We start from the raw sequence: 286,651 nt of genomic DNA, 5'->3' as shown, positions 1-286,651 counted from the left end.
GCCATCCACTTGTCTGATTACAAACAGTGCTGCTATGAACATAGTTGAACAGATGTCTTTGTTGCATTGATGTGAATCCTTTGGGTATATGCCGAAGAGGGGGATTGCCGGGTCCTGTGGTAAACTAATTCCCATTTTCCTGAGGAACCACCATACTGATCTCCAAAATGGCTGTATGAGTTTGCACTCCCACCAGCAGTGGAGGAATGTTCCACTTTCTCCACATCCTCTCCAACATAGGTCATCACTGGTGTTTCTAATTTTCGCCATTCTGGCAGGGGTAAGATGGTATCTCAAAGTTGTTTTGATTTGCATTTCCCTGATAGCTAAGGATGTGGAGCATTTTCTTAAGTGTCTTTCAGCCTTTTTGATTTCCTCCATTGAGAATTCTTTCTTCAGTTCTGTACCCCAGTTTTTAATAGGGTTATTTGGTGTTTTGTTGACTAGTTTCTTGAGTTGTTTGTATATTTTGGAGATCAGCCCTTTGTCGGATATAGGTTTAGTGAAAATCTTTTCCCAGTCAGTGGGCTGCTGTTTGGTCTTGTCAACTGTGTCCTTTGCCTTACAAAGCTTCTAAGTTTGTAGAGGTCCCATTTATTAATTGTTGATCTCAGTGTCTGTGCCCCTGGAGTTATGTTCAAGAAGCGGTCTCCTATACCAATTTGTTCAGGGTACCTCCTACTTTCTCTTCTAAGAGGTTCAATGTGGCTGGATTGATGTTGAGGTCTTTGATCCATTTGGACTTGAGTTTTGTGCATGGCGACAGACATGGGTCTATCTGCAGTCTTCTACACACCCTCATCCAATTGTGCCAACACCATTTGTTGAAGATGCTGTCCTCACCCCATTGTATAATTTTAGCTGTTTTGTCAAAAATCAGGTGTTCATAGGTGCATGGATTAATATCAGGATTTTCAATTCGATTCCATTGGTCTACCTGTCTATTTTTATGCCAATACCAGGCTGTTTTCAGAACTATAGCTCTGTAGTAGAGCTTAAAGTCAGGAATGGTGATGCCTCCTGAAGTTCTTTTATTGTATAGGGTTGTTTTGGCTATCCTGGGTCTTTTGTTTTTCCATATAAAGTTGATTATTATCCTTTCAAGGTCGGTGAAGAATTGTGGTGGGATTTTAATGGGGATTGCATTGAATCTGTAGATTGCTTTTGGTAAGATTGCCATTTTTTACTATGTTTATCCTACCTAACCAAGAGCATGGGAGGTCTTTCCATTTTCTGGTATCTTCTTTAATTTCTTTCTTTAGAGTCACAAAGTTCTTATTATATAGGTCTTTTACTTGTTTGGTAAGCATTACACCAAGATACTTTATGTTGCTTGTGGCTATTGTAAAGGGTGATGTTTCTCTGATTTCTTTCTCTGCCTCTTGGTCGTCTGAAAAAAAATAGGGCTACTGATTTTTTTGAGTTTATCTTGTATCCTGCTAGTTTGCTGAAGGTGTTTATCAGCTGTAGGAGTTCCCTGGTAGAGTTTATTGGGTCGCTTATGTAAACTAACCTATCATCTGCAAATAGAGACAGTTTGACTTCTTCCTTTCCAATTTGGATGCCCTTGATCTCCTTTTGTTGTCGTATAGCATTAGCTAGAACTTCTAGTACGATATTGAAGAGATATGGAGAGAGAGGACAGCCTTGTCTTGTTCCTGATTTTAGAGGAATTGTCTTAAGTTTCTCTCCATTCAGTTTGATGTTGGCAGTTGGTTTGCTATATATTGCTCTTATTATGTTTAGGTATGTTCCTGTTATCCCTGACCTCTCTAATACCTTTATCATGAAAGGGTGTTGAATTTTATCAAAGGCTTTTTTCGCATCTAGGGAGATAATCATATGGTTTTTCTTTTTCAGTTTGTTTAAATGGTGGATCACGTTGATAGATTTTCGTATGTTAAACCATCCCTGCAATCCAGGTATGAAGCCTACTTGATCATGGTGGATGATTTCTCTCATGTATTTTTGAATTCGGTTTGCCATTATTTTATTGAGTATTTTTGCATCGATGTTCATCAGGGATATTGGTCTGTAGTTTTCTTTCTTAGTTGTGTCTTTGTGAGGTTTGGGTACCAAAGTTATTGTGGCCTCATAAAAAGAGTTTGGCAATAAACCTTCTGTTTCTATCTTGTGGAACAGTTTGGGGAGTATTTGTATTAGTTCTTCCTTGAATGTCTGGTAGAATTCTGCACTGAATCCATCTGGCCCTGGACTTTTTTTCGTTGGAAGGCTTTCGATGACTGCTTCTATTTCATTGTGGGTTATAGGTCTATTTAAGTTGTTAGTCTGTTCTTGATTTAATTTTGGTAAGTGATAGTTATCCAGAAACTTGTCCATTTCCTTTGAATTTTCAATTTTTGTGGAATACAGATTTTCGAAGTATGACCTGAAAATTGTCTGGATTTCCTCTGTGTCCATTGTTATGTTCCCCATTTCGTTTCTGATTTTGTTAATTTGCATGTTCTGTCTCTGCTTTTTCGTTAATTTGGATAAAGGTTTATCTATCTTGTTGATTTTCTCAAAAAACCAACTCTTTGTTGCATTGATTTTTTGTATTGTCTTCCTGGTTTCTATTTTGTTGATTTCAGCCCTCAAGTTGATTATTTCCTGGCGTCTGCTCCTGCGGGGTGAATTCGCTTCTCTCTGTTCTAAGGTTTTCAGTTGGGCTGTTAATTCTTTTATGTGACTATCCTCTGTTTTCTTCATATGGGCACTTAGTGCAATGAACTTCCCTCGTAGCACTGCTTTCAAGGTGTCCCATGAGTTCAGGTGTGTTGTATCCTCATTCTCGTTGAATATTAGAAAGTCTTTAATTTCTTTCTTTATTTCTTCTTTGACCCAGGAGTGGTGCAATTGCACATTGTTAAGTTTCCATAAGTTTGCAGGTTTTCTGCTATTTGTGTTGTTGTTGAATTCCAATTTTAAAGCATGGTGGTCCGATAAGATACAGGGGACTATTCCTATTCTCTTGTATCTGTTGAGGTTTGTTATGTCTCCTAGTATGTGGTCAATTTTAGAGAAGGTTCCATGTGGAGCAGAGAAGAAGGTATATTCTTTTGTCTTTGGATGGAATGTTCTATAGATGTCTGTTAGCCCCAGTGGAGACATAACTTCTGTTAGTTCTTTTGTTTCTTTGTTGAGTTTCTGATTTGTGGTCCTGTCTAGTGTTGAGAGTGGTGTATTGAAGTCTCCCACTATAAGTGTGTGAGGTTTTATATGAGCTTTGAGTTTTAGTAGTGTTTCTTTTACGAATGTGGGTGACTTTGTATTAGGGGCATAGATGTTCAGAATTGAGACTTTGTGTTGATGGATTTCTCCTGAGATGAATATGAAATGACTGTCTTCATCTCTTTTGACTAGTTTTGGTTTGAAGTCTAACTTGGTAGATATTAGGATAACTACGCCTGCTTGCTTCTTATTTCCATTTGATTGGAAAATCTTTTCCCAACCCTTTACACTGAGGTAATGTCTATCTTTGGAGCTAAGATGTGTTTCTTGTATGCAGCAGAAGGATGGATTCTGTCTTCGTATCCATTCTGTTAGCCTGTGTCTTTTTATAGGTGAGTTAAGACCATTAATGTTGAGGGTGAGTAAGGTCCATTGATTGTTTATGCTTGTTTGGTTTAGGTTTGTTGTTGGCAGTGGTATTGAGAATATATTTGTTCTGCTTCACCCTAAGTTTCTGTTGTAGTTGGATTATCTGTTGCCTACATTTTTGTGGGCATAGTTACCTTCCTTGGGTTGGAATTTTCCTTCCAATACTTTCTATAGGGCTGGATTTGTAGATACATATTGGGAAAATCTGGTTTTGCCATTGAATATCTTGTTCTCTCCATCTATATTGATTGAGAGTTTTGCTGGATATAGTAGCCTAGGCTGGCATCCGTGTTCTCTGAATACTTGTAGAACATCTATCCAGGACCTTCTGGCCTTGAGGGTTTCCATGGAGAAGTCAGGTGTAATTTTGATACGTCTGCCTTTATATGTTACCTGTCCTTTTTCCTTCGCTGCTCTTAATATTCTTTCTTTATTCTGTATGCTAGGTGTTTTGATTATTATATGTTGAGGTGTCTTTTTTCTTTGGTCCAGCCTATTTGGGGTTTGGTATGCTTCTTATTCTTTCATGGGCATGTCCTTCTTCAGATTTGGAATGTTTTCCTCGATGATTTTGTTGAATATGTTTTCGGCACCTTTGACTTGGGCTTCCTCACCTTCCTCTATGCCTATTATTCTTAGGTTTGGCCTTTTCATGGTGTCCCACATTTCCTGGATGTTTTGTGTTAAGGATTTGTTGGATTTATGATTTTCTTTGGTTGATGAATCTACTTCTCCTAGTTTATCTTCTGCGCCTGAGATTCTCTCTTCCATCTTTTGAATTCTGTTGGTTATGCTTATGTCTGTAGTTCCTGATTTTTTTTTTGTCCAGTTTTTCTATTTCCAGCATTCCTTTGGTTTGTGTTACCTTTATTTTCTCTATTTCAGTTTTCAAGTCTTGAACTGTTTCCTTCACCTGCTTAATTGTTTTTTTCCTGGCTTTCTGTACTTTCCTTAAGGAATTTGTTCCTTTCTTCCACTTTTTTGTTTGTTTTTTTCCTCCATTTCTTTAAGGGATTTCCTCACATCTTCTTTGAGGGCCTCTATCATTTTTATGATGGTAATTTTTAAGTTGTACCTTTCTGCTTCCTCTGCTTTGTTGTTGTGTTCCATTCTAGTTGGTGTAGATTCCCTAGATTCTGGTGGTGTCATGCTTGACTTTCTGTTGTTAGGTGTTCTCTTGTATTGCCTTCTTCCTAGAGCTTCTTCCTGTAGGTGTTATTGGGGTCTCACCCTCTCTCTGTGGTACTTCCCCGATGGGCTTATGTGGGTCTGTGATTCAATATCTGTAGCTCTCTGTGGTCCAAGTTCTCTAGGAGTTTTCTCCGCAGACAGGGATCCAGGGATGGGGTCAAGGATGAGGATCCAGAAGAAGATGCTAGCAGGTACTCACAGTGGTCCTGTGGCCAATAGCTCTGGCCAATAGCACTTGCCAATAGCTGGCGGAACAGGGCAAGGGCTGAGCTGGAACTTGAGAAGGTTTTGCAGGATAGTCGGATCTCACTGGAAACTGGCGCTCTCCATCTGAGACCTCTTTTTTTGGCAGAGGCCAGGATTTGGGGGAGTCCAGGATCTTTCCCACAGGAACTCAGAGTGGACATGCAGAGATAGGCGGATCTCTGGGAGGGGCCTGGGGACTCCAGCAGAGGACTGAAGGGGGGGGTCAGAGACCAAGCCGGTGGAAATTACAGGTGGTCCATCGTGGATAGTCAGGTCTCCTTTGTTCCCCAAAAAGTGAATTTTAATGACTGAATTTTCAAAATAAATGCAATTTTATTTAAAACAAAAACTAATTTAAAAAAAAAAAAACCTTCGGTGTAGTGGTGGTACATACCTTTAATCCCAATGCTTGGAATGTGGAAACAGGAAGATTTTTGATTATGAGGCCAGCTTGGCCTACAGAGTGAGTTCCAGGACAGCCAGAGCTCCACAGAAAAACCGTGTCTCAAAAGACCAACCAACCAACCATCCAAACAAACAAACAAACAAACAAACAAACATAGCTATTAAAGGCCACAAACAAAAATGTGAAAAGAAGCAACAGCTGTAGAAATGTGAGCACAGAGTAGATACCAGAGAATAGTAAGTATGAAGACTCAACTTGGGAAAATTATGGTTAGGTATAAAGAATAAAATATTGTCCAAAATTTATCTTCAAACGACTCTCAGGGAAATGTGAACAGAATAGATGCCTACACTTGCAGATAAACAGCAGAGATAAAGATTAGCAAGTGATAAGTCTAGATATTACCTATGTGTTTAAATGTTTATTGTAAAAAGTTAGAAAAGTATGTGGGGTAGAGGATGCATATAACAACAAAGATGTATATAACAACAAAGCCAGGTGCCAAGACCAACTGGCAGAATATTTTGAAAATAAGACTGTATTAGTCAGAGTTCTCTAGGAAAAAAAAGTGTGTGTGTGTGTGTGTGTGTGTGTGTGTGTGTGATTTATTAGAATTACTTACAGGCTGTAGTCCACTTAGTCCATCTATCAATGGAAGGTTCAAGGATGAAATAGTTACTCAGTCCACAAGGCTGGATGTCTCGGCTGGTCCTCAGTATATGATGGAACCCAAAGAGGTAGGCTCCAATGTCAGTGAATGGGTGGACTTAGCAGTGAGAACATGCAGGCAAAGAGAGCAAGCTACCTTCTTCTGTGTCCTTTACATAGGTTTCCAGCAGGTGTGGCCCAGATTAAAGGTGGATCTTGGGATCTTGCCACCTCAAAGATCTGGATTAGAACTGTGTTTTCCCATGTCAAAAGATTTAATTAAGAAAAATAGCCCTCACAGGTGTGTACAGCCACTTCAGTCCTAGTTATTTCCAGATGTGGTAAAGTCGACAATCAAGAGTAGCCATTACAGATAGTATGTTTTTCTTTTTTTTTTTTTTTTTTTTTTTTTTTATTTTTTTTTTATTTAATTTTATATAACAAAGTCCAATTAAATGAAAACAAACATTTATACACAATATTTGGGAATTTGGGCGTCGTTCTTTCCAAACTACTTCCTGCTGGTAAGGGGCGCTGTCTTGGGGGATTCGAAGAAGATTCAGATATCCTAGCTGTAGTCTGTAGGGCTGTTTTGTCCAGCTGTTTGGAATGTAGGATCAGCTTGTACTCTGTTTCAGGTGGTCTGGCGTGAACAAACCACATTAGTCTGGAAGGAATCTACATCTTTTCATTTTCTGTGGAAACAAAAATAGAAATCTTTTTCCCCAGTAACTTGTTCTTCAACTTAAATTTTGGAGTCAAAGCATTTTTTTTTTAATTTATTATTTTACATGTCGATCCCAGTTCCCTCTCCCTCCCTCCCTCCCTCCCCCTCTAGCCCTCCCTCCCTCCTTCCCCTCCCTTTTGCCCTCTCTGCCCTCTCACATGCACTCTAAACACCCTCCACTCCCAACCCCCCACCACAATACCATATGTAGGGGAATGCCATCCAGTTGGGGTCATGTAGATCTGACAGATCCTGTGAAGTAGGGACTAGGGCTTCTCTCCTATCTCTAGAATAAGGCAGTTATCCCTCCATGGGGGATATGTTTGCAAAGTCCTTTTGTGCACCAGGGATACATCCTGGCTCCACTGTATGAGGTCTCTTAGACTGCTCAGACCTTCTGGCTGAGACCCATATTCAGGGGGGGTCCGAGTCAGACCCCTGTTGGCTTCCCAGCTATCAGTCTAGTGGCCCTTAGCTCCTCCTTGTTCAGGTAAGCTGTTTCTATGTACTTCTACCGCATGGTCTTGTCCTCTCCATCTGCTTCTGGGTTCTAGTTCGACTCAGTGTTTATGTATGGGTGTTTGCTCCTATTTCAACAGGCATTAGTTGAGGACTCCATGGAGAAGTTAGTTGTGGATCTCACTCTCCGGGAAGGGCATTTATGATAGCCTTTTCACTGGAGCTGAGATTGTTAGTTGGGAGCAGTCTTTTAGTTCCCTCGACCTTTCTTTGTGTTCAACTTTATCTTCAAACCAATATTGGCTCCCTCTTTTATGTTCTCTCTCTCTGTCTTTGTCTCTGTCTCTGTCTCTCTCTCTCACTCTCTCTCTTTCCTATTTTCCATTCCTAACCAGGCTCAATCCTCCTGGTCGCACATGCCTTCCTCTCCTCCCTCTCATTTTCTCCTACTTCTCTCTCTATTAGCTGTCCTCCCCCACTTTACCTGAGGTCTGGGGGACTTGTCCCTTCCCAGTTCTGTGAGGGACTTTATATGAATCTCTTAGAATACAACTTGTATCCTAGTTCCTCTGGTGATGTGAATTATAGGCTGGTGATCATTTGATCTAGTTCTAAAATCCATATATGAGTGAGTACATACTGTGTTTCTCTTTTTGTGACTGGGTTACCTCATTCAGGATGGTTTCTTCAAGTGCCATCCACTTGCCTGCGAATTTCAAGATACCATTATTTTTTTTCTGAAGAGTAGTATTCCATTGTATAGATGTGCCACATCTTCATTAACCATTCTTCAATTGAGGGGCATCTAGATTGCTTCCAGGTTCTTGCTATTACAAATAGTGCTGCTATGAACATAGTTGAACAGATGTCTTTGTTGCATTGATGTGAATCCTTTGGGTATATGCCTAAGAGGGGGATTGCCGGGCCCGGTGGTAAACTAATTCCTATTTTCCTGAGGAACCGCCATACTGATCTCCAAAATGGCTATATGAGTTTGCACTCCCACCAGCAGTGGAGGAATGTTCCACTTTCTCCACATCCTCTCCAACATAAGTCATCACTGGTGTTTCTAATTTTCACCATTCTGGCAGGGGTAAGATGGTATCTCAAAGTTGTTTTGATTTGCATTTCCCTGATAGCTAAGGATGTGGAGAACTTTCTTAAGTGTCTTTCAGCCTTTTTGATTTCCTCCATTGAGAATTCTTTCTTCAGTTCTGTACCCCATTTTTAATAGGGTTATTTGGTGTTTTGTTGACTAGTTTCTTGAGTTCTTTGTATATTTTGGAGATCAGCCCTTTGTCGGATATAGGATTGGTGAAAATCTTTTCCCAGTCTGTGGGCTGCCGTTTGGTCTTGCCCACTGTGTCCTTTGCCTTACAAAAGCTTCTAAGTCTGAGGAGGTCCCATTTATTAATTGTTGATCTCAGTGTTTGTGCTACTGGAGTTATGTTCAGGAAGCGGTCTCCTATACCAATTTGTTCAAGGGAACCTCCTACTTTCTCTTCTAAGAGGTTCAATGTGGCTGGATTGATGTTGAGGACCTTGATTCATTTGGACTTGAGTTTTGTGCATGGCAACAGACATGGGTCTATCTGCAGTCTTCTACACACCCTCATCCAATTGTGCCAACACCATTTGTTGAAGATGCTGTCCTCACCCCATTGTATAATTTTAGCTGTTTTGTCGAAAATCAGGTATTAATAGGTGTGTGGGTTAATATCAGGATTCTCAATTCGATTCCATTGGTATACCTGTCTATTTTTGTGCCAATACCAGGCTGTTTTCAGACCTATAGCTCTTAGTAGAGCTTAAAGTCAGGAATGGTGATGCCTCCTGAAGTTCTTTTATTGTTTTTGCTATCCTGGGTCTTTTGTTTTTCCATATAAAGTTGATTATTATCCTTTCAAGGTCGGTGAAGAATTGTGGTGGGATTTTAATGGGGATTGCATTGAATCTGTAGATTGCTTTTGGTAAGATTGCCATTTTTACTATGTTAATCCTACCTAACCAAGAGCATGGGAGATCTTTCCATTTTCTGGTATCTTCTTTAATTTCTTTCTTTAGAGCCACAAAGTTCTTATTATGTAGGTCTTTTACTTGTTTGGTAAGCATTACACCAAGATACTTTATGTTGCTTGTGGCTATTGAAAAGGGTGATGTTTCTCTGATTTCTTTCTCTGTCTCTTTGTCGTCTGAAAAAAGTAGGACTACTGATTTTTTTGAGTTTATCTTGTATCCTGCTTGTTTGCTGAAGGTGTTTTTCAGCTGTAGGAGTTCCCTGGTAGAGTTTATTGGGTCGCTTATGTAAACTATCATATCATCTGCAAATAGAGACAGTTTGACTTCTTCCTTTCCAATTTGGATGCCCTTGATCTCCTTTTGTTGTCGTATAGCATTAGCTAGAACTTCTAGTACGATATTGAAGAGATATGGAGAGAGAGGACAGCCTTGTCTTGTTCCTGATTTTAGAGGAATTGGCTTAAGTTTCTCTCCATTCAGTTTGATGTTGGCAGTTGGTTTGCTGTATATTGCTCTTATTATGTTTAGGTATGTTCCTGTTATCCCTGACCTCTCTAATACCTTTATCTTGAAAGGGTATTGAATTTTGTCGAAGGCTTTTTCCGCATCTATGGAGATAATCATATGGTTTTTCTTTTTCTGTTTGTCTATATGGTGGATCACATTGACAGATTTTCATATGTTAAACCATCCCTGCAATCCAGGTATGAAGCCTACTTGATCATGGTGGATGATTTCTCTGATGTATTTTTGAATTCGGTTTGCCATTATTTTATTGAGTATTTTTGCATCGATGTTCATCAGGGATATTGGTCTGTAGTTTTCTTTCTTAGTTGTGTCTTTGTGAGGTTTGGGTACCAAAGTTATTGTGGCCTCATAAAAAGAGTTTGGCAATAAACCTTCTGTTTCTATCTTGTGGAACAGTTTGGGGAGTATTTGTATTAGTTCTTCCTTGAATGTCTGGTAGAATTCTGCACTGAATCCATCTGGCCCTGGACTTTTTTGGTTGGAAGGCTTTCGATGACTGCTTCTATTTCTTTGCGGGGTATATGTCTATTTAAGTTGTTAGTCTGTTCTTGATTTAATTTTGGTAAGTGATAGTTATCCAGAAACTTGTCCATTTCCTTTGAATTTTCAATTTTTGTGGAATACAGATTTTCAAAGTATGACCTGAAAATTGTCTGGATTTCCTCTGTGTCCATTGTTATGTTCCCCATTTCATTTCTGATTTTGTTAATTTGCATGTTCTGTCTCTGCTTTTTTGTTAATTTGAATAAAGGTTTGTCTATCTTGTTGATTTTCTCAAAAAAAACAACTCTTTGTTGCATTGATTTTTTTGTATTGTTTTCCTGGTTTCTATTTTGTTGATTTCAGCCCTCAAGTTGATTATTTCCTGGCATGTCATCCTGCGGGGTGAATTTGCTTCTCTCTGTTCTAAGGTTTTCAGTTGGGCTGTTAATTCCTCTGTTTTCTTCATATGAGCACTTAGTGCAATGAACTTCCCTCATAGCACTGCTTTGAAGGTGTCCCATAAGTTTGGGTATGTTGTATCCTCATTCTTATTGAATATTAGAAAGTCTTTAATTTCTTTCTTTATTTCTTCTTTGACGCAGGAGTGGTGCAATTGCACAATGTTCAGTTTCCATGAGTTTGCAGGTTTTCTGCTATTTGTGTTGTTGTTGAATTCCAATTTTATAGCATGGTGGTCTATTGAGGTTTGTTATGTCACCTAGTATGTGGTCTCTGCTCTGTGGAGCAGAGAAGAAGGTATATTCTTTTGTCTTTGGATGGAATGTTCTATAGATGTCTGTTAACCCTAGTTGAGACATAACTTCTGTTAGTTCTTTTGTTTCTTTGTTGAGTTTCTGATTTGTGGTCCTGTCTAGTGTTGAGAGTGGTGTATTGAAGTCTCCCACTATACGTGTGTGAGGTTTTATATGAGCTTTGAGTTTTAGTAGTGTTTCTTTTACGAATGTGGGTGACTTTGTATTAGGGGCATAGATGGTCAGAACTGAGACTTTGTGTTGATGGATTTCTCCTGAGATGAATATGAAATGACTGTCTTCATCTCTTTTGACTAATTTTGTTTTGGAGTCTAACTTGTTAGATATTAGGATAGCTATGCCTGCTTGCTTATTTCCATTTGATTGGAAAATCTTTTCCCAACCCTTTACCCTGAGGTAATATCTATCTTTGAAGCTAAGATGTGTTTCTTGTATGTAGCAGAAGGATAGATTCTGTCTTCGTGTCCATTCTGTTAGCCTGTGTCTTTTTATAGGTGAGTTGAGATCATTAATGTTGAGAGTGAGAAAGGACCATTGATTGTTGATGCTTGTTCGATATAGGTGTGTTGTTGGCAGTGGTATTGTGAATATATTTGTTCTGCTTCACCCTTGATTTCTGGTGTAGTTGGATTATCTGTTGCCTACATTTTTGTGGGCGTAGTTACCTTCCTTGGGTTGGAATTTTCCTTCCAATACTTTCTGTAGGGCTGGATTTGTAGATACATATTGGGAAAATCTGGTTTTTTTATTAAATATCTTGTTCTCTCCATCTATATTGATTGAGAGTTTTGCTGGATATAGTAGCCTAGGCTGGCATCCGTGTTCTCTTAATACTTGTAGAACATCTATCCAGGACCTTCTGGCCTTGAGGGTTTCCATGGAGAAGTCAGGTGTAATTTTGATAGGTCTGCCTTTATATGTTACCTGTCCTTTTTCCTTCACTGCTCTTAATATTCTTTCTTTATTCTGTATGCTAGGTGTTTTGATTATTATATGTCGAGGGGTCTTTTTTCTTTGGTCCAGCCTATTTGGGGTTTGCTATGCTTCTTGTTCTTTCATGGGCATGTCCTTCTTCAGATTTGGCAAGTTTTCCTCGATGATTTTGTTGAATATGTTTTCGGCACCTTTGACCTGGGCTTCCTCACCTTCCTCTATGCCTATTATTCTTAGGTTTGGCCTTTTCATGGTGTCCCACATTTCCTGGATGTTTTGTGTTAAGGATTTGTTGGATTTATGATTTTCATTGATCGATGAATGTATTTCTTCTAGTTTATCTTCTGCGCCTGAAATTCTCTCTTTGATCTCTTGAATTCTGTTCGTTATGCTTGTGTCCGTAGTTGCTAATTTTTTGCCCAGCTTTTCAATTTCCAGCATTCCTTCCGTTTGCATTGCCTGTATTTTATCAATTTCAGTTTTCAAGTCTTGAACCATTTCCTTCACCTGGTTAATTGTTTTTTCTTGGCTTTCTGTACTTTCCTTCAGGAATTTGTTCATTTCTTTCACTTTCTTGTTTGTTTTTTTCCTCCATTTCTTTAAGGGATTTTCTCACATCTTCTTTGAGGGCCTCTATCATTTTTATGATGGTAATTTTTAAGTCGTACCCTTCTGCTTCCTCTGCTTTGTTGTTGTGTTCTGTTGTAGTTGGTGTAGGTTCCCTAGATTCTGGTGGTGTCATGTTTGTCTTTCTGTTGTTAGGTGTTCTCTTGTATTGCCTTCTTCCTATAGCTTCTTCCAGTTGGTGGTGTCTCCCCCCTCTTCTATGGTACTTCCATGATGGGCTTATGTTGGTCTGAGATTCAATATCTGTATCTCTGTGTGGTCCAAGCTCTCTAGGAGGTTTCTCCGCAGACAGGGATCCAGGGTTGGGGTCAAGGATAAGGATCCAGAAGAAGATGCCAGCAGGTACTCACAGTGGTTTTCTGGCCAATAGCTCTGGCCAATAGTTGGCGGAAGAGGACGAGGGCTGAGCTGGATCTTGAGAAGGTTTCGCAGGGTAGTGGGATCTCACTGGAAACTGGCGCTCTCCAGCTGAGACCTTGTTCTTTGGCAGAGGCCAGGATTTGGGGGTCAAGAATCTTGCCTCCAGGAACTCCGAGTGGACCTGGACCGGCAGAGATAGGTAGATCTCTGGGAGGGGCCCGGGACTCCAGCAGAGGACTGGAGGCGGGGTCAGAGACCATGCCGGTGGAAATTATGGGTGATCCCGCGTGGATAGTCAGGTCTCCTTTGTTCAGAGTTGCTCTGAGAAGTCTCTGAAGCAGGGTGGACTGTTGGCTCCACCCTCTGTTGCAGTGCTCAACCAGAGCTGCAGGTCCGTGGGTAGGGTAGGGCACAGGGTAGGGGGCATAGGCTGGCGGTGAGGATGGGTGGGGGTGTATCAGAGCTCCAAGGGTGCTCTCAATTGGGACTGGAGACAGGAGCAGGAGGATCAGGGGCCAACCCAGGGAGTTCAGGCGGGGAAGCGGGGAAAAGAGGTTGTAGGGGACAGGCAGCCCTGATTGGGCCCAGACTACCTCTGGCCAATAACTGGTAGAAGAGGACAAGGGCTGAACTGGAACTTGAGAAGGTTTTGCAGGGTAGTGGGATCTCACTGGAAACTGGCGCTCTCCAGCTGAGACCTCCTTCTTTGGCAGAGGCCAGGATTTGTGGGTCAAGGATCTTGCCCGCAGGAACTCCGAGTGGACCAGCAGAGATAGGCGGATCTCTCTCCTTCACTGTTCTTAACAGTCTTTCTTTATTCTGTATGCTAGGTGTTTGATTATTATATGTTAAGGGGTCTTTTTTCTTTGGTCCAGCCTATTTGGGGTTCGGTATGCTTCTTGTTCTTTAATGGGCATATCCTTCTTCAGATTTGGAAAGTTTTCCTCGATGATTTTGTTGAATATGTTTTCGGCACGTTTGAGCTGGGCTTCCTCACCTTCCTCTATGCCTATTATTCTTAGGTTTGGCCTTTTCATGGTGTCCTACATTTCCTGGATGTTTTGTGTTAAGGATTTGTTGGATTTATGATTTTCTTTGGTCGATGGATCTATTTCTTCTAGTTTATTTTCTGCGCCTGAGATTCTCTCTTCCATCTCTTGAATTATTTTGTTTATGCTTGTGTCTGTAGTTCCTGATTTTTTTGTTCAGTTTTTCTATTTCCAGCATTCCTTCAGTTTGTGTTACCTTTATTTTCTCTATTTCAGTTTTCAAGTCTTGAACCATTTCCTTCATCTGCTTAATTGTTTTTTTTTTTTTTTTTTTTTTTTTTTTTTTTTTGGCTTTCTGTACTTTCCTTAAGGAATTTGTTCATTTCTTCCACTTTTTTGTTTGTTTTTTCCTCCAATTCTTTAAGGGATTTTCTCACATTTTCTTTGAGGGCCTCTATCATTTTTATGATGGTAATTTTTAAGTCATTCCCTTCTGCTTCTTCTGCTTTGTTGTTGTGTTCCGTTCTAGTTGGTGTAGATTCCCTAGATTCTGGTGGTGTCATGTTTGTCTTTCTGTTGTTAGGTGTTTTCTTGTTTTGCCTTCTTCCCATAGCTTCTTCCAGTAGGTGTTGGTGGGGTCTCCCCTTCTCTCTATGGTACTTTCCCAGTGGGCTTAAGTGGGTCAGAGATTCAATATCTGTAGCTCTGTGTGGTTCAAGCTCTCTAGGAGGTTTCTCCGCAGACAGGGTCCCATGGATGGGGTCAAGGATGAGGATCCAGAAGAAGATGCCAGCAGGAACTCACAGTGGTTCTGCAGAGATAGGCGGATCTCTGGGAGGGGCCAGGGACTCCAGCAGAGGACTGGAGGTGGGGTCAGAGACCAAGCAGGTGTAAATTACGGGTGGTCCCGCGTGGATAGGCAGGTCTCCTTTGTTCAGAGTTGCTCTGAGAAGTGTCCGAAGTAGGGTGGACTGTTGGCTCTGCCCTCTGTCCCAGAGCTCAACCAGAGCGGCAGGCCTGTGGGTAGGGTAGGGCACAGGGTGGGGGGGGCACGCTCGTAGTGGGGATGGGTGGGGGTGTATCAGAGCTTCAAGGGTGCTCTTGATGCGGACAGGACACAGGAGCAGCAGGATCAGGGGCCAACCCAGGGAGTTCGGGGGTGGGGTGGGGTGGGGAGAGGTTGTAGGGGAGAGGCAGCCCTGATTGGGCCCAGACTCACCTCTGGCCAATAGCTGGAGGAAGAGGGCAAAAAAAAAAGAAAAGAAAAGAAAAGAAAAGAAAAAAAAAAAAGCCACATTCCATTTCTTAAGTAAATGATTAAAAACAGAGTCATCCTGACAAATCACATGCAATGTCACAGAGCCAAGAGCATTTTTTCTTAACCAACTCTTTCATTGGCAGGCTACAAATTGTGGTAGTAAAAAATCACTTTGTTGTCTATACTGAGAGGTAATGTTATAAAGAACTTTAAAGGAGTTATAGACCTAAACTATTGAGGATTCTAAGAAAATAAGGAACTTGTGTACTTTAACCTATACTTGAACTAATAATCTATGATAGAATTCATAAATACCTAGCTTTCTTAGTTTATTTCAGGTAACTCGGAATTAAGTTTCTGCACTCTGAGTGCACATAACAAATTATGGTACTTTAACATCTTGAGATCCTCTGCATATGACATTTAAAATGTTTAAGTTTTCTACAGTGAACCAAGGCCATGCCTAACAGTGATCTTAGACATTACCAAAAGAAGAATGGAACCCCACAACGATAATTCCACCAGGACTAGGACAACACCGCTAAGCTGAAAAATACCACCTAAAGATTGGCTTTAGAATATAAATTGCTCAGGAAAATTTCAAGGTGGCTAGCTGAGATGATGCAGTCTCACAGACTATTCTAGTAGAGATTTGAGATAAGCCCTGCATTTTTCCACTACTCAGGGATTAGAGAACAAATAAATGACACAGCTACCTCTCCCAGAACTTGAAAATTAACCCCAATTTTTTTCAGGGTCCCCTAAAGATGCCATTGCCCCCACACAACAGGAAGTAATTTCAAGAACACAACACCCACATTCCCAAGATGTGGGGCAGGCAGTCTTTGGTCATTCAATGGGTTATAGATATTTGTCATTGTTTAGGCGGTTTGATTACAAGTTGTTGTTGGTATTGGTCAGGACAAAAGCTGAACAAAGGATATTAGATTCGGGGATCTCATTCTAAAAAGAAAAAGGGGTATATAGAAATAGGTTAAAAGAGTAGATTGCTTAATCTACATTTAAACCAAAAAACTACAAGTTTTAAATGTTTTATATTGATATGGATTTTTGTATATTGTGTATTTTAAGGCTATTTTGTTAGAGCATACTACACACATTTCTAATCTTGTTCAAGGTAGTGTACTTATACAACTCATTTCACAATGTAATGCAAATTTTTAGTCCTTAAAAGTTATTATTACAAACTGTTTAGGATAATAAAGGAATGCAGGTAAATAGTCACCTATTACAATCAAACTTGTTGTGTTAGGTATGTTTTCAGCATCAGATATATTTTAGATGGTAGACAGGTGGTCTTCAAACATTTCAGATATCTACAGAATATGGCATTTAAATGTTTTAATAACATAGGTTCTTTTTTTTTTAATGACAATGAGACAAGTCTTCTCCTGGCAGCACCAATCTACCTCAGAGAAGATGATGGACATCACGGAAACTCCATATGTAGTTTACTTTCTCTGTAGCAAAACTTAGCCACTGGGCAAAAAAGTGTTCTTGCAACTACTATTGTAAATATGCTGTCCAAATTGGAAAAGCAGGACGCAAAATAAAGTGACTGCCAAACTTTGCCCAAACAAGGTAGGATAGCCCTGCAGAATATCCTGCTTTACAAAAAAAGTCTGTCAGATGTTCTAGGCTGAAGTTGCAGAGGAACCTTGGGTGACTGTCCAGGCAGTCATTTCTGTCATTTCTCACATTTTTTTAGAAGTCACTTGCTTGCTCTTCCTGTTTATTCCTTCTCAGGAATTGAATACTAGATATTTATAGTTATATTTTTCCTTGTTAACAAATTCAGAAAAGAAACTCACTAAAAAGGTGTAAAATGTATAAGGTTGAAAGACTTCAAAAGATAGTTTTGTGTTGGTAATGCAAATTAGGATACAAAGTTCATTAATAGAATACTTTGAACTCAGCAAGATAGGATATAGAGCATTTTCTCTGAATTTGTCAAATGCTAATTGACTAGACACTGTTAATGTAATTATTGCCTGTATATATTTGTATATACTTTCTGTACTTATTAAATATAGTTTTTCTGTTTTTTAAAAAACAGACAAAAAGGAGAAAATTTTGTGATATTTTATTTGTGTTCTGACAATAAAACTTGCCTGAAGATCAGAGGTTGGAGCTAGCCATTAGTTAACCATAGAGATCTGAAAGTCTGTGCAGACAGAGAAGAAATGATATGGCCGAGGGATTGGAGAGGTAAGAATCATGGCTAGACCATTTTTTTTTCTTTTAAAGTAATTTTTATTTAAATGTAAAAACAATCTTATTTTACATACCAATCCTGGTTCCCTCTCCCTACCATCCTCCCATTCGCCCCACCAATCCCTCATCCCACCATTACTCAGGGAGGGTGAGGCCTCCCATGGGAGATCATCAAAGTCTGTCACATCATGGAGAGACTATCCCTCCATAGTGAATGGGCCCCCAAAGCCCATTTATACTCGAGGGATAAATACTGTTTTCACTACTAGAGGCCCCATAGACTGCCCAAGCCCTGCCTGGTTTGGTCTCGTGCTCATTTCCTAGCTATCAGTCTGGGGTTTGTGAGCTCCCACTTGCTCAGGTCAGCTGTTTCTGTGGATATCCCAAGCATGGTCTTGATCCCTTTGCTCATCACTCCTCCCTCTCTACAACTGGATTCCAGGAGTTCAGCACAGTTATTAACTGTGAATCTCTACTTCTGCTTCCATCAGCTACTAGATGAAGGTTCTATGATGGCATTTAAGGTAGTCATCATTCTCAATATAGGGGAAGGGCATTTAAGGTAGCCTCTCCACTATTGCTTAGATTATTAGTTGGGATCATCCTTGTAGATACCTGGAGATTCCCTTAGTGGCAGATTTCTCGTTAAGCCCATAATGGCTCCCTCTCTTAAGGAATCCCTTTCCTTGCTCCCCTTCTCTGTTCTTCCCCCCAACTCAATCTTCCTGGTCCCTCAAGTTCTCCTATCCCTCCCCTTCTTCCCTCATTTTTCTCCTACCTTCCTCCCTTGCCCCTTCCTCCATGCTCCCAGTTTACTCAGAAGACTTTGTACCTTTCCCCTTCTCTTGGGGTCCATGTATGTCTCTCTTAGGTTGCTCCTTGTTTCCTACCTTCTCTTGGGTTGTGGATTGTAAGCTAATTATACTTTGCTCTATGTCTAAAACCACTTATGAGAGATTACATACCATGATTTTCTTTCTGTGTCTGGGTACCTCACTCAGGATGGTTTCTTCTCATTCCATCTATTTGCTGGCAAATTTCAAGATTTCATTGTTTTTGTTTTGTTTTTGCTTGTTTGTTTTGTTTTGTTTCCGCTGAGTAGTACTCCATCATGTAAATGTACCACATTTTCTTTATTCTTCAGTTGAGGGGCATCTAGATTGCTTCCAGGTTCTGGCTATTACAAATAATGCTGCTATAAACATGCTGAACGATGTCCTTGTGGTATAAATGTGTGTATGCCTAAGAATAGAATTGCTGGATCTTGAGGTAGGCTGATTCCCATTTCCAAAGAAACTGCCATACTGATTTCCAAGATGGCTGTACAAGTTTGCACTCCCACCAGCAATGGAGGAGTGTTCCTCTTTCCCCACATCCTCTTCAGCATAAACTGTCATTGGTGTTTTTTGATTTTAGCCATGGTATCTCAGAGTTGTTTTGATTTGCATTTCCCTGAAGGCTAAAAATGCTTAGCAATTTCTTAAGTGTATTTCCACCATTTGAGATTTGTCTGTTGAGAATTCTCTGTTTAGATCTGTACCCCATTTTTTTTATTGGATTATTTTGTAGTTTGATTTCTAGTTTCTTGAGTTCTTTATATATTTTGGAGATAATCCCTCTGTCAGATGTGGGGTTGGTGAAGATCTTTTCCCATTCTACGGGCTGCCGTTTTGTCTTGTTGACTGTATCTTTTGCCTTACAGAAGCTTCTCAGTTTCAGGAGGTCCCCTTTATAAATTGTTGATCTCAATGTCTGTGCTACTGGTGTTATGTTCAGGAAGTGGTCTCCTATGTGTGCTTAGTCCTTTACTTTTCTGATTTTTCAGGTAACTAGATATCTGAATTTTTGTTATTAAGACTAAGTAGGATTGAGCATCACTTACCCCAATACTGAAAAATGAGGAGAAATGGAAAACCAAAATAAACCAGAACAACTCTATAAGAATATCTATTAAAAGAAACACAGTCTGAAAATTTAAGAAATGTAAGGATGTTAGCATAATTAATAAGGAAGAAATCCAAGGATTCATAAAACATTGGGACACATAGGCACACATGTTTTGTTCCAATGGTTTGATCAAAGGAATCTCAAGGCATCCTGGCAGGCCTCTAAGCAGGCCATTAGAGACTGCCACATTTGTGCAGCACCTAAAACTAGATACAGACACAGTACCAGCTGTAATACAGTTTTCTAAAACAATTTAATTATAAACTACATATAGATTACATTGAACCCTTGAATACTCACAGAGGCCTATATATCTGCACTCTTGTAGATGTAAGCACAGAACCTGGAATAGCTGAAGAAAGTCATAGACCAGATCAGTTAGCAACACTATACACACTCTTGTGTTGGATCCCAGATATGGATGTCCAATAATTATTGAGACAGATCAAGAAACACACTTTGTAAGAGCTAAAGTCCAGAAGCAGTCCTAGACTATAGGCATACAATGAGACTTCCATCTAGCATATAACCCAAGCTGTACCTGGCAATGTAGAAATATGAAGTGGAATACTTAAAACCAAGTTATTGCAGCTCAAAGACACTCATTGATAAATGCTATTGAAATTGCATGCTGAGTTAAATACTAGACCAAGATTGAATACCGCCTCTCCCTTAGAAGAAGCTATTAAGTCAGACTTAGAGATAGAGCAACAACCAGATACTTCCTGACCAGGAAGAATAATTCCACATAAACCTGTTTACAGGGACAGAAATTCTTGAGACTTAAAGGAGACATAAGTCGTAGCACCCAGAACAGGCTATGGCAAGCTGGACCACAGATGAAAAGGGAAATATGAATCTTGGAAAATTAGATGATCTACAAGCACAATAATTGGATTTACACTTTCAGTAGGATAGTAATAGTTTTAGGATTAACTTACTCAGGACATTAACTTACTAACTGGACATTATACCATCTAACCAGATAAAGAGAGAAATAGCACATGGCAAGGCAGAGCCATAATGAACTATGCTCTATGTCTCATAGAAACTTTAACAAGAAAATAAAAGAGAAAAATTTAGAATTGCATTCATCTGCTGGGCCATGGCACCCAGGACATTGCTCCTATTATATTCTATAAGCTTAACAATACCCAACAAGTCAAGCTCAAGCTCTTTGATAATACCATCATCCATATGACTATGACCAACACCATCAAGTTTACTATAAGCAGAGACATCATTACCTTCATCAACAACCACAACAGGGACAATAAATAGAATTACAGTAGAGGTGACCACCATACCAACAACTACAATAACAAGTAAATTAAGAGTCAAATATGATATTAGTGATTTACCCTATTACACCTTGGTTGGATTCCTGTTGGAATGCCAGGAATACATTCTACACCAACATGCTCATTATGACATAATTGGGAATACAATTTGATATAGCTATTGTGATAAAGGGAGGAAGGCTAACATGTACTTTTCATAAATTTTGATAGCCATAGTCACCAGTGACCAAGAGGAACCAAAAAATAAAAACTCTAATTTTAAGGGAAGAAACCCACTGAGATGCCATTTAATACAGATATAGAGAAATATCACAGCAGCATCAGTCATCTACAACTTCCACTGCACAGAAATGTCTCTTAAACCATCCTTCCACCGTACAGTGAAGAAAAAAATAGAGACTAAGCCTTGAGATGCCTGAAAGGAAAGACACCTTGTTTGACAGAGAAATAGCAGCAAACATAAAATTTCTCTCAGCATTTTTTACCCATATCTATGGCAGATGAACCCAGTCTGTGGCTTCCACAACAACAAACCCATTGGGGTAGCAACAGAACCCATCTTGTAAGAAGAAAGGGAACCAGATTACTTGATATTAATATCAACCACAGTGAACCTATGTAAAGTCATGATTTGGGAGAACTGTGCCTTCAACTCTGACACTGATAGAACACCATGGAAGCATTTTCTCTCTTGGAACACAATACCACCATCATAAAGATTCAAACCTCCAAGTTCACTTTTAGATTATACCAATAATTGAATAAAACACGTGACTGTATTGTATGTGGTTGAATTTCCCAACCTACCATACTATGGTTACCAACCTACATACTATGTAAGATTGACATATAGAGTAATCACCTGATACAGAAAGTAAAAACTGATTCATTTCCATCTATTAATGACTAGCTGGAAATTGAAGCATTGGGGATACAACATTGCAAATTTCCATTGATCTTGACTGACCCACTACTGCAATTATTTAACTCTGTTGAATCGAAGCCATACCACTCTACAGACCTCAGAACAGCCAGCCATATTTTGGACAGACACAACCTGTGTACATACATAAGTCTTGATAAAAACCTCAACTCCCATAATAGAATCTCTGAAATAGGTACCAACTTATGCTAATTGACTAGTGCACTGACTAATGTCACCTTGTGCATGTGGGAAGACTTCTCAATTCACTCATTTCGTCTGGACATGTGAAGATAAGACCATCTAAATTGCCTCACAGTTTATCAGTGGCTCCAACTATAACTGGAACCCTTCTATACAAGGTCGAATACACCACCAACAAAATGTAAGTCTAACTGATAGAAGAGAAAATGGAGTAACCTAACTGACCTACCAGTCTTTTAAACACACCACTCTCAGAAAATTTACAACTTTTTAAAATTAAAGGAACAGTGGACCCCCGATTACCAATGATTCACTGCTTGCCAAATACACAGCTTGCCAAATGAAGAAGAATTTTTGGGAGCTGCAATACTATGCATATATTAAATGATAATGCAGCTAGAAGAAAAAGTGGGAAATACATTTAGATGCATAGGCACAGGAGACCACGAGACCACTTCCTGAACATAACACCAGAGCACAGACATTGAGAGCAACAATTATTAAATGGGACTTCTGAAACAGAGAAGCTTCTGTAAGGCAAAGGATACAGTCAACAAGACAAAACGGTAGCTCACAGAATGGGAAAAGATCTTCACCAACCCCACATCTGACAGAGTGCTAATTTCCAAAATATAAAAAGAACTCAAGAAACTAGAAATCAAACTACCAAATAATCCATTAAAAATGGGGTACAGATCTAAACAGAGAATTCTCAAAAAAAAAAAAAATCTCAAATAGTGGAAATGCTCAACATCCTTAGTCAACAGGGAAATGCAAATCAAAACCACTCCTCTGAGATTCCATCTTACAGTGATCAGAATGGCTAAAATTAAAAACACTAATGACAGATTATGTTGGAAAGGATGTAGAGAAAGGAAAACACTCCTTCACTGTTGGTGAGAGTGCAAACTTGTACAGCCACTGTGGAAATCAGTATGGCAATTTCTCAGAAAATTAGGGTTCAACTTACCTTAAGACCCTGCAATACCACTGTTTGGCATATACTCGAAGAAGGGACATTCACATCACAAGTACATTTGCTCAACTATGTTCATAGCAACATTATTCCTAATAGCCAGATCTTGTAAACAACCTAGATGCCCCTCAATTAAAGAATGGATAAAGAAAATGGGCAGAACTAGAAAAAACATTCTAAGTGAGGTAACCCCAAACATGAAAGACACTCATAAGTGGATACCAGAAATAAAGTAAAAGATACCCAGTCTACAATCCACAACCCCAGAGAGGATAGGACCCTCTTCCAGGAATAGATGGAAGCAGATGTAGAAATCCACAATTAACCAATGGATAAAGCTCCTTGAGTACAATCAAAGTGAGGGAGGGACAAAACTATGACCATAGGAGTCAAGACCATGATGGGGAAACTTTCAGAATCAGCTGACCCCAGGTAGTGAAAGATCACTGACTCAGGTCTGACAACTGGGGAATCTGCATAAGACCAAACTAAACTCTCTTAATATAGATGACAATGGTGTTACTGAGACAATATATGAGGCCACAGACAGTGGGTCCAAGATCTAACACTAATTCACAAACTGACTTAGTGGAGCCTATTCTATATGGAAAGATACCATGCCCCAGGGGTGTGGGGGTGGAGAGGTGCCTTGGTCCTGTCTCAATAAGATGATGAGACAGCCTTAATAGACTTTATATTGGAGGCCTTACCCTCTCCATAGAGCAGATGGGAGGAGGGAGAGTGGAGGGAGTGGGAGGAAAGAAAGGAGGGGGAACTGGGATTGGAATGTAAAAAATTAATTAATAAAAAAGGAGAAAATTATAATGAAGCAATAGGCTTCCTAATACCTGTGGATATACACATCAGAAATGCCACACACAATTTCCCCCAATTTTAGAACATTGTTTCCTAGTCTGTTGAATTTCCACTTGAATTTATACCAGATACTAAGCTGGTTACAACAACCCAAGAGTGGACATGATACAATTTGCTACCAGAGAATGCCCTAGAACCTATGACTCCTTTGTGTCAATGTACATAAAAAGGCAGACCACAGAAACTTACATTGGTGGAAAAGTGCAGATATGGACCTTTCCAAACAGGAACCCTGGGAACATATATACCAATGGCTTCCCTATTATTTCTACCTAATTATTCTACTACCTCGGCTCAATGAATGGAGCATTGGGGACTTTGTGGCCCATAAGACCAGACTCAATACAGCACATGCAGGTACTCTGCATAAAGCACCCCAGTTTGATGAGGTATGCCTTCCTCATAATGTGGAAATGCTGTGAAAACAAAGAAGGCAGCTTAACACCATGTATCACTGATAGAGGAGATGGGAAGAAAACAACAAATTCTTCACAGCCCACTACAAGGCAGCATTTGTCAACTCCCCTTCTTCCCCACCAACAGTTACAGAGTGCCCATGAAATGACCTTAGCCTGCCTGAAGATCCACTTATTTTTTAATCTCAAATCATAGCTTCTACCTGAAGAACTTAGCTCTGAGCATGGATTTAGGAGAATGCCAGTCTTCTACTCCTTAAGAAATAGGTTTGCTGCACAAAAACTTTTATATTTGATGGCTGCTGGAACTAAGTTGGTCGGCTCTTTATTAGGAGCTGGCATAGCATCTCCTGTTTTTTTGAACATCAATTCAGATATAGCAGACATTAGAAAGATTACTGCACAACAAACATCGGTTATTAATGTCTTGTCTGACAGACCAGGTACCACCTACAAACTGATTACATGCCTTCACCTGGAACTGAATGTATAAAATCAATCATCGATAGATACTAACCAATACACTGCTAAAAATGTGAAGAGACCAGCTGTAGACAACCAGATCTCTCAACATTATTTGCTACAACTTATTCAGAGGAACAAAGAAAAGAATGTATCCATAAAAACTCTCTTTTCAAAAAGTAGAGACAGACCTGTCTCTGCTCTTTTCTACAGGATTTGGGACAGAAATGGAGTTCTACATGACGCTACCAGAACCAAGGCAAATCTCTTGGTGTGAGCATGGATCCTGCAAAACATATTTACTCCTAGTGTTTATGGACAATGTGGTACCAGGTCACCACACACACCCATTGCCTAGGAAACTTGGGGATGGATTTTTACATCCACTGATTCTTTCCTATGGACTATTTGAACTAACACAGATAATGTCTACTACCTGAAGAAGCATCCCATCTGACTTGGGGCCAACACATTTGTGTCCACCTACGCTTTGCCCAATGAGCTCTAAATTATCAGAACTGACCCTCCCAGACTTTCAAAACCAGCTCACAGACCTGGCAGTTGAATCTTTTCTGTATGCTCCATGAAAGCCTTCAGCCTTACAGTTGCCATCTCTAATATCATCATGGACAACTTGAACTCAAACTTTTTATTTTGCAGGACGTAGTTTTATGACTGTATATAGGTAAACATGTCCAGGATATCTACCCTAACCTTTGCATAGAGACATGCTTTTGATTCAGGTATCCTATATAATAATGAACATGAAGATGAAAAGGCTAGGAAAGCTAGTAATGGCATTTCTACTGCTCTGTCCTTTAACACACCACAATTACAGTTAATGGATTATGAGATTTCTAGGGATATCAAGACCCTGGGAGGACAGATAGACAGTCCAACATTTATCATCTGTAATCAGAGCAGACACTATTGCCTAAACCCATAAAGTTGGCAACCTTAAGAAATGCTTTGAATTTGATGTGATTAATAGGATGTTTAGACTTGACTATACTTGCTTCCCCTCATGGAACTTATTACACTGCATAAAAGAAAGATTTTGACCTTCTGTATACAACATTTTGGTCCTTTTGGCATGCAAACTCCTTATGGTCATTTTGGGTGTGTTTAACAAACTTGATTTCAGGAAGAACTATGATAATGTGCTCCAGAGATTACTATTGCTCCAGAAAGAACACACTAGCTATGCATTATTCCTCAGACATCTGTGCAAACTGTAACTTGAAAACCTTCTTCAGAAGATGCTTCATCTCCTCAGTGGCATCCAAAGGCAGGGGTATTGTGTTCCCAATTCTTGGTTCTACTCCACCAAGAAACTGCCATATCTATCCAAAGAGATTGTATGCATTGGTCTTAGACTTATGGTGTGGACAGACACCTTCAGAGACTGGCAAGACTCCCTGATGCTCTATATCCACCACACTCTTTATCATATATAAAACTCAAAAACAACACTGGAAGCTAAATATGAAATTTACTGAATTCTTAGTTGTTCTTCATCAATAAAAGAAGAAATACTTGGTGGAGGGCCATGATCCACATGCTCCTATTTGGTCAAGTTTAGATGATGCTTTGCTATGATGGGCTCAGTTCAAACTCCAACAATTCCAACCCTGCTATACCCCCACTTACTCTACATTTTTATTTGAACTTGATTATATTGCCTGTTATTTCTGAAAGTGCTTTCCTGCTTTCAATATGCCAAACCTGGAGGAAGTATAAGCTTGGAAACATATGTATATGCCATGGGCTCATGGGAATCTCCTGTAATGCACCACACACTCATTCCACTCTGTTCTGATCATTTTGCTCAACAATCATTGCTTGTGATGTATTGTCTTGTATTTGTTTGTCTATTAGCAATTGAGACATTCATTGTATGTGTTCTCTTTTTTCTGTTGTGGCCCTAATTACAACTTGCTGAGAAAATATAATGTTGAGAGTTCTTATTTATGGTTCTAATCATCACTGTGTACAACACAAGGAATAAGGGATGGAAAGTGAAGAGCACAGTAAGATGTGCCCTTTAGACATGTGAAAATAGTTTAGCCAGGAACCCTGTTACAAACAAGGTGGCACCTGATATAACCAGAACCTGTGACATTACTTAGGCAAGATAACCAGACACAGCTCTAGAACTTCACAACACCCAATTGAACATCATATAAGCAGAGACCAAGAGCAATGCAGTGTTCTTCACATCTTCAGGACTGCTGGAGAGATGCCACTTTGACCTGCCCTGGATATTCTGACACGTGAACTGGAGACTACTGTGAGAGAGTGGACCCAACCTTTGGCTAAGATATATCACATAGGTGAGTCGCCTTAGGAAGATAGGCTTAGGAGTCTAGTTAGGAACTTAGAGTCTGAACTTTGTTTGATGACCCTCAGCATAATAAAATATAACTTTTGTTATAACAACTACGTATACTACCTTCTTGCTCTCAACAAGGTTTCTGCCTTCAAACTCCTGCCTTGGCTTCCTTTCATGATGGGCTGTGACTTCTGACCTGAATCAAGCCCCACCCCCTAAGCTGATTTTGGTCAGTTTTATCACAGCAACTGAGAGCAAGCTAGAACAAATGGCTACATGTTTATTTCTCTATTTTACAGTTGAATAAATTGAAATCTAAAAACATTGTCTTGTTCAAAAGCCTGGTGGAGCTGGACATAGTGGCACATGCCTTTAATCCAAGCACTCAGCAGGAAGAGGCAGGTGGATCTTTGTGAGTTAGTGGCCAGCCTGGTCTACAGAGTTCCAGGACAGCCAAGGCTGTTAGAGAAAAACCCTGCCTCAAAACCAAATAATGCAAATGGTCCTTTTGTAGTCCAATTAAAGATTAAAGCTGGCTTTGGAGTTGGAGTGTGGCTCTCTCCTTCTCTAAACCCAAGCATGCTTGTTATAGAAAAATCAAAAATCTCTGTCTCATGTCAGAACAGCCACCCGATATGGAACAGAAGAAAAACAAATATTTAAGGACTGTTGTATTGCCACTAATCTCTTAATCCTTTGATTTTATATTGACTCTAACAACTTTTCTTGAAGCATAAATATATTTATAAGATTATTATATATATGTATTTTAAATTTTTTTCATGATATTAATAGAGTACTAATTAATTCTAGAAAAGGTTTCATCTACCTTCCTGTACATGTTTTTGGGTTTGAGGACCACACCTAACAACGACTTCTGAAGTCTCCAAAAGGAGGGTGGGGCCCCACAACAATTTCACCAGGACTATGATAACATTATTAAGCTGAACAATAACTTGTTGGCTTTGAACTACAAACTGTTCAGGAAGGTTTTGAGGAGGCTAGGCTGAGATGATTCAGACTCACAGACTATTCTAGCCAGGACTTGAGACAAGGCCTGCAGTTTCCCATTATGGAGAGACTGGATAAAAATGATACAACTTGACAGGAACCCAAAAGTTTTCTTTTCAGGATCCCCAAAAGATGCCATCATCCCCAGACAGCAGGAAGTAACTTTAAGAACATGACACCCACATTCCCAAGAGGTGGGACAGGTAGTTTTTGGTCATTCAATGGCCTATGGATATTTGTCAATGTTTAGAGAGACTGGTTACAAAATTTTGTCAGTAATGGTCAGGAAAAATTTAAACAAAGGGGATTAGATTCAAGGTTTTGTTTTGTTTTGTTTTGTTTTTTTTTAAATAAAAAAGAGGGGTTGTGGTGGTGCTGAGACTTTGATCTCAGCACTTGGAAGACAGAGGCAGGTGGATCTCTGTGAGTTTGAGGCCAACCTGGTCTACAGAGTGAGTTCCAGGATAGCTAGGGTTGTTACACAGAGAAACCCTGTCTAGAAAAAAAACCCAGACAGAAAAAGAAAAAAGAAACAGGTCTGGTGAGAAGACTCAAACTGTTAGTATAGCTATAGTTTTCATAATTTACCAGACTCAGAAAAGAAACTCACTAAAGATGTGTAAAGGGTAAATGGTTTGAAAGACATTAATAGAATAGAAAGTAAATTAGGTACAAGACTTCGGACTCACTAATATAGAATAGATAATGTTGTATTTTCTCAGAATTTCTCAAATGCAAATGGGCTAGATATTTTCTCTGAAATTATGAAATTCAAATGGTCTAGACATTGCTGACAAACTTCTTGCCTGTATATATTACATATACATATTGTACTCATTGTATATAGTTTTTCTTTTTTATAGGGGAATTATGTTGATATATTATTTATGATTTATTAAAGCTTGCCTGAGGATTCAGAAAGCAAAGTTAGCCACAAGCCATAGAGATCAGGCAGTGGTGATACACACCTTTAATCCAAGCACTAGAGATATATAAAAGAGAGGAGCAGAGTCTTCAGTAGTCAGTATCAGGCATTCATTCTTCAGCCACATTGAGAATAAGAAGATATTGAAGTCTCAGGATTCTCCAGCCATGCTGAGGAGAGGCTTCAGTCAAAGATTGGGTGGAGCCAGGGTTGCATTTCATTCTGAGGTAAAATGAGAGCTGGTGCCAAGCTGCTTTGCTTTTCTGATCTTCAGATTGAAATTTGAATGCCAGTATCAGTCTGTGAGTCTTTTATTTTCCATGTTTCCCAAACTAAAACAAACAAAAGAACCCCAAAACAAAACCATAGTGGAAGTGCTTAAGCCCAGATTCCAAGCCGTGTTTTAATTTTACATACCCTGAATTTATACTTTCATTCCACTCTTTTCAGATTGTTCACTTTTTGTCAGTAGAAGCAAATATTTCACTTTTATGGAGATTATCATTTCTAATAGGAAAAATATCTAAAATAAGACTTTTTAGTGAAACAAAAATTTAGGAGTTAAAATATGTGGATAAATACTTCTTTATTCTTATTATACTAAACATAACCACCTCCCTTTCAGGTCTTTGTGTTACCATCAATTTGATGACAGTAGCCAGGAGGGGTGGTAGTCCCAGCACTTGCAGGCAGAAGTAGGTGAATCTTTGTGATTCCAAGGTCAACTTGTTTAACACAGTGAGTTCCAAGTCAGCTAGGGCTACACAGAGAAATTCTGTCTCAAAAAAACAAAAAACAAAAAACAAACAAACCCAAAAACAACAAACAAAAACCCAACAACAACAAACAAACAAAAATGAAAACAAAAACAAGGTGGATCATGTCTTTAATCCCAGCTTTAATCCCAGCATTGGGAGGTAGAGACAGGCTGCTACAGAGTGAGTTCTAGGACATGCTCAAAAGTTACAGGGAAATGCTGTCTTTTTGTGTGTGTGTGTGTGTGTGTGTGTGTGTGTGTGTGTGTGTGTGTGTGAATCTAACATCTGTCTCCGGTGTTATTTCTTAAGACTTGTCTATTTTGAGCAAGGTCTCTCCCTGGAATATGGAACTCTCTGATTGGGTTAGTCTGGCTGGCCACTGTGATCCAGGATCACCTCACTCCATCTTCCCATCTGCCACCACAGCATTAAAAACATTTTATTATTTAAATAGTTATGTAAATTCTATTTATTTTTGTGTCTGTGAGCCTTTTACCTGTTGAACAATCTACACAACCCAACTACGAAAGTGTTGGGAATAGAACTCAGGTCCAAGAGGGCAAGAACTTTGCCCATCGCACCATATCACTGGCCCCCACTTTCATTTCGTCATGGAAGTTTTAATTTAATAAGCTTGTGACAATTATGAATCTCACTAAAGACTTTGAGCTTAAGTTTTTCTTAAGCTCATACTATCGAGAGATCCGCCTATCTCTGCGGGTCCACTCGGAGTTCCTGCGGGCAAGATCCTTGACCCCCAAATCCGGGCCCCTGCCAAAGAATGAGGTCTCAGCTGGAGAGCGCCAGTTTCCAGTGAGATCCCACTACCCTGCAAAACCTTCTCAAGTTCCAGCCCAGCCCTCGTCCTCTTCTGCCGGCTATTGGCCAGAGAGAAACCTCCTAGAGAGCTTGGACCACACAGAGCTACAGATATTGAATCTTTGATCCACATAAGCCCATCGGGGAAGGACCATAAAGAGAGGGAAGAGACACCACCAACACCTACTGGAAGAAACTATGGGAAGAAGGCAATACAAGAGAACACCTAACAACAGAAAGACAAACATGACACCACCAGAATCTAGGGAATCTACACCAACTAGAATGGAACACAACAACAACAAAGCAGAGGAAGCAGAAGAGTACGACTTAAAAACCACCATCATAAAAATGATAGAGGCCCTCAAAGAAGATATGAGAAAATCCCTTAAAGAAATGGAGGAAAAAAGAAACAAAAAAGTGGCAGAAATGAAAAAATTCCTTAAGGAAAGTACAGAAAGCCAAGAAAAAACAACTAACCAGGTGAAGGAAACGGTTCAAGACTTGAAAACCGAAATTGAGAAAATAAAGGCAACACAAATGGAAGGAAAGCTGGAAATTGAAAAGCTGGGCAAAAAATCGGAAACCACGGACACAAGCATAACCAATAGAATTCAAGAGATGGAAGAGAGAATCTCAGGCGCAGAAGATAAACTAGAAGAAATAGATTCATCGACCAAAGAAAACCATAAATCCAACAAATCTTTAACACAAAACATCCAGGAAATGTGGGACACCATGAAAAGGCCAAACCTAAGAATAATAGGCATAGAGGAAGATGAGGAAGCCCAGCTCAAAGGTGCTGAAAACATATTCAACAAAATCATCGAGGAAAACTTGCCAAATCTGAAGAAGGACATGCCCATGAAAGTACAAGAAGCATACCGAACCCCAAATAGGCTGGACCAAAGAAAAAAGACCCCTCAACATATAATAATCAAAACACCTAGCATACAGAATAAAGAAAGAATATTAAGAGCAGTGAAGGAAAAAGGACAGGTAACATATAAAGGCAGACCTATCAAAATTACACCTGACTTCTCCATGGAAACCCTCAAGGCCAGAAGGTCCTGGATAGATGTTCTACAAGTATTAAGAGAACACGGATGCCAGCCTAGGCTACTATATCCAGCAAAACTCTCAGTCAATATAGATGGAGAGAACAAGATATTCAATGGCAAAACCAGATTTTCCCAATATGTATCTACAAATCCAGCCCTACAAAAGTATTGGAAGGAAAATTCCAACCCAAGGAAGGTAACTATGCCCACAAAAATGTAGGCAACAGATAATCCAACTACACTAGAAACCTAGGGTGAAGCAGAACAAATATATTCACAATACCACTGCCAACAACAAACCTAAACCAAACAAGCATCAACAATCAATGGACCTTACTCACCCTCAACATTAATGGTCTTAACTCACCTATAAAAAGACACAGGCTAACAGAATGGATACGAAGACAGAATCCATCCTTCTGCTGCATACAAGAAACACATCTAAGCTCCAAAGATAGACATTACATCAGGTTAAAGGGTTGGGAAAAGATTTTCCAATCAAATGGAAATAAGAAGCAAGCAGGCGTAGCTATCCTAATATCTAACAAGTTAGACTTCAAACCAAAACTAGTCAAAAGAGATGAAGACAGTCATTTCATATTCATCTCAGGAGAAATCCATCAACACAAAGTCTCAATTCTGAACATCTATGCCCCTAATACAAAGTCACCCACATTCGTAAAAGAAACACTACTAAAACTCAAAGCTCATATAAAACCTCACACACTTATAGTGGGAGACTTCAATACACCACTCTCAACACTAGACAGGACCACAAATCAGAAACTCAACAAAGAAACAAAAGAATTAACAGAAGTTATGTCTCCACTGGGGCTAACAGACATCTATAGAACATTCCATCCAAAGACAAAAGAATATACCTTCTTCTCTGCTCCACATGGAACCTTCTCTAAAATCGACCACATACTAGGAGACATAACAAACCTCAACAGATACAAGAGAATAGCAATAGTCCCCTGTATCTTACGGGACCACCATGCTTTAAAATTGGAATTCAACAACAACACAAATAGCAGAAAACCTGCAAACTCATGGAAACTTAACAATGTGCAATTGCACCACTCCTGGGTCAAAGAAGAAATAAAGAAAGAAATTAAAGACTTTCTAATATTCAAAGAGAATGAGGATACAACATACCCAAACTTATGGGACACCTTGAAAGCAGTGCTACGAGGGAAGTTCATTGCACTAAGTGCCCATATGAAGAAAACAGAGGATAGTCACATAAAAGAATTAACAGCCCAACTGAAAACCTTAGAACAGAGAGAAGCGAATTCACCCGCAGGAGCAGATGCCAGGAAATAATCAACTTGAGGGCTGAAATCAACAAAATAGAAACCAGGAAAACAATACAAAAAATCAATGCAACAAAGAGTTGGTTTTTTGAGAAAATCAACAAGATAGATAAACCTTTATCCAAATTAACGAAAAAGCAGAGACAGAACATGCAAATTAACAAAATCAGAAACTAAATGGGGAACATAACAACAGACACAGAGGAAATCCAGACAATTTTCAGGTCATACTTCGAAAATCTGTATTCCACAAAAATTGAAAATTCAAAGGAAATGGACAAGTTTCTGGATAACTATCACTTACCAAAATTAAATCAAGAACAGACTAACAACTTAAATAGACCAATAACCCACAATGAAATAGAAGCAGTCATCGAAAGCCTTCCAACCAAATAAAGTCCAGGGCCAGATGGATTCAGTGCAGAATTCTACCAGACATAAAAGGAAGAACTAATACCACTACTCCTCAAATTGTTCCAGAAGATAGAAACAGAAGGTTTATTGCCAAACTCTTTTTATGAGGCCACAATAACTTTGGTACCCAAACCTCACAAAGACACAACTAAGAAAGAAAACTACAGACCAATATCCCTGATGAACATCGATGCAAAAATACTCAATAAAATACTGGCAAACCGAATTCAAGAATACATCAGAGAAATCATCCACCATGATCAAGTAGGCTTCATACCTGGATTGCAGGGATGGTTTAACATATGAAAATCTGTCACCGTGATCCACCATATAAACAAACAGAAAATGAAAAACCATATGATTAACTCCCTAGATGCGAAAAAAGCCTTCGATAAAATTCAACACCCTTTCATGATAAAGGTATTAGAGAGGTCAGGGATAACAGGAACATACCTAAACATAATAAGAGCAATATACAGCAAACCAACTGCCAACATCAAACTGAATGGAGAGAAACTTAAGACAATTCCTCTAAAATCAGGAACAAGACAAGGCTGTCCTCTCTCTCCATATCTCTTCAATATCGTACTAGAAGTTCTAGCTAATGCTATAAGACAACTAGCAGGATACAAGATAAACTCAAAAAAATCAGTAGCCCTATTTTTTTCAGACGACCAAGAGGCAGAGAAAGAAATCAGAGAAACATCACCCTTTACAATAGCCACAAGCTATTACACCACAAGTTTGGTGTAATGCTTACCAAACAAGTAAAAGACCTATATAATAAGAACTTTGTGGCTCTAAAGAAAGAAATTAAAGAAGATACCAGAAAATGGAAAGATCTCCCATGCTCTTGGTTAGGTAGGATAAACATAGTAAAAATGGCAATCTTACCAAAAGCAATCTACAGATTCAATGCAATCCCCATTAAAATCCCACCACAATTCTTCACCGACCTTGAAAGGATAATAATCAACTTTATATGGAAAAACAAAAGACCCAGGATAGCCAAAACAACCCTATACAATAAAAGAACTTCAGGAGGCATCACCATTCCTGACTTTAAGCTCTACTACAGAGCTATAGTTCTGAAAACAGCCTGGTATTGGCATAAAAATAGACAGGTAGACCAATGGAATCGAATTGAAAATCCTGATATTAATCCATGCACCTATGAACACCTGATTTTCGACAAAACAGCTAAAATTATATATTGTGGTAAATAAGGATCAGGATAAACAAATAGGCCGAATAGATGTTCATTTAGGGAGAAATAACTTACAACCTAGACAGATGAACACCAGGAAATTTAACCCGATCCTCTCCTGTCCGAGTCACGCCAGAAAGAGAGAGCGCCTTCCTGGCCCCCTCCGACCTCCTTCCTCAGGTCACCTCCGCCCATCGCTCCACCCCCCAATGGGCGTGATCAGTGCTACAGAAGGACTATCTCACTACAATTATACAATGGGGCAAAGACAGCATCTTCAACAAATGGTGCTGGCACAATTGGATGAGGGTGTGTAGAAGACTGCAGATAGACCCATGTCTGTCGCCATGCACAAAACTCAAGTCCAAATGGATCAAAGACCTCAGCATCAATCCAGCCACATTGAACCTCTTAGAAGAGAAAGTAGGAGGTACCCTTGAACAAATTGGTATAGGAGACCACTTCTTGAACATAACTCCAGGGGCACAGACACTAAAAGAAACAATTAATGAATGGGACCTCTTCAAACTTAGAAGATTCTGTAAGGCAAAGGACACAGTGGACAAGACCAAATGGCAGCCCACTGACTGGGAAAAGATTTTCACTAATCCTATATCCGACAAAGGGCTGATCTCCAAAATATACAAAGAACTCAAGAAACTAGTCAACAAAACACCAAATAACCCTATTAAAAATGGGGTACAGAACTGAAGAAAGAATTCTCAATGGAGGAAATCAAAAAGGCTGAAAGACACTTAAGAAAATGCTCCACATCCTTAGCTATCAGGGAAATGCAAATCAAAACAACTTTGAGATACCATCTTACCCCTGCCAGAATGGCGAAAATTAGAAACACTTGTGATGACTTATGTTTGAGAGGAAGTGGAGAAAGGGGAACACTCCTCCACTGCTGGTGGGAGTGCAAACTCATACAGCCATTTTGGAGATCAGTATGGCGGTTCCTCAGGAAAATGGGAATTAGTTTACCACCGGACCCGGCAATCCCCTCTTAGGCATATACCCAAAGGATTCACATCAATGCAACAAAGACATCTGTTCAACTATGTTCATAGCAGCACTATTTGTAATAGCAAGAACCTGGAAGCAATCTAGATGCCCCTCAATTGAAGAATGGTTAATGAAGATGTGGCACATCTATACAATGGAATACTACTCTGCAGAAAAAAAATAATGGTATCTTGAAATTCGCAGGCAAGTGGATGGCACTTGCAGAAACCATCCTGAATGAGGTAACCCAGTCACAAAAAGAGAAACACAGTATGTACACACTCATATATGGATTTTAGACCTAGATCAAATGATCACCAGCCTATAATTCACATCACCAGAGGAACTAGGATACAAGTTGTATTCTAAGAGATTCATATAAAGTCCCTCACAGAACTGGTAAGGGACAAGTCCCCCAGAGCTCAGGTGAAGTGGAGAGGGGACAGCGAATGGAGAGAGAAGTAGGAGAAAATGAGGGGGAGGAAAGGAAAACATATGCAACCAGGAAGATTGAGCCTGGTTTGGAATAGAAGACAAGAGAGAGAGAGAGAGAGGGAGAGGGGAGGAGAGGGAAGGAGAGAGAGAGAGACAGGAAGAGAGAGAGAGCAAACATAAAAGAGGGAGCCCATATTGGTTTGAAGATAAAATTAAACACAAAGAAAGGTCTAGAGAACTACAAGACTGCTGACAACAATTTGAGCTTCCGTGGAAAGGCTACCATAAATGCCCTTCCCGGATAGTGAGATCGACAACTAACTTATCCTTGGAGCCCTCAACTAATGCCAGTTGGAACAAGAACAAACACCCATACATAAACACTGAGTCGAAGTAGAACTCAGATGCAGATGGAGAGGGTAAGACCATGTGGCAGAAACACATAGAGACAGCTTACCTGAACAAGGAGGAGCTAACAGGCCACCAGACTGATAGCTGGGAAGCCAGCATGGGACTGACTCAGGCCCCCCTGAATATGGGTCTCAGCCAGAAGGACTGAGCAGTCTAAGAGACCTCAGACAGTGGAGCCAGGATGTATCCCTGGTGCACAAAAGGACTTTGCGAACATATCCCCCATGGAGGGATAACTGCCTTAATCTAGAGACAGGAGAGAAGCCCTAGTCCCTACTTCACATGACCTGTCAGATCTACATGACCCCAACTGGATGGCATTCCCCTACATATGGAATTGGGGTAGGGGGGATGGGAAGGGAGGGTGTTTAGAGTGCATGTGAGAGGGCAGAGAAGGTAAAAGGGAGGGAAGGAGGGAAGGAGGAATGTAGGGAGGGAGAGGGAACTGGGATCGACATGTAAAATAATAAATTAAAAAAAAAAAAAACGCTTTGACTCCAAAATTTAAGTTGAAGAACAAGTTACTGGGGAAAAGGATTTCTATTTTTGTTTCCACAGAAAATGAAAAGATGTGGATTCCTTCCAAACTAATGTGGTTTGATCACGCCAGACCGCCTGAAACAGAGTACCAGGTGATCCTACATTCAATACAGCTGGACAAAGCAGCCTTACAGACTTACAGCCAGGATTTCTGAATCTTATTGGAATCCCCCATGACAGTGCTCCTTACCAGCAGGAAGTAGTTTGGAAAGAACAAAGCCCAAATTCCCAAATATTGTCTATAAATGTTTGTTTTCATTTAAATGGACTTGGTTATATAAAATAAAAAAGAAAAAAAAGGAAATGGAATGTGACCTCTTTGTATTGCCTGAATGATTTTGTTGGTATATGAGTGCGGAGAATAGAAGCGTGAAAAGCATGAGAGAATAAAGAGTGCTTGAGTGTCTTTTTCCCCTAACTCCCTCAGATAAAAAAGCCCTGGGTAGTCTAGGGTCTGGTTCCTCTATGCTGTGATAATAAGGTCACTTACAGGATGTGGCTGCCCCTCCCCAACAAAGGCTGAAACAGAAATTGACATTGGATTTCCCATATCTGCATTGATGGAGAGCCTCCCTTAAGCCTCCCTTAGTTCTCCCCAACCTATATACTTTAGCTGCCCCCCAAGACCACTTGCAATTAAGGCAGAGTTTCATATAGGTGGTAGGGAGCCATACAATCCTCCCTAAACTTTCATGAGGGGATGGAAGCACTCAAAAAATTCAGCTGGGGCAATCCTTTGCTTGGGGCATAGCTGAACTCTCCAAAATGTCAGTTGCTTGGCTCAGAAGATAGTTATGCACACACATATTTTAACCACTACAGTTCAAAATCATTAGAAAACGTTTTTGAGCATAATACCTTGAGATGTGTTAATAGTCATGTGCCACACTGACATTTTTATCAATGAGGGGCCACAAATGAAAAACTCATTTGCCATTATACTGTCACAGCAGAATCAATCACTCATGTGTTTGTGATGAGGCTAGAGCAAGCAAACGAATTTGCATTGGATCCACTGTAATGTGCAGTTGATAATGATGACAAATGACTGTTTTAATGGATTGTTGTTTACTTTATTGTTTTAGAATGTTCTTCTACTTCTAAAAATAATAATTTTATGTGAAACCATGTGCCATATTTTGCTGGCAGTAGCTCCCTGCATGATTGCATGAAGGGGCGATGTTCTGACATGACATATTATCCAAAGTTATTCAGTGATGTTTTTCAGAATGAATTACCATCATTAAGCCACCCAGTAGTATAGATAGCAATACACTATATAAGGGGATTTTTAATATGCTAATATATCAAATAACTTTGTAATTCAGACAAAACAGAGACCCTTTAAAGATATGATTTATAAACATCCTAATATCATATTTTTAAATTTTATTTTTTTGAGAATTTCATACATGCATACATGTTTTGACCATATTCATCCCCTCTAGTTTCTCCCACATGCCACTGCCCTTGGGAAGGACATTCCCAATCTAAACCACAGCACATTCCATACACCTACCAATTACTTTTCCCAGTATCCCTTAGCCCTTCAGCAGCACTTAAAGACCCTGCTTTCCTTAACTGCAAAAAGGAGGGAATTATAAAGCAGCAAAATTAAAAAGGTTTTTTTTTTTTTTTCCAGGAAGCATTGTTTTTCCTTGGGCCCATGAAAAGCAGAGGTCATTAGTTTTTAATACTAATGTTAATTCTAATGGCTGGTGGACTTGGATAAATCTAACTATCCTCCCTGAAATGGCAAATTGTTTAGGCCTGACCTGGGAATTTGGCTTAATCTAGGTGGTTTGCAAAGCCTTGCTTTCACAGTGCTGAGGGCCAAGGCCAGACCTCACTCACGCTAGACCAGTGTTTCACACTGAGCTACAACATTGCACAATTCTAGCAAGGATCAGTTCATGTAGCTGAAGAAAACCAGGCTTCATCTGGGTGGGATCTTCATACCAGCCTTTGCCCAGAGTCTGGGGGAAATCTCTAGATTTCCCAGCTATTCAACCTTCGGGAAGGGCAGATACAAATGTGATCTGATGGATGGTGCCAGCCATCAAAGAGAACACAAAGTATGGATAGGCATGCATCCGCATTTTACTTAAAAAGTCAGTATCTGCAGTTTGGAATGCTTGTCCTTCCTAGAACTGTGGCTTTTAGGCCCCTCTTAAAGATGGAGCTGCTACAGAGCACAGTAAGAAGCTTGCTTTGTTAACAGGCCTTGCAAGACAGAGCAGATGTTTGTCTCTTCCTGAAGATGGCGACACAGGACCATGTCTTTAAGACAAGAGCAGCTCAGGTACCAACAGCCAGTTGATGCTGAAAATAAGAGTCTTTCCTTTACTTAAATATACATCATTCTTTTAAAGTATAAATAAGCAATATTTCTGGGTCATTTAACTTAAAAGCTGAACTGTCTAGACCAGTGGTTCTCAATCTTCCTAATGCTCAACCTTTCGATACAGTTCCTTGTGTTGTGGTAACCCCCACCATATAATGTTGCTACTTCATAGCTGTAATTTTGTTACCATTATGAACCATAATGCAAATATCTGATAAGTGAAGCAGTCCAGAACCAAAGGTTGAGAACCATGGATCTAGACAGTTGTTTGCTTTGTAATAATAGCAGGGCTGGAATATACTTGTTCCTAGCTGTCCAGGATTCACTTGGTCAGTGGATTTCATGAGTCTGTTTTGCTTTTCACATATAGAATTTAATTTAGTATGGAAACCCCAGTTTCTTCTCTACCCCTTAGCTAGTGCATTATTATACAACATTGCTTTTCCAATGGAAATGTTGGTTCTCACAAAATCATCCACCAGTTTTAAAAGCCCTTTGGGAGAAATGGAGGCCAAGCTGGCCTCCAGATTTTGACACTTCTAATATTTAGATCAATCTTTTAAATTATTTCTCAAATCCATTAATGAAATGTAATTAATGAAAAATACAAAATTTTTATTTTTAATATATATTTATTATTTTTCTTATTTTACATATTGATCCCAGTTCCGTCCCCTCCCTTCCATGTCCCTGGCCCCCCCTTCCCATCCCCCCCCCACTCCATAGGGAGGATGATGCCTTCCAGGAGGTATCATCAAAATCTGTCATATCATTTGGAGTAGGATCTAGGCCCTCCCTCCTGACTCTAGGCTAAGAGAGTATCCCTCCATGAAGAATATGCTCCCAAAGTCCTTTCCTGCACCAAGGATACATCCTGGTTACATTGTCAGAGGTCCCTTAGACTGCCCAAGCCATCTAACTGAGACCCACGTTCAGGGGGGTCTGAGTAGGTCCAATGCTGATTTCCCAGCTATCAGTCTGGGGGGCCATGAGCTCCCGGTTGTTCAAGTCCTTCCTCTCTGCAACAGGATTCCAGGAGTTTGGCTCAATGTTTACCTGTGGGTGTCTGCTTCTCTTTCCATTGGCTACTAGATGAGGGTTCTATGATGACATAAGTTAGTTATCAATCTCATTATCAGGGAAGGGCATTTAAGGTAGCCTCTCTTCTGTTGCTCAGATTGTTAGTTGGGGTCATCCTTGTAGGTCTCTATACATTTCTCTAAAGTCAGTTTTCTTAAAAATATAATGGCTCCCTCTATTATGGTATCTCTTTTCTTGCTCTCGTCTATTTGTCCCCCAATTCAATCTTCCTGGTCCTATAAATACCCCTCTCCTCCCTTTCTCTTTTTCCTAACTCCCTATCCACTCACTGCCACCACACTCACAATATGTTCAGGAGATCTGGTTCCTTTCCCCTTCTGTGAGGGACCATGCATGAATCTCTTAGTTTCTCTGGTGGTGTGAATTATAGGCTGGTGGTCCTTTGCTCTATATCTAAAATCCATATATGAGTGATTACATACCAGGTTCCTCTTTTTGTCACTGGGTTACCTCATTCAGGATGGTTTCTTCAAGTTCCATCCACTTGCCTGCAAATTTCAAGATGCCATTGTTTTTTTTTTTTTTTCCACTGAGTAGTATTCCATTGTGTAAATGTACCACATCGTCTTTATCCATTCTTCAGTTGAGAGGCATCTAGGCTGCTTCCAGGTTCTTACTATTACAAATAATGCTACTTTGAACATATGTCTTTGTTGCATGGATGTGGATCACTTGGGTGTATGCCTAAGAGTGGAATTGCCAGGTGGTGTGGTAGACAACATAAAGTGAAAGACATATATAGCAAAAACTTTGTGTCTTTAAAGAAAAAAATTAAAGAAGAGACCAGAAAATGGAAAGATATCCCATGCTCTTGGTTAGGTAGGATAAACATTTTTAAAAATGACAATCTGGCCAAAAGCAATCTACAGATTCAATGAAATCCCCATCAAAATCCCAGCACAATTCTTCACTGACCTTGAAAGGATAATAATCAACTTTATATGGAAAAACAAAAGACCCAGGATAGCCAAAACAACCCTGAATAATAAAGGAACTTCAGGGGGTACCACCATCCCCTACTTGAAGCTCTACTATAGAGCTATAGTCCTGAAAACAGCTTGATATTGGCACAAAAATAGACAGGTAGACCAATGGAATAGAATTGAAAACCCTAATATAACCCACATACACCTATGGATAGCTGATTTTTGACAAAACAGCAAAAAGAATACAATGGGTGACAGTTTGATGCCCTCCTTTCCTATTTGTATCCCCTTGATCTCCTTTTGTTGTCTTGTTGCTCTAGTTAGAACTTCAAATACAATATTGAAGAGATATGGAGAGAGTGGGCTTTTTCAGCAGCTGGTGAGATGATCATATGATTTTTCTTTTTCAGTTTGTTTATATGGTGGATTACATTAATAGATTTTCTTATGCTGAACCATCCCTTAGTTTCTACTTTATTGATTTCAGCCCTCAAACTGATTATTTCCTGGTGTCTACTCCTCCAGGGTGAGTTTGTTCTGTTCTGTTAATTCTCTAATGTGACTATTGTCTGTTTTCTTCATATGGGCGATTTGTTCAATTAACTTTCCTCTTAGCACTGCTTTCAAAGTGTCCCATAAGTTCAGGTTTGTTGTGTTCTTCATTCTCATTGAATTCTAGGATATTTTTAATTTCTTTCTTTATTCGGTTTTCTTGAGTTTGTAGGGTTTCTGCAATTTGTGGTGTTGAATTCCAACTTTAAAGCATGGTAGTCTGATAAGATACAGGGGGCTATTCCATTTTTTTTTTGTATCTGTTGAGGTTTGTTATGTTGCCTAGTATGCTAGTATGTGGTTGATTTTAGAGAAGGGTCCATGTGGTGCTGAGAAGAAGTCATATTTTTTTTGTGTATGTGTTTGGATGGAATGTCTTTAGATTTATGTTAAACCCAATTGGGACATATCTTTGTTAGTTCTTTTGTTTCTTTGTTAACTTTCTATCTGGTGGTCCTGTCTAGTGGTGAGAGTGGGATGTTGAAGTCTCCTACTATGAGTGTGTGAGGTTTTATGTGAACTTTGAGTTTTAGTACCACATTCTTTTATAAATGTGGGTGTCTTTGTATTTGGGGCACAGATGTTAAGAATTGAGACCTTGTACTGATGGATTTCCCCTGTGATAAATATGAAATCACCTTTTTCATCTCTTTTGGTTGATTTTGGATAGCTTCACCTGCTTGTTTCTTGGTTCCATTTGATTGGAAGATCTTTTCCCAACCCTTTACCCTGAGGTAATGTCTGTCTTTGAAACTTAAATGTGTTTCTTGTATGTAGCAGAAGGATGCATTCTATCTTGGTATCCATTCTGTTAGCCTGTGTCTTTTTACAGGCCAGTTAAGACTATGAATGTTGAGAGAAAGTAAGGGCCATTGATTGTTAATTCTTGTTTGTTTTAGATTTCTTGTTGGCAACTGTATTGTGAGTATATTTGCCCCACTTTTTCTTTTGAGTTCTGGTAAATTTGGATTATCTATTACCTATGTTTTGGTGAGTGTAGTTCCTTGGGTTGGAATTTTTTGCCAGAACTTTTTGTAAGGCTGGATTTGTGAATATGTATTGTGAAACCCTGGCTTTGTTATTGGATATCTTGTTTTCTCTGTTTATAGTGATTGAGAGTTTTTTGGGGGTATAGTAGCTTGGGCTGGCATCTGTGGACTCTTAGTATTTGTAGAACAACTATCCATGACCTTCTGGCCTTGAGAGTTTCTATGGGGAAGTCAGGTATAATTTTGATAGGTCTGGTCTGCCTTATGTTACTTGATCTTTTTCCTTCGCTGCCTTTAATATTCTTTTTTATTCTGTATGTTAAGTGTTTTGATTATTACGTGGCAAGGGAACTTTTTTTTTTTGGTCCAGTCTGTTTGGTGTTTGGTATGCTTCTTGTACTTCATAAGCATGTCCTTCTTCAGATTGGGAAAGTTTTCTCCAATGATTCTGTTGAATATGTTTTCTGTACCTTTGAGCTGGGCTTCTTCATCTTCTTCTATGCCTATTATTCTTAGGTTTGACCTTTTCATGGTGTTCCACATTTCCTGGATGTTTTGTGTTAAGGATTTGTTGGATTTTAGATTTTCTTTGGTTGATGAGTGTATTTCCTCTAGTTCACTTTCAGCACCTGAGATTCTCTCTTCAATCTCATATTCTGTTGATTATGCTTGCATCTGTAGTTCCTGATCATTTACCAAGTTTTTCTATTCCCAGCATTTCTTCAGTTTTTTGTTTGTTTGTTTCTGTTTCAGTTTTCAAGTCTTGAACTGTTTGAATTGTTTCCTTCACCTGTTTGTTATTTCTTGGCTTTCCTTACTTTCTTTAAGAGATTTGTTCATTTCTTGCATTTTTGGGTGGGGGCTTGGTTTTTCCTGTATTTCTTCCAATTTTTGTTTGTTTTTCCTTCCATTTCTTTAAGGGCCATCATCTTTGAGGACCTCTATCATTTTTGTGAAGTTATTTTTTAAGTTGTTCTCTTCTGCTTTATCTGCTTTGGTGTGTTCAGATCTAGTTGATGTAGAGTCCCTAGATTTTGGTGGTGTCATACTGGTCTTCTTGTTGTTGGGTGTTTTCTTGTGTTGCTGCCTTCCCCTTGCTTCTTCCTGTGGGTGCAGGTGGAGTATCTCTTTCTCTCTCTCTCTCTCTGTACCCTGCTCTCCCTGTGGGTGTAGGAGTGTCAGGAGTAGGAGTTCAATGTCTATAACTCTGGGTGATCCAAACTCTCTTCGAGGTCTCTCCAGCAGATGGCAGGCCCAATGAATAGGTGAGTGTGGCCTCAAGGTGGTCCTGTGTGGATAGGTGGATCCAGTATGCTCAGAGCTGACCCAGGAAGTTCCAAGGAGGTGGAGGGGTTGATGGACTCTCACTCTTGCCCAATGCTCACCCGAGCAGTGGGCCCAGCAGGACCAACGGTGAGGGGAAGTCAGGCTCTGAGTGGTATATGTACCAGAGTACCAGGACTGTACCACTCAGGGCAAGGTTATGGTGAGGGAGATGCAGAACTAGTTCCCAGGGAAGGATGTGGGGGGAATTTGGCCTGAAATGGTCCCAGAATCACCTCTGGCAGAGGGCAGGTAATAGGGCTCAAAGATCTGGTGAGTGCGGCTTCAAGGTGGTCCTGTGTGGATAGGCGGGTCCAGTGTGCTCAGAGCTGACCCAAGAAATTCCAAGGAGGTGGAGGGGGTGTTGGACCTGCACTTTGGCCCAATGCTCACCCCAACAGTGGGCCAAGTAGGCTTAAATACCAACTATTAAAGATAATTTTGAAGTTCATCTACAAAAAAAGCATGATATGCTTTCCAAGTTGAGTCTGGCAGATGGCTCCCACAAAGAGGGGTGGAGAGAAAAACAAGGTCCTTTCTGGCATCAATGAGGTGGTGACCCAAGAATACACCATCCACATTCACAAGTGCATCCATGGCATGAGCTTCAAGTAGTGTGCTCCTTAGATACTCAGAGAAATCCAGAAATTTGCCATGAAGGAGATGGGGACTCCAGATGTGCACATTGATATCCAGCTCAATAAAGCCATCTAGGCCAGAGGAATAAGGAATGTTCCATACTGTATCTGTGTACTTGTGTCCAGAAAAAGTAATGAGGATGAGGATTCACCAAACTAGCTCTATACATTTGTAACTCAAGTGCCTGTTACTACAGTCAAAACTTCATATAGTCAATGTGGATGAGAACTAACTTTCTGAATATCAATAAAGTTGGAGAACTGCCAAAAACAGAAAAAAAGAAAAAGAAAAAAGAAAGAAAAGAGAGGAGGAAGAAAAGAATGGACTGGTTAATTAAATAAAGTGGAATGTGTCCTAGTTAGGTTTTTTTGGTTGTTGTTGTTAACTTGATTGAAGCTAGAGTAATCTGAGAAAAGGAAACCTCAATTGAGGTTTTTACAATGTCAGTGACCATTAGAACCCATCTGTGCTGAAGCTAGACTAAGGCAGGAGAATCAACCTAGTCTACATATTGAGACCCTTACACACACACACACACACACACACACACACACACACACACACACACACACACACACAGAGTCTTTTGTTTGGGAAATATTTTCCTCTGACACCTGTGTTTTGTTTCATTTCATTTTATGGTTTATTTTTGAGGCAGGGTGCTACTCTCTAGTCCAAGGTGGCCTAAACTCACTCTGTAGCCCATGGTGGTCCTTTTGCTTCAGTCTCTTAAGTGCTGAGATCACAGATGTGTGCTACCACACCCAGTTTTCTTATTGAATTTTAGAATACTAGTTAGTTATCTATGTACTCAGTTTATCTTAACATTATTTCCCTCCATCTGAAGTCTAAGAAAAATTCCACTATTTTAATTGATATATTTTTTTAAAACTTAATTTACTTTGAATTCATTTCTTTGGGCAATTTTAGTTGGGGGCTTAAAGTTTTAAGATCATCTAAAAATTGTGTATGTGTGTGTAGGGGGGTGGTCAGAGCTCAACCTTAGGAGTCCTCTGTTACAGGCAGTTTTCCCGCCAGCCTGGCCCACAGCCACTTCAGCCCCAAATAGCATACAGAGACACTGCATTAGATATAAAGCTGTTGACCTCTTACTAGTGTTTCTTATTGGCTAGCTCTGTCTTAAATATTAACCCATTTCTATTAATCTAAGTGTTTCCACGTGGTCTTATCTTACCAGAGAGGGTATCCAGTCCTTCTTCTCCCTCAAATCTCTACATGTTGAATCTCCTACTACATCTCCCAGAATCCTCTTTGTCTCCTAGTCCTGCCTATCTTGCCTATCTTGCCAACAGTGCTTTATTCAATAACCAATGAAAAAACATATTTACAGAATGACATCTCCCATCAGTCCTCCACCTTATTTTTAAGACTGCTTCTCATGGATTTGGAAATTACTGATTTGGGCAAGATGGCTAGGCAGTAAGCCCCAGAAAGCCTGCTGCTTCTGCCTCACCAGCATCAAGGTTACACAAATAAGCCTCTGTAAGCATGAGTTTCCTGGCCCAGCAGAGTCCTGCCACCCTGGAGCCCCAAATAAACACACAGGTGTTATATTAATTATGAAACTGTTGGCCTGTGGCTTGGGCTTCTTATTGGCTAGTTCTGTCATAATTATTAACCCATGCCTATTAATCTAAGTGGTCTTATCTTATTGGAGAATGCCAGACCTGCAACTCCTTTGTCTGCTACATGGCGACTCCTAAGCGTCTCCACAGAGAAGAGAACAATTTCCTGTTTGTCCCTGTTTATATACTGATTCTGCCCAGCTATGTCACTTCCTGTCTGGCCAATCAGCCAATCAGTGTTTTATTAATTAACCAATAAGAGAAACAGATATACAGAAGAACATTCTCTATCATGCCTCTGCACCCAAGTTTCTTTTCATGGATCCTGGGAGGATACTCATGTCCCACACTTGTGTAGCAAGCACTTTTTCAGCTGTGGCATCTCCTTACTTGACAAAATTATTTTTATATATGTAATGTTCCCTACGTGTATGTCTGTGTTCTGTGTGTGTACCTGGTGTACTCAGAGGCTAGAAGATAGCATAAACTCCCTTTAGGTTGGAGTTACAGATGGGTGTGAGCCACTGTGCAGGTGCTGGGGATTGAACCTGGGTCCTCTAGATAAATAAGCAGCCAGTGCTCTTAACCACTTTCCAGCCCTTCCCATCCAAATTTCTTTATAGCATTCATTGAAACTCTCCTTTTATAGATCCTGTGGCTTTCTTTTACTTTTGGTTAGATTAGCATTTATTTCTGTATTGGTTGTTATCTCCCATTGATTATAGCAACACAAGAGCCTAGTGTATTTCCCACCATGGTCATTTTCCTCAATGCTATTTCTTCTTTCAATGTGTTTATTCTCCATCTAGTTCAGCTAAAATTTATCTTTCAAAACTAGTCCCAGGATTTTAAAAATAGGAATTTGTCAGAACTGTCTATGGGTACATGTTGATTTTTAAAAAGTGTAACATTGTTCTTACCTATCAGCACCATTTTTGTTTGCTTGTTGGGTTGGTTTTATTCTCACAGGTCAGATATATATTACACTAAAGGTATCTCTAGTAGTCAGAGGTACTTGGTGAACAGCTCTCATCTAGCATGTCACCGGCACCGGTCTCCATCCTCAGTATTAAAAAAAATTTTTTTTATTGTATTTTATTTCAAATTTGAATGAAGTCTCATTATAATTTTATAAGTATTCTTTGGATAAAAGATTCCATATTTAATTCAAACATGGCTTTTTAGATTTTCTGGGACTATCAGGTGTCTTCAATATTTAAAATTCTCCTGTAATTCTATTAATTTTGGGAGAAAAAAGTAATGGTGTCAAATGGGTACTTGCTGGCTTGTGGGCAGTATGTAACAGCACCTGAGTTGTCCTTGGGCCATCACATACATGTGTGCCTATGCATCTGCATATAATCACATACTACAGCATACATGTGAACTTAGGTATGACTTGCAAAGGTGAGACAGGAGTTATAGTGATATCCTGTCAACAAAAGGATGATTCAGTCTGCTTGTACATCTGTTGAGTGAACACAACAGAGGTTCTTTGATCTGTATTATTCACTCCACTCCCCTTGCTACTGTCACAGCAAAACCTACAAAAAGGGGCAGGAGAATTTAATTTTGCCTCATGGTCTCAATAGTTTTTTTAGTCTCTCATGGTAGGAGTGTCAACTAAGGATATTCACATGGTTGGGACTGGGACTGAGAAGCAGGGAGAATGGATGGAAATAGAGGGGCCTAGAGATCTAATTTCCTACCCAGCCCCCACAACCTTCAAAGCAGTGTCATAAACAGCTTAAAACATGAACCCATGTCTGCCAGTTCCAGATTTAAACTATCCCATGGTCCTTTCCAAGAAGGTCCTTCATCAAGGATGGCACAGGGTTAGCTCCCTTTTGCTAACACTAGTTTCAAGACCATTGCTTCTCAGCTCACAGAAAAGCAGGAGGGAATCCAGCAGTATTAGCTCAGAATGAGAGTGAGTTCTGGACAGGTTATCAGAATTCTAGTCTCTGGAGTTTTATGTATAAGCACAAAATGCTGAGCTGCATGTCCCTTCCCTGTAAAATCAAAATGGTGCCTCAGTTACAGCAAGGGTTTGATAGCGTAACTCAGCTTGGCATGACATCATGGCCAATGTTACCTGTTACTATTATCAAGAGAAAGTCACTGCCTGAGAATGAAGACAAGAAACAAGTAGAGCCAATTGCTCATTCCATATCACACCACTGGCTGCATTGTTCTTGAATGCTCGGTTCTGCTCACACTCTGCTCCACATCTACAGAGCCTAGGCTTGCACAACAGAAGTAACCTTACACACAGCCTCATTCAAGCTCTAGATAACACAGCTGCGTGAAGATGAGGCAGGGGGACAAGTGGGACATAAGGTCAGGAAGGCCTTGCCCAAAGCTTCAGACAATACCCAGACAGTCCTCCAACAGCTGCTAGAGCAGGGAGCTTTGCAGATGGTTTCAATAGGAGCAGGGCCCACTTGAGGCCCTTCCTACTTGGCAACCAGTGTATGCTCTCCCAAGCCAGGTGTGGCCCGAAGTAGCATCTTGGTTGGAAAAGAGGCACTTTTAGGATTATGCAGTGCTACAGGACAGCCTTCAGTCTGTGAAGTACCACCAGATGGACAGAACTGAATTATGAACAGTGTGCTCACCTCTGAATCCCAGGCCCTCCCAAACATAGAGGCTGCAGTACAGTGTGGTTCTAAAGCTTTCTGGAGTGGCTGTCACACAGTGGGTGGCAGAGGTAATGGGGGTTACTTGTCCTGGGGCTGGCAGGAAAATCCCACAATTTAACCATCCTGGTCTCAAAGCCCATGTTTTTCCCTCAAAGAGCAGAAGGTAAGGTGTAAACTAGGATAAAGTGATCATGCTCACAGGAACAAGGCCCTACCTACAACCCACAAGAAAAAATGTGGCAGGCATGTTTAACAGTTGGTAGCAAGATAGCACCTGATCTGTACACCAAGTACTGGCTATGCCATCATCATTAAGCGGATAGACAGTCCCCTTATAATGTGGAGGCAGTTCTCAACTTTCCTAATGGTGTGACCTTTCAATGTAATTCTTCATTTTGTGGTGACTCCAACTATAATTATTTGTTGCTATTTTTTAACTGTAATTTTGCTATTGTTATGAGTTGTAATGTAAATATGACATGCAAGATATCTGATATGTGACCCCACCCAAAGGGGTTGTGAGCCACAGGTTGAGAACCACTGACTTAGATGAAGACCTTGGATGGGGGATTAAAACACTGAGTAACAGTTTCCCTCAGAAAATTAAGCTTGAAGAACAATGGAAATAATTTACTGAAACAGTCTACAAAGGCAACTCACTCTTAAGTAGATGCTCCTGGGGGGATTTGCTATGCATTAGGACTTGGTTTCATGCCTTATGGAACTTTCCCAGGTTCCACCCTACCTAGACACCCAACCCATAGAGAAAGTCCCTGTGTTTCTTTAACATAAAATGCCTTCTCTTTAAAGACGAAGTTGCAGGAAACTGCTATCTTTCCATTGCCTCCATTCCTACTTGAGACAATCGGTCTCCAAAGTGTGACAAATATTTGAAGGGCTGAGTGAAGGCCAACTGGAAACTTTCAAGTCCTGTTGCCTCTTGGGGCTCCATCCTGTTCTCCCTCCAAGAGATCTGGGGACACAATGAACCAGGGCTCAGCAAGGATCAGCCATTGATTGGTCTTGAGTGCAGAACAAGTGAGTCCTTTGCCTAGTGCTTTTTGCTGAGATTTGACTTCCATCAGAACAAAAGTAAACTTGGATTGTAGGATTTGAAAGAGACATCACAACCAAGACAGCTTCAGATACTCCAATTCAGGAACCCTAAGTGCTTTGGGAAGCCCTGTGCCAAGCTAGCAGTCAGAGTATTACTTTGGAGTAATTCTACCACATCACCTTCATGTTAGCCAGGTTGTCCAGTACTAGGGTTTGGTGGTGTCTCCTCCTTGAATGGATCTTTATTTAAACCGAAGGGAGCCAGGTATAGTGACACAAGCCTGTAATTCTAGCACTCTAGGGCCCAATGCAGGAGGGTCACCAGCTTCAGGCCTAGGCTGCAGAGCAAGACCATCTCAACCAATCCACCTACCCACCATCCATCCATCCATCCATCCATCCATCCATCCATCCATCCATCCATCCATCCATCCATCCATCCACCCACCCACCCACCCACCCATCCATCCACCCACCCACCCTCCCAAAAACCCAGGTCTAATTCTACTTTGTGAAATCCTTCTTTTAAAAAGGTTGTTGACCTCTCAGAAAATCAGCCAACAGTCATGGACAGGGCAAGTCCTTCCACAGCCAGACCAGTGGAAACTGTCCTTTCCAAGGTGAAAACTACTCCTGCTCCCTTTTTTTCTTGAGGTGGGTAGCTTGTTTTTAAATTTAAACCTTGAAAATCTTTTTAAAGCACACATTTACCTTTTCCTTTATGGGTTTAACCCAGAGAACTGGCCGAAGAAAGAAAGGCAGAGGCTCAAGGAGAAGCTATACTTCAAGGGAAAGTGTTTCAGAAACCAGAGTGGTTTAGAAAACAACTGTAGGATCGGTTAGATACACAACTACAGATTCAAAAAAACATACCCTAACAGCCACTAGTCAGAGAGATAGCAGTCACCTCAGAGTAGTCTGTTCCCTTTTAGGCTTGCAGAGACTTCTTCCATAGCAGCCTGTGGGAGGGTGTGAGGGAGACCAAGGCAAGAGTTGGGAGACAGAGGGTCATTTGTCCATGTATTTAAGGTACAGTAGAAATTACCCCAAAATGAGACTGAAAGGGAAAATCAAGACAATGATTTTAAGCTCTCCCAGAAAGCTTAGGTGTCTTTGCTCCAATGAAACCTCACACACAAATGCTTATGCTCATGGTTGTATTCCTAAGTGTTCCAATGAGAAATGTCCTTCAGTAAGTTAACAACTACAGCAAAGTTATTCAGTAACAACGAGGAATAAACTTCTGACTCGTGGGGTATTACTTTAATATATCTCTAAATAATTGTGCCTAGAAAAGCCAACCCTAACATGTTTTACCATTCCATACAACTCCATATGGAGAAGTCGAGTGGTTGCCAGAAGGGCAGGTGGAGGTGAAAACGGACGGAGGTGCAGCTGCTCTGTCTCCAACCCTCGATGACACCACTCTGGATGTCACATGAGCCTTATGACAGGTTACCACCAGGGCAAAGTAGAACAGACTATGCAATATACCGACCAACACCCTGCCACAGGCAAACAAGCCTGTAGGTTTCTCAGCAATGTACTGGTGAGTCTTTGTTGTTACCCTGATCTTACATATACAATATGGGGCAAAGCAAATTAGTAATGGCAGGATAGTCTCATTTTATGCCACTTGTATCTCTGAGAAAAGCAAAAAAGTAGATTCTGATGGAATATACAAAAGTACTGATGGAAAAAAAAAAAAAAAAAAAAAAAACCCGGTTTTGAATTGGAATATAAATGCAAGCTATCTTTTTTTTTTTTTTTTTTTTTTTTTTGATAAGGCCTAGAGCCATCAGTGATTGTTCTTCAAATTCAGATTCTGGCTTTATTATAAGTTTATTTCCCAGTCTAAGGGTTTCTTAGACAAGCAGTTGGCTACAGAGCCAGGGACAAGAGCTGTGTGCTGAACAGCTTACCTTTCCAGGTAGGGAGAAAGCTACCAACCAATTCCTAAGGCTGTATGGAAAATCATACTATATATATGAAATCCCAATGTTTCCCACCATACAGTTTTCCTGAACACAGCCATGCCCATTTGTTTTTGTATTGCCAGGAATGATCTTTGTTCTAAAGTGGGGGAATCAACAGGGGCAGTGTAGTGTTGCATTTAAAATATTTATTATCCCTTGCTCCTTTTCAGAAAACATTTATCTACCCCTATGTTGGGGCTCAAGGCTACAAAAAGCTGTGAAATATGAAATTTGTATGTGTCATCATTCAACACTCCTATTCATTCTTCATTTGCTATAGCTTTCAAAGCCAGGTGTGCCACATACACAGAATGTGAGAAAGAAATCCAGATTCATCATATAATGCTTTCTGTTTGTTATTCTTCCCTTGCAATTTCTCTAAGAGGCATGCATGCACATGGGAGGAAAAATACCCATTAGTCAGTCACAAGGCTAGATTTAAAAGCATTTAATGACATAGCATATATTTAACAGATAGGGCAAAAGTTGAGAGGTACAGGTCGTATGATGGAGCACCAGGCCTGAGCGACCACTCCCTGTCCAGGCTCAGACTCTGGAGTTCATTCTTATCAATGCCATTTTGATTGTGCAGGTAAGATGAAAATTTGTCATTACAATAGTTACAGTGACAGAGAAATGCACACTATGTATCAAAGAGCAAGGTAATGAAGCAAATTATAACAGTGTGGCCACGCACAAGCAAGTAACCATTAGAGTAACATTACTTTGTCCAGTAAATGCTTCAGTTCCACTTATACACTTACCAATGATTTAAAGGGTTTATTATACATCTAGTTTTATTATACTTTGTTCTAGAATTATCTCAAACATACAATATAATGTATTTCAGAAAAAAAAGATTGAAATTACAGATTTTTTAAAACCTTACCAGTTTTCTATTCCTTCTTGTATACCAACATTCTGAACCGTCACAGCAATTGATGCAGAAAAGCCGCATGTCATGTGTTAGTAAGTGATGCCAGATACAAATGGTTTGGCTTGTAGGTTTAAATGGAGCTGCACTATGGTTGCAGCGAGAGATCCTAATACACAATCTGTTTAATAAAGGTTATACCCATCGTGGGCACTTGTAATAGTCAAGACTCAGGGAAACCACTGAAGTGAATGGAGAATAGTGTCAGGAAATCTGTCCATCGTCTCTGAAGAGCACAGGAAATATTGTGTAAGCACCACTGCCTTGCAAACCAACAGCATCAGAGGCGGGTTATTTCCAACACAGCCTCACAAAATTGAGGAACAGTTTAAATATTGAGATCTAATCTATATAATTTATTTAAAAAAAAAATCTGGCCTTCCCTCTGCACCTCAAACTTTTGTAACTTGGAGATAAAGTATTTAAGTATGTTTCCCCCACCCTCAGAAATACTCTATAAATTAAAAAATTTATTTTTAAAAAAAGAAGAAAAAAATTAATGACATGGAGGAACATTAGGCACAGATTAATGTGTTGGTCTGAGCTTGCATGCTGGACTCTCACTGAAAAGGTAAGATGAAAAGGTAAGAGAAGGGCAGGTTGAGAGGGAAATTCACTTTTTTTTGCCAAAAAGGCTGAACCGCTTCTCTTTGTCTTTCTCTTTATCCTTCTCCCTCTTGCCGGGACTAGACTCGCTGGTGATGGTGACAACGCTGGTGGGTAAGGTCTGCGCCCGGCTGGATGCTGGCGTACTCTGGGTGCTGGCGGAGAGGTCATGTTTGTCAGAAGATATGGCGGAAGAGATGGCCTGGATCCATGTGTTCATTTCCTCCTAGACAGAGGGACACAGGTAAGACTTGTTTAAGAGTGTGGACATGAAGTGTTCAGGTCTTTCCTTGGGAGCAGTGCCTCTAACTAGGTTCCCTATTCCTATATGAATCTCTGCTTTCTCAACACTAAAGAGTGGATGTGGCTCAGCCTGTCAGATAAGCTCAGTGCTATGGAACCCACAGGCCACTCTGGGGTATAGTCCTAAACACTGACAGGAGCTAGAAGACTAGTCTCAGGCTGTAAGACATCTTTCTCACCCTAGAAAGTACTCCCCCTTCCTTAAAAACAAAAAAACAAAACATTTTCTTCACTTATGTTTGCGCATACATGTGTAGTGTGTGTGTGTGTGTGTGTGTGTGTGTGTGTGTGTGAGTGTGTGTGTGTGTGCGTATGTGCACATGTAAGTCAGAAGACAATTTTTCAGAGTTGGTTCTCTCTTTCTCTCTTATATAAAATGGGTCCTTGGGATTGAACTCAAGTCATCGAACCAGGTGGCAGGCCCCTCCCTTTCTTTTCTGGAGTATATATCTCTTGGTAGAAGGGCCTTTTCAAATTGAAATTGTTGCATATGCTGTCATCATTAAGATAACCCTCTCTTCTCAAAGGTGAAGCTGTTAACAATAGTGGAGTACAGTGCGGAAGGCACCATGACATGCACTCCATCCTGGGCCACCTCACTGTACCTTAACCCACAAGGACTAGCAGGCAAGGTCTTTGCTCCTAGGCTCCAGTGATCTAGTATATGAGGGACAGCAAGATGGCATTTGTTGCTTTTAGCCCAGTGTTAGTGACTGTGGAGACCAGACAGTTAGACATCCCTCAAAAATCTTCCATACTCTTCAGTATCTAAGGAAATGAACCTAAGTAGTAACTTACATCATCTTTGGCTTGGAAGAGGTACTCGTTGCCATCATTTAGTCTGTAATTTCAAGAAAATGACATTTTACAATTGTGTAGGTAACAATTTCATGCTAGAAAGTTAAAAAGAAAAAAAAAAAATCCCCATATCTAGTGTGAGTTACAGGCAGGCCATGGGACTGAGTTCAGAAAGGCAACTAGAGCACATGCACCATTGACTGACAGGCCTGGGGATAAATAGCCTGTCAGTCATTAGGAATTCATTCAACTCAAACATCACATAAAACCTCACACATTATAGTGGGAGACTTCAACATACCACTCTCAACACTAAACACACCACCCTCAACACCAGACAGGAATACCAATCAGAAAGAAACAAAAGAACTAACAGAAGTTATGTCTCAACTGGGGTTAATAGACATCCATAGAACATTCCATCCAAACAAAAAAGAACATACCTTCTTCTCTGCTCCACATGGAACCTTCTCTATAATCAAACACATACTAGGTGGCATAACAAACCTCAACAGATACAAGAGAATAGGAATAGTCCCCTGTTTCTTATCAGACCACCATCCTTTAAAAATAGAATTAAACAACAACACAAATCGCAGAAACCCTACAAACTCATGGACACTGAACAATGTACAATTGCACCACACCTGGGTCAAAGAAGAAATAAAGAAAGAAATTAAGGGCCGTCTAAAATTCAAAGAGAATGAGGATACAACATACCCGAACAAAGGGGACACCTTGAAAGGGAAGTTCATTGCACTAAGTACCCATATAAAGAAAACAGAGGATAGTCACATTAGAGAATTAACAGCACAACTGAAAGCCATAGAACAAAAAGAAGCAAACTCATTTCCTGGAGTAGACACCAGGAAATAATCAATTTGAGGGTTGAAATCAACAAAATAGAAACCAGGAAAACAATAAAATCAATGCAACAAAGAGTTGGCTTTTCAAGAAAATAAACAAGACAGACAAACTTCTATCCAAACTAATGAAAAAGCAGAGAGAGAACATGCAAATTAACAAAATCAGAAATGAAAAGGGGAACGTAACAACAGACATAGAGGAAATACAGACAATTTTTAGGTCATACTTTGAAAACCTGTATTCCACAAAATTTGAAAATTCAAAGGAAATGGACCAATTTCTGGATAACTATTACTTACCAATATTAAATCAAGAACAGACAAACAACTTAAATAGACCTATAAGCCACAATGAAATAGAAGCAGTCATTGAAAGCCTTCCAACCAAAAAAAAGCCCAGGGCCAGATGGCTTCAGTGCAGAATTCTAACAGAAATTCATGGAAGAACTAATACCAACACTCCCCAAATTGTTCCACACAATAGAAACAGAAGGATCATTACCAAACTCTTTCTCTACAATGCCACCATCACCTTGGTACCCAAGCCGCACAAAGACACAACTAAGAAAGAAAACTACAGACCAATATCCCTGAAGAACATCGATACAAAAACTCAATAAAATACTGGCAAACCGAATTCAAGAATACATCAAAGAAATCATCCACCATGAACAAGTAAGTAAGCTTCATCCCTGGGTTTCAGGGATGGTTTAACATATGAAATCTATCAATGTGATCCACCATATAAACAAACTAAAAAAGAAAAAACATATGATCATCTCCCTAGATGCTGAAGAAAGCCTTCAACAATCTTCAACACTCTTTCATGATAAAGGTCTTGGAGAGATCAGGGATAACAGGAACATACCTAAACATAATAAGAGCAATATACAGCAAACCGACAGCCAATATCAAAGGGAATGTAGAACAGCTTAAGGCAATTCAGGAACAAGACAAGGCTGCTCTCTCTCTCCATATCTCTTCAATATTGTACTTGAAGTTATAGCTAAAGCTATAAGGCAACAAAAGGAGATACAGAGGATCCAAATTGGAAAGGAAGAAGTCAAACTGTCTCTATTTGCAGATGATATGATAGTTTACATAAACTACCCAATAAACTCTACCAGGGAACTCCTACTGCTGATAAACACCTTCAGCAAACTAGCAGGATATAAGATAAACTCAAAAAAATCAGTAGCCCCGCTTTCTTCAGATGACAGAGGCTGAGAAAGAAATCAGAGAAACATTACCCTTTACAATAGCCACAAACAACATAAAGTATATTGTGGTAATGCTTACCAAACAAGTGAAAGACCTATATAATAAGAACTTTGTGGCTTTAAAGAACGAAATTAAAGAAGATACCAGAAAATGGAAAGATCTCCCATGTTCTTGGATAGGTAGGATAAACATAGTAAAAACGGCAATCTTGCCAAAAGCAATCTGCAGATTCAATGCAATCCCCATAAAATCCCACCACAATTCTTCACCGACCTTGAAAGGATAAAACTCAACTTTATATGGAAAAACAAAAGACCCAGGATAGCAAAAACAACCCTGTACAATAAAAGAACTTCAGGAGGCATCACCATTCCTGACTTTAAGCTCTACTACAGAGCTATAGTTCTGAAAACAGCCTGGTATTGGCACAAAAATAGACAGGTAGATCAATGGAATCGAATAAAAAATCCCGATATTAACCCACACACTTATGAATACCTGACTTTTAACAAAACAGCTAAAGGAATACAATGGGGGAAGGAAAGCATCTTCAACAAATGCTGCTGGTACAATTAGATGATGGTGTGTAGAAGACTGCAGATTGACCCATGTCTATCACCATGCACAAAACTCAAGTCCAACTGGATCAAAGACCTCAACATAAATCCAGACACAATGAACCTCTTGAACAAATTGGTATAGGAAACCACTTCCTGAACATAACTCCAGTAGCACAAACACTGAGATCAACAATTAATAAATGGGACCGCCTCAAACTTAGAAGCTTTTGTAAGGCAAAGGACACAGTGGACAAGACCAAATGGCAGCCCACAGACTGGGAAAAGATTTCACCAATCCTATATCCGACAAAGGGCTGATCTCCAAAATATACAAAGAACTCAAGAAACTAGTCAACAAAACACCAAATAACCCTATTAAAAATGGGGTACAGAACTGAAGAAAGAATTCTCAATGGAGGAAATCAAAAAGGCTGAAAGACACTTAAGAAAATGCTCCACATCCTTAGCTATCAGGGAAATGCAAATCAAAACAACTTTGAGATACCATCTTACTCCTGCCAGAATGGCTAAAATTAGAAACACCAATGATGACTCATGCTGGAGAGGATGTGGAGAAAGGGGAACACTTCTCCACTGCTGGTGGGAGTGCAAACTCATACAGCCATTTTGGAGATCAGTATGGTGGTTCCTCAGAAACATGGGAATTAGTTTACCACAGGACCTGGCAATCACCCTCTTAGACATATACCCAAAGGATCCACATCCATACAACAAAGACATGTGCTCAACTATGTTGACAGCAGCATTATTTGTAATAGCAAGAACCTGGAAGCAACCTAGATGCCCCGTTAGCTGAAGAATGGATGAAGATGTGGCACATCTATACAATGGAATACTACTCTGAAGAAAAAAAAATAATGGAATCTTGAAATTCACAGGCAAGTGGATGGCACTTGAAGAAATCATCCTGAATGAGGTAACCCAGTCACAAAAAGAGGAACATGGTATGTACTCGCTCATATATGGATTTTAGACCTAGAGCAAAGGATCACAAGCCTGTAATTCACACCACCAGAGGAACTAGGATACAAGGTGTATTCTAAGAGATTCATATAAAGTCCCTCACAGAAGGGGGAAGGGACAAGTCCCCCAGAGCACATGGGAAGTGGGGGGGGGGCCGCAGTGAATGGAGAGAGAAGTAGAAGAAACGAAGGGGAGGAGAGGAAAGCACGTGCAACTAGTAAGATTGAGTCAGGGTAGGAATAGAAGACAGGAGAGAGAGACAGAGAGAGAGAGAGAGAAAACATATGAAAGAACATAAAAGAGGGAGCCATTATTGGTTTGGTTGAAGAAAAGACAGAACATAAAGAAAGGTCTAGAGACCTACAAGACTGCCGCCAACTAACAATTGGAGCAACAGTGGAAAGGCTACCATAAATGCCCTTCCCTGTTAGTGAGATCAACAACCAACTTATCCACCATCATGGAGCCCTCATCTGTCGGAAACAGAAGCAAACACCCATAACTAAACACTGAGTCAAACTAGAATTCAGATGCAGACAGTGGGGTCAAGACCAGGTTGCAGAAACACATAGCTGACCTGAACAAGGAGGAGCTAACAGGCCCCCAGACTGATAGCTGGGAATCCAGCATGGGAATGACTCAGATCCTCTGAATATGGGTCTCAGCTAGAAGGACTGATCAGTCTAAGGGACCTCAGACAGTAGAACCAGGATGTATTCCTGGTATACAAAAGGGCCTTGCGGACACATCCCCCATGGAGAATACTCCCTTAACCTAGAGACAGGATAGAAGTCCTAGTCCCTACTTCAAATGACTTGACAGATTTACATGACCCCACCCTGGATGGCATTGCCCTACATGTGGAATTGGGGTGGGGAGATTGGAGGGAAGGGTGGTCAGGGTGCATGTGAGGGGGGAAAGAGGGTAAGAGGGAGGGAGAAAGAACTGGGATAGACATGTAAAATTAAAAAAAATAATAATAAAAGAAAAAAAAACCTATGAGTACCACTGGGTGGTAGTGGTTGGCGCATGCCTTTAATCCCAGCACTCGGCAGGCAGAGGCAGGCAAATTTCTACTGAGTTTGAGGCCAGCCTGGTCTACAAAGTGAGTGCCAGGATAGGCTCCAAAGCTACAGAGAAGCTCTTCTCGAAAAATAACAATAGCAACTACAATATCTATTGAGTGGGAGTGCACTCATGTAGGTCAACAGGCTACCCACAGGTCAGTCCCTCTGTGCCATCATGTGGATTCTGAGAGAATTGGTGGAGTCCGGCTTGACCAACCAAATAGTTTGCCTATTTCCAAACACAAGGAGAATGGGGTGTGGATGTGTTATGAGGTGTCTTCCACAAGGGGTCATTTAGAAGCAGAAGTGTGGAAGAGCTGGGGAGGACAGTCTGCCTTATCCAAGTACTTCCTGTTTGTCTCCTCAGGCTCTGGGATTACTTACAGTACCTTTCTCTAGAGCAAACAATGGCAATTCCTGAATCTGCACAAACCAGAAAGGTTCAAAATGGTTTTAAAACTTCCATTATAAAGTGGGATGTTTAAAAGTCCACCAGCTGTGCTAGAGAACAGAGTATACTAAGTCATGAAGTGAAGATTTCTTTTTCTGAGTCCAGCTGCACAGCTGAGCACAGGAAAGCATTGCCTTGGTCTCAACAGGCTGTATGCAGCCTGGGTGTTCACCTTCTTAGGGACTGAGGATAGCAGGAACAACCACACTTACACAGTGCTTTTGTGGGAAAACCAACCCCGAGTAAGATGAACACACCCAGGAAAATACTTGACAATGCTCACCTTAGCTTGAACACATGCTTCTTCTTCTTGTAATCAAGGGCCACTTCACAGACAGCTTCTTTCAAACTCACAGGGACCTCACTGTGGTAGGGGATGCCAGAAGCAGCACTCTTGGCATCTTTATAGAAGCCCATTTCTTGGTTATTTATGACACAATAGACATTGTGCCAGGACCTGAGTGAGCGTGGTAGAGAAAGAAAGATCATGGTCTTGTATCTCACACATGAAAATGATCTTTACATATATGCTTTTGTTAAATGCCTTTCTAAACTGAACTAATAGGGAATCACCCTCCACCTCACTTGACCCCACACAGCTTCTTTGGGACACAGCATATATTGCTCAGTGGCAGCTTGGAAGGGATGCAGCTCTCTGTATTAGGGAACATGAAAGGTGCCATCCATCACATACTGCAGCTTTTCACTGATGCCCAGGATCACAGACAAGGTTCCTTATTCTCAGGCACAAACTCCCCAAGACTTAGTGCCATTCTTTCTGTGGTTCAGATACTGGCAAGAGGGTAGATCCAGGGCCGTTAGTATAAATTATGCTGTGAAAATCTGTGAAAGCCCGTTTCCTCATCAGCTAAATAATGACATTAGAGACTGGTGGGAGATATGATAATGTGAAGACTCATGGAGAAATGATGAGTACTGGTGAGTGCTAAATCCCACAAGGAATCACTTCACTTCAGGAGGACTGTTTAATATCACTCCAGTAAGCTCCTACTCAGGAAGAGCCACAGGCCCCATTCCTGCTATTCCTGCCCACATACCATTACTTCTCTTCTTTTCCTCCCAAGAGAGCAATCAGAAGAACACAGAGCTCTGGAACTTCTGAATGCAAAACCTGGGTAATTCCTGTGCTGCCTTTACCTGCTTGAGGCTTTCTTATTGTGGGCCTCCCACTCATGCTTCCGATTGAGGAAGCCTTCCATCTGGGCTGCTGGTGTCTCTTGTGTCCTGGCTGGCAGGGTGGCAGCACTCTGGGCAGGAAGTGCAGACTTGGCCTTTCGGTCAGAGGTGGGAGAGGGAATGGGACTGGACTCTTTGGAGCTTGTCCTCTGCTCTGCAGCACCGTTGACCATTTCACTTGTGTCCATGGTTTCTGCCATCTAGGGACATCGGAGAGGCCATTCAGCTAACCCCGAGAGCAAGGGATGACCACATACGCTCTGACTTGCACACGTGGCTGTGTATAAATGCCTGGCACAGATGGAGGCAGTACAGTAAAACCATTGCACACCCCGCAAAGCCAGCTGGACGCCAAGGACATTAGAAGGTGGGAATGGATTAATGACCGCCCACTTGCGGGGAAATGAGAAAAGCAAAATGCCAGTATGAGTTTTACTGCACTCTACTCCTCTGATCACTTCATTTTTTCTAACATGGCTCAGATCATCTCCTCTTACAGTTACTTTAAAACACAAAGACAATGGTAACAATCACACATATTAAATATGAGAGTGGACGTTATACAGCAGCCACCTTACAACTAAGGGTATCCCCAGAAGGGCTGAAGTAGAAGCAAAGGGCATTCACAAACAGATGGAGAGACAATCTTATCAGAATTACACAGCATTCCGTCAGATGCAACAAGGAAACACCTTTGGTTTCTGAAAGAGGCTCCCAGGTTCTCCTCTCCCACCCCTCCAAATATCACCATAAACACATGCAGAAATTAGGACAACAGTCATGCATTTCATATATATCAACCCCGTTAGACTTTGGAACTTAAGAGCTGGAAGGAAATGAGGCAAGTCAACAAACACCAAAAGAACCACATCTGCCCAAGTTGAATCGTGAGTGGGTTGTAATTTTTGTTAAAGGAGCTGGAAAAGCCAATCACAGTCACTCAACACCACACAGCTATTTACCCCCAAACAAAGACAGAACCAGGGCCTTTCCCATCACGGGTGGTTGATCACGGTGCCTTGCTGCACTGAGACGAGGGCCCAGAGACAGCCAGGCTTCCAGCGGCTCTGACCCTTCAGTCTGGAGACGTCTTCAGGAGCGTTCCTTCCCAAGCTCACTTAAATTGTAACCCACACGGTTTTTCGGCTTTGGAAATGTAGTAGTGTCTTGATTCATTATCGTTTTCGGCCTGTACCATCAACTGTGTACCATTAACTGTAGCAGCCTCTGGCTGATATACCCAGGGCATGGATTAGCAAGTTACTAAAGCTGGGTGTGGCTGATGCTTTAGTAGATTACAGACAACCTGCACCCCTCATACAGACAAACATGGAGGTATCAGTGGCACAGTCATTAGCTATAATCCCCCACCACTGCTGCCCAGAGTCAGAGTGACACCCAGTTAGCAGCAACCTTGGCAGTATAAGAGGCAAACTGGCCACCACCACTTGAATACTCAGATCTGTCAACTCTCTTGCTTAGGTCTTATCTAGATTGATGGACACAGTGCTTCATTTTAAACAAACTAATTATCTGGGAAAATGATAACAAAAACTTGGCAAAAAAGGCAGGGAATTATAAACTTATCAAATTATCAAAATTAGCATCAAGGTTTAGGGTTATTACCAGAGACTACACAATCTTAAGGTTGTGTTTGATTAAAATTCTTTATTCTCATACCAGTATGGTAAATGTATTATTATTATTAGGGCAAAAAGACATGAGGTGGGGGGGCTGAGTGCTTAGTTAGCCTGGCTTTACAAGCAAAAGCTTGCAGCCATGGTATGAGCAATAGGTATTTCCCCCCTCCTTTCATTTCATTCTTAGGACTGTGTTTTGTTATATTGCCCAGGATGGGTTCAACTCCCAATACTCCAGCCTGAGCCTCACCAGTAGCTGGGACTGCAGGTACATTCCATTACATCTGACTATTTTCACTGTTAAGGGTAAGTTGCAGAAGGGGAAATAACCAAGACAAAACCCAAGTCAAAAGAATGTTGAGTGGATCTTGTGGTTGACACATCTCTTCTAGTGAGAGCTCAGGAAACTCATGTAAGGAGCAATTTTGAGTGGGTGTGAAGGCCTGAGCCAGGTGTGAGTGCAGAGAAACAGGGTTAGTTACAGACAGACACCAAGTTAAAAAAATTTAGTGCTGCAGCTTTGACTTGAAAACCACTAATGGCAGTGACTTGGGTGAGCAGGTTTATCCTAAAGGGTTGTCATTTATCAGAGTTGGTCACATCTCAAGGTAGGTGAAGACAAGTCTCTTCTAATGGCAATTCTGCAGCAAAAATTTTTTCTTTGAAGTTAGAAGGGAAGAGAAAAACCCCAAACCAATATGCAGAGATAATTAATGTTTATGCAAACGAATGATTCACTAACCAAGGAAACAATGAAAATAAAAGGAACAAAAATGAATTTTAATGGACATGTGCTTTAAGCATGCCAACAGACAACACACCACTAGAGACAAACATCAAAAGCAAATCATAGTGCTATAATCAAACAATGGTACATGTGACTCCCTCCCCTCTCCTCTCCCCCATCATTGTTGCTTCTCTTTAGCAATTAGTTCAGAGTGCTTTTGTGGCCAGGCATATCTGAGACACTGAAATCAGGGAGTGAACATGAATGCAACTAGTAGCACAGGAAACACCTGATTGGTTTAAAGTATAGGAAGCAACAGCATTTCCAAGTTCATTAACGTGAGTCTCTGCATCATCACCCAAAAGAATGAAATTGCGTTTCCTTATTCCAATACAATCTAATTGTTAGTTAAAAATATAGACAAAAACAGGCACAAGAGCAATGCTAAAAAAGTATCATAGCAATCTTGTCTGTGTGCTTATGTGGGTTTTGTCTTTTGAAAAGCATTAAAATTTGGTATCAGTCTGGATGATACAAAATTTAAACATGCACACATATATACAGAAACATCATATAATCATATATATATATGAATGATCAGTGACATAGTATGATTTGGGGCCACGAAGACGTAGTCAGGGGAATCTAGTGACCAAAGAAAAAGCTATAGTTTTTTTTTTTTTTTTTTTTTTCCCCTAAAATAAATTTGGGTGTGTTTTAAAGCAGAGACCCAATAATGATGCATACTAGCCCACAATATAAGAAGCTTAGTGTCTATTTAGATACCTATCTACGGTTCCAGGTAGATAGATATGTACATAGAGATTAGGAAAAACAAAAAGATGCTATATGACGTTATCCTGACAAAAGAAAAAAAAATGCATCATGAAATGAAACGACAAATTAAAGTTAGCTCATGGGAAACACATACCAAACAGGGTTCTGACTCCACTAACACATCTAAATATGGCAAATAATTAAGGGAGTGTCTTGCAAGGCTTTGTTGTAATGTGGGTTTGGTTTGGTTTTGATCAGAACTAGGAAATCACTTTCACCAGCTTTACTCCTAAGAGAAAGAATTTCTGTTAGGTGTTTTCACTCCCTGCTAGCAGCGTGAAACATGCCACCCTGACGACTCCTCACAAGAGAACTCCACAAAGAATCTTAAGAAAAGGGAAGAACCCCAAGATTGACTGGAGACATACAAAGGACTTTTTGTCTACAGAGACAATGCAGTCGCTCTCTAGGGCCAAGACACTTCTCCAAGTGCTACTAGGTATGGGCCATTGAGTGTACCGTTCAAGTAATCAGGATGAACCAAATGGCTTTTTCCCCCATTTGCTTAAAAAGTTAAAACATAGTTTTGACACCCTGAAGTCTCTGTCTGAATAGAGGCCTGATGACAACTAGGCAGGACTCTGAAACATGCTGAGAGCTGCTGGCACCTGCCACAGCCTGAGTGCTGGCAGCGGTGACACTGGCAACAGTCAGGCTGGCTGTAACATGTGTTGCATAGAGACCTATAGTTCTAGTTTCAGGACTTGGCAGAAAAGAGAGGATTATTGGGTTTATACAAAGTAAGAAATGACTTGAGGGACTCAGAACATTTGGGGTCCCACACCTAAAATTTAAACAGCTTCCCAACAAGATCACCCGGCTTCTTTCCTGTCCTTTCAATGAATGCATCCTCCATGGAATGTTACAGAATGACTGCAGGCATAAATAACCTAGTAGTGAACTTCTCCTTCCTTACACACCAGCCTTCCTACTTAACAAACGACTATAGGTTACTAATACTTTTAAATAACATAGCACCTGTAGCAGAGAACTGTGCCCTGTTAGTATAACATGGATGTGTTGTAACTGTCAGAATCTAGTTTCTTTACTCTGCTGTAATTTAATTTCAATTACTCATGTAAAATCTTAGTAAAATAAAAAGCTTATAATAAACAAAAATAAGTATGCTGTTTTGAGGCAATGAGCATCCAAATAAACATAAATTAAATGCAACCAAATGTGAAACCAAGGAAGGCAATGAATTAACTAAAAATTTTAACACTTTGGGTGACATGGAAGCCAAAAGGTCATAAGCAACAGGGTGTGGAAAGAGTGGTTCTTGACAAACGGTAGTGAACTTCACAGTCCAGACCATGAATGGTCACTGGCTGTCCATCTGCTATTAAAGTTTTGGTACGTTTGAGAGCGGTAACTAACCCGTGGAGATCCCTGTTCAGCTGGCAAACCATTCTGGGAAACTTGGTCTCCTTTTGAAGTATCCCTGTTAGGGTGAGATTTGGAAAAAAGAGGGAAAGGAGAGAAGGGGAACACAAACAAGGGAAGAGGGGAAGAAAAACAAAATAAGTAAAATAAGCAGACTTCTTTCACACAATGTCATGTTGTTAAACTTGGCACTTTTAGACAGATGCTAAAATAGGTAAGCCTTCAGAAACACCCTATCAGCACCCCCACCATATAACTACACTAAAGATGTTTTTATAGAGCTTAGAAGCCATCAATAGCATCTTTCAAATGGAAAATCAGTTCTCCCCTACCACAAAATCCTGGCTTGGCGAAATCTCAGTGGTATCTCTATCTAGTGAGTCACACGGGAAAGTATGCATGAGTGTACTGGTGCCATCCTTGACATTTCACTCTGCTGTTTGACTGTTCTTGAGTTAAAGTGTTTGTTACTTAGGATGGCTACATAGATTCTAAATGGTATAAATGAAGTAGTGAACAGGAAGGGTATGAGGCCTGGCTCCACAAGGGAAGACTTAGAACAGATGCTCTGTAATCTCACTTGTCACTGAAATCAATTTTCTAGCCCCTCACACTTCCAGTGCCTCACCACTGCTGGGACGAAGAAGCCTCCTCTGAAACCTTTGTGCTTGGCTCTGGAGAAGGGGGTCGTCTCTTTCTTTCTTCTTCCTCTTGCTGTCTGCGCACTTCCAGTAGCTCCAACTAAGGAAGAACAGGGTGTTGTTTATTATAGCTAAGGTCCTTGTGGCTTTTGAACAGTCTAGAAACTTGGGAAACTTTTTCTACATTGGTTCATATTTAACTCCAAATATAGTGGCAGTGTGTTCATGCATACGGTAGCTACAATCTTAAACTGCAAGGCACAGAGTAAGGTTGTCTACCCTAGCTGGAAAATTCCTTGGGGATTCTATTCCAAAATTTAACTCTGCAACTTTTAACTATGTTGAGGAGGAAAGCTGATGGGAGGTTTTAAGCTGACTTTCCATGAAGTCTCAATAAAAACCCAGCATAAACCCACAAAACCTTTCAAGGAAGCCATTATTTGTATTATACTAGAGAAACACAGAGAAAAAAAATTAAAGCCACAAAACAGCCTACCTGAAATGCATCCATTCCACAAGCAATAACTATACTCTAAAAGAATTCTGTTTTGACATATTGACTTCCCATAAGAATGAAAGTCAAGAGTCCATTCTTTATGAATATGAAAGTTTTGGAAGAAGAAAGATCAGTACTTAAGTTCTACAGTTAGAAAAGCTTTGGCTGGCAGAAAAGATCATCTATGATGGAGTGATCTAGGATCAAGATCAAGATAGGGTCTGATGTCCATTTAAAACCTGGAATCCACACAAATAGGTAAAACACTGTGCCCAACATCCTGAGGCAATGACTTACTGTTGTCAGCCTTTCCAGTGCAGAGAATCTCTCATCCCAGGTTGCTGCAGACTTTTCAAATGCCTCGTGGCGCTTGATGAGTTTCTCCACTTCATCCACACTCTGGCCAATTTCACGGCTGGATAGATACGGCTCCTGTCCAAGCAGCCAAGCCTCAGCCACACTGGCATCTCTTGAGAACTGATGGACTTCCAAAACTGCACAGGGAACCAAGAGTGAGTGTGGACCACAGGGCCATGACAACATTGTCTTGAGACAGCCAGCTTATCATCTATGGAGCCGAAATGCTATCAAGTATATACACAGTGAGCCACACAGGCAACATGAATGCTGCCAAGAGACATATTTCTAAAAATAGTGGTAATCCACTTCAATTGGTTTTGATTTAACATATACATACATACATACATACATACATACATACATACATATTATTTTAACATGTAATCACCACTGTTGCCTTTTAACCTTTCTCTCAGTTTGCCATACAGGAATACAGGTTAAATTTTACATGCAAGCAATGCTGCAACATCAATTTAAGAATAGTCCTATTTTTCAAGAGCCATGTGTGGACAGTGGCTCTCAAGTGGACTGTAGAGACTTAGAATGCTTTCTGGTCACATGGTCCTAATTCTAAGAGATAAGACTGCAGAACCTTATAGGACACACAGCCTACATGACAGACTATGCAGCTTGTATTAGGCTGAAGCACGATTTTCTCTTGGGGGATTGAGAGGGTGGATTACTAAAGAAGGGAGGAGGCAGGGTTCTTTCCAAGCTGCATTCTGTTCCTGTACATGAGGAAAAAGCTTTCCTCCCACTGCAGTTAATGCAGAAGGAAGTGGATTAGAGCTGGCGCAACAGAATTGCTAACTCAGTCTTCATGCACCTATCTTACTCAGCAATGACTGGAGCCAGTCAGCTAAGAACTGAGTGTGGGCAATATCAGTGTACCAGCAGCAGGTTGGCCTCACTTTGACATCACAATGGACCCCCTAACATATTAATTGAGAAGGAACTACGAAAACTGTCAATTCTTCAAGGTGGGTTCCATGCAAGTCATCACTGTAACAGACTACAGCTTAGTATCCAGTTCACAGCAGTTTATGAAACAGGTTTTGCTACAAAAAAATGCAACTGCCCCAGACTTCTCAAAACCTGCAAATAAAACCCTCAATAAGAGAATGGTCCAAAACAGGACATCTAAGCTCTGGGTCCAACTGGGTCTTCTACACATCCTTAGTTTCTATTAAGAGTCTACAATATATAGGAATGAGTCTGGAATACAGAGCATAAAGCATCAACACAGAATGTTAGAATATAGTAAATAAAGCTTGAATTGAGCTACTTTTAATGTTCAAACCAACCATGAGGTATTATTCTCAATACTGTACATTTTAAATCCAGTGAGAGCTCATAGCTCCAGGCAAATGGGGATTGCACATAGGCACACAGCTGCTTGGGGGGGGGGGGAAGAAAGGGGGAATTATTTTAATATTTACTTAAATTTTTGAAACAGAGTCTGTTTTTGGAACTTGTTAGGTAGACTACACTAGCCTTGAACTCACAGAGAACTTCCCAAAATGCTGGTATTAAAGACACATACTACACCTTGCATATTTTTACTCTTTGTATGTGTGTTTTTTTGAGTACAAGTGCCCACAGAAGCTAGAGATGCTAGATATCCTGCAGCTGGAGTTGTTATATAGGGTGAAAGCCTGACATGGGTGTTGGGAACTGAATCAGGTCCTGTAAAGAGTAACAAGTGCTCTTAACCACTGAACCATCTCTGTACCCATCCCCAAGAACTTCTGAAAAACAGTAGCCAGTGAGCAATAATATATGGAGAAAGAAACATTTAAAACTTTGAAATCATTAAGTAATAATACTCAAGAACAGCAGAAAGATAAGTGAAGTATGTATGCTCTTACTCAGTCTTAACCATTCCCATCGGTCTTCCCACTTGTCAATCATTTCTTTTCTTTTTTCTGTCAACTGCAGTAACTTTTCCTTGATCTGTGCAAAAAAAAAAAAAAAAAAAAAAAAAAAACCAAGGGTATTAAAAACAAAAACAATGCAATCTTTTGTCTTTCCTCTTGATGACCACTTTTTACAAGAAAATCTATTCTTCCCTAAAGTAAGAAATATCAGCTTAAGTGCATTTTTTTATGTTTTGGGAGCAGAGAGAAAACACAGGTAGTTTTTCAGAAGGGTAGGAGTTCTATTTAAAGTTGCTTGTAGCACACTATGTTTTGCCACACTAGACTTTGGGGATCTTGGAAACTAACAATTATGAAGAGAAGGACAATAATACTAGCAAAGCCTTGGCTTCCTGTGAAGAATGATACAGAAGGGATATCAGTACCACCATCCTAACCAGAACCTTTGGCCATCTACCAAGGAGGCCATACAAGTGCTGACTGAGGAGTCCACTAATTTCTCAAAAATTATCTCTGGCTAAACGATTTGGGGCCTACAGTCTCACACACTCTAGAAAGATAGAATAAGTTTCAAAATTATGCAAAATAGTGCACATGTGTAGTAGACCCTGTTGAAGTAGGTCATGTAAACAACACAACTACACAGAATCAACAGAGTACATCAAAAAAACTCCAACTATAATTGACACATAAACTATTGTCATTTTTTAATACAGTGCAATCATTTACCCTGTGTTAGGCATTGCATGGGATCCGGAGATGTTTTCAAGGTATGAGTAAAACTTATGCCATTTTACCTAAGGTATGTAACCTTCTATCGATTCTAGTATTCCCAGAGGTCCTGGAACCAATCCCTGTAGATTCTCAGAGACAATTACAAAGAAAGACACAATGCAAAGTAAAATCATTTTATAATCCTAAAACTGACTGAGTTCATGTCACGTCCCAAAGCAAAACAATATCTTACCTCCTCAGAAGCATAGTGTTTCCTTGCCAACAGGGATTTCCCAAGTTCAATGCAAGTTGTGAAACTGTCATTACGAGCATCAATTTCAGCTTTGATACCTTGATGATTATTCATTAACAATTCAACAGATGACACATCCCTATAAGAAAGTAACATCTTCTTTAAGAGACTAAGCTTTTTAAATAAATATGTAGGTTTTAAAACACACAATCAAAAGGAAACCGACAGCCTGTCTTTTTTAGGGCTGATTCACAGCCCTCACTCAGGATGAGTTCAATGATGCTTAACTCTGAACCTGCTAGCTCCGTAACACTCAAAGGCAGGCACCTTTAGATACATACAAGAAAACTATTGGGTTTCCCTTCATATCTTTACTTTAAACTCAGTGCTGGCAGACACTCCTTCAAGAAGGCACAAAATAGTTGTAACAAAACACAGCTGATAGTTGATGTCTTTGAGAATAAAGAAATACGAAGCCAGATATGGAAGAAAGGACACACCTGCAATCCCAGCACTTAAGAGGCTAAAGCAAGAGATTTTTAGGTTTGAGGCCACCTTGGCCATAGAGTGAGATCCTGTCTCAACAAAGCAAAGCAAAACAGAAGAGAAGGAAAACACCCAGGCATGGTGATTTGCACCTATAATTCCAGAGGTAGATATAAGAGAGTTCAAGGCCAGCCTGAGTGAATGCAATTAGCTAGTAAGTACATGAGGTACAGTCTCAAAAACAATAAAAGAAACTTAAGCCTAGAGCACCAGCTACTTGGGAGACTGGAGCAGCAGGGATGCAGTTTAAGGCCTTAACAATTCAGTAAGAGCTTGTTACAAAAAGCAGGGGAGGGGTAGGTAGGGGAAGTTAACAGTTGATGCAATTCCCCAGGGAGTGCTTTCCCAGCAGTGTGCATGTGTAGATAGCTGAGGGTAAGGGCCTTACAAATCAAAGACTAATTTTGCCATAAGACCTTATCATGGATCAAAATCAACAGAGCCCGGACAAGAATATAGCTGCTGCTTAAGACACAGATAAGCTCTTCACTCATCATGGCACTTTGTTACAGCAGGAGTTGGCCAGGGTGAACTGCTGGTTATGTAAGCCCTTCCTCTATTCTTGTATTAAACTTCATTTCTTTGAATAAAAGCAAAATAAAGGGAAGAAGACACAAATCATTTCAGGGCACTTTTGAAGCAAATGTCAAGGGTGAACAACACCTTTGTAATACACATGGAAATAGTGACTTTTAATATGAGAAAGACAGCAAAGTAATTCAAAACAGCCCAGGTGAAAAGGCCTGGTGAGTATGCAGCACAAAGGTATGAGGGTGAGAACCTAGAAGAGGCCACCCACAGCTCCATGTTCCCTAGCAACAGTATGTGGTGGACAGCTGAAGCAGTGGAGGTTCTTTTCCAACCATCTACACCTCAGAGGCTAGGAGGCTTACCGTGGTTTCTCCTGGGCCTCAATCTGCCGGATGACATCTTCCATCCAGAGCATGAGGTCACGAACCATGCTGAAGAAGCGAAACTTGTCTCCTGTGTCCACCAGCCGCACCCTGCGACCCTCACAAGCATCCAGCAGGGACTTCCAGGCTTCCAGGACCTCATTCTCACGCTTCTGGATGTCATCAGCCTTGTCTCCTGCATAGGCTGCCTGGAGGCGGGCTGCATCCTCTTGCAGCTGCCTCACCTGTGAAGCCACAGTGAAGAAAAACCAGGTTTCACTACTGTGGCTTTGCCCATCAACCCATTCATTCCCTTCCTCGTCTACTATTCTAGATAAACAACAATGTGAGAGAGCATTAGTTTGTTGGGCCTGTGCCTCTTGCAAGCTCTTGTTTCACTGAGTAGAGCCAAGTCATGAAACCTCAAACTTACAGAGCTATGCTATTAAGTACTGTTCAAATAATAAAAAAAATGAAATGTACAGGAACAGACAGGATAGCTGAGGAAAAGCTTCCCCACAGGTATGTCTCCTCCCCACCTTTATACCCTGGGACATAAAGACATTGCTTTGTGGGGGAACATCTAGGTATATTCCTTGACTGGCTGGGTGTGATTAGCATACACCTATATTACCCAAACTTGAGGTAGATGCAGGAGCATCATGAGCTCAAGGTCAACCTCAGCTATATAGTGCACTCTAGGCCAGCCTGGGCTACATAAGATCCTAACCTAAAAAAAGGGGGCAAGGTGCTGACAGATGGCTCAGCAGGTAAAGGCATGTGCCATATATGCATGATGACTTGAGTTTTAACGCCCAAATACACATACAATGGTAGAAGGCGGGGACAGTGCGGGGACAAACTCTAGAGTTGTAATTTGACCTACACATATACAGCTGAGGTTTGCATGCCTCCACAACACACAAAATATTGTTTTAAAAGTTCTGACAGTATGCACAGCACTCTTTCTGTGACAAATGGCTGAAAAACAGGCTGTCACTTTAGATAATGGTGGGGGTTTGCCATTTTAATAGAAACAAGTGATTATATTCTTTCTTCCTTCCTCTGCTTTTTGAGACAAAGTCTCTTTATGTAGCCCTGGCTATACTGAAACTCACCATGTAACCAAGCTGGCCTGAAACTCAGTGAGATTTACCTCACCTCTGCCTCCCTAATACTGAGACTAAATATGTGTGCCAACATACCTGCTGACTATCTTATACTTAAGTGTCCATTTTCACTATGTTGTATATGAAACACATAACATAATAGCAGTGCCATACATCAAGACACAAGTCTGACACTTTCTGGAGATAAAATTATGTGACCAAAGTCTATAGATAATAGTCTGGGGTAAGCCTTTGGATATTTGTAAGAAGTAGCTGGAAAAATGCCAGGTAAGGACTTTCCAAAGACAATGAAATGGGAACACCCGATGCTGTGACTTGGGAGAAGGTAGACTACTGACCCTTAATTGTACAAAAGGACTTTAAGTCCTTTTGGAAAAAGATGTATAGAAGAATCAGTGGGATTTGGTTTCCACATCTGAAGGCAAGGGTGTAAAGATTTCACTAGACCCAAGATAAATGATGACTGGGGTTTCCTGGGGAACACTTACACAGAAAGATACAAAGAACCGCAGGAGAGGCTAACCTACCAGATTGGCTAACCAAAGAGAAAAGACTTGTGCAAGGGAGACCACGCCTTACACTTACTCCGCTTCAGTCCACCTGAAACCATATCCAAAGGGGTGTGGTCACTGTTATAGGTTCACAGGCAAGACTACACACATCTATGGTACTTTGGGAAATAGTGTCTAATACTGAACTACTTTTAAGGTATGCATCTCAGACTATCATGAGCAAGTTTGTAGGAAATTACTTGAAAATCAATTTTCCTATTTTCTAAATCATCATTTCTTGTGCATCTGGTTATTTTATTTTTTAGTTTCTCAAAATAAAAGGTAGGAGAAGCTAGAACAGTGAAAAGTCACACTTGATACATTACTGTTACTACATTGACTGTTCCCATCTCACTGCTGTGCCCCATGTGGAATGGAAAGATTGGCGGCTCAAGAGAACACAGCCAAATAAGGCCAGGAGCCTGTGCCAAGGGGGAGTGCTTACAGGAGGGCCACACATCTTTTTATGGCTCTAAACTGCTTCCTTGGTGATAGGGCAAAGTAGGTCCAATCTAGCAGGTTTGAGGGAGTTGGTTTTTGTCTCGTGGTTATCAAGCCTTACCATTCTCATGAGACAAAGGGATTTAAATAAAAACAGGAAACCACTTTCACTATCTCCTAAGCCTTCTATAGTTCTAAAGTAAATAGTTTTACAAATGCAGACGAAAGACCTGTTTCCTGATTATCTCTAGGTATTGTAAAAGTGCTCCTTAGTGTTTGTTATATGACTGGGACTGTGTCAGATCTTAATGTAGGACTTATGTTTTACAAGAATTGTTTCAATCCTCAAAACATCAGCAAACAAAAGCTACAGAAAGTGGCAGAACCAAGAATCTAAATGGAGGTAAGAAAATAATGGCAGACAGGAGGATGGCTCCACAGAATAATCCCTAAATACTGGAATACAGTGAAGCTGATGATACTCAACTGAATCTACCAGGGCCAAGTGTGGGCCTTTAATGGTGGGGATGTGGGTTAAGTATTTAATGGAACATAGCCTCTGCCCATTCATTTACCCAATGGGTTGCTTATCCTAGAATAGCAGCACAGCATCCATATCCAATAGCGATAGCATAGCCACAAAGTCAAAATTATATAGCATCTGGTCTCCTGCTGATCTTGCACTGATCTGTTTTTTCTTAATAAGCAAGAACAGAAGTCCTGACCTGCTCAGGGTTAAAAAGTTAGACAAAACCAGCTCCTTCTCTAGAGCATCAGTGGGGAAGATTTCCAACTGCAAGATCTCAGACTAATCAGGAAGCTGCCAAGATTAGAATGCAATGAGAGAGTGTGGAGTCTCACTGTTACACTGTTCACTTTGTCAACACCTTTGAAGCACAGTTTTAGTGCTAAGCCACTTAATATATTGCTGGAGCCAAAAGATCAGGTGTGCTAAAACACTAGGATCCAGTCTTTACTAGGAAGGAGATCCAAAAAGAGAAGCTATCTTGGGGATAGAGATGAGGACAAAGTATAGGAATACATCACACAAGAAAGCAGAAGTGAAACCCATCTGAGGAAAGGAAGGGAAGTAGGAGTGGGCAGTGGGGAAAGGGAAATAATGGAAACAATATAAAAACATCCATTTATCAATATGCCTTGAGATTTATCACTTTGCTAACTTAATTAATGAAAGTCATCTATGCAGAATAAATAAATTTGCATTATTCAAATAAAAAAGTATAAATTTCTTTCTTCAGATGGTTGGAGAAAAAAAAAATGAGGTATTATTTTCCAAGTGACCCTGATGGTCAGTCATGTTAACATAACAGAAACTTGTATTCAGGCCTATTAACTTGCAAATGCTTATATGTGCCTCTATTAATTTAAACACCAGCATTTTCATCTAACAACATTTGCAAGAATGACAAATTCAAAACTGTACAGACTGCAAAGCTTTCCTGTGTGTGGAGTGAGTGTGTACACATGTATTTAATTTGGGTAGTCATTTCAGGCATGTTCTGAATAGCCATGGGATACAGGGAGGCTCATGATGCACAAAGATAATCTTGTAAGGAGCCTTCTTTGCACTGGGCAGCTCCACCCACCTGAGTGCCTAGAGCCTGGATGTCATGCTCAAAGGTGGTATGCATTCTCTGTAGGGTCTCCACAGTGTTCTGATCTCTTCCAAGCTCCTCAGGGAGTTTCTTGTGTTTGTCCTGGATGCGGCCAAAGATCTCCTTGGCATCATGATAAAACTTATGCAGTTCATAGGAGGCAGCAAGAATCTGTGTTCTTGTGTCAATGAGCTCCAGGAGGTCTGCCCAGGCTTCATTGAGACCATCTTTCCACTCAGCAATGGTGGCAGCATCTGAATGTCCAGAGTTGATGAGGTCATCTGCCATATGATTGACTGTATCCACACGCTCCTGCCCAATGTTTCCTGTATCTCGAGCAAATTCTCGGAATCGTTCTTGTAACATCTGAAACGGGATGCACATAGAGAAATCACTGAGACCACTGTTTTTATATCCCATCACATGAATGCTGCTGCAAAGAGACTGCCAAGTGGGAGGCACAAGTTGATATGCAAGTCCTAAGAACCACAGATTTCTACTGCAGAACCTATCTTGTCTCTTGGGGAGAGGTAATCCAATCCATGATAAAGTCATGACAAAAGCACCAAGTTGAAAACATACCTATGGCTTCTTGTGTGAGTCTAGGCGTCGTATTTGCTCATAGCCTAGGCCTGCCTTGCCACCACCCATTGCACACCATTTGCTCTGCCCAAAGTACTTGCCGTGACATGCTCATAGTCCTGTCCCAACTCATGGGATCCTGCGACCACTTCCCTCTCAGCAATCCACTGTTCCAGGTCATCAACCTCCCTGTTGAGCTGGAATAGCCTGTGCCTCTCGTCAAGTTTTCCTCTTCTTTCTTCAGCAAGGTCCTTCAGGCCGGCATACAGCTTATCCACTTTTGACTGCCGCATGCTAATACGCTCACTGAAAAAGAGGAAAGGACCTCAAATGTCTTTTTTTCAGAGAAGAAGAAATGAGCAAAGATAATGTGTTACAACAAATTTCTTCAAAGAAGCTTGTGTTTAACCTGAAAAATAAAATTCTGAATGACCTCAACTTCAAATGATGAATAATGACTAGGAAAACCAAATACAGCAATTAAGGGCAAAGGTCACCCTGAGTACAACTGCATTGCCCTTTCTGCAGTCACAATTTTTTTTTTCCACTACAAAATGTTAATGCAAAATGTCAGAACCATCTTCTACTGCTAGAAGGCACACACTGTCCACTGGGTTCTTCTCTGAGCTATGTGCTCTCCCTGCTGGCAGAGCTGCTCCTGTTTCCTCAGTCACAAGCACAGTTAGGAGACTGGATCCCACGTCCTTGAATTCCTTACTAGAATTCCATTTCATGATAGGAGATCAGGAACCAGGACTCACTGCTGTTCTTTCTTGGGAAGAGGATATGAACACCAGAAGGACCTCATCTTTCCCAGCCTGCCTTGCATTGAATAAACAAACACACAAAGCCAATTCCTTTCCTTTCTTAGTCCTGCAAGGCAGTTCCTGAGAAGGACTGACAAAGCTGCTCTTCTCTTCTAGGTAACATGAAAGGATGGAAAATACAGCCTAACTCTCCAATGACCCCAGGAAGTTAGAAGTTTAGAAATACTATCTAAAAAGCCCTAAATACCTCAAATTCCAGACCCTGTCCTCTGCCAGTAAATAGGCAAAAGTTCTCTTTTCTTGCTGCTTATGACAGGCCCTTGAGAACATAATCCTGGCCTCGTAAGAAAACAGCAAATGAGCTGACTAACCACCTATCTGGCTTATCTAACTGATTGGTCTATAAAGATCAGCCTTGGATGATTTAAAATAATTGGTCTAAAAACTATAAAATAGTTTAAATTGATTGGCCCGCACTGCATGGGCCCTTGATGGTATGAGATGATTGGTTTATAATGCGTGGGCTTTGTTGTAAACCCTATAAAAGCTGTCTCAATTCTGCACTCGGGGTCCTCAGTCTTCTACCCCTGCATGGTATTTGACCGGATCCCAGTGCACTTGGAATAAAAAAGTCCTCATGCTGTTTGCATCAAGACCACTTCTCAAGAGTGATTTGGGGTGTCGCCGTTCCTGAGTCGGAACATGAAGGTCCACCCTCTGAGGGTCTTTCAAACACAGCAGTCTAGTGAACAAAGGAAGGTAAACCCTCACTTGTTTCACTATGGTTTCCAGGGTAGTCACTGTGCGAAAGTTAGGAAGTGCTACCAATTTGTTTTTCTGAGAGCCATTTATGTCACAGGTCCAGGTATACTTATCTCTCAGTCCTCTTAAATCACTGTTCCCAAACTGTTTTTTTTTTTTTTTTTTTTTAATTTTAGACAGGGTCTCATTATATATAATCCTGGCTAGCTTATAACTGTCTATATAAACCAGGCTGGTGTTGAATTCAGAGATCTAACTGCCTCTGTCTCCCAAATTCTGGTATTAAAGGCATGCACCCTAACACCTGACCTACACTGATGACTTTTTCAATCCAAGTATAAACTTCATCACTTCTATCTGTGAGACAACTAACTATACTTATGACCCCTAACAGTCTTTTCAATGGGCCTTGGCCAGAATGAGCTATTTACCCCACAAAAGCAACTTCTCAGTTTAGCAATTTACCTTTCTTATCTACCATAAGCTCCTGGGTCAGTGACCCATTTTACCCACTACTGTATGATGAATGCTGTCATTTTCTTTCAAGGCAGGTTACTAAGACACTTTCATTGAAGTGCATGGCTTCATTCTCACAGTGTCACTCACCTTTCGGGATGGCTGTCAGCCACCAAGGCCCGGCTAGTCTTGGAGAGCTGGTGCACAGTCTCTGCATAGTCTTCAACAGCCTGTTCCAAAATCTGATGCTTTTTCAACATAGAGACAGCACTCTGCTCATCCTGCAAAGAAATAGACTGTCAGATCCATAGCCAGACACTATGCCTGGGGCGACAAATTAACTGCAGGATGGGGCAGGGCTCCCAAAGTTCATTTGTACACTAGGGATAAATACACTAACCCCTCCCCCCCATAGAATGTCCATTATTCCTAACTGACATCCACATTCAGGGGTTCTGGGTCGGTCCAATACTGGTTTCCCAGCTATCAGTCTGGGGTCCATGAGCTACCCCTTGTAGTGAAGCCCTGTCTTAAACAAGAAGATTAAAAAGGAAAAAAATGTAGCCAGACGTAGTAGAATCTACTTGTAATCAGCCTATAGCATGAGTTTGAAGCTAGTCTGGACTACATATTATGTCCTAAACTTGCATGTGTTACATACTTAGCCTTTGTACCATACTTCAAGGGAAACACCAGCCAGATTTTTGATGCCTTTCTTTATTTCTTAGCACCTAGTAGCAGCAGGTGAAATGTGTCATAAAGTCATTCTGCAGCTAGCAGGTTCGAGTGGGTCACTTTTCTGAGGCACACCCCACTTCCTCTCACAGGAGTGGGGAAGCTTCTCTCACCTTGGCCTTTTCCTCAGACATCATGTACAGTTCCTGCTCACTCATCCAAGCCTCTGCCTCAGCTGCATCAAAGTAGTATTGTTGGGCCTTGTGTGCCTCTTCAAGCCGTCTATGGCGTTTCTCTGTCTCCTCAATAAGGAGGCCCCACAACTGCTTCAGGTCAGCAAGCCTCTGCCTGATAGCCTCAGCGTTGAGGCTGCTGCTGTCTGTGATGATGTTTTGACTCCTCTCAAAGATGTCATCAATACGAGGCTGGTGTCCCTGGATTTCTTTCTGGAGGGTCTATGAGAAGAGGCAAGAACAGTTTTGCTAAATGGCCATGGCCTGGTACTTGGAACTTCAAACTCACAAACCATCATTTCCTCTGCCGTATAAGTCAGTCATTATTTATCAGACACAGCTAACCCAGGTAGAAACACTTACCTGATTTTTCTTTATTAATAGCTGCACAGTTTGAAGGTTATGGCCATGATCTGTGGAAGTTGCCAAAGGCATCCTCTCACCAACCCACAGCTACAAAGAATTGAAAATAAGCAGTGGTCACGACCATGTGGAAACACAAACAAATGGCCCCAGTCAGAGGACAAGGATGGCAAGGAAGCTCGAGGAAGGGCCCAGTCTTCCTTCAAAGGGCTGCCAGGGCATACAACGGTTTCCTCTTGGATATGAGGCAGGGGTTAGTCTTTTGAACTTACTTCACCCTTGGTGTTGGACATACTGTGAGCCCTGTGGTTTGTTTAAGTCCTATTCTATTGGCATTAAAATCCTGGAGTATTATTAGAACACCAGCAAGAAGAGAGCTGCATTTGCAGGTGGTAGGATAGATCACATGTGGGTTCAATTCATTGACATGGGCTGAGGTAATATAAAAGAAAAGCAACCATTAGTTTCAGAATAGGTGAGGGCTACTTACAATTTCGTCCTCTACATCCCTGTTGAACTGATGGATCTCTTTGGATGCTAGCAGATTATGCTTCCTCTCATTCAAGGGCTCCAGAAGCTCCATGAACTTGGTCTGCACAGTAAGGCGCTTGCTGTCCACCTCATCTGTGCTCTTCCCCTCCTGACTCAGGGCCTGGGCTTGGCTCTGGAGCTCCTCGATCTCCTTCTTCCGCACTTCCATCTGATTTTCCAGCATCTAAGGGAATAAGACTGCATCAGAGCCAGAGGAAATAGACTCCGTCTGCGACTCTGTTCTGGGGACTGGCTAAAGCAGGAGACTAAAATGTAGAACACAAACTTACACAGCAGAGCGTGTAAGGAAGAGAGCATCAGAGAGTGCCCAGTTCACCAGCTAATGCTTAGAACATCCTCCTCTGGGACTTTAAAGCTTGAAGTAAAATTAGAGTTTAATCAGGAACCCAGGGAAAAGACAGGCAGGGATGATGGGAGATGTCATTCTGTATATATGTTTCTCATACTGGTTAATGAATAAAGCACTGTTAGCCAATAGGAAAGGAAGATAGAAGGGACTAGAAGACAAGGAGGAAATAGGGGTAGTAAGGAGAGTTAGCATGGAGAGACGGGGAGACCAGACGCCTGCCGCACTCCCCGAAGGAGGAGTCAAGATGGAGAGTCTGGGGAAAAGAGACGCTGGCCCTTAAGACCATGTGGAAATATATAGAAATGGGTTAATACTTAAGACAGAACTAGCCGATAAGAAACTAGTAACGGGCCAACAGAATTATATCAAATACAGAGTCTCTGTGTGTTAATTGGGGCTGGCATAGCGGCGGGACCAGACCAGCAGCGGGAAGAAAAACCGTACACCTTACAGATGGCACCCACGTGGCTAGTAAGAACTTCCACTTAAAATTTAAAAAAAGCTTAAAAAAGGGGATTTAGAAAGAAAAGAACAGAGATAAGCTAGGCTTCTTACTAACAGCAATTTTCTTGGTTGGACTCTGCTTTGTGAGAGACAAGCAGATATTTGAGCGGCTCCTTTAAGGGGATTTTCCTGACTCAGCATAAGTGGCAAAAAAACCTGTACGGCTTTTAAATAACTCTGCTAACAATTTATTGGTGTGCATGAGAGTTGGCGATGGCAGTGACCACATCTCCAAGCCGGCAGCATGCCTGCTGGATGGCAGCGTTGACCAGGGCAGTGACCACAGCTTTCATTGCTGGTGGTAAAGGTACCAGCCACCATCTTTGATAACCGTGGCAGAAACAACAAAGACTTTCATTTTAACAATGTTGTTGTTTAACAGATAAAGACTCATGGCCAGAAAAAGATAAAGATTTACAGTAAAGACAGATTCATATGAAGAAAAACCTCTAAAGGTTTACAGTGTGTTTTAAAAAATACGTAGGCTTGGGGAAAAAAAAACAAAACAAAACATGGTTTTAAAAAGACAGCAAGGAGCTGGGTGTGGTGGCACATGCCTTTAATCCCAGCACTCGGGAGACAGAGGCAAGCAGATCTCTTGTGATTTCAAAGTAAACCTGGTATGCAGAGTGAATTCCAGGACAGATAAGAGTTGCACAGAGAAACCCTGTCTCAAAAATAAAAACTAAAAAGTATAAGAAACAGAGTAATAATAAAGCCATGTAAAGATGAAAAGCTCAGAATCTGGTTACTGTATGGTGTTATATTGTCTTTGTATCTTTTGACTGCTAAGGAAATAACAACTGTTAAAACAAATGCTGCTAGATTAATTCAATTTATATATTTTAAAAATGCTTTGACTCCAAACTTTAAGTCTAAGTTACTGGGGAAAAGGATTTCTATTTTTGTTTCCACAGAAAATAAAAAGCTGTGGATTCCTTCCAGACTAATGTGGTTTGATCAAACCAGACCCCCTGAACCAGAGTCGCTAATGATCCAACATTCAAAACAGCTTGAAAGCAGCTTTGCAGACTGCAGCCAGGATTTTTGCATCTTCTTAGGATTCCCCCATGACAGCGCCCCCTATCAGCAGGAAGTAGTTTGGAAAGAACAACGCCCAAATACCCAAATATTGTTTATAAATGTTTGTTTTCACTTAAATGGACTTGGTTATAAATGGTTAATGATCACAACCAATATCCTTTTAAAGGTAAAAAGGGAATTATGGTATAGATATGAATACTTTGTTTTGGAATGGATTTTCATTTATTGATACAATTTAAGGTCAATGTTGTGATATGTATATTTCTCTTCCTGTTTATGTATTATGTTTATATAGCTCATTTAAAAATGTAATGTATAATTTAGTACAGATTTTACATAGTTACCTATAATAGTCAAAACTTATAGCTAGGAGATTTAGGTTTTCTAGATATGCAGAGATGTATATGAGATAGATAGGCATCATTCTTCAAACCTTTCAAAGACCTACAGAATATGGCATTTAAAATGGTTTTTCTTGACAGTGAGACATAATTGTTCCTGGCAACACCACCAGTGTCAGAAAGGAAGATGGACATTGAAGAAACTCGTTACAGAGTTTGCTTCCAATATGGCAAGACTAGCCAATTGGCCGATACTGCTCTTGTCTGGACTGTTTGACTTTATGCTGTATAAACTGGACATGCAGGACCCACAGAAAAGTGACTGCTGATTCAAGACGGACATTGCTACAGAGTTCCTGCTTCATGGAAGAGTCTGCCAGACAGTCTGCAGGAAACAGAGAAAAATGACTGACAAGCTGCCAATAAAAGAAGACAGTTGAAAGTTTCCTGCTTTGCCGAAGAGTCTGTCAGACACACTATGGCCTATGGGCTGAAGATGGAAGATTACAGAAGAACTTCAGGTGACTGAAAAGGCAAGATGTCTCTGTCATTTCTAAGAGTTTATATACTATCCTTCTGTGGTCTCTGAAGGAGTTGAAGACAGATAGTTATGGTTATAGTTTTCCTTAGTTAGGATTCAATGATAAGGTACATATAGGACTTTAGACTCACAAGATAAAATAGATGATGGACTATTTTCTTCAAATCTAACTAAATGTTAATGGACTAAATATTGTTAACTGTGATTCTTGATAACTGTTCTGTTATATATTTTGCTATGTTAAGCTTAAAACCCTTCTTTTTATTTAGACAGAAAAGAGGAGATGATGGGAGATGTCATTCTGTATATGTTTCTCATACTGGTTAATGAATAAAGCAATGTTGGCCAATAGGAAAGGAAGATAGGAGGGACTAGGAGACAAGGAGGAAATAGGAAGGAGGAGTCAAGATGGAGAGTCTGGGGAAACAAGAGGCTGGCCCCTTTCCCCGGTAAGAAAACCACATGGAAATACATAGAAATGGGTTAATACTTAAGACAGAGGTAGCCGACAAGAAACTAGTACCGGGCCAACAAAATTATATCTAATACAGAGTCTCAGTGTGTTAATTGGGGCTGGCGCGGCAGCGGGCGGAAAAACTCTACTCATTACACAGGGAGAACTTGTGACTTCTGCCTGGGTAGAAGTCAGTTTCTCTATCACAAAGGAGAACATATTTGAGGATCTAGTTCTTTCTGGCTAGAAAATAATGTTATCTTCATTTCTTCAACCCAGAGCTCGGACTAGAATCATGCTAGGGAATGGGAGAATATAACAGCCATTTACTAAAAGAAATGAGCAAAAGTGGAAGCAAGAGAACTCTCCAAGGAGCCACCACACCCAACAGACCGACCACACAGCAGGTCATATGCCAGGGAAGTGGCACTGGAAGCTAACTATAACCATCCCAGGCAGAGGTGGCAACTACAATTAAACACCACCTGTCTAAATTCATGAATGCACAGTAACCCCAAGAGAAAGTAGCCAACCATGTGACAAAAGGCTGAATATCCCTTTGCACGAAGAAACTAGGCTCAGCATTCAGCTAAGACTGTTTTGTCAGTGACTGGTTCTAAGTAAAATTGCCGGGCTTAGGACACTTCTGCAAACTTAGCAGAGGAACAGCTAGAAAACTGACCACCATTACTTTGAAAAGAAAATAGTATAGCTACGTGTGGTGGTGCACACCTTAATCCCAGCACTCGGGTGGCAAAGGAAGGTAGATCTCTGAGTTTGAGGCACACCTGGCCTACATAGTGAGTTTAAGGACAGCCAGGGCTAGAGATACTGGCTCAAACACAAACCAACAACCATAACACAACAAACCAAACAACTAATCCCAAAACCAAAAGGGTATGTATGCATGTTTGTGGCCATGTGGCTATTTGTGCACATTACACATGTAGACTAGTAGACAAGTATAGGTGATATTATCAGGAATGTCATCCAACTTCTTTGGAACAAGATCTTGCTGGCCTGGAGCTGAGCAATTAGGGCAGACTAGCTAGTCTGTTCCTGCCTCCCCAGCGCCGATATTATAAGCCATCCTTAGGCTTATAAGGCAAACAACTTTACTGACTGAGCTATCCCTTCAGACATACCACTGATACAGACAGCAAACACTTCCTTCCATTCAACCATCAATCTATTTAAGACACTATGCAGAATGACAAATAGGATTATTTTCATAAAGATAAACAACCACTGAATGATAACGTTCAACAATAAGATCTAAAAAAGAAGCATTCCCATTCACAGACACCCAAAACTTTTACTAATTACAGTCTTTGCAGTAGGAAAGGCCACCTCTGTTAGGGCAAGCACTTCTCTGGGAGGTTAAAGCCCTTCTCATGGAAGAGGGATGGATGGCAGAGACTATTGATAAATAAGGATGAAGATGAAAGCCATGAAGTAGGCATAGCCTGGGTAGACAGGTGTCTCATCTACTTGCCTGTTGCTTTTTTAGCAGGATATTGACGCTGGTAAGATCTTTGCCATAGTCGTCAGACTGAATCTGGCTCTCCAGACCATGGAGCCATTTGTCTAGATCTGCACAGCTCTGTGTGAAAAGCTCAGCCTTATTTGCATCAAAGAGCCTCTGAGCTTTGGTCTGGGTGGTGGACTCAAGGACTTCCCACATTTTATGCAAAGCAGTGAGTTTCTCCTTCACCACAGCTTCTGTTTCTGGCTTTTCTGAAATGAGCTGCATTCCTTCCTGGAGAACACAAGCCAATGAGGTTAAAAATAAAAGTTTGCAAGAGAATAAATGTTACCACGAAATATCAAAAAACCAATCCCTGAGACATTTGCTTCCCCCACTCCCTTTATTCATCCATGAAGTTACTGCTGGGTAAAACCAACAATGGTCTTGTGTACATACTCTATGCTTCTGGAATGTCAACAATCAGCGTTGCATGCTCTAATGGTTTCAATTGGGGCAGCAGGAGTGTTAGTAACCTACAACTTCATGGCTCAAAGACCACACATAACACATTATTAACTCTTAGGAGTCTAACAGTATATGGAAAGGAGGGTGAGGAACAAGCACTTCTATTATACTGCACAGGATCTCCCTGTGTAAATATAAATATTATCACAGTTGGGTGCCTAGTGTAACAGGGCGTGCTCCACACACACAGCGCATTTTAAAATTTATACAATAGTATCTGCCAATAAAAGCAAAACAGATGTATGGCAGTGAGGAAGGAATGAACTCAGGTTTTGCCTTCAGCGACCAATCACCTAGTAGTCACTAGAAGATAAACCAAGTCCCCATGTTGGGTCTCTGCTTCTTTTCCTGCTGGACGACTGAATTTAGACACTCTAAGTGTAAGCAGGGGATTGCTACTGGCTCTGTAACTTTTGTAAAAGATGACATATGACTCTAAAAGTACCCTAAATAAAAGGAATTCATTTCTTCTTCTCCCTCTCCCCTAAGTTTTTATGTTTTCCTCCTTACTAAGGCTATAATGCAGAAATGACAGTGAGGCAAGAGGTCTCAACCAAATGATTTAAACCACCTTCTCAATTTTGTCAAGCCATTCTTTGTTGGATGCAAGCTCTGCCATAAACGCTTGATGCTTTAGCCATTTACTGTGCAGGTTTCTGGCTTCATCGTAAGACATGTCCTGGGCCGTAAGCATCTTTTCACTGATCCAGAGGGATAGCTATGGTGGAAAAGCAAAAGGATTTTAGAAACTGTCATTATAGACTTAACCTTTTTATTCTACCCAGAAAGGATTACATTTAGGACATACTATGTGTTTTCATGTCAACAACCAAATATTTTTGTGTTTCTGACCCATCTTATACCCAAGTTTGATTCAAATGGTGGAGTTAACATTAACCCAGAAATACAAAAGCACTGAAGCAGCTTTTAAACCTAATAGGCACTGTTGTTCCTGTTGTTCAGCTTTCCCCACAAGGCTGTGCTTGCAGTTCTACTCTAATTAGTTCAAAACACCAGTGTTTTCCTCTCCCAGATACCTATGACAGTTATAACACGTTAATCCTGTCTGTCATTTAATTCATTTGGCAATCACACATTTTTAAAGCAACCCACACAGCCAGGCAGTGGTGGCACATACTTTAAATCCCAGTACATGGGAGGCAGAGGCAGGTGAGTTTCTATGAGTTTGAGGCTAGCCTGGGCTACAGAGCAAATTCTAGGACAGTCAGGGCTACACAAAGGAACCACATCTCAAAAATCCAAAAACCAAACCAAACCAAACCAAACCAACCAACCAACCAACCAACCAACCAACCAACCAACCAACCAACCAACCAACCAATCAACCAAAGACCCAAAACCTGCTCAGTTATTTACTAGACCCACCTGCCATGGGTACATGTGTGGGAATGTCAAAGAACATAAGCAATTTGCTCACTGTGGAGTCAATGCAAGCCCAACACCCTTTCTTCACCTCTGACAATCCTAAAAAACCTTCACCTCTTTTTGAACAGCCTCTAGCTCTCTAAGGAACTTCCCACTCAGATTAAGAACACTTCATGGAACATGATTCTGAGATCAACCATGTACACTTGAAAGTAAACTCTTGAGAGCCTTACAAAGCTTGCCAACTGCTGATAGAAGTGAATTCTAAGAGGCTTGGAATGGGAGTGGGCCAAAAACCAGGCCCTGGCTCATATTTACTTCAGGCTTTTATACCAAGCCAGCCCCCCTGCTTGGTTCTGCTTGCCTACAAAGTGGTCAGGCCAGAGATACACAAAGGAATCCATACTCAGTTGGATCACAGTGTCTTTAGGAACCATCTCGTTTACTTGGGTAACAGTGAACAACTTACTTTTAAAGTAGTCACTGCTCACATGAATCTGCATCTGAACATCTTCATGGTTCTGTCTCTCAAGGTCTACAAATGGCACATGAGACCAAAGAATCCCTTACATTATCAGTGTTCCCAAAGCCTTTCTTTCATTTCACACATACCCTGGCTGCTGCTGGGAAAGCCTTCTCCAAATATTTGCTTCCACAGGAGTAGGTATGTTCTTTATAAAATGTCAAGGATGACAAAGCAGGTCACAAGAAAACTGCTGGCTATGAGAATGGATAAAAACTCTAAGTGCTGGCTCCACCTTTCTCATGCTATTCCTCATGAAGGAAAACCAGAGGGGGGCAAGGTTCAAAGTAAATCTTTTATAATTGTAGAACATTGATCAACTAACCAGTCACAAAACAACAAAAACAGTACATTTTTTTCTACTTTAAAAGATTTAACTATTTTCCAGCTATCTAAAAGTAGCTGAAATTTGAAATACTATGGCCATTCATCAAATCTAAGAAGATACAAAAGAAAACCGAATGATAAACATTCCCTTGTATACCACAGAGAGGTCTTCCACAAAAGGTTATCTATTGATTCAAAGTACTGAGGACATTCACACATTTTCATTATTTGTAACATCCAACTTTTTTGTTTTCTGAGAAAACATTACATAAAAATTAGGCTTATATACTAATGTGCTCATACATGTACTACGGATAGAGGATTCTGCAGAATAGTACAATGCTGTTTGGTCTAAGGAGCTGGCTAGTTCACCAGCACTGTTAGCATTCTGGAACTAGAGCTCCATGATTATCTGCGGGCATTCACAAAAGTCATGTCTGAATACCCATTCTCTACAGAAAAGATCACTGTGTGACAGAAAAAGATGAAAATGCTCTAACCACCAAACAAGGCATTGAGCCTATGCCCTGCCTTCCTGGGAAAATAAAACAAACAAACAAACATCAACCCATACTTCAGGAAATAGGAAGTGCACTATAAGTGAGTAAGCCAGTCAGCCCCACCTTTCAGAGCATCCATTTTTTTAAGGAAACTTCACCAAAACCACACAATGAAGACAAGACTTATACGAGGCAAGCAATTGGTTCCTGTTCTTACTGTATTCTAATGAAATGGCTGCCCCAAAGTTTACAGGGCTGGCAACAAAGGCAGTTCTCATAATCTTGCCTCTTTTAGCCAAGTAATCCAGGAGAAAAACAAGGAATCCAGAAGAAAGGGAGTGTGTTTGTGTGTATGGGGGAAGGGGCGCACAAGGTAAGAGTGTTGGGTATGGAAGAGTCAACAAACCTCTGGATTCTCTGGACCTTGAACACAAATAGCCAGTAATGGAATTGAATTTAACCTCTGGGAGCTACGTAAACAAATATCATCATAAAAGACAGTCAAATGTAAAGCTGATCTATACAAACTCCATTCCCAAGAGATTCTGGCTTAAAATTGGGTATACTTTAAATGAGGCCGAATGATGGACTGTAAACAGTACAAGAATGTGTGGTATGTGTTTTTTATTTTCAGTCAATATACTTGTATTTGTACAGTGTCTTGGAACGACCAAAGTTGGCCTAAATCGTCACATGTTGACTATATGCTGTGTGGGACAGCAGTCACTGTGGTAACTTTAAAGAAGCTTACAGAGCAACCGGGAAGAAAGACCTGGCACAGTAGTCACGCAGAAATATATAAACATTTCCTAGATATAAGCAACAATAGGAATTATAGCCCAATATTCCCTGTATACTCTGAGGAAAGTAATCTGTAGGACCCCTGGGTCAGGCTAAAGGTCACTGGAATTCAGCCAAAGATGCTGATTTATAGCAAGTGTGTGTGTGTGTGTGTGTGTGTGTGTGTGTGTGTGAGAGAGAGAGAGAGAGAGAGAGAGAGAGAGAGAGAGAGAGAGAGAGATTGAGATTGCGGGGGAGGGAGAAGGTGTAAGCCATGACTCAGCATTTCTTGTGATTCCACTGGGAAGGAGTGTCACTTTACTAGCTTCCTCCATAGTTTTCTATTTATGAAACCGGTGCCTAGATGGCTAAAAAAACAAAGTGCTGGAAACATTAGCTATAAATGAGCTTCCCCCAGCTGTTTCCCCAGGACACACATCTATTTATTACTTGGCATTCTTTTCTCAGATTTAGCCTTAGTTTTACCATGGTTCAGCCAATCAATTATATTTTATTAACTTGCCCTTTAAAAGCAGGAGAAAGACTCGGGCAGTGGCTTATACTGGTAACTACAGAACTTGGGAGGCTGGAGCAGTGGTTCCAGGCCAGTTTAAACTACAGCATGAGACCATCTCAAAGGAATGAATAAATAAACACAAAACCAAAAAAGCATGCCCCTCCACTCTTTGGCCAGAGGAACATAGTCTCAGGTGATGTTTGTTTAAAGGTACATATATTCCCAACTTCCTCCTGTTCAGAGAACCGAGTGTCCACGGCTCCCTTCGGAGCATACTTCTAGTGAGTACCCTTTTCTAGATGGTTATTTACATCCACCTGCCACTCAAAAGAAGCATCCTAAACACAGGTGCTTAAAGCTTAAAGACTTCTATTCTTAAGGTCTGTCTGCCAGTCCCTTCCCTTCACTGCACATGAGTAACTTTCATGACAAAAGATATAACATGTCTGCTGTATTTCTTTGAACATACAGCCACATGTTCATATACAAGGTGCTTGTGGTAAGTGAACTATGCATCTTAGACCACAAACTAGTATTACTCCTGCCCTGGCCCCTTGGCCTCTCCATTCTCTTGTGGATGTTCCTTATACCATTTTGGGCTCCAAGGGAATTTATTCTAATAAACCAGAGAAGACTGAATTCCACTGATGTTTTCTGGCAGATAGAGAAATATGAGGGGTTTGTGAATTCACACATGTAGAGTTCTCTACATACTTTTTCCCAGCTAGCTTGCAGAGAGACGGTATTTTCCTGGCCAACTTTAGTTTTCAAAGTTTGTTTATACATTTATACATTTATCAAGATTAATAACATGTTAGAACTTGGTCTTTGACACTGGAGTACCACTTAGTATAACATTGTTTTAAAGGTCTTAAATGAATAAGAAATCTGGTTTGTAGTTTTAAATCTTTTGAAAAAAAAAAAAAAAAAGATTTACTCATTTTTATTCTATGTTTATGAGTGTTTTGCCATAGGAGGGATGTCAGATACCCTGGAGCTGTTATTTCAGGCTGTTCTGAGTCTAACTGAACCTGGATCCTTTGGAAGAGCAAGTCAGTGCTCTTAACCACCAAGCATCTCTCTAGCCCTGAAATTTCTGGTTTTTAATATAGAGACAGTTTCAGTACTTATTAAGTTCTTTTCTTCCATGGTCTTTAATTGTACCTTACTTCAAAGAGTTAAAACACAACTAAATGCTTTTCAGAGTATTTCTAGACATTACTGCTCAGTAGAGTTTTCTGAAATGATGGAGAGTATCAATGTCTGTGTTGTTCAATGTGGTAGCCAACAGTACACCAGCAATTGAGCACTTAAATTAGAACTAGTTTGCTAGAACTATGCTCTGAATTTTAACTTATATGAAACAGCCACATATAGTTAATTTAAGTATAGCCCTACCCTGTAAAATCCTAAAATGTAGGTGAACTGACAATCAAAAATACTGATATAGTTCCTCTAAGTGAAATGATGGGAATGCTGTACTCTTAACCCAGAACCATGGATAACCAATGGACTTCTTAGCTTCATTAATTGTCACAATTCAATTTCTATTTTCCAAATGCTGGTTGGCTATTGTTAGAAACCACAGAGGGTGACTGGAGGAGCATACCTCTTGACAATCTTGCAGAAATTTCTGTAGATCTCGGTTGTCCTTCAATCTCATCAGAAGTTCACTGGCTGCCTCTCTATTCTTCTTGTGTCTGTCAAAAGAATTAAATAATTTAAAAATAATTAAATGTAGAGTTTACAATCTGATTTCTTCCTTAGACTTCTGTATGTACTGAGAAGTGCTTGCTTACTATTTGACAGTGGCAAAATGGAGAATTTTGATATCTTTCAACTGTGTACAAAAGATATCTACATACCTGTCAAAACCACACAAGAGGCCAATAGCAGTCACTGCACACACTTAAATCTAATTCTAGAAGAGAAAAATCTGAGTGTGCACTGTGCACAAGACCCTGTTTCTGACAATGTGGAAGAATTTGAAATTTATTCTCCACAAACTCATAAGTGGGCACTGTTAAGTTGGAACCTCCAGCTCACCCTTGCATGATCCAGAAAGCCCCATTCCTCCCTCCCTCCCTCTCCAAATCCCACCCTCTCAGAGACGCCAACAACAGGAAAGCAGAAAAAGGCCAGGTCATGCATTTTTTTTTTTTTTTTAAATCAGGGTACAGAAAACTTATTAGGTACAAGGCTAAAAATACATATGATCATGTAATTGTTGGGCCAGAGAGGTAGCCTATTGGTTAAGAACACTGACTGCACTGAGTGGTGGTGGTGAAATGCCTTTAATAACAGCACTTGGGAGGCAGAGGCAGGTGGATCTGTGAGTTCAAGGTCAGCCTGGTCTACAGAGCTCATTCCAGGACAGGTAATGCTGTTACACAGCATTTCTTAGGCAATCAAGTCCCATGCATGCAGATGTTGATGACTCTTTCACTGATAGTGAGAGAGACCATGAAGAAGGTTCAATCCAAGTGACGCTGCTTGGCTTGGGGCAAGCACGGGAGTGCACATGGTATGCTCTGAGGAGCTAAACTGCCTCAGATAACACTGCTCAGGAAGCCTTGTATGGTGTTACGTGTCTGTAACCCCAACTCTTAGAAAGGGGAGTGAGGCAAGTGGATACTGTGAGGCTGAGGTCAGACTGGGCTAAATAAGACTGTCTTACAATACCAAACCAAACCAAAAACCAAACAAGTTGGCAAGGCCAAAAGGTGACAAAATATGATGCTTATGAAAACAAAACTTAGAAATGCTCTCAAATTTGAGTCATTGATTAAGTGATAAGGAATGGCCCAGGAAGAACTTTTCAAATATGACTGTTTCTGTAATCATAAATGGATTCTATGCAGTGATTTCCTCTGCTTCATTTCCATCTCTCAACATTTGTCCCTATAACAAGACTCAAAAGTGGAGCACATACTAAGGCTGGGTATAATTCGGTTTCCTCTTAGAGTATGAATGAAATAGTAGATAATGCTAACCCATGTGACAGGGTGAACTGGCTCGTTTTTATGTCAACCTGACAAAGGCTAGAGTGATTAGGGAAGAGAACAGTGAGGACGGTGAACACCTGGCTAGTAAGATTTCAGAGGGAAGCAAAAAAAAAAAAAAAATTTTTTTTTTTTGGTCCATTTATATGGTATTTTACATTAAGAATTTGTAGAAGCCAGGCAGTGGTGGCCCCAGCACTTGGAGGCACAGGCAGGTGGCTCTCTGTGAGTTCAAGATTAGCCTGGTCTATAGAGCTAGTTCCAGGACAGCCAAGGCTACACAGAGAAGAAACCCTGTCTCCAAAGAACGAAACGAAACAAACAAGGAATCTGTACAAACTGAAGAGATGCTCAGTAATTGAAGCACTTGTTGCCCGGTGTTCGGTCCCTGGGGCACACATGGTGGAAGAAGAGAACTGACTGTTGCAAGTTCTGCCTGACATCCACACAGTGCACCCTCATGTACAATAAATAAGATAGCTCATTAAAAAAAGAATCTGTGGAAATAAAACCTTCACTTTGCTGGGTGAATCCATAGCTGGGAAGTATTTTCTTAAGGTCAGCACACAGAAGCTGTAGTTATAAGCTGCCTAAGGCTGCTGCTCCAGCTGATAGTGGGGCTTGGAACTTTAAGAGTCCTCCCAGGTAGAATTGGCTTTGAAGGCATGAAGGGGTCATGAAGAGAAGGTGAGTTCTGACATTACATGGCAGGGTCAGAGTAATCAAGGAGAACCCAGGAGAGGCCACTGGTGAAGGTGCAGCCCAAGTTCAGGGGAGACCCAAGAAGTTCGTGGGGCCAATGGGACCACCAGCAAGGGTAACAACAGCAGCAGAAGATGTGGAGTAGCACTGAGTTGATTAAATGAAACAAGGAATGGCTTGGAGACTCTGTATAAGCCAGCAAATCCCGACTGGGTCTCTGAAGTCTGACAATGACTGAGCCTTTACAACTGCTGGACTTTTGATTTCACTGTGAATATACCTTGGTTCTTTCTTTCTGAATTAGAATTTATTTTTGATTTTAAAAAAGCCACAGTTGAAAGACTGTAATTTTACAGAGACTTTAGAATTTTTTTTTAATTGAATTTTAAAGATACTACAGATAGATATTTTGAAAGACTTTAGATATTTTAGAGAGGCTTGGACTTTGAAAGAGACTGAAGATGTTTTAAAGAAATTGAACCTTTAGGTGATTCGATTTTTGACGTCATTTTGTTTTATATTGTCATATTAGTATTTGCATGGGATTTTGAGGACATTCAAGAAAAAAGGTTATGGCTTAATTAATTGATGTTTGTGTGTCAAGTTGATAAGGGATCAAGTGTGCTGGCTAGTTTTTATGTCAACTTGACACAGACTAAGTCATTTGGAAAGAGAACAATAATTGAGAAAATGTCCTATCAGATTGACTTGTGGGCAGTGCCACACCCAGGCTGGTGGTCCTATGTGCTGTAAGAAAGCAGACTGAGAAGCCATAAGAAACAAGCAGCACTCATCCATGGCTTTGGCTCCAGTTCCTGCCCTGACTTCCCTGGATAATGGAATAAAAGCTATGAGCCGGGAATAAGCCCTTCTCTTTTCAAGTTGCTTTTTGATCATGGTGACTGAGACCCTGACTGCAACAGAGGAATTTCTGTATCAAGTTAGATACAGTCCATGCTGTGTTGCTGTGTTTGGACACTGCTGCAGTCTTCCTTTTGGGCAAGAGGCCCCCTCTCATGACCTTTAGGGAAGACTTTGCCTGCATTTTCTCAGCATGCACATATTGTAGTGTTATATTCTACAGGAAGGCTGGCTTTGTGGCAGTGCCTTTCTGTACAAGGAAAGGGATATGGAGATTTAGGTATTTACTTAGGTTCTGTCTCTACAGACCCTGGAACTCCCAGATCTGTCCCCAAATCCTCTAGATCTGGTTTCAAACCTACAGGCCTTCAGGGATAATGAAGTGATACTAGGTTCAGTTCATTATCAATTGTAAAAAAAAAAAAAAAAACTGATGCTGAATCAACATGGCAACAGAACTCTTCCATGTTCTATTTCATTTTTAAATTTTTTGCAAGGCAGGGTTTCTCTGAGTAGAACTGGCTATCCTGGAACTCACAGAAATCTGCCTGCCTCTGCCTCCTAAGTACTGGGAATCAAGGTGTGCACTACCACCCAGCTCTATTTTCTTTATAAACCTGAGAAATCCTAGCAGGGTGTTGTGGTGCATACCTTTAATCCTGACACTGGAGGCAGAGGAAAGAGGATTTCTGAGTTCAAGGCCTGCTTTATTTAGAACCAGGGCTACACAGAAAAATCCTTTCCTGGAAAAAAACAAAAACCAAAACAAACAAAACAAAACAAAACAAAACAAAAACAAACAAGTGAGAAGTCTTAAGAGAGCCTTGAAGTTCAGCAGCCACCTGCTTCTAAGAGCTGCAGCTACAACACTTTGAACATAAAGAGCCAGGAGACCGCAGTCAGCTGCATGACTGTCTGAATGCACATGCCTAAGGGCCACTCTTGCCTTGTGGAAGCAGGATATGCATTTCACATGGCAGAACAAGACAAAAGTCCATTCACAAAATGAGATTGAATGTTAGGAAAGAAGGAAGTCTTTTTTATTTTCTGCCCCCTGAAAGACTAGGAACTACAAGATCTTTGGTTCTCACATTTACTTAAGATTTTGTTAGAATTTTGCTTGTTTTTATGAGCAATACATATAAAATTGTAGTAAAAGTTATAATGTATCTTACAGACACACCCTTAGAACATACAGCAAGAAGCACACAGCAGTTACAAGAAAACTGGAGCTGTTAAACCTGGGAACAAAAGCAACCTCCCTCTGTACCTTATGTCTTATTTTAAGGTGACCAGGCCCAGCTTCCCAGGAGAGAATTTTAGATGTGAAGCAAGAAACTGGGTCCAGCAATCAGTTCTTTAAAACTGTACAAGATGAGGAGCCCGGAGATCAGTCTCAAAAGACCTTTCACACAGTATACACTGCAAGCAAAGGGTGCATAGAACACAGGCTAATGACTAATCTACGTTGGCCAGCCCAGAAGTGATCACACTAGTGCATGCCAACTTTGGTTTGCTCAGGCCTCCCACTTTACCTCAGATTCCGAGTAGACTGATCTAAGAGGAGGAGAAGATGATGTCAGACCATCTAATCTTGGAGAATTTCCCATATAAAGAAGAAATCTCTCTCTCTCACACACACACACACACACACACACTTACTATGACAGTACTATCCATGCCAATTTTGTAAAAGGGCAGATACTGTTCACCTGCTTCCTGACACACACATGAGAAGTGTCTCATGGATGAATAAGGATGTAGCTTAGGCTAGGAGAATTCTGGCTCTGCAGAACCCGTCAGGTGAGCTCACTGACTACTCTGCAAAAGTACACCTACATTAGCAGTACTTTAGCTTCAGACTTTCTTTTGAGGACATCTATACATGCTTTATAAGAATCATACTTCCTTAAGTAGCCACATACCACTCACTCATTTTCTGGGTAGGTAGATGCAATTTTGATTAAGTACCTATATTCTGCTCACTGGGATTCTCAAACCCACAGTCCCAAGGACTTTTGGTCAATGACTCAGAAGTATAAAAACTGTACCTATCATCAATAGAGTCCACCTTCTCCTGGATACGATCTGAGTTGATGTTCCCGTCGCTCACCAGCCTTCGGCCCGTCTCCACAACAGCATTGATCTTCTCCTCATTGGCATCCATGGTGGTCATGAAGTCCTCCTGTTTTTTAATAGCTGCTTCAGCTCCTTCCAGGGTAGTGGGCATTTCAGTATGAGCCAAAACATACTCCTTTTTATAAAAGAGTGAAAACAAAATCCTGAATGACATGACCTATTAACAAAGAACTTTTTCCTGTGCATTTTTATGGAAATTAACTTTTCAATCATTGTTTCACTGTACTTCCACTCCACAAAATAATTTATTATTGAATCAAGTAAAACTAAAGTTTGAAACATAAACAAACAAACAAAACCAAAACAACAACAACAACAACAAAATCCCAAGTTTTTGTAAGTGGCTCCATTTCCCTAAGTGGTAAATTTTGTAAATTGGTTCCCCATAACAAGTAAAGCTTGGTCTGTCAGTTGTGTATGTTAACCCTGAGTCCTCTCATGTTCACAAAGGCAGCCAGCATCAGCATTCCCTCTGTAATCTCTCTGATGCAGACAGCCATCTCCAGCTGCCTTTATTACTTTTCTTTTTCTTTTTAACCCTCTTCTTCACTTTGTATGCTTGGGTAAAGTAACTTCCTAAAACTTGCTCACTGTACTCTTTAAATTGGGCTAGTACCTCACATAACACAGGAGTTATGAGGACCTACTACAAATGTAAGTGGGCCTCAATAGTAACTGCAACAGAACTATACTTTGCAAGGCAAAACAGCTTCCTCAGAAAATTTCAATTTGAGGTTCTTATGCCATGAGGGATTTCAATGTCACTAATAGTCCTGAGGATGGGGGAAGGGGGGATTCAAAATAATACATCTAATTTCACACAGGCATGGTCTAAACCTGTTGCTAAATTAAAAGTCTCAAACATCAGTCAGGGCGTGTTTCAAAAGAATGGAAACCAAGGCCAAATTGAACATTACCTGGTTATTAAGAAAAGCTTCAGCTTGTTTCGTGTCCCTAAGGAACTGCTGGTAGGCATGGGACTGGGAGAGAAGATTTTGTCTGTTCTCCCACATTTTGTGGAGCTCATTCCAGCCAGTGTCTAAGGCCTGCAACCGCTGTCGCAGAAACATGTACTGGGCATCAGTCTGTCCCTGGGTGACCATCTCACCCATGTCCCTCATCTTCTGGTAGTCTTCCTCATAATTGTCAATCTCATTTTTGATGTTCTCATGTTGTGTGAGAAGCTTCTCTGCCTCAGTCAGGGTGTTGGGCATGTCCTCTGAGGCGATAGCAGTCTGGGTCCTGGAGAGCCAAGACTGGAAGTCATCCAAGTCCCGCAGGAACTGCTGCAGCTTGCTAGCCTCTCCCAGGGAGGCCTCTCGGTTCTTCAGGGTTGTCTTCATTTCCTCCCATACATCACTGATCTCGGCCAGCCGAGACAGGATGGCTTGAGCCTGGTCAGGGTGCTCAGACTCCAGCTTCTCGGCTTCCTTCTGCAGGTCGCTCAGCTTCGCCTCAATGGCCACCAAGTCTCGTTCCATGCCAGTCAGCTTGCGCTGCAGGGCCATGACACCTGCCAGGTCATTGCCAAGGTCTTGGGTAGACTCAATGACCTTGGTCTTTTCACGGATCCAGGACTTGGTTTCATTGCACTCGAGGTGGTAGTTCTGGATGCTCAGAGCAGATAGCAGAGCATCCTTTTTCCTGTCCACCAGTTCTCTGAACTGGCTCCACCTGTGAATACAGACAGCATCATGGAAAGGGAGACCAAATCTATGCTACATACTGGAGTAAAAGTGAGAGTTCAAGATGCCTCACTGTTTTCCTTCTTTCTTTGACTAAATGCTTTCATTTGTTGTTAAATCATGTCACCCAGTAAACATCCATCAAATGGCTCAAAGTAGTGTAGCAAACAGTTCCATCACATCTGTCCCACAGGGTCTCATAATTCCTATCTGCTGTACTTATTATACACATCTCAAAACTGCTTCCAAGGAACATTTTCCAAACTGACTGTAACCTACTCAAAAATGTGTGTTCAACAATAGGTGAGAACAAGACAAAGCTCTTTCCTGATAACAAGCTTTTTCCAGCTTCAACAGAACCTGTTCTAGGCTTCATTTAAAACACAGGTTCCATCTTGCTGTCTCCCACCATATTGGGTACAGGTCACCAGGCCAGCCATTAACTTCAATTTGGGGAGAAGTAGGTTCTGGGTGACTACCTGACTCATGTTCTAAATGATGTCACCTCACCCTAAAAGCCCATTCTTACAAAACATGGCTGAAAATACAAGGAAAAGCAGATGTCAATGTCATGAAATCTGGGCTGCAAGGCCAGAGACTTGAGCAGGAAGTTCCCAATAGCAGAGCTAGGCAAGGGTCCCACCAAACCCATACCCATGCAGAGGCAGTGGGCATTGCTGAAGCCATGCGCACCTCGTGTTAAGTTTGTCCTGTTGAGCTCTGATTTCCTTTTCACTGGGGTGGCCACTGTGCATCAGCTGCCGTGCAATCTGGTTTACCACAGCAACCCGGGAAGCCTGGTTGTTCATTTCAGGTTCTAGGCTCTCAAATCTAAAATATGCAATTCAACAGGATGGTGAATTCCATGGTCACTAGTCACATGTGTCAGTCCATAATCTTTGCACCCAAGTAGTAACTATAACTCACCTATGCTGGATGACTTCCAGGTCTTCCAGCTTCTCTGGGATCTGCATGTTGTTGAGCCACTGCTCCTTCTCATCAATCCAGAGCTCACAGGCATCAGCCTCACTGAACATCTTGTACAGGGCCAGGGTATCCTGCAGAGCCTGCTTCCTTAGGCGTGTTAGCTCTGCCACCTCCTTGTAGCGTTCCTCAATTCCTGCCAGACGGCCCCTCACATCTGGAGACTCTGCATGTGCTTGGGGAAGGGCACTGGCTTGCTCATGCAGTGTGTCAATAGTGGGCCTATAGTTGGTGATCTCTTCTGCTACATCTTTATGCTTCTTGACCAGAGACTGTGTGGAGTACTCGTCATGGCCCACATCATTGCTGGAGACGATCTTGAGGATATCTAGCATCCAAGCATCAATGTCATCAGCATCAGCCTGGAACTGGTGCAGTAATGAAGCCTCTTCTAGGCGCTTCTTCCGAATGGCTGAGAGCTGCTCCAGGTTGGCCCACTGCTCCCGGATATAAATGATTCTTTCTCTTATCTTTTCTGATCCAAAGTGTTCCTCTGCAATCATGTCTTCACCTTCTTTAATGGCCTGCTCAAAGTGGCCACTGCGGCCACTCATCTCATCCTCAAATGCCCGATGTTTGCTCAGCAGGCGCATGACACTGGTTAAGTCTTTCCCATAATCATCAGAGGACAGGATCTTCTCCTTTTCCCGTATCCAGCCTTCTTCTTCTGCCATTTCCCAGAAAAACTTCCAGAGGCGACGAGACTCTTCCAAGCGAGCCCTACGCTCAGCTGCCAGCTGACACAGCTCTTGATAGCAGAACTCCATGTGGGCAACACGGTCTCGGATTACCTGGGGGTCGCAGGGCTTATAGCCTATTTTAACATCAAGAAAAGAATGCTCAGCATCTGATTGAGTTTCTAATAGCTTCCTGTTCATCTGCAGACCATGGTCTAGCTTGGTTACAGGTTCAGGTCTAAGCAGTGCCATATAAAAATACTTCCTGAGATCCTAACTTGTGCAATATTTGTTTAACCATGTAAAGATGTGTTGCATTGTTTGTGTTGCAGAACATTTGTTTAATTTTGAAAAGATGTGTTGCTGTTTTACCTTGCCTGCTGAATGGCCAATAGCAAGAGGAAGAAATAAGAGATGACAGGGAGAGGCCAGGGGCCAGACAGACAGGGAAGAAGCAGGAAAGCAGGACATATAGAATGAAAAAAAAGGTAAAGAGCTCAGAGGCAAAATGTAGTTGAACAGAAAGATTAAATTAAGTTAAAAAAGTTAGTATGACAAGCCTAAGCTAAGGCCAAGCATTCATAATTAATAAACCTCAGTGTCTTCATTTGGGAGCTGGATGGCAGTACAAAGAAAATGCCAAGTACATTAACTAGAACAGAAAGAAGGGGATATGTCATGCACTGCTCTTCTGGCCCAACTGTAGAATAGATCACTTATAAATCAACCACATGAATCATATGAAAGAAGGCAGCTGTGTTTACTTGGTTCTTAAGCAAGGCCAAAGAATCCTAAATATCCTTCAAACATCATGTGACCAGGTGTCAAAAGATGTGAGCTGCTGGAGTAGCCACAGTAGGATATTAAGGATATTAGTACACATCTTTATTGAGCACAGAATGGCAGCACTTTCACTGCTGGATGCCAAAGCTCTCAAAACCAAGCAGCATTTCAGTATTTAAGGAAAACATGTCTATTTCAGAAAAGGAGACAGTGCTGAAAACCACTGTGCTACACACATTATAACCTGTAAGCAAACAATCCTCCCAGAAACCTACAACAGTTTAACAGTAACTTACAAGTCCTGTTGCCACACACAAGGTTTGTACTCCACAGAGATGTACTTGCATTGTCAAGGAGATAATGCCTAGAATAGCCCATTCTTACCTTCCCCATCTGTTGCAAACTTCTGGGCAGAGGCATTCACACCTCTTACACGCTCTGCTTGGATTGCAATGTCTGCTTCAACCAGGGCATGCTTCTGTAACAGGTCTTCTACACCAAGCAAGTGTTTGCCATAGTCTTGAGATAGCAATAGCACCTGTGCACAAATGGCAATAGAGTGACATCTGTGAATACAGCTTTGATTTCAGTGCATTATCATCTTTGAACAAGCAGAGACTCAGCATCCTTGATGTATCTTTCCTCTGGTTTGCCAACGACCACCTTTAGACAAGACAATGCCAAGTAAGTCAGAATAAAACAAATAGGAGACCTATATCAAGAGAAACACAATAACTAAGGACCATCCAACCACCTTGGCAAAAACAAATGAAATTCACATCAAAAAGCACAGAACAGAAAGGGACACCCCCCCCCCCCAAGAGCTGATTGGCATGCCTTAATGCTAGCTATGTAACCAATAGGAGAACTACTTAAAAGCTTGAATGCCATATCTATAATTCAATAAGGAGACCAGGGTCAGATGCCACATCTATAACCCAACAAGGAGACCAAGTCATGTGTCACCTCTTTAACTAGTAAGGAGACTATGGTTAGGAACCACATCATCATTTTGAAACTCACTGAAATTTTATTGTCTGTCATTCAACTTGCCATTTTTTCTCCTGTCTACCATCTCACATTGCTCGCAATAAAATATTTCACTCTTAACATTTCTCCAGAAAACTATGTTAATTGAATTATAGTATGCATAACATGATTTATAAAATGAAAATCACTTCTTTGCCAAACTTTAAGAAGATTTCTTTTTTAAGAGGTCAAAAACCAAATCTTAGAACACTGTAAATGTGCGACAAAAGCAGAGGGAAATTGATAAGTTATCAGCTGACCTTGTACCTCTGTCACCACAGTTCAAGAAGTAAGAGACAGACTGATACTCAGAGTTCTCCTATGTGAAGAACACAGTATTCTGAGAGAAAAGAGGGTAATCTAAATACAATTCTCTCCTGTTCTCAAGGGTAAAAGCCTTTCAGCTCAAGAATTGCCAATAAAGATAACAACAGGCTCAGGGCTGCCAACAGTGGAGGAGGAAAGTACAAAGCACCATGGCAGCCATTATCATTCAGCCTCCTACCAACCTGTACCATTTTACCACACTCTCCACAAAAAGATGAAGTAGGGTGGTTCAAAGGAGATAAAGCAAAACCACACAAAAGATCTAACATTTCTAGGTTGTGGCCTGTGATTACCACCATTCTTCCATCTGCATGCATGATCCCAAAAAGTACTACTAATACACAGACAGACCAAGTTAACAGTGGGGGGGGGGGAATATATATGTGTGTGTGTGTGTGTGTGTGTGTGTGTGTGTGTGTGTGTGTGTATTCCATTGGAATATATTTAAGGTAGATCTAAGGTAGATCTTGGCTATGAAGTGGTCTTTGTTACAACTTTTCCACAGGGCTCATCTCATTTAGCTTGTGAGCTTGTAAGCAATGTGTTTGTAAGCACTCTGGCTTTGCAGACCTGAGCATTTGAAAGAGCCCTAGTACATGATTTCCATAAAGAAAAGGTCTGGCCATATCATCTCTGACCTCCTCTACTTTCTTTGAGTCAAATGTTACCTTCATTTCATCCATCCAGTCCATAATGTAAAGCATTTCCTGGAATATCTTTTGCAGGCCCAGGTTCATCTCAAGACGCTGTCTCCTGGCCCTGAGCAATTCCAGCAAGTATTCCCAGAGCCGAATGACATTGTCCTTCCTCGCTGTAATGCGCTTAATGTCATGGTAGTTCTCTGCTTCAAGTTCCCTGGCCACAGCCACCACAGCCTGAACACGTTCTTCGTATGCAGCAATGTCTGTCTCAATGGCCTCGTGTTTTTTGGTGGCAGCTTCAACAGCAGGAAGGTCAAATCCAAAGTTGTCCTACAGAGAAATAGAATGAAAAGAAGTTAAGTCACCTAATCAGAAGTTGTGGGTTATTAATTATTTGGAGGAGATGGAGACAGACATAGTATGCAAACCAACTCTGCCTTTGGAATTTCCTACTTCATTTATTTCTCACTTCCCTAGGATTCTTAAAAGCTCCTGGTTGAGTTCAAGTATCTTCCCAACCAACAAACATATCAGCAACCTCTCATTTTACAGAGGAGCCTGGTTTATACCCAGTACCTGAATTAAAATACTGATGAAGGTAGGAATTTGTCAAACCTAGGGAAAAAAGGCTGCTTTTGCATTTCACTGCCTTGTGTGGCTGGCTGATTAAATACTGAGGGAAAAGAGCAAGAGGAACTTTAAAAGCTTACATGAATATGAATGATTCATACACTCAATGGCCCTGAACAAACTGCTCCAGCTCCTTCCAAGTCTATGAAGAAAGAATATCAGAAATTTTAAACATCCTCTTTGGGGAAATAAATTACTGGCCAGCAACTTCACAATACTGGATGTTGGCGAATGCTGCCCTGTGCTTCTAGGCCTCTTGGTGAGTGTCAGTGTTCCTTGGCTACTTCAGAAAACCTGTGTTAGTGATATGGACAGAACCTGAGACACCAGACGCTGGTTTTCGCTCAGCCATGTCTCCCTCATAGCTGCCTTTCGGTCGAATCTGCGGGCAAGCTGTTCCAGTTTTTCCTGCCTTATGAGCTCATTCCGAAGAGCCAGTTCTCGCTCATGTTCGGCTTTTTCCAGTCTTTCCCAGGCCTGTAGAAGTGGGGGAAAAAAGCATGGGTTCTTACAGCGTTCAAAAAACCATCCTTGGCTATAGCAACAGCCAAGTATTTGTTGAAAGGATCAAAGAGCTTGAAAGGGAAATCCTGTTTCTATCCTTGAGAAAGTATATTTTTCTCTTTCAACATAACTGTAGGGAACACTCCCTTAACAAAGCCAAAGGATCCTGTGTCATCAGCTTGGAACACAGACCAGTTTTAGGATAAGGAGAAATACAACTATAACTTCTAACTAACTCTGACCTGGAAAAAATAAATCGACTTTCCTAGGACAAATATACTAACTCCCTCTTATTCATGCCACATTAAAAAAAAAAAAAAAAAAAAAAAAAAAAACCCTCACATGCCTGAATTTTTCTTTCAAATTCTGATTGTTCACATTCAATTCATTCCGACAATATCTTACTTCCCATTTTTAAAAAAATCCCAAACATTGAATGCTCATAGGTCTCAGTGGTCAAATGAGGAGAGTTGTAGCTTTTTCTAATTTTCATTTGTAAATAACACCCACAGTACAAGTCTATACTTGTAGGCACAACAGTGGAAACAGCTGGGCTGACAGCCTTTCTCATGGAGGCAAACAGTATTTAAGCCCATGTTCTGCAGAGGTGCCAAGCACATGGGACCAATTTACAGTTCCCATCTATGTCATGTGAAGATGTTTAAGTTGACTACTTCACAAATGAGGAATTAAACTGAGTATCTGGGTAACAAGGTAAACCCTGTGCCAGGACTGCTGACAGAGCTCCAGTGAACTGACCTACTGCAACTCTTTGCTAGACCTTCTGCTATCCCTGGCAACAACAGTGAAGGATGCTGGGAGTGCATTCTCCTACACTCTTAAATAATCAAGCAGAGAAAACCTGAAGCCCGCTGGATGGGAGACCCAAAATATGGGTTAGCTTACCTTGTTGATGTCAGAGATGAGCTTCCCTTCCCGGGGCATGTAGACCTTCTGGTTATTAGCTCTCATCTTGCTCTGAATTGTGAAAAGTAGCACCTCCAAGTTCCCCTTCTCAGTAAACCTGAATAGAACCAGTCATAACCATTACTATACCTTGTTCCTTCAAGAACAATCATGAAATTTTAAATCTATCTATTGCTGGTTTGAGTTATGTAAAGTTTGTATTAGTGAGATACCAATGGAATAGTTAATTGGTCCTTATGAACTTTGGAACTGTAGCATCATTTTGTGGCTGGCTTTTTGTTTTTATATTTGAGGATATCAAGGGCACAAAGTACTGCTATCATTAATTCCAAGTGCTGGGATTATCAGTGCTTCTCAACCTGTGAACTGCAACCCCTTGGGGGTTAAACGACCCTTTCTCAGTGGTCGCCATATCAGACATCCTGCACATCAGGTATTTACATTATGATTAATAACTGGCAAAAATAGAGTTATGAAGTAATAATGAGAATAATTTTATGGTTGGGGGATCACCACAACATGAACTGTATTAAAGGGTTAGAGCATTAGGAAGGATGAGAAACACTGCTCTTAGACAATGGATTTACTTCATTCAGAAAGGTGGATGAATAGATCAGCAATAGCTATTTCAAACATGTAATCTTAATGTTCGGTGGGTTTCAGAGACCTCCCTCACCAAAGAATTTACAACCTGAATTTTCAGAAGAAATAAAAGGACTTTGGTAATAAACAAGAAATAAATTCCATAATCTTTACTCAATAACTATTAAAATATTAAACTTAAAAATCACACGAAAGTGTTTGGAGAGTGGGCTCAGCAGGTGAAAGTACTCGCTGTGCATAAGGGGTAGAGTTCAGATCTCCAGCACTTGCATTAAAGTTGACATAGCTATGCTGATAAACTAGCAGGCGGGTAACAATGACACATGGCACAAAGATTACTGCTAGCCTAGTTTCTGGTTCATTGAGATATCCTGTCTTAAGTGAGTAAATCAAAGTGATGGAGCAGACACCAAACACCCTCCTCTGGCCTCTGAGCATGCACAGATATGCATTTCCAAACATACATGGGTGTGTACATCACATACACACCTGAAAAAGGAGAAAAAAAACCAAAAACTTTTTTAGGTAACAAAACTCGATCTCAACTGATATAACTGATATGTAATGATTGTCTTTATCTACCACAATATTAATGCTACCACATACTTTTTTTATAGCATATTTTCTCAAACCCACCCCGGGTTTTATAACACATACTATACCAATATATACATTAACTTTTTTTTCTGATGCAAGATCTTGCCAAGTAACCCTGCACTCAGAGTCCCCCTCACTTAGTGCTTCAAGTGCTGGGATCTCAGGCATGTGCTAGCACACCTGGCTTCTCTGTGCTCCTCTTCTACACTCTAAAAGTAGAACCGTGAAAAACATTCAGTGTGAGGGTTTTGGAGAAGGGACTGAAGATTGTGCCATCCCTTAGGTTCTCACATATCCTGTGTACCAATGACACAATCTACTACAACGAGCTCAGGTGAGACATAATGTCTCAGCAACTAGAACTCAGGCAAGGAGAACAGGGCAGTAGTTAACAGAAACCATTACACAAGTCAAAAACAAAAACAACAACAACAGCAGCAAAAAGCCAGGTGTCCTTGGGCTGCTGTCATCTCTCCTCCAATATTAATGACAATGCATCACAATCTGCTTCTTACTTAGGTGGTTTTTCCACTGTGCGGTAAGTATTGAATGCCTGAAGCTGCTGCTGGACCCCAACCAGAGAATTAGCAAATTTTCGATTGTTCAGAATAATGATGGTTTGTTCAATCCACTCCAGAAGGTCAGAGGCAAGCGACTCATACTTCTCAATCATCTTCTCTGTCTCAATAGCATTATCAAGCACCTGTAATCAGAGGTTAGAAAACTGATACCCACGTCACCAGTCAAGGAAAACATGCTGTGAAACAGGTACCCAAACCATGCCTATTACCTGTGAGTGGTGACAATCTAAGTCAACTGAACTGGTTCTGAAGTCACCCAACCCCAAGGGAAATACTATGATGACTTGAGAAAAGCAAAGACGTCTCTGGGTTTGGGGTACAGGGAGGGGAACAAAACAAAATGAACAAACCAAAAGGAGGGGGTGAACTTTGCCCATATGAGATGAAAAGAACCTGAGACTGAGGTTTGTTAAATCATGGTGACTAGGATTTCATGACCACAGTAGAGCCAATTTAGTTAAAGTTTTAACAGTCAATTTCCATAAAGGACGAGGAAAGAGGTTCCTGTTTGAAATCTACCCCCCCCTACCCAATTTCCATTATAGAGACTACTACAAATCCTCTACTTCTTATTACCCTTTGGAAAGACAAAGATTCTACCTCATTCCTGCCAAAGAGGCCACAATGAAGTGCTGCTTACTCCAGGCAAAGTAGAGTCCACACAGGAAGAAGGACTCAGAGGAAGAGAAGGGAGGTCACTAGTTATGTGTACAGACTACTACATTCATGGAAGCTCACCTTCCCAATCCGCTTTCCTTCAACAGCCAAGGCCTTCATCTTAGAGAAGTAATGGTAGTAGGTCACCACATATGTGATGATAGACTTCTCATCAGGGTGGTCCACGCTGATGTCTGTAACCAGAAGACTTTGCTTAGAGTCTCACTCACCGTAAAACCACCAGGGCAGCAGAAGCAAGCTGGAACAACTGTCTAACAGTACTTAACAGCCAAGAGACTTCTTATTCTTTGAAAATCCTGCTATTAAGTCATTAATTACAAATGAGGAAGAAAGCACATGAATATCCACAAAACGCCTTCTGCAGTAGGCATGCTTGTTCCTTCACCTTACCCTCAACCCCTAACACCAAACTGGGCTGTGATTAGACATCCCATCTCAACCTATGGCACACTCACCTCTGGACATCTTTGTCTCCTTTTACCCATGTCCAGTTAGTGACAGAATTCTTAATGTCATAGTTCAGGCCCTCCTGTTCACATAAACAGACCTGAAGCAGACTTCTTTACTGGCTTCCCTGTTGCCACCGCTCACTTAAGGCTCACCATCCACAAGCACAAACACAAACTGTCCTTCAGTGAGTGAAGCATGGTCCCTTTAACTCTTTTTATCTTGTTGTAGCTTTTCTTTGCTTTTCCCATCCTTCCTTCAAATATTTAACAGCATTTTTTTTCTAAGTGCCAAGCATTATTCCAGATGTTTCTAATTCCACAGCAGAATATGTGTCTTCACCATTTTTCATGTGTCTACCCATACTCACTACCTGGCTCAAAAGGAGCAGCTCAGGGTTACATGGATATTTCTCATTCCTGTGTCTAAATTACTGTCTTCTTCCTGCCTCAGGACTCTGCTGTGTAAACACACAATCTACCTTCTGCAAGGTATTATTTATTCATGATTTTTGCCTATAAACCTTAATCATAAAGGCATCTTTATACCATTCCACATTTCCAATTCCTACTGAATGGTCAAAGTGTATTTACTGAGTAAGGAAACATATGAATGACAACCTAGGACAGATTAAAAATAAGACACAAAGAAATAAGTTTCCTAACAGCTCTGCCAGGTTCTTTTTCAATAAACATTTTACATATATCCTTATTTCTATTCTATAAACAGCCTAGGGTTTTAAACATGAGAACTCCAGGGCACAGGGCAAGATACTCCCAGACTCACTGTCATCAGGACCAACAGCAGCTGGTGTTCCTATTGGATAACTCTTGGGTGCATACCCAATCTGGTGAACACAAAATGCTTATATATCTGGAAGGAGTAACAGGTAAAAATATTTCCTACTTGTCTATGAATCATTTTAATCTATATCCTTTGGAACACTGGACAACTAGTGATCAAGGTCAAAATTACAGGAGATATCATACACTGTTTTTAGCTCCAGTCCTGTGATCTGAAAACTATCAGTCTCTCTTTTATATTGGTTGGTGATGAGAAAGATTAATGAATGAGTTAATAAAAAGTCTGTGTGATAGGAGAAGGGAAAAAAGGAGGCTCCTTGTAAAAATACAAAAGGCTAGACCTAAGGAAAACATTCTCACAGCAAGGAAGAGGTTAATAAAACTGCTCATAACTCAAGGAATTTTAGCTTCCTGTTTACATCAAGAAATCAGTTAATGGGTTAGTGCAAAGATAATTTTATCTTGGCTTCCTGTAGTAAATCTTAAGCACTGGAGAGTAGCAAGAAACAAGCTCGGCAGCCTTATGACCTTAAGATGCCCTTGAGAGTTCAACTTCCTATTCTATGTTTATAACAACTTTAAACTTTCACATACACATTTTTTGTCTTTCCCTAATATTTGCTTACAGCTGAATCTATAAGCTTCTAGCATTACAAACTAAATAATCCTATTATATTTTAAGTATTTCTCAAAATTAGAAAAAGTTCTGAAATTCCACACTGTACTGAAACCTAGAAACAATTTTTTGTTTTGGTTTGTTTTTTGTTTTTCAAGACAGGGTTTCTCTGTATGGCTTTGGAGCCTGTCTGGAACTCACTCTGTAGACCAGGCTGGCCTCAAACTCACAGAGATCCACCTGCCTCTGCCTCCCAAGTGCTGGGATTAAAGGCATGAGCCACCAATGCCCGGAGAAACGGGGGTTTTATAGGCTTCCCCAGAAAGGTCATCTAAAGACAGGCTTTGGCTACTACAGGGATCCAGATACTAGCCATCAATTCCACATAGATATGATATAGTCAGTCATAAGAGATACTGCTACCGTCTCACCCACTCACATAATCCCTTCCTTATTTAAGCTCCAGCATCCTAAGAGTGCCCTTGCTCTAAATCTCCATATTCTCATGAACATCAGTCAACAAACATTCACTGAGTACCTATGCCAGGCTGTTTCTGTGAGCACAGGTGCCAAGAACCTCTGCCGACACCCCACTGCCTGCTAGACTTTAGCCTGCAAAATGCAAGCCATCCTTCCTAGGGGTGTTCTCTACACCATTCCCATAGACTCCCTCAACCAAAGTTGGCTTCTTTTCTGGTTCTTTACCTTTGCCCATGGCCTCTCTCTAGACCCATCTTTCAAAGCCTTGTCAAATGTAACCCATCCTACAAATCCTCAAGTAACTGCCATACTGGAATTTGAAAGCTCCTGTTACTTTTCAAGGCGTGCTGCACACAGAAAGCACACCCAACACAACAAGACTTTACATGAAACTTTCACATCTAGGGTCCTTACCTTCAGGGTCCAACAGTTTAGTGAGGCCGAGGTGCTGCTCTGCCAGGTTAAATGCATTCTGCAGATTGTAGTGTGCATTGGATTTCTTCAGTTTATCAAAGTCTATCAGGTCTGGCCTATATAGAATGACAGTGGAACACCACAATATATTATGCCTTGAAAATAATTCAAGTGTCTAAGGAGACATGATAATTGCTCCAGAAATGCTAATATAAACACTTAATGGGGTAAAATTACAGTGTCATAGAATCATCAAGCAGTGATACCTCATTTTTAAATAATTTTAAAGTTTATCAGGCAAAAGAAAGATAATGGAGTAAACTCACACATTTTCTCCATATGAATGTAGACATTGCCATTATTGCACAGTATCTAAGCCACAGATAGGAAATACTACAACTCATCCAGATCTGCCATAGAAAAAACGGCCACACACTTTCTTCAGACTTACCGGTGTTTGTGTATGAGAGCATTAAAGGCCATGCCATCCCTCCAGCTAGTGGTGAAATTGTGGATGTTGACATTGGGGTACCTGCCAAAGACAGAGCATAGAGCAAAGCTTTAATAAAAAAAGTCTATGTTCACTGTAAACTCAAGGTCATCTATGAGTAAGGACAATCAGGTCTGAGCCTATGTCCCCTTAAAATCAGCTTGCTATGAAATAAAAATAAATTAGACAGCTGTTTGCCTTTAATTTTTTTTTTTTTTTTGCTTGTTAATTCAATTCCATAAAAGATATGAACTATGTTCTATATCGAAACATTATTCTCACTCAGGAAAAAGTGGCCATCATTCACTAGGATCTGAATTTATATACCAATGGGACAAAGCTGGCCAGGACTGCTTGGTCATATGATACCCAGCTCTGTTTTTCATGTATAGTGCTTAATTGATGTTTTGTGGATAAGAACTTCCCTGGAAAACTTTTGTTTGAAACCTGCCTCTAAATTAGAGTCAGCTATTTTTCACCATATTAATCAACTGTATTAATCAATAGTAACTTTGTATCTGTGCTTTCATCTGCTTATTAGGTTGTAACAGTGGTTCTCAATCTGTTGGGAGTTACATATCAGATATCCTGCATACCAGATATTTATATTAATTACAATTCACAACAGTAGCAAAATTAGTTATGAAGTGGGAAAAAATCATTTTATGGTTGGAGGTGCTACAGCACAAAAACTGTATTAAAGGGTTGCAGCATTAGGAAGGCTGAGAACCGCTGGGCTATGAGCTCTTTATGTTTTTCTATGCTTCACATTCATTGTTTACATCTATGGGTATCTAGAGTTTTTTCTTTTTGAAATTTTTTACATTTACCTATCTGTCTGATTGGGTTGTTTCTTTTTGGGAGAGGGGCAGAGGATACTTGTGGGGACAAGTTCTCTCATTCCACCATGTGTGTCCCCTAGGATCTGACTCAGGCCATCATTGATAGCAAGTGCCTTTATGGAAAGTGCCCTTAACCTGCTAAGCTATCTTACCAACACCTGCGGGTAAGGCAGTTTTGAGAATAACACACTAATTAAGGTGATAAAGACCTAGTTCTCATTAAGAACGAAGAACTCTAAAATAATTTCATCAGCACTTTATAGGACTTAGAAGCCATTTATTCACTTTTATTTACATGTATGTATGTGCTTGTGAGTTTATATGTACCATGTGCGTTAAGGTGCTCACAGGAGCTGTGGAGTTCTAGCAGTCTTGAGTCACCTGCTACGGGTGCCAGGAACAGAACCTGAGTCCTCTGGAAAAGCACTGAGTACTACTAAGTGCTGAGCCACTTTTCTAGGGATACTAGGGATATCAGCTAAATTCACAAAATGTCAATAGGCAACAAAAAGTCACAGTGCTATAAAGGATCTCCACATTGGGTTCCAGTGAAAGCCTACGAGGAAAAACAGGGCAGCTTCACATAATAACTACTTTTAAGTTTGCTGTGCAAAGCTTTCCAAATGGCAGAAATTAAAGGAAAAATTTCCAAATGCATTTTAAAAAGTATGTTTCTAAGTAATTCCTCGAAATGTTTTCAGAATTTTATAATTAAGATATAACAGTATGTGATGCTCCCTGATTAAAAAGAAAAAAAGCACCAGATTAAGAAAATGACAAGCCCCAAGTATAAATCAGAACTCCAATTCTGACAGCCAACAGAAATGTCAACATACCAACTGTCAGCACCTATGAGTCATGACCACAGGGACATACACTGGGAGATGCCTGGTGCCCTTCTGCGTTCACTCACCCAGCTGTCTTCATCTGGCACCACAGCAGCAATGCATCCTTGGCAGACTTTTTCTCTTTGTTATCTTCAGTCTCCACACTGATGTCCTGGATCTAAAGTTTAAAAAGAAGTAGGAGACAAACACTCAAGTTACTGTCCTGACAAGCTCCGAGGATTAGGTCTATATTTACACAACATAGACCCTAGTCTCACTGTCAGGGTCACCTCAGAATCCTCCAGAACTAGGTTTCCTATTCTATACATGAAGCCAAAGGGATGAGTGGTTGGTCACCTGAATGTTTCTCTAGCACCTATTAAGATCATGCATGCCCTGGGGGTCCATCTTTCCTACAGCAAGCTAGCTTGCTGGTTTCTAAAAGAAACCAGAAAAATATTTTGTGGAGGCACTATGTGCATACTTCTGAAAACTGACTTGATTAAATGCTATGCTTCCATGCTAAGATGACAAACAATCTCAACATCAGACATAAAGCCTGGTCTAACTGTCACAGTTCTACCACATTCATTCAAAATTTTAGTTGTTGGGTTAAGAGGCACCTATATTATTATTTTAGATAAATGCTCCCAATTGTGTTTTGTATTTTTTTTTCTTCCTATAACTGAATTTGGGACAAGAGGTGGGAATACAAGTAATGACTCAATAAAGCTAGTGAAAGAAACTGCACAATGCCAGCTACCAAAACTGTAGACCATGCACTTGTGCTAATGGCCTTGCTTCTCAATTCAAGAAGGGAAATATGTATTAGCAGGCTCAAGTACAAGAACAGCACACTGACAGTCAATGTCACTCAACTCAGTTCACTCTGACAATTTTGCAAATGGCTTTGTGTGCCAGCTCCCTGACATGGGCACTCACCCGCAGTCAAGGGGCCACATGGGAATGTTCTCATCACCACAGGCCAAAATAATAGATGACATCTTCAATGATAATTCAATTAGCCTATTTAATTAGAATAGCTAGAACTGGGCCCTGGGAATCTGAATTATTGAGATGTTTTCTCAACAGCAGCCATGAAGGCAGAGGACAGTCTCCTTCTGTAACACTCCCTCCCCACACAGAGACATCCAGAACATTGTTACATTGAAATCTCAGAAAACTAAGTCAGTTAAAATTTGATTTTTGATTTTTTTGGGTGAGATTTGTCCTTACTCAGAAAAATCAACAGCTCTTTATCAGAGGGTGCAAAGAAGAGGGAAAGCACAGGCACACAGTTGTACAGGAGACAGGACTGCTGGGGGTTGTTTGTAGAGTAACCTGACACTATGGTACAAAGTTTTTCCAACACTTCAAACTGTGATTGAAGAGCACGAGCACAAAACATGTCCTTGGAGACAGAGCCAGGCCTAAACAGTGGTATTCTTCCTAACACTATGTGTCTGAGCTCACCCAAGGCAGCCTGAACTGAACCCCACACAAACAAGGCTTAAGGGAGTGGCACAAAAACGACCTTGAGAGTGCCTTCTCACACAAGGCTTCTATACACAGAGGCACTCCATCACATTAATCATCAACCATTCAAACATACATAGGCTTTTAGCTCTTTCCTCCTGAAAACTGCTCCTTCACACCCAAAGGAAGACAAGAAGGTAAAAACAGAGCCCCTACCCTACGTGGCCACAATTTGGCGAAGTATAGACAGCCTAGAAGGGCCCAGGACCAATCACACTGTTTGACTTTTGTAACTGAGATCCAAATGGCAGAAGTACCAGGCAGGATGCAGTGGGCTGTGGTGCATCCTAGGAGCCCCATGTCATCAAGTCCTATCTGACAGGAAAGCCAAGCCTGTCATGTGCAGTGAAATGCAGAACATGGTAGGTCTGACATTCCTCCAGAGTGGCAGCAGCTGGGTCTCTCTAAGAGACCCTGTAGTTAGGAAGCTCATGTGTGGACAGCTGGCTAAGTTCTTTAAGCTGGTAGCCTCTTACCTGGAAACGTAGGATGATGGTCCAGATGAGGCCGAGGGTCAGCCGGTGGTTCCCATCCACAATGTCATGGGAACCCATGTTCTCAAGATGGACTCTCTGCTCCTTCAGGAACTGAAGGGCCTTGTCTACATTCTCCAGACAATGGATGCGCATCCGTCCCTTCGTGGGTTTAGGCTAGAAACAGAGAACAGAGGTAGAGACAGTTCATCTAGCATGCAGAGACAACTCCTGAGGACTACCCTGAATCACACATCTCAGCCTGAGTGCTCTCCCGCCAAAACCAAACTGAAATCTGTGTGCACTGATTTGGTTCAATTTCATGGAGTCTCGGCACTACTGCTGCCATCCGCAAACATATTATTGAGGATCAATTGACCGTTTTAAATGTAACAACAGATTGCTGCTAGGTTGGGCCATTTCCTAAGATCAACTTAAGATGAAAATGGGACATACTCTCAAATCAGGAGAATTTCCGAGTGGTAGTTTTATGAAGCTAGAGAAGGGAACAAGTAAGAAGAAAGAACAAAAAGAAAGAAAGAAGGAGGAGAGAGGGGAAGGGAGGGCAGAGGGACAGGAACGAGATATCTAAATACCTTAAATACTTAACTATCTGTTCATTTTACAATTCTATCAAATGGAAAAGAAGCCTTTGGAAGGGGAACATTTTTAACATTCCTGTCATATTTACTATAAACATCTACTCAATATCTCTCTCTCTCTCTCTCTCTCTCTCACACACACACACACAAATAAATGTTACTAGGGGAGTTCAAGAGATAACTTAGCAGTTAAAGAACACTGGCTGCTCTTCTAGAGGATCCAGGTTGGATTCCCAGCATCCACTTCCAGTCACAACGGTCTATGACTCCAGTGCCAGGGGATCAGATGTCCATTACTGGACTCTGTGGGCACTGTACAAATGTGGTACACAAACATGTATGCATGAGAAACATCCATACACATAAAAATATATAAGCAGCATCTAAAATTTAAAAAAAAGTAAGTTACTGGAACATTTACTTTATCACCTCATTGCAATAACATTCATGCTTTTAAAACATTTCATAACTGATGCTCATCCATCTTCAGTGAAAGATTTAACCTCCCCCCCCCTTTTTTTTACAACAGAATAACAAAAAAGACATGGCAAAGTGTGGTGGTATTTTGTCTGTGCTATAACAAATAAAGCTTGCCTGAAGATCAGAGTGTAGAGTTAGCCACACTAGTTAGCCATAGAAGCCAGTAGCACACAACTTTAATTAATCCCAGCACTTGGGAGACAGAGGAAGATGGATCTCTGTGCATTCAAGGTCATCCTGAGCAACACGAGACTGAATCAGTCTAAAGGAAAAGCAGAGCTCACACCTTTGAAACCAGCACTTAGGATAACATGCCTTTAATCCCAGCACTAGGGAGGTGGAGACAGGACTGATAAGGCTGGGTGGAGAAAAGAATAAAAGGCAAGAGATAGGAGCTCATTGCTTTCTGTCTGAGGTTTTGCAGAGATGGGAATCTGAGGATTCCCAGGGACAGGATCACCCCTTTGGTCTGAAGATTCAGTAGATATAAAAACTAGTGACTGGCTGTTCTGCTTTTCTGATCTTTTAGCATTAAACCCTATCAGACCCAGGGTTTTTATTATTAAGACCAATTAGAACTCTTACAAGTTAAATAACAGTGGTAGTACAATGCAAGAGAGAGAGAGAGAGAGAGAAAAAACCAACACTAAAGCTTGTAAGGCCTGGTGGTACATGACCAAATTTGCAGCTCCTCTGAAATTAAGGCTAAAAGATCCTAGGTTCAAGGCTAACACAAACAACTTACTGAGACCCTGTCTCAAAGTAACCATAATAAAACAGGTGGAGAATGTAACTCAGTGGTGCAGCACTTGCTTAATATGCAAGGCCTCAGGTCCAATATCCGCCACCCTAATAAATACCACTCACCCTCCTACCCTCCTAAATTCCAGCATGCCAATTCTCTTATCTTGTGTTCTATTTACTTCAGAGAGGGACTGTCAAGTGTTTAAGGTGTGATAAGATACCCAGACAAATTCAGGAACTATGGACCATTCCTTTACACTGGGTGAATATATGTCACTGTGATTGGTTTAATAAAGAAGCTGACTGGCCAATAGCTGGACAGGATAAGGTTAGGTGGAAGAACCAGACTAAGGACTCTGGAAAGAAGAAGGGCAGAGTCACAGGAGTCACCAGCCAGACATGGAGAGGAAGCAGGGTGCAAGATGAAAGAGAGGTAATGTCACATGGCAGAAGGTAGATTAATCTAAATGGGTTAATTTAGTTCTAAGAGGTAGCTAGTAATAAGCCTGAGCTATCGATCAAACATTTATAATTAATATTAAGTCTCTGTATGGTTATTTGGAAGTGGCTGCCAGAACAAAGAGAAACTCTGCCTACAATAATACTCAAATTCAGCAAACAATAAATTATTCTCAAGAGGTGACAATGATTTCACCTAATTACATGGATTCCAACATGAGAAACTTCTTGGCTACATCTACTACTCTCTGTGGTGGTTTATGGCTGGCTAATCAGTCAATCCTCATTAAGGGCCACATTAGAGAGAAACTATTATTCATATCCTTTTATTGTTGAGGGGATTATTTAACTAGCTAACTAGGATGTAGTAATGTATGTAGTATGTAGATAATGAGCTAAAAGCTCATTATCTTTATGTTACTCAAGAACACAGAATACAAACAAAAGTGGTTGGTATGCATTCCCATATGAATGGTAAGGAAAGACTCAGTTCTCATCTGGCAAATAATTTTAAGAGTTATTTATATATTATTATGATTCACAGTCTCAAAGGGAGTTAAGAAACTAATGACAAAAAACCGAACACAAAGGGATATGGTAGGGGTGTATTTCTCAAGCTGCCCCTCCAGAGTGGCATACCATCTTGCCTTGATTACTATCAGATTTCAAGGGTGGCATTTCTGTCCTGTATAATTATTGATGGGACAGGGAGGCAGGCAGGTTGATCCTCTAAGGAAATTAAATTAAATCAATTTCATAACTTCCCTTCACAACTCACATTCTGTTTATTCATTCATTTATAATTGATACCTGTGTTTTTCCTGTTTCTCATTCCAGGATACCCCTTCTTGTCCCAAATAATACCAACTATTATTACGCTACTCCAGATCCATCTTCCATCAGATTCCAAAAGAGAATCATGGAGTGAGCCAACATTAGGACCTGGTTCTAATTGCCCAGAGTCATTAGGTTAAGCCCTAACTCTGAGAATCAGTGTAGTCATGGGCTAACTCTCCTTTCCTGCATGGACTCAAGTCCTTTTTGAGAGCAAAGAATGGGGTGTGTGATTCCTCCCAAGCCTCTAACTCTGGCAACTGCCCATGAAGATTATTTACTTTTTCCAGGCAGAGACTGAACCCAGAGCCTTAAACATGGTAGACAAGTGCTCTTTACAGTACATCGTGAATTACAGTCTACAGAATATATACAATGGCAGGACTTGCTGTCAAGAGTCTAGATGTAGAAAGAACACATACTTCCTGGAACTAGTGTGATTTCCTCTTTAAACAGAAGAGGATACAGAAAGGATTCCTGGCAGGCTATTCAGGAAGGGAAGGAGGCTTAAGCCAACTATCTCACCTTAGTAATTCCCCCCTGTCCTTTCTCCAGGGAGATAGAGAGCAGAATGGAGATGGAGGACAGAGTCCAAGACCTAAGAAATACCTTAGTCTTCATCACCACACACACACACCTGCTTGGCCTGCATAGTGTCTCAATTCCTGAGTTATATTGTCTTCAAAGAAAAGACATTTAATACAGTGGTCACTGAAGTCACTTCCAGCTACAGAAGACTTGTCATCATGCAAGGTAAATTTCAAGTGAAGAGGAAGCCAGAAAAGATACTAAATGGCTCAGGAAAACTGTGCAACCAGCACTTGCATTACTCATAGATGTGTGCCCCACCCACCCACAAAGCAAAGCATATCACACACCTGTGGCTATGCCTTTGGCTGTGGCTGGAGGATGGAGTATTTGAGGCCAACTTGAGCTGTAGCTGTAGTGAGACCCTGTCTCCAAAGAGAAATGACTATACACATAAAACCAAACTGTCTGCAAATTCTCCCCTATCAAACACTGAAAGGAAATAAACTCCCCAAAGCTACACACTCTCCAGGGCTAAAAAGCCAGCTTAGGGATTAATCAAGAGTACTGCCTGCCCTCCTAGAGGAACCAGCACTCACGTAGCAGCTCAAAACCATCTGTAACTCCAGTTCTAATGCCTTTTTCTGGCTTCCACAGGCACCACACAGACAGGGCACACAGATAGATATGCAAGCAAATAATAATACACATAAATAAAAGTAAATGTGTATATTTAAGGAACTCCAACTAAACAGGACACTTGTCCAACTGCAGAATCCTCTGATAGAGCCCCTAGACACTTTGTTTTAAGTGTGAACATTGGAGAATGCTTTTTTCTAAGCTAAATCTGATATTATGGCCTCCAGATACTTAGTCTGAGCCACTCTCCTCCTGGGTCCAACAAGCCTCAATTCCCTACTAAGATTCTGGGACACTTCATCTAAAGGGCTCCTTTTCTTTTCTCTTCCTAATTCCAGGGCTTTGCTACCATTCTACTGGCACTTTAGTATATGGTTCCTCTCACTATTATTTATACAAGTAGATCGAAAATTAGTGGGAGTATGAGTTCTTGCAATGGCTGATTGTCCAAAACAAAGTGCTTAGAAAAAGAGCCTGGTTCTGTGACTGGTCCACAAAATTATGTCTCAACAAACAATACATGCTGGTATCATCACTTAACAGAGATCTTGGAAGAAAAGTAAGGAAAAACATAAGTTCATTCTAAACAGTTCAATGCAGGATTTAAGGCTTAACAAATCTATGGTAAATTAGGCTTTGGTGGCACACACCTTTAATCCCAGCACTCGGGAGGCAGTTAAATCTCTGTGAGTTCAAGGCAAGCCTGGTCTACAGAGCTAATTCCAGGACAGACTCCAAAACAATACATAGAAACCCTGTCTCGAAAAACCAAAAACTATGGTAAATTTTACCTCCTCCACTTAGCTCAAGCTGTTCAGGAATCATTGGTTGTAAAACCAACAGAACAAATAAAACAAAACACAAACATCTTTTTTTAATGCCTAAACTTTCTGGGGGGTTGATTTTTCTTCTAAAAGATTGATTAAACATAAAGGCAAAATCAGTAAAGAGCAGGTGATCAAAACTTAATGATATCTGTGATTGAAAACAATATGCACTGGAGAAGACCCAGATCCCTGGAAAGACTTGCTCTAAGTCAGAGGGGAGCTATGCTTGGAAATTCTTCTTTGTCAAAGGGGCCTGGAAGGGTTGAAATCATAGGCGGGCTCTGAACCTTTGGGACAACTTCACCATTTAAGTGCAAGCCTAATGACACTGTGCTGATTATATGGTGGGCAAACCTCCACACTTTTAGTCTCAATCTCATCTGGCTTTGAGATCAAGTCCAATTAATAAAGTGGTGGACAGAGGCTCTGTGTTTATACTTTTTTCTGGCCAAGATAATGCCAGAGTAAACAACAGTCTATATTTTTAATACAATTTTGAAATAAGACCTTCATGAAGAGTTATAGTCTTCTGTGATTTCAGAACAAAACACCAGAAAGATATGGTTTTAATTCTCACTGATTCCCAGTTAGCAAGTCTTATTGCTCCATGGCTAGATATACATGAATCGAGCAAGGAGTGAACACTTTTGGATATCTAGCCAGTTGGGCCAAGCCTACAGGTAGAAATTCCTCTTCACAAGAAGGTCAGAATCAAGCAAGGCAGAGGGCTACCTAAAAGCTCTAAAAGATCTAATTCTTCTAAATCCAGATATGTTCTGGATCATGAACTAACACTCAGTAAAAGCACATGCATTCAGAAAGGTCCCCTCTGCAAAAGGGTCCAAAGTTTTATTAATAAAGTAAGTTTGCATATTCTAGTCACTGAAACATGTACCTACTATCTCCTCCTAGTTGGTGGTAAAAACTAAGACTAACTCACTCAGTAACTGAGACAGGGCTACAGACTGACTGCAGATGTCTTTTACCCCTGGAGACTGACCAGGCAGCAAATTGTCTGTGTCATTTCTAGAGTTTATATATTATCCTTCTGTGGTCTTTGATGGAGTTGAAGACAGACAGTTAAGGTTATAGTTTTCCTTAGTTAGGACTAAAGATAAGATACATATAAGACTTTAGATTCACAAAGATAGGATAGATGATAAAAATATTTTCTTTAAATCTTGCTAAATGTTAATGGCCTAAATTTTGTTAACTGTGGTTCTTACTTGATAGCTGTTTTGTTATATATTTTGCTATGTTAAGGTTAAAACCCTTCTTTTTATTTAGACAGAAAAGAGGAAGACGATGGGAGATGCATTCTGTAAATATGTTTCTCTTATTGGTTAATGAATAAAGCACTGTTGGTAAATAGACAGGACTAGGAGACAAGGAGGATTCTGGGAGATGTACTAAAGAGATTCAAGATGTAGAGACTTGAGGGAAGAGGTCCGGATCCCTTCCCCGGTAAGATAAGACCATGTGGAAATACTTAGATTAATAGAAATGGCTTAATATTTAAGACAGAGCTACCAATAAAAAATACTAGTAACAGGCCAATAGCTTTATATCTAATACAGTGTATCTGTGTGTTATTTGGGGGCTGTCGTGGCTGTGGGGCCAGGCTGACAGGAAAACTGCTCTAACAAAACAGGGGAGCACTGTCCCACAAAAGCACCACCTTCTTGCAGCCATCTGCACAGGGGCTTATTATCTAAATCTAGTCTGACCTATAAACTGTTAATAAAACATGAGGCAGTAACACCTACACACCTGGACAGATGGCAATAAAGATGAGAAGAAGCCTGACCACCTTCTGAAGAATCTGTTCTTGACCAGAGAGGGACATAGAAAGAAAATACCACTTTCATTTCTGCTGAGGTTTTGAGATGTAATCCTGTTCACAGACTCCTAAAGGGGAATGTAAAACCCTAGTCTCTCACCCGCAGTCAGAGGTGTGGATTGATCTGCAAAAGACCCATTGTGGCTGTCAAGTTATAGGATGGAGATCAAGTTAAATACAGGATTTTTTTTTTTTTTTGCAGCCCCGCCAATTATTGGCATCACATTTTCCTGGTGATGTCAGTACAGATGTGGGGCTCTATCCCTGGGCACCAGCTTGGCTCAGATATACCACCACCTACAGAACTACATGAGTTGTAGCGGAAAATAGAGCACATGCTTTTAAGCTAAGGGGAGAAAAAAACCTGCTGGGCCAGTCACAGTGAGTGGTTTTAGCTTCTCTGGCTTAAGGTATATACACAAATGTCACATTACTGAAGATACCGTTTTACTGCAGACTAACAATTTTCTGCCCAGAAGAGACAAGGGTGAATTTATCAGATGCTCCATTCCCAAGAAGATGACACAGTATCAGCATGTACTATCAGCTCCAAAACATAAGGAAAGCAGGAAAAAACAAAAAACAAAAACCTGCCAGAGGCTACCAGCTGCCACCTTGAGATTTTCTGAAGAATCATCAGTAAGACATAAATTTAAAACTCCTCCCATGATCTCATGTAAATGGCAGGTTCATCTCAGAGCCAACGTCTAAATGTGGCCTTTCTATTGCTAGCACTCTGCCTTATTAGCACAATCAGCTAGAATCCTCCCTACAAAGGAGGCAGGCATCTTAAAAAACAAAGCTACATTATTACAGTTCAATACCATCACCCAGAATCAATGTGTTTATCTCACTTATCAAGATTCTTCTCCAGAAAACATTCTTAATTGCAGAATTTACCAGGAGACAAGCTTGTATTTGTTTCTTAAAAAATGTTTTCCAATTTAATAGTTGCTTACCAGCCTCTCTCCGGAAAGGACCTCCAGCAGCTTGATGAGCATCCGTCCATCTCGAAGGTCAGTGTACAGGTCTGTGATTCGGCAGGACACCCGGGCAAGGTGGGAGTTGACCCATTTGGTAAAGGTCTTCTTCTGTACGGCTTCACGCTCATCTGTAAGTAGAGGAGAATTCACTTTACCACCAACCCAGCAGGGGCAACAGCATGTGTAAGCCAGCAAAGCTCAAGAGCCCATACAGCAAGAAGACATCAGCAAAACTGAACTCAAACGAAACCTCCACTTAGCTCTTCCTTCTGGGAATGTTGAAATTTGGACAACTCCCAGGCTTGTAGGCAGCAGAATCCAACAGATGATAGTATGCAGTTAATCAATTTGACTACAGAGCTTCTGGTGACATACTCATCTTCTATTCTCCCAAAGGTGAGTATCGTGCAAGTACTACACAGTACATGAAAGAGCATGGGGCACAGAAACTTGGGAGACAGTAGGAACTGCTTCCCTCAGTACAAAAGCCGAGATAATACCTGACAAGTTAAATTTACTCATGACTGTGAATCAAGGCCATGGATCTTCAGAAATTCAGTCACATGTACTGTGACAATAGAGAAAACAGGTAACAGGGTAAAGTGTCCAGGCAAGAGAAAGGCACATTCAGGGCCCAATGTTTTGACAACACACTGAGACCACCTTCAATGTCTTCTACAAATTAAGCACACAATGATCATCTCCAACCAAGATTTTAACTACACACTGAAAAGGAACCTACTGGTATACAATTCAGGGTACAGTCACTGAAAATTCAAGCCATCTGGAAAACAGTATTAAGATTTTTTTTTTTTAAGTCTAACTTACATCTGAAACTCTAAACATAAACTTGTAGAATTGGCTCCCAAATTTTGTTTCTGCAGGATGCTCTAATGAGGTTGCTGAAGACTTTCAAGAAGCATCCACAATATACCATTTCCTGATTGTAGGATACAGAACTAAACAACCACCATTTATATACCCTACCTCTGGTTCCACCAGAGCTGAAGCCCCATATCCTCTCCATAAAGGTGTTTACAACATTGCTGTATTGAAAAAACCACCAGGTAGTATGTAAAGCTGACTCCTACTGATGGAATAAAGTATTGGGTTCCTGAATTGGCCAGGGGGACAGCAAACAGCCCCATGTCTGGAAAGCTGTGCTGAAGCCTCCATCCCACCTACCACAGTAAGACAGTGAGGCAGAGACAAGGCTGGACAAGCTTCTACCACCATATTCCAAGCCAAGTGCCTGCCAAGACACCTGGGCCTCCTGTTGCAGTTAGCAGGTTCTTGAACTCCAGTCTTTGCCTATGCAACAGCCCATCCACTCAGAAAGAGGGCCCTTATTCAGGCAAGGACTAACCAGAAACAAAGTACCAGGAAGAGTAGGACTGGGGGAAGGAAGAAAAGGCAGCTAAGGGCATACTGCAGCCTGTAAAAGGAGTTATGCTAGTAACACCATCACAGGTCGAGACCACATGCATTAATCTCACAATCATCATCAACATAGTTTTTGTTGTTGTTTGCTTAAAGTTTAGCTGTTTTGAAAGAGTAGTCCAGAGCAGAGTACAGAGACACATCAAATTAGGGATATTTCTAGAATGTACCCCCCCAATTCCTGATTTAGACATATTTAGGTCTAATTAATTTCTTTAAAAAAATTGTATTTCTTGTCTGACAGTGGAGGTGCATAACTTTAATCCCAGCATTCAGAAGGCAGAAGTAGGTGGACTCTGTGAGCTCCCGGGCTATTAATGAAGGGTTTGAGGGGTTCAAAGTCACTACCACACCCAATCTATCAAGAGAATAAGATCAAAATGAAAAGCTGCTTAGATTCAAGTATTTCTCAAGTATTTCTCAATACAGCCCACCATTATAATGTGGGTGACTCCCACATTAAACATTGCTAGCTTCTTTCACGTTCAGATGTAGTAGGAGCCCTGCCCCAGAGTTATAGCTCAACCCCACTCCCCACTCCCACAAAGAAACAGAGAGGTCAATGGTGGGAGCAGAAAAAAAATGAACTCAAACACTCCAAAACCTAGGCAAGGAGGCTCCCCAGAGCTGCAGTGAATGCCTCAGAAGCTCTAGAAAAGGGGAAGGAAAGAGAAGGAAGAGAAATTGAAAAAATAAAGTGAATGAGAGGTTTTGTTCTCCTTCCTATATGTGCCTTTCCCCCAGTTTCAGGTTGAGGAAGAGTACTAGAAAAATCAAAGACTCTGAGCTCCACAGGCTATCACTACCACCACTGAAAAAACGATTCTGTAAGGACTGGACAATGAACAACACCCTATGATGGAGGAAGGGCAGACACACAAAGGCAGGCCAGCTGATGCGTCATCCTCTAATGGAGTGTGTACGGAACAAGCGCTTCTGAAGCAGCAAGGAGGGAGGGTCTACCCAGTGGCCCAGATGAGGATGAGGGAACTGTCCCTGGAGACCCAGTTCTTTGTTCCACCTTTCTTGGGAAGGCAAATGACATCATGCCTGTACTCCCCCTACCCCACCCCAGAGAGGCAAGGGGAAATAGGCCAGAGGCCTGCAGAGGAACAAAAGGCCCTTGACAAAGACAATGGAAGACAGTCCAGAGGCTTCCCAAGTCAAGATGCTGTGGCTGGCCAAGCTATGGGAGGAGGTACTGGGAACAGAATGGAGAACAGTGCCTGCCTGCCAACTCTCAATGGGCATGAGGCAACTGCAGTGAGATGGGAAAGGGTCCCTTTAAGTGCCACACTGACCTGGTTATTTAGACAAGTGGTTAAATATGGTCCCCAGGGGATACTGACTAATGCTTACAGACATTTTTTATAGTGGTGACTGAAGGATAGGTGCTACTAGCATTTAAAGTGCACAGGACAGCCTCTACAAAGGAAAAAAAAAAAAAAAGTCATCCAGCCCAATGTGCTGAGAAATCCCTGTTTAAAGGTTCTTTTATCAATTATAGAGGAAACTAGAGTGTATCAGACTAATCAGCCTACATAAGCTAGAGAGTGTTCACTCATCTTTCTCTTTCCTACATCAAATCTTTTTAGAGTTTAACATTTTCAACAGATTCCATAGGGGCAGAAAGTGCTTGCCTTCAGGCAAACTCATTCCACAAGGAGCAGGCTGCAAAACAAAGTATGTGCAATGCTCATATGGGTCAATGACAGTAGGCATTTGATTTCCCCTGACATTTCCACTCTCCTCTTACCCTCAAAGGGCTGTTACCAAATCCAGTCATAAAATACATCCTTGGGACTCACCTAAAGGATGGTTAAGTACTCAGAGGCGCCCAGACTACTGTAACTCTTCACTAGGTTACTTCCCACTGCACTCAGAGGCGCCCAGACTACTGTAACTCTTCACTAGGTTACTTCCCACTGGACTCAGAGATGCCCAGACTATTCTAAATGTTCACTAGTTTACTTCCTGCTGCATTCTACAACAAAGAAGCACTCTCATGTCCAACCATTAAGACATTAGCAGGGATGGTGGGGGGTGTCATTTGCTGGAAAGCCAATCAATCCTGTAGATGCTGTCTAAATCAATTGTCTTTCTTGAGTGAAATAATCTCTTCCTAATAAGCACTTGGGCTGAACCTTCTGGTATAAGCAGGAGATCTACCCTGACTCAAATACAATATAAAAAGAGGGTTAGGGCAGGTCAGTGGTACAGAGCTTGCCTTGAATGTGCAACATCCATGGTCTAATCATGGATATCCTCTAAACTAAAAAGATAAAAGAGTAAAAATCCCAACACTGTTTATAAAACCACATGTACATGTGTGGCAGGAGGTTTCATGACAGAGTAGAGAGGACAATGTCTCATTTCTAAATTTTCATAGAGCACTTACTTAGCATTTAATGTAGCCCAGCCCAAACCTAAGTATCTAAAGTTGTCAGAACTGTATCATGAGGAAGGAACTGACTCTCTAAGCAGACTGGCTCCAGAGCCAGGCCTCTCAATGACTGGGCAACAGTATTTTACGCATGACATCTGGGGAGGTAGAAAAATAACACATTCCCACTATAGGAGAGTCAGAATCACTGTTGCTTTCCCATCCTAACACAAGTCTTCTGAATATACTTCATCCTTGAGCAAGTCTCTGACATTAGGATAATGTTTCCATGGACACCAGATCTGCCTCTGCTGCCTACCACAGCTTGTTCCACCTACAAAGTTAGAGAGCAGGTTTTTCTCGCCAGATTGAAACACTTCTTGGTATCACCTTTCACGGTGATTGTCTTTTTGACAGGTGGGGGAAATTAAAACTAGAAACTAAAAGTAGTGTGAGTGTGAAGCCCCAGGCAGGTAGCTTTGAGTGTGAATATCCAGGTAGCTCTACAGACTGGTCAGTAGTACCAAGCAAACAAGGAAATCCACCCTCAAGGGATGTTGACCTGTGTCAGCTCTGATTTATTAGGCAGTGGTTGAAATCCTGTGACTGCATTCATCCCAGAAGCAGACTTTCCTGCAACAACACTCCATAATGCACAGTAAGTTCCCTGGAACCTTAGAGCAACTGCCAAGGAGGTAGAATCCTGAAGACATTTCCAACAAAACCCAAAGGCTCAGTATCACCAGCCAGTAATTGTGGGGCTGGTGCTAGGAGGGGAGGGTGAGTCACATGTCTAACATGTCTTTCCCATTCTTCAGTCACATAAAAGGGAACAGTGAACTTAGCTCCACCCTCTCTTCTAAGTGCTTCTCCTTGATTCTCTGTTTTACTTTGTCCAATAACTTGAAATTTCATAGCATATCTTTAAAAAGATGATTAGATATTTAGAATAGAGCAACAATTTTGGATGATGGTTAAACCAAAGAGCTGTGACTAATAGTCCCTCTATCACCATCCTCTATTAGAAGTACCTAGTTAACTTTTTACAAATATTTATTAAATTATTATGTATAAGTGTTCTGACTGCATGTATACCTCCATACCAGAAAGAGGGCACCAAATCTCATTATAGATGGTTTGTGAGCCATCATGTAGGTTCTGAGAATTGGAACTCAGGACCTCTGAAGAGCGGCCAGTATTCTTAACCTCTGAGCCACCTCTCCAGCCCACACAGCTTACTTTTCTTTAAGGAATGGACATAACAGTTCTGGAAAACTGTAATGTGTCAGTACCTATTCAGTCTGAAGTGTTATAACAACAGCACATTTCATTAGCATTGGCCAAGTGTTACAGGACACAACAGCAGCTTTGATGAACACAAGGGCCTTGTTATAGAAATGACCAGGCAGCAAGGCAGCATCTCTTTGCAATACAACTCTGCATGGGATACTGCAATCATAGTCACCAGACAGTTTTGGCTACAGAAAAGAATGGGAGTTAGGAAAGAAGGCAAAGTCATCAAACATTGTTGGGGGGTGGGGGAGTAAGGAGAGAAAAAGTATGGTTTATATCTGGATTAAGAAACCTTCTTTTTACTTTAAAAACTCAACTATATGTTTTTCTTCCTATGGCATTTTATTTTATTTTTTAAAAGGGGGCTGTGGAGGGAATCACACTCTATAGCCTGAGCTGCCACTAAATTGTTGGCAATCCTGTGGACTCTAGATCACTGTGATTACAGGCAGGCACTACTACTATTCACAGCTAAGAATGTATCCTATCAGATTCTTATTTAATTGTGCTAACATAACAGCTTGCCATAAGAGATGGCAATGGCACAATTTTCAAGCAAGTTAAATGTAGACTTGAATTCAAAGTACTGAAAGGAGTTACAAGAATGGACACTAATAGAAGGGAGTGACAAGGTCTAGAGAACATATTCCATGCCTGGCTATTTAAAGCCACCTAATTTGAAATTCAGAGTAAACCCCAACTCTGTGTTTAAATTCTCATACACTTAGTAAACCAGAGTTTAGTTAGGAAAACAAAGTAAAAAGTTAAAAAAGTGATCCAAAAGAATAAAGAAGCAAAGACCGGACTATAAGAGAATTACTTTAGTATTGTACTTTATACAGAAAAAAATAGAATAATTTCAAGTCCAACCCATCAAGTCCCTGCTCTGTGCCTTTCTCTTCATTTCAAGCATCACTGCTATGATCAATGGCCCACAGTGCTTTTTCAAAGTTCACCTACTACACTGACAGTCCAAATCACAGATTCCAGCTTCCTGGGGCCCACATGGCCTTTCTGAAGGTACCAGCTTCATTGAGGGACTTTTCTGCTACATCATCCCTGAGTTCACACCCAGCAGGCCATGTTCATCCTGCCCCCAGCTCTCTTCCAAGCACCTTCTTCGACCCAGCTTGGTTGGAATTGCTGCTCTTACTACAAAGACATTTTCCTAATTCTCATTTGTTCTTAAGATCCAAACCAAAATGACCTACCAAAAGAAGTCCTACTGGGTCTCATAATTTCATTATCTGTCACTTTTCCAGTATGTATCCACCTATTCTTTACCAGCTCGCAAATGCCTCAAGGGCAACAGCTCCATTCTTCAACTGCTTAGAGTCTTGTCCATCCACTTGGCATAGTAACTGCACAATAGACAACACACACACTTTCAGTACTTAAAAAGGAGGCTCTTAATGTTATCTTTTGCAACTAGTTGGTGGTCCCCCTGAAATCAAGGAGGGAAAAAAATTCCTAAGCACAGAGACATATTCTAAGCAATTAAACATAATTGTGCAAAAAGAAAAAAAAAAGGAAAGAAAAAACCTCTCACAGGTGAAGTATTTTTGTAATTGCTTTTTGATGTCTAAAATGTAAATACATTTGTATTAATTTCAGATAACATCTAAAAAACCAACCTAAAGGGTTTGACAACTTTTTTGTTTTGAACTGCTAACATATGCCTGCAAAGCCACAAAATACACAAAAGTATATAACATTATTTTAACACAGAAGGACATTAACCTAGGAGCTGAAGAGATGGCTCCATGCAGACCTGGGTTCAGGTCCTAGCACCAACACGGAGGCTCAGAACATTCTCTTAACTCCTGTTTCAGAACACTAGGCATGCATATAATGCACATACATACATACATGCAAACAAAATAGTCATACACATAAAATATAAAACAAAACCAAAAAAGTAAGATTCAAATGAGGCCAATTGTAAGACTAAAAAAGTTAAATGATTTATCTATTAAAGCAAAACCTTTGAATTTTCTCCCCCTTTTTAAGGAAGGAGAGAGATTCTAATGAAATACTAGGATGGGAGGGAGATCCCATAATGTCTTAGCTTGAAAAAACAAACAAAACATTTCCCAGGAATACCATGCACAATGACATACAGGAAACCAGAAACAAGCAGCTGGTCTTAGTGATAACAGCACCAACTGTTCTGAGGCAACAAGAGGAAGGAAACCCATCTCCTGGACTAGTCTGGGCCTTAGTTCATGTTTGCTGGCTGGCATATAAATAGAACTTGAGTTAGGAAAATGTTCCTAACAGCCTCCTTTGATGAACAAAACACACATAAATATCTATTATGAATGCATATGCAGGACTAGGGATACATCTCAGCAGCAGTTCACTTGCTTAGCACTCATAAGGCCCTAGAATAAACCCCAGTATCACCACAAATCAAAAAAGGCACATATAGCACAAATCTGCAGACCATAAAGCCAGCTTTGAATTCTATTTAACCTGCTCCTGCTCTCTGTATTGGATGAACAGCCCATGTCCAAAGGACAGAGCATGTCTCCAGAGCAGCACAGCTTGGATTCTAGCATGGCAGAGCCTCTGCAATGACACACCCCTGAAGTAGTGAACTCAGAAAGCAGGCTAAACTCCTACTTCAAAGTGAATCCTTTGAATACATAATCTACAAGAAACCATGACTGTGGTATGAGTTGGGGTTATGGCCACAGCTTCCTTTGAAAATAAACAGGCAAAGAAATGGAATTACTTCTTTGAAAATGCAATCTAGGAGCCAATGTAAATTAACAATAGTGTTCAGTCTGCAGTTATAGACACTGGACTTCATGTAAAATGTTCAAAAAGTATTCACTGAAAATGGCATCCTTCAATACCACTTCATGAGCAGGAAACCACATGGTGATCCTAGTAATCCAATCTCCACAAAACATAGCAGGGGAAAGCAGCCTGGAACTGCTGTCAGAGAGAAATAGGGAAGGAGGAAAAACTGAGCCTGCCCGTTCCTGTACACCAGCAGAGGCTGTTAAGATCTTTGCCAGCTTTGGCTCAGGGTAGCATAATCTGTTAACTACATGAGGAAACTGAGACACAATGTTTTTGGTGACTCAGAGGAGAAGACTGCCAGTGAAGATCCATCTGAGCTAAAATTCACATCCACTAGAACCCTTAAGAGCCTCAAAGCCCTGCTCATATCCAGCATGGCTGAAGGAAAACAGATATGGATCTGCTTGCTAAAACAAGAGGAAAACAGAACAAGCTATCCACCTCTAGTCAGTTTCTTTATGATCTTAAAGATAAAATCAGTGGAAGGAAGGGACAAGAAAAAATTAAGTATAGGACTGAGAAGATGGCTTCGTCAGTCCAGAGTACAAGCTCCAGAATCACTTAAAATCTGAGTATGGTGGCATGTTCTTATAATCCTAGCACTAGGGAAGAGAAACAAAACAGCCCAACCCTGGGTCTTGCTGGCCAGTCCAGTCCCAGGGACAAATAAAAGATCTGATCTCAAAACACAAGGTGGACAGCACCCAAGAACTGACACCTGAGGCTGTCCTCTGGTGTCCACACTCAGTATACACATGTGTTGTACTTACATACATATATAAAAGAACAAATTATAAATAAAAATCTCAAGATAGCAAGTTAACATAGGTGTCAGTAAACTTCAGTCTATGGCCTATTTATGAATCACCTGGAAGGAGCTAGAACCATCACTTCCATTGCCACCATGGAAGACATTGGATGCAGGGCTTTGTTATACACTAGGCAAATAGTCTACCACTCAGCTCTCTCCTTCGCTTTTTGAGAAAAATCAGGATGGGCTTACAGTCATTATGTAGCCTAGGCAAGCCTTGAATTTATCATAGGTCTGCACCACTGGACATTTTGAAAGGAATATTCAAACAAGAGGGCAATACACTACAAAAATCCTTTGTCACCCACAAAAGTTTAGCTTAGTAATCATGTAGTCTTTTATAGGACACTTTTATATTATTATTAGTACCACAATCTGTCAGAGCTTACTTCCAGTAAACCTCAACTTAGCAAATAAAATTCATATGTGTGCTGGTTACAAACCAGGTGTATGTAACGAGGTACCACTTTTTCATACCTCTCTGTTAAGCCAGCTAAAGCTCCAGAGTGACACACATTTTTAAGTGTTACTGCTGCAACAGTGCCCACAGACAGAGGATAAACTCAGGGCCTCTTCCCCTGGCAAAGCCCAGGGTAGCATCTATACATTAAGACAGTTATTAAGGCTGGATGCTCAAATCTGGATTTCCTAATTGGTTGCATTCTTTGTCTGAAGGACATTCATATTCCATGACCAACTCTTTCTCCTGGAAGGAAGGTGACTTGGACTTGGGGTGAACACAAGGTAACATGTAACAGCCATAAATATTAGAACAAAGTTTCAACACAGAGCCTTAGTTACATGCCAGAATGTTACTACTAATATAGACTTACACCAACCATCAAAACAGGCACAGCAAAGATAAAACATAAAAGTAGCTTAATATCAGCACATGAAGCTAGATTGAGTGGGTGGGTTCTTTGTAGTAATTTTTCTAAGTAATAATGCTTTCCAAAGCAATGAAGGGTCTGTGAGATGGCTCAGCAGGTAAGGGCACTTGCCACGAAGTTTGATGATCTGAGTTTGATCCCTGGAATCTATATTAAGAACCAATTCTTCAGCCTTGCAGTGGTGGCATCTGCCTTTAATCTTAACTAGCGGAGGCAGAGGCAGGCGGATCTCTGAGTTCAAGGCCAGCCAGCCTGATCTACATAGTGAGTTCCAAGACAGTCTCCACAGAGAAAAACAAAACAAAAAAACAAAAAACAAAAAACAAAAACAAAAAAACAAAACAAAACAAAACAAAAAAATCTGTCTCGAAAAAGCAAACAGCAAACAAACAAAACAAAAACAAGAACAAAAAGAACCAATTCCTCCAAGTTTTGTTTTGACCTCTGGTATGTACACATAAACACACATAAAATGTAAAAAAAAAAAAAAAATCAAAACTTACCATGTGACACACAAATATACAGGTAGAATTATGAATCTCTACAGCTAGGGTTGGTAATGTAGCTCATAAAGTGCTTGCCAACCAACCAACATTCATAGCTCTGTATTTAGCTACCCAACTACTCCACTGTTTAGAGTTTATGATGATCAACAATTAGCCACAAATGGCCCCTCATTCCATTTTTTACATCTAGGGTTAATCAGCCAATGAGTGTATTGGTAGCTTTTCTGTTCCCTGACCAAAAGAGACTTATAAATAAAGAGTTCATTTTTGCTCATGGCTCTGAGGGAGAGTCTATAATGGTGTTAAGCGAATAGCAGCAGAGAGCCTGGCAGGAAGCTGAGAGATCACATCTCAACTACACCCAGGAAGCAGAGAGAATTTCAGGAAAAGCCATGCTAAAAGCTCAGCCTATCTTCGGTGACTACTTCCTTTAGCAAGCCTCTACCTTCTGAAGGTTCTATAACACCTCCCACTTCCCCACATTCCACCCCACTCCCACCCTGCCAACCAGTGCCACCAACCAGGGACCAAGTGCTCGACTACATGAGCCCACGGGGGACATTTCTCATTCAAACTACCATAAGGCGAAACTACTTATTGAGGAAATAGTATGAGACATTAGAAGGGCATTTAAGAGTAGTCAAGAGTTCTTTTCCAGGCTGGTGGGATAGCTATGCAAGTAGAATCAATCATTCACTTGATGCCAAGGATCTGAGTTTGATACCCAGAACCCACACTGTGGGAGTAAAAGCTATACTCTGACCTCCACGTTTGCCATGGCATGCCCATGCCTACACACATGAATAAATACAATTTTAAAAATATCTTGAGAAATCTTTCCCTAAAAACTAAGTTTTGATGTCCAATCCCTTAAGAATCAGAGCACTAGGCAGTCTACACCATCAACTACTATTTAGTTACTTTCAGAGACTGGAGTCAGAAGTTATCAGTACACAGCATCAAACATGGAAACCCTTCTTCTTCATTTCCTTTGTGACTTTCCTCAACTTTACTCCTATTGTAAATGGGAGCTAAAAGTCTTTCCAAGCCAAATATTATATAGAGTTCTGGCAGGCAGACCTATAAGTATACAATGTGCACAGCCTTGTTTTAAAGGGGAGGATAAACTGGGAGATGGAACTGACCTGATTCAACCACCTGTTATATCTATGGGATGGCATGACAGTGAACAGTTTCTGTAAGTGGGTTTTGTATTTTAAATCAAATTTTCATCCATAAGAACATAACCAAAGAACCTATTTCCATGGAAACTGGTAAGATACATGTAGGCCCATGCTCAATCTTCCTTTAAACTGTAGATCTATCCAAATTTAATATTTTAATAATGAAAAATAAAGCTTTGAAACGAAATACATAAAGACTGAAATTTGTTTTTCTGTTCTCTTTGCTCTGGATCTGGATACTTATGCCTGTCACTAAACATCAATGCAAATATGTTCACACCAGCATTCCCACTCCATTCATTTCACCTCATGCAAGGCATAGGGACCTGGCTGTTGGTAGTTCTGCCAGTATGGAGGTAGGGTGGGACAAGGTAAACCAGCCTCCTAATAGAGAAAGTTCTATCACTAGTTTCCTCTTGCTCTACTAATTTGTTCTTCAGTGGCATTTCATTGCTTAATACCTAAGCCATTTCTCCTCAACAGCTATCATAAAGACAATAATCTATGATTAGTGTGAGAAGGGTTGAAGGCTCAAACATGTCTATAGGCACTACTGACAGCAGAGACAACACTTTCAGGACTAGGTGGAAGTCAAGAGAATTTAACTATAACCCAACTCCTGAATTCTGTCACTTTGTCAAACACATGGAGCAACTGGTACCTATAGAAATTTATGTAAGAACAAAGACACATAGAATGATATCTACAGATTTTTAAATTAATTATACCTAAGAGCGGTAAAACCAAAAGAAAGGACTAAAAATAATGAAGATTAAGTAAAATTAAAATATAGCAGATTCACAAAAACATGTACACACTAAAAATAAGAAAACCCAGGGAAGTGACTGTGCATTACTAAGTGTATGGAATCCATACAGAATATATAATAGCATATATAGTGTAATGTATAGTGAATATTTAAACATAAGTTATGCATGTACAGGTACAGACGTATGTCTTCTAAACTATTAGTCATAATTATCTCAAGGGGTCAGAAGCAAAGATGGAATCATTTCCTGCCATCTGCAGATCTCTGTACTGTTGGCCAACTTCTTGTTCTAAAATGAGTACAAACCAATTTTGAAAATTTAGAAGCCATTTCCATTTGAGTGGAAATAAAACCGTACCATTGTTACCTGACACCAACTCTGATGTGCCAAAGGGCCAAGTTCCATGATAGCAAGACTTTGTTTCAAAAAAGAAAGAATAAGAAATATGTATTTGCTGGCACAAATCTTTGATCCCAGCACTTTGGAGTCAGAGGTAGGTAGATCTCTGAGTTAGAGGCCAGCCTCATCTACAGAGAAAATTCCAGGACAATCAGGGCTACACAGAGAAACCCTGTCTTGGAAAACAAAAACAAAACTGAAATAAATATGTATTTACACAAACATGTTGGAACCCTGCAACCAATGACTTTAGAAAGCTAGTTTTACAACTTCCTACCATTATGTACTTTAAAGAAACATGGAATAATTTACCACTATATCTGCTTAAAGGCATTGTCAATATAGGATGAAAGCAAGTCAAGATTTCAGAGAACAGACTCTGAAGCAGGCTTCCCCTTTACCACGGCTTTCAGAGCCACCCTGTTCTTGGCCTTATCATTTCAGGGGCCCCACCCCAACCCCAACAAAAAAATCAGAAAGCAGCATATCTGCATTCAAAGAAGACACAGGGAATGTTCTTCAATAGGATTTGAGGGCAAGCAGTGATTAATAAAGCATATAGCTTGAGGTAATTAGCAGTAGCAAAAAATATGGTTAGTTATCTTAAGGTTGTTCCTATGGACAAATGCTCAGGATTAATGAAGTTGAATGAGACCAGCAGCAACTGGTAATTAGTTTGTAAAGAGGAAGTAGTAATAAAAGGGGAAAAGGACTTTACTCAGGCCTAGGACAGTTGTTCTTTAACTGTGGGCTGTCCGTGAGCCACAAAGTGGTCACAGGGCAAATTAAAGGTTAAAAACCAGACAAACACATACAAAGATCACTTGATCTTTGTGGTAAACAACCACAACTCTCCAAAATAAGAACACCAAAGCATGTAAGCTGGCTGCATGGTTGGCTTGTTAGTCTAGAAGAAACTAGAAACTAATTAGCACTAAGGGCACCCAGGTTCAGTCAAGACTCCCTGGAAAGCAGAAACAAAAAAATGTCCATGTCTGTACAAGCAGGACACCTAACAGTGTCAGGGTCAATTTGAACCTCCACTAAGCCAGTCTCTCCCCAGACCACTAACAATGCTGAAGGTCTAGGAAGGAAGATAAGCAATTATAATTAGCAAATTTCCTATTCTGATAAAAAAACAAAAACAAAACAATAACAACAAAAACCAACAGTGAATAAACCAGGAATGGTGGTGCATGTTTATAAACCCAGCTGCTAGGGAGGTTGAGGTAAAGGAATACCAAGTTCAAGACCTACCTGGGCTTCAATAAAGTTAGCATGTTTTAGTGACAGAATCCTTGCTTGGCATATTCAATCATCACACACACACACACACACACACACACACACACACACACACACACACACACACACAGAGAGAGAGAGAGAGAGAGAGAGAGAGAGAGAGAGAGAGAGAGAGAGAGGGAGGGAGGGAGGGAGGGAGAGAGAGAGAGAGAGGGAGAGGGAGGGAAAGAGAGAGAGAGGGAGGGAGGGAGAGAGAGAGAGGGAGAGGGAGAGAGGGAGGGAGAGAGAGAGAGAAGGAGGGAGGGAGGGAGAGAGAGAGAAGGAGAGGGAGGGAAGGAGAGGGAGGGACGGGAAGGGAAACATGGGGGGAGGAAAAATGAGAACACTAGGATTATAATGCCATTACACACAATTGCATGCACCTTCCACACACACAAATAAGCAGATGAACTTAAAATTGTTTTCCCAGTCACCAGGGGCAATGTACTCCTCATGTACTATCAGGAACTAGGTGGCTGCCAACTCAGCAAGAGCCTATGAATGTTACTGGTTTGTGCCAAGCTTCAAATACTGTTTAGGTCTACATGTAGTTAGTTCTACCTTTAATCTCTACTACTTAACATGCCAGCAAGGAAACTTACAAAACAAAAAAGGCACCCTGAGTAACCTTCCCTAAGGTTTCCTCTAACCACAGGGGCTGTTTGAATTTTTTTGGTGTTGGCTTTCTTCCCCAGAGGACTCAAGGTTGACAGACCCAGCTCAGAAACCCTTCACCTATGGCGTTAAGGTAAATGAGTAGATGAGGGAGGTTAATTATTTACACAATAAGGCATGCCAACTGGTCCCAACAATAAAAGAGCAGTCTTAGATGCTGCTTCTGCTCTGAAGAGGAGAAAGTAATAGTGTTTAGAATAGATTTGGTTTTAGAACCCATTCCAAGGTCAAGATAACTAACTACTATTTACTTCATAATCACTTTGTGGAAAAGCCTGAAAAACAATAGTCATTTCAATCTAGATGCACGGCCCTACCCCACCTACAGTCCTGTTGCTCTGGCTGGGACAGAGGGTGGAGCCAACAGTCCACCCTACTTCAGAGACCTCTCAGAGCAACTCCAAACAAAGGAGAACTGACTATCCACTCAGGACCACCTGTAATTTCCACCGGCTTGGTCTCTGACCCCGCCTCCAGTCCTCTGCTGGAGTCCCGGGCCCCTCCCAGAGATCCACCTATCTCTGCAGGTCCACTCGGAGTTCCTGCGGGCAAGATCCTTGACCCCCAAATCCAGGCCCCTGCCAAAGAACGAGGTCTCAGCTGAAGAGCGCCAGTTTCCAGTGAGATCCCACTACCCTGCAAAACCTTCTCAAGTTCCAGCCCAACCCTCGTCCTCTTCTGCCGGCTATTGGCCAGAGGTGAGTCTGGGCCCAATTGGGGCTGCCTGTCCCCTACAACCTCTTTTCCCCCCTCCCCTGCCTGAACTCCCTGGATTGGCCCCTGATCCTGCAGCTCCTGTCTCCGGTCCCCATTGAGAGCACCATTGGAGCTCTGATACACCCCCAACCATCCCAACCTCCAGCATACCACCCCCTACCCTGTGCCTACCCCACCTACTGTCCTGCTGCTCTGGTTGAGCACTGGGACACAGGGTGGAGCCAACAGTCCACCCTACTTCGGAGACCTCTCAGAGAAAATCCAAACAAAGGAGACCTGACTATCCACTCAGGACCACCTGTAATTTCCACCGGCTTGGTCTCTGACCCCACCTCCAGTCCTCTGCTGGAGTCCCGGGCCCCTCCCAGAGATCCTCCTATCTCTACAGGTCCACTCGGAGTTCCTGCGGGCAAGATCCTTGACCCCCAAATCCAGGCCCCTGCCAAAGAACGAGGTCTCAGGTGGAGAGCGCCAGTTTCCAGTGAGATCCCACTACCCTGCAAAACCTTCTCAAGTTCAAGCTCAGCCCTCGTCCTCTTCTGCCAGTCATTGGCCAGAGCTATTGGCCAGAGCTATTGGCCAGAGGACCACTGTGAGTACCTGCTGGCATCTTCTTCTGGATCCTCATCCTTGACCCCATCCCTGGATCCCTGTCTGCAGAGAAACCTCCTAGAGAGCTTGGACCACACAGAACTATAGACATTGAATCTTTGATCCACATAAGCCCATCAAGGAAAGACCATAGAGAGAGGGAAGAGACACCACCAACACCTACTGGAAGAAACTATGGGAAGAAGGCAATACAAGAGAACACCTAACAACAGAAAGACAAACATGACACCACCAGAATCTAGGGAATCTACACCAACTAGAATGGAACACAACAACAACAAAGCAGAGGAAGGAGAAGGGTACGACTTAAAAACCACCATCATAAAAATGATAGAGGCCCTCAAAGAAGATATGAGAAAATCCCTTAAAGAAATGGAGGAAAAAACAAACAAAAAAGTGGAAGAAATGAACAAATTCCTTAAGGAAAGTACAGAAAGCCAAGAAAAAACAATTAACCAGGTGAAGGAAACGGTTCAAGACTTGAAAACCGAAATTGAGAAAATAAAGGCAACACAAATGGAAGGAAAGCTGGAAATTGAAAAGCTGGGCAAAAAATCGGAAACCACGGACACAAGCATAACCAAAAGAATTCAAGAGATAGAAGAGAGAATCTCGGGCGCAGAAGATAAACTAGAAGAAATAGATTCATCGACCAAAGAAAACCATAAATCCAACAAATCCTTAACACACAACATCCAGGAAATGTGGGACACCATGAAAGGGCCAAACCTAAGAATAATAGGCATAGAGGAAGGTGAGGAAGCCCAGCTCAAAGGTGCTGAAAACATATTGAACAAAGTCATCGAGGAAAACTTTACAAATCTGAAGAAGGACATGCCCATGAAAGTACAAGAAGCATACCGAACCCCAAATAGGCTGGACCAAAGAAAAAAGACCCCTCGACATATAATAATCAAAACACCTAGCATACAGAATAAAGAAAGAATATTAAGAGCAGCGAAGGAAAAAGGACAGGTAACATATAAAGGCAGACCTATCAAAATTACACCTGACTTCTCCATGGAAACCCTCAAGGCCAGAAGGTCCTGGATAGATGTTCTAAAAGTATTAAGAGAACACGGATGCCAGCCTAGGCTACTATATCCAGCAAAACTCTCAGTCAATATAGATGGAGAGAACAAGATATTCAATGACAAAACCAGGTTTTCCCAATATGTATCTACAAATCCAGCCCTACAGAAAGTATTGGAAGGAAAATTCCAACCCAAGGAAGGTAACTACGCCCACAAAAATGTAGGCAACAGACAATCCAACTACACCAGAAACCTAGGGTGAAGCAGAACAAATATATTCACAATACCACTGCCAACAACAAACCTAAACCAAACAAGCATCAACAATCAATGGACCTTACTCACCCTCAACATTAATGGTCTTAACTCACCTATAAAAAGGCACAGGCTAACAGAATGGATACGAAGACAGAATCCATCCTTCTGCTGCATACAAGAAACACATCTAAGCTCCAAAGATAGACATTACATCAGGGTAAAGGGTTGGGAAAAGATTTTCCAATCAAATGGAAATAAGAAGCAAGCAGGCGTAGCTATCCTAATATCTAACAAGTTAGACTTCAAACCAAAACTAGTCAAAAGAGATGAAGACGGTCATTTCATATTCATCTCAGGAGAAATCCATCAACACAAAGTCTCAATTCTGAACATCTATGCCCCTAATACAAAGTCACCCACATTCGTAAAAGAAACACTACTAAAACTCAAAGCTCATATAAAACCTCACACACTTATAGTGGGAGACTTCAATACACCACTCTCAACACTAGACAGGACCACAAATCAGAAACTCAACAAAGAAACAAAAGAATTAACAGAAGTTATGTCTCCACTGGGGCTAACAGACATCTATAGAACATTCCATCCAAAGACAAAAGAATATACCTTCTTCTCTGCTCCACATGGAACCTTCTCTAAAATTGACCACATACTAGGAGACATAACAAACCTCAACAGATACAAGAGAATAGCAATAGTCCCCTGTATCTTACGGGACCACCATGCTTTAAAATTGGAATTCAACAACAACACAAATAGCAGAAAACCTGCAAACTCATGGAAACTTAACAATGTGCAATTGCACCATTCCTGGGTCAAAGAAGAAATAAAGAAAGAAATTAAAGACTTTCTAATATTCAACGAGAATGAGGATACAACATACCCGAACTTATGGGACACCTTGAAAGCAGTGCTACGAGGGAAGTTCATTGCACTAAGTGCCCACATGAAGAAAACAGAGGATAGTCACATAAGAGAATTAACAGCCCAACTGAAAACCTTAGAACAGAGAGAAGCGAATTCACCCCGCAGGAGTAGACACCAGGAAATAATCAACTTGAGGGCTGAAATCAACAAAATAGAAACCAGGAAAACAATACAAAAAATCAATGCAACAAAGAGTTGGTTTTTTGAGAAAATCAACAAGATAGATAAACTTTTATCCAAATTAACGAAAAAGCAGAGACAGAACATGCAAATTAACAAAATCAGAAACTAAATGGGGAACATAACAACAGACACAGAGGAAATCCAGACAATTTTCAGGTCATACTTTGAAAATCTGTATTCCACAAAAATTGAAAATTCAAAGGAAATGGACAAGTTTCTGGATAACTATCACTTACCAAAATTAAATCAAGAACAGACAAACAACTTAAATAGACCTATAACCCGAAATGAAATTGAAGCAGTCATCGAAAGCCTGCCAACCAAAAAAAGTCCAGGGCCAGATGGATTCAGTGCAGAATTCTACCAGACATTCAAGGAAGAACTAATACCACTACTCCTCAAACTGTTCCACAAGATAGAAACAGAAGGTTTATTGCCAAACTCTTTTTATGAGGCCACAATAACTTTGGTACCCAAACCTCACAAAGACACAACTAAGAAAGAAAACTACAGACCAATATCCCTGATGAACATCGATGCAAAAATACTCAATAAAATAATGGCAAACCGAATTCAAAAATACATCAGAGAAATCATCCACCATGATCAAGTAGGCTTCATACCTGGATTGCAGGGATGGTTTAACATACGAAAATCTATCAACGTGATCCACCATATAAACAAATTGAAAGAGAAAAACCATATGATTATCTCCCTAGATGCGGAAAAAGCCTTCGATAAAATTCAACACCCTTTCATGATAAAGGTATTAGAGAGGTCAGGGATAACAGGAACATACCTAAACATAATAAGAGCAATATACAGCAAACCAACTGCCAACATCAAACTGAATGGAGAGAAACTTAAGCCAATTCCTCTAAAATCAGGAACAAGACAAGGCTGTCCTCTCTCTCCATATCTCTTCAATATCGTACTAGAAGTTCTAGCTAATGCTATAAGACAACAAAAGGAGATCAAGGGCATCCAAACTGGAAAGGAAGAAGTCAAACTGTCTCTATTTGCAGATGATATGATAGTTTACATAAGCGACCCAATAAACTCTACCAGGGAACTCCTACAGCTGATAAACACCTTCAGCAAACTAGCAGGATGCAAGATAAATTCAAAAAAAATCAGTAGCCCTATTTTCTTCAGACGACAAAGAGGCAGAGAAAGAACTCAGAGAAACATCACCCTTTACAATAGCCACAAGCAACATAAAGTACCTTGGTGTAATGCTTACCAAACAAGTAAAAGACTTACATAATAAGAACTTTGTGACTCTAAAGAAAGAAATTAAAGAAGATACCAGAAAATGGAAAGATCTCCCATGCTCTTGGTTAGGTAGGATTAACATAGTAAAAATGGCAATCTTACCAAAAGCAATCTACAGATTCAATGCAATCCCCATTAAAATCCCACCACAATTCTTCACCGACCTTGAAAGGATAATAATCAACTTTATATGGAAAAACAAAAGACCTAGGATAGCCAAAACAACCCTATACAATAAAAGAACTTCAGGAGGCATCACCATTCTTGACTTTAAGCTCTGCTACAGAGATATAGTTCTGAAAACAGCCTGGTATTGGCATAAAAATAGACAGGTAGACCAATGGAATCGAATTGAAAATCCTGATATTAATCCACGCACCTATGAACACCTGATTCTCGACAAAACAGCTAAAATTATACAATGGGGCAAAGACAGCATCTTCAACAAATGGTGCTGGCACAATTGGATGAGGGTGTGTAGAAGACTGCAGATAGACCCATGTCTGTCGCCATGCACAAAACTCAAGTCCAAATGGATCAAAGACCTCAACATCAATCCAGCCACATTGAACCTCTTACAAGAGAAAGTAGGAGGTACCCTTGAACAAATTGGTATAGGAGACCGCTTCTTGAACATAACTCCAGGGGCACAGACACTGAAAAAAACAATTAATAAATGGGACCTCTTCAAACTTAGAAGCTTCTGTAAGGCAAAGGACACAGTTGACAAGACCAAACTGCAGCCCACTGACTGGGAAAAGATTTTCACTAATCCTATATCCGACAAAGGGCTGATCTCCAAAATATACAAAGAACTCAAGAAACTAGTCAACAAAACACCAAATAACCCTATTAAAAAATGGGGTACAGAACTGAAGAAAAAATTCTCAATAGAGGAAATCAAAAAGGCTGAAAGACACTTAAGAAAATGCTCCACATCCTTAGCTATCAGGGAAATGCAAATCAAAACAACTTTGAGATACCATCTTACCCCTGCCAGAATGGCTAAAATTAGAAACACCAGGGATGACTTATGTTGGAGAGGATGTGGAGAAAGTGGAACACTCCTCCACTGCTGGTGGGAGTGCAAACTCATACAGCCATTTTGGAGATCAGTATGGTGGTTCCTCAGGAAAATGGGAATTAGTTTACCAGAGGACCTGGCAATCCCCCTCTTAGGCATATACCCAAAGGATTCACATCAATGCAACAAAGACATCTGTTCAACTATGTTCATAGCAGCACTATTTGTAATAGCAAGAACCTGGAAGCAACCTAGATGCCCCTCAATTGAAGAATGGTTAATGAAGATGTGGCACATCTATACAATGGAATACTACTCTGCAGAAAAAAATAATGGTATCTTGAAATTCGCAGGCAAGTGGATGGCACTTGAAGAAACCATCCTGAATGAGGTAACCCAGTCACAAAAAGAGAAACACAGTATGTACTCACTCATATATGGATTTTAGAACTAGAGCAAATGATCACCAGCCTATAATTCACATCACCAGAGGAACTAGGATACAAGTTGTATTCTAAGAGATTCATATAAAGTCCCTCACAGAACTGAGAAGGGACAAGTCCCCCAGACCTCAGGTAAAGTGGGGGAGGACAGCTAATGGAGAGAGAAGTAGGAGAAAATGAGAGGGAGGAGACGAAGGCATGTGCGACCAGGAGGATTGAGCCTGGTTAGGAATGGAAAATAGGAAAGAGAGAGAGAGAGAGAGAGAGAGAGAGAGAGAGAGAGAGAGAGAGAGACAGAGAACATAAAAGAGGGAGCCAATATTGGTTTGAAGATAAAGTTGAACACAAAGAAAGGTCGAGGGAACTACAAGACTGCTCCCAACTAACAATCTCAGCTCCCGTGGAAAGGCTATCATAAATGCCCTTCCCGGAGAGTGAGATCAACAACTAACTTCTCCATGGAGTCCTCAACTAATGCCTGTTGAAAACAGGAGCAAACACCCATACATAAACAGTGAGTCGAACTAGAACCCAGAAGCAGATGGAGAGGACAAGACCATGCGGTAGAAGTACATAGAGACAGCTTACCTGAACAAGGAGGAGCTAAGGGCCACTAGACTGATAGCTGGGAAGCCAACAGGGGACTGACTCGGACCCCCCTGAATATGGGTCTCAGCCAGAAGGTCTGAGCAGTCTAAGAGACCTCAGACACTGGAGCCAGGATGTATCCCTGGTGCACAAAAGGACTTTGCAAACATATCCCCCCATGGAGGGATAACTGCCTTATTCTAGAGATAGGAGAGAAGCCCTAGTCCCTACTTCATAGGACCTGTCAGATCTACATGACCCCAACTGGATGGCATTCCCCTACATATGGTATTGTGGTGGGGGGTTGGGAGGGGAGGGTGTTTAGAGTGCATGGGAGAGGGCAGAGAGGGCAAAAGGGAGGGAAGGAGGGAGGGAGGGTTGGAGGGGAGGGAGGGAGGGAGGGAGAGGGAACTGGGATCGACATGTAAAATAATAAATTAAAAAAAAAAACAAAAAAAAAAAAAAAAAACGCTTTGACTCCAAAATTTAAGTTGAAGGACAAGTTACTGGGGAAAAGGATTTCTATTTTTGTTTCCACAGAAAATGAAAAGATGTGGATTCCTTCCAGACTAATGTGGTTTGATCACGCCAGACCGCCTGAAACAGAGTACAAGCTGATCCTACATTCCAAACAGCTAGACAAAACAGCCCTACAGACTACAGCTAGGATATCTGAATCTTCTTCGAATCCCCCAAGACAGCGCCCCTTACCAGCAGGAAGTAGTTTGGAAAGAACGACGCCCAAATTCCCAAATATTGTGTATAAATGTTTGTTTTCATTTAATTGGACTTTGTTATATAAAATTTAATATAAATAAATAAAATAAATAAATAAATAAAAAATCAATCTAGATGCACTAGTTAAAACCAGGCCCTGAATTCTCACCAATTCTCCCAGACCTACCTTATGTAAACCCAAGATCAGGAGTTTCTGAGACTCACGAAGCAGCTTCATCCTGCTTTGAGCTGGAGAAGGAATGTTGCTCTCCTGTGATGTGCCCAGTGCAGCCATGAACATGTTAGCTGTTAAACATGTCAAAGCTACTATAAAGGAAAGCCCTGCTCCTTGTGTACTGGAGTCTCTGTAGGAAAGTTTTGGGTTTACTCAGCTATTAATATGAAGAAATAGCAGGATATAACCCAACACACCATTTTCTCCCTTGGAATGACACACCTACAAACGTAAATTGTTCCGATTCCATTGACCAGGTACCTGTTGTAGCTCCTACACTTTAAATACATTGTAGCTTAAAGTAATAGGGAGATCCCATGACCTATATAAATCCATACCAGCTTTATGTTTAGGGAGAACAAAGGAGGATACAGAGTACACAGGCTCCCACAAAAAGGTTTCTCTGAGGACAGTGCTTGGGGGGAAATGCATTGATAGTGGCATGGTATCTTCCAGAACTTCCCAAGAATCACATTTCCTTTAGATAGAGAAGCCAAGGAACAGGACCCATCAATTGTATGATGAGTTTGGTCATTCTGGACTGAGCATAATTATCGAATACACACAGAAAAGTTCACCACCAGGAGAAACTGGCTCAGATCAAATTAAATCCTAAACATGAATAAAAACCTTGCTTCTCTAGTGCCAGATTTACAGCATAATGACTAGTAAGCAAAACTAAGTTTGTGGCTTTAGGATATTAACAAGCATGGATAAACCCTTCTAAAAACTGGTTTTACATGATTGAGGAAATTCATGGAAAATGCAAATAGCAATTGGAAACAAACCCAAAATAGAGATTACCTACTTTATTCACATGTGGACATCAAACAGCAAAGTGTCCAATTCGGCCTAAACTCAACAAGGAATGGCAGTGCAGGTGAGTGAAAATGTTTAAAGGAAATTCAACAGCTGAGGAGGTGATGGTGCACATCTTTAATCCCAGCACTTGGGAAGCAGAGGCAGGTGGATCTCTGTGAGTTAGAGGTCAGCCTGGTCTGCAGAGTAAGTTCTAGGACAGCCAGGGTTACACAGAGAAGTCCTGTCTAGAAAGACAAAAACAAACAAACAAACCAACAAAAAATCAGAGTCTGGAAGCAGACTACACTTTACTAGCAAAGCATTTCTAGCCAACATGCCCTTTGTGCCTCACTCAGTTCATCTTCATGATGGAGACAAGACCTCCCTGTAGAATCTCTTAACTGTATCTGCTCAAGGTGAAGAAGAATCTCTACAAGTCTGGTTTGGCTGCTGCAGGAATACTAACTAGCTAGGCACCAGGCTGCACTACAGCTCTCTCTCATTGTCCTGGTGTACCTTCCCGTTTGCCTTTCCAGCCTTTGCAGCTGGTCACTGCCCTACAGGACTGACTCTGATCTCAGCGAACAGGAAACTGAAACTGGTTTTGATTGTTGTATTGTTCTGGGGTGTCAGTGGTGCTTTTCCTCTTTTTTTTTTTTTTTTAAGCTGTTTTATGCTTAAAGCAGTGGACATCTATTAGAAACTTGGGGGATCATTTGAACCAATCCTTTAAATTTGAATCAGAAAACCCATAGTCCTTGCTAACTTGAAAGAAAACTGAACCACCAGCCACTTATGTACTGCCACTTTACCAGTGTTGGCTGCTAAGCAGCAGATTCTCTGGGCTGAAAGCCAGCTAGCAAAATAGAGGCAAAAATCCCAAATAGTGAGCATGAATAATTGAAATGGAGGGAAAAACATCTATTATATCCTAGGTAAATTTCCCCACCATGTTCCAGTCTTGTGACTCACTCTGTTCATAAGCTGTACTCTCATGTACCCATCATCACATAAGCCTGTCATGTTTTTGACAATTCTTCCAAAATTACTCTTTTACATCCCATAACCCAGTATGCAATATAATAGCTTGCATGTCTTGAGACATTTTCTGTTTTTACCTAGATTTCTCTTTTAGAATGTAATTTCATATAACAACTATTCTTTATACACCCATTTTTCCTGTACATGTGTATATACCTGTATCATGCTTGCTCACCATATCTACTCTCTTCTTGTATGTCATGCAATTCCAATAGCCTATCTGCAATGGGAAACAACTAGGGCACTTTATAAGCAACTGGCTTTGAAGCTTTATCAGTAAGGTTTCAAGACATGTTTCTGAAATACAACTAAGTCATCAAAACAGAGTAGAAACACAAAAAAGCACTAAGTAGGGTCAATAGCCTAGTTACACTCCAACATCAATATTCTAGCTTTACTTGAGCCAAGGCCAGGCAGTATCAGAAAGAGGAGGACCTGGGAGACACAGTGAGAAAGCAGAGACCTTCTCCTAACTCTGCTGTTATAAATAAACTATACTAAATGTGGGCAGTATCCCCCAGTACTCACCCACACACACACACACACATCTGTCTTACACTACAGACTAATGTCTATCTTAGGAGAAAGCATGAGACAAGGCTTTCTGTGGGAACACAGCCTCCTTAATATATGTAAACAAATTTTCCCTCTCCAGTTCAGAGGACTGTAGACTGATGCAAATGAGTCTCTGAACATGACACACCCTAAAATGGGAGAGTCTGACTACCATTGAGTCATTGCAGACATTTCACCCAACAGCTCAAATCCAAAACCCTTACATCGATCCCAGTGAGTCTGTAAATTTGTCTCTATGTTCAGAAGGATCCTGACTCTCCCAATCTTAGTGTAAACCTAAAATGAGGCTAGCTTATACTCCATCCTCCAAATACATTACTTGCCTCCCTCCATGGAGACTATTCGCCCACATGTAAGAATGCCAGTGATACCCTTCAAGGTGTGTAGAGCATTACTTCTTGCTCTTACAGTGTCAATGATAAGCAAATTAGCTGACTGCACTGTTTTATGGAAGAATTTAGTCATTAGCAATAGCTTTAAGAAAACAGGCTATTAGGATCTGGGAAGAGAGCTCACTGAATAAACCACTTGCTTTGAAAGCTCAGACTTGTCCAATCCCTACATTCTATGTTAAAAACAACAAAACAAGTAAATGAACAACTCAGGTAGTATGTACTTGTGATCCCGGTACTTCAGAGTTGAGACAGTGGTCTTTGGTGGCTGCTGACCAGCCAACCCAGACTAAGGAATAAGCACCTGGCCAGTGAGACTCTGCTCAAACACAAACAAACTAGGCTGGGCATAGTGGTGCATGGTTTTAATCCCAGCACTGAGGAGGCAGAGGCAAGTGGGTCTCTGTGAGCTCCAGGCCAGCCTGGTCTACAGAGTGAGTTTCAGGACAACTTGGTCTACAGAGAGAGAGAGAGCCTGTCTCAAAACAAAGAACACAAAACTGAACTGGTCAGGATGCCTCAAGCATGATACCCTGGCACTTGAGACACCAACACAGGAGAATGGCTGGGCTGTATAATAAGACCCCATGTCAAAGGCGGACGGGAGGGCGGGGAGGAGAACACAACACGACACAACAAAGTTTTAAAAACATACAATGACAGACTCCAGAGGAATAACTTCTGTCCTCCACATGTGCATGTGCGCACAAACACACACACACCCTCACACACACACACACGTTTGCATATAATGAAAATTTACAGATGTACACAAAGAAAAAAATAGGGTTTTAGTTCAGACATGTTAAAAACAGCTTTGTTTTGTTATAGTTTCACTGACTGCTAGTTACCTATTTGTTTTATTACTTGCCAGGTATTTCTTTGCTCTAGAGACATTTCACTTTACAAGTCTTAGGTTTCTCAATCCATATGACAGATATGATGCCACCTACCTCATAGGGTGTCTGAAAGGGTAAATAGTGTGTGTGGGGGGCACCTGGTTTACACCTAGCTCATGCTGAAAAAAAAAAAAAATTCCTTTTTCTTAAACACACATTCAATGCAGAAGCAGCAGCTTGTGGTTTAACTTTGACACCATAGATATCAGTAATTCGGGTAGAAAGTGGTGGCAAGGGTGTGGCTTCCAATTCCAAAGTGGATGGCTTCTCATAGTAGCACTGGTTTACCACAATCAACTTGACAGCAACTGGTTAGCTTTCTGACCCTGGGCCAGAAAAGCTGACCTCCGTATGAAGTAAGGAGACCATGTCTCATACTATCACTCAGTAAGTTCTATGCCAGCCTGGTTGAGAGAGAGACACACAGAGACACGAACAGAGAGAAAACTGCAGGAACTGCTGCTGGACAACTTCTAGCCACACCTAGGTCCTTTCAAGAAGATAAGAGTGTGAAGTAATGGTTTAAAGATACTATGACTTTGTAAAGTCAGGTGTGGATGCCAGCTCTACCACTAGCAGGTGCATGACAGTGGGCAGGTTACTTCATTCCTTTAAGCTGAGCTTCTCATATGAAACTGATATTTTCTGTTCTGACATCTACAATTCTTCAGTGCTGAAGTGAAAGCAGAATGCATAAACCACAAGGAAGCCAGGTGTGATGGCACAGGGAGGCTGAGGCAGGAGTTCTAGACTACTGTAGGCCACAAAACAATACATGTCTCAAGAAAGCAACACAAATAAATCCACACCTGAATGTGTCTGGTGCATACAGCACTCATGGAGCGTTAGCTACTGCCAACAGAACACCGCCTTTTCCATCAGCAAAAACCTGAGCAATTGAACAGATATAGAAACAGACTTGGCATTTGTCTTCTCCACATAAAAATTTCTTGTATTTAATTATGAATGTTTCTTTTTCACAGAGGATTCACACAAAATGAATATAGCTGATTCTCACAGCAACCTAGGTGAGATGTCCTCTGCTCTGCAAGTGTGTAAAGCCCATCTTCCCTATTGCACAAGTACCTATTCAAATCCTCAACAGACCTCTTCTCTTGTTCTTGACTTGCTGAGCTTCTTGAAGGTGGAAACTGAATCCCTGTGAGTCCAGCTGTTCGGTGAAGCTGTACATAACAGCCCTTCTATAATCAGAGGTTGAATCATGCCAAAAATCATTATTCTAATGACCAGGACTCTTAGTCTAAAAGTAGCTTTGTTTTCTTTTTAATGTAAGGAATCTAGGCAAATTATACTGCTAGAAGAAAAGAAACATAAGATCACACATCAACTTCTGAAACATCAAGAGACCTGTGTCTTACTTCCTCAAACCCTGGGCAGGCATCAGGGCTATTGCTTATCATAAAGAAAGGAGCTAGAAAAGCCGGGCGGCGGTGGCACACACCTTTAATCCCAGCAGACAGGTGGACCTCTGTGAGTTCAAGGCCATCTGGTCTACAAAGCTACACAGAGAAACCCTGACTCAAAAAAAAAAAAAAAAAAAAAAAGCTGGATCAATGACTTAATTCAGGAGCTCACAAGATAACAAGATAAGAAAGGCCTGTTGACAGCAAAAGGGGAAAGGAGTCTCCATGTATGTCTAAGGGCTAAATGAGGCTCACATTAGTTCCTTCAGCCTCTATTCCACCTAGGACTTATGCATAGAAGACCACTGCTCTGGACTCCCATCCTCAATTTTACCCCAAATAGACTGGTCCACTGATAAATGACTTTAAAAAATGGTTTCCTGTATTTCAAATGAAAAACAATATACTTTTGAAATAATATATTTGCAGAAGAAAAAAATATGACAATTAAAAAAAATGGAGTAGGGACTAGGAAACACCAAGGACTAAAGAATACTTCGAGGACAAAATTATTTGAAACAAGGTGAGTGTGCACATTAATGTGTTACTTACATTTCTGAGGCCCTGCCTCTGTTTGATCAGTGTGAGTCACCTGCCTGGCTTCCACACAAGTATTACTCATGCTGCAAAGGCACATGTGCAATGTAAAAAGCTGGGATTGCTTTACAGTAACACATGTGAATGCCTACCACACCCAGGAAAGTGGATCCAGTTTCACAGGATACATTGTTGAATACTTGTTGCCATGAAGCTACATTATAAACTTTTTTTTTTTTTTAAACAACTTTATGTGCATTGAGTTGAGGGTGTCAGGTCCCCTGAAACTGGAGTTACAGACAGTTGTGAACTGCCATGTGGGTGCAAGGAATTGAACCTGAGACCTTTGGAAGAGCAGCCAGTGCTTTTAACTGCTGAGCCATCTCTCCAGCCCCTAGATTATAAACTTTATAACCATTACACTCAACAAAGGAAGGAAAGAGTCCAAGAGAGACACCTAATGCCTAACTCTAGCCAACTATTTCAACCTATGCAAATTTTTATATTCATATTTGAGGACTTTCCATACAGCAACATTAAGAAATTCTTAATAGATTTACAGGCAGTCTCTAAACATAGTTTTAAGGGCAAGGATTCAATGGGAACATATTAGCTTTTGTTTAATTAAAAGAGCAAATCAGCTTAGTCCAGCCTTCCTATAAAATTATACTTTGACTACATCACAGACAAAAATCATTATCCTGAATGACTCATTCTTTCAAACAGTTTTGAAGTAGCTGTTGGTGCCACCAATCTTCTCGGGGAGGCAAGGCAACCAGCAGGAAAACTGGTTTACTTTAAAAAGAACTTTCTATATATTACTCCACATCCCATTGACTGGCTAGTTTTATGTTGACTTAACACAAGCTAGAGTCATTTGGGAAGAGAGAACCTCAATTGAAAATATGTCCCCACCAGGCTGGCCTTGTAAGAATTGCCACTACTTATCTGGTGGTCCAGGGTGCCGCAAGAACACAGAATGAGCAAGCCATAGGGAGGCAAGACAGTTAAGTAGTGCTCCTCCATGGCTTGTTTCAATCCCTGCCTCTGGATTCCTGCCCTGACTTCCTTGATAATGGACTGTAATGTAGAACTTTAAACTGAAGTTAAACTCTGTTCCTCCACCAAAATGCTTTTGGTCATGGTGTTGTATCACAGAAACAGAAATCCCAAGACAGTCCTTTTATTCAAGAAACACAAACCAAGGACAAGAAAACACACATAGACACACTCTCCTAATTAGGATCCTTCTTGCTTTTATTTAAAGTAGCCCACACTGACCTATTAAGCTTCCAAGTGGCAAGTTCTGTACACTCATTAAGTAGTTTAGCACTGTCAAATTTTTAATTCTCACTTTTGATTTTTATTTTTTTTCACAGCTGAACCTCAGGATCAATTATGAAGCTGATATGGAGGAAAAGTAGCAGAATCTGAGAACTGCTGGCTTTTTAAATCTGTCTGGGTGGATAAAGTGTAATTCCAGCATGACAGACTTAAGGCTGCTAAGGTAAAAAGCTAAAACCTAAACAACCCCTCAAGTCAGAACAACACTGGAATTCTCTTTAAAATAGTTTATTTTACTTTTATTTTATGTGGACTGCCATCAGATCCCCTGGAACTGGAGTTACAGAGAGTTGTGAGCTGCCATGTGGGTGCTGGGGATTGAACCTGGGTCCATCTGGAAGAGCAGCCAGTGCTCTTAACTACTGAGCCATCTCTCCAGCCCCAACACTGGAATTCTTACAGTCCATCTGCACATTTAAATTTTCTTTCTATTTTTTGTTTTTTCTGGACGGGATTTCTCTGTGCAGATTAAATTTTCTTTAAAGGGAAATATAATAGTGGACACAATGGTCAAATTTTGTACTTTTAATAGTACCTGCATGTTTTTAGGGGAACTTGAGTTTGGCACTTGCTTTCTACACCACCCTAGTAAAGTAAACCCTGGAAGCTACTTTGAGAGGGAGTGAAGCCCAGATCTTCAGATATCAGGCCAGGTTCCACGTACCACCTTTCCTAATTGCCAGGATTTTTATTCTTGACGTTAAATCTAGCAGGCTGTTTATTAGGAACATGGAGTTAAAGCAGAACCTAACTGAGCCATCCTCAGAGCCTAGACATCCTATTGTCTTGAGCTTACTCAGTGGGAGACAGAATGATGCAGACAGTTAAGTGGCTCCCTTAAATACAGCAGGGTAGAGCCCACTCCTGGCTAGCTAAAAATCTTTTTTCCTTATTATACAATTTTATTCTAAATATATTGCCCCCAAGCTTTCATTTCTGAGTAAGAAATCCAGTTTTTATGCCTGTCCCGACATGGAAGCAACTGGAGGAACGTGAACAGTACCTGGCAAGCTAGTTAAAAATACTAATTGTTGGGTTGCAGCACAAAGTACCAGATTCACATAACTAAAGACTTGAGGATTTATATTTCTAGCAAGTTACCAAGACATCTTGTTACTATTGATTCAAGTCCTCTTCTTGAGTGTTTTAATCTAAAAACCTCTTCAAACAAGGTAGTCATGCTCTTAGCTTCTCTGTGTAATGGCGGGTTTATGATGGGACCCAGCCTGGTTTTTGGCTCCTAGATGTAGGGAACCAAAGAAAAATGCACTAAAGCAGCAGCAGTAATTTGTAAAAATCACAGCACAGTGATCAATGCTATGAGTTTACATTTTAGGGGAGGAAAGCAAACAGGGGTTTTGACTTTCACACTCTCTGGGAAAGCCTAGAGTAAGACTTACCTAACCCAAACTTCTAAACAATGACTGGGCTCAAGGGAAGAAACCAGGTGGAAGCTCTGCATGGTGGAAAAAAAGGCAGGCTTAAGATCTCTGCCTAGTACACTACCAGGCACTAGAAGGGGACAATACTCTGATGTACATTCTAATGAAATCAAATCCTAAGGTTTTGCAGGGTCAGCTCTTACCTCCAAAGGCCTTTTCATGAAGGGGCAGGGCACTTTATAGAAAGCCATGAAGAGACAAAGCACCTGAATGGAGAGCAGACCTTCCTAGGCATGAGATGTGACAGGAGGTGGCAGTGTGGGACAGTCTTCCAGCCATGTTTCCCAGCTTCCCCTAAAGCAGAAGTCCACAGTCTCCTTGCTGCACTCTGCCCGCCCCTTGCCCCCCCCCAAGACACCCACCACCGTCCTTCTCTACATAACCAGACTCTATGAAGTGGTGCTCCCTGCCTACCCAAACTGAAATCTGTGCAGCACACACTAATTGCCCACACTTAGCCCATACATTCATTGGTGGCACTATAGGAAGGTTGCCAAATCTGGAGTCAGAAAATCTGAATTCTGGAGAGCTAGTCTCATAATGACTGATCTAAAGACAATTACCATGTCTTTATAAAGAGCAAATGAATATCTGCCCTACAGGATTACTTTTACTAAGGAAATATACATTTATTTGGAATTACTAAGTAGAAGCTCTCATGCTGAATACTTTAAAAAAAGACCATTAAGCATGATGATATACATTAAAAGTAAGTACTATAATGACAGTAATTACAATAAGCACATTACTCAAAAACAGGGTGGAATCACAAACCTATTAGGATTTAATTCCGAGATGAAACTGGTGAAAGGTTTAGTTTGATTATGTTCTCATATAAATCCGACCCCTAAATTCCCCTACCAAAAAAAATCATTTGTTGGTGGAGATGGCTTTAGTGGAGGATCAGGGTATGGGTCCTAGCACCCACATGGCTCTTAATAACTGTTTGTAACTCTTGTTCCAATGGATCTAACACACTTGGGCCACGTGCATATGCACACATAGGGAAACACATTCATACACACAAGATAAAAGTAAACATTTTGGGTTTGGAGAGCTGGCTCAGAGCACTGGCTGCTCTTGTAAGGAACCAGGTTCCATCTCTGACATGGAAGCTCACAGCTATCTCTAAGTCCAGTTCCAGGAGATCTGACATCCACCCTCTTCTGACATTTGAGGACCCAAGGCACAGTGCTGTGTACATACATGCAGGTAAAACATTCACACAGAAAATAAATCTTAAAAAAAAAGTCATCAATTTTGCTCACATTATAATGGGAACTAGTGAATATTTCTCTTCAAAGCCTAAGGTATAGACTATCTTCCCAGAAAGCAGATACAGACTTAGAAATTTTCTTTTTCTAAGGCTAATGAAATGAAGTAAATCAAGTCTTTTAAGTCACACAACAAACCATATGGTTTACTAAAAACTTAAGGAAAATATATTCTTTGACCTGTGGTGGTGGCACATAACTTAATTCCAGCACTCAGAAGACAGGCAGATGGATCTGTGAGTTCCAGGCCAGTCTGGTCTAGAGAGAGTTCCAGGCCAGCCAGGCTTACACAGAGAAACCTTGTCTTAAGAAAATAAACAAATAAGTAAATATTCTTTATGATTCATGACTAGAAAATCTTTACTATTCTTTCTTCAAGAGCTAAGAAATTAAAATAGCCAGGAATAGTGGTGGACACCGGTAATCCGAAAACTTGAAAAGTCAAAACAGGAGGATAAGAAATTTAAGGCCAGACTCAATTACATAGTGAGTTAGAGACCAACTTGGATTATATAAGTCCCTATATCAAAAATGGTGGTTCAGTAGTAAAGGGGAGACGGGGAATTAAGGGGCTGGTAAAATGTCTCTGTAGGTAAAGGAGGTAGTTGAGCAAGACTGGTGAACTGAGTTCAATGCTCAGGACACACATACAGCTTGAAGGAGGGAGATATACTGCTCCTGAGAGCTGTCCTCTATCTAACCTTCTTACAAACCAATCTCTCTCTCTCTCTCTCTCTCTCTCTCTCTCTCTCTCTCTCTCTCTCTCTCTCTCTCTCTCTCTCTCACACACACACACACACACACACACACACACACACACACACAAACACACAATTAAAAGGAACCCTCAGCATGTAATGAACATGGATACGAATTCCTGTGGGCTGAAATTCATTATTCTCCTTCACACTAAGATACCTTCTAGGGCAAACTCATCAAGCCAGAAGCTGTAGAAAGCACTTCTCCAGAAAGGTGCTGACTATAGAGCAAGGTGCAAACAGCTTTTGTTTTGATGCTTTTCATCTAGCTTCTGCCTTTGCTACAACCTCATTGCCACAGCCAATGGATTGATGAAAGAAAGCAGGAAGAAACCAGGCTAGATAGGAGGGAGAGGCTGCCTGTATAGATATTTGGCTGCAGTGAAGCAGTCAGAAAAGGAAGGCCATTTACAGGAGTCCTTGAATGCCAAGCTTAAGAGTCTGTAATTTTTCTTATACATTAAGCAAGAGAAAACACAGGGGGAGTGACATGGCAGACTAAGCTGGCAGATGTGAAACTGGAGGAAAGCTATCCTGAACTTCTGTTAACTAGTTTTCTAAGCATAAGGCTGAATCTACTTTTTTCAACTTTCTTCCCTTATCTAGAAAGGAAAACAAAGACAAACTGAATCTGATTTTATAAGACACAGACTGACCTGAAGAAAGTGATCATTTAATTCGGCAGGTGGAAAAATGAAAAAAAGCTGTGTATTGGTGGTTAAGGTTAGAGTTCAGAGGTTGAAGATCCTGACCTCTCTTATGCCATGAATGCAGGTGTGATTAAAGAAAGAATGAAAGATAGGAAAAAAGGAAGAGGAAAGAAACAAGCAAAAGAAAACTATCTCTCAGTATCATTCCTTAAACCAATCAGATGTTTTTCCCTCACATGTATTCACTGGCCAAAAATCTCTACATACTATGTTATCTGAACAGACCAGATCCCTCTTAATATCAGACTGCTGCTAAATAGAGCAAACCCCAATCAACCACATCCAACAAAAAACATAGTAACATACTTCCACGAAATGAAAAGCCTCCCCGGCCACTGATGCTAACTATATAAATTCATATAGAGAGCACAAAAAGAAAAAAACAAAACAAACAAACAAAAAAAAAACAACAACAAAACACACCGTACACTGGGTGACAAGAACTCAGAAAGATTATACCCACCAGTAAAAAGGCAGACTCCTCAGTATGCACAGAATTAAATCTGCACATGAAATCTATGTTATCAAAAATAATGTACAAGAACTACAAATATCAGGACACCATACTAGGGGCTAAGAGCAAAGAAAGATTTTTATCAAAATCCTCATAAGGTTTAAAGCACAAAGGTTAGTGATCCTAATGTTATCCACCCTATTTGAAAGCTAATTCACCCTCTCTTAGTTCCTCAACACAGGTGGTTTTCTGTTACAGAAACACCAACACTAAACTTATGCAACTCAAAACCGCAGTATTTAAAAATAAAGTTATCTGGAGCTAAAACATGTATTTACCACCCAACATAATACACACCATTTTTTTTTTTTTTTAATGAGATTTCCTTGAGGGAAAAGCACATGAACTAAAATATCCAGGCCATTTGTGTGATTTTTTTTTAAAGTTTCCTTGTCCAGAGAGGACAGTTAAGACATTTCCTGTAAGCCCCACCCTGCTCAGTGAGCAGTTTACAACCACATTTAACCCTTTTGTTATGGGTGGGTCTGGGAGTGCATTCCACATACTTTTTCTTTTTCATATTTTCTACTGTTTGATATTTCCCCCACCCCCGAAACTACATAGTGTGGACAGGCTAGAGACTAATGATGGTTTTCTGACTGAAAACCATAGCTGCTTCTCCTCAGTCCAGGCCAAAGGGAAAAGGAAGCATTCTGAGCTCCTCAGATTCTAGAATAGGGCTCCTAAAAGACCTAGAAAATGAATAACATTTTCCATTTCTTGCTATCTCCCTCACCTAAGTTTTCAAAAAATCCACTTTCAAAGGGTCAAGGAGATGAAACCAAAGACCTACCTACCTCTTAGCTGACTGCTGAATGAATGCAACAGCACCTAGCAAATATTTAAAATCATATCTTGTTCTGCCTCATCAAAATAAAAGTCAATGCTGTCAACTACTTCATAAGACAAGTAAACCAATGAATAAAATGTATCACCCCTTCCCCAATGAAAACATACCAGGACCAAGCTGCTTCCTTCTTAGTTCCAGGAAGAAAACACATTTAGGCCACAGAGTTCAAATAAGAAACATATACAGCCCTCAAATATTCTGTACAGTACTAGAGCTATTCCTGCCTATTACTAGGCTTTAAAGATTTCCAACTCTAAAGACTTCCGATTACAAGCTCTGTTTTCAGCTGTAAACCTTTTTCTCCCCCTCACATATAGGCTGAGAGACTGACCAAGGCCTCCTGGTTGGTTAGAGAGAGCCCAAGGCTACAGGCAGAAACACAGCACACAACTGCATTACCAGGAACCAATTCTCCGTAAAAACGTGTGCAGTGAAATACTGGATGTATTCAATCTTTTGAGCCTAGCATAGACTCCAGAAAGTACCTGTAATTAATCCAAGTAATCCAACCCATTGCCCTGGAATGACAATAAGTGGCTTTTACTATAAATTACGTAGCCCACCAGATTGATGGGACAGCTCTCCCTCAACACAATGCATCAAGGGTTAAAATTAGGCTTCAGAACTAAAACTGTAATTTACCAAAGACTCAGAAACAAAAAGACCACTCCCCCCCCCCTTTACTATTCTTCTACTGGACTGGGTCAGGAGCAATGCACTTTATACCTTTAACTGCTCCCAAAGGTAAGAAGCTGGGGGTTGGGAGTTAAAGAGGCTGTGTGGAGCCAAATACATACTAATAGTTCTATTAACATTAATCTCCTAAATCCGAAGGGTATGTGTTTCTGTATGTGTGTACAACTGGAAGTGGGATACTTGAAAACTGGAGCCTAGAACCAAAAGACTCCAAATGGTGGCTACCCCAGACTGCCTCCTTTACTGCCTCGATGAGGTTCTCACAGCCAACCTGGGGCCGTGTGGCTGCTATCTTCACTGGGGTCACAACATATGGAAGAAATAAAGCTTCAGAAAGCACCAGGATTCTTTCGGAACACCCCAGGCAGGCCTGGCCTTTGGCAGGGAACTTACCTTGGAGTTGTTTGAATCTCCCTTCCAGTTGGTTGTAGTTGTAAGGCACCTGCCCGGTGTAGGCCGGCGACAGCGGCCCGGAGATGCTGGATGTCCTCTGCAATTCCATTATGCCCGACCTAACGTCCAGGCCGGCTGCACGATAGGAATTCGCTCCGGCCCCCTCCTACCCCCATCCAACTCCAAGCAGCTTCCGCAGCTCTGCTCCCGCCCAGGAGAAAGGGCTGGACCTCAAGCAAGCCGCATTCCGGCCGGTCGGAAATGGGTGCAGCGTGATCTAATAGAAAGTTAGCGGAAGAGTCCACCTTACCCCGGTCGAGTTACCAGCCCAGCATCTAATCCCTGTAGATTCCCTTCCTTGTGTGGCTCTTGCCTGGAAGCTAGAAATAAATTACCTGGGAGGGAGGAGGAAGAAGAGTAAGGAGGGAAAAGAGGCACGAGCCTATTGGAAAATATTTTAAATATGGCCAACCCTCTAAGCACGCTGTGTTCCTGCTTGCAGAGCAGCACACACCTCCCGCTTGCCCGCCCGCCCGCTGCCGGTTTGTAATTTAATCGAGAGCTGCGGTGAGCAGCGCGGTGATGTCACCTGATTAGCATAACAGCATTGTGGGGGAAACGCAGGCGGAATCACGCGGAGGGCGCAAGCAGGCCGACCCAGCATACCCCGACCCGCGCGGCTGGGCCCCACAAAGCTGCTGGAATTACGACGTTTTGCTGAGCCGCCCCGCCTAACGTAAAAGTCTCACTTGAAAAGGGGCGCAGGGCCCCAGACGCGGTCAGAGCCGCACAGGCCCAGCCGCCATGCACCTGGGCGCAGGCAGCCGCTGTGCGGGCGCCAACCACGAGCGCTGCCCAGCCAGGCGCCACCGTAAGTCAAACAAAGTCAGTCTGGGCACCCTCAAGGTACAGCCTGCAGAAATGAGAACTAGACCCGTTGGAGAAATCTCGGCAGACAAGCTGCCATTGCTGCATCCTATCTCGGAGGTGATGAGCCCTGGTAGTAACTCCATGATAGGAAGATATATCAGAGCACCATGGTGCAAAGCATTGTGGGAAGAAGGTACACAGGTAAACACCACCCAGAACTCCTGGTGCAGAGAACTTTACATTTCCGAGGAAGAGAACAGCAATCGCCTTTAAATATTACTTTAATGTATTTACCAACTTTTGGTTGGTAACTTTTGGTTCTTTCTAGTTGCTTCTTTGCTATCTACAAAAAAAGAAAAGAGGAAAGAAAGAAATTAAGAAAGAAAGAAGTCCTATATAGAAAATAATGCAATCAAAATGTATTCATGGGAAATAATTGGCTCTGGTCCTATCCTCACTACATCTTGCAGATAAATGATAAACTTTTAACATTTCCAGCTTGAAACCCGGTAGCACTCACTACACTACACAGGGTAATTTCAGCACAGTAATGCTCAGGTTTGTGGACGCAGTAAGGTGGATCACAAGTTAAGCTAACCTGGTCCAAACATAAATTCCAGACCAGCCAGCATTACAATGCAAAGTCCTAATTCAAAATTTCCTTCCTAAGGGACAACAGTGTGCACCAAAAAGGCAGTCCCAGCTTCACTTTAGTTCCCGAGATGCTGCACCCTGAAAGCTAGCTAACCATCCACTTCCTAAACAATCCCAACTCCTTTTAGCACAAAGTATGGTTGTGGTATTTATTAATAAGAAACCCCAGACTCTCAACCCTAGCTGTTAATACTGAGAAATAATACATATCTATACAGAGCTGGGTGTGAAAGTACCCACACTCTTCAAAATTCAGCTATTTTTCAAAGCTCACCTCTCCTCACATTCTTTTTCCCATCACATCAAGACTACAAAGTATAATGGGCATTATTTCAAGGGACATCTTTGAACACATCCTACCTCATTGTTAAATATGCCAATGATCTGATGAGTCACTCTGTCCATTGATAGCAAGCACAGAATACAAGATTATAAAGTGATCTGCCAGCTGATGGCATTTTTCATTTTTCTTTCTTTTTTTAAATTTTAAGCCACTTAGGGAAGAACTTGTGAGTGATTGTTCAGTTATCAGTGCTCTGGTATGAGGAAGTACATTACATGAACTTTCTAATTAACCAGGTTACATGCAGTGTAATGGAAAGGCAAAGAGTCATATAGCCACACTCAGTCTTAAAGAGCTGAGCTAAACTACACAGAATAAATATACCCAAATGCCAGAAAGAAAGGTTTTCAGGCTGTAGAAGGGTTTAGTAACCCTACAGGAACATCCATTTGGAGCCAAGTGAAAACAGGACACACCTCTGCAGGCCCACCTTACCACTCTAATGCAGTATCTGGGAGAATACAGGACAGCCAGGGATATTATTCCTCCACTCACAGTTGGTCTGCGTTTGTAACAATCAGTACATGCAAGGCACACACCATTTTTTTTTCCCAGATGATTCAAAGATAACTGGAAGAGTTGCTAGACAAATAGTATGAGACAGATTACAGGCAAATAGTCAAATATTAAAGAATACATGAAGAGTTCAGAGAAGGTAGTCACACCTCGGTAGGAAGAGTCAGTGGGAGGAGCCCCAGGAAAGATTAGCATCTGGACTTGTCCCTGGAACACAGTCAGTATCCTGGAGAAAAGAAAGCTTCCTTATGCAACTGCCAGAGGAATAGGACAGGTGATATGGCAGGCTGGAGCACACAGAAGCTGTCAGCTAAGGAGAGAAGCATGAAAACAAGCTAAAATGGGCTTGGAGAATTTTGAGCCACAGGAGAACAGGGTCTTGCCCTGGGCTCCAGCAATGACTAACTTGGCAGACAAGAAAGACTAAAGGCAGCAAGATTATTGCAACTGTCCAGGTCAAAAGACACATTAGGGAGTGGCAATAGGATTAAAAAGGAATGGACTTATGTAAGAGTTCACCTGCATAACTTTGGTAACTAATCAAATGTGGGAAGTTCAAAGGATAGTAAAAAAACATTGGCATTTGAGCTAGCTTGGGGGTTATAAAGAAGGAATGACAACTATTCCCTTCTTGCAGGCCAATTCTGAGTCACCTGCAACACCACCAGGTGACATGTCCACAGAGGTTGAGGATGAAGAAGTAAGAGGTCAAAGCTGAAGATACACTCTGGAGCACACAGGGACAGCTGATTTCGTGGAGCTACATCTAGGAAGGGAGGAATAAAGTAGCTAAGCAGGGATCTTCAGCCAAAACTGAAAAGAACAGCACTAGTGAATACACAGAATGAAAATACAATAAATGGAGACACCCAAGGGAGGAAAGGAGACGAACAGCATCACATACTGCCAAAGGGACTGGGAAATAAGCCAGGGGTAGCTTATACCAAGGAGTCAAAATTGCAGAAGCCTGGTGACCAGAAGACATCAAAAGAAGAGGTGACACAGACTTGTAAATGATGTCAGACAACCAGGCGAGCCTGATGTCTGCAAAAGCTTCAGCTAGCCCTGAGGTGGCACAGGTAAGAAGAGGCAGTTAAGAAAATGGTTTAAGGGTGGAGTCCTTAGTCTTATCCAAGAGAGAGCACACCTTTGGTCAGGGTAAGGATGATGTTCTGAAGAGGAAAAGAAACTGTCTAACCGGAATAAAGCAGAAGGCCCGCGTCTAGCCCACAGTTTTATCTATAGTGATCTCAGAAGTATAAGCTCCAAGACCCTAACTAATGCAGGAAAATGTGGCAAGTCAATGGGAACATTAAAGAAGAGTTTTCAGAATCCTTGCCCATCTTTCTGTAGTACTAGATTGTGCAATTTTAGTTGATCTAATTTTTTCTCTCTCTCTCTCTCAAGGAGGCAATTCTGACAAAGGGTTGTGTCTGTCTTCTGCAGCCAGATTCCAAAGTGAAATACAGATGCTATGACTGGCAAAGCAGCTACAGGAACAAAACAATTCAAGCCCCACATAGGCTACACCTGTGATAAAAGGTATAATTATGTTTGTGTAGTAATGTGTAGACAGATGTGATTAGAAGCAACAGGGCATAGTAGAATGACATTAGGTGCCGCCAAGAAACATCATAATTTTGTGCATTGGCTTCTAACTTTCTATAGTCATAAAATTTTCTGTATATCCTAAAAGTATCCATCTGTGGAATGAGTGCCCAAGTATGGGCTTCAGTTATAACTTGAGTCTCTAAATTAGCAGTCTTCACATACAATGAATGATCCCTGTGGCAGTTTAGCAGTCTTCACATACAATGAATGATGCCTGTGGCAGTTTAAATAAGGACAGCCTCCATAGGCTCAATGATTTAAACATCTGGTCTCCAGCTGGTAGAAATGTTTGGGAAGGATTGTGGGGTGTGGCCTTGTTGGAGGGTATGTGACACTGGAGGTTGGCTTTGAGGTTTCAAAAGCCCAAGCCATTTCAGTTAGGCCTCTCTCTCTCTCTCTCTCTCTCTCTCTCTCTCTCTCTCTCTCTCTCTCTCTCTCTCTCTGCCCCTCCCCCCTCTCCATTTTGGTTTTTCATGACAGGGTTTCTGATGGGAGATGCCATTATCTATATATGTTTCTCATACTGGTTAATGAATAAAGCACTGTTGGCCAATAGGAAAGGAAAATAGGAGGGACTAGGAGACAAGGAGGAAAGAGGAAGTAGGAAGGAGGGATCAAGATGGAGAGGCTGGAGAAAGCAGAATGCCGGCCGCCCCCCCCCCCAGTAAGAGAAGACCACGTGTAAATACTAGATACATAGAAATGGGTTAATAATTAAGACAGAGCTAGCCAATAAGAAAAAAGTGACTGACCAACAGCATAATATCAAATATAGAGTCTCTGTGCGTTATTTGGGGCTGGCGCGGCGGCGGGACCAGACCAGGCAGGGAGCGGAAAAACCGTACTCCTTACAGGTTTCTCTATGTAGCTTTAGAGCCTGTCTTAGAACTAGCTCTGTAGAGCAGGCTGACCTCAAACTCACAGAGATTCACCTGCCTTAGCCTTGCAAGTTCTGGGATTAGGGTGGCCATAGTGCCTTTTAATATCAATAAAATATAGCTAAGACGTCATAAAGCCACCATCAAACTCTGCAGCTTACAAGATGTTTTCATGGGCTGAGTTATGATGCTCATCTTTAATCTAGCACTTAGGAAACAGAGGAGGTGGATTTCTATGAGTCTGAAACCATACTGGTCTACACAGACTTCCAAGCCAGACAAGTGATACAGTGAAATCCTATCTCAAAAATTGAAAATCAGCTGTCACATACATTTTCTCAAGTAACTAACCCTATGGTGTTATCTCCAGTTTACATACAACAAATGTGCTTTCCTTACCCAGGGCTGCATAGTTGGTGTGTAGCAGGCTCATCAAGTCCAGTACACTCTCCAGATATTCATTTCTTCAGTATTCGTCTACTAAGTAATGGTTTCTAAGCTTTTTAAAAAGCTTCAAAGCCATGTCCTTCCATATACAAACCTCCATATCTATGTTAGGTCTGAACTAGACACATTCTTTACTAGTTCACACAGACTTGCTACTTTGAGACCTCTGTTATGTATGGATTTGTTTAGTTTTATTTGGTTCTGTTCCTCTATTCACACTTGATAGACCTGCACACCAAGATTCTATAGGGTTTAGCATGTGGGCTGTGGATGAGAACACAAGAGTTGAGATTAAGGCTCTACTCTGATAGCCTTTGTGCTGTTCTGGGGTGTGGAGATGAATGCTTTTCCTGCATCACACAAACTTGAAAGGGTAAACTGTGGATGATCATTTCCTGAAAGTCCAAACAATAGACTGAAAATGTCTGAGGAGAGGATGCCTGACAGGCATTTGTGCACATCCAATCCCAGGATACAAAAAAAACAACCCCACAGCTGAAAATGGGAACAAGACAATGTGGTTTCACACAGTTTTGCTGACTTCTTTGATGCCTGCTTTACACTATCGTTTCCAGATTTGCCTTTCAACTTTTTTCGTTTTTTAAGGTAGGGTTGCACTCTGTAGTCCAGGCTGACCTGGAATTCAGTCATCCTCCTGCTTCAGCTTCCTGAGTACTAGGATTACCAGAGTGAATCACTATCCCAGCTGTTTTTCATTCTTCATTACTACCAAATCCCTGTGGCAGATAACCACAGTTTCCCTGGAGCATATCCCTTCAGTAAACAGGAATACTATGACTAAAATTCTTTCTTCCATTAGAGTGTGGCCAGGGAACAGGCTCAAGCCACACCACTGCACCTACATCCTGGGATACTATCTTTCAGCCTCATGCCAGTTCTTATTGCCTTAAGTTTCCAGCCTAACTACTCCATTGAGTAGTCACACTTCCCATTCCCTTTTGCTTAACTCCCCTATTAGGAACATCATATTAAAAATCTTCCTTTAGGGGCAGGCAAGATAACTCATAAGGTAAGAGTGAGGGCCTGCCTGATGACTTGCATTCAATATCAGGGACCCAGTTTGGAAAGAGACAACCAACCACCCCTCTCCCTCAAGTTGTCCCCTCAACATATGTGTTCAATCATGTGCACCTATACACATATATACACATACACATACACACACACACACACACACACACACACAACTTGCTTTACTATTACAAAACAGTAGCTTATAAAGCATGAACATCATCCAGACCATAAAGCAAGTCACAAAAGGCCCATGTTTCTACAAAGGCCAGTGTTTCTTTGGGGCCAGGATGTCTATCATATTCATACTTCAGGAGTTAGGATAACTACAAGAAAAACTGGAAGAAAAGTTAAAGGTATTTTTCTACTAGTACCAATTCAATTACTAGCTCAATTCCTTGAAGATATGGACTGTTCTCATTCTCCCATATTCCTCCCACCCCCTTCATACATACACAGAATCAAAATCATCCAGTTATACAGCATAATCTGAAATACTAGCACAAAGTAAACCTAATTCCATCAATTTTCTCCCTCTGTCTGTCTGTCTTTTTCTACTGGTCAAATTAGAATTGACCTCACTACCGAAAAGCAAAACAGTAAGCTACACTAATAACACACACCTGAAGTCCTGGGAAAGGAATGCAGACTATTGAGCCTTCTACCCCAACGAAACCTATCTATGTCATCTGTTATTACACTGGCAAACATTCCTTATATGGCCAAAAGAACACCCCAGTGCAGAGGTCCCACCTTTGGCAAACAGGTGTTGTTAAGCTATATTATCAGTTGGTGTGACCTGGGCCCCTTCCCTACAGGTACTCTGTAAAGGGACAGAGTATCTGAGGAATGTGAGAGGGGCCAGGTCTGCTCTTGCCCAGGATTTTTGGTTTTCTTTTGAACTACAACACAGAAGGGGAAAGGCTTGATGCACAATGGTGTTCAGAGCTTGGGGGTCAAGTTTTAGGAGGGGCTTATGGGACAGGAGGACACATTGTTCCTGGATAGCACAACTTGAAAGCAAATGAGAAATGGGGTATATAAATCTATTCTTTGTGAGATAAGTGTTCTGACCCTGTCCTCAGGTGTTCACAGCCACTTTTACTTTTCCAGGGACTGTAAAGAGAAAAGGAACCAAACTGAACAGGTGCCAAGAAGAAAGAACAAAAAAGAGTGTGACAGGGCCACAGGCCTTCCATTAAAACAGGCCTCATACCACCCTGTCTATGGAGAGCCTTCCCCAGGCCATTATACCTGTGCATTTCTCTCTGTAGGTTTGGGACCAATGACAGGTCAGCAACAGAAGACAGTGACAACATCAATTCAAATGGATCTACACTTGGGTTTGTCCTCTTTGCTGGGAAATCTAAGTGATTTTCCCACATACATGCTCTATGTTCCTATGTGATTTTAATGTGCCTAACTAAATCTCTGCCAATATGTGTCATGCTAATATGAGAATGTGGGTTCCTACTTATTAACTAGAGTTATGAGGTGTTACCTCTTGTTGCAAGGGCAGGGAATGTGTAGCCCTGGCATGATAGCATGTGTGGTATCTTTAGGATGCAGTCATTTCTTCCCCTACCTGAGTGTCTGATGATTTCTCAATGTGATAACAGCCTCTTGCCCACAGGACTTTGCTTGGCAGACAGTCACTGAGTCTTTAAATAATTCATGGATGGCCCTGTCACTCAGGAACAGCAAGGCACACCAGCTGCCTATTTGGTGGGAGCCAGGCTCCAAGTTTTAATACTATTAGGTACCTCGGATACCTCATAGCAAATATTACAATCCTTTACTCTTTATTTTCTCCTATTTTGAGCAAGGAAACTTCCTGTTGGTAATTTTCAGTACGCATGATTTTTTACCTGAAAGAGGATATGTGCCTAAGTAAATGAATAGGAAAAAAGTGTTGTCCTCAAACAAATTTCCTAGTCAGGATTCTTGGGATGGCAGGGGCAAAGCACCAAATACAGCCTGCCCTCTTCCAGCCAACTCAGTACCCACTACCTGCCTCAAGCTTTCCAAGTCTGCTCCTGGTGCTCCTTCTCCTCTCAGTCTATAATCTAATGATCCTTCAAGAAAAGCTCAACACTATCATCTGTAGATGTATAATCTACAGATCCTCCTCCAGGAAGGCTTCCCAGATTACACCAGCTGTGATACTGGCTTCTTCCTTCTCAAGAGCCTACACCAGAAGTATCAGCCTCCCTTCTGCCACCTACCACAGTCTTAGACCATTAGTTATCTCTTCTTGTGTGCTAGTCTTGTCTACATAGTTAAAATAAAGAGAGTGTACCAGTTCTAAGATTCATGAAGAGTAACACATGGGTTATACTCTCAGCTTCTGACATGGGCTGTGTCACCATAAGCTGGACCCTTAGCTTGATCAATACTGGTCCTAAAATCAAGATATCTGAAAGAAAAGAATCTCAGATCTCCTGGATATTATGTTATCAGAAATATATCTTTAGCTGCTTTGGTACACCTAAGTAATTATTCAGAACCATGTAGCTCTTTCAGAAGTCTCAATAAGGACAAGGGCAGAAGTGCCATAGGACACACTGCTCAACCTGTGTACCGTGCAGGTCTCAGCGAGTCCCACAGGACATACTGCCGAGCCTGTTCTACCTTGAGTAGCATACAGTTCTGAGACAGTCCCACAGGGCACACTGCAGAGCCTGCTCAACCTGTGTACCACACAGTTCTGAGATAGCTCCATGGGACACACTGCAGAGCTTCTTCTACCCTGAGTAACATGTCAGCTGTCCGCACCTCAGTCCTTCACACTGAGAAGATGACAAGACTCCACAGATGTCAGAAATCTCTTTCAAAACCCACCCATTTAAGCCATCTTATATATACATTATAGAAACAAACAAGGCCCCAAGCTGAATGCCAACATACAGAATAAGCTACTGGCATGCTAAAGGTTGGAAAACAGGTCTCCTGATTCCTGTTGCCTCTTCAAAGAGCCCAGGGTAAACAGGTAAGTACAGAAAGTTCACAGAGGAAGGGGCATGAACTTCTCACAGGAATCCATCAGCAAAGTAGGCCCAGAACCTAAAATTGCAAAAAGCTCATCATAGTGCTCTCTCCCATCACCTTCCAGAATCCAACAACACCAGAGAGCCAGCCAACTCAAAACAAGTAGCAGAGGACTGACAATCTTTGTGTTCCTTTATGCTGAACTTAAACCAGGTCAAGAGGCTAGAGCCTAGACTACGGCACTGGCAGTTTCCAGCTCATCCTCCAGGGCATCCTCTTGGCCTAGCCTGAGGAACCTGGGTCCCTAACACACTCAACTGTTGAAAGATCCCTTTGGTGGGTTTTCTGTATTGACCTGACCTCGCCTATATTGTTCATAGGAAGTCCTGAGTGAATGTATCATCTTTTAAGCCACCATCTACCCAGAAAAATATGGTTTGAAACTGTAACAATGCCTTTTGTATTCTATTCATCCATTTCTTTACTGACAGGGTCTCAAGTAGCCCAGGCTAGCCTCAAGCTCACTATGTAGTTGAGGATGATGTAAACATTCTGATCCCCCTCTTCCCACCTCTAAGAGCTGAAATTATAGGAGTGAACAATCATTTCCAGTCTGTGTGATACTGGGGTTCCAATTTACAGCTTTGGGCATAGTAGGAAAGCACTAAATTGTACCCCAGCCTTTCATTATACCTAATGTCTAACTAATACCTAATCAAATCACTTTTTTTTTTCCTTTGAGAGAGTTTCTCTGTGTAGCCCTGGCTGTTCTGAAACTCACTCTCCAGGCCAGGCTAGCCTCAAAGTCAGAGATTCATCTGTCTCTGTGTCCTGAGTGCTGGGATTAAAGGCCTGCACTACCATACCAGGCCTTAAATCACTTTACAAAAGCTCCAGTAAAGGATGTGCAGGAATCTGGAACTTGTTTACACTAGTGGAGGCAGGTAAATGATCCCAGCACATGAAAACAGTATGAGATTCTTCAAAACTTAAAACTAGGACCATCACATGGTATAGAAATCCCAAGACTGGGAAAGAAAGCAATGTCTCCAAAGTATTGTGTTCACCTCCCTGTCATTGCAACATCTGACAAAGCAGTCAAGAAGTAAGAGCAAACCCTATATGGAGTCAACAGAAGAATAGATGAATGTGGGTTGGAGAGATCATGTGAGCATGGGGACCTCATTTTACATTAAAAAGCAAAGCTGTGGTGGTGTGTACTTGTAATTCTAGCACTGGGGAAATGGAGGCAAGCAGATCCCTACCAGCCTAGTTGCCAAGTTCCCGACCAGTGAGAGGCCTTGTCTCAAAAAAGAAGGTGGGCAGCACCTGAAGAGTAACACCCAGGATTGATCTCTGTCCTGCATACACACATGTGTACCCACAAACATTAGAATTCACACACCACAAAAAGAAAAGAGAATAAGTTACACACATACATACACTAGAATATTTTTCTGATTTAAGCTACATCATGGATGAACCTTGAGGTATTATGTTATGCAAAAGCCATCCAAAACTAGGAAAATAGGCTTGTGTTCATACTCGCAGCTATGTTGTGTAAGGGTACACTGCAGTCTGTGCAGGTCTTCAGATACAAGGAGACAACCACAGCTGTGGTTGCACTACAAGCAGTGAACAGACTTCCCCTGGGGGTGATGGAGCTTCACACACCCCATACACCACAGTTCAAGCTAACTGAAGTTAGCTGGAGCCAGCTCTGCTTCTGGGCAAGGAGTGATTTGCTGGTGTGGGTATCTGGGTCCATGTGAAGTATGGTGGTTGCATGAACCAAATTTATGCTATCTGACAGTTTGTCTCCAAAGCCCTGGTGGTCTATTACCAAAAATATGTGGATGAGTCCTCTAAGGAGACTGAAGATATCTTTATTCAGTATGATTGGCCCCTGCTTGTAGGTGACCCCCATTGCTGTGAATCCAGAAAGTTCAGAGGTCCTGGTACCTGTGCTTCAAACCATAAGTCCTACCAATCAGCCTATTTCAAGAAGCTTTTTTAATATTTAAAAAATAAAAATTAGAAAAGTACAATTCCGCTTATATAAAGCAGAAGTTCAACTCACGGCATCAGACAGAAAGATGGAGGGTGCCTGGAGCTGGGCAGAGGGGAAATGAAGAGTGATTGACCCTTATTTTTAAAAAATTAAAATGGGCCAGACCTCTGTTACATAACACTTTGCATGCAATTAGTACTAATGAAGGGGTACACTTTTGGTTATTAGTTCTAAACACAATTAAAAACAAAGTTTCAATAGAGAGAAGGAAGCACTGTCAGCAGCAGACTTAGAATCACATGCTCTTCACCTGCTCTCAAAGCTGTCAGCCGATCCCTCCAGGAGAACCCTGTTTTCAACCTTACGAAATAAAAACTTCACTGGGAACCCTGCCAAATCTCGTTTTTTATAACAAAAGGCCTCATAAATTAGTTATTGACTCCAAAGTGCCTCCAAGCCTTGTACTTTCATGGAGTGCTGTGGAGTAACTGCCACTCATTAGTCATAACTAGTGTCAGGGCTTGTGATCTGGTCTACAATGTCAACCTTCATTAAACTGTTCAGAATCTTTATTTTCTACTCAATGTCTCTGAGACTGATATCCAAAACACAACTGATATTTCAGACACAGTAGCAACCCATCATACTAAAGCAAACATATATTCATTTAACAGTGTAGGTAGGTGTGTGTGCATGAAAAGGAAAGCTTGTGTGTGCACAGGATTGCCTTGGCAGGTGTTACATTAGTTTTCCTTACTCCGATGTTTTTGTAAAACCCTGTCATCAATTTCTCTGAGAGACTAAGACTTGTCCACCCAGATAAAGAATGCCAATATCCCATCCAAATGGGTTCCTACAGATTTTGCTATTAGGGATAATTTTAGGTATTAAAGGCTCATGAAGCAATGGCCAAAGATTCTTACTGATCCAAAAAAAAATAAATAAAAATTAAAAAATAAAAAAAATCACACCTGTAGTTGGCCTATTGAAGATTATGGAATGGCAACTGGCAAAAATCATTACACAAGAAAGAGATTGGTAATTTCAAGTGATTATAATTAATTACACCAGTTCTTGTTTATGACATTTTACAACAGCCTGAATTTCTGACTCATCAAACAGAAAACATTAACAAGAAAAATTTCCACAGATCATTTTTTTTATTTATTTCATATCTCCCCACCCCACCCCCATCCCCCAGCAGGACAAAGGTTGCTACCATTGTCTACCAACAGGCAACCCACTCCTTGCCAGTTACATAGAAACCGCTGGAAAAGAGGCCAAAATTCACCTTGGTAACAAAACAATGTCCTCTTGCTAACTCCTTAGGCTATCTCATGCCACTTGATCATTTTCAGTGCTGGTATTTAATACTCAGGATCTTGATCATGCTAGGTAAACCCTTTACACCTACACAGGGCCCTCCATAGCTTCCGGTTCAAAACTGCTTGGTATAGTAAATACCTGCTGTATTTTAGAACCCCCTCCCCCTATAAACTGGCCTTGCTTCTGTGTTTGACAGTCAGCTACAAAAGAAAACACACTGTAAAGCACCCAATTCTCCACTCACAGCCTTCCTCTAAAGTTCCCAAGAAAGGGTTTATGCGATTGACCACCACAGAGGTCATGGATGAGTGTTTCTCAGGGTGTTCTCATCAGTTTCTGAAATGAAGTTATTGTGGGGAGAGGTGCAAGGAATTAAAGGCTACTGGGAAAGCTATGGAATATTAACACCAAGAAAAAGCTGGAAAAGGCAAGTCAAAGGTTTCCCAGACTTTCAATCCACTGGGTTATATGACCAGTAACACACACTGGGACAAGTAAGTACCTGAGGCAGAAAAATCGTAATTGGAATATGTAAATTAAGGATGATGCCTCCTATCAAAGACTATTAATACTATAGCATTGTTCTACAATGTTCTCCAAGATGAACTCAAGCCACAAATTTTAAGTATTATAAATAATCCTCCTGGAAACCTGTTCATATTCCTTTTTATCATCCTTTGATGCTAAGCTACAGCTATCTCAACAATGAGAAATATACTCTAAAGCTTAATTACCCCACCAAGGGCCAGCATGTTTCAGCAAGAGCTAGCCTGTTTGACTGGGATTTTTCTACATTCTGTATGTCTCTCTGTCCCTCTCCCTCCAACATCAGTTATTTGGTTGGGGGAAAGGGAAAAAAAATCAATGTAGCAAAAGATTAAAACATTCTGCTGTATTTCTTTCTTGAATAATTTTCTCTGCAATTTAGAAGTATGCAGGGCCACTGTAACTACAACATGCAAATCTAAAATAGAGAGAAGGCCAAACAAATATGGAGGCCACAGTGTTTTTTGTTTTTTCATTAAAAAACAAATCCATGGGGCTGATATGTATCTCTCAGTGGTAAAGGGACTGCCTTGCATGTGTAAGTCTCTGAGTTCAACCCAAGAACTGCCAGAAAACAAAAACAAAAATGAAAAAACTCATCTTGAGTGCTTTTCCCCACCTCCTGAAATAAGGACTGAGTCACAAATGCCCTCTGGGCACCACAGCAAACAAGGCCAAAGGTCATCAGTATCTTTAGGCCATCAGAACATGTGTCCTTTAAATGCTCCTGCCTTCTCACAGTAACTTCTAATCCTGCCACCTTGCATTAAGGTAATATTCTCAGTGTATGCCTTCCTGAGAGGGGAAACCAAGCTCTATCTTCAAAAGATTTATTTTCAGCTGGGCATGGTGGTGCATGACCTTAATACCAATACTTGGGAGGCAGAAGCAGAGGCAAGTATATCTCTGAGTTTGAGGCCTGCCTGGTCTACAAAGTGAGGTCAGGACAGCCATGGCTACAGAGATAGCCTCTCTTAAAAAAAAAAAAATTATTTTCAAGATGACTATACATAGGTGCTGTGTGCAGATAAGACAGGAAGCCATGGTATTAAGTTCTCAAAATGATCCTCAAAAGTGACAGTACTCTTCTCCTGAAAAGCTCATTTATTCCCCCACAGCCAGTGATTGGCAGAACAGAGATCTATAACATAGAAGCAAGACGCTGGGACCACTCTCCTTTAGCATCAGCCTTAAGATGGAAACTTTGGCCAGAAGAGGATATTCCTAAGGTACCTGCACAGTCACACTGAGAATCTCGAGTCTATACTGTTTCTGAAGACTGCAGAAAATATAGACAAACATGAAAATGGAATAAATCCTAAAACTGGGGTAATAGGGAAATAAGTATATCCAAACAGTGGCTTCTGCCAATTTATTTACCCTAATAACTCACAAAACCCTCCTGTGCCTGTAACCCTGGCATGCCTATGAACACAACCAGTTTCTCAGTCCCTCCCTCCCTCCAGTCCCTTCCACAGCCCTTGCAGAGCAAGTCTGAGGGTCTGAACACAACAGTTAAGACCTATTGTTGACTGAAGAGTAGAGTGTCTCTAAATACTATTTTAGATTTGGAGGTGGGGTTTACAAGGCTTGTTTCACACAGGGGTTGGGCAGGAGGACTGATCTCCAGACACTGTTGCATGCCAGGAGTTGGATCAAGCACAGCGCCTGGTAAAATCTAAAAGGAACCATCTCCTTCTGAAGAAACAACAGTTTCCTAAATGCCTTCCCTCCCTCAGGCCTCTCCTCTGTCATTCTGAGATAGAGGTCAACCCCTTCATCCCCAGGACCTCATGAACAGTTCTCAGGTTAACTCATCAGGGCCTTCAGGCTCTTTGGAGATGGGAAAGTTCCAAGCCTTCCACTGCTGAGGTGGACCAGCATTCTAGGATAAGGACCAAGCCCCATGGCTCCCATCCACTCCCTCAGCTTGGATGTCTCTTTCATGTGCTGACACTACCTCTCCTCTGTGAAAACAGAGCTGCTTCTCAAGATGGCCTGTCTTTCTAATGCTAACCACACTGCCTGGCACAAAGCAGACCCTGAGTATTATGCTCACTCATCCCATTCACTAAGAAATGAACAAACCAATAAGGTTCTGATCCACACAGCTAATAAATAAAAACCAATAAATAAAAAGAGGCCATTTAGCTGTACTTTGAAATGTTAGAACATGATCTTCTAATGACATTAATAAAATCAAATACCAATAAGCATTATTTCATAAATTTGAAGTAGGTTCACACACACAAAAGCATCCATAAAAATACATTCACACACACAAAAGCATCCATAAAAATATATTTATCTAGCAATGAAATTACCAATATAACCATACTTCTTTCTGGTAATATGATAAAAAATTGTTTCTTTCAAAATGATGAAGCAGTTACTAACCAAATCAATTATGATTACTCTGAAGTCCTTCATTTAGCCTATAAAACAAAAACATCATTCTCCATTATAAAACTTTAGTTTGAGTGTGCCAATTAAGATGGCTTCCTGAATGGGGGAAGTTAAGAAAAAAACGCCTACATATGGGAATATCTGCAGATTAAAGCTAACTAAATGTGCAGCGAGAACTGCACACCTGTTAACACTATTGTTGGGTTTTAGGTTTCACATTAGTATCAGGTCATCCTTAAGCCCCACCTCCCCTCCATCCTGTATCTCTTAAGGCAGTCTTGAATACCTCTGCATTATTTACAAGCATCCATACCAACACTGCCCTTTCTTTAGATGTCTGGAGCCAGAGTATAGTTCCATGAAAGGTGTGCTTAGAGGCTTGGCAAAACACCAACTGCAGAACAACCAGTTCTGGGTATAAACTTGTGTGTGTTGACAGTAGACATATAAAGAGCTAAGTGACTTGGTGTTGAAACTTATTTCTCCAAAATCAATGCCACAAACAGTTTTAGGATCCATGGAACTATCACATATATTTTTCTCAACCAGAGAAATCTAACCACAGAGCAAAGCTAGCTGTTATAACTGTGGGCTTAGAAAGTTATTAGGTTGTTATTCTTGCTGTCAGCCACAAGGGGAAAAGAAACTTAAATTACACAGTAACTAAAACAGTAACAACACACTCTGTACTGCTGTTGTTTAGAGCAGCTTGTAGCTAACCGCCTTTGGCTATTATAGCAAAAGGAGATATTCTAGGGATCCAATCCATCCCTGTCATGCTTGGCCACTATAGTCACCAAATATCTTATATCCTTGTCACAGTGGAGAATTCCAAGAGGAAAACAGTACTCACACTTGTAAGATTGAATGATTAAAATCTTAAACTCAAAGCAGATAATGGAGATTAAGTGCACACATTTAATCCTGGCACTTGGGGAGGTAGAGGCAGGCCAACCTCTATGAGTTCCAAGGCTACAGTGAGACCTCATCTCAAGGAAAATGAATCAATTAATTCTCAAACTCCAACTGCTCACTTCTAAACCTAATAAGGACACTTTGAAAAGATGGGAAAGTGTTCCCTTAGTGAGACCTCCAGAAAGCATTTTCTTTCAGGAAATATGGGAAAGGTGCAGAAAAGTAGAAAACTTAAGGAAGAATGGTCAAAGGACTCTTTAGCTTTAACACTTGTGACTCTCAAGAGCAAAAGCTAGATACTTTTAACAGAAAAAGAGGCAGAGGTCAACGTGACAGCATAGCTGATCTACAGTATAATGGGCCATACCTGCTTATAGACAAATGCTTCTAAGAGCATCTGTTGACCTCACAGTAGATACATCAGATACTGAGGGAATTAAACTCTAAGACAATTACTCTTTGATGAGAGAAAGGTTAAACTCCAGGACTCTGACATCAATGTGGCCTTGCTTCTGTTCTTTACCAAAGTTGGCATATCTATCTCGCTCCAGGTTGCTGAAGCAGTGAATGGCTTAGACAATGCACACTTGTTGCTTACTGTTCTAAGTGCTAGAAGTAAGAGTCCAAGTACAGCCAAGTTCTTGGTAGTTTACAAATATTCTCTTGTAATTTCGAAGAACAGACAAAAAGGCTATGTGTCATAGACACAAATCCCAACCTTGAGGCTTTCCCTCACAACTACATCACCTCCCAGTCCTACCTTGGGGACAAGGGATTCAGTTAACAACATGAGGTGGAATACAGATATTCAAAATATATCCTTTTTAATCATGTACATGGAAAATTCTCAGAAGATTTGCATCAAGTTTGGCTTTTTTGGGGGGGAGGGGTGGATCTTTTTAAGACAGGGTCTCATTATGTGGACCCAACTAGCCTGGAACTCACTATGAAGACCAGACTGGCCTCAAACTTGCTGAATCCTCCTGACTCAGCCTCCACAGGGCTGGAGAATTACAGGTGTATACAACTATGATTGTTTACACAAAACTTTTAAAAGAATTCTCTTTCCTCTTCACTGAGTGGAGTTGGAAATGGTCTGAGGAAGAAAACATTTGTCTACTTCTGAATGCTCAGGTTTTTTTCTTCCTTCAGTACATGCATTCATAATGTGCAATGTATACTGCAATTTTATAATCCATTTTAATGTCAAATTCTCACCTACACAGAATTAACTCTTCGATTAAGTGCAGTGATTTGAAAGAAAATGCCTCCCAAAGGAAGTGTGGTCTTGCTGGAAGAAGGGTGTCACTGTGGAAGGCTGGTTTACAGGTCTGTTTGTTCAAGATTCCTCCTGTGTGACTGTCAGTTGACTTCCTGTGGCCTGCCTATCCAGCACCATGTCAACCTGCATGTTACCATGCTCCACACCATGATGATAATGGACTGAACCTCTGAAACTGTAAGGGAGTTCCCACAATTAAATGTTTCCTTTATAAGCATTGCAGTGGTCATAGTGTCTCTTCACAGCAATATAAAAACTGCAATTAAGACAACAGGTTTTACAAAAGTTATGGGGCAATTTTCACAAATGATGCAACAGTTACAACTCTGTGTGAGTTATCCAGCTTGCCAACTGCTCTATAACTGTGTTCAGATTTATATGAGGTGTTAAAGGAATGCTAAAAAAGAAAAAAAGAAAAAAAAAATACTATCCATTGCCATTGTCTCCAAGAACTGACTTATCAGCTACAGAAAATATAGATAGAACTATTTTAAGCACATACCTGAAACTGGTAATGCATACAGTACATGATACAGATCAACAAAAACCAAGGAGATTTATCAGAGAAAAGTTCAGTGTGATCCACACAGGAAAATGGATTTGATTCACAGTACTGGGGCCCAGGATGGAGCTAAGGGAGAGAAATGGGATTTCCTAAAGACTTACAGGGTGGTCAAATGTAATAAGGGAGGGGCTGAGCCTTGACTAAAGTTCCAACGTTGCCTAGACTCCAGTCCATCTTTTCTCTTGAGATGGCTGTGGAATAATCTTATAGCCAACAGAGCCTACAGTCTGTCAGAAGTTAAACCTGAATGGCAAAATTCTGACCAGATTCACCCAATAGCAGTATCAGCATCTGATTATGCAAGTATTCTAGACTTCTGAGAATTCACAGGCTTTCAGGAAAGAAGTCAAGACTAAGAGTTTAGCAAATTTCCTTGAACATTAACTAATGAAAAAAAGTGGATGCCTTTTGCAACTGGAGGATGAGCAGACTTGAACTGGGGTTCTCAGATGGTACAATGACACTTTTATATAATATTCATATTCACTTATTTATAGATTGGTTTTCTTTGCAGCCTTGTTGACCTGGCATTCAATAGGAAGCCCATACTGGACTTTTATGTGTAATAACGCTCAGGCTTTATTCCACAAGAGTTGGGATTACAAGCATGCATTGCCATACCTGGTGCCAACTATTCAATTTTATTTACTTATTTACTTTTAGTATTTAGAGACAGGTTATCCTGGAGCTCACTATTTAGGCCAGTCTGGCCTCAATCTCACAGAGATCTGTGTGCCTCTCCCTCCCAAGTACTGGGATTAAAGGTGTGTACCACTATGCCTGGCCCACTGCTCATTTAATATGTGATCTACTTCCACCAAATAGGTTTGGTTGTTGTTGCTTTGTTAAAGAACACAGAAATTTATATCATATCCCTATAAAAATAAACATACAAAATCAAACCTGGCACAATGTTCCAGCCCTAGGTGGATGCTATCCCACTCTAAAAAACAATGCTTAGCTCCCGAGATCCCAAAGAAGCAAGCAAGGAGAAGACCATATTTACTAATCACCCTGCAAAACTCACTAATTAGTAAGTTAGGTGGGAACTAGACATTTCAATACAAGTGTATTTTAAAGGGTTGAAAGTCTGATGTTTGTTTCTCTTCATAATTTCAAGCACTTTAAAAAGAGGTGTTCGTTTCTGTTTCCTTTCTTTTAAAGGGAAACAGTTAATGGTGACCATATTCTTACCATTTTATAAAATGTTGTTATCTCTAAGTCAAGAACATCTACCTGAAAATGTGTTCTAAATGCCTATTGTTGCCTCCCCCTAGAGGCAAGAGGCACCTTTTTTTTTTTTTTTTTGAGAACACCCTCAAATGGCTCTGTGTTCTTCTGTCTCTCTAGATTCCACATCACACTTCAGTGGTCAGTTAGCAGTCACCTGACCAAAGCCTCCCTCCCCAACACCACCAGTGCTTCCAAATACAATCTGAAAAAAGAGCATAATGAAAGAAAAGAACAATGAAGCTCCATAGAAGGTAGCCAAGCCAGGTAGATGTTGGGTTTTCTTTTTCAGTTATATTCAGTTTATGATATAATTCTATTGATTATTAAACTACAGATTTGTCAGCAACTTTGACATGGTTCACGTGAACTAGTAACCTATAAGAAAGATTCAGGAAACAAGAGAGCTAAACATTGTGTCTGTGTCTACTAATTAGATTTTTTTAAAATAATTATGAATATATAATGATTTTTAGTCAGTCATTTTTGGTTGCAAAGAATAGAGATGTTTTCTGAATTGAAAAAGTATAGGCTCCGTTTACCGGGGAAAATGCACAGTTACCTAACTAGGCTCTGGGTTTCACCCCTGGCATTAATAATAATAATAATAATAATAATAATAAACAAGAATATAATAAGTAGTAGTAGTAGTATATGATAGAATTAAGGTAGGATAAAGACATTTATTAATAAGTTTCTGGCAAGGGCCTGGTTTGGTGGCTATGCTTTTAATCCCAGAACTCAGGAAGCAGAGGCAGGCAGATCTCTGTGAGTTTGAGGCCAGCTTGGGTTACAGAGCAAATTTCATGCCAGCCAAGATCTTTATAGTAAGACAACCCCAAAGGACCAAAGGCTTATTTTGGGGGAAAAAAATGTACCAAATTTTGAACGAAGATAATTTCATGATTTTTTTCTAATTACAAAATAATTTGGACTTTATTTCAGGAAAAATTCCAAGTATAAAAAATTCAGAAATAATGACTACTTTAGTATATATAATTTCAAATTCTTTCTACAGTTTATAAGACTTGATAAGGATATTAATTCCAATTACTTTTATTAGTATTCTCCAATTAAGTATGTTATACATTTAAAAATACTCCTCTCTTCCTTCCTCTAATCTGTGTAGATTCTACAAAAGCCACAATCACACATATTTTAAGACTGATTTTTTTTTTTTGGTTGCTTTTTTTTTTTTTTTTAGTATTGGGGACTGAACACAGGGCTTTGTATATGCTAGGCAAGAATTCTCCCACTGAATCACACCAGCAGCCCTCTGACTTTTCTTAAAATATTTAAGTTTTATTTCAAATAAAATGCTGGTCACAGGCATTCAGATTATTTTGAGTTATCACATGTTCCACTACACTGAGGCAAGCTGATCAGAGGTGAGGAATGTGGGCATGGCAGTATGGGATGCGGGAAATACTTACACAAACTCACTTCACAGTGTACTGCCTGAAGGATGGACCAGCATGCCATAAGCCCTTTGCAAACCAGCAAGACTGAAGAATAGCCTCACCCTCCTTTGAACTCTCAAGAGCAGCACCATATGAAAGGGGAAAGTACTATCATCCACGATGTTTTCATTGTGTTTAAATTTAACTGATTCTTACCAGTCTCTCATATGTAAAATGAAGGCACATATTTCAAAGACTTAGTAAAATGGGGAGAAAGCATTAATAATTTTTCATACTGAAACATGTTGAGAGGAGGTTTTACTTTTGAGTATAGGTAGCAGTTGATAATAAGTCTAATTACTTATTTACTCAAGCTATATAAGTATTGCTGGACATGGTAACTTACATCAGTAACTCTAGAACCTGGATAGGCTGAAGAGTAGAGAGGCTGCTTTTTCTCCCAGCTTCTATGAAGAAGAAGCTAAAGAGTTACTGTTTTCCACCCTGCCAGGGGTTCCTGATCTTGTAGATGGCAAAGTATACTTGTCTGTGCTTCTTGGTCAGCAGGGTGGCATGCTCATAGTGTGCTGGGAGAGAACATTGCTCCTTCTGTCCTTCCAGTGCTGTTTCCACAGTTTATAGGTGACAACAGCTTCCCTCAGGCAACTGCCATGGAGTAGCTTCTTTCCTTTTTTACTGTTGTTGAGATAAGGTCTCACCATGTTGAGCAGGCTAGCCTCAACATCCCAAAGGCTAGTACAAGTATGTGTTACCCTGCCTGGCTTCAATTAACTATTAATATGCGCAACGCATTTAAAACATTCCTGGAACATAGTAAGCAAAATGTTAAGTATGTGCTATTATTACTGCAACCCAATTACTCTGGGACCAGACTCAGCATCCTTAGGTTATGACAAAGACCAACCCTGAGGACAGCTGGGCTCTTGAGTCTGGATGTATAAAAAGATACCACACAGAGAAAAACAAATAAGAGCTCAGGAGGTGGATAAAGAGCTTGCTGTGCAGCTGTTTGAGGACTGCATCCTGGATCCCCATGATAAGCCAAACAAATGGAGATCTCTGAAGGCAGAGATGGGATCCTGGGAGCAAGCTGGCTACCTAAACTAGCTAGAATTAGTGAAGCCATCAATAAATAAAGCAGAGAATAACTGGAAAATAACAGACATAACTTTGGATTTCCAAATGCTTGTGCAAATGTCCATGCAAATGTACCAATATACATCCAAAATACACACCCACACCCACGCACGCACACACGCACACACACATCACATACACATGTGGAAAAAAAATAAAAACCCTAAGAAACTGTTCTACATTTTGTAAGTAAAATGTCCTTAAAATGAGACAACATAGGTTAGCTTGGAACCCAAGCATGAAGCTTATGATCAGAGATAACAAATTAGCTAATGCCAGCAGAATCATCTTAAGTTTGAAGGATTCATGAAAAAGAAGTAAGTACCAATTGATCCAGCAGCATAGAACAATCATGATTTCCATAAGGTAGTGGTTCTCAATCTTCCTAAGGCTGCAACCATTTCATACAATCCCTCATGTTTGGTGACGCCAATTTCACTACTGTTATGAATCACAATGTAAATATCTGTGTTTCTAAAGGTCTTAGGCCACCCCTGTCAAAGTGTCATTGGACTCCCCAAAGAGTTCACAATTCACAGGTTGACAACTACTGGTTGTGACACTTCATATTAGTGAATGAGTTAGAAAATCAGGTATCGAATTGACGGTGAATGACTGAATGATTAAAAAGATCTTTAGGGACTGGGAAGGTGTCTCACTGAGTAAAACACTTGTATGAATGTGTGAAGACTTAATGCATATCCCCAGCACCCACCCAGTCGGCAGCTGTGGCACAACACACTTGCAATTCCAGCACCTGGAGGTAGAGGCAGAATGACCATCAGGGTTACTGAGAGACCCTGTTTTAAAGAATAAGATGAAGAAGACACAATACCAACCTTCAGCCTCCATATGTATACCTAAACCCACACACATGTACATATTATACTACTCTTCTCCCCCACACCTCTCCTTGTCTCTCCCCTTCCCTCCCTCCCTCTCCCCATCTCTCTCTCTCTCTCTCTCTCTCTCACACACACACACACACACACACACCCCTCATCACTACTCAAAAACACAAATTATCTTAAGACAATTGAAAACATTCTTGAGGCATCTGATTTGGTGATCTCCACTGTTTATTTCCCTCTTTAAATCTCTAGCCTTGCTGCTCAGGTGGGATGGGATTGATGAAGACTCTCTCTCTAGGGAGAAACTTGTTTAGGGAAATAAATTGAGCATCCTATTTTCCAATGCCAGTCACAATCACTCTGGCCAATAACTGTTCCTAGCACCATGGTGAGGCAGATGTGATCTTTTCTACTAGCCTGCTGGGACATGGGACCTGTGACTACTGAAGACAGAGTCACCTGTGAAGACAGTCTGCATAATAAACAGCTAGAAAGTAAAGAAGGAAAAAAAAAAACAAACAAACCAGGTCTGGTCAGGTCATTCTTATTTAAAGGCAGAATCTACTGACTCTGAGACTAATAATTAATCTGTCACTTTGGACATGTGAGTTAGACTTCCTTTTTCTTGTTTTATAATCAGATTCTACTATAAAAACAACAGAAAATCAAACTAATTTTTACAATGAATAGTAAATGTACCTGCTCATGACTTTAATCTATTGTAATTAATGGCACCAAGGGGAGAATCATTAACTTGCTTTCTCACCTATTAACAGTTTCCTCTAAATCTCAAAGTACACATGGATAGTGCCTTAAATACACGCTAGTTTGACTCCTGTATGTATCTGATACTGCTCAGTTTTCAAAGTGATGGAACCTTTTCCTGACTAGGGCCACAGAACTGTTGTAATCCGCAGCAGTCACAAAGGAAAGACACGTTGCACTAATGTGAATGACTCGGTGGCATACCTCCAATAGTACTCGATGTGTCCTTCCTAGAGGACACCGCTGCTTGCAGACCTAAAGCCCTTGCACAAGGTACTCACCAACCTTGCATATAGCTCTGATCAGCCAATCTGCCACTGGTACTAAGTATACACCTGACTTGGATTTTTTTTAAATAAAATATAGTGTTTTTCAATATTTTGAAATAAAAGATGTGTCAGAAATAAAAAAAAAAAAATCCTTACAAGTTCTTAGCGACTCTTTCTAAATTGCTGTAAACATTACTACGTTCTAAATTATTTTGGCCATTAAGGTTGGCAGCTCTCCAAATGTAGGTACCTTATAAAGGGTCATCTAGGTCTCACAGGACACCTTAAACTAAGGTGAGATCAATTTCAAATAATAAGCAGAGATAAGCAGAGATAGTCGGTTTTCAAGGAACTACACTGTATCTGGAGATAGGCAGGGGACTCACCTGCCAGGGCCTTGATACGGGACCGCTCAAAGAGCCGTGCAGAGCTGTTTTCATTGTCCCAGTCATCCACATCCCAGCGGTTGTTGACATCACTGTACTGCTGCTGGATTTCAATGTTGTCATAGTCTGTGGCTACTGTGGTTGTCATCCTGAACTGTCTCAGGTCTTCTTCCACATCAGTTCCTTCTTAGAGCTCTGTGAAAAAGAGAAAAGGAAGAACTCATATATATACAAAGCACACAGTTTCTACAGACCATTACTTCTTGTCCAGATATGTCTTCTAGAGATAAATCTGCTTTTAAACTTCTGCTCTCCTTCATATCTGTGACTTTGGCCAACCTACTTTGTGGCTTCTCCCAAACATGGAAGTGGGAGGAGATGCCACAGGCTGCAAGAAGACTGAATGAAACGCTGGATGCCAAGCTAATGGTTCTTCCTTTTCTAAAAAGTTTAAAGTGCAGGTTTTATATTATATCAGGGATACATTAACAGATACTCAGGTACTTGAATGAATTCATTTAGTTTTACTGTCTATCACTAGAAACTTTCTAGTTTTTCATTCAAAATATGTTATGGAAGAAAACCAATAAATCATCCATTCTGTACATCTCATTTCATATTAAAACTGATGCCTAAGATTACAATGTAAGCATACACAGCTTCTCAATTCCATAAGCAATTACTCACTTGATAAGCCCAAATATACTGAGGACTTGCTACATGCTCAGCATTGCTTTAGATTCTGGGGAGAACAATAAATTATATAAGTGAAGCTGAAGTCCTCACAGAAGGAGGTAGACAAAAATACATAAGAAAAGCCAGACAGTTTAAGGAAATAAAATGCAAGCAGAAGAACTTGAGAATGGATGTTTTAGACTGGGAGTAACAAAAAAACCTTTTAGTCCTGAAATGGTCTCAGTGTCTAAAAGGTACAGACCATGATCACAGATCATGAAGAGTGGCACTCTAGACAAAGGCAATACCAAAAAGGCATGCATTCCCGGTCTAGCCAAACTCTGGTATGCAGAGGGAATGGCAACAAGGCTGGGAAGCTAGGCAGGACCAAGCCAGAGATAGCCAAAAGTCTGGCATGGTGAACTTTGAGCAAGCATCTGCCATGGCTAGAGGTGTACTTCTAAAGGATTATTTATGGTGCCATATGGAAAACAGATCTAGGAGGTAAAAACAGAAACCAAGCTGGTTGGAGGCTACTCCAAGATGGAAGTGGTTTAGCAGTATAGAGGTAGCAGACCTGACTGTGGTGGTGGTGTGGTTTGACAGGACCTAGTGAAAGATCTGGCTGGACCTAAGTAATCAGTAAGGTGGTATGCTTGATTCCTATTGGTATGGTTAAATTCCTGTATGTGTTCAATTTCACTACAGGGACTCAGGCTCAGTCAGACACACAAAGTAAGTTAATTGCAAAACCAAGGAGGTAGGATGGAGATAACTCTTGTCTTGGTGGTAGAAAGATAACACAAGGGAAATGATGCTCTTTATTTCCTCGCCTTCTTTCTCTTCACACTTGGCCCACATTTTCCTCAGTGTGCATCAAGACTGTGCACAAGGATCAGTCAGAGAACTTACCACTAGAGTCTGTGTGATAATAAAACAACATCCACCAGCAACACAGGACTGGCCCTTTATATATGAACCATACAAAGGAAATAAAGCATGTATATGCTGAAAAGAAATAATTCTCTTCCTGTTTCCAAAGTAGCTTTCTCCAGTTCCAACATATAATCACATACCTCATATACAATTGGATCTCCATGCTTTCATAAACTAACTGTGGCTGGAATGGTACCATTGGTGGCACAAGCAAACCACTGCTTCCTCTTTTACTATTTTCTCAAAAGCCATTGGTGAACATCAGCATATCCTATACACTTTTCAGGAGAAAGCACCAAGTCCACCTGACAACCCAAAACATTTGTTCTCACTGAAACCCATCATGGTATAAACAGGAAATTTCTTAATGGGAGTAAAATTGACATCAGACAGATGCAATCAGGCCCAATAAGACAAATGTGCTGACATACTAATTTTAAAAGGTACATCAACAATATATTTGCAGAATTTCACCAAAACACAAAAGAACAAGCTAAGTTTGATTGATTGAGTGGCCTTATAGTTAAACAACTCTAATATAGGGAGATAGGCAAGGTAGAAGGGAGCAGCCAATATAGTCATACTACTTGACCTTGGAAATGGTTAATTTTCATAACTACACCAACATCAAAGCTTTTTATAAATTCTGTCTTAGAATATTCTATCTCTAGCAAAGAAAAACTTGAAAGTACTATTAACTCCTCAGAGTATAATCACTCAAACTCTAGAAAACTTGATTTAATCCAACTCAAGGAGAAACCCAGACAGTGCAAACCCTCACCAGGTAAGTTTTGGTATTTGGTGCCATCTACTGACCAATAGACCATGTACAAACCTCTTAAGCAAGAGCACAACTCACACCACACAAGGACCGATCATTTGGACTCTACGACAGGTTGGGTTTTTCCAAGGTGCTATCAATCATGCATTCCTAGGGCAGATAAAATTTGTATTTCTTAAATGGCTGAGACAAGACAAGACAAGCAGGAGAGAAATGTTGGATATCTTGGCCTTTGAGAAGAGTTCCAGAGGGTAGGGTAAGGCCAGGTATAGACCTGGAAATCTGTCTGACTATACTGACATTGTATGATCCCCTGCAATAACCCTGTAGTGAGTAAAGTCAACACTGTTCTGACTGACATGAGTAATGTCCAAGTTCTTTGTGGCTAGGTTTTAATCAGACGGTTTAAAGCACCTATCTACCTTTTCTTCTTCACTATGTGTCTGTGTGAACATAAAAAAAGAAAACAATAATATAGTTTTTAAAAGGCCAAGAGCTCTCCCTCTCAGCTTATTCTCTAATCCTGTCATATCAACAGGAATTTCCCCCCAAATCCAAAGAAATTTCAAATATGTTATAATATTTTGCTTCAATAAACAGAAACTAATTTTAAGTTTTCAAACTAGTGGGTCAAAACAGAACATTGGTGAGAAAACTATGATTCTAGCGCCATGAAGCAAAAGGCTCAGCGTTTTGACATAGACTGCCACAGGAGTACTATTGTCCCTGCTTTAGAAGCATTGTTAGTTCTCTGCTGAAATTTTAAAAGTCAATACCTGGCACATCCCAAAGCAAAAATACTTTATCTGTCCTGCTATTTTCTAACATGCCATATTTGTTTTCTGTCACACAGGCAACTATAAACCTACAATGTTTTGCACTATGAAGAAACAAGACCACTCTACTTTCCAGACCTCTTCTGTTACATACTCTCCCATGACCATGCTTTCAGGGCTCTCTGACTCCTCCTTACCCTAAAGCTAACCACTGCTCATGGACAGCTAACTGGAGTTACTCATTGGTCACCTCACAATCCACAAATTCAGCTTAAAAGCACAATACCAATTAGTGTGAATGTATACAATAAAGCACTTTGCCATATCCACGCTATCTATCTATCTATCTATCTATCTATCTATCTATCTATCTATCTATCTATCTAATCTATCCATCCATCCATCCATCCACCCATCCATCCATCCATCTATCTTATTTAGATAGGGTTTCTCTGTGTAGCTTTGGAGCCTGTCCTGGAACTCACTCTATAGACCAGGCTGGCCTTGAACTCACATCTACCTGTCTCTGCCTCCCGAGTGCTGCGATTAAAGGCATGCACCACCACTGCCAGGCAGTTTGACACTATTTTTCCCTTTGTTTTTCAAGACAGGGTTTCTCTTTGTAGCCCTGGCTGCCCTGGAATTCTTTAGACCAGGCTGTCCTTGGACTCAGAGATCTGCCTGCCTCTGCCTTCTCAGTGCTAGGAGTAAAGGTGTGCACTGCCACCATCTGGCAGACAGTATTTAAAAAAAAAAAATCTGCCTAGACAGAAAGTAATAGAGGATACAAAGAATTTTCATGGGCAATACACATAAGTACACACTTATTTGTAACTCAGTCTTAATTAAAAGCTCAAATAAATTCAAATAAAATGAACAGGATGACCCACACCTGCCAAACCACGTTCAGGAAGAAAATCAGACATTAACAATTGCTCTTACAGAATTTATAAATGCTACACAAACTTCAAATGTTCCCATTTCACTCACAGAAGACATGCAAAAGTATTCAATGAATCATTAACACACAAAATTTTATAACATCAAAAATAGAAATAAGTGTTCTCAGGATTTTGAAGACACCAAACTGTATATATCAGATTGTTTAGTACTAGACCTATGAAAGTTTGATATTAACCTTCTCAACTATTCAGTCACCAAAACTCAGGACAGTTAAACACTGTCCACTGCTACTTGTCTGCTGAGACATTCTTAAGTGTAAAACAGTCAACACAGAGGAATGTTTAAGCAACCATTGACCTGTGAATCAGGTCACCAACTGCTATTTAGGTTCATTGAGTGAGTGTCTTCAGAGAACCCAAGACTCCACCATACAAACTCACTGTTTGAGAATACTGATGAAGAAAAATGCCTGTGGTATTCAACCTGATGGGGGACAACCTCCCCTTTCTGCACTGGGCAGTCTCTGCACACAAACATGGAGACATACAGTAAAAATGTTTTTCAAACTCACAAGCATACACGGTATTTAAGAAAACCATCATATGCTTAAGAAACAGTTAAAACAGCAAAACCTCAACAAGGGCTAGAAAGATGGCTCAAAAGGAGAAGGCACCTACTGTTTATCTTAATGGCTCGAGTTGAGTTTAATCTCCAGGCTCCCACATGGCCGGAGGACAGAGTCAATCCCTAAGCTCTACAATGAGTAGCCATCAATGTCATCCTAGGTATGACGAGTGTCCAGCTTCTTTGTGACTTATGGAGACACCTGAAGCACCTGTCATCTTCCTGTTGGCATGCACACAGGTACAAGTGCCATTCCTGCTTACATTCTACTACAAACAAATAATACATTTTAAAGCATACAACTGCTATAGAGGTGATATCCAAAACTCATAAAATCTGACCACTTTGAGGAGAAATAGTAGTTATTTTTTTTTAACTTTTGCCTTGTTAATAAAGGGGAACTTAACTATAATCAACTAAAATCCACTTACCAATGATTTATTAAATCCCGTACCATGAGCCTCAGTGCTAGAGTTAAAGGCATGTGTCACCATGTCCAGCCCCATCATAATCATTTTATCTTTTTAGTAGACTGTTAACATTATGAAGCAGTTTTGCTAACACATGAATTCTGTTTTGAGTGATAGCATTTACCTTGTATTCTTTTTCCATCCCATTATTTTAAACCTTCCACAGTTACACAACTGGACCAGCATTTACCTTGTATTCTTTTTCCATCCCATTATTTTAAACCTTCCACAGTTACACAACTGGACCAAGTCACATGACCATGATACTTTTTGTCACAATACCTTTATCCCCGCTGTGTCCAGGACCAAAAGAGTACAATCTAATCTCTAACACAAAGTTGATGAGTCTAAACCCCAACACAACTAAAAGCAACATTTCAAGGCTTACTTTATATGCATCCTGTTTCCTTACTTTTTCAACAACCTTTTGAAGTCTATACTATTATTGTCAGTCCTTGTTTGGCTTACAAAGAAAGGTAAATTTGCCACACCACAGTGGTGGTACGTACCTTTAATCCCAGCACTCAGGAGGCAGAGGCAGGCAGATTTCTGAGTTCAAGGCCTTGCTGGTCTATAGGGTGAGTTTCAGGACAGCCAGGGCTACAAAGAGAAACCCTGTCTCAAAATACAAAACAAAAGGTGAGATTGATAAATAAGACTGTGCCGATAATGACACTGGACAAACAGTAGGAAGCCAAAAGGACTTGAATCAAATATGAATAAGTGAATTCAAAGCCCAAACTTGAAATGAACAACCTTAGCTTTCCTTCTGAAGCACAAACCTCACTAGCCATCCACATCAGAGGTATACCTAAAACTCAAGTCTCTTAAATACTGAGGATGTAGGTTAGCCCTTATTAAAGTTTAATTACAGCCTAGCATAGCGTCTTGCTGGGACATATCTCCCAGCACATATATTTGAAATGGGAAATTCACTTCTCTTCTAAAGAACTGAGAATTCATCTTGGAAGCATGTTCAAATATTCCTCTATCTAATGTAAGCATAGATGCACAGTCCATGTATGATATTAAAATGTGACAGGTATGCAATAATGGGAAAAAAAGTCTACAAGACTATAAGATGGGTGCTAGGAATGACAAAAAGCTGAGGAAAAACATCCATGTACTCTTGAAAGAAAGCCAGAGAAGTCAAGAATGTGAGGAACAGACTGCTTCCTGTTGGAAAAAATTAGAATTTCATAGACTGCTTGTGATGCAGAAATCTACAATGGGTTATTCCTCCCTACAGTGGTTTACTAAGGAGGAATACTGAAGGGCTGACCATCTTCTGCCCACAACTTCCAAACTAAAGCAAACTCCAAAAACCTCCATTCCCAATGTTCAAAGATAAATAAAATTCCTACCAGATGAGAAGGGCCACCGGGAATCTGTTTATAGCCATATGATTGAAGACAAATGAGCACCCTTTAAAAGATGCCAGTTGTAGCATGGCAGTGGTGACACACACCTTTAATACCAGCACTTAGGACATAGAGGCAGGTAGAACTCTGTGAGTTCAAGGCCAGCGAAGTCTACAGAGTGAGTTCCAAGGACAGCCAAGGCTCCACAGTGAAAACCTGGCTTAAAAAAAAAAAAAAAAAAAAAAAAAAGCCAGCGGTGAGAAACACAGTAGTTTAGTTAGTGTTACATAGGAAATAGGAAAGCATCTTCAACAAATGATGCTGGCACAATTGGATGATGGTGTGTTGAAGACTGCAGATAGACCCGTGTCTATCGCCATGCACAAAATTCAAGTCCAAATGGATCAAAGACCTCAACATAAATCCAGACACAATGAACCTCTTAGAAGAGAAAGTAGGAGGTACCCCTGAACAAATTGGTATAGGAGACCACTTCCTGAACAGAACTCTAAGAGCACAGACACTGAGATCAACAATTAGTAAGTGGAACCTCCTCAAACTTAGAAGCTTCTATAAGGCAAAAGACATAGTGGACAAGACCAAGCGGCAGCCCACAGACTGGGAAAAGATTTTACCAATCCTACATCTGACAAAGGGCTGATCTCTAAAATATACAAAGAACTCAAGAAACTAGTCAACAAGACACCAAATAACCCTATTTAAAAATGGGGTACAGAACTGAGAATTCTCAATAGAGGAAATCAAAAAGGCTGAAAGACACTTAAGAAAGTGCTCCACATCCTTAGCTATCAGGGAAATGCAAATCAAAACAACTTTGACATACCATCTTACTCCTGCCAGAATGGCTAAAATTAGAAACACCAATGATGACTTATGTTGGAGAGGATGTGGAGAAAGGGGAACACTCCTCCACTGCTGGTGGGAGTGCAAACTCATACAGCCATTTTGGAGATCAGTATGGCGGGTTCCTCAGAAAAATGGGAATTAGTTTACCAGAGGACCTGGCAATCCCCCTCTTAGGCATATACCCAAATGATCCACATCCATGCAACAAAGACATGTGCTCAACTATGTTCATAGCAGCATTATTTGTAATAGCAAGAACCTGGAAGCAACCTAGATGCCCCTCAACTGAAGAATGGATAAAGAAGATGTGGCACATCTATACAATGGAATACTACTCTGAAGAAAAAAAAAGATAATGGAATCTTGAAATTCTCTGGCAAGTGGATGGCACTTGAAGAAACCATCCTGAATGAGGTAACCCAGTCACAAAAAAGAGGAAATGGTATGTACTCGCTCATATATGGATTTTAGACCTAGAGCAAAGGATCACCAGCCTGCAATTCACACCACCAGAGGATCTAGGATACAAGGTGTATTCTAAGAGATTCATATAATGTCCCTCACAGAAGGGGGAAGGGACAAGTCCCCCCAGAGCACATGGGAAATGGGGGTGCAGTGAATGGAGAGAGAAGTAGGAGAAAGGGGAGGAGAGGAAACCACGTGCGACTAGGAAGATTGAGTCAGGGTAGGAGTAGAAGACAGGAGAGAGAGAGAGAGAGAGAGAGAGAGAGAGAGAGAGAGAGAGAGAGAGAGAGAGAACATAAAAGAGGGAGCCATTATTGGTTTGAGGAGAAAACTGAACCTAATGAAAGGTCTAGAAACCTACAAGACTGCCACCAACTATCAATTTGGGCAACCGTGGAAAGGCTACCATAAATGCCCTTCCTGGATAGTGAGATCAACAACTAACTTATCCACCATCATGGAGCCCTCATCTAGTACCTATTGGAAACAGAAGCAAACACCCATAACTAAACACTGAGTCAAACTAGAATCCAGATGCAGAGGGAGAGGACAAGACCATGCAGTAGAAACATATAGATACAGCGGACCTGAACAAGGAGGAGCTGACGGGGCCCCCAGACTGATAGCTGGGAATCCAGCATGGGACTGACCCAGACTCCCTGAATATGGGTCTCAGCTAGAAGGACTGAGCAGTCTAAGGGACCTCAGACAGTGGAACTAGGATGTATTCCTGGTGCACAAAAGGACCTTGCGGACATATTCCCCATGGAGGGATACTCCTAGAGACAGGAGAGAACCTAGTCCCTACTTCAAATGACTTGACAGATTTACATGACCCCATGGTCATGGTATTGTCCTACATGTGGAATTGGGGTGGTGGGATGGGAGGGGAGGGTGGTCAGGGTGTATGTGAAGGGGGAGAGAGAGTAAGAGGGAGGGAGAAGGAACTGGGATAGACATGTAAAATAAAAAGAATAAATAATAACAAAAAATTCTACCAGCCAGATCTTGTCATCATATTTTAAAGAATTATTAGGACTCGAAAAAACCATTCAGCAATTACTGCTCTTAAAGAGAACCTGTGCTCAGTTCCTAGAACTTACACTAACAACTCACAACTATCTGAAACTCCAGTTCTAGGGGATCTAACTCCCTTTTCTGGTTTCCATGAACACTACATATAGAAGCATGCACACATACACGTAAGTAAAAATAAAATTTAAGAAGAATTAAAATACAGCATAACCATAAACACAGTTCTACAAAAGACAATGGGAAGAGAGAATGGAACTCCTTGTTTCTGTCCTTCTTCCTTTCACAGAGTAAAAATCGAACAAGGAGTAGTGAGATAAGTGTTGGGAATAATCACTTAAGGCAAATACCAACAAAATTACCTGCACTATACCTGGGGGAGGGAAGGAACAAAGATAGAGACCTACTATTCTAAGATGCTCATTCCGGAATAAATAGCACCCAGTATCAGAGGCATCATCTTAACTAATCATGTATTTGTTTCTATAAGAAAAAAGAAAAAAAATGGTGGCGAGGAGAGCAACCATGGCAGTCTCTATCTCTGGCAGAAGGCAATTTCTCAGCAGGGTGAGGACAGGGCTGAGTCTGCCTCCTTACTAGGGTACCATAGTCCTGCTCTCTGCAGCTGCTCAACATGGTTCTTTGCAGTGCAGTCTACTGAGGTTATTGAAGGTCTCTTGTGGAAAAGGTCACCCATTTCCAAGTCAGCCCCAGCAGGGGATGTGGGCCAAGCCATAATGGTCACTGCATCCTGACAGCACATCCCAGTGAGTACTGTGGGTTAGCTGGGATGGCTCAGGTGCCAAAGGCTGGAAACTACTCAGCAGCTGGGTTCCTTCTGCTAAGCAACACTTTGCAAGCTCCAGGTGCCAATGAAAACTAACTGCACACATTATCTCACCCCCTCATTGATCAGAACAAGTCCATCTCCAGCAGCCCAAACCAAAACTCCAGGAGCACAGGGAATGAATAGCCTATTTTGGAACAGCCAGCTTTAGAATTCTGGCACTCTATGTCTTAGATCTCTTTCTTCTGCTATTTGAAACCCGAGTCTTACAATAAGATATCTTATGCATAGTTGTGTGGCTATTAAAAATAAGCCTTCAGCTAACAAATGTTAACTACTCAGTCATTAAAATGAAAAGATAAAAATGCCTAAAATATTTTTTGTTTGTTTCTGAAAGGGTTTCAACTTTGGCTGTCTTGGAATTCCCTTTGTAGACCAGGCTGGCCTTGATCTCTGCCTCTGCCTCCCAAGTGCTGGAATTAAAGGTGTACACCACTGCCTTGCTGAAAACATTTTAATTCCCTCACTTTTAGTACATTATACACCAGAGTAAAACATAAAACAAACCCCCCAAAAATGAACAGTTAACATAAATAGAGAGGATTATAATAGCAAGATGCCAAAAATACTGATTACATTTCAATTAGCGTCTGTGCCTTCAATTGAAATCGTATCTTCCATTGCCCAGGACCCAGTCCAACAACTACATTGCCTTTTCTACTTCACAAACACTGGAAAAGTTAGCCAAAACTGCACTGGCTGCCAGCCAGGGTTTTATTATCACACACTATTAGCTCCTGATGAGAAAGGTGGGCTCAAGGAAGGGGGAAAGCCAAGCAGCAAGAGGGGGTTCATAATCACGTAATTATGTACAGATGTAAAGGTTTCTCTATTTGCCAGGAAAATATCTTCTGTATTGATTCTATTACCTGCTGCCTTTATTAAGTCAATTAAATAACTGCAGATGCTGTGTGTTTAGAATATCATTTAGGGACTTAACTGTGGGATTTTTCTTGTATCAGATGCTGGACCAGGACAATGTTGTAATGTAATCAGATAACGTAGAAGCAGACTGCCCTTCTCTCCCCTTCTTGCACTTAGCAAGTGCAGAAGTAAATGGAGAAGCAAATACACAGTTACCCATCTTCCACGTCTACCTCCTATCAAGCCAATTATGGCTCAAAGCTTCTGGTTTTCAGACACTTTCATAATTATTGGAGTCTTGCCTTTCTCTTTAAGGTTTATAAATCAAATAGAGCTGTATGGTCCCAACTTTTATTTAAAGAATACAAAATAAACATTAGGAAATTAGTATTTCCACTATTTTATTAAAAAGAAGTAAAAACAGGGGCTGGAGAGGTGAGTCAGTAGTTGAGCAAAGGCTACTCTTCCAGAAGTCCTGAGTTCAATTCCCAGCAACCACATGGTGGCTCACAATCATCAATAATGAGACCTGATGCCCCCTTCTTACAACCATTTATTAAAGGATTTGGTGCCCTCTTTTGGCACACAGGTATACATGCAGAACATCAAACATAAAATAAAAATAAATAAATAATTAGAAAAGGAGCCAAAACAGGCCAATGGTAAAAGTAATCACCTAGAACTGAAAGAGCAAATGGCAAATCAAATTCAAGAGGACAAATGGCAACTCCACCCAAGCCTGTTCAAGTGGTTTCAGAAAACCCTTGACCCAAGCACGAAGGGAAAACTGCAAGCCAGCCAGCAGTCAGGAAGAACTGGCCCAAGAGGACAACAGCAAAGGCCATGGACTTGGGATTTAAGCCTAACTGGTCTAGCTTCTGTGTCTATCTTATGCTATACAAAATGGTTATGGCATGTCCTGTGCAGCTAGTTAAATTGAGTAAAATTAAAATAAAGTTTAGAATTCAGCTTTTCAACTGCACCAATCTTAGCACTCAGAAGCCACTTGTGATCCCTGGGTACTGTCCTGACAGGGTGGCTTGGGAGGGTTCCTGTGGGACATCCATGAAACCCCACTCCCTGCTCTCTGCCCACTCTCTTGCTGTCTCTTCATCTGGACTTGATTCCAGTGCTGTAGCTCCATCTTCATGGTGTACCCGCAGCCTAAGCAAGCACAGCACAATAGATATTTCAGACGGGACTTTTGATTTGTTCCTGTTATTTTCTACCCTTCACTTGCCTGGGTGTTGGAAGGAATGGTCTCTGGCTGTGAGATCACTGTTGCACAATTGTACCTTTCCAGACCGCTTATCTACGGATTCTGGTAACCCTTCCCAAATGCAGTTAAAAGTCTGTGGCAATATTTCAAAATGCAGGAAATGTTCTTACTATAACACAGATATCAGACCTTCATTCCACACTCAGAAACATAGGCCAAACTATCACTGTATGGCCAAACATAGGCCAAACATCCTAAGGTTGTTTTATACTTTAATTTAACCAACCCCTGCTACAGAACACACAGTTGTTTACTATTTATAACAGCATTTTTGCAAATATGGTACTACAATACTCTCCAGTTATTTTCTTAAGATTTATAGAAGGAATTTTACTGCCTACAGAAACAGAATGTCCCACTAGTACTCTAAATGTGCATGCATGTCTAACAATACTTGGAAAACAAAAGTATTAAAAATATTTGCTATTACTTTGATCTATACTTTTCAACATATCTGAAATGCACAGGAACTTTTCCTTAGACAATAATCCAATGCACAGTGATAATTTATTTTTATGCCTCCCACAGATGAAATAACGATCATTCGAATCACTATTGTATACTAACTTTTTTCAAAGGCAGCATTTCCCTCTCCTTTAGTTAAAATGTCTATCAGATCAAGGCCATTATTTTATGTAATATAAATTGAGACATAATATCCTACAATACAGTTTTTAATTAGCTACACATTATTTTACTTGATTATCAGTAAAAGTAATTTATTTTTCTGGACTTTTTTTAGCATAATACAAATCCCCAAAAGGATTTTAATTAAATGAGTCACAAGATATGCAATATGTACACTATAAGCAATGTTCTATGTCCACATAAAATGAGACAAAAGACTCAGATAAAATAGGAAGTAACAAAGTATGATCCTTATATTTCTACTTTTATTTTAAAATATATACTTATGTGAAGTATATGCAAAGACATTAAAAGTAGTTAATACTGGAGGGTGGGATTATAGACAATTTCAAATTCCTTATTTTTTAAAATTATATTTTCTTTTAGTTTCTTCTACAAAGAACACTATTTCTTTTTTTTTCTTTTATTTATTTATTTATTTATTTAATATAACCAAGTCCATTTAAATGAAAACAAACATTTATAGACAATATTTGGGAATTTGGGCGTCGAAAGAACACTATTTCTGATATGAAAAATTTTAAGTATTTGTGCAGGTGGATATGCAGTGGTATGTGGTATGCTGTTTCTTGGACACACCAGCAGTCTGGCAAGACAGACCTGTCTTAGATAACAAGGTTCTCCATAAGAATATTCTTGACAGATGGAGGATAAGCATCCCCTAAGGGGTCCTTGAGCTTGAACCCCAAATTCCTGACTGGTCATTCTCCTAGAGTCAAGAGCCTTTGGTTGCTTATCACCTATCCATGATGACCAAAGGTTTCCAAAACAAAATTCCCAAGTATAGGCTGATTACAGAAGTCTCATGCCCCATGGCAGATCCCTAGTGTCTCCAGGCTCAGCATTCCACAAAAATGTCCTCTCCAGGGACTTCTAACTGCACACTTCAGTCCCCTCACAAAACGGCAGCTACTGACCCACTCCTGCCCGTTATTGACAGTGAACAGATTGAGTGGGATATGGCAGTCAGGAGGGATGGACACATGGGAAAAAAAAGAACAGTTTTATTATGGTATAACAGACTATACTATGTATCATACAGTTTGGTAAGCTTCGACATATGTACATAACTCAGAAACAATTACCACAAAAAAAGGCATATCAGCCATTCCAAAAACTTTCCCTATGCCCCCTGTCCCCACACAAGCAGTCTGCTTCCTGTTGCTGTAATCAGCATTTTCTACACAAACAGACATATCACTTGATGACATGGCTACTTCAGTTGGCACAGTCCTGGAATTCAGCAATGACAATTCATATATACACCAACAGTTTCGTTTATCAATTCACTTGCTGAGGGGATATTTCTGCAATTTCCATTTTGAGGCTACTATAAATGAAGCTGCTATAAACATCCCTTATCATGTTTTATTTCCTTCTTAGGTATTCTAGGCAAGTATCTAGGAACAGAGCGCCTGGATCATTATTCATAGGCCATATCTCAAGCTTGTTAGAATTGTATTGTATAGCAATACTAACAAGTAAATAAACAGATTGAGAGAGTGAGAGAGAGTGAGAGAGGGCAGACAAGTACTTAAATGAACCAGGGAAACAGCCCCATAAAAAAAGGAAGGTCACCCACAGAGATCTACCTGCCTGGTTGGGATTAAAGGTGTGTCCCACTATGCCCTGTAGCATTTCCAAGCTGAATTGTCACAGCCACCTGAAGTTTCTCAACTTAGAATTCTGAGACTGAAAAACTAACTCTCTTCCACAATGTAATTCAATTGGGGTTTTAGGGTTTATAATGTTTGTTTGTTTGTTTATTATTGTCTATATGCATATGGGTTTTTGCCTGTGTGCATGTCTGTGCATTGCTGAATGCCTGGTGCTCATAGAGGTGAGAAGAGGGCATCAGCTCTCCTGGTACTAGAGTTACAGATCATGAGCTGCTCTATCTGGTTCAAACCCAGGCCCTCTGGAAGAGAGACCAGTGCTCTTAATATCTGAGCCATCTTTCCAGCCCTTGAGTGGGTTTTGAAAGATGTACAAAACAAGCCTATAATCTTTCAAGTTCCTCCTCCATCTTTTGAGGAGGGGCATCTTTGCCTTGTGTGAAGTCCCTTATCTCCCTCTGTTCAACCCATAACAGAAAGGTTCACAAAGAACAGTTTCCCAATCTTTCCAGTTAATAGTCACTTCCTTCAACCTAAATAAGACATGCTCACTCTGCAACCACACCACCATGCCAAGGACTATTTCATGCTTTGCCCCAGAATCAACAGATTCCAGGAAGCATTTAACATTCTGACTAAAGTCCCTCACTCATCTTTTACACAGCTGAAGTGGTAAATGTACGGCAATTACATAATTCACTACTGAGGTAACACTAAGACATGGTAGGTTAACTGCCTAGTCATTCTAAACTTATTCCTTATCAGAAATTTCTAGAGAAACATAACTTCTGAAAGAACTCTGTCACCATCTCAGTGGACTCAAGACTGAATTTCCTATTTTCTGCTTGTAGACCCCACTTGAATTAACAGAGAAGATCCTTTCAATACTACCTGAGTTGGAAGATCTATTCCTAGGAGGGTGGATCACACATTCAAAGCAAATAAAACAATGACATGTTGAAATTCGCAGGCAAATGGATGGAACTAGAAGAAACCATCCTGAGTGAGGTAACCTAGACACAGAAAGACAAACATGGTATGTACTCACTAATAAGTGGATATTAGACATAGAGCAAAGAATAACCAGCCTACAATCCACAACCCCAGAGAAGCTAGGAAAACAAGGAGGACCCTAAGAGAGACATGGACTCCCAGAGAAGGGGAAAGGGAGCATGGAAGGGTGAGTGGAGGGGATAAGGGAAGGGGGTAGAAGAACATGAGGGAACAGTTGGGGGAAGAACAGAAAAGGAGAACAAGGAAAAAGGTGCCTTAATAAAGGGAGCCTGTATGAGCTTAATGAGAAATCTGGCACTAGGGAAATCTCCAGGAATCTACAAGGATGACCCCAACTAAGAATCTAAGCAATAGTGGAGAGGCTGCCTTAAACGTTCTTCCCCTATAATGAGACTGATGACTACCTTAAATGCCATCTTAGAGCCTTTTATCCAGTAGCTGATGGAAGCAGAAGAGCTGAATTCCTGGAATCCAGTTGTAGAGAAGGAAAAGTGATGAGCAAAGGGGTCAAGACCATGCTGGGGAAACCCACAGAAACAGCTGACCTAAGTAAGTGGGAACACGCAGTCTTCAGACAGCTGGAGAGCCAGTATAAGAAAAAACCAGTCCCCCTGAATGTGATGTCAGCTGGGGGTCTGGGAAGTCCATGGGGCCTCTGGCAGTGGAACCAATATTTATCCCTAGTATGCGAATGGGTTTTGAGAGCCCATTCCCTATGGAGGGATATTCTTTCAGCCTAGATACGAGGGGAGGGCCTAGGTCCTGCCCCAAATGATGTGACAGACTTTGATGATCCCCTATGGGAGGCCTCACCCTCCCTGAAGAGTGGTTGGGGAGGGGGGTGGGGGGATTTGGTAGGAGGAATGGGAAGACAGAAGGGAGAGGGAAGTGGGTTTAGGGGCTGAAGGGATAGCTCAGTAGTTAAGAGCACTGGTTGTTCTTCCAGAGGTCCTGAGTTCAATTCCCAAGAACCACATGGTAACAGTCTGTAACTCCAGTCCCAGAAGAACCCTCTTCCTACCACAAACACCCATACATAAATTTAAACTATGAAAAAATTTTAAGACTGGAAAGTAGAAAAAGAGCTGATGTGGAGGCACACACCTTTTATCCCAGCACTCTGGAGGCAGAGGCACATGGATCTGTAAGTTTGAGGCCAGCCTAGTTCCCAGAGTGAGTTCCAGGAAAAAAAATAATCAACAAAAAAGAAAGGGATTCTGGAAGGAGACTGCAATATCAGTCAGACACCATAGCAGTGAAGCTGAAACTGGAGATTGGCTGCCGCTCAGAGGTAAAAGGGACTTCAGAAAGATCTCTGCTCTAGTCTTACTCCTGGTCGCCTCTAACCATAAAGAAATGAACTCATCTCCCTAGTTTTTAGTTTCTTCACGAGAAAGCAGAGTGTGGTGATAAGGCGTCTGTTCACAACTCAGCTGTGGAATCACCTAGGAATAAAAATACAGACTCTATGATGTGCCCAGGGGTTACATGATAGTTCTAAAAGCTCCTCAGGTGATCTAAGGTGACACCTGAAGTTCCATTGCTCCTCATGCAATTGAGAAATCCCATCACCTGCCATTAAAGCATTAGTATTTACCATCTTACCATTTTCTAAGTATCTTCTTTCTGTCCTTCCAACCACCTTTTATTTTCCTGTTCTTACCTAGCTCTCAGAGCTAGGTGGAAGAATATTAAGCCTGGCAAAAGGGGGTGGGGTGGAAGGATGGGTATAGTTAAAAATAGTAGATGAATGAAGTAAAAGTTACTGTTAGCAGAAATCCCTGGCAATGGGAAGGGAAGGAAAGTATGCCTCTGTTAGCAATGGAAAGCAGCAGAGTTGAAGCTGAGGATGCAGTTGCAAGAGTTCTTGTTTAGCTCATATGATGCCCTAGGTTTGATCCACAGAGCCATATAAAACCAAGTATAATAGCACTTAGAGAGATGGAATCAAGAGGATTAGGAGACAAAAGTTATTCTGAGTCTATATAGTGAATTGAAGGCCAGCCAGGGAATCCATCTACCTCAAGACCCAGCTACACCACTCCTGGGCATACCCAAAGGATACTCCATCCTATCACAAGGACACCTGCGAGCAGCATTATTCATAACAGCCAGAACCTGGAAACAACCTAGTTGTCCCTCAACTGAATAATGGATAAAGAAAATGTGGTACATTTACATGACATAATATTATTCAACTGTTAAAAACAATGACATCATGAAATTTGCAGGCAAATGGATGGAACTAGAAAAAAAAATCACCCTGAGTGAGGTAACCCAGACACAGAAGGACAAATACAGTATGTACTCACTCATATCATAAGTGGACATTAGCTGTAAGTAAATGATAAGCATGCTACAATCCATAGACCCAGGGAGACTAAGTAACAAGGAGGGCTCAAAGGGGATGCATGATTCCCTGGGAAGGGGAAATAGTTTTTGTGGTGGACTGGGTGCAGGCACGATGGGAACAGGAGGTATCAGGTTGGGCAGCAGGGGGTAAAGGGAGAGAGTATAGGGAAAGACAACTAGAATTGGGGCACATTTGGGAGATGTAGAAACTTAGTGCAATGGAAACTCCATGGAATCTACAAGAGGGACTCTAGAGAAGACTCCTAGTAATGGAGGATAAAAACCCTGGACCGGCCGTCTTTTATAACCAGCAATGGGACTGGGACATCAACCCAGCCACAAATGACCTACAATCTGTCCTGCCTACAAGATGTGCTGGAGTAACGGTGGTGCAGAACTGGTTGGAGCGGCCAACCAATGACTGGTCCCACTTGAGGCCTATGCCTGATACTACCAGGAATCAGAGGCTGGACAGCCCAGAGACACAGTACAGAACCAAACATGACTAGCAAAACAAAACAAATGACAATGAAATGATTCCTAATGATATTCTGTTATACTCACAGATCTATGCCTACCCTGATTGTCATTAGAGAAGTGTCATTGAGCAACTGATGGGGAGAGATGCAGTCACCTACAGCCAAACACTAGGGGGAGCCAATGGAACCCCACAGAAGAGAAGGGAAGACTGTAGGAGCCAGAGGGGTCAAGGACCACAGAATCAACTAAACAGGGCTTATAGGGGATCACAAAGACTAAAGGGATAATCACAGACCCTACATGAATCTGAGCTAGGTGTTCTACATATATGTTATGGTTGTGTGGCTTGGTGTTCTTGTGGGAACCCTGATAGTAGGAGTAGGGTGTCCCTGACTCTTGCTTGAGCTTGGGATCCTCTCTTCCTACTGTATTGTCTCATCTAGCCTTGATAGGAGGGTTTGTACCTAGTCTTATGTAACTTGTTTTTGCCAAGTTTGGCTGATAAACTTGGGGGGCCTGCTGTGGGTTTTTTTGGGGGGATGAAAGAGTATATCTGGGAAAGACAGGAAGTTGGGGGGGACTGGGAGGAGTGGAGGGAGGGGAAACTTTGGTGTGGATATAATGTACTATAGAAGAATATACAAAGGGAAAGAATATCAGATTATAGATAAGATGAAGGTACAGAGGTGAATACTGTTGGGGAAAAGCTTGAGCAGAAGGAGCCTGGGGTATGGGAAAGGAAGAGAAGGCCACTAACCCAATGGACAGGTCTGAAAGCCATATGGAAGTCTACCATCTCAAAACCTGACTTTAAAAAGTAAATTGGAGACAGAACACATGTGAAATGAGAAAAGGGGGTAATACTGGGTGTGAAAACATTAAGCAATGATGAGTGCAGCAATGCAGTGGGTAATGGGTAGATTAACCAACACTAAGGAGACATGAAAAAGTCTCACATGGCTAGTAAGCTAATTTCAAAAAAAACAACTTTAAGTAAGGACAACAAGAAGATTTTGAATGGAATTCCCCTGCTTGGGTTGGTTTGTAAATGAACATCACAGCATCTGGTGGTTTGAATGAGTGTGGCCTCATAGGCCAGTCCGAAGATGGTGAAATTGTTTGGAAAGGATTAGGAGGTGTGTCTTAGGGTTTCAAAAACTCACACCATTCCCAGTTACCTTGTACTTGTGGATCAAGCTCTCAGGTACTGCTGTAGCACTGTCTGCCTTTCTGCTGTCATGTTTCCCATACTGATAGTCATGGACTCTAACCTTGAGCACCAAATTAAACATTTTCTTTAAAAAACAAAAATAAGAGTTAAGGGTGAACAAAAAACAAAATAACAACAGCAAAAACAAAACAAAACAATCCCTAAGCATATAAAAGTACTAGGGTCCCAATTAGTTATTCCCTCAGGGAAGGTGAGGTGGTGAGCAGTGTGGTTGTCATTTACAAAATCCAAGAATTTGGGTACAAATAAGTCTATCAAGACTGACTGAAAGAAAATGAGATATACAGCAGGCACTAATACTTCACCCTAGGTTACCAGCTGTGGTAGTTTGAACAACAATGGCCCCTAAAGTCTCATACATTTTAATACTTGGTCCCTAGCTGGCAAATTGTTTGGGAAAGATTAGGAGGTGTGGCCTTGTTGGAGGAGTTGTCACTGGAGGCAGACACTGAGGTTTCAAAAGGCCCTTCCATTCCCAGTGTCTGTTCTCTCTCTGTCTCCTACTTACAGATCAAGATGTTAACTCTCAGCTGTCCCTGCTTCCAAGTCTTTGCTCTGCAGTCATGATCTCTAACCCGTTGAAAACTTAAGCCCAAATTAATCACTTTCTTTTAAAATTGTCTTAGTCATTGTGTCTTAGAAAAGTTAAGACACTAGCAGACAATAGCACAATAGAAAAATCTCAAATTACACTCAAAACCTAATACACCTAATACACCACAGGGCATGCACTCTTGGACTACACACATGCATCCTAGGGCTCTGTCTACTCACTCCCTGTGCCCTTCAACATTTGCAGCTCTCTTTTTGGTAGACTCAGGCAGGAAAAGACACAGAAACTGCTTCTGAGGAGATGCTAATGTCCCCCCAAAAAAGTGTGAAGGGGGGCCAGCAAAGAGCCTTGAGGCCAATTGACAGCTTCAAGACAGCCTCTCTGAGGGAAGGTTTCTTACCGCCTAGATAATCCACATGCTTTTGGGCACTCCCTTTCCTCTACTCTTTCTCTTTTCCACAGTTTTAGTTTGCTTAAATCTTACTATGTGTCTAAAAATAATTAAGTGTGATTCTTACTTTCTCTTAGCTTTTCACCTCCCTGACCCTGAACCCCCAAGAAGATGGGAGTCTACAAGTTAATTTTCTGGAAACATGTATTAGCCCTGTCCTTGACTCCTACAAACAAATGAGAAGCAGGGTGATGGTTTGAGGGGGTGGGCATGATCTCTAATATCTATTGCTATGGCCTGCCTGACTTTACTTTTGCCTGACCTTGGATCTGGCTACACTTCTCAGGCCAACCTGCTTTAAATGGGAACTTTCTGAAAGACTGACACACAAAACACCTTACCAACTGCTCCAAGTGCTTCTATTGCCAAAAAGCTCATTGAGAAAAAGACTGCTTTAAAAATATGTGGTAACTGGGCTGGAGAGATGGTTCAACTGTTAAAAGCCAGGCTCACAACCAAAAACTATGGCAAACCCTACTGGATTAACTCTATTCTAAGTTTGTCCTTCCTGTGTCAGACTTCTCAAACGTTCACAGCTCCTCCCATGTTCTGTTGACATCCTACAGCCATCCTTGATCTAATCTATCCAACACAAACTTTTGCCATGATGTAAAATTCTGTCTATACTGTCTAATACAGAGCCATGACCCAGATGGGCTACTGAGCTTTTGAAGGCCAGCCAGGGTTTCTGAGAACAGAGTATTGAATTTTACTTGGTCAGAATTAATTTAAATGTAATTAGACACCTGAGGCTCATGGCTATTCTTTTGGACAAAAGCAGGTTAGGTCCTCACTCTGAGACTAGGTCAGAGGATAGACTGTATGCTGGCACTGCATAAAAGTGCCCAGAGACCTTTCCTAAGTCCCTGTGTCATGCTGACAAGTCCACTGAATCTGCTGGGCAATGAGAGCAGATGCATTTAAGGTTCTTCAGTGACACCAGGAAGGGCTCTACCCCTCAAACTCACTACCCTGAGTAGCAACTATTCACCTGCAAACATATGAAGCCAAACAACTCCACCAATCATGCAAATCAACATTCGATGTGATGGTAGACCACTTATTTGTCAAGAGTAAAGTAAATCCCGCCTCAAGAAAAATCAATGAGGGAAGAAGAACTCAGAAAAGACAGAAAGAAAGGATTTTTTCCTTTTCTTTTTTTTACAAATAGCTACTATCACCCAAAGCCTGGCTGGCACAAGTTTCTATAAATAATTCATTTTCTGGTATCACCTTTTAACAACAATGTACACCTGAAACCTAGTATCTTTAACCAACAGCTCTAATTAAATTTTTCTCCATGTCTAAGTCACCCACATACTATCATTCCATAAAAGATAATCTGAAACCTGTCCTTTTCAGTGGGTACATTTAATTTCTTAAATGGCAGCAATTAAAAATCAGGTATTGGTCCAAAATTCATCTGCTGTAGTTCATTCTTTTTCAGCAGGTACAACTTCAACTGTCACTTGCCATGACTGATTTCACCAAGTAAACCATTAACCTGTGAAGCTTGTGCTAGGAGACCTGACTGAACAGAAGCATCATTCATGCCATGTAAAGAACACCCACAGATGCATGCTCAGGTTTCTGCAGGATCTAATCTTCCAATGAGCATTTCCCAAAGGCAAGCAGTGTTCTTTAAGAGGACTGCTGACAGCATTCCAAAGCTGATGCAGACAGCTCAATGGCATTTTCTAGGCAGCACTGCTGAAAAGTTAAAAAACAACAACAACAACAACAACAAAAAAAAGATGTTTTAATGGGAAGAGTATGTGAAGGTCACTCAAATACAATACATGTTGAAGTAAGAGTGATCCAAAGTTATACTCTTCCCCCAATTACTACCAAGGTCATTTAATCACAAAACCCAGATCTCCTGGAGTTGGTCAGGGCTTCAGTAAGTCACCCTAACTAACCAATTTCCCCTCCAAGATAAAGATGGCTCACAGTCAAGAAGTCCTTACAGAATATAGTTCCTGTTGCCATGGAAATCAGACTGACCCCCTAAGTGGGCATCCAGCAGCACACACTCACTGCTCACTTCAACAGAAGGCAGAAAGGAGACTGTGTAACAGTGATACTCTGGAAAGGATCCAGCCTACATCTTCTTATAACATGCTGATGTGGGCTATGAAGAATAAGGCACAAACTGTTCACCTTTACAACTCAGATTTTCACATAAAATTGGACCTCAATTAAAGCTGGCCTTCAGAGTCAAGAAATGACCCTTTAGTACACATAAGCTCTAAAATCTGTATGAGAAATACGACAAAATTTTGATCTATCTGACATTCAAGTTTAACCCACATTTTGGGTTTCTGTTTTGTTTTTTCTAAGTTTGACACATTCTGGGAGGTGGGACATCGAGAGGAGAAGGTCTACCACCTAATATTCCATTGCCTCAGGGTCAGCTGTGAAGAGCTAGCCTTCTGTAGTGGAAACTAATTAGCTACATGCCACCTCATAAATGAGTGCCCAGGCTTCTGTATACTACATATACTAATTATACATATCTAAGTACCAAATACAAGAAAGCAACCTAAAAACTAAAGTTTTTACTTTCCTGAATAGAGGCTCATACAAGTAATTAGTATGGAGCAAGTACCATGAATTAATTAGTAGTCACTAATTAGTAGACAATAAAATTAAAAATGCAATTTGTTTTGAAAAATAATATAAAGGTAATAGAAAGAAACTATATAGAATTAGTTACTATTTCTTAAGAAACAATTTTTAAAGTAGTTAAATCTCTTCAACACTTATATAGGCTAAAGTATATTCTGATAACTTTACATGTGTTTTTGTACTCTATCCAAACACCCTAAAAAGTGAGTGCTGTCATTAGGCACATTTTATAATATGAAAACTCCAAGACATCAAGATTAGGCAACATGGTGAGACTAGGATGTCCACATGACATAGTTTGTCTAAAACAGTCTTAGTTTACCTCCTCTGGTCCAGTTAGGGGTACCCTTTCACTCTGCTAAGTTACACAGTTACACAGTTACTACTAAAGGACCCACCACAAGGCAGAGTGGGCAATGGAGCTTCAGTAAAGCAGCTATTGTGAGGTACTTCTCTTAAGATGCTTTCCACAGAGCAGGGTGGGGTTAGACACGAGGGATTTCAGGGTTTGCTCTTTCCTAACATACCCTCAATTTCCTATGTGGTTAAAATGATTTCAGGGGGTGGTAGCACTCATGAGCCCTACTTCTCAGAGCTGCCCTCTTATCTCTTTGTTAGAGGAGATTGCTCTGTCAGCCTCCACTCAAACCCAGATTTGAAAAGCTTTAAACATATGCACTATGTCAAGATAATATTTAAGTAGCTACTTTCCTAATTTGGAATGCCCTTCATCTTCCTTCAGCCTAGCCTGAAAATCCAGACCAGAGTTATTTGTTACTATCCTTAAGACAAAAGACATACAGCATGTGCTTTTACTTCCTTTCCCTACTGCTTGTATATGTATGTACAATATATTATAATATATTGTATATATTATGTAAAAAAGAAAAGCAATGTATATTTACAACACAGACTAAAACACATTATATATACATATATAATGTATGTATAGAATATATATATTCTGTGATGGGAGATGTCATTCTGTATATGTTTCTCATACTGGTTAATGAATAAAGCACTGTTGGCCAATAGGAAAGTAAGATAGGCGGGACTAGGAGACAAGGAGGAAAGAGGGAGTAGTAAGGAGGAGTCAGGATGGAGAGCCTGGAGAGAACAGAACTGCCATTCCTCCACTCTCGGTAAGACCACGTGGAAATACATAGAAATGGTTTAATAATTAAGACAGAGCTAGCCGATAAGAAACTAGTACCTGGCTAACAGCATTATATCAAATACAGAGTCTCTGTGCATTATTTGGGGCTGGCGTGGCGGCGGGACAAGACCAACGGCGGGATAAGACTGGTGGCGGGCAGAAATACCGTACACCTTACAATTCTGTTTCTTTTTTAAAAAAAGATTTAAAAATTTTTATTTGATGTGTATTAGTGTTTTGCCAGCATGTATGTCTGTGCACTACAGGCATGCAGAGCCTGAGGAGGTGAAAAGAGGGTATCAGATCCTGCAGAAGCAGAGTTACAGATAGCTGTGTAGTGCCATTGGGTGCTGGGAATGAACCTGGATTCCTCTGGAAGCAGTCAGTGCTCTCAATTGCTGAGCCACCTGTCCAGCCCCACCTCTTTTTCTTTTCTTGCCTTTGGTACACTTTCTGTCATTTTAGTAATTCTTAACACCAACTTAATGGCATGAAAACACAAGACATGGTTACAAACTTGGGAGTCTCACTCATCCGTTTAATTTTAAAATAAAATGCAATTGGCCCCAATGAGCAGAGTGGCATGCCTATCAGAGCCTACCATTCTAACAGTCACAGGACACAGGCTTACTAGTGAGAGTTTTAGCCCTTATACTGTGTTAGGCAGTGAGACTTCAACTGCCTTGAGTTTTAGTTTCTCCTTGATACAATGGTATCATCTACATTAACATCTACAAAATGGTGCCCAGCCCTCAACTCTAGATTCTATATTCTTTCTGACAATGAACTGCAGCCTGCAATGAGAAAATATTTCTATAGAACTTCCTAACTGTTACTATTCTAACTGATCCACAGGATAGCTGATTCATCCATGATGGAATCCAACCAGATCTCAAAGGTAAAAGAGTAACTCTTCTCAAAATCAGACTACACTGGGCATACTGCTGCATATCTATAACATTAGTCCCAAAAAGTGATGGCGCTAAGGCAGGAGTTTGAGAACAGCTTGTATTACACATAAGTCCCTGTCACAAAAAAAAAAATCAAACAACCAGGGATGGAGAAGTGGCTCCACCAACAAAGTGCTTGGAGCACAAGTATGAAGAATTGAGTCCAGTCCTTAACACCTATGCAAAAGTACCCACAGCCTGTACACTGAAGTCCTTAACACCTATGCAAAATGGCTACTGCAGCTGGTACACTGAAAGTCCTGTACTAGAAAGGCAGCCTGACGAGGATCCTTGGAATTCTTGTTGCCAGTCAATCTAGCCAATCAGTGAGCTCTAGGTTCATTAACAGACCCCATCTAAAAAAGTAAAGTGGAAAATTTATTAAGAAAGGTGACTAATGTTGGCCTCTGGCCTCCAAATGCACAAGCTCGCGCGCGCACGCACATACACACACACACACACACACACACACACACACACACACACACACACCAACAGATCTAGCCTTTTCATTGAGCAAAAGTTTGTTTCCCCCAGGAAAACAGGGTTTTGACCAGCTCTGTAGCAAAAGATGAGAGCTCTCTTATGTTTCCTTGACACAGAAGCTTGACTCCTGGTAGCTTAGGTCAAGTAAAACACATTCTTCAATGCTTGATTTTGCAGAGGGTCATATTTTTCCTTCAATACTAAAATCAACAAAATGGAAAAGACTGGGAATCATGGCTCTCATGGTTTCCTGTCTCAAATCTTTACCTTGGGCCTTTGAAGGGAGTCTCTTCATGGTCCACAGAGAAGAGCCTTGGGAAAAGAGTGAGTTACCTGGTAGAGCTAAAGATGCATTTATGGTCATCTTTAACAGCAATGGCCTACCTTTTGTATCTCAAAGGAAAAAAACAAAGCAAACACTTCTGAATTCTCAGTTGAGATTGCTCATTATTTCTAACAGACATTGAATTTATGGTTAGGAGCAAAGGAGGAGGTGGCACCAGCTCCAAGGTCTACAGAGTTGCTGATTGGTTTTGCTCATGCACACTTACAAAGCAGGATGGGCTACTTCTACCTATGAATTTATTTTGTGAGGCTTACAGTCACATCTAAGTGAAAACTATCACTGAGATTTCTTGTATTTGAAAGCATAAGATCAATCCAAAGACATCTTAGTGGAGAAATAACCCCTCTTCACAAAAGTTGTGCTCTTAGCTACTCAGACCCTTCATTTCAAAATTTCTAGGGAAGCTGTTATAGTCAGAACAAAAAATATTGAAGCAATTTTAAAAAATTATGTGTTTGACTATGTGTTAAAAACCAATTCATCCAGTATATCTATGGTATCATGCTTTTACTTACCTTTTTCCTGTCAATAGTAAGTTTAGAACATAAAAACAACCAAATTTTTTAAAAAGCCCTAACAGTCACATAACCAATTATGACTAAAATCTGATTAACAGTGGGACTGGGAAGGTGGCTCAGTTGGTAAAGTGCTTGCCATGCACGCACAAAGAACTTGAGTTCAGATCCCTGACACTCATGTAAAAGCTAGACATGAATGTATGCGTTTCTAATCCCAATGTAGGGATCCCTGGATACCTAGCCAGATTAATGAGTTCTCAAAAAAATTAAAAAAAAAAAAAAGGAAAAACAGAAAAAGAAAAGGAAAGAAAGGAGGAAGGAAGGAAGGAAGAAAGAAAGAAAGAAAGAAAGAGAGAGAGAAAGAAAGAAAAGCAATTAAGAAAAACACCCAATATCAACTTCTGGCCTCCATAAGCACATTCACACATGTGCACACGCATCTGCACACACATGAATAAGTGTTCACCCATACCTGCCTCCCCCACAATTCAATACCCCTCCCTAGAGTCTAATTTGTAATAAAAATAGTCAACTATTCTAACAGCAAAAATAGTTCCTTCCCAAGACAAGTAATATTTAAAATATATTTCTAACATTCATGTTTGGTATGAAAATAGAATACACTATATTTTCTATTAAACTCAATGCCAAGAACAGAGTATGGTAAAATAACTAACAATTCCAATGTCAGAGCCTACAGGCTCTGTAAGTTCATCATTTATGGAACGTTACATTAACTCAGCCCACAACTTCCAATTATTTTCTAACAAAATGGCCTTTCTACATAAGAGTGATTATGTTAACACTGGAAAGATAGTGCTTCACAGAAGCTAATGGGAAGTCTTCAGTTCCACCAGGTTGCCCACACACTGTCTTGTTAGCAACTTCTAAAGATCACACATACCTAGTTCTTTGGAGATACTCCTGCCTAGTCTCCTTGTAGTGGGGGCTCAGTTCATGACTGGTTTTGGCTAAGTAGTCTAACTCTGCACATCCTGTTGGCACAGTTCTGACTAAGAATACAGAGGGCAGAAACCCTGCCATCCTACAACACGGCTGTGTCTTGACTTGCCTGCCTTGGAGACTGGAGTTGTCTGCTGTTTCTCAGCACCGGCCTCACTGGCATGATTCCCGACTGATGGAGCGTTCATAAACAGTTATGGCAGGATGTGACAACAAAACCACATTCATGGATATAGGAGGAGGACAAGGAGATAGTAAAATAAGCACAGGATAAGAATAAATCATTTTTCTTTTTTTTTCCAATCAAATCAAGTGTTTATTGAGTTCCTGTTATGTGCTAAAACAAGGAGCCCTGCCCTCGAGGAGCGCACAGTCTACCATGGATGACTTCTATGTACTGCAGTGACCTGGGGCAAGTCACTGCACCTTTCTGCCCAATGGGGTAAAAGGAGGCTGGGTTCAGCAGACACTGAGCGGGTGTACTGCAGATGCGGGCCAAGACACCACCCTGACCCACCACCAGATGGCAGAGAGGGCTGGAGGTGGATTTTTAATAGTCAAGTACAATGAGAAGGGAGAGGAAGGAGCTATACAAGCTGCTGCTGCTGCTGCTACTGCTTGGTGGCGGCCTTGTTGGCCAGGTCCTTGGCCTTCTCTGTAGCTGCCAGCGCTGTCTCCTTTGCTTTTTCTCTGGCCTCTTTGGCTGTCTCAACCAGTATTTTGGAAGGGGCCTTACCTTGTAGCTTGGCCAAGATGTTCTCAAAGCCTTTCATTGTCTTGGTCACGTTGCTTTTGAACCGAGCAAGACCAAACTCCTGGACAGTTCTGGAAATGCCAAATAAGCTAGAGGAGACCCAGGCTTCCCGACGGATTTCGGCCCAGCCGCTGTTGTCAGGGTTCATGCAGTAAACACACCGTTCTTCCACCACCATCAGCCGGGTGTGGTTGATGTTCCAGAAGGCAGCGAACACTTGGTCCCAGAAACTTCGGAGCACGCTCTGGCCCAGGAAATACTTCACCATCATCCTGACCAGGGCAGGCTCAGCACCCACGCAGCATCAGGGTGAAGAGCCCCGGGGGTGGGGGGCACAAGGCTCGGTGCACGCCCGCCAGGCTGGCAGCTTAGTCTCCAAGCGCCTCGCCCAGGTCCCTACTGCCGCCATGAGGGGACTACGGGCAAGAACAAATCTTTAAGACGCCCACTGTGAGGCCAGGCATGTGGTGGACATCTTTAATCCCAGCACTAGTGGTGGGATTAGTGGTCTGCATTAGTGGTCAACTGGTCTACAGAATGAGTTCCAGGACAGCCAGGGCTACACAAAGGAACCCTGTCTCAAACTCTGAAACAGTTAAAAAATAAAAATGAATAAAATTAAAAAGCTTACTGTGATATACAGACAGAATTTTAAAACTAAGCACTTAAAGATCAGCAGGTTAAAACATCAGGGTGTTAGCAACAAATTTAGCCTGATAAAGTTTTTTGCAGTTTTGGGAGGCAGAAGAAAACACTAGGGCAGTAACAGTAGTAATGTCACTAGTGAGTACTCATAATGTGCCAGACCCTGAGAAAGGATATGTTCAGACTGTGTCCTTTGTCTTGACACTCTGATAGTTGGAGATGAAGACCTGGTCAACTCCTTTTCACACATCTCCCCTTCAAAGCTCTCCCCAGTTTCAAGATCATACTGAATTTCACAACTTGTCTAATGCCAAAACAAATGGAAGTGGTATGACTATGTTTGCATTCTTTGTACTACACTAATAGTCTAAATTAGTGCAAAAACATACATTTAAAAAATTTTTTACAAAGTTTGAGTTTCATTACTCTGAGGATCTTCGCAAGAATCTAAAAGCATGGAGAATGAAAAGGAAGCTGTCACCAAATGGAAAGTACTGAGCTTTGAAGAACTACAAGCCTCTTAAAACCAGCATTCTAATTGCAAGGGATATAGGCACTTTTCAGAATAAAGTTTACTTTTCCAACTTATAGAAGTATGTATGTGTTACAGAGTACTAGAACACAGGTAAAAACAGAAATAAGCAAAAAATCATTGGTAACCTTGTACCTGCCACCCAGAGCATCATGTGTGTGTTGTCTTATTTATTTTGGCTCTTACTATTTAAATCACTTTATGTTTTGCTTTCCCCACTTGTATTAAACACTTCTCTTTTCTGAAGTTTATTTATATTAATCTACTTACATTAACCTATTTATTTCCAACAACCATCCTATCTGGTTTACATAATGTTTCCATCATCCTATAGGGAAGGTAACTGTTTTGTTAAAATTACTATTGCTGCAATGAAACACCATATTTGAAAGTAACTTGGGGAAGTGAAGATTTCTTTTTTCTACACTTCCATATCCTTGTTCATTATCTAAGGAAGTCAGGGCAGTAGCCTAAAGACAGAAGCTGATGAAAAGGCCATGGAGGGCTCTGCTACTGGCTTGCTCCTCATGGCTCGTTCAACCTGTTATCTTACAGAACCCAGGACCACCAGCCCAGTACTGGGCCCTCCCCCATGAATCACTAATTTAAAAATGCCCTACAGGCTTGCCTATAGCCCAATTTTCTTAATTGAGATTCCTTCTTCTCATATGAATGTAGCTTGTGTGAAGTTGACATAAAACCTAGTCAGAATAGTAACTGAGGCAGAAAAGGGTTAATGACTTGCTCAAGGTTATAAAGTTTAGTACATAGTGCAGTGGGATTCAGAAACAACATGGCCCAGAATCAATACTCTAAACTGTATGGCACCTGTGGTACTCTATCCTCTTAAATTTACAATATGGACAAGTGGGCTATTATCTAACATTTTAAATCATGTTACAATATATATTTTCATAGACATCTGAGGCACTGCTCTAAGCCAATTCAGAAAGCAAAAACCCTTACCATTCCAGCAAGTTCCATTTACTTTCAGCTGGCCAACAACAGCTGTAGCATCCAAATGACTTGCATTTCATGACCCAACTCACTGCTCCACCTCCCCATGGTATGGCTTTCATGTGGCCCTCACCTGTCCACTCCATTGCCATCTGCAGATTTCAGTAGATTCCAACTACTTTCACACTGCATAAAGAGCAAGCTAACACTCTGAGACTGTTCCCTGTGACCCCCAGTTTTTATGTCTGGAATAGCTTGATGATTAGCTTATTTGTTCCTTATCTTTTAAGCTTGTACTATTACAGAACAAAAAGACGACAGACATCCTGTAAGGTTGGAGGAATTCACAACCAAAAGGGGTGACAGCCTGAGTGAGCAGGTAACAGTGTACTTATTCAGTAGCTTCAAAGTTCCTATCATCCAAGGACCCATTTAAATCAAAACAGAAGGACAAGAAGAAAACAGAAAGACAAAAATAACAAAAAAGTAGACATCAATAAGCTCAACTCATTTTCTAACCACCAGCAGCACCATAGAAAATACATTTTCCAACTAAAAATGAACGATCAAAACATATGAAGAAGATATTTGGGGTTGGATGTAGGTCAATTGTAAAGCCTCAAATGCACAAAGCCCTGCGTTTGATGCCCAGCACCACCACAGCCACACACTCACCCCCAAATCACAGGAGCTGTGTTTTGTTCTGAAAAAAATGTTTATACATTCTAAAAGCATACCTAAATTCTACTTATTGATCAAAAGCTATAATAATTATAAAACTAAATCTCTGAACAAGACACTTTCATAGATGGAAATGTTGAAAGCAACAAAAGAAGCAAAATTTAGAACAGAGCTGGGTGCTGGTCGCACACGCCTTTGATCTCAGCACTCATGAGGCAGAGGCAGGTGGATCGCTGTGAGTTCAAGGCCAGTCTGGTTTACAGAGTGAGTTTCAAGACAGCCATGGATATACAGAGAAACCCTGTCTTGAAAAACTAGAATATATTAAAAACATAAAGAACAACTATTCATAAGATATTCCAACTAACTATAAAATTATAATATATCTAGATTCAAATTTCTACTATACTTTGTATTTATTTGCTAAATGCTATCTCATATATTTAAAGATTTAAGAGGAACTTGGTTTATCTGAAGCCCTCAGAGCTCACTCACCATCTCCATAAGAAGCTCTGATTCTACTTCTGCTCATTAATACAAATACTGCATTTTAAAAAGCAGTTTATCTGCAGAATCCTCAAACTAACTGGCTGTTTGCAGCCTTGAAAGCAGTTCCCACCTCTACAGAACTTTCCAGCTTATACCATGACATCAACAGGCTCACACTGTACAGGACCCATTCTAAAGACAGCTCCCTAAGGTACCTTGTTTTTACTATTTTGGCTTGAAAAAAGAACTGAAAGAACACTTACAAAATTAATATAAGTTTGCTTTCTTATATACCCCAGGACACGTGACACAGTGGGCTGTACCCTCTCACATCAATCACCAATCCATAAACCACCCCATAGACTTGTCAATGGGCAATCTGATGGTGGTACTTTCTCAATTGAGGTTTTCACTCCTCAAATTACACTAGTTTGGGTCAAGTTAACAAAAAAAAAAAAAAAAAAAAAAAAAAACTAAACAGCATAATACAACACCAGCCAATATCAAGTACTGCAGACAAATCATCAGTGAATATATATATAAAAACAAACACGTAGGAGTCCACAGGATGGTAGTCAATTCCCTTTATTAAATACCTAAAAAAAATATATCTAAAATACAAGATTTCTTTTTAACTTCTAGGGCTCCAACCTTTATATAAGAAAACCAGTATATTTTGTAGTAAATGGGTAATTGTGGGAAAGGCAGCACAAGTGAGATTTGTACAAAGGCATTACTGATAAACCCAGTAAAAACATACATCCACCATTTGCATGGAGGCATCTTAGTTTAAAAGACTGAGCTCATATGGAACCCCAGACGAGCACCAGAGTACTGTTATGAGTGGGGAGGGATGGGATGCCTCACTGCTCACCAACATTTAAAGAACTGACAGGGAAAATATCAGAATCATTACTTGCCTACATATACTTTTAAGGACCACCAAAAACAAAAAAAACAAAACAAAACAAAACAACAACAACAAAAAAAACCACTAAAATAAAGAGGAAAGCAACCATCCCCACTTCTTGGTAGTTCATTTACCACAACAATCTTGCTCAAGTAAAACGACAACTTTCAAGCTAGTCTGTTAACCTCCAGCTATTTTAAGGCAGGCCAAGGTTAATTAGTGCCTGTCACACAGCTTGCTCCCAATTTTTTGGCAGTTCTCCAACACATGCCAACCATTTCTATCTAGCCTTGCTGGAATCACATCCTATTTTCCTCTAAAGACACATCAAGTAACATAATGTTACATTTCACAACAAACCTGCTATTTATTCCCATCAAACCTTGCTAGGAAAAAAAATTCAGATCCCTGGTATTGTGTGGATACAGCCTAGTCCAAAAGATATAGCTCATACTGGTCCCCCCAAAAAATATCAGAATATTGCACAATCTTAGAAGAAACATCCTGTTTTATTGCCCAAAGAAAAGCTAAACTCACATCAACTATAAGGGAGGCTCAAACAGGGAAAAGAAAGATCAAATCCTAAAGGACACTAGGCTGGTGGTCACTGCCTGCGCTTTTAAAGCACACTATATTAACTGGGTGTATTTAAAGAATAATTCTAGCTTTTAATGTGATCCATTATTACCATGAAAAAAAGATTGAACAAAGCAACAGATCTTGTAAAAGTCAAGTGCTGCACTCTGTTAATATTTTGGAAAAAATTAAATACTCCTCAAAAATAAGTTAAAATGGCTAGCCACATGCTGTTACATTCCATTCTATCAAAAAATGTATCTAATAAACACATCTGAGACTTTTGCTGTGCACAGCTGCTCAACATTCCAGCACCAGGCCAGCTACTGATACATACTTTACATGAAATGTCTAGTTGTTTTAAAACTAGAAAATAAATATCCAGGAGAAATTCTGAAGTATGACCCATGCAAGTTGCAATGTCATGAGAATAAATTTCCTTTTATAAGAGGGCAACCCAGCAACAATATATGGTATGATTAATAATAAGTTCACATACATAAACGCTAATAACACATAAAGGTACATATAAAATCCAACTGATTTAAAAAAAACTTTTCTTTAAAATAAGATAAACTAGCCTGATCTCTCACTATATTTTTCTCTTTCAAGAACCAAGTAATATTTTTTAGAACCCCACTGAATACTGGTGTTCATGCTTTCACTAACATACTTCAAAATGAAAATAAAACACAGCGAGACTCATCTGATTATCAGGGTAATTCAAGAATTTCTTTAGCAGTGGGTTTTGATTTTAAAACAAGCACATCAATCATCCACAAAATCCCTACCTTTAAAATAACTCACCAAAAATCTTTTCGAAGTTCTCTTCAGAAACAAACCAGAATGGTCAACCACATCCTGGTAGATGTCATGTGCTGGGGTTTCTCCTCCCAAACAACACCTAAAAGTCTTTGTTCCCAGGCCTTTTTCTCAGTTCCACCACAGAGATAAGTTGGGAATCCGTGGACAGTCGACAACACAGAGTTGTCAAGTGCTGTGAGAAGGACCAGGCCCCTCTCAGAGATGCCACCTGATTGATAAACGCTGGACACCACTGACAGGTGCTCTCAGGCACTCAAAAGTCCAGCCAAGGCCACATTCCAGCTCCCTGCTTTCCCCTAGCCTGGGCCACAGACACCTTTTAGCAATGCCTGGGTTGGTTGCAACCTCAGTGTCCAGACTCAGTATTTGTAAACAAGGCACCTAGATGTCAGGCTGAGGTCTGTACTTAGTTTCAGTAGGACAGATATACAACCACCAACCCTTGATGGGTTTCTGCCACCTGCTAAGAAAAGATTCTCACCAGGCTGGGATTTTCTAACTCCTATTTGTGTAAAGGAGCCCAACTAGCACTGCCTTGCCCCACTGCAGTCCAGTTCAGACTTCCCCGTTAACTGGGAGAGGAGTTATCACTGTTCTTGAATAATATCCTGTTTAAACCAGGGAGAACATCATGATTTCCTGGAGCCTCCCCACCCCAAATGTGACTAACAAGTCCAAAGTACCCACGGAGATTGCTGGGAAGGGCTTTGTTTTCCAATTAAAAGGTATTTCTGCTCTCTTTCCCTGGTTCATGTGTCAAAACGGAGCCAGCCATAAGACCAAGGCAACAAAGTTGAGCCTTCTCATCCCTCCCTCCCTCCCCCAGCCCCGCCCTGCTATCTCTTTGGTGTCCTAGGAATCACAGAACTGGCTTATCTATTGCTTTTTATTAAAAGAGATCCTAGATCAAAAGCTATCTTCAGAATTCAAGTAAGAAAACTAAATTCTAATCTATGCTTTCAACAGCTAAAACCAAGCTAAAATCAGTAAACTGTATTACAGTAATACTGTAATACCATGTCCATTCCATCCATTCCGTTAGCAACATATTAAGGGATAGCTGTTTCAATGACTCTAAAATATGAAGACAAAAAGTAAAATCAGATGTTGTCCAACCATTTAGAGGGACCTCTCAAGGGAACTGACCAACTCTGATGGGAATTCCTTTCAAAACAAAACAGAAAGCACATATTACCCAATGACTTCATTTCTGGTATTTTTCCACTGGAGAGAATTATCTATCATGAATATATTTTATTTTCTGTTTCTTTACAGCTTTTAACTTCTCTTAAAATAGAGCACCAGACAGTATTCACATAGTACATTTAACTATGGCCAATAATGCAATCGGCATTCATGTGTTGCCATGCGTTACAGACAGAAGACTGGCAAACATCATGTGATTACAGACTGTCAAGTCTCTGTGACTTAGCTTAAGATCTGATGACTGGTTATATGTATTAGTGACTTATGTGGGAGTGGGAGGATTAAACACCAAAATGTTAAGTGTTATGGGTTGTAAAGTACTTAGACATCCTCATTTTCTAGAACATTCATCTACTATTTTGGTAATAAAATGATTTGAAATATTTAAATTTAAAAATATTTTTGAACCAGGCCATGGTGGCTCATGCCTAAAAGTCCCAGCACTTGGGAGACTGTGACAATTAGATTACTTCAAGTTCAGAGCCAACCTGAGCTACATATCAAGTTCTAGGACAGCAAACTATACAGCAAGACCATGTTTCCAAATCAATCAAATAAACAAACAAAATCCCCATATATACATATAAAAATACACAACATACACACACACACACACACACACACACACACACACACACACACACCCTAAAGGTCACCCTAGGTGTGCTCCTCAGGAGCCATTCACCTTTTTTAAATTGTATTTTATAATATTTTATGTATATGTGTGTGCCCAGTACTCCTGAGGCCAGAAGAGGGAGCTGGGTCTCCTGGAACTGGAGTTACAGAAAGCTATAAATTGCCACATGTGCGCTGGGAATTGAACCCGTGTTTTCAGCAAGAGCAGTCTGTGGTCTTGACTGTTAAGCCAGTTCTCCAGGCCACACTGTCCTTTTTTAAAACAAGGTCTAATTGAGCTGTAACTCACCAATTAGGGCACACTTCCTGACCAGCAAGGACTGAGAATCCACCTGTCTCTGCCATGGAATTACAAACTTTTTCATATGGGTTAGGAGAGCTGAACTTAGGACTTCAGGCTCATGGCAAGCACACCACCAAGTAAGGTATCTATCAGCTCTATAATTTGTATTTGTTACAATGATATATTAATTCACAAATTTCTGGAAGAATATATTCTTTACAAACTACTGGGGAGAAACGCAATACACCATGTACACTAGCAGCCAGTATCAAAAATTTAGGATACTTAAAAAGTGGTAAGAAGTAAATTAATATTTTAATACTATCAATAACCCACAGAAAAGCTTTCATATACTCCAGATTAAAAAATACAATGAAAAATGAAGAATGTAGGTTTTCCTTCCCCTTGAATCAAACAGGACTAGGAAGGAAACATGTCCTTCCCCCAAGACTGTTCAGCTGGTAAAGAATATGTCAGAAAAACATGCTGCACCTGAATATTCAGACATGGTCTGAAAACAAATACACTAGAAAACTGTCTTCAAGGGCCACCCAAGATGGTGGCTTCATCCTATCATTATTGATACTATCCCCTAAATCCTGGCAGAAAAAATAAAGTTAAACAGAAGATGAACAACTTGTCAAAGTCATGTATTCAAAGGTTGTTTTTTTTTTTTTTTTTGTTTATCTTCGGAGTACAGCATATAAAGTATATTCTGTATGTGTCTGTGTATAAGTATATTACTAGAATGTTCTAGGATTTAGAAACTAATTTTTATTCAAATGTGAGACATTTGAAATGGTTCAGCCATGACATTCTGGCTTTGGTCTCCAGAGCCCACATGGTAGAGGACAGAAGTGACTCTCATCTCAGCATGCACACCACAGCATGCCATGTGTGTGTACATACACACACACAAATAAATAAATAAATAAAACAATTTTGTTTTTAAATTTAAGTCTTACAATATTACCATCACACTTTCAAACCCTGGCCAAAGAATGTATTCAAGAACTATTTACCAAATCCAACTGATAATACAAATTAATGTCAGAGAAGCTGTGAAGGGAGAACATGAATAGTATAAACGCTTACTGGGTAAAAAGAACAGTTTATGAAGTGGTGTAATTATATGCTATTTTCACATATTAGAATCTAAACCGATTAAAGGCTTGTTTCTAGCAAGTGGCCATTATAGCCTGTGTTAATACATAAATTCTATTGGTAATAAAAAAAGTCAGAGTAAGCAACTCAATAGTTCTTCTGATGTAAAAGTACTCAGGCAGGTATTTTTGTTGTTTTGTTTCATTATGTTTTATTGCCAAACATTATCAAAAAAGTTTGTAGCTCATACAGATTAGGCATTTCCAAGAAGAAAATCAAATGAACTGAACACCCATTATGTGCTCAGCACTCTGCATTGCTGTCTCATAATAACTAGATGAGGAAGTAAAAATTATTTGTTTTTTTCAGATGAAGAAAGTATGCCAATATGAGGTGCAGTCACACCTAGCCACAGCCACATGGCTAATGAATAGGACATTAGGATCTGGGCTCAGATCTTTTTGCTCTTTCCAAAGTTAGGGAAATTTTCTACAGCAACAAAACCATCCTCGGCAACCTAGATTTTGACTTTATTAAAATTACAAATTTATTTAAAAAGATGATTAGCTTTTTCTTCACAAATAGCACTTAGCAGGTGATATTTGTAATGTATCATCTACAAGGAAGAATGGGCAAGCTACCTTCAGAAGACCTTAAAAACCAACAAAGAAACATTTTAAAGAAGTGTGAGCTAAAGACTGAACAAGCATTTCACAGAACAGAGTCCAAATGGTCAAAAATAAAAATACTCCATCACAGTAATCAAAAAACTGCAAATAAAGCAATTTTTTCCACAAATATCAACTGGATTAAAAATTTTAGATATTGATGTGAACTAATGGTGAGGCTCTAGAGTAAACACAATATTTGCATACCACCAAGAGCAGTCATCAACCTGCTACAACTTGGCACCATCTGTTGAGGCTGACAATAACATCACATTCTTGGACAGGCATTGTGTATATGCTCCCACATATATACCAAGAGGCAGGTATGCAAACCACTCACACCTGCTCTGTCCTCAAGGAAGGTTGTTCTGCACGCCTGGAACCTATGGAACAATCCAAATCTACACAAGGAAATCCACAGAATCATAGAAAAGGTCCCTAAAAGAAAGCTGTTCACCAGGGCTCAACCTTCTTAAAGGAGTATCACCGCTGAGCACAAAAGTTAGTAAGTTAACAGTAATAATAACAACAACTTGGCCTGTAAGGTTATCCCTAAAAATACACTATTTAGCCAGGCAGCAGGAAGGTCACTTAAGCCCTTGAATTTTAGATCAGTGGATCCTGTCTCAAAAACAACTAAGTAAAAATAGGATCTTAAAATGAAAAGTTCAAAATTATTTTAACAACAACAACAAAAACCAACCAGAAACAAAAACAAAAACACCTGGTGATTGCCCCTCATGTTTAGCTAAATGTGTTTTGTAGTAAAGTCCTTCTCTCTCAAAATAGTACTTCCACGTGGAAAAGCACACTTTCATACATCAGGACAAAAGAAGCAAACTTGCCAAAGACACTGCTGGTGTCAGGTTTTTGCTCAGAATGTTCTCCCTTCCTATAACACCACAGAGATCCTCTCCCCTTGCAATGAAAGATGACCTAGGGACAGAGATTTTCTGCCCCAATATTTTTCATTATTTCAGATGAAAGTTTGGGTCACTGCAGAGGTGCTTAACCCAACAGAGTTCTGCAGCTGCTGTGTAAGTTAGAACAGCTAAACCTTCTGTGACTTCAACACAGGGCATTTTTTTTTTTTTTTTACAACACAGTAAATCTAAAATGTCTGCAAAACCCATGCACACAATACTCAAAAAATCTTTACGAAACACAACTGCAGACTGCCAGCACAGCCGTGAAGCTCAAATGCTAAGTCCCTTCTTTGAATAGCCCTTAAGTATGAAGGGCTCCAAATAATGTACACACGCATACCACATAAACACACCATAGATACTACACATACACACTCTACATACATACACCAGACACATACCACAGAGGCCACACATACCACACCACACACACACACACACACACACACACACACCACAGACACCACACATACACAAGCACACATACAGATACCACACACCACACACACACCACATACACAGACACCACACAACAGGCTTATGACACCTCCACACACACCACACCATATATACAGACATCACACACTTACCACACCATACACACACACACATACACACACACCACACCACACATATACACACCACACCACACAAAGACAGATACCACACTCCACACACCCCAGACACCACACACACCACACAACACACTTATCACCCCTCCACACACATACCACACGCACACACACACACACACCACAGACACCACACACATGCAGACACCACACACAAACCACACAACACACTTACCATAACACACACACACACACACACACACACACACACCAGGCTGTTCTACTCTGTACTAACAGGTCCATCAGATATTAAACAGGCTCATCCGTGGCTTCGAAAGGCTGACCTTCCGGTTAGTATCTGAAGTCTGCCTTTCATGTTTACATTTTAGGACAGCCTGGGGTGACATTTAAAATTTATCCCACTTGCTACCTTATACCTCATAAATGAAATACAGAAGCAGGAGCTTAAAGGGACATCTCTTGTGTACCAGTAGACTTAAATGATACTGGGAATCATCTCACCAGACAGCAACGTCAGAGGCCTCAACTCATGTCCCCAGCAGCATCTATTAAAATGTACCTACAAGTCTGGTTCTGAAGTCAACTAATTTGCTACCAGTCACGACATTTATCAATAAATCCTTAATAGAGAATAAAAATAAATAATTGCACTTGGCGTGCAGAAAAAGCAAATTAAAAAAAAAAACAAGTTAAAAGAATCACATAAAATTTTCTTTTAGAACAACCACTGAAATACTATATTTTAATAAATGCTTTCAGGAGCATATGATCATCTGAAATAAAAAATCGTTTCACTTCAAAGATGGTTTCCTAGAGGAAAAATGCAAGGAACTATAACGTCATGGCTGGGATGGTCTCATTAATAAGCACCAACTTTTCACAAATGATGGAATCAATGCCTATCTAGGTTGTGGCTATGGTTTATGGGCGATGCACAGAAAAGCTGTGAATCCACACCGAATGTACCAAAGCCACCGTACACGGCTGGGTCGCGTCCTTTTGCAGCCCCTCCCTCCAGCGCTGGTCCCTCCTTAGCATCAGACTCCCGCCCGCCCGCCCGTCCGCCCGCACCCGCAGGCCAGCTGCTTTGGCCTGCATCAGTGCTGCAGGGCGCGCCTAGGTCCCCCAGAGCCAACAGGCGGGGCAGGAAGAGTCGCCCCCAAAACGAAGGCTGCTCCCCCCACACACACACCCTAGATGACCTGCCCCTCCCGACAACACATCTCGCCACAGCAGCATGACAAGGTAGAGGCAAAGGACTGCCCTGGGCCTGGGTGGGGCCGGGCAGGGGCCGCAGGCGCCGGGTGGCTGTGCCAAGCCCGGCCGGTAAGAAGCCCGGAGGCTGCGATATTGCTGCATTGTGCTGCATCACGGTGAGGGCACTGTGAACCATCCATCTTGCCAAAAACGCAATCTCCGCCCAAAGACCCCGCACCGAATCCATTTTCTCTTCTGCTAAAGCACTCCCACACGTCCCTCTCCTATCCGCTCTAGCTTGACTGCAAAAATAACGGGCAATGCTTTCCGAACAGCCTCCCCCATTCGATGACAGCACCTGGCACCTCTCCTGTCACAAAAACAAAGGGAAGGCTCCCTCTGAGCGGGTGACCAGAGGTTTCCTCTCCACCTACCCCAAGCAGGGCCCGAGGGTCCCAGCGCCCACACTTACCTGTTGAAGACTGGATGGCAGGAGGCTAAGGCGCGCGCGACGCCCCAGGGCGGCTACCCCACCCTGCGCGGGCGCGGGGCTGGGCGAGGCGAGGGTGGTGGGGAGCGCTGGGCTGCAGCAGAGCAGCCTGGACTCACGCTGACCACAGCCCCCGCACCGTTACGCATGGAGCCTAGAAGAGCGCCTGGAAGACCCCACGCTCGGTACCCACGCCCGTGACTGGGCCTACGACTACCGGTGGCAGGCGTTCTCACTGCGGAGCCTGCCGCGCCCCGAGGGCCGTCTCCCCACCCCCACGGTCTCCGGGGCGCAGCAGCATCACGCGCCCCGGCCCGCGCCCCTCCTCCGCCCGCCCGCAGACGGCCTCGGGTGAGTTGGCATCCTCCTGCCTCCGACATCAACCTACCTCCGGGGGTGGGGTGGGGGCGCCGGGGTCCCGTCCTCCTCCCGCTCCTCGGCGGCCGGGCGGGTGGGCCGGGTTGGCGACTCCGCGAGGCTGGCGGCGGCTGGGGCCGGGGCTCACAGGACGGGACCAGTGGGTGCTGCTGCGCCGGGCTGCGCGCTCGCTCTGGGAGGAGAAGCGGCCGGGGGAGGGACTGGAGGAATCCGCAGCCTGAAGGGCGACAGCTGCACTGATTCCGGGGGCTGGGCGAGCGCGGGGCGGGGAGGAGGGAGGAGAGAACGCGCGGGGCAGGCGAGCAGGCGGGGGCGCGGGGCGCTGAGAGGGAGGAGGGGCGCGGCAAGGCTGGGCGTCGGGAGCGCGCACACGCCTTCCCTCACCTCCTGAGCTTCAGCGGCTCCTCCCTGACACGCGCATTCCGCTCTGCGCACAGCCCTGCTGCTAGGCAGCCGCCCACCCAGCCCAGCGCAGGCTGAGCTTGGATGCAGCGCGGAACGGCGAGCGCGTGCACGCTCCTCCCCCAACCCCCCCCCCCCAGCTCTGGCTCTTCCTCTGCCCTGGGCCGTGCTCCCTGCGACAGGGTCTGGCCTGGGCGGGGTAGGTACGGCTGCAGCCGCCATAGGACAATGGGGGCTTTTGTTCATGTATCCGGCGAGGACCAATTACACGTTTAATTTGAGGCTAATTCGATTACCGCCATGGAAAAAGACAGGCTAATTTTCTCCGCCTCTTCTCACCCGCGATGTTTACCTTTAGAACCTAATGGAGGAGTTGCATCGTGTGTGTGGTTTCAGCTCAGTGATGATTTCCGGCTTGGAGAGGGGTGACAGTGACCTCTGTGAGCGAAGCTTTCGGTGTTAGGGCCAGTCATGCGTATTTCTTCAAGCAGTTACTGCTTTTTTTTTTTTTTTTTTTTACTGCTTCCCCCAGAGTAGCTGGCAATAGACTACAAGTGGTTTATCGAACTCCTTACTCATGGTCAATCGCAGGCTCAATTTTAACCTGAGGTCAGGTGTTCTGTCCTGGGTCTTTGGAAGTGAGATCTCCTGGATCCCTGAGATGGCATGAAGATTGGATTTCTTTCACCTCCATTTTCTGACTGGACGTTTTCTTGAATTTATGTTCACTGCCCCTCACAAACAAGCCCACTGGCTTGTCTTCTCCCAGGCTGTGCAGAAATCCTGTAACTGCACTCTAGGGAGGAAAAGGATGGTGAAACATCCTTACTAGGAATAGAAATGCTCTTTGGAGAACAAACAGGGTCTGGAGAAACTGGCTTTCTCACAGTTCTGTAAGATGCCCAACACAGCACTATGGACTTTTCATGGGAAGTTGGTCTTTGGCTTAAAAAGGCAGTGTTTCCTAAAGATCTGATCACTGGCTTAAAAAGCAACCCAGGCTGATTTTAACACATTTTAGTGTTAAAACAAAATTCAATAGTCACAGCACACTGAAGATGATTGTTTGTTCCAGGGCTTTACTATCAGTTTGGATTCCATACCAATATTTGCTTTTGATTTGTATGCAAAAAGTTGAGGAAGACAAGTAATTTAACGTTTTCCTCAGATGGCCAGACGGTCAGTTCCTTCAAGGTCAGGATTTGTTCTGTTTGTTCTTTTGAATTGTTCATTTAAGAGGTGCTAGAAAGTACTTGTTGAACTGAATCAAACAGAAATGGAAGCTGCTACCCTTACTGAGTAATGAAGGAAATCCACTAGAAATGAAAATTGTTTCCCTTTCACAGGTCTTGGTGGGGGGCAAGCCCCCTGGCATCACCCCACCCACACTATTTATAGATCACCAATGAAAACCTCATCAAGACTAGAAAATATCTCACTTTAAATTCTTTCAAAGTGATTGTGAAATAGTAACACCTAAGTGCTTCCTTCATTACAGATAACAGGTACTTAAACACATCTTCTCTTGACAGATGACTGTCTCCTCTTCCCCATTCCACTCCCACTAAAATCTTATTTTTTTTCTTCAAAAAGGAGCACCACCTTCCATAACCATTAATTAGTCCAAAAAAAGATGTGAGAGACACAGATTCAGACTCTCACTATAAACACTTGCCTCACCATTCCAAACTCTTGTCTTTTGAAGGAAAATAAAGATCACCTAGGAGAGACCAGTTCTAAATTGGAGATGTTATTTGAGATGACATCTCTGCAAAAGGCAAATATTTAGAAAACAATATTTAAAACTTCAGTTAGTGGTGGTGACAACTCAAAATATCCTCAAATTCTTAGAAGTAGTTTTGTAGAAGTTGACTGAAGGAACCCATAATTTATCATTATCGTATCTGTAACCTAATACTTTCCATTAATACAACAACAACGAAAACGAACGAACAAACAAAACAAAACAAAAAACCCTGTCATTATATATGGCTGTGCCTTTCCATAGAAACAATCTGGGGTTTGCTTGTTTTTGCTTTTTGAAACAGGATTTTACTTTATTGCTAAAGCTGGACTCAAACTCACAGCAACACACCCACGTCAGCCTTCTGACATGCTTACAGGCATGAGTCACAATTCCCATTAGAAATATTTTAAAATGAAAGTTTTGCAAAGAGGTGATTTAGTTCTGTATGTAGGCTTGATCTCTAGTATGAGTGAGAGACACTCAAAATCATCACAGTTTTGCAGATATCAATTGTCACTTTACTTACTATTTCAAATATGGAGGCAAATGCTGTTAACGTGTTAGTAGCTGTACACTGTGTTATGAAGCAATAATACAAAACTTTCAAATCTTAACATAACATTCAGATCCCTCAATCAACAAAGGTTAACTTATTGCTTTATGATATCAACTCTGCTTCCAAGAGGCTTTCTAGAGCAGTTGTCTCCCAGGAAGCAGTTCAGCATTACAGGATACTTTAATGTTAGGGTGCCTCCATGTCTATGAGTGCTTCTACTCCACCATAAGAAAAGCCTGTGATAGAGGGTTAGATGCCAGCAACTAACAAGTGGCACTTGGTCCCTTTCTTCCCATTTCATATGCCAAAGTAAGTCATGTGACTAACTTGAAACCAGTTCTGTGTAAACAAGAAGATTGTCTGCTATAACCATTTGGTTTAGAAAAGAACTTATTTTTATTATACTGACCATAGCCTTAAACTATAAAATCAGAACAGATTTTTTTTTTAAACCTGAGTAAATTTTCTTAATTTTTATTTATTCTTAAACTTGCCCGATTTTCAACTCCTATGAAGCCTGGGAAGTTTCCTCAATATTAAAATTGTTTGAAGAGTCAAGTGTGGGAGCTTGTGTTCCCAGCATGTAGGTCTCAGGCAATAGAATGGAGTACAAGTCTCTGCTTCTTGGCAAGTTGGAGACTAGCCTGAACTACATGAGACCCTGTCTCAAAACATTTTAATTTTATATTGGAAAAAACACCCTCCATCGTGAATGAATAATTTTTGATACTAACATAAAGTGCAATTGCTGACAAAAAGTAATTTATTAAATATTTACCTAGAAGAGAATAATCTATATTCTAAAAGAGAGCAGTGAGCAATTTTTAGTATCACCCTTTCCTGAATTTTCCATTAGAGTAAGAAACCTGATTATATGGTAATGTAAACATAAAGGAAGTTTATAAATCAATCAGAATAGTCTCATTTCTATTAGAGATTTCTGGTTTTGTTTGACTTGAGTATAATTAATGGTAATCACAACTAGCAATTACTAAGGCTTTACCAAGAATCTAATATCCAAAGCATAGAACTCTTAAATAACAAAATTCCAACTTAAAATGATACATAAATGTTCAACAAGCTCCTGAAAATACACTCAACTTCATCAGCTATTAGGGAAATGAAAATTAAAAACAAAATAGAAATTATCTCATGCCCATTAGGATAGCTATAATTAAAACAACAAAAAGAAAATAACAGATATTACTGAAAAAGTGAGAATGTCATGTTCACTTACTACATGACAGCAATCCCAAAAGAATTAAAAGTAAGTATTTAAGGAAATAGTTGTACCTAATATTATAAATAAGTGGTATTATTCATGATAGCCAAAAGTTACAAAACAACCCAAATGTCCATCAGGGAATGAATAAACAAAATGTGATATATATACAGTGGAATACTGTTCATCCATAATAAAGGAATTCAGTGCTGATGATACATGCTATGCTGTGAAAGAACCTTGGAGACATAAAACAGGTAAATAAACCTATGGAGATGGAAAGCAGATTGGTGGCTACAGGGAGTAGAAGAATTAGAAAGGAAAAAACCCTGAAATACTATAGGATGGATATGGTATTGATTTTATTTTGGAGTGATGAAAATACTTTTGAACTAAATAAAGATGTTGATTTTGTAGCCCACTTATTAAATGAAATATTGCTAAATACATGCTTTGACCCAGGTGAGGTAGTGCATACTTATGATTCCCAGTACTCAAAAGACTGAGGCAGGAGGATTGCCAAGAGCCTGGACTGCAAAGTGAGCTCAAGTCCAGAATGAGCTACAAAATGATATCCTGATCCTATAAACATACAAATATGCAGGCCAGGCTGGCCTCAAACTCACAAACTCACAGAGATCTGTCTGCCTCTGCCTCCCGAATGCTGGGATTAAAGGTATGTGCCACCACTGCCTGGCCCCCAATTTTTTTTATTACTTTTTATTTTGTGTGTGTAGGAGTCCATTCTGAGGATTCTGGGGATCAAACTTGGGTCATCATTTTTGGCAGCAAACACACACACCAGCTGAGCCATCAACATGTTGAAATGACACGACTGATACAAAAAGTGAAAGAAGTTCTATTTAAAGATTAACTTTACCTTTTTTATGTTTAAAAATGTAGTTAGTGGACATTTTACATTACGTATGTAGATTGCCTTTACCTTTCTCTTGGACAATGCTGTTGTAAACATTGTCAAATGAGATTTTCAGTAATTTCCCAGGCTTAGGAAAACTTAAGGAAAGCAACTAAAATTTGGAATATGCTACAGATAGAGGTCAGATGTCCAAGTTCCCCATGAGCCTCAGTGGCTGGGAGTGGGTGGCCAGGTGTGTGTGTGGCGGGGGGGGGGGGGACAGCATGCTTCTCTGTGAGCAGAAGTGCAGTGTTGCTTTCTGGAAGTCTACATAAAACCTTAGCAAGGACAGAGTGACATTGCTTCTGTCCAGCCTTCCCCAAATTTGACACAGTTTACTGGCCAATGTAAAGGGTTCATGCCTCCAGTTTTTTTTTTTAAAAAAAAAAAGTGTAGAAACTCAAAGAAAATCAAAAAACAAAAAGCAAACATTTCTCAACAGACAGCAGAGGTCAGAGGCAGTTTGTTGGATTGTTCCTCTATCTAGAACAGTGGTTCTCAGCCTTCCTTATGTTGTGGTGACCCCCAACCATCAATTTTTTTTCACTGCTTCAACCCCCAAAGAGGTCATGCATGACCCACAGGTTGAGAACCAGTGCTCTAGACTGAGACCTTAAATTCTGTCTACTTTGTCCCAAAATAACACCCTTGTATTGGGATGACCTACTTTCTGCCCTACACCTTTCCATGTCAATTTAGATACACAGCCACAGCATACAGCATACACCTGATGTCTCTCTGTTGGAAGATAAAAGGACTCCAATCCGGATCCTGTGGGTTGTTTCTTATGGTTTACAGGCTATTTCTCTCCTAAGTTCTTTCTTTTTCTGATAGGCTACCCCAAGCATGAGTTTGAGTCCCCTTAGACATAGTGGCTTTCTGTGTATCCCAGACTTGTTTGACTTTTGAATCCTTCTATCTCAGCCTTCTAAGTATTGGGTTATAAACATTAATAATGTTGATGCACTCCTCAAAAGTTGTTTCCAAAAGTTTGGAAGAGGAAATAAGATCTGAGACGTTTTATTCATTATCCTTTTATATAAACACATATAATTTTAAAATGTGGTAAATGACACCATTTTCCTGCAACCTGACAGCTTCAATATGGAAAAATGTGGTTTTGAGATGAATGCTGTATGGATGGGAAATTTTAAGCACCTGGATTCTTAAGTGCTTATGTTTCAAACAACCCAACTTGAAAGCCATTCGCTCCCTAGTAAGTGGTGCCAATGTGGAATAATAATAATGAAAAAAAAACTTTAAATAGAAAATACCCTTGTGTTCAGTGAACAGAGCAGTTCTGTAGTTTGTATTCTTTGTATTCTGAAGGGAGCAGGAGGTGTTTGTTTTTATGAGGACTGCTTTGAAGAGCTCTTCTAAGGCCTTCCCAGGAGTGCCAAGCAGGAGTTCTGGGTAACTACAGGCCTGTCTCAGCTGCAGAGACATTTGTACTTTCCTGATCTCTCCAAAGAGGACTTTGAACCTGAACAAGCTGAGAGATAATCCATACACTGGATCTCAAATTGCTAGGCACACTATAATAGGAAATATATATATTTCCTGCCCAAGTTTCCTACTGGTTAACAAAATTTGAGAGAAGCCTGGGATTTCCTCCATTGGGTGGGAAAAACAACACCATCTCGGGTGCAGATTCTGTGGGAAGGCTTGGAGAGTTATTTGTAAGCCATTTCCTGATTGGTCTTAGGTATTTATTGATATAGGTAGGCAGTACCAACTTTGCCCATCACTAGAAGAGGAATCAAAGCTTGTTCTACTCACTTTTTAGTTTATTTGCTTGCTGGGCTACCTGGTGTGTCCCCATGAACTTTATTCTTTCTGATCTTCAGAAGGAATATGACTGCTGATATTGTTCTCAACTTCTCATCCAAGGTGACAGTGGCCCCAGGTTTCCAAACCACCAGTGTCAGGTGGTATAAATCAAAGAATATAGACTCCAGGAATTTCTCACAGGCCAGAGTTTCACCTTCCTAGTGACAACTCTGCTATGGGGATCTGTACCCTACTATAAAGCTTCAGTGATAGATGAGTCTATCATGCCTTAGTTCTCCAGCCCCCCCCCCACACACACACACACACACACACACACACACACACACACACACACACACACACTAAAACCCATGTTCATTGCCACAATCAGAGATTTCTCTTTAATTGGGACTTTGGTGAAGCCAATACTCAAATGGAAGCGTGAGCACTTGAGTTTGAACCCCCAGAACACTTGTAAAATCAGGTATGATAGCATATATCTGTAATCCCAGTGTCTTACAGAAAGATGGGAGGTAGAGACAGGAGAATTCCTGGAGGCTCCTGGACCAGCTAGCCTGGCTTACAAGGTAGAAGGAAGATAAGGACTGACACACAAGGTTGTCCTCTGATATATATATATATATATATGTCATATGTGTACCTGCATGTACACACAAGAACACACACGAATCAGGGGACTGCGGTGATGGTTCCATAGGTAAAGTGTCTGCCATACAAATACAAAGACCTGAGTTTGGACCCCAAACATCTGTGTAAAAGCTAGGCATGACAATGTGTGCCTGTACCCCCAGCACTAGGGGATAAGGGTAGGGATGGAGGCTGGGGGATTGTAGGCTGAGTCTTCCTGTGCTGGCAGCCTCTCTCACACAGAGACTCAATATTAATTATAAATGCTCTGCCAATAACTCAGGCTTGTTACTAGCTAACTCTCACATTTAAATTACCCATATTTCTTATCCATACTTTGTCATATGGCTTGGTACCTTATCTCAGTACAGCATGCCCATCTTGCTTCTCGCTGCATCAATTGGCAACTCCAGACTCCACCCTTCCTCTTTCCAGAATTCTCTCTGTGTCAGGCTATCTTGCCCAACCTCTTCCTGCCCAAATATTGGCTAACCAGCTTTTTATTAATAATGAGAACAATACATACTTTCAATGCATAAAGATTGTTTCACAGCATTTCCCCATTTTGTCTAATTAAAAAGGAAGGTTTTAACTTTAACATAGTAAAATTGTATATATTAAAAAAAAAAGTTGTCATGTAAGAATTAGTTAGTATACCCATTCCATTTGTATTTGGCAAAATTAGAGAAAATACTTTATTATCTATCTTATCTTTGTGAGTCTAAAGTTTTATACCTAATTCACCTTTTATCAAAACCAAGGAAAACTGTAAGTTTAACTATTTAGTCTTTAACTCCATCAAAGATCCCAAAAGAGCAAAATGTTAACTAATGTCACTCTTAGTTTTTCTGTAATGTTGGGGAATCCAACTTTGGCCTACAAGTCTGGTATATCTGACAAACATTTTTGAGAAACAGAGGATTTTGAAGGACTGTTCTACCTTTTCTTGGCAAAGTTTGGCGGTCATTTTCTTTCGTGTCCTACTTGTCCAGTTTGATTATATACTGTCAGCAATTGAGGCAAGGGCAGTTTCTTTGGCCAAATGGTTAGCCCTTGAAAGGAAGAAAACAAACTCCATATGAAGTTTGCCCACCATCTTCTCTGAAGTAGAATGGTGTTGTCAGGAGCGAACATATCTCATTGTCATAAAAAGCTTTATATGATTAAATGTATTTAATGCATATTCTATAGGTCTTTGAAGTGTTTGAAGACTACTTGTCTATCTAAAATATATCTCTGTATGATCTTGAAAACATACCTGCTATAACTATAAGTTTGACTATTATTGATGACTATTAATCTGTATTTTTAATTATCATTATGTTTTTTTAATGAACTGTATACACACAATGTCCTAACTAAGAGTAGAAACATACATACAATATAATAAAATTAACTTTAAATTTGTATCAATAAACCAAAATCCATGCCAATGTAAAATATTTAAGACTAATAGATTTTTTTCAGTTTAAAAGTAGATTCAATCATTGCCCTTTTATCATATCACTTTTATATTCCCCTAGTTTTCAGAAAAAGATCTTTCAATCTAACCTCTCTTGCTTAGCTTTTTTTTTTACTGAGAATTACCAATGATACATTGTAATCAACCCCCCTTAAATTATAATAAACCTGCATAACCAATTTTTTTGGTTAGACTACTTCCTGTTGTTTGGGGGTGCTGGTAATCTTTGGAGAAACCTTGAGAAAAATCAGGATAATTGTTGATCTTGGCCTTGAAGTTGTTCTGAATGCACAATTCTGAGGACACTCATAACAGAGGTATTTTGAGATGCTGGATTATCTGGACCATCTGTTTTCATTGGAGTCTGGTCCCCTTTCTGTGAATATACATAAACTTTTAAAGGTAACATATATCTGCATTAATACAATATAGACTATACATTGTACATGGCAACCAAAAATGATTTTTTAATTATTTTTTCTTATTTTACATATCAATCCTAGTTCCCTCTCCCTCCATCCTTCCCATGCCCCTGACCCCCCCACCCCACCCCCTACCACTGCACAGGGAGGGTGATGCCTTCCAGGAAGGATCATCAAAATTTGTCAAGTCATTTGGAATAGGGTCTAGGCCCTCCTCCCTGCTGCCTCTAGTCTAAGGGACTATCCCTCCATGGGGAATGTGCTCCCATAGTCCTTTTGTGCACCAGGGATACATACTGGTTCCACTGTCAGAGGTCCCATAGAATGCCCAGAATGGTTCCTTCAAGTTCCATCCATTTACCTGCAAGTTTTAAGATTCCATTGTTTTTTCCCCACTGAGTCGTATTCCATTGTGTAAATGTGCCACATCTTCTTTATCCATTCTTTAGTTGAGGGGCATCTAGGTTGCTTCCAGTTCTAGCTATTACAAATAATGCTGCTATGAACATAGTTGAACAGATTCCTTGGTTGCATAGATGTGGATCATTTGGGTATATGCCTAAGAGTGGAATTGCTGGGTCCTGTGGTAGACTGATTCCCATTTTCCTGAGGAACCACCCTACTGATCAGAAAAAAATTATATATATATATATATATATATATATATATATATAGAGAGAGAGAGAGAGAGAGAGAGAGAAAGGGAACCAGTAAGAGGGAGCAGGAGGAAGAGAGGGAGATAAAGGTAGTGGGAACTGAACATGATCAAAGGACCATGATATGTGTGTGATATATGTGTATGAAAATGTTGTGATTAAACTCATTACTTTTATGTAAATTTTAAAAATTCATTGAAAGAATCAAATAAGAGGTAAATGATTATGGAAGCAGTGCAGGGAAGGGAGCCCCTTCCTCAGGGAAGCCATCCCAGGCTGTGCTGGAGGAAGGCAGGAAGATGTATCCTGCCACACTCATGCTGCCTCACTCTTTGCAGACATGAAAATGTTCAGGGCAGAAAATACCTAAATCTTTCTTCCTGTAGACTACACAAAAGGAAAGCCACTCCAACTCCCACATCTCAGGGAAATGATGTTTTCTGCCCTGCTTTGGTTTTGGTTTGGATCTTTGTATACGTTCGTGTGATCCTTGTTCCTTTTTGTTTGTTTTACTATCAAAATGGAAAGACCTGATTGATTTCCAGAGTAGGAACAATAATATTTCTGTTCTGGTTTTTTTTTTTTTCATATCTTGAGGTTAATCATAATGAAGTCAAAAAAGCAGATATAGGACATATCAGCCTCCTTATTGTCCATTAACTTATTTCCCCCCCCCATGGACTTAGCTTCTAGTTACAAGGTGGTTTAACATACAGTCCAATGTTATAATTGTATATGTATAAAAGTGTCCACAAAGAATGCTTCACTTTTGCTTCCTGCCACTTTATATCCAGAGGGGCCTGGAGACAGAACAAAGGACCCAGTATTGGGTGCCTTTCCTGCCCTGACCTTCCACCCTCTACCTGTACCCACTGGAAGAAGAGATAGGAAGATGACAGTATAAGAATACATTCAACAACAGAAACACTTATATGACGCCATCAGGGTCTAAGGATTCTACGCTAGCAAGACATGAACATCCCAACACATATGAAGCAGGAGAGAATGACCTTAAAACCAGCTTCATGGAAATGATAGAGGCCCTTAAAGAGGTTATGAGAAAATCCCTTAAAGAAATGGAAGAAAAAGCAAACAAGAAAAATGTAAGAAATCAACAAATCTCTTAAAGAAAGCAATGAAAGCCAAGAGAAACAATCAAACAGAAGACAGAAAGAATTCGAACAGTTCAAGACTTGAAAACTGAAATAGAGACAATAAAGAAAACACAAATGTTTCAAGGGAATGCTTGAAATAGAAAAACTGGGTAAAGGATCAGGAACTACAGATGCAAGAATAAAAGAGATGGAAGAGAGAATCTCAGGCGCTGAAGATAAACTACAGGAAATAGATTCATCAACCAAAGAAAATCTTAAATCCAACAAATCTTTAACACAAAATATTCAGGAAATGTGGAACATTATGAAAAGACCAAACCAAGAATAATAGAAATAGAAGAAGGCAAAGAAGCCCAACTTAAAGTTGCAGAAAATATATTCAACAAAATCATTGAAAAAACTTTCCCAACCTGAAGAAGGAGATGCCTATGAAAGTACAAGAAGCTTACCAAACACCAAACAAATTGGACCCCCCAAAAGTCCCCTTGCCACATAATAATCAAAATATCAAACATACAGCATAAAGAAAGAGTATTAAAAGCAGTGAAGGAAAAAGGCCAAGTAACATATTAAGGCAGACCTATCAGAATTACACCTGACTTCTCCATGGAAACTCTGAAAACCAAAAGGTCCTGTTACAAATACTAAGAGACCATGGATGCCAGCCCAGACTACTATACCCAGCAAAACCAGAAAACAAGATATTCTTTGATAAAACCAGATTTACACAATATCCACAAATCCAGCCCTACAGAAAGTTCTGGAAAGAAAACTCCAACCCAAGGAAGTTAACTATACTCACAAAAACATAGGCAATAGATAATCCCACTTTACCAGAAGCCAAAAGAAAAAGCAGAGTAAATCTACTCACAATACCACCACCACCAAGTCTAAAACAAACAAGAATTAATAATCAATGGTCCTCAATTTCCCTCAATATTAATGGTCTTACCTTAGCTATAAAAAGAAACAGGCAATCAGAATGGATACGAAGGCAAAATTCATCCTTCTGCTGCATATAAGAAACACACCTCAACTTCAAAGGCAGATGCTACCTCAGAGTAAAGGATTGGGAAAAGATCTTCCAATCAAATGGACTCAAGAAACAAGCTGGTGTGGCTATCCTAATATCTAACAAATTAGACTTCAAACTAAGCTCAATCAAAAGAGATAAAGAAGGTCATTTCATATTCCTCACTAGAAAAATCCATCAGGACAAAGTCTCAATTCTGAACAACTATGCCCCAAATACAAAGGCATCCACATTCGTAAAAGAAATATTACTAAAACTCAAATCTCACATAAAACCCCACACACTTATAGAGACTTCAACTCTCACCACTAGACAGGACCACCAGACAGAAACTTAACAAAGAAACAAAAGAGCTAACAGAAGTGATGATCCAATTGGGTTTAATAAACATCTATAGAACATTCCATCCAAACACAAAAGAATATACCTTCTTCTCAGCTCTACATGGAACCTTCTCTAAAACTGACCACATACTCGGGAACATAGCTATTGGATAGGCAGGATCAACATAGTAAAAATGGCAATCTTGCCAAAAGCAATCTACAGATTCAATGCAGTACCCATCAAAATCCTAGTATAATTCTTCACAGACCTTGAAAGGACAATATTCAACTTTATGTGGAAAAACAAAAGACCCAGGATAGTCAAAACAACCCTGTGAAATAAAGGAACTTCTGGAGGTATCACAATCCCTGACTTCAAGCTCTACTATAGAGCTACAGTAGCTTTGTATTGGCACAAAAATAGACAGATAGATCAATGGAATTGAATTAACCCTGATATTAACCCACACACCTATGAACACCTGATTTTTGATAAAACAGTTAAAATTATACAATGGAAAAAAGAAAACATCTTCAACAAATGGTGCTGGCGTAACTGGATGCTGTAGAAGACTGCAGACACATCCATGTCTATTGCCATCCACAAAAGTTAATCCCAAATGATTCAAAGACCTCTTAGAAGAGAAAGTGAGAGGTACCATTGAATGAATTGGTATAGGAGTCAGCTTTCTGAATATAACACCAGTAGAACAGACACTGAGATCAAGAATTAATAAATAGGATCGCCTGAAATTGAGAAGCTTCTGTAAGGCAAAGTACACAGTCAACAAATCAAAAAGGTCTTCACCAATTCCACATGTGACAGAGGGCTGATCTCCAAAATATACAAAGAACTCAAAAGGTTAGTTGACAAAACACCAAATAATCCAATTAAAAAGTGGGGTACAGAACTGAATAGAGAATTCTCAATGGAGAAATCCAAAATGGCTGAAAGACACTTATGAAAGTGCTCAACATCCTTATCTATCAGGGAAATGCAAATCAAGGCAACTCTGAGATACCATCTTACTCCTGTCAGAATGGCTAAAATCGGAAACACCAATGACAGTTTATGCTGGAGAGGAAAAAGAGAAAGGGGAACACTCCTCCACTACTGGTGGGAGCACAAACTTGTACAGCCATTTTGGAGATCAGTATGGCAGTTCCTCAGGAAAGTGGGAATCAGTCTACCATAGGATCCTGCAATTCCATTCTTAGGCATATACCCAAAGGATGCACACCCATGCAACAAAAGTTCAACTATGTTCATAGCAGCATTATTTGTAATAGCTAGGACCTGGAAACAACCTAGGTACTTCTCAACTGAAGAATGGATACAGAAGTTGTGGCACATTTACACAGTGAAATACTACTCAGCAGGAAAAACAAAAACAAACAAACAAACAAACAAACAAAAAACAATGGAACCTTGAAATTCCCAGGCAAATGAATGGAACTTAAAGAAACTATCTTGAATGAGGTAACCCAGTCACAAAAAGAGGAACATGGTATGTATTCACTCATATATGAATTTTAGACCTAGAGCAAAGGATCACCACCCTACAATTCACACCACCAGAGAAGCTAGGAAATTAGGAAGACTCTAAGAGAGACATACATGGTCCCCCATAGAAAGGGAAACAGATAAGATCTCCTGAGCAAATGGGGAGCAGGGAAGGGGCCAGTGAATGGAGAGGGAGTTAGGAGAAAGAGAAGGGGAGAAGAGGAGGGGAAAGGAGAACATGAGGGAGCTGGAAGATTAAGTTGGGGAGATAAATAGAGGAGAGCAAGAAAAGAGATATCATAATAGAGGGAGCTATTATAGGTTTAAAGAGAAATCTGGCACTGAGGAAATGTCCGGATACCTATAAGGATGACACCAACTAACAATCTGAGCAGTAGTAGAGAGGCTACCTTAAATGCCCTTCCCAGATAATGAGATTGATAACTACCTTATATGCCATCCTAGAGCCTTCATCCAATAGCTGATGGAAGCAGAAGCAGACACCCACAGCTAAACACTGAGCCGAACTTCTGGAATCCAGTTGTAGAAAAGGAGAAGTGATGAGCAAAGGGATCAAGACCAGGCTGGAGAAACTCACAGAGACAGCTGGCCTGAACAAGGGGAGGGGGAGCTCAAGGATCCCAAACTGATAGCTGAGAAACCTGCATAGGACTGACTCATGCCTCCTGAATGTGGGCCTCAGTTAGGAGGCCTAGACATTCTTTGGGACCTCTGACAGTGGAACCAGGATGTATCCTTTGGTGCTTGAAAAGTCTTTGGGAACAAATTCCCCATGGAGGGATACTAGGAGGGCATAGGCTCTACTCCAAATGACTTGACAGATTTTATTGATCCCTCCAGGAAGGCCTCACCCTTCCTGGTGAGTAGGTGGGGAATGGGACAGGGGAGGGGAGGGAGAGATAGGGAACTGGGATTGATATGTAAAATAAGGAATGAATATATATATATATATATACATATATATATATATATATATATGCGCTTCACTTTCTTAATTTGGAAGTCCCTGTGACTATAAAACTTACATGTGTGATGTAACTAGACAAAGCAAAACTTTTATCACTAAAAAAAGGTTTTAAAAAACTTGTATCTCTGCCTAGCAGTGGTGGTGCCTGCCTTCAGTCCCAGCAGCACTTGGGTGGTGGAGACAGGCAGATCTCAGTGAGTTTCAGGTTAGTCTGCTTGACAAAGCAAGTTCCAGGACAGCCAGGGCTACACAGAGAAAACCTGTCTTGAAAAACACAAAACAAATAAACAAAAACCACAAAATATAAAAACAAAACCTTGTATCACTAAAAAAACTTAGACACCTGCAAATGTTACTCTTAGGTATAATTTCTGCCTATGAAAATACATTTCAAAGCAGGCATTGTTACATTTGATAAATTGGCAGAGCTTTCATTTCAACTACAGTGGTATATTCAGAAATTTCAGGTATTGGAATGGTCAGAAATACTATTGGTGGTGGTTTAATTTTAACATAGATTGACCCAATTGTAAGGGCTATTAACATTCTTATTTAGAGAGGTGTTAGGTACAAACCCCAAACTCTGAAAACCACGTAGGATCTCTCACAGAAGGGTTCCTGCACAGTGTAGGGAATGTTTGATGAAGTTCTCTCCATGTAACAGGATTGGCTGCTGAGTGTTTCCCTAGCAGGGTTTTTGCACTACTTTGCTGCTGTTTTTATCAGTTTTAATTCACCCAAATCTGTGAGTGAATGACTGGCTTCCTTTCCTCTTTTCCCAACTGTTTAAGACTGGAAGGGGTGATATCATCAGTTCCTTTTTGTCCTATATCTACATTAGCAATAACCCAAAAAAGACATACAAATAAAAGACAACTATTCATTTAATATCTTTCCCAGGCCATAATGAACAATAGCTAGCAACTCCAATGTTGGTGAATAAATTGGAACACAGAAGAGTTCAGAAAGACAGAGGACAGTGCCAATTGCAAACAAAACACATGTCTACATTAACTTGACCCTTTAACTACTGGGAGAAATATCTCCTTTCTGTTGTATACCAGCTAATGTGTATAAATGCTTTGGAATGTTTCTCAAGTATAGGTAATGGGGATAGTCAGTCTAGCCCCATCTTAGAAAACATGGAAATTTCAGTTTCCACTGTTTGGAGAGAGATTGTGGAAACTTCTGTACCTTTTGGGCATGCTTCTACCATCTCAAGGATCTCCTCTCTCTCTCTCTCTCTCTCCCCCCCTCTCTCTCCCCCCCCCTCTCTCTCTCTCTCTCCTTCCCTCCACCCTTGCTTCTACCCCTTCCCCCAACCACAAGTCACTTTCAATCTGTAACAGGTCATTGAACACCTAACTAAGCTCTGACTTACATTGTTCTAGCCTTTTGGTTCTAAATAAAGCTGGATTTCCTTTAGAGTTTCTGAAGATTCTAAAATTATAAATTCCTTGAGGAAATGGCCTTCATGGTAACTAAAGTGAAGCATGTGGACAGCACTGTCCATTTGCTAGCAAAGGTTGGTAGTTTTCAAATGGTCTATAGCCAGAGTAAAGAAGATCACAGAGAGTCCGTATGCAACAGTTTGAGTCACTGTGGTTGAGTTTTGGGTCAGACTCATTTTAAGATGGACCGTACTTTCTTCCTTTCTCTCTGAGAAGGCTCTGAGCACTCTTGGGGTTCAACCTTTCTCCCCTTCCGTGTTGGCCAGCCAGCATTCTCAAACTTTCTACCTGGAACATAACCAGTACACAGTTTGTTAGTCAGATTTCTGTTGCTGACATTTTTATTTCAGCCCGCAGTTCCATGGTTTTCAACTCATGCTCAGCTGGCTCATAGGCTCAGCTGGCCTATGGTAAGACAGGACATCATTGATGTGGAGGCACGTGGTGGAATATAGCTGCTCATCTCATGATAGCTGGAACACAGGAGAAAGCAGGATTCCAGTATCTCATTCAAGGGCACACTCCAACAACCTAACTATTAGGTCCCATCTCCTATAGGTTCCATAGTTCCCAGGTTGGTGACCAAGCCTTCATCAAATAAATGGTCTTTACAGGACATACCAGAGTCACTAGTTTCTGCATTTCACTCCCTTGAGACTTAAGCATTAATGTATCTGAGTTAACATTATATACCCTTCCCAAAATTTGAGTACTGTGACCTCACCCAGGGACCTCCCAACCAATTAGAATTCTGTTTGTTTCATTTTGATCACATCTTTCTTCTACTGTCTCAGCATGGAGAGGTGCTTACATGATTGAGATCCAATTATCAAAGACAGATTCTTCCTGACAAGCAAAAGCCTGCTTTCAATTAATTGCAAGGAAACAGTGTCTTAGTTGGAGTTTCTATTACTGTTATAAAACACCATGACCAACAGCAATGTGGGGAGGAAAGGGGTTGTTTCAGCCTATACTTCTGCATTATAGTCTCAGTGAAGGAAGTCAGAGTAGGAACCTAGAGGCAGGGACCCAAGCAGAGGCCATGGAGGAGTGCTGCTTACTGGCTTATTTGGGGGAACAAACAAGCTCAGCCTGCTTTCTTATACAAATCAGGACCACATGCAGGTGGGTAGCATGCCCACAGTAGGCTGGGTCCTTCTATGTCAATCATTAATCAACAAAATGTTCCCACAGGCTTGCTCACAAGTCATTCTGGTTGAGGCATTTTCTCAGTTGAGGTTCCTCTTCTCAAATGACTCTAGCTAGTTCAAGGGTACAGAAAAACTAACCAGGACAGAGCAAAGAGGATTGTGGTGGTGCTCTGAGAGGCTCAGGATGCACAGCCTCTCAGAGCATCAGGAACAGAGTGAAGAGTGGCTCTACCATTCTCAGAGGGTTGTTTAAAATGGGCCTGTGTTGGTCTAGAGTCTTTAACCCAGGCAAGAGACACACATTTTTACAATGAATACATTGATTGATGGATTTAATTCATTTCTCCATCATTCTACCAGGTAGGCTAGAAATGTTTATTAAATGAATAAAGGACTTAACATTTTTTTTTGTTAGTTGTTTTGCCTTCCCCCAACCCCCCCCACACACACACAAATTGTTGGCTCTAACTACCAGTGTTTTCTTATGTAACAAAAAAGTCAAGCAGAGGCCATGTCTTAGTTCTGCTTGCACTGGGCAGACTGCCTGCATGTTTACAAGTGCTGGGAGTTGGAAGCTTTTTGTTCCTTGAGGATTATCATGTAATTGTTCCTCAGTTTTAAGCCTTTCTCTCTCTCTTTTTTCTCTCTCTCTTTTTTTCTCTCTCTCTCTTCTCTGTGGAGAAAGTGACTGTCTTTGGGCATGTTGGTGGAAAGTCTGGTTACATTTTTGATGCTCAGCAAGCGTTAAACAAATCTTAATGACTTATAGTAAGAATTCTGAATCTTCAAACCAATTCTCCTGGTTAATTATATGTAAGTCACCTAGCATGTCCATGTCCCTCTACACATCTGTAACATGATGAAGGTTGATCCTACAGGAATTTTATCATCCCCTCTAGCTCATAACTTTCCCAGCTTTATAATAAATCCTGGTTACCTTTTAGGCATTAGTTTGAAATCTGTAAACCAGATGAGTTATTCTAGAAATGAATGCATTGATATTCCTCAACAAGCACCATTAGAATCAGAACACTAGCCTTGATAGAAAACAGCTTTCCTCTCCTGTAAATTACCAAGGTTAACTAACATAAATCTCTGCCAAGAGAGGTACAAAGCAGTTCAGTTAAAGGAGGATTTCCTACATCCCCCAAGTATTATATCCTAGAATACTATCCTATCACATTCACCAATGCAGTTGTGTCCCAGTAAAGTCCTCTATAAAATGTTTCTTTGTGATTTTGCACTAAGAATTTAAGCAAAGTTCACATAATTCATTTAGTTGTTTTTAAACTACAAACAATATCCTCAAAAACTTTTTTATATTTAGTGGTAGATTTATCTTTTTAAATTTTATTTAAATTAAAAAATATTTTATATATTGATCCCAGTTTCCTCTCCCTCCCATCTTCCCACCCCCTCCACACCCTCCACATCCCATTCCCTATCCACTCCTAGGGGGATGAGGCCTTCCAGGAGGGATCATCAAAATCTGTAAAGTCCTTTGGGGTACGGCCTAGGCCCTCCCTTGTGTCTCTAGGCTAAGGGAATATATCCTGGTTCCACTGTCAGAGGTCTCATAGAATGCCCAGGCCTTCTGAGACCCATGTTCAGGGGGTCTGGGTTGGTCCTATGCTGGTTTCCCAGCTATCAGTCTGGGATCCATGAGCTTCCCCCCTTTTTCAGGTCAGCTGTCTCTGTGGGTTTCTCCAGCCTGGTCTTGACCCCTTTGCTCATCACTTCTCCCTCTCTGCAACTGGATTCCAGGAGTTCTCCTCTTCTCTCTTCTTCTCCCCTTCTCTTTCTCCTAACTCCCTCTCCACTCACTGGCCCCTTCCCTGCTCCCCATATGCTCAGGAGACCTTATCCCTTTCCCTTTCTATGGGGGAGCATGCATGTCTTTTCCAGAGTCCTGGAGTTCAGGTAGCTTACAACAGTCTATAACTCCAGTTATAGGGAATCTGATGCTGCTGGCCTCCACAGGCACTTGCACTCACATGCACATACCCACATACAGATACACACACCTACATACAAACAAAATAATAATAATACTAATAACACTTTTAAAAACTAAAAATTTGCTGGTCATGTTGACACATGCCTTTAATCCCAGCACTCAAGAAGGCAGATTTCTGATAGTTGGAGGCCAGCCAGCTGTATAAAGTGACCAGGGCTATAGACTCAATCTTCCTGTCATGTTCTCTCTACTCCTCTTCTCCCCTTCTCTTTCTCCTAACTCCCTCTCAACTTACTGCCCCCCTTCCCCACTCCCAATATTCTCAGAAGATCTTATTCCTTTCCCCTTCTGTGGGGGACCATGTATGTCTCTCTTAGGGCCATCCTTGTTTCTAAGCTACTCTGGTTGCAAGAGCAACCAATGTTCTTAGCAGCCATGTCAGAGTCACAGTGGGCCCAAGTGTGACCTATAGAAATCTTCCAGAAGATTCTTTTATCTTGTGTTGTGTCCTTTCTCACAGTTTGGACCTTGCCATTGTGGCTTATCTGACCAAGATAGTTGGCTTCAGAACCGAAGAAATGGCTCAGCAGCTAAGAACATTGGTTGCTCTTGCAGAGGACCGAGGTTCAGTTCCTAACCTTCAAAGCTCTCTGTAACTCTGGTTGCAGGGGACCCATTGCCCTCTTCGGGTCTGTGTGGATACCAAGCAAGCATGTGGCTCACAAACACATACATAGGTAAAACATTCATAAACATAAAATAAAATAAAATAAATCTTTTTAAAGAAGGGTAGTTGGCTCCAGAGAGTAATGTATTTTGTTATAATGAATTATGTTGAGCAATTTTTACATGATTCTCCTTAATCATTTATCCTGGTTAGCTGAATGTGAATGTGCTTGCTGGCCCTGTGCCTGGTACAAAGATTAAAGATTAGTAACTAGGTGCACAAGGTGCATCAAGCTGTGCCACATGACTTAACTCGGTCACCTCCTCAAGTGCTGCCCTCACTCCTCAGTTCTAAGCTTGATGCAGTTCTTTCTTGTTAAGTATATTTACTACTCTACAGACACAAACAGGAGGAAAAGGCCTTTGATAATTTTGATACCCTAGAGCTATATATGTGAGAAAACACATTGTTTGTAATAATAAAGCATTTTTCATATGTTGCCTTGAGAGAATTATATTCCTTTAGACTTTGATTTCATTTATGTTCATGTTCCATGAGAGTGCAAATAAGATAACCATATATACCTTGCCAAACATAGGCTTGGTAGGCTAAGCCAATGGTTTCAGATATTTAAAGTTTGACTACCCAAGCATAAATGAATATTCAAAGAAAAAATACTCGTGGTATTTTTTTTAATGTTTTGTTTTACTTTGTTTTGTTTTGAGAGAAGGCCTCAAACTCACAGCAAAGCCAGCAAATTCCTGATCCTTCTGCCTTCACCTCCCATGTGCTAGAATTATAGGTGTGGAACACTGTGCTCAGATCATGTATAGTATTTTTAAAAGAAACAGAAATGTCAGCTTACAACTGTTGTAGCTGTTACATAATACCATTAATTTTGTTCCACATCTATGTTCATTCCTCCTGCAGATTTCCCAGTAGAACGCAATAAACTAGAAATACCACCACCACTCCCAGGCTGAACAGATGGAAGGTCCCCTATTTTAGGCTCCTGAATGCTGTAATTATAGGGGTATGCCTCCATGCCTGGCTCCCTCTAATTTTCAAGTGTTCATAGTAGATCTGCTTCAAGGCTGTTATAAAGCAAGCTAATCTAATATGGTTGGGACAGAGACTTCCATTTCCACTCAATATCTGAATAAGTGAAAACAGGAGACAGTTATGCAAATAAGCAAAGGTACATTTAGAGTGGAATCAGAACTTTACCTTCATGGGGCATAAACTATCCGTACCTCAGATTTCTTCTTAGCAGAGATTTGACACAGCATGTGGTTTATTGTGCCGCTGATACATTCATTAAATTGGGTCTTATGGATGAAACACAGTGACGATCATGCCATATCATAGCTGTCCAACTAATCCATCCTCATAAACAGAAAGTTTAGAAAATAGTTCAGCTGTTTCACAGGCACACCCAGATGCTTACCACACTCTGTCCCACACCCTGGACTCATTCACTCTGTGCTACCCAGAAAACAGCATGCCAGTTAGTGCTAACTTGATGGCACCACAAGTATATTCAACCTACCCCAAAAGCTTTATGAGGGCATCTCAAAATTTTCTAAATCTCTGTGTTAGCTGGAGATTTCAGCTGAGTTTGAGTCAGATTTGGTGTTTCTCTCAACCTCCCAGGCACACAGAATTACCACACTTCTCATTCTTCAGATTCAAGTGCTTTTGCTTTGATTAATTAATTCACTTTTCATACTTTGCAGATGAATTTAAATAGCTCAGATGTTTTACCAGTCACACAGAGCAACTACTTTCCTTGAGAAATGTCAAAGATGCTCATGATGTGTTGCTGGGTTTGAGTAGCACAATGTGAAAAACAACCCACATGTTTATGCTCTACACCAAATAGGACCTTAAAAAGGGTGCATGTGAGGGGGAAGAGAGGATAAGAGGGAGGGAGAGGGAACTGAGATCGACATGTAAAATATATAAAAATAATCATAAAATTAAAAAGAAAAAGGAGAGCATTCAGGTTGGAATGGTACCATTCCTACAGTGTATAAGCCATGTAAGTATTCAGAAGCTCCAAATTCAAAGGTGTTTAGACATCATTTCAAGACTGGCCGCAGACCACATGGCTGTGGGCAATAAGCAGAAGAGAACACTAATGTAAAGGCTTTAATAGAAACAGTTGCTACTGGGATTTGATTGCTGTTGCTCATGAGCTCTGGAAAATGGCTGTACAAACAGCCCCAAAACAATGATGCAACTAAATGTGTGGTGGCAAACCCTAATGTCTTACATAGAAGCACAGGCAGGACATCATTGGGTTGGGTGAATGTACTGAGATGATAGGATATTGGAAGGAGCCTGAGAACCACACTCTGACAAAAAAGCCTCCCCAAACTCTGATAGCTGTTGGAAATAACACAGAGAGACTAATTTGTTTTCCTTAGCTTAGGGCTTCCTTAACAGAATTAAAGTGAAAACATTTTAGAATAATGTAACATCACACATTCACTCTTCTTGTGCATCAACACGACGAAGGAAGCGAAGGTTTTTGAGATGAAATGTGTTTACAGGATAGAGATGGAGGAAGATCCTGCCTGCAGTAAGTTCTGGAGGAGACTGCTGCTGCTGTAGGTAAGGATCTGGGGGCTTGATGCCTACTAGTTGTCCAGTGGTCCCCTTATGGGGTCTAAGCTGCAGATGGTGAACCCTAGAAATGGGCTTCTTAGTGCTGAGCAGAAGCCAGAAGTTGTGCAGTAAGTAGAAAGAACTGTTCTTGCTTAGAGGTACTTACAGAATTAGCATTCCAGCTCAGTCCTAAGAGGCTGCCTGACAAGGGGGCAGTGAATCTTCTGCAGAAACTCCATAGGCTTCCAGGATAGGAGGAAGTAGCCCTCCCCAACTCCTCATTTTCTTCCATCGAATCCCTGACTAGAGAAGTAAGACTTTTTTTTTTTTTTTTTTTTTTTTTTTTTTAACCTTTATGAGTGGATCTCAAAGCTCTTTACAGACAAGAATGGAGGTTATCCCAGGACAGAACTCTTAGTTTATATTCATCAGATTATACTTGGCTAAAGTAACTGTTGCAATTGGAAGCAAGAACAGGTCTAATGCAGCCTGTGAAGGCCAGGGTTGATTTGTAATCACAGGATGAGTCTAGAGTATGAGGCAGATCTCAGACTCTGACAAGGCAGAGGTGGCCTTGCTGGAGCCTAAGCACTGCATATACTGTTTCCTATAGCCAGCTAGGGTGTCATGAGTCCTGGAAAGAGGGCTATAAAAGATAACATGAACAATTTATTGTATGCCAGATGCTGTCATAAGGCTATTATTACATTATTGATAACAACACTTGGAGAGAAATACATTAGAATCCTTCCATCTGACAGATGAGAAAACTAAGGCACAAATAAAACCTTATCCAAGGGTACAAGATAGTAATTATAGTTAAAATGCTTGTGATGAGTATTACTGTGATTTTTCTCAGTCTGCAGACAAGAAAGAGGAGGGAGTTTCACCTATTCAAGTACTTATACAAGTCCACACGGTGTGAAGTGGTCGTATTGCCTACCTTTAACATTTTTCAGTCTCAGGCAAGGCCATAAGCATAAACATGCAAAAGATACATATGAAGATAATATTCATGTGTATCCTGACTTCCTACCTTGCCAGATAAACTTCTGTTAACAGGCTAAAAGTCCAATTTAAAAGAATTTTCAGATGCCTCAGTGTGAACCATAGAACAGTCAGTGAACCTGAAGTGTCAGGCCCCAGCCCAGGCCCAGTGGACTTCTTTCCGGAATCATCCTTTTGGGTACTACAGCAGTAGCATCCACCCTGCACAGGTCTCTGCAAACAGCTGACCCTCGGTTATCCATGACTCCAGAGGACATACACATCTTTAGGAATATGAATTTAGGAAAAAATGGAGCTCATTGTCATTACAGGGATTCTGATGTTCTCTCACAGCGTTGTTCTTTGATGTGACTTTACTTCAAGCCTTCTCGATGTCAGAGTGGTAGGTGCCTCAGGGGATCATAATAAGAGCCTCTTCAGAGAGTTTGGGGTGAGAGTAAAGGCTTTTCTCATCTTCCAAGTCCAACATCCTTTCTCCAAAGGACTCCTTCCATCAACCCTGTCTGAGGCACGGCCCACAGTTTTCAGTGGTGTGAAGTGAATAGAGTGAATGACCCTATGGAAAACTAGGAACTCTAAAAGTAGGGGGGGCAGGGTGTGTGAGGGATGGGAGCCTGAGAGATTTCCCTTCTCCCACCCACACACTTCCTCTTTCCCACTGGTTGCCTTGGCTGCACAAACACTTTCAGAACAGATCCAAGCCCGGCTCCGGCCACACCCTTTCCTTGTTTATGGACACAAAGGGAGCAGAGAACAGGAGCTGTCCTGAAATGATTCCTTCAAAACCGCTAATTTCTTAACTTTGGAAATAAAGACTTCCTAAAAATGAGCTGACCCAGAGTAAAGTCCTTCCTTCCACAAAATTTTAGGGTAATGAGGGGCCTGCCTGCATGGCCCCCCTCTGCCTAAGCCATTTCCTATCATCTGGCATGGGCTATTTACATGCATTTAGGAGAGATCCTCTCAATCTGTCCAGGCTTCTAAATTTAGTTTCTACACACAAACACAATTTCCGGTGTTATATATTATAACTTAAATGTTCCATGGGCTTAATTTTGTATTTGCTGGTGTTCAAATGTCATCATTCACAGTGGCAAGCTTCCATTTTTAAAGAACCAAATCAATACTCCCTCCCACTGTCCAATTTTCAGAAGCTCCCTTGAAACCATCCAATCATGCAGAAACAAAAACCGTGCTCTGTCATGATGGTGGGCTAGATGTGGACAGAGGATGATCAGATCTTAGCCATGGACTGGAACCAGAAAAGGGAAAGTGGTCAAGAACTGGTCTTCTTTCCTTCCAGCCGTCTTCCCATGAATGCTACCCCATTCCCCCCTTCTCTCTTTCATTCTTCCTTTTCTTTCCTTTCCTCCCTCCATTTCCCTCTTCTCTCACTCCCTTCCTCCTCTCTCCCTCACATTCTCAGCACAGCTTCTCCTACTCCTTTAAATTCCCAGTTGCTACCCCGGCAGCAGCCCAATCAGCTGATTGGCTTGGTTTGAGTCAGGTGTCCATGTTCTATTAATCAGCTGTGACTGGAGGTGATGGGTTACAAATAAGCCAAATTCCTTCCCTGTGATGAGAGAAGACCTCCTGTAAGTGGTCTGTACTCTGAAGGGCCTAGCATGGACTAATTATAAAGTTGGTTTGTTGTTGTTGTTGTTTTCAATCACAACTACTTCACTATTGCCTCACCCCTGGATAATAAGCAGCCTGGGTCAGGCTTCACAAAAGCTGTTCTGCTATTGAAGCATAGCCTCACTGAAAGAAAGTCAGTGTTAAGACAAAAAATCTTTCTCATTCTACCTTCCATCATCCAAGTCTTTTCTGGCTCGCTACAGAGAAGAAATATTGTGTAGAGGCCATCATAATCACAGCTCGCCCTGTGCTGAGGCTGTTTGGCACAGGCTAGAATATTACTATTGTCCACCTGGCTCACTTTTCAGGCTCTGAGCTGGGTCATGACTTATACTGTCTTTACTCCATTTTCCCATTATGCAAAAACAATAGCCAGTTCTACACTCTGGAATATCATAAACCTCTCAGTCCATAAATCCTAGACTGGGATATCTGAGGAATTTCTGGCAGTCAACCAAGAAACACAGCCAATCTAGATGTTAGAGGAATGTCATGAGTCTGTAGCCAAGTAGGAACATTGACATTTCACCCATATTCCAGAGGAGTACAGTCATTCTGCAATAAGTCTGTAGGGAATGCACAATATTACTGTTACACACTTTAAGAAATGTGGAAATGTGTATTTGATTTCCCTGATATATGAGTTTATGGGGAACAAAATGCTTATTGTAAACTAAATCTGTGGTCTGTAGTGCTAGATTCTTTCTCTCTCTTTCTTTTTGGTCTTCCTCTTCCTCTTTCTCCTCCTCTTCTTCTTTGAACATGGTCTCATGTATCCCAAGCTGGTTTTAACTTCCAATTTACTATATAGCCCAAATGACCTTGAACTCTTATGGTCCTCCTATCTGCCTTCACTCCCAAGTGATGGGATTGTAAGTGTGAGACACTATATCAAACTACTTTGCATTAACATACATACATACATACACACACACACACAAACACACACAAATTTTTCTTACAAGACTTGCTAAAGACAAATTCTGAAACAAAACCAAAATGTTCTTGCAACGTGTTCAGTCTGTTGCCCTGGGCTTTGTGTAGGCAAGGATACCTGCAAATGCATAGCCCCAATCATAAATTTCTTAAAATATTACAACTTTTTTTTTTTTTGAAAATTGGTTGTGCAGTTCAGTTGTGTATGAGCTTTGTTTTGTTTGTTTGTTTTGCTTTTTCAAGACAGGGTTTCTCTGTAGCTTTGGAGTCTGTCCTGGAACTTGATTTGTAGATCAGGCTAGTTTTGAACACACAGAGCTCTGCCTGTCTTTGCCTCCCAAGTTCTAGAATTAAAGTCTGCATCACCACAATCTGGCTTGTGTATAAACTTTGTACTGCACATCATGGTGCAGTATCAAAAGGTTTGCCATGTATGGCTATAAGCTAATGTTATTGCCCTTGATGTTTTTCATATTCTGGTCATTTATTGGGCATTTGCTATGTACAGGATATTGTCTTCTATGTTACATATACAAAAACAAAGGACACAGTCTTTGCTCTTACGACATTCACTCTGGCAATAAAGACAGCTTTGTGGATTAACAATGATATCATAATAGATTAAGAGCAAGTACACACAGCCTGTTAGGAGAAACAGAACAGTAACTTCCCAGAATTGTGTGCACTGAAGAAAAATTTCCTGCTAGATCCTGATAGAGAATGAAGCTCAACCTGCTTATTACCATTTAAAACAGAGCTGACAAACTAGATAAAGTGGAGAGAGTAGGCTATGAGAAATGAGTCAGAGGACCATTAAATAACACAATGCATTGTGGGTATTAATGATGGCTTGGTTGAGCCAGAGATAGCAGGAATGGTGCTGGAAAGGGAGAACTGGGATCAGGTTATAAAGGGCCGTAGGTCCAGGTGATGCATTGGAATATTGTTCTAGAACAATGTGGAGTCTGTAGAATATTTTTAAAGAAAACTTTATTGGAGGATAAAGTATGTGCTAAAACATGCATATAAATATTCAGCTCAATGAATTTCCGTGAACTAAACACAGCTGTGTAGCCAGAAACCAGATCATAGCACACATAATCAGTAGGCTTGAGACTCCCTGTTTCCTCCCAGGCACTGCTTCCCTCTCCAGTGTTCACTGCCTGACTTCTAACACTAGAGATCTGTTTTGCCTGCTTTTGAACTCTTACTATAATTGTGTCTGGCTTTCATCAGTCAGCATTATGTTTATGAACTTTATTCCTGCTGTCACTGGGAAGGAGTTCATTGAACCTCATAGTTGTATAATACCATAGTATATAAAGATGTCATAATTTATTATGAACAAACATTTGAGTTCTTTCCAATTATGAATTGCAGTGTTGTGGATGTGCTTATACATTTTAGAGAAGACACATATGAATTTCTGTTATATAAGATTCCTAGAAGCCAAATATGTTGGTCATAGACTAAGCATGAATTCTGCTTTATGTGACTCTGCTATTCATAGTTTTACAAAGTGATTGCACTGATTGCAAGCCTCAGTTTTAGTATATGAGAATTCTTGTCCTTCCAGTTTTCTATTAGCTATTTCTGTTAGCTATTGTGCTGTGTGTGTATGTGTGTGTGTGTGTGTGTGTCTGTCTGTCTGTCTGTGCAGTTATTAGAAACTAAATTGTGTCCATAGCTGTCAAGAGACATCATGACCAAGTAAACTTTAAAAGTGAGCATTTTAGTTTCAAGTTCAGAGTCCATGATCTTCATGGCAGGGATTGTAGCAGCAGACAGGCAGGCATGTTGCTGGAGCAGTAGTTGAGAGTTTACATCTGATCCACACCATGAGACAGAGAGAGTGAGTTATTGATATAACTAGGAGTAGCCTGAGCTTTTGAAACTTCAAAGCCCAACCTCAGTGCCATACCTCCTTAACAAGACCATATATCCTGATCCTTCCCAAGTAGTTTCACCAACTAGGGAACACACATTCAAATATGGCGGCAGGAAGGGGAGGGTGCTTCTCATTCAAACGACTACAATAGCCAACTCTTATTCATAATCATATGTGGGGTTTCAACCTCCAATGTAGCTTTATTTGAAGAGAGGGCCTTTAAGGAGACCAGTAAGGCTAGATGGGGTCATCAGGACAGAGTCCTAATATAAGAGTACTGATATTCTTATGAGAAGAAGGACATATATCAGAGTTCTCTCTTTGTGTAGCCCAGAAGATGAGATAGCTATATATAAACCAGAAAGAGAGACATCAATGGAAATTGATGTAAACAAAATAAATAAGATGATTACAATAAAGCTTTGAACACAAAGCAAGGTCTGTCTTTCCCCTGATATTACCTTGGGGCAAGCATATGTTAAATATTTGTCAAATGTAACCTACTATCATTATTATTACTATTGTCATCATCACCACCATCTACTATTATTGTGGAGGTCTCTAGGTTTACTTATGTGGTAGATTGCAATAGTGACTACAATAGCCCTTCATTAGCCACACCTCTTAGAATGTGTCTTCTAAGCTTTTCCATTAAGAAGTGATAATATATATATATATATATATATATTCATATGCATCCTGAGCTGGCTCTGTGACTTCTGGCCAATAGAATGTAATAGAAGTGGTGTAGTATATTAATTTTAATCCTGAGACTCAAGAGGCTTTGAATGATTTCTGCTTTCTCATTTGGAGCTCTTCTCACCTGCCATCTGAATAAACCAGAGTTAGTTTATCAGAGAGGTTACAATCATTTATACCCAGTGTCTTAGGGTTACTGTTTCTGTGATGAAACACCATGACCAAAAGCAAAGGGAAGAAGGGTTAATTTCATTCTACATAACAATTTATCATCAAAAGCAGTGAGGGCAGGAGCCAATGCAAGGAAGGAACTTGGAGGCAGGAACTCATAACAGAGGCCATGAAAGTGTGTTGTTTACTGGCTCACTCCTCATGTTCAACCTGCTTTCTTATAGAACCTAGGACCATCTGCCCAGGGGTGGCCCCACCCACAGTGGACTGCAACCCCCCCCCCATCAATCCCTAATTAAGGAAATGCCTTACAGGCTTACCTACAGCCAGATCTCATGAAGGCATTTTCTCAATTGAGGCCTCTCCTTTCAAATGTCTCTGGCTTGTGTCAAGTTGGCATAAAGCTAGCCAGCTACTCCAGTGCCCCAATTATCCTGCCTTAAGTCCATAGAGATGAGCCCAGCCAAGATCTACTGAATGCAGATCAGGACAGCAGAGAGTCCCACTACCCTGTAGATTTGTGAGCAATAATAAATGGGTGTTGTATTAAGCTACTATTTCAGGCAGACTTAGGTAACTGCTTTAAGACACTATAAGACAACTGGAGACACAGGCTGAGATACAGGATGTATGCAGAGATGAGAATATAACCAACTCCAGAGCTTATGATGGAGAAGAGATATTTGTGCAGGTATTACAAAGATTATTATGATCTGGAAGCAAAAACACAATTCAGCTTTAGGTAGAAGGAAAAAACAGAAACATGTGACCTTTAAAAAGAGAGTTCTGGGCTGGAGAGATGGATCAATGTATTGTTCTTCCAGAGGACTTGAGTTTGATGTTCAGGATCCATGTCAGGTGACTGAGTCCCAGGGGATCAGATGCCTCTGGAATCCATGCCCCATGTGGTTACAAATAAATACATCTTTTAAGCAATACAATAAAAAGAGAGTTTTGAGGAGAAAACTGGAGAAAAATAAGTTTTAAGGAGGAGATGAAGAAGAAGTTGGTAAGAAGAAACAATCAGACATGGAAGAGGAGACTGGGCATATCATAGTGGTAGAGCATTTGAGGTCCTTGGTTTAGTTAGGGATAACTATTTCCTCTTCCAAAAACAAAAACTACAAACAGAAGGAGGAAGAGGAGCAGAGATGAATATAATGGAAGACAGGCATGGAGACAGGTGGAGAAGAAGGTAGGAATGTCCAAATCATCCTTTATCACTACATGACCTCCTTAAATGTATGTAGATGGAGAACATGGAGTATGCCTAGAGAAGAGTTAACAGGCAGACCCCGCCCTGACTGAGTGTCTGTGTTGCCCTAAGGAATCTGGATTTTATTCTGAAGGATTTTTAGCAAAAGAACAACTGAAGTAATTTTCTGTTTGGCAATTGCTTTGTAGCAATGCAGTGTATAAACTGATTAGGAATATGACAGGGTCAAGGACATTGGTTGAGATAGTCTCCAAGAAAAGCAGCTGAGACAGACAGGATGAGGGCCTGGGATGAGGGAGTAAATGGCTATGGACATGAAAAGATGAATTCAAGAAAAGCTTGGGAGACAGAACTGACAATGCTTTGTAACTGACTGTAGGAGGTTCAGAGAATACAGAATGAATCATTTTGAGGGCAGAAAGCTCTTGTTAGATATCCAAAATATTCAACTGTATCCAGGAGTATATCCATGAGACATAAAGTTAGTCTTCCCTAGTATATCTAAGTTACTATAAGATAGTATTGACTTATTGGAAGCTGCTCTTGCCAGTGTCCCATCTTACAGCATCTCCCAGTTGAGCAACAAGTTCATTGCATTTGGCCTCTGCCTTCTTATCTTGCTGCTGCTTCTGCTACTGGCATGGGGATATCAACAAATGGATGTCAGAGTGTAGATGGCCATGGAAATGATAGATATGGCAGGTAGCATCCTAGAGCTAGCTAGCTCTTTTCTTTATGCATTTTCTCCAGGAGCCACATTGCCTCTTTGCAAATGAGGTAAGACAGCTGAGGAAATTACTCACATTTCTATTTTTCAAAACATCTACTCACTCTCATGTGGGTATTATTCCCAAATAAATCAGTTTGGCAGTAAATGCAAAAAATGCTTGCCATCATCCGCCTCACTTACTTAACTTTTTATTTTCTTCAGTTGTCTATTGCTATTTTTTGCTGTAAAATGTTTATTTAAAAATAATTTATAGTAAAATAAGAGTGCCCACTATTATGATCTGTGTGACACAGCCACACTACTTTTAATAGATTTTTATATGTATTTATTATTTTCTTGCTTTTAATAGATGTTACAAAGCTCTTCACACATTAAAACTCTGCTGACCTATCAGCACACATTAATTTATTTCAGATATATTGTCTATTTTTTTAACCATTCTGGCCTTATAATTAGTTACTGTATGCGAAAAATTCTAAGTAGCTTTTCAATGCTGATTTCTAAGGTCACTTAGACACTGTGGCCCCAATAGAGATGACATAGCTTCAGTTGGATGCAGACAAAATATTGAGAAGCTGATTCTTGGGAAACTTGCCAGGATTGCATTTTAACCTTGAGCCGTAACTGAAGGCAGTGATGTCCCCACTGTCAAGGTGACATTCCAGCACAATAAGAGGAGTAAGGACAACAAGAGAGTTTTCAAAAACAAAATTTATCCAATTTTTTAAAAAATGAAGTTTATGCCTTCTTTATTGTTTTGAAAGATAAATATTCTTTGTTCTGTAATACAATGGTAAGGCATCAATGAAAAACCTATGTACTGTCTTTACTTGGCAAAGTAAAAATAGATAATTCCTCTAATACCAGTCTTTCTGGGCATTTGGGGATTATTGAAATCTCAAAGTCTAGATATGAAATAGCTTACTTCCTTGTGTTCATTTGCTTATTTACAACAATCTCCCACTACTTTCTTTCCCTCCCTAGCATCCAAACAGGGTTTACTGTTTTCCAAATCAATTGAAATTTCAAGAACTGGTATGTTCTTCCAGCCTAGTTATAATGGATTTTTTCTTGTGATAATTACTACATTAATTTTCAGGGAACAGACCAACAGACATACGTGAACATGAACATATACATTCAGTAAAAATTTGTTCAGGGTATAGGTGACATGGGATTATGGGACAGTTTCCAGGTTGTCTTCTTGGTGATCAGAATGACTTGGGGTGGTGTCCAGGAGAAGGAGAGTTCAATTGAAGGTTGGGATAACTGCAGGAAGAAAGGGATGTTTGAACTGAAGTCTGAGTGACTATGAAGCATTGTTAGTTAGACGGTAAGAAGAACATTCCAGGACCAGAGAATAGCACATAGAAAGGCCCTAATGTAGAATTTGGCTTTTCAGGGACTGTGGATGTGGAATAGGTAACAGAATTAAAATTTATGCTTTGAACACATGAAATTTAACATCTAAGTGGACATTTTGCATTTATAGCTAGATGTATCAATATTGAGGATGTAGACAAAATTTGAAAAGTATCAGCCCTTCAATGACATTTAAGTTAGATAATTCATGGCCCTATAAAGAGAGGGCCAAGAACTGTGTTACTGTGTTAATCTAGCGTCCATACACTGAGGAGGAGCAATTGAAAAAGAAACCGAGGAGACACCAAGAAATCCAGAGGGGTTCAAAGATGAATACTTCAAACTGTGCCAAATGCAGTGTTGGGAGAGATTTTTAAATACAGAGATTCTTTTCACTAAATTTGATGATGATAGTTGCTGGAGATGCAAAGGAGAACCCCTTCACTTTATTCAGGCATTGCCTAATTTAAACTAAACTGTTATCACCACTTCACCACTTAGGTGGGCTCAGATCTCTGCTTGCTGGACCATAGAGCGGAAAACCCTACTTGCTTTAGTTACTTTCTCAACTAGAAGATAACAGTCTGTTCAGCACTTCACCACAGGTCTTCCTTTGAAGCACCATTTGAATTTTCAAGCCTGTTTTGTTTCCCTGAACACAGAGAAAAAATATATTTTCTGAGACTCGAGGCTGCTCAGATTCCACCACAGATTCACTCCAATCTCCACATTTGTTTTGCATAAAATAGCTTTGATTATGATCAGATTCCCCACCCCACTTCTCTCTGAGACACTTGCTGTTTCTCAAGAATGTTCCATATTCTTTTAAGCATATGAAGAACATACTTAAGAGATCAACAGAACATTTGGAAAGCACATTGCTGTGATGTTTCCCACATTCCTTTTTGATTCAGTGATGCTCGGTGAAGATGGCCTGGAGATGGCCAAAGCTTTCTGAAGAGTTTTGCCTTCTGGTCTTTTGTCTTTTGTCCTTACTGTTATTATCACACTTTTGTATGCTACTTGAACAGAATAACTAATAGCTTGAGTTTGCCATAGGTAAGTTCAACTCTCAACTGTGGGCAAGCCAAAACACTCTGTTTCAGGGTATCTCAAGTAAATGGACCTGTCTAATACATCAACATAATTTTCGAAAGGATAAAGTCAAAACTCAGACCAATGTAATATGAATATATGGCAAAGGTTTTATTTCTTGAGGGAACACTTAAGATTCTAAAACTTGTCCAAAGAATAATTGTGATTATATATGTGTGTATTATTTAACAAGGAAATAAGATTCATCATATGGGCACTTTCCAAGATGACAATCCCTGTGCTTTTTTTCTCTTGAATAGAAATTAGTTGCTTCATTATTGGAGAAAACAATTCAAACCAATCTCTACACCTGCAGAACTGGAAAGTCAGAAAATCAGGTACAATATTGCACTGAACAAAGATCCTGCAATCTTTCCTGCCTATTTCCAAATGCCAGGAGTTTTTTCTGACACTGCTCCCATATATGTGAGATACTGAGTAGCACATCTTATTTATGTTTTTTGCTGGGCAGAACAGTGTGTATTATCTCCTTGAAGGTTTACTGACCTTGTGAGGCACACCATTTTATTAACTTTGTCTTACAGAAGTGACAATTATGGTTTTGAATGGTTATTAACCAGATGATGATCATAAATTTCCTAAATGCCAAGGTTGCCAATCAGGCGAACTTATCTGATGCCAAAATCTTTGAGTCAGAGGAATGTTGAAGATGAAAATACTTTGCATATTGTCAATATATTACAAAGCACAAGGCATCTTCTGCTGACTCTCCATTGCTATGAACAAAATAAGGCAGTAAGCATTTTTGCCAGGGCAGCATGGAAGAACTGTTAATCACAACACAGGCCTGTACTGGGAATGCCTGAGACTGATCAGTTTTGCTTAACTTAGCCTGTCCTTTCCTTGCCCTGGTTTTTCTTTCTTTTCTTTAGTGGGCGGATGTCATGGGTAGGCTTTCTTGGGCCATTTTTTGTTACATCTGTGGAAAGGTGGCTACACTGAAAACATTTCACTTTCAGAAAGAACACCCGCCTTAGACCTTGGTATGCCTGGCTGTGAACTTGAGCAAACACCATGAGTAACTAGTGTAAGACTTTGGGCAAATAACTATCAGGTCTGTCTTAAGGCCAGCTGCAACCAAATCATTTGAGGGAGCAGGGAAATGCTTACTCCACAAGAAAGCACAGAGGAGCCTCAAATGTCCCATTCTGCATAGAAGAGCAACAGTGGCCTGCCTTGATGGTGACTCTCAAGTGCTACATAGTGGGGCATCAGAAATGTTTGTTCTGTTCCCTGCTTTACAGTGATTTCTTTCTAATCTCGCAGTCTTACCTCCTGTCTCCCTATTAGCTCCATATTTTCCTCTCAATTCCATTCCTAGCCTCTTCTGTTTATCTGTTTCTTTCTCTTCTCTCACCCCATCTTGTTATACTTTCCATCCCTCATTTGAGCCTTTGTGTTCCTTTTCAGGAGTAGTGCTAGAACCTAGGGCCTCATGAGTAGAAGCAAGCACTGTATCACTCAGCACCAGCCCCAGACCTCCCAATGTTTTCTATCTCCACTGCTGTTGGTTGTTTTTGCTCTTTTGGTCTTTGGACTTTTGGGGACCCACCATCCAGCTCCCAAATAAATACACATAGAGACTTTTTACTTATAAATGCCTGCCCTTAGCTTAGCTTCTTTAGAGCCTTGTTTTCTTAAATTATATTGGCTATCTTTTGTCTCTAGGCCTTTTCCTTTTTTTTAACTTCTGTAATTGTATGTTCATTCTCTTCTGTGGCTGGTTGGGTGGCTGGATGACTGGTCCCTAGCATCATCCTCTCCTTGTTCTATCTTGCTCCTTCCTCCTACTCCCAGATTTCTCCTATTTATCCTCTCTTCCTGTCAGCCCCACCTATCCTTTCTCCTGCTTCACTACTCTATAAAGAGCTGTCTTTATAGACTATCAGGTATTTCTTTTAGGCAGGCAAAGAATCACAGCTTCACAGAGTTAAAAAAAATGCAACATAAAAGAATGCAATACATCTTTGCATCATTGAACCAAATGTTCCACAGCAAAAACTGCTGTAACATACCTTAAATTAATGTTCCACAACATGCTGCTGTCCTTGCTAGTCTGCTTTTCCCTCTTCCAGCCCTACCATATGTTCTGCTCTTTTTTCATCCTCTCTCCTCCCTTCCCTTCTGCCCCTTGTCATCTCTTGTCTTGTTCCTTTTCATCTCCATTCCCTTCACTTTCACCAGGACTGTGATACCAGACATCTAATAAATATGGAGGTTAGTTCTCCCTTTACTAATTTAGAGAAGCTATGGAATTGAAATCTAGAAGGACTTGTTCCCATTCCTTCTTTCTATTAAACTTCACTTTATCAATGGGGAGACAGAATTAGAGACATTAACCTAAACCTAGGTACTCTGACTCCTAGAAATCTCTTCTAAGACCTCACTGAGTTTCTCTGTGGCTGTAGGATCAATGACATGCTGTATTCAATCCTTATCTTTGCTGAGCAGTGTATTGAGGGACTTAGAAGTACACTGGAATGAAGTTTTACAGAGTTGGTTCATAAGGAGTTAAGTTTGTAACACTGAGCCTGGCAAAGAGAATGTGTGTCATATAGTGGCCAGACCTCATTATAAAATCAAGTGCCCTCCTTAGCTAGTCAGAAATACATACCAAGTGCACAATGTAAGAAGAATCATCTAGAAAGGATGACAAGGATTCTCTGCCCAAGCTTAAGGACTTGACATTTCTTAAGAACCAGCTGGAGCACCTACAGCAGCGTGTGGAGGATGAAGTCAACAGTGGTGTGGGTCAGGATAGCTCACTCTTGTTCCTGCCATTCATCAAGGAATTCCTGGCAGGCTATGTGGTGGCCAAGTATTGGGCTTTGCAGTGGGCACTTGCACTGGCATCTATGCAGCTCAGGCATATGATGTACCCATTGTGGCCAAGACACTGAAGAGCTACTTTAGGTTACTATGAAAGGGGCCTGACTAGACTCTTTGGGGAAGGCAGCATGAGCATGTTGGGCCTGTAGATGGAAGCCTTTCTGTCACAGACAAGTGATCTGGCTTCCCCTGCTATTGTTCATCTGAAGTCCCCACCTATACTGTCTCTTTCATCCTTGCTTTTCTTCCTGCAGAGAGTGGACAGGGATTTGTCATCCTGCACCCTGCATTCCTTCACTCCCTAGTTCTATGGGACTAACCTAAAGCTATGGGTCATGAGCACTCTCCTCAAGCCCTAACTGTGGAGTGTGCAGCTGACTCTGATCCTAGGTATTCTTTCTGGTGATGTACCACATTTCTGCACTCAGTTTCCTTTGGATGTGTCTCGGTTCTTCTGTCCCTTGCTAACCACACAGGCCACCCAGGTTCTGGTGTGGGCCATGAGTGTAGAAGATGGGGGTATGCCAGGCCTAGCCCATCCAAGACTGTCGCATCTACCTCAGCCAGCAAGGAAACACAACCAGGACTCTTCTTCAAGCAGTTTATTCAGGAACCTTGTACATCAACTTCTGCTTCCCCCAGCCCCAGCAAGCCCTTAAAAGTGCGCTCACTGCCCAATCGGCTCATGCCACCTGCGATCCCGGATAGGCCACAGAAGGAGGAAGCGCACCAGATCCATCAAGCACTTCCAAATAAGGCTTGTTTACAGCTAAGCTCCGACTACCTGGCATCCAGCCAGGCGCCATCTTGGGGCTGTGGCTTCCCAAACAAGACAGGCTCACTGGACACTGATGCTATTCCTGTCCACTGCCATGTATGGTCTCCATTCTTAGCACTGTGCCATGTGGATGGCTGAGTGCCCTTCCAGTCCTCCTCAGCTGTATTACTCACTGAGCTGACCAAACTACTGTTGTGTGCCTTGTCCCTCATGGTGGGCTGGCAAACATGGCCCCTATCAGCCCTGCTCTATGGCGCCAACAACAACCTGGTGATCTATCTGCAGCATTACATGGACCGCAGCACCTATCAGGTGCTGAGCAATCTCAAGATTGGAAGCACAGCTCTGTTATACTGCCTCTGCCTTGGGCATCACCTCTCTGCACATCAGGGGTTGACACTGCTGCTGCTGCTGATGGCTGCAAGAACCTGCAATGCATCAGGTTGCTTTCAGGAACCTGTGAATGACCTTCCTGGGCTCTTATTGGCAGCCGGAGCCCATCCCATGCCCTTGCATATCACTCCCCTGGTACTTCTGCTCCTCTTCTTATACTGCTTCATCTCTGGCTTGTCATCGGTGTACACAGAACTGATCATGAAACGACAGGGGCTGCCCTTGGCTCTCCAGAACCTCTTCTTCTACACTTTTGGGGTGATCTTGAACCTTGGGCTGTATTCTGGCAGTGGCCCAGGTCCAGGCTTCCTGAGGGTTTCTCTGGATGGGCAGTGCTTGTGGTGCTGAGCCAGGCAATGAATGGGCTGCTCATGTCAGCTGTCCTGAAGCACGGCAGCAGCATCACATGCCTCTGATGGGAGATATCATTCTGTAAATATGTTTCTCATACTGGTTAATGAATAAAGCACTGTTGGCCAATAGGAAAGCAAGATAGGCAGAACTAGGAGACAAGGAGGAAAGAGGAAGTAGTAAGGAGGAATCAGCATGGAGAGACTGGGGAGACTAGACGCCGGCCCCACTCCCCAGTAAGATGAAACCACGTGGAAATACTTAAATTAACAGAAATGGATTAACACTTAAGATAGAGCTATCCGATAGGAAACAAGTAACTGGCCAACAGCATTATATCAAATACAGAGTCTTGTTGTGTTAATTGGGGCTGGCACGGTGGCGGGACAAGACCAGCGGTGGGAGGGAAAACCTTACTCCTTACATCCCTCTTCGTAGTGTCCTGCTCCTTGGTGGTCAATGCTGTGCTCTCAGCTGCACTGCTGTAGCTCCAGCTTACAGCTGCCTTCCTCCTGGCCACACTGCTCATTGGCCTGGCGGTGTGTTTGTACTATGGAAACCCCTAAGGCCTTGGCCACCCCCACTCTCACCTATGGCTGTGCAGATTAGATGCAACCACCAGAGCCACCTCCCATCGCACACCCCACCCCAGCAGCCCAGTAACAAGTGCCTTGTAAGAAAAGCTAAGGTGGTCACTTTAGCCTCTGGATGTTCAGGTGGGTGAGTGTTACCCCTAGGAGGCATAGAGTGGGCTTGGTTTAGGAAAGGCCTAACTACACCCCTATATTTCTTCATACTAAAGAACTGGGAGCCCCAACCCAGGCTTAAGCAGCCTATCCTTGAGGAACCCTGCCTCATCCTTCATGAACATGGCTACTTCAGGGGAAGTTTTGTTCATGCCTGCAGTGGTCACTCCTGAAGACCCCTTGCCCTGAAGCTTCGTGCTGGCCTGCTCCAGCACAGCATGACTCCCACGTAAGGGTTGCTTAGTTTGCCTACTCCACGGTGCTGTTCTCCTTACCCAGCCATTCTAGAAAGGTCAGAAGAGGCTGGGGCTTGACTCATCTCAGGGAGCATTGCCCCTGGGCCCTGGGTCAAGCCTACACTCCTGACCCCTATCCTAACACAAGGGCCCTATTGAAACCCACTTCACCTCTAAGGGACTTAGAAGGTACTGTTTTCCCCACTCTTGCCCCCTCCTAGTGGTGTCCCAGCTCTGCAGAGTAACCAGGGACCAGGTACAGAAAACGTTTATAGCTAATCAGTGTCTAACTACTTAAGCAATAAGGTCTTAATAAAGTGTTCAGGGTGTAGCGTGCTTCCTACAACCATTCACACACACACACACACACACACACACACACACACACACACACACACACAAAGAAGAAGGAGGAGGAGGAAGAGGAGGAGGAGAAGGAGGAGGAAAAGAATCATCTATGGTTGTTTCCACAGAGAGCTACAGCTTAATGTCCCTAGGAAAGGGAAAAACAGTGTCAAAAATGAGTCTGGTAAGGAAAGCAAGTAGTGAGCTTGGCGAGGGCAGCCAGAGACCTGCCACCACCACCACAAAGCTTTCTTCCACTTTCCCAGTGGAAAACTTAAAAATAGCACCACATTTCCTTTACATGATAGGCAAACAAGGTATTTCCTGCCATTCCTGTGCTTTCCCACTCTGATTCCATGCTGCCTTTGAGGGAGTGGATATGGGTGCTATCCTCCACTCAAGAAGGACTCAAGTGAAGAGGGGTAGGCAGGCCCTGGCAGCCCCACCAAGCAAACTACTTGATCTACTGGGCAAAGTCTCTAGTCTTAAAAGAGTCTGTTTCAATCCCTTTGTTATGTCTGTGCTTCTATGGCAGGTGCTAACTTGCATTCAGCCAGCTGCATTTTGGAGAGGGACAGTGTCCACACTGGGGTGGCAGCAGTGGATAGGGTCCTTGGTCCTGCTTCCTCAGGCTAAAAATTGAGGAGTAGAACAGGATGGAGACTTTAGTTGTCAAAGGCGGGGAGGAATTGGAAGTAAGTGCTAACATGTTTCTTTTTGAGATAATAAGGACAATCTAGAAATAGTACAATTTTGTGACTATACTAAAACACTTATTTGTACATTTAATGGACTGGATTTCATAATATGCCAATTATATTTCAATAAAAGGAGTTTGAAACTTAAAAAGAAGGTTGAATTTTGGAGAAATACTCACTATGGTTAGGGCCAGTCACTTTCTCTCAGGTGTCCTATGTAGCTGCCAGAGGAAATGAGTACCTAATTTATTCTAGTATAAGTAAAAACTCAGGAGTCAGAAATTGAAAGACCCAAAGTATCCAAGGAAAGCAGGGCACATTCTCTCCTCAGAAATTCCTCCTGAACTCCTCCCAAGTCTCCTCCTGCCCTCTCTGCAAAATCATCCAAGAACTTTATGGCTAATCCCTGTCAGGCAGTCACTGATTGCTTCCTAGATTGTTGCCTTTTGGCACAGTGGAATGGCTGTATGGACAGTTCTCCTGCAACAGTCCTGCCTGTAGACTGTCAGTATTTCAGTGTCTTACATAGTTCTTTTTTTTTTATAATGGGATAATGGCCCATTGTGCTCCATAATTCATGACTGTGTGTCTTCATGGATGATCTATTTTTATTATTGGTGTTAAGAGAAACAATAAAGTTTTGTTTTCATTTTCCCACAAATCTTGGTTTTCTATAAACCTCTTTCTAGAAAACTGTATCCTACAGGACCTGACTACTGCCTTCCTGCCTGAACTGTGCTGTTAGCCCTATAGTTTACTTTGTAACCCAAGTCTGTCTATCTTTTTCTTTCTGCCCCTTTTAATTTTTTTTTTTTTTTTTTTTTTTTTTTTTTTTGAGATAAGGACTCTATGTAGCCCTGGTTGGCATGGAACTTGCTATGTAGATCACATTGGCCTTGAACTCATAGATACTCACCTGTCTCTGCCTCCCAAGTAGTGGGATTAAAGGTGTGTGCTACCATAACATCTAAGTCATTTAGAACACGCCTGCTCTCTACTCACCCATCACAGTCAGTTCCATAAAACAGTACAGCTCTTTGGACTTGTTTGTACTACTAGACTTACAACTCCATTTTTTAAATATGTTTATCTACTTGACTCCTTTGGCAGAATTTGAGGCCCCCTGAGGTCAGGTACTGTGTCTTATTAATTTCTGGTTCCCTGTTGCCTCTGTCTGGCAGACAGAAGGTATAAAATGCATGTTAATTGTATTTAATTGAATCTGTGGAATTAGTCCCCTTGGCACTAACTCTAAGAGCTGGAATTACTGGGCCAGAGGGTACAAATGTCCCCTGTACTTGCATATTGTTTTCTCAAAGGTCTAGAAATTCACAGTGCCAGCTGAAATGAGTGAGTGGACCATATTCCTGTTACCTGGCCAGCTTATCATTTAAGAGCTGCTAATTAAGTAGGTGTCTAATAATATTTTAAGAGTTATTTGATTTGCATTTCTTTGATTACTGCTAGTATGGGACATCTTCTCAGGTGTCTGTTTCCTGTTTCTATTTCTCCTCATGGAAATTTCATGTTCTTTGACTATTTGTCTACCCAACTGATTAGATAACTAAGATATAAAAATATATTTGAATAAGCTCCCTTTGGCTTTAATAGTATTTATTTGTTTTGTATATGTATTTGTGTGTGTGTGTGTGTGAGTGCAGTATTTGCACCACATTCATGCAGGAGCCCAAAGAGGTCAGAAATTGGTGTTGAATCCTCTAGAACTAGAATTATAGGCAGTTGTGAGCACCATGTAAGTTCTGGGAATTTAACCTGGGTACTATGCAAAAGCAATAAATGATTTTAATCACTGTGTTATTTTTCTAATCTGCTCCCTTTCCATTTTACTTGCTATCCTGTAGCCTGATATTTTAAAAATATGTTTTATTATCTAAAACATTTTTTATTTAAATATATTTGATCATATTCCTCCCCTCCCTGTATGTCCAGATCTTTCTCCCACCCAACCCATTAAGTTCTTTTTCATTTAACAAACCCAAAACCCAATAAAACAACAAAACTTCCAAACTTAGAAATCAAAATAGAACGATACCCAAAAAGAAAATGAAACCAACCCCCCAATAATAAAAAACCCACCAAAGCTGTAAACAAGCAAATACACACACACACACACACACACACACACACACACACACACACACACACACACACAAACTGTGGAGTTCATTATCTGCTGGTCACCTACTCCTGAACATGAGACTTGCCCTGGAGTGGTTGATATACAGTGTCACTGTATTGGAGAAAACTGATTTCCTTCTCCTAGCAGGTTGTTAATCTTTACTTTAGTGGCTAGGCTTACATTCATTCATTTATTCTTTTTAAAAAATATAACAAAGTAAAATGTAATAAGATAAAGTAAAGTCTATCACACTGAAGTTGGACAAATTAACAGAAAGAGCCAAAGAGAAGGCAGAAACCCATTTGTTTGCACACTCAGGAATTCCATAAAAACATTAAACTGGAAGCCATGATATAAGTGTAGAGAGGACTTGCTGAAGGTCTGTGTATGCCCTGTGCTTGCTGCTTCAGTCTCTGTGAGTTCATATGTGTATTGCTTGTGTTGTTCAGAAGGCCTTGTTTTCTTTGTGTTCACCATCCCCTTTGGCTCTTACATTCTTTCCACCTCCTTTTCCTTGGGGTTCCTTGAGATCTGAGGTGAGGAATTTGATGGAGACAACCCATTTAGGGATGAATGTTCCAAGATCTCTTACTCTCTACATAATATCTGGCTGTGGGTCTCTGTATTTATTTCCATCTGCCAAGACCACTACTAGGTATGGTTAAAGAGAAGGTTTTATGGAGGGAAAGACCACCTAGAATCATCTAGAGGAGTCCAGACTGAACATGGCAAGCAGAATAAACCAGGCCATGAGAGGATAGAGAGAAAGGTAGAGTGAAAGAGGAAGAGGTCAAGAGAGCACATAGTCAAAATGGCTAAGATTTACATAGGAAAGAGAAGCTGGGGGAAGGGAAGGTTTAGGGCATGGGTAAGAAGTATTGAGCTGGCACTTAGGACCAGGTCAGCTTTAATATGCTAATAGGCACTTCAGTTAGCCATATGTCCTGAGTTTCTTTGAGACCTAACACAGGGCGAAGCTTCTCTGATGATGGTTGAACAAGGCACTGATCTATGAGTATAGCAGAATATCATTAATCACTACATTTTTCTTTCCTTTCTTCCTTCCTCCCCCCACCCCCAATCCTTTTTTAAGATCGGTATTATTTGGTTTTGCCCTAGATACCTCAGCTATCAAGTTTCAGGTTCTTGGTCACCTAAGCAGTGTCCAGTATGGGTTTCATCTTGTGGAGTGGGCCTTAAATCAGATCAATTATTAGTTGGTTACTACTGTCAGCATTGTGCCACCATTGCCCTAACAGATCTTGCAGGTAGTACACCATTGTAGATAAAGGGTTTGTGGCTGACTTGATGTTTATGTTTCTCTTTTGATAGAGTATAGTGTATCTTCCTATAACAAAGACTCTGTAACATAGGGGTGAAGGTTTTATGTAGGAACCAGCTCAACATCTCCATGTTCTGGGAGTTGTGAAGATATTTTCCTCCACAATGGGGTTTTGTGTCAGTTTGTGGAGAGCAGCCACAACAGCCTGATTTATTTTTTTTGGGGGGGGGGGTGATTCCAATAGTGCCTCTTTGACCAATATCTCAATTAGATGTAACCCATTTCCAGTATTGGAAGCTTCATTTGGTGATAATAATTAACCACTTGGTACTCCGTCTCTCCCATTATTTGGCAATTTCATTTAGATCATCTTCATATTTTTGTTTATTTGTAACATATTTGTAACAGTATTAAGTTTCCATACTTCCCCTCAAATACCCTTTAATTTTATCTGGCTCTCCCCATAGTCCTTCTCACTATCTCCCTTTACTCCTCTCTCCATTTGATACCCCCATTCCAGATATCCCCTAATCTTTCTAGGGCTTTTATCATGCATTTCTTCTCCCTCCGGCAATCCTATTGTTCTTAAATTTAGTCTTTTAATAGTGTCCCAGATTACCTGGATGCTTTGTGCCAGGAGTTTTTAGATTTAGAATGTTCTTTGACCCATTTATCTATTTCTTCTATTTCATCTTCAGTGCCTATGTATTGCCTATGTATTGCCACGAGGTTGTGGCTTAGCCATAATCCAGGATGTTACTCATCATGCAGCATGGCATCTGTCAGCGGCCTCTCTCTCCTGCCATCTTCTGGTCTGGTAGCCCTGCCAATGCTTCCTGCCTGGCTACTGGCCAATCAGTGTTTTATTCATCAACCAATAAGAGAAGCGTATATACAGAAGGAAATCCCCATCATCTCCTCTTTTCTGTCTAAATAAAAAGAACAGTTTTAACTTTAACATAATAAAATTATATATAACTAAACAGTTACCAAGTAAGAACTATGGGTAACAATATTTAGTCCATTAACATCTGGAAAAATGTAAAGAAAATATTCAATTATCTCTCCTATCTTTGTAAGTCTCAAGTTTTATGTATAACTTATCTTTTATCATAACTAAGTAAAATCATAATTAAAACTGTATTCAACTCCATCAAAGATCACAGAAGGATAATATATAAACTCTAGAATTGACAGAGACAACTCACTGCCAGGACAGTCACCCAAAGTTTCTCTGTAACATTGGAGCATCCATCTTCAGCCTATAGGCCATATTGTGTTTGGCAGACTTCTCAGTAAAGCAGGAAATTTTAAACTGTGCCTGTATTGGCAGTTTGTCTGTCATTTTTCTGTGTGTCCTGCAGAATGTCTAGCAGACTCTTCAATGAAGCAGGAACCTTGCAGGAATGTTCCATTTTGTTTTGGCAAGTTCAGCAGTCTCTTTCCTGTGGATCCTGAATGTCCAGTTTATACAGCATACAGTCAAACAGTCCAAGCAAGAGCAGTTTATTGCCCAAATGGCTAGTCTCACCATATTGAAAGCAACTCCATATGGCATTTCTTCGATGTCTTTCTTTATGACATAATTGGCATTGGCATTGCCAGGAGCAGTTGTGTCTTTCTCATAAAAAACCCTAATAAACCATTTTAAATTCCACATTATTTTTCTTTTTCTTTTTTTCTTTTTTTAAGAATATGTGAATTTTTAAATCCTTCTTTACAGGTTACCTAAACCACTTTTGATTAAGAAAACTATAGAAAGTTAGTAACTGCCACAAGTGGATGCCAGGTGGTGGCACGTGTCAGTTTTCCACAGAATCCTACTTTGAGGGGTATCTGGATACACTGCTCCGGGGCTCTGCTCAAACTTGCTGGAATCACTCATGGCAGATTTTAGTTTACAGGTCATTTTTAACCATATTTCTTTATAAACTCTTCAGCATTCTTACAGATTTTTTTTTTACCGTCCTTAGAGTATTCTTCAGCTAGGCCATCTTGGAGTGGGTGCTCAGGCTGGGAGTCCTTCACCAGTGATATGAGGGTCTGGATTACTTGGTCAGTCTTGGTAGCTGGATTCCAGTTTTCAGCACTAATTACCAGCAGACACACCTGCCCCTTCTCATCAATGTTAGGGTGGTAGATCTTTGTTTCATATGTGATCGTGGGTGGTTTGAATGGATACTCTGTTGGGAAATTGATATCAAGTCTGAAGGCCCCCTTGTCATATGGAGGGTCATCAGGAACAAAAGTCCTTGTCAAGTCAATAAATTAGCTTCATCAACCTGGATATTACATAAGTTTTTCATTCCACATTTGCAGATCTCTTCAAGCTCCTTCATCAGCCTTCTGCTGGCCGACATCTTGGATCTGGTGCTGCTGCTTCCACAAATAAATTCCATATTCTTTAGGGCTTTGAAAGGTTTGAAGATTATCCATCTTAAATATATCTCTTTATATCTAGAAAACTAGCTAACATAACTATAAGACTATTATAGGTGACCATATATAATCTGCATTTAAATATACATTTTTAAATGAGCAATTTAAACACAATTCCCAGAGAAGAAATATACATAGAATAATATTGACCTTAACTTTGTATCAATAAGCCAAAATTCATACAATGTAAAGTATTCATTTCTATATCATATTCCATCTTTTTTCTTTACAAAGAGATTGACTGTGTTCATTAACCATTATAACAAACCCTGTTTAAATGAAAACAAACATTTATAAATAATATTTGGGAATGTGGGTATAGTTCTTCCCAAATTGCTTCCTGCAGTTTGGGGGTGCTGTCAATCCAATGGGGATCCTGAGAAAACCCAGAAACATGTCCAGATCTTGGCTATAGCAGTCTGAGGCTACATCCTCTCAGCTGTTTTGGATGTTGGATCACCTGGGTCACTGCTTCAGGGACTCATGGTTGGTCAAACTATATTAGTTTAAAAGGAATCCACAGCTTTTCATCTTCTGAAGTAACAGTATTTAGAGTTAAATTTTGAACTCAAGGCACTTTTAAAATATATAAGTTAGATTAATCTAGCAGCATTTATAATGAAATGTCTTTTAGTAGCTGTTGCTCTTTCCTCAGAAATCAAACAATTAAAAGACAACACAATAACATACAATATCCAGACTCTCTGTGAATTTTCCATTTTTATACTGCCTTTTAAAAACTACTCTATTTCTTTTATTTTTATTTTTTTATCTTTTGAGACAGGATTTCTCTGTGTGACTTTGTCTGCCCTTGAACTCTGTACACCAGGCTGGCCTTGAAATCTCAGAGATCTGCCTGCCTGCCTCCTGATTGCTGTGATTAAAGGTATTTTTTCCTCTCTCTCCTAAGCCTACATATATTTTTAAACACACTGTAAACCATTTAGAGGTTTTCTGGTTTTTTTTTTTTTTTTTTTTTTTTCTTGTCTGTTAATCTGTCTTTACTGCATATATCTAAATAGAATGGCTAAATTAAAGTGGGCATTTTAGCTGTTGGATTTCCAACATTTATCGCCAGCACTAGGAGCTGTGCTCACTACCTGATTTTTTTTTTTCCTGAAAGTATGGAGTGTTTTATTCTTTTTTTCTCCAGATCTTTTTTATTATTATTATTTTAAATTTTACATGTCGATCCCAGTTCCCTCTCCCTCTCTCCCTCCCTTTTACCCTCTCCCCCCCTCACATGCACCCTGACCAACCTCCCCTCCCATCCCCCACCCCAATTCCACACGTAGGGCAATGCCATCCAGGTGGGATCATGTAAATCTGTCAAGTCATTTGAAGTACGGACTAGGACTTCTCTCCTGTCTCTAGGTTAAGGGACACATCCATGGGGGATGTGTCTGCAAGGTCCTTTTGTGCACCAGGAATATATCCTGGTTCGACTGTCTGAGGTCCCTTAAACTGTTCAGTCCTTCTAGCAGAGACCCATATTCAGGGGATCTGAGTCAGTCACATGCTAGATTCCCAGCTATCAGTCTGGGGGCCCATTAGCTCCTCCTTGTTCAGGTCAGCTGTCTCTGTGTGTTTCTGCAACCTGGTCTTGTCCTCTCTGTCTGCATCTGGATTCTGGTTCGACTCAGTGTTTAGTTATGGGTGCTTGCTTCTGTTTCCAACAGGTACTAGATGAGGGCACCATGATGGTGGATAAGTTAGTTGTTGATCTCACTCTCCGGGAAGAGCATTTATGGTAGCCTTTCCACGGTTGCTCAAATTGTTAGTTGGTGGCAGTCTTGTAGGTCTCTAGACCTTCCTTTAGGTTCAGTTTTCTCTTCAAACAATGGCTCCCTCTTTTATGTTCTCTCTCTCCCTTTCTCCCCCCCCCCTCTCATCTTCTATTCCTACCCTGACTCAATCTTCCTAGTTGCATGTGCTTTCCTCTCCTCCCCTTCTACTTCTCTCTCCATTCACTGCTCCTCCCCATTTCCCATGTGCTCTGGGGGACTTATTCCTTCCCCCTTCTGTGAGGGACCTTATATGAATCCCTTAGAATACACCTTGTATCCTAGTTCCTCTGGTAGTGTGAATTACAGGCTGGTGATCCTTTGCTCTAGGTCTAAAATCCATATATGAGCGAGTACATACTATGTTCCTCTTTTTGTGACTGAGTTACCTCATTCAGGATGGTTTCTTCAAGTTCCAGCCACTTGCCGGCGAATTTCAAGATACCATTATTTTTTTCTGCAGAGTAGTATTCCATTGTGTAGATGTGCTCTTAATCACTTCCAAGTTGGAGATCCAGATTACATTAGATGCCACCACACAGAAACCTTGAGACTCTGTGAAAAGGCTCACTTTGCAGCTGGTCCAGACTATGTCCTCCTCTTCTGGACCCACCCTCACGCCACTCCAGGTTATAGGACCCAGGGACAGCCTCTTACAACTGCCCATTTTTATTTCTCTCTTGTTGCTTACTGTTGGAAAAATTGTTACTTTTGTTATGAATGCTGTCCAGATAGCTTAGATAGCAGTACAGGAGCCTCCGGAGCCAAGAGGAGGCTGCTTCTTAATTTCCATAGTTCTAAGATTAGAACTATTGACAAGAGAAAAAGGGGGGAGGGAATGAAAGACCAAAAAGTAAAGTTAAATGAAGGACGGTCTGACCTGGAAAGCTAACCAATATCTGTTCCTTGGAATTTTCTAGCTTCCTTTCACCAGGCCCTGAGATAAGAAGAATTCACACTGCCCCTCCTTTACTGTGAGTCAACAGGTGATAAATAGGGTCGTTAGGAAACAAAGAGATAGCTGCAACTCCGGTTTGGCCAGAGAAAATTAATTAGCACACCCTGAGGCCCTAAGGTCTATTGACCCTAATAGCAGACCAACCGGCCTCCAAGGGTCACATACTCAAAGGACAGAGGGTCCCACCCCCTCCCTAAGCTTGTGGGTTTGCCTTTAAAAACACCTGGGCCCAGGGGAGGGGACTTCTCTCTAGCCTGCGTGCTGGAGGAGCTCGTTTATGCAAACGTTTCCTGTTCATTAAAGCCTCTTGCGTTTTGCAGCAACTGGACTGGACATTGAGTTCTTGGGTTATCGACCGAACCTGGAAGATTCCTCATTCTGAGGGTCTTACAGTGCCACATCTTCTTTATCCATTCTTCAATTGAGGGGCATCTAGGTTGCTTCCAGGTTCTTGCTATTACAAATAATGCTGCTGTCAACATAGTTGAGCACATGTCTTTGTTGCATGGATGTGGATCATTTAGGTATATGCCTAAGAGGGGAATTGTCAGGTCCTGTGGTAAACTAATTCCCATTTTCCAGAGGAACTGCCATACTGATCTCCAAAATGGCTGTATGAGTTTGTACTCCCACCAGCAGTGGAGGAGTGTTCCCCTTTCTCCACATCCTCTCCAGCATAAGTTGTCATTGGTGTTTCTAATTTTAGCCATTCTGGCAGGAGTAAGATGGTGTCTCAAAGTTGTTTTGATTTGCATTTCCCTGATAGCCAAGGATGTTGAGCACTTTCTTAAGTGTCTTTCAGCCTTTTTGATTTCCTCTATTGAGAGTTCTTTCTTCAGTTCTGTACCCCATTTTTTAATAGGGTTATTTGACTACCTCGACTCCTGTCTGTGCCGCCATCAAGCAGTTTGTAGCACACTGCCCATAAACCTTTTTTGTCTATATGAATATAATCTAAATCTGCCATGCAGCATGCTGTGTGGCTTGGAGATGCAGTCACTGCTGCCACCAAGAAGCATGCCACAAACTGTTCATAAACACTGCTTAATTGTTTAATAGCAGGCCTCTTAAAATGGCCATGTGGATTTTGCCCTTATGGCTGAGTCAGGAAGCCTCTCTTAAAGGAGCCAAGAGCCTCTAGCAAACAGCCCACTCAAGAAAATGCTGCTACTAAGAAGCTGTGCTTGGCTTTGTCCTTTTGTTTTGAGAGTCCCCTTTTACACTTTTGTCAGGTTTTATGTGGGAAGTCTGACCCCATGTGTGAGTGCCATTCTGTAGATGAAAGCTTCTGTTCTGCCTGGTCTTGCTACCCTTCAGGCCCTAAATAAATAAATATATATATATATATATATATATATATATATATATGTATATAAATTATTAAAACTGTTTGGCTGAAGGCTAGGGCTTCTTACTGGCTAAATAATCTAAATATTTCCATGTGCTCTTGGCTTACCCAGTAATGCCCTGGCAGTTGCTCCTTCTGCTTTTACATGGCATCCCTCTGGTGGCCTCTCTCTGCCTTCCTCTCCCCAGCCTTCTCCTGGTCTGGTAGCCCCGCCTATGCTTCTTGCTCTGCTACTGGCCAATCAGTATTTTATTCATCAACCAATAAGAGGACATCCCCCATCAGATTTTCTTCTATTTCTATTTTCAATTTCAGGTCTTGAATGGTTTTATTCATTCCTTCTGCTATTTGTGTTTTCATGGATTTCTTTAATGGATTTATTAGTTTCCTCTGGATCATGATCATATTCATAAAGGTTGTATATGGTCTTTTATTTGTGCTTCTTTTATCATAATATTGTTATTGCTTATACACTCACTGGAGCATGGTCAGACTCCCAGTCTGACTATTTGTGTTCCCCACTGTGCCATAACAGAAGTGTAGAGAGCTACACTTGAGCATCCTTATCATAATTTTTAAAAGTTCTCTTCCATGGTTTCCTGTCTAAGTTGTTACATTTTTTGGGTGTGGATGGCTAAAGGGATTATCTCTGAAGCCTCTATGTTCCTCTTTTCTCAACTGTGAGTCTGCAGTCATGGATATCACTGCAAAACCAACTTCCTTGCCCTTTACAGTCAGTCAGTAGGAGCATGGATCATGGACCATGGACTCCCTCATGGTTTCCTTTGTTAACACCTGTCACAGACATCAGCATGGTCTCCTATTGCAGTACAGATAGACAATGAACAGCAAGATGACCCTCTGTGGCAACACAGGCCAAGGACATCAATATGACCTGAGGGGCAGTTCAGGTTAACTGTATGAAAATGTTTTCAGATGTCAGCATAGACCACAGACATCCACATTACCCTTAGTAGTAATGCACAGCCTTTTCTCATACCTGTCATCACTGTCTCATCTGTAGTTTTGCCTTTTTTCACTGTGCTTCCGCCATCTTTTCCACCTCTCCATCACATATCTGTTCATCATAGTGACTTTGGATACAGCAGTGTGTCACTTAGTGTGTATTTTTACCCTAACAGCTTTACATGCAGACATTTCTTGTGAAGAGTCATTGGTCTGGTTCAAGGTTTCTTTCTGGTTTCTGATGCTCCATAAATACTGAGCCATTGTCAGTACTTGTCTCAGATATCTTGCTGTTGTTCAGAGTCGGGGTGATTTTGCTGCTAGGCAGGGCATCCAGGGACAGGTTCCATTTGATCTTCAGACTACTGCACACCTCTCTGCCCACCCTACCCTCCATTTCAGCCTTCCTGAGGCTCATCAGGTTTTACCTTTGTGCTCTTAGCTTGCTGGTAGCACCACTGTCCCCCCAACCGGGGGTGAAAGGAAGACCTAGGACCTGCCTATTCAGTGATGATATCTGGTTCTGTGGGACTGGCTCCTCAACACACCAGCAGCTATTTTTTTTTTAATTGCTAACACTCATTATCAGCATTCCTTGTATCCAGTATGGTTATTTGTCTTCAAGTAAACAAAATCTAAGTGTGAGTGTCTTAGAGAAATAGGGGTTTCTAGTTAGTGTACAGAATTCGAGAATTGTATAGCTTTTGAGTCATCTGTGTCACTATGATGAAGAGGCTAGAAACTCAAATTCTCTTGAGCTTCCTCTTGAGCTTACTACTTCAGGCATGAGACAGTTGTTGGGCTTCTGTGTTAAAGCATGAAGGCAGAACAATCCCTTCTAGCAGGAAAATAAAATTTTCGTAGGAACCTACCAGCAGACTTTCTCTTAGTTTTTGCTTGCCAGAGTGAGTCACATAGTCATACTTCACTGCAACAGAAGCTGGCAAAGCATTTAATTCACTTTGGTTCTTTAACAGGAGACAGAAGACAAATGAGGGTTAAGAAAGCATCAATTGAATCAGCTGATGAACACACTTTTCTGTCTACTTCTAGTTCATAAGTCTTTGCAAAACTTTCTTTTTTAAGTTGATTGTCTCACCTACATAAAGATTGGCTGTCTCACTATGTACCTTTTCCTACCAGAGTAGAACAATCTGGCACAAATTTATAGCAATTCTTTTGCCTCCCAGTGCTGAGATAGAGGGCAACATGCCCTGTAGAAACATTCCATCTATGTTAAATTATTTTATTTTTGTACTTCTATTTCATTTTACAAAAATGCCTTGCATATTGAATCTTCTCTTCATTTGGAGTCATTAATCTGTGATATAGCCAGTACATTAATTATTTTATACTTGAATGGTTTATATTGATAGGAATTCATTATTTTCTATATTCCTTGTTAGTGGTAATCTCAATATCCATATTATTATACACATTTCAGAATTTTAGTATTAAAATACTGTGTTTTATATAAGAACAATATTAAATCCATAAATTTAATTAAGTTCAATTCTATTGGATAATACAGACATTTCAATGTTCTTAGTCTCTTGATTGTGGAACTATTTTCCCATTTATTTAAATAATTTCTTAACTGTTCTAACACAGGGTTGAAATTTGTTTTTAAAAGCCACATTGTATAGTTCCCAGTTATTCTAAGTTTGGAAACTTTGAGGGGGTTAGTCACATCGTTTAGCTCATTGTGTTATCTAACTATAGATAAGGAAAGGTAAAGGTTACTTTGATTTTATAGTTATCTTGAAAATCAAATTGATTCTTTCAAATGAAGCTGTATAGGTGTTGACTGGTACTTGCCTACCCAGAACAGAGCCACTAATTGCATCTCATTGTCTGCATGTGTTAGGTCAGGTTGCAAGCAGACAACTGAAGCTGCAGCTTTTCCAGTAAGAAGGGCTCTGTCTATTGAGTCTGATTAACTGCTCTACCAGGCTCTAGGGCTCCTATTTCTTTCCTCAGAGTGATCAGATGGTCAATCAGAACTGAAGTGGATCTTTTCCCTAACCCAGTAGTTCTCAACCTGTGAGTTGCCACTCCTCGGAGGTCCAACGACCCTTTCACAGGGATCATATATCAGATATTTAAATTACAATTCCTAACAGTAGCAAAATTATAGTTATGAAGTAATAACAAAAATAATTTTATAGTTGGGATCACAACATGAAGAACTGTATACAAGGGTCACAGTGTTAGGAAGGTTGAGAACCACTGCCCAAGGCTACCGCAAGAAAATACACAGAATCAACTAATCAGTGCTCATATGGTCACAGATACTGAATGGATGATCTGGTCACCTGCATGGGTCTGATCTAGGCCCTCTGCACATATATTATGGTTGTGTAGCTTAGTGGGACTCCTAACAGTGAGATCAGGGGTTGTCTCTGACTCTGTTGCCTGCTTTGAGGACCCTTTTGCTCCTACTGGGTTACCTCATCCAACCTTAATATGAGGGGATGTGCCTAGTCCTATAGCAACTTGATATGCCATTTTTGGTTGATATGATCTTTTCTGAATGGAAACAGAGGAGGGGTGGTCTGGAGGACAGAGAAGGTTGGAGACAGGGATTGGGAAGAGAGGAAGGAAGGGAAATTGTGGTTGGGATATAAAATACTAAGAGAGAAAAACCAAAAACAACTTCTGCCCTAATCCCAAACCTGTCACCTTCCCCATTCACATAGCCTATTTTTCAGTCTCATTGGATTAGTTTATGTCCTTGCTCACCCTAATCCAGTAACGCTGCCTGGGAGGAAGGATGCCTTTGCTATCTCACTTAGGCTTGAGCTGGGGCAGTAGAATAATTTCTCCCACAACATATGGGCTTCATGTAGAAAGAATGGATATACCTCCCTTCTACTTCCCACCACCAGATTAGGACAGTTATCAACAGCTGAATAAAGGATGTTGAGGAGACAACTGTGACACATGTCACACTCTAGATGTCTGTCTAGATGCCAGAAGTCAAGTTAGAAGTTTTTTTTTTTTTTTTTGTATTCTTCAAACACAGAGAATCAAACCACAATAGAACTGTTGTTTACATGTTGTACCAATCAAATATCATTTATTTTAATCCCCTAGTCATCTTCTAAAAGTGGGTGTGGTGATATTTTGTTTGTAACAAATAAAGCTTGCCTGAAGATCAGAGTACAAAGCTAGCCACACTAGCTAGCCATAGAGCCAGGCAGTGGTGGCACATACCTTTAATCCCAGCAGCCACACTAGTTAGCCATAGAATCTGGATAGTGGTGGTACATGCCTTTAATCCAGCACTAGAGAGGAATGTAAGACAGGAGCTCAGGGTTTCAGTCAGTATTTGATATTCAGTCACACTGAGGACAGGATTGCCCAACCTTGGTAGATGTAAAAACTCTAGTGGTTGGCTGCTTAGCTATTCTGATTTTCAGCTTGAACCCCAGTATCTGCATCTAGGTTTTTATTATTCATGCTACATATTGGTACTCAACTTTTGGGGTACAAATTTAAGAAAAAGCTACTTGCCTATGGCTTTGAAACCACTGACCCAGGCCGTAGCTGCATGCAGGGCTCCTGCTGGAGTCCCTGTCCAGTTGGCTAGGTTTTCTTTTGTTTCTTTTTTCCAAGCATCTGAATGAGTTTGGGATTTTCCTGTTGTAGCCTCTCTAAACAGTCTTCAGCTGCCATGTGAACTCCAGAAACACCTGGGCTTCAAATACCACAGGACTTATCCTTCAGGCTCACCTGCCACACATGTTTTTTCCACCCAATGTGAGCTATAAGGAGATTCAAGGAAGTGATAGACATGCATTCACCATTTGTGAAGCAGATGTTAAGCTCACGGTCAGTTTTAATAAAATTATTTCTAGAGACTGGATAGACTTGGTTGAAGCTGTTCTACAGCCTAGTCCACAATTATAATGGAGTACCTGCTTCAGAGAAGAGGCTAAGAACATTGAACAAGGGTATAGATCTAGAGGTATGGAAATTTCCAAGATCAACTTCTTGGAGGAGATGATGCTACTATAGAAAGGCAATCTGGCTTTATGCCACACATCAGGTTTGAATGCTTGTTACAGAATTGGAGAAGTAGGAAAGAAAATTGAATCATTTACTAAAGTTATACAGGGCCCAAAAGAAGCCTTCACAGATTTCTTGCAAAGATTGACACCAACATTAAATAGAATGATACCAGATCCTGAAGTTAGACAAATGATAATTTGCTAGACAAATAATAGCTTTTGAAAATGCTAATTCTCAATGGAAAGGGATACTTGGGCCTTTAAAGGAAAGGTTAGCACCTTTGGAGGAATGGATCTGAGATACAATCAATATTGAATTTCATGACCATGATGATGAATGGATAGGAGAGGTGATTTCCAGAGGGATGAAGAAAATCAAAATGTCAAATGTTTCAATTGTGGCAAACAAGGTCACCTTGAAAGAGACAGTAAACAGGGCTTTCCTAGAAACAATGCTTTTTCTAAGCATAATCCAAACAGAGCACCCCTCCTTTTGAATTAATGCAGAAGGTGTAGCAAAGTCAGGCATTAAACAAATGAATGCAGATCAACAATAGACATTCAAGATCAGTCTTTGCCATCATGAAACTTCTTGAGGGGCCTCTTGCAGGCCCCTGTGCTAAATTTGTTTCAGTCATTTCCTGTCATCATAGAGGAAACTCCTTCCCAGAACAATTAAAGATCCTAATGCTTATAAAAACAAACAAAAAACAAAATAAAAAAAACATAGAGAGGGAGAGAGAGAATATAAGAGGGAGGCAATATTGGTTTGAAGATAAAATTGAACACAAAGTCCAGAGAACTACAAAACTGCCGCCAACTAACAATTTGAGCTTCTGTGGAAAGGCTACCATAAATGCCCTTCCAGGAGAGTGAGATCAACAACTAACTTATCCATGGAGCCCTCAAGTAATGTCTGTTGGAAACAGGATCAAACACCCATACATAAACACTGAGTCAAAGTAGAACCCAGATGCAGATGGAGAGGACAAGACCAGGCAGCAGAAACACATAGAGACAGCTTACCTGAACAAGGAGGAGCTAATGGGCCAGCAGACTGATAGCTGGGAAGCCAGCATGGGAGTGACTCAGGCCCCCCTGAATATGGGTCTCAGCTAGAAGGACTGAGCAGTCTAAGGGACCTCAGACAGTGGAGCCAGGATGTATCACTTGTGCATAAAAGGACCTTGTGGACATAATCCCCCATGGAGGGATAACTGCCTTAACCTAGAGACAGGAGAGAAGCCCTAGTCCCTACTTCACATGACCTGTCAGATCTACATGACCCCAACTGGATGGCATTCCCCTACATATAGAATTGGGGTGGGGGGATGGGAGGGGAGGGTGGTTAGAGTGCATGTGAGAGGGCAGAGAGGGTAAAAAGGAGGGAAGGAGGGAAGGAAGGAGGGAGGGAGAGGGAACTGGGATCGACATGTAAAATAATAAATTAAATTAAAAAAAATGCTTTGACTCCAAAATTTAAGTTGAAGGACAAGTTACTGGGGAAAAGGATTTCTATTTTTGTTTCCACAGAAAATGAAAAGATGTGGATTCCACATTAGTGGTTTGATCAAGCCAGACCGCCTGAAACAGAGTACCAGGTGATCCTACATTCAAAACAGCTGGACAAAGCAGCCTTACAGACTACAGCCAGGATTTCTGCATCTTCTTAGAATCCCCCATGACAGCGCCCCTTACCAGCAGGAAGTAGTTTGGAAAGAACGACACTCAAATTCCCAAATATTGTCTATAAATGTTTGTTTTCATTTAAATGGACTTGGAAATAAATAAAAAGAAAGACAGACAGACAGACAGACAGAAAGAAGGAAAGAAAGAAAGAAAGAAAGAAAGAAAGAAAGAAAGAAAGAAAGATGAGCAAACCATGAGGAACAAGTCAGTAAGCATCACCTTCCATGGCTTCTGCATCAGCTCCTGTCCTCAGGTTCCTGCCCTGTTTTAATTCCTATCCTGGCCTCCTTCTTCAATGAACAACAATGCTGAAGTGTAAGCCAAATAAACCTTTTCCTCTCAAAAAAAAAAAAAAAATACTGCTCTGGATAATAGAAGAACTTTTGAAGATAAAACAAAAATTTCAGGAGAAACCATAAATCAAAATTGATAAATATTAGGTTAGAACATCCCCAAAGTTAGCAGGATTTTGTTTTGTCTTTTCAGGAAAAAAAAAAAAATTCTTAAGGAATTTAAAGACCTTTGGATAAATAAGCATCCAAAAAAAAAAAAAAAGAAAGACTACCCAGAAAAAAATTACCAAGATAAGGAATAATCTGCTCTAATGCAATCTCTAAAATCTCCAAAAGAATGACAAGATCCCACAGTGGCAATTCTACCAGGACTATGGTAATACCACTAAGCTGAAAAACACCAACTAAAGGTTATCTATGAACTACAAACTTCTCAGGACAATTTGAGGTAACTAGCCTCACAGACTACTTTAGTCAGGACTTGAGATAAGCCCTGCACTTTCCCATTACAAAGAGACTGGACAACAAATGATAGAACTAATTCTCCCAGGACTTGATAATTAACCCCAAATTTTCTTTTCATGATCTGCTAAAGATGCTGTTTCCCCCAGATAGCAGGAAGTAACTTTAAGAATATGATGCCCACATTCTCAAGAGGTGGGGTGGGTGGGTTTTAGTCTTCCATTGTTTAGGAGAATTAGTCACAGTTTTTAAATTGATAATGGTGAGGAAAAAAGCTAAACAAAGATTAGATTCAGAGTTCTTATTCTGAAAAGAAAAATGGGGAATACAGATCTGATAGGATAAAAGGGGAGATTATTGCATCTACTTTTAAAAAGCAACTACTGGTTTTAAGTATCCTACACTGGACTGGGTTTTTATATTGTATACAAATTTTATATATTGATATAAATTTGAGATTAATTTGTTAAGACATATTGTACATGTGTTTCTAATCTTGTTTAAGGTATTATACCTATACAGCTTATTTAACAATGTAATCAAATTTATAGTCCTTAAAGTTATTATATAGGGTAGATATAGGATAATAAGGAAATGCAGGTTAGTAATTAGTCAACTATTATAATCAAACTTGTAGTCACATTAGGTATGTTTTCAAGGTCAAACAGATATATTTTAGAAAGCCAAGTTGTCTTCAAACACTTCAGAGATCTACAGAATATGGTATTTAAATATTTAAGATGTTTTAATAACATAGTTTTTTTTTTGTATTTATTTATTTATTTTGAGACATGTCTGCTCCTGGCAGCACCAATCGATGATAGGCATCGAACAAACTCCACCTGGAATTTACTTTCTTTGTGGCAGAAGTAAGTCACTGAACAAGAAAGTGCTCTTGCTTCAACAGCTGACAGTATGCTGTCTAAATTGGATAAGCAGGATGCAAAAGAGAGTGACTGCATACCTTTGCCAAGACAAGGACAAGACAGTCCTTCACAAATCCTGCTTCACAGAAAAGTCTGTCAGATGTGCAGAAGAATTTTGGATGACTGTCCAGACAGCCAGATGTGTCTGTCATTTCTCACATTTTTTGGAAGTCACTTACTTATACTTCCTGCTTACTCAGTTAATAGTATTTCCCTCTCAGATCTCTGAGGGGGTTGAAGACTAGATAGTTATAGTTTTCCTTGTTTACCAGACTCAGAAAAGAAGTTCACTAAAGAAATCAAAGTATAAGCCAGGTGGTGGTGATGCACACCTTTAATCCCAGCACTCAGAGGCAGAGGCAGGCGATCTCTGTGAGTTCGATACCAGCCTGGTCTACAAGAGCTAGTTCCAGGACTACCCTCCAAAAGTCACAGAGAAACCTTGTCTCAAAAAAACAAAACAAACAAATAAAGCAAAGCAAAGCAAAATGTAAAGGATATAAGATTGAGTGACATAAAAATAATTTTGAGTTGGTAATGCAAGTTAGATTAGAAAGTGGTTTAGGTACAACCTTTTTGACTCACCAAGATAGGACAGATAATGGAGCATTTTCTCTGAATTTGTCAAATGCAAATGGACTAGGCATTGTTGATGTACTTATTGCATATATATAGATATAGTATGTAGTTTTCTTTATATTAATTATATATATATATATTGTATTAGACAAAAAAGGGGGATTGTTGTGATATTTTGTTTATGAGCTAATAAAGCTTGCCTGAAGATCAGAATGTAAAGCTAGCAATTCTAGCTAGCCATAGAGGCCAGGTAGTGGTGGTACACACCTTTAATCCCAGCCACTAGTTAGCCATAGAATCTGGGTAGTGGTGGTTCAACCTTTTGATCCCAGAACTAGAGAGGAATATAAGACTCAGGGTCTTCAGTCACATTCAGTCACAGGATGCCCAGCCTTGGTAGAGGTAAGAACTCTCTAGTTCTGATTTGCTTTTCTGATTTTCAGCTTGAACTCCAATATCTGTCTCTGGGTTTTTATTATTTGTGACACAAGTGGGTATATTGCTAATGAGAGAAACTTCTTAAATTCCTGAGATATAAAGCTAAGTGTTTTGCATAGAAGGAAAATCATGAGGTAGTCTGAAGGGAAGATCTTTGGACTCTCAACATCCAGCAGGGTGGGGTGAAAAGGTAAAGTCTGTGGTGGTAGGAAAAACAGAAGTACCTGTGGAGAAAATTAATTCCATGATTATGAACTGTAAACTCTATCATTTGTCTTTCCCCAATGCCCTGTTCAGTGAACAATATTTTTCTTACCGTTTGAATAGGATAGGCATTTATTTATTTAGTTCTGCTAAGGATAGAGCATAGGGCCTTGCACACTCTAGCCAAGCATACTGCTACCTAACTACACCCCAGCCCTTGTTTTTTGATACATGGTCTAACTATGCATGCCAGATTGACATCAAAGGAGAAATTCTACTATGTCTGGCAAGGGTGGATCTCTCTTCATATGGGCAAGCATGGAGGTTGGCTTTGGGACATCATAACCTTTGTGTTTCGTCTGTTTTTTAGTTTAGCTTGTAAACCTCATGATGGCAAGAACTAGGTTTGTTTTGTTTTCCTCTTTGCCTAATTCAGTTTCTAGAAATGAGGCTTTGCAAGTAGATGAACAGGTGAGTTTGATAAAACTGAAGAAATATTTATTCCATCCTAAGTCTACTACTGTTGTACCTGTGGAATGGGAGAAGTGACAGTCAATGCTTAATGTCTAATGTAATATTCAGTAACCACGGCTATGGTCATTGGCTCTTTCCACACTTGCATTTAACTTTATAGACATTGACAATAATAGCTACCAACATTTTTCTTCATCAAGACACTTTGCTGAGCACTTCATCACAGGTGCCACATCCTTCAGTCCTTCCAACTACCTTGAAATTACTCAGACGTCAGTCATTTCTCCAGGAAATTTCAGATACTCAGCATCTAATGCATTTCTCCTCACAAATAGGTACCAAATTCTGGCAAAGAAGTAGCAAAAATCCTTTTCTGCCTGCTTCTTGCTACTTCACTATCTAGAGATGCACAGCTCAGCTGCTCAAACAAGAATTTGATGGAGCGTAAATGACTGGTAATTTATTAAGAGCTATCCTAAAGTGAAATGTGATAGATCTACTGTTGTAGCAACACACATCACATGACCTTAGAGACAGGTAAATGTTGAGCCTGTGGCCAATAGCGATAGGGATGTCTGAGTATGTGAGCACCAGGAATCAGTGGGCTTAATCTCCTGGCAGTATTTATTCCTGGAACAGATGGAAATACAGAGGACTAAATTCAGAATCCTGGATGAGATTCAAAGATTGACTGGTGGTAGAAGAAGGCAGAAAAGTATCTAGTATCTTGTTCCTGTTCTCAATATATATATATATATATATATATATATATATATATATATATTGATATCAGGACATATTTAACCATTCTAGGGTGTTGGCTTTCTTACTTCTAAAATACAAATAATGTATCTGATTCTCTCTATCACATGATTTACAAGTCCCAGGGCTTGCTCAAAGCTTTAATAATTGCTAAAATAATCAAGCACGAAAAGCCAACTTTAAGAATATCAAACACTCTAGGCTAGAATGACTCCATTGTGCAGATGTGTTTGGCCCATGAGCCATGGGAAATATTTACAAATGCATTGGTGATTACTCTGAAGTTTTGGTGGTTAATAGCAACAAGTTAATTGAAGAAGATTCCCTGACATGGAACAATTCACGTGCCTAGTCATAGACTTCACTCTAACAAACACATCCCCCATGGAGGGATAACTGCCTTAACCTAGAGACAGGAGAGAAGCCCTAGTCCCTACTTCACATGACCTGTCAGATCTACATGACCCCAACTGGATGGCATTCCCCTACATATGGAATTGGGGTGGGGGGATGGGAGGGGAGTGTGGTTAGGGTGCATGTGAGAGGGCAGAGAGGGTAAAAGGGAGGGAAGGAGAGAGGGAGGGAGGGAGAGGGAACTGGGATTGACATGTAAAATAATAAATTAAATAAAAAAAATGCTTTGACTCCAAAATTTAAGTTGAAGGACAAGTTACTGGGGAAAAGGATTTCTATTTTTGTTTCCACAGAAAATGAAAAGATGTGGATTCCTTCCAGACTAATGTGGTTTGATCAAGCCAGACTGCCTGAAACAGAGTACGAGGTGATCCTACATTCAAAACAGCTGGACAAAGCAACCTTACAGACTACAGCCAGGATTTCTGCATCTTCTTAGAATCCCCCATGACAGTGTCCTTTACCAGCAGGAAGTAGTTTGGAAAGAACAACACCCAAATTCCCAAATATTGTCTATAAATGTTTGTTTTCATTTAAATGGACGTGGTTATAAAAATAAATAAATAAACAAACAAATAAATAAATAAATAAATAAATAAATAAAATCCATAGTTACCAAGGGAAAAAAAAAAAAAAAGACTCAGCATTGGGACAGACAGGGTCCCATCTGAGTTCAGGCACTAATTGGTGAAAGACCTTGAGAAGTCACTGGGATCATTTTCCTTATGTGTGGCCTAAAGAGAATGGAGCACTTTCCATTTTTTTCAGCTCTAAGATGTTGTGATTACTTTCAGTCACTTCTAGAAAACAGTGCCTATTGTTGGAACACCACTAAGCGACAGCTTGAAATGAGAGCTAGAAATTAGATGAGGCTCACCAGAGCTGTGAAGAAAGCTAATTCCAACATTACTGAGCAAGTATAATGCACAATCCTGTGAATCTCACATTTTGTATTTCACCATCCAACAATCCAAGGAATATTCAAGTGTCATAGCAAGCCATGTTTCAAATAAGCAATTACAACACCTGTAAAGTATCCACACACCAGCCAATGGTCCTTGCTTACATAGTGCTCAAAATCCTTCAAGTGTCACTGTGGGATATTTCAGGGATAGACAACTACTGGGAGTGCTTAGGGCTTTTTATCTCCTTGAGGTATCTAGAAGCCTACCAAGCTCCAAAGCATACACAGATAAACTCTTTGTCTCCATCTTGTTAGACAGTTGAGTACCATTTATATATGCCTAATTGAAACAATTATTGAAACTGTTTTCTCATAGGACTTCCATAACCAAACTCACCAGGTTCTTATCACTCAGCTATGAGGTTACTACTTTCTAGAAACATCAGAGTTCTCCTCATTTTCTCAACTCCATTGAAAAGTTCCCTAGTGAGAGGCCTCTTCCTCCACTCTCCACCTGTCACCTGAGAGCCCTCTGCTCTTCTCAGACACTATGTCCTCAGAGTTCTATTTACACCTAACAGTCAGTTAATTTTTCTCTCTGGTAAGGGGCATGAACTTTGTTGTTGTTGTTTTTGGTCTCATGCTGCACCCCAGGTTCACAATATTTGCCATAAACAAAATCAATATTATATTACAAGGGCATACTTTAGCATTAGAGTAATTTACTCAAGATTAATAATAATAGAAACAGTTGCCACAATCAAAGGAAAAGAAATTCGTCTCTTCCTCTTTGTGTATGTTTTGGATTTGACCTGCATGTTATCTTGCTTCAAGAGCACACAAAATCCCTGAGCCTGTGTAGTGATGTGCTGTTCCATGCTCTGGTATTCTTGAACCTTGGTTTTTTATCCATCTCCACATTCCTTGGTCTTAGCCTCTCCGTGTTCTGGTCACCTGTTTAAACACTCCTCTTTGTTTTATATGTTTATTTCTATTAAAGTTGAGTTTATTGAAAGAAAAAGAAATTGTTAATTACCTTTCCCAAATAATATATGTTTACAAGTATAAAAATGATGAAAATAGAAATCAGCCAAAGTTTTCTCATACACCTCTTCCAAAGACAATGACTGAGACTTTTGGCTCTGCTCACTGTGCGTAAGAACCTGTCTTGCCCCAATTCTGCTCTTATGAGATGCATCTTGCTTGGATTACTCTTGCTAGAAAGAGAATGGGAGCAAAGCACAACATGACATTTTATGGCTGGTGCATCAGGAAAAATAAAGTATCTAAACTGCACCACTGTATTGATGCAGTTGTAATTAAATGTACTGCTGTGTACATATCACTAGCAATATTTTAAACTGCCATCCATCCTGGATGTATGGGGGTATAGTAGTGTTTTAGAAGTTATAAACTTACAGTATTTTTTGTATTTGAAATAATTCTACTAACAAAAATGTAAATAAAATTATATTATAAAATTATCATACCACAAATCTGGTGTTACTATAAAAACTACTGTAGCCAAAAGTAGGAAATCCTTTATGTCAGAGAGTCTATGGATTTAATGATACAGAAGTGGTTGAGTAAATTGTGACTATAAATCTTAATAAAAATATTTCCATTAAATTATAATTACTAGCAATATGTAAAAATAGGAAAATGAGTGTAACATAATATTAAATGAATACTAATGTAAAAATAGGTAAGAAATATTTATGGATACAAACTATGGACACTGGAAAATAGTCCTGAAAAAAAGACATTATAGTATGTGGAAAGGTGATGTTTTTCACAGTACTTACTGTTAGTATTACATATATTTTTGTTTTATTTCATATGTTTTTGTTGTGTTACACAGACAACAAAAATATACAGTTGTTACTTGTTACTCTCTAAGAGCATGTAAATGGTGATTTAGCTTGTCAATAGGTGTTTTCAAAGGCTTTCATTGCCTGTCTCAAACAAAGTGTTGAAATGTAGATTTCAACAGCCCCCTTTATAGCCAATTGTTATAGAATCAAATCCTGGCTAAGCTTCAGGGGAAACCTGTTGGAATGTTGAAAAACAAAAGGTGTGGGGAGAGGGGAGGAATTCTTCCATCATAATGAGGTAAAAATCTATGAAGAGGATGTATGTGTGTTGTGTGTGTGTGTGTGTATGCACACGCACCCACATTAGATGTCATCTTCAGTTTTCTCTTCCCATCACTTTTGGGTTAG

At 40.8% G+C, this 286,651-nt stretch overlaps 3 protein-coding genes and 1 pseudogene across 3 annotated transcripts; 1 reads left to right on the top strand and 3 right to left on the bottom strand.

Annotated features, from left to right (window-relative positions):
- Positions 1 to 52,390: 52,390 nt before the first annotated feature.
- On the bottom strand, positions 52,391 to 181,676 carry Sptbn1 (spectrin beta, non-erythrocytic 1). Its single transcript, XM_051178758.1, has 35 exons — positions 181,493 to 181,676; positions 120,889 to 121,040; positions 112,980 to 113,153; positions 111,054 to 111,145; positions 109,260 to 109,340; positions 108,809 to 108,924; positions 106,109 to 106,221; positions 105,305 to 105,492; positions 103,569 to 103,686; positions 102,477 to 102,635; positions 101,556 to 101,858; positions 99,916 to 100,069; positions 98,015 to 98,885; positions 97,781 to 97,918; positions 96,320 to 97,076; positions 95,315 to 95,517; positions 90,308 to 90,398; positions 85,237 to 85,383; positions 84,168 to 84,431; positions 79,378 to 79,602; positions 78,888 to 78,977; positions 78,465 to 78,746; positions 77,767 to 77,897; positions 75,733 to 75,937; positions 75,041 to 75,415; positions 71,312 to 71,556; positions 69,873 to 70,011; positions 68,897 to 68,981; positions 66,966 to 67,162; positions 66,160 to 66,272; positions 65,526 to 65,589; positions 60,906 to 61,144; positions 60,031 to 60,204; positions 54,599 to 54,641; positions 52,391 to 53,723 (listed from the first exon to the last, which is right to left on the bottom strand). Exons 1-35 carry the CDS (start codon positions 181,638 to 181,640, stop codon positions 53,505 to 53,507), a joined length of 7,095 nt encoding a protein of 2,364 aa, XP_051034715.1. The 5' UTR covers positions 181,641 to 181,676; the 3' UTR covers positions 52,391 to 53,504.
- Positions 181,677 to 209,375: 27,699 nt separating this feature from the next.
- Positions 209,376 to 209,789, bottom strand: LOC127217760 (PRELI domain-containing protein 1, mitochondrial-like). The gene is made up of 2 exons (XM_051178761.1): positions 209,501 to 209,789; positions 209,376 to 209,467 (listed from the first exon to the last, which is right to left on the bottom strand). The coding sequence occupies exons 1-2, from the start codon at positions 209,787 to 209,789 to the stop codon at positions 209,376 to 209,378; spliced, it is 381 nt and encodes a 126-aa protein (XP_051034718.1).
- A 49,174-nt stretch (positions 209,790 to 258,963) lies between these two features.
- Positions 258,964 to 261,298, top strand: LOC127217755 (probable UDP-sugar transporter protein SLC35A4; annotated as a pseudogene).
- Positions 261,299 to 267,687: 6,389 nt separating this feature from the next.
- Positions 267,688 to 268,136, bottom strand: LOC127217761 (ubiquitin-conjugating enzyme E2 L3-like). The gene is made up of 2 exons (XM_051178762.1): positions 268,110 to 268,136; positions 267,688 to 268,014 (listed from the first exon to the last, which is right to left on the bottom strand). The coding sequence occupies exons 1-2, from the start codon at positions 268,134 to 268,136 to the stop codon at positions 267,688 to 267,690; spliced, it is 354 nt and encodes a 117-aa protein (XP_051034719.1).
- Between the last annotated feature and the right edge of the window lie 18,515 nt (positions 268,137 to 286,651).

Source organism: Phodopus roborovskii, unplaced genomic scaffold, assembly GCF_943737965.1.
Source record: "Phodopus roborovskii unplaced genomic scaffold, PHOROB, whole genome shotgun sequence".
Lineage (NCBI taxonomy): Eukaryota > Metazoa > Chordata > Mammalia > Rodentia > Cricetidae > Phodopus > Phodopus roborovskii.
Note: the sequence above shows the minus strand (reverse complement) of the source record. Positions and strands in the feature narration are given on the sequence as shown.

Bases quoted from the DNA above. Each gene is read 5' to 3' on its own strand.
- Sptbn1 (XM_051178758.1), bottom strand. From the start codon at position 181,640: ATGACAACCACAGTAGCCACAGACTATGACAACATTGAAATCCAGCAG. The intron at 106,222-108,808 runs GTAAGGACCCTA...TTCTGGTTACAG, and splicing joins TAAACTGTTGGACCCTGAAG to ACATCAGCGTGGACCACCCT. The intron at 60,205-60,905 runs GTAAAGGCAGCA...ACGCTCACTCAG, and splicing joins AATAAGAAAGCCTCAAGCAG to GTCCTGGCACAATGTCTATT.
- LOC127217760 (XM_051178761.1), bottom strand. From the start codon at position 209,789: ATGATGGTGAAGTATTTCCTGGGCCAGAGCGTGCTCCGAAGTTTCTGG. The intron at 209,468-209,500 runs GTAAGGCCCCTT...TGGTTGAGACAG, and splicing joins CATCTTGGCCAAGCTACAAG to CCAAAGAGGCCAGAGAAAAA.
- LOC127217761 (XM_051178762.1), bottom strand. From the start codon at position 268,136: ATGTCGGCCAGCAGAAGGCTGATGAAG. The intron at 268,015-268,109 runs GAGCTTGAAGAG...ACTTTTGTTCCT, and splicing joins CCAGCAGAAGGCTGATGAAG to GATGACCCTCCATATGACAA.